Source organism: Balaenoptera physalus (genome assembly GCF_965194825.1).
Source record: "Balaenoptera physalus genome assembly, chromosome: 18".
Taxonomy (NCBI): Eukaryota; Metazoa; Chordata; class Mammalia; order Artiodactyla; family Balaenopteridae; genus Balaenoptera; species Balaenoptera physalus.
The window spans coordinates 38,162,031-38,450,388 of NC_138899.1; the positions used below are offsets into that span (position 1 = coordinate 38,162,031).

A 288,358-nucleotide genomic window follows, 5' to 3' on the forward strand; every position below is an offset into this window, starting at 1 on the left:
GGACACGGGTTCGAGCCCTGGTCTGGGCGGATCCCACATGCCGCGGAGCGACTAGTCCCGTGAGCCACAATTCCTGAGCCTGCGCATCTGGAGCCTGTGCTCCGAAACAAGAGAGGCCGCGATAGTGAGAGGCCCGCGCACCGCGATAAAGAGTGGCCCCCGCTTGCCGCAACTGGAGAAAGCCCAAGCACAGAAACGAAGACCCAACACAACCAAAAAATAAATAAATAAATAAATAAAAATTAAATTCTCTTGAGTTTAAAATAAAATAAAATAAAATAAAGGTGACAGGGTGATAACCTCTCTTCTCCCTTAGTAGCTTCCTCCTTTAAAAAAAAAAAAAAAAGTATCAGACAACATGATCAAGTGGCATTTATCCCAAGGGTGCAAGAATTGTTCAATACCTGCAAATCAGTCAATGTGATACACCAAATTAACAAACTGAAGAATAAAAATTATATAATCATCTCAATAAAATATCTGTTAACCAAATTCAACATCCATTCATGTTAAAAGCTCTCAACAAAGTGGGTATAGAGGGAACATACCTCAACCTAATAAAGGCCATCAATGACAAGCCTACAGCTAACATCATACTCAATGTTAAAAACCTGAAAACATTTCCTTCCTCTAAGATTAGGAATAAGACAAGGATACCAACTCTCACCACTATTGTTTAACAAGTTGTGGAAATCCTAGCCACATCAATCAGACAAGAAAAAGAAATAAAGGAATCCAAGTTGGAAAGGAAGAAGTAAAACTGTCACTGTTTGCAGATACACAGAAAATCCTAAAGATGCCACCAAAAAGCCACTGCAACTCATAAATGAATTCAGTAAAGTTGCAGGATACAAAATTAATATAATAGAAATCTGTTGTGTTTGTATGCACTAACAAGGAAGTATCAGAAAAAGATATTAAGAAAACAATTCCATTTACAACTGTGCCAAAAAGAATAAAATACCTAGGAATAAGTCTAAGGAGATACAAGATCTGTACTTGGGAAACTATAAGATTGTGATGAAAGAAAGATGACACAAACAGATGGAAAGGTATCTTGCTCTCATGGATTGCAAGAATTAATATTGTTAAAATGACCATAGTACACAGGGCAATAGTACCCACAGATTTAATGAACTCCCTATCAAAAAAACAGTGGTATTTTTCACAGAACTAGAATAAATAATTCTAAAATTTGTATGGAAACTCAAAAAACTCTGAATAACTAAAACAATCTTGAGAAAGAAGAACAAAGCCAGTGATATCACAATCCTGATTTCAAACTATACTATAAAGATACAGTATTCAAAACAGTATGGTACTGACACAAAAAATGGACACATAGATAAGTGAAACAGAATAGAGAGCCAAGAAAGGGACCTATGCTTGTATAGTCAATTAGTCTATGACAAAGGTGGCAAGAATATACAATTGGAAAAAGACAGCTTTTTCAATAAATAATGTAGAGGAAACTGGACAGCTACATGCAAAAGAATCAAACTGAACTGCTTTCTCACACCTTATACAAGCATAAACTCAAAATGGATTAACAAACTAAATGTAAGCCCTGAAACCATGAAACTTTTAGAAGAAAACTTAAGCCATACACACTTTGACATCAGTCTTAGTAATATTTTTTGGATATGTGTGCTCAGGGAAGGGAAATAAAAGCAAAAATAAACAAATGTGACTACAAGAAATTACAAAAGCTTTTTTCCAGCAAAGGAAACTGTAACAAAAGGACCACTTACTGAATATTTGAAAACATTTGCAACTGATATATTTGATAAGGTGTTAATAGTCAAAATAATCAGAGGATTTCTACAACTTGACATCAAAAAGAACAAATAACCCAATTAAAAAATGAACAGAGAAACTGAACAGACATTATTCTAAAGAAGACATTCAGATGATCAACATGGCTAGTCATCAGGAAAATGCAAATCAAATCCACAATGAGATATAACCTCACACCTACCAGATAACACCTGTCAGAATGGCTATTATTACAAAATACAATAACAATTAACAATTGTTGGTGAGGATGTGGAGAAAAGGGAACGCTCAAGGCACTGTTGGTGGGAATATGAAATGGTACAGCCACTGTGGAAAACAGTATCAAGTTTCACCAAATAATTAAAAATAAAACTACTGTACAACCCAGCCATTCTTCACCTAAGCATTTATCTGAAGGAAATGAAAACACTGATTCAAATAGATATACACACCCCTATGTTCATTGCAGTATTATTTACACTAGCCAAGATATGGAAGCAAACTAGGTGCCAACTGAAAGATGAGTGGATAAAGAAGATGCAGATAAAGAAGATAATATATGCAATGAAATATTAGCCATAAAAGAGAATGAAATCTCACCTTTTGGGACAACATGGGTGGACCTAGAGGGAATTATGTGAAGTGAAATAAGTCATACAGGAGAAAGACAAATACTGTATGATATCATTTATATGTGGAATATATAAAGAAAAACAAATGAACAAACATAAATAAACAGAAACAGAGTCATAGATACAGAGAACAACAGGTGGTTTCCAGAGGGGAGGGCAGGTAAGAAGATGAGAGAAATAGGTGAAGGAAATTAAGAGGTACAAACGTCCTGAAACAAAATAAGTGAGTCACAGGTGTGAAATGTACAGTGTGACAAATATAGTCAATAATAATGTAACATCTTTATATGGTGACAGATGGTAAACTATACTTATGTGGTGATCATTTTTAATGTATAGAAATATAGATTACTATGTTGTGCACCAGGAATGACAAAATGTTGCAGGTCAATTATACTTCAAAAACAATCAAACACACTCATAGAAAAAGAGATCACATTTGTGGTTACCAGAGGTGGGGATGGGGAGGAAGGGAAATTGATGAAGGTGGTCAAAAGGTATAACTTTGTTATAAGATAAATAAGTATTAGGGATGTAATATACAACATTATAACTAAAACTGTTGTATGTTATATACAAAAGTTATTAAGAGAGTAAATCCTAAGTGTTCTTATCACAAAGAAAATTTTTTTTCGATTCATTAAATTTTGTGTATATATGAGATGATTGATGTTCACTCAACTTATTGTGGTAATCATTTCATGATGTATATAAATCAAATCATTATGCTGTTCAACTTAAGCTTATACAGTGCTGTGTATAAATTATATCTCAATAAAATTGGAAGACAAAATGTTTTAAAATAGTAAATGGTACTGAAAGAGACAATAGGTATATAAAATGAGGAAGATATGCTTCATATCATCAAGTTTAAGTTTTTGTGGTTCTAATTCATAAATATAAGTACTGTTTAAAAACCATGCTTATGTGTGTCAAGAAACATTAATAAACATGCAGTGTTTATTAATCCATAAATAAACATGTCATACATTTAGAAGTCAAGAAAATCATGATAGAGCAGTCAAAATTTGAACTACATTTTCAAACAGAAACATATGTTTACCAGGTAATAAGGAGAGCAAGTATTTTCCTAGCAGAATAAGTATACACAAGAATTTCTCATGAACCAATGGGGGAAGTGTGTTTCACTGGAGAAGAGAGTGCAAAAACATTATGAGTCCAGAGAGAGAGATAAATAAAATACAGACAAAAATAAAACTAGGAAAGGACTTGCATTTCATGGTAACTAGAGATTTTTTTCTATGCATTTAATGAGAGATATTTAAGTTTAAAAAGTGTGGAGAGACTTACCTGGTGGTCCAATGGTAAAGAGTCCATCCTGCAATTCAAGGGACACAGATTCTATCACTGGTCAGGGAGCTAAGATCCCACATGCCGCAGGGCAAGTAAGCCTGCGCGCCACAACTACTGAGCCCATGCACCACAATTCCAGAGCCCATGCATCACAACTCCAGAGCCCACGTGCCCTGTAGCCTACACACCACAACTAAAGAAGAAAAAACCCATGTGCCATAACTAGAGAGAAGCCTGTGCGCCACAATGAAAATATCCTGCATGCCGCAGTGAAGATCATGCATGCCACAACTAAGACATGACACAGCCAAAAATAAAAATAAATTTAAAAATACATATTTAAAAGAAAAAAAAGTGTGGAGATTGCACTAGAGGTCAACAGCGGCAGACAAGTTCAGAACATGTAACCATAATGTAGGTGAAAAATGAAGAAAGTCTGAATTATATCCACAATGTGAAAATTAGACCAAAAAAAAAGAAGTCCTTGAGCAGAGTTCATCCTTGGAATCTATATGGGTTTTATCTCTGATTGAACTGAGGGAAAAAAAGAATCAAAGAATTAATGGGAAAGGAAAAAACAAAAAATAGTCATTTTTTAAAATGGTAATATTAAGAAATATTAAGAAATAGTACCTCACTTAGAGAATGCTTATATCAGTTATATTTAAGCCTTCATGGCTGCAGGTCCAAGTGTCTTTGTTTTACCTATAGTTGTAGCTTTCTCCTATGTCCCAGAGCAATGATTGATAGTAACACCCTCACTCTCAAGTGTCCCAGTTTAGGTGATAAATTACATGGTCCCCACCGTTGTAAGTTATATCTGCACATCTCTACATATTTTTTATTCTACATAGTATTAAAATCAAAGAAAAGATAACCATCCCCTAGTTGGAAAAATTACGGGTAAAGTTATATGTAAAAAGCAAATTTAAATAATTTAATCCAGCATTCAATAAATTTTATCACCTGAACGAAGCTAACTAATACCGAAAAAAGTTCAAATTCAGGAACTTATGTGCTTTTGACCAAAACATAAGCAACTGTGCCTTTTCAGTCGTCAACATTTTAAGTGTTTCTTATAATAACCCCTGTAGTCCTATGCCATAACAATTTAAATTTTAAATAATAATCTAATATACAGTCTAATATATAACATATATTATTCCTTGAAATTAAAACATTTTAGAAGCTATGTAGTACAAGACCTTTGTTTACTACATATTGAGTCATTAACTTTATAACTGACACTTTCATCTTATAGATTTACTTTAAAACTGTTTCACTAGTAAAGCTAGACTCACTATAAAATATATATTTATATTCATGATGTAAGTCATTCTTATGAGTTTTATTTTGATTTTTTAGTTATAATTAAAATTTGTAATTTCTATCTTTTTAAATATAATAGTAAAACAAAGGAGTAAGGAAATCAAACTGTCAAATGGAAATCAATGTACATAAAATGCTTAGGACATTATTTAGCATGTCATGTATAAATATACAATTATTATCTTTAATATTACTAAAAATTACCAGTCAGTGTTATTAAAACTTCACCAGAGCAAGGCAACTTTAGCCCTTTTGCAAGTAACAGCTGCAAACTCTGGACAAAAAAATCAGTGACTATCTAAAGTCACTGAATAACAACCAAGTGGGGAAGAAAGAAAGTTGAAACTTGGAAAAAAGGAGTTACACTGGATAAATTTGTGCACATGTATGTGTGTGTGGTTTAATGGCATTTATCCTTGGGGCAAGCCCCAATGTGTGGGTCTATCAAATTCTTAGAAATGTTTACCAAAATTTTCTTGCATTTCTAAAGTTTCCTTTTATATATTTAGTTCCTATGCCATTTAGTATATACATTATTATACATAATAATTTCCTAAAAATCTACACCTCTTATCAGAGCACAGTGTGTGTGTGTGTTTCTGTTTTTGTTTTAGTTTTACTATTTAGTGTTTTTATCCTTAAATAACTTGTGTCTGAAATTGTTATTCTTTTTGTATGCACAGAATATTGTATTTATTTGCTCATCCACATATTTTAAAACTTTATTCAATTTGTGTTAATGTATTCCTTAATCTTATTTTGCTCTGTTATTTAGGACAGCTAACACAGTTTCATGTGTTACACATAGGCAAAAATAAGGGATAAATTTTCCATATAATTTTCCCTCTCAGGTCTTTAAGACACTTTATATATACTTCATCTTATTTTAGGAAACTCATCTTCTTTCTGTCAATCTACAATCCTTCTCTACTTTAAATTGCAGGCAAGATAAAATTTACCCAAATATATAGACTGGCTCCTTACTAAAGTTACGCAATTCTCTCCAATTAATTTCTGATGGAATCCATGTTTTCAGTATCATAATTTTTCTCACACTGTTTATCAATCTCTTGGAAATGTTAAATAAAAGTCTGAATATTTATGTAAAATGTAAAACTTCAAGAATTTTGCTTCTATACACTCTCTGACAGACTGTGATTCGAACATTTCACCAGAGGCTTCTTCAGTAATATTCAGAAGCTCAACAGATTCGCAGGGCTTTTGGTTCTCTCAGAAGGGTTGACATCAATTTGCAGTAACACTGAATGTTCACATGCTTTTGAATACATCACAGGAAAGAGTCTATACACTGATTACCAAATGTTTAATTTTAATACTCACCTTGTCCTTCTTTAAATATCTCCCCTCTTTAGAATTAAAAGGGTCTCAAAAAGTCATTTGGGTTTTTAAATAACACCGGATGAATAAAAGTTCTCTTCAAAAGGTTAAAAGAACCCATAACTCTTTGAATAGAGAAAACACAGATGATCTCTTTTGGTAATTGTTAAAGGTCATGTTTTAATCTAGTGCCTCAAAGTGATAATAGGGAACAGCCACAAGACTATAGTTGAAGGTCATAGCATCGCACTGAACTCAAAGTATATTAGAGTAAAATCAATTAAGCATGGTATTTGTCTTTTGAAATTACTGGGTTTAACCAAGTTCACACCCTCATATTTGATATGAATATTTATTTACATATGTTGAGGCAATTGCAATAAAGAAGAAAATAAATTAGGTGGATTAAAATATAATTCAATCATTTTAATATTTGTTAGTATTACCTTTTACTTACTTGAAAGTCATTTTCATATATGTTGATTATTAAATAATACCTTGACCAGAGTTCTTAGTTTAAATATTATTTTTTAATTTTTTCCTTCCTCCATAACCTTTATGTCCTGCCAGATGAAATATATAATTAATTGTTCTGATAAAATTTGTCCAGGTTTAAATAAAAAAGAGTTGCAAATTTTAATGTGAACTTCATTGCCTTTTCTTGGCACATCTTCATTATATTGCAATAAACTTAACCTAAAAACTGAAAATTGTGTGAAATTTTAACATTTTATGTTGCCAGTATAGAACTCAATATTATTCACTATTCATTAAAAGATTAAGATTAGAGAAGTAGTAATAATGAAGTAATATTTCCTCAATAAACTTGATGATTTTTTGCATCCACAGGAGAAGAGATCCAATAATTTTACTGGCTTATAATTCTTCTTTACTAGGATAAACCTTATGAAACATATATTTTTATGACAAGTTTTGAATATGTCAAACTAGGATTACTTTAGTTGTCAAATTTTACCATATAAATTAGAAATGGATAAGAACTAACACAAAGATCTTTATTGGTTTTCTTTAACTACCTAGCCCTCCTGCACTCTGCGTCTTGAATGATCTCTTCAAAGACTGGCTTCAGAGACTCAGACAGTGCTCTAAAAGTGTAAATCAAAGGGCAGGTGCAGAATGGTTTCTGGGCAGTGAATTTAAAATAAAATACGGGGGAAAAAGACAAAATGAGATTATATTCTCCAAAATTCAGAAAGAAAAAGAAGAGAGTAATACAAATAAGATGAAATTAGTTATTTACTTTCAAACACTCAGCAAAACCTAATACTGGAAGATTTTCTCTATTTATTGTTAATGAAAAAAATACAGTTTGTAGTCTCCAAGCTGTAGCATTGCTTACAGTTGCCAATTACTTTGGAGGAAGAAAGAGAAAAAAATAAATACTTTCTACTATGTGTTAGAAACTACTCCAGATACTTTAAAACTTAACAACTTTACTGACTAATTGCATGCTTTTTAGAATTTATTTAAATTCTAGTACTTTATTCTCACAATGTCCCTGGTGAGAAGAAATTGAGATTCACAGGAGTCAATATTTCAAAGTTCACAAGGCTAACTGGTGAAAGAATTGTTATTAAACCCAGTTCTGTTTTCCTCAAACTTTTCATTGTGAGGTTGGAGAGATGAAACACCAAAAGCTTGCATAAAGAAAATGGGAAGTAAAATCTTACAACAGAAGATAGTGGCTGTAATGCTATGTTGATATTTTCCATCTCAAGGATCATGAGAGATTACTGCAAGCAACTATATGCCAATAAAATGGACAATCTGGAAGAAATGAATGAATTCTTAGAAAAGCACAACCTTCTGAGACTGAACCAGGAAGAAATAGAAAATATAAACAGACCAATCACAAGGACTGAAATTGAGACTGTGATTCAAAATTTTCCAACCAACAAAAGCCCAGGACCAGATGGCTTCACAGGTGAATTCCATCAAACATTTGGAGAAGAGCTAACACCTATGCTTCTCAAACTCTTCCAAAATATAGCAGAGAGAGGAACACTCCCAAACTCATTCTACGAGGCCACCATCATCCTGATACCAAAACCAGAATAAGATGTCACAAAGAAAGAAAACTACAGGCCAATATCATTGATGAACATAGATGCAAAAATCCTCAAAAAAATACTAGCAAACAGAATCCAGCAGCACATTAAACAGGTCATACACCATGATCAAGTGGGGTTTATCCCAGGAATGCAAGGATTCTTCAATATACACAAATCAATCAATGTGATGCACCATATTAATAAATTGAAGAATAAAAACCATTAGATATTCTCAATAGATGCAGAAAAAGCTTTTGACAAAATTCAACACCGATTTATGATAAAAACCCTCCAGAAAGTAGGCATAGAGGGATCTTACCTCAACATAATAAAAACCATATATGACAAACCCACAGCCAACATCATTCTCAGTGGTGAAAAACTGAAACCATTTCCACTAATATCAGGAACAAGATAAGGTTGCCCACTCTCACCACTATTATTCAACATAGTTTTGGCAGTTTTAGCCACAGCAATCAGAGAAGAAAAATAAATAAAAGGAATCCAAATTGGAAAAGAAGTAAAACTGTCACTGTTTGCAGGTGACATGATACTATACCTAAAGAATCCTAACGATGCTACCAGAAAAGTACTAAAGCTAATCAATGAATGTGGTACAGTAGCCAGATACAAATTTAATGCACAGAAATCTCTTGTATTCCTACAAACTAAGGATGAAAAATCTGAAAGAAAAATTCAGGAAACAATCCAATTAACCATTGAAACAGAAAGAATAAAATACCTGGGAATAACCCTACCTAAGGAGGTAAAAGACCTGTACTCAGAGAACTATAAGACACTGATGAAAGAAATTAAAGATGACACAGACAGGTGGAGAGATATACCATGTTCTTGGATTCGAAGAATCAACATTGTGAAAATGACTCTACTACCCAAAGCAATCTACAGATTCAATGCAATCCCTATCAAACTACCAATGGCATTTTTCACAGAACTAGAACAAAAAATTTCACAATTTGTATGGAAATACAAAAGACACCGAATAGCCAAAGCAATCTTGAGAAAGAAAAAAGGAGCTGGAGGAATCAGGCTCCCTGACTTCAGACTATACTGCAAAGCTACAGTAATCAAGACAGTATGGTACTGCCACAAAAACAGAAATATAGATCAACGGAACAGGATAGAAAGCCCAGAGATAAACCCACCACATATGGCCACCTAGTCTTTGATAAAGGATGCAAGAATATACAATGGAGAAAAGACAGCCTCTTCAGTAAGTGGTGCTTGGAAAACTGGACAGCTACATGTAAAGAATGAAATTAGAGCACTCAGTAACACCCTATACAAAAATAAACTCAAAATGGATTAAAGACCTGAATGTAAGGCCAGACACTATAAAACCCTTAGAGGAAAACCTAGGCAGAACACTCTGACATAAATCGCAGCAAGATACTTTTTAACCCACATCCTAGAGAAATGGAAATAAAAACACAAATAAACAAATGGGACCTAATGAAACTTCAAAGCTTTTGCACAGCAAACGAAACTATAAACAAGACCAAAAGACAACCCTCAGAATGGGAGAAAATATTTGCAAATGAAACAACTGACAAGCATTAATCTCCAAAATATACAAGCAGCTCATGCAGCTCAATATCAAAAAAACAAACAACCCAATCCAGAAATGCGCAGAAGACCTAAATAGACATTTCTCCCAAGAAGATATACAGATTACCAGCAAACACATGAAAGGATGCTCAAGATCACTAATCATTAGAGAAATGCATATCAAAACCACAATGAGGTATCACCTCACACCGGTCAGAATGGCCATCATCAAAAATCTAAAAACAATAAATGCTGGAGAGGGTGTAGAGAAAAGGGAACACTCTTGCACTGTTGGTGGGCATGTAAATTGATACAGCCACTATGGAGAACAGTATGGAGGTTCCTTAAAAAACTAAAAATAGAACTACCATACCACCCAGCAATCCCACTACTGGGCACATACCCTGAGAAAACCATGATTCAAAAAGAGTCATGCACCACAATCTTCATTGCAGCACTATTTACAATAGCCAGGACATGGAAGCAATCTAAGTCTCCATCGACAGATGAATGGATAAAGAAGATGTGGCACATATATACAATGGAATATTATTCAACCATAAAACAAGGAAATTGATTTATTTGTAGTGAGGTGGATGGACATAGAGTCTGTCACACAGAGTGAAGTAAGTCAGAAAGAGAAAAACAAATACTGTATGCTAACACATATATATGGAATCTAAAAAAATGGTTCTAAAAATAAAAAATGGCTCTGAAGAACCTAGGGGCAGGACAGGAATCAAGGTGCCGATGTAAAGAATGGACTTGAGGACACAGGGAGTGGGAAGGGTAAGCTGGGACGAAGTGATAGAGTGGCATTAGACATATATATACTACCAAATATAAAATAGATAGCTAGTGGGGAGCAGTTGTGTAGCACAGGGAGACCAGCTCGGTGCTTTGTGACCACCTAGAAGGGTGGGATAGGGAATGTGGGAGGGATACACAAGAGGGAGGGGATAGGGGGATATATGTATACATATAACTGATTCACATTGTTATACAGTGGCAATTAACACAACAATGTAAAGCAATTATACTCCAATAAAGATGTTAAAAAATAAATAAATAAATAAATAAATAAAAGTTATATTGAAAAAAAAGAATAAAAGAAGTGATGTATATGCACTACTATATTTAAAAAGAATAACCAACAGGGACCTACTGTATAGCACAGGGAACTCTGCTCAGTGTTATGTGGCAGCCTGAATGGGAGGGGAGTCAGGAGCGAATGGATACATGTATAAGTATTCCTAAGTCACTTTGTTGTTCACCTGAAACTATCACAACATTGTAAATTGGGTATGCTCCAATATAAAATTAAAAGTTAAGAAAAAGAAAAAAGAAAATAACAGAATCCAGAGGCTCTGCAAATCCTCACTAACTAGTATAAAATCAAATATTAGACATGTGAAAACTAGGGCCCATAGTCAAAGAAAAAGAGTTAAAAAACTGATGGCATAGTAACCCATATGTTGAAATTGGTGTGAATTTAAACTATTATAAATATACTGAAATACTTGAAATATATATTCATAATAAACACATGAAACCTCTAAATAAAAGATATTATGAAAATATTTTTATATTAATAATAGACTATTTTTAGAGCAGTTTTAATTTTACAGAAAATTTGAGCATATAGTACAGCAAGTTTCCATATACGCCCTCTCCTCTCTTGCAGTTTCCCCTATGTTCAATGTCTTGCATTATTGTAGTACATTTGTTAAAATTGTTGAACCAATATTGATACACTATTTTTACTAAAGTCCATGGTTTGCATTAGGATTCACCCTTTGTGTCCTACAGTTCTATGGTTCTTGACAAATGCATAATTTCATCTGTCCACCATTGTAGTCTCATAAAGAGTAGTTTCACAGTTTCATTGCCCTAAAATTCCTTGTATTGCAACTATTCACCCCTTCTCCCTTCTATCTCCAAACCCCTGGCAACCACTAATCTTTTTACTGTCTCTATAGTTTGACCTTTTCTAGAATGCCATATAGATGAAATCATACATTTTGCTCTAGTTTTTGAACTGACTTCTTTCACTTAGCAGTATGTATTTTTGGTCCTCCATGTCTTTCTGTGGTCTGATAGCAAATACTTTTTTATCACTATATAGTGTTCTATTGTATGGAACATACATAAACAGTTTTTTTATTCACTTACCTATTTCAGGAAATCTTGGTTGATTGCAGTTATTAAATATTTGCAGATTTTTGTGAAGTAAATGAAAATTTTAAAATTAAAAATTACAGTAACTGAAATAAAACTTAAAATAAGTAAATGACTATAATGGCTCAGGAGGACAGTAGAAATGTTTACTGAATTTGAGTAAAGACTTATAGATATAATTGGATCTGAGGAATGAAGAAAAAAAATTTTTTTAAACCCAGAGTCTTATATTTCTATGGGACAATATCAGTTCATTTAGTGTATGTGTATATATATATAGTTCTTTTTTTGTAATTCATGCTTTATTTATATATATTTTTTTATTGAAGTATAGTTGATTTACAATGTTGTGTTAGTTTCAGGTATACAGCAAAGTGATTCAGTAAAATATATACATATATTTATTATTTTCCCATATACATTGTTAAAGAATATTGAATAGAGTTCACTGTGCTATACAGTAGGTCCTTGTTGGTTATCTATTTTATATATAGTAATATGTATATGTTAATCCCAAACTTCTAATTTACCCCCCCAAACCTTTCCTCATTAGTAACTATAGGTACGTTGTCTAAGTCTGTGTGTCTGTTTCTGTTTTGTAAGCAAGTTCATTTGTATCATTTTTTTTAGATTCCACATATGTGATATCATATGATATTTGTCTTTCTCTGTCTGATTTACTTCACATAGTATGATAAAGTCCAGGTCCATCTATTTTGCTGCAAATTGTAATATCCATTATTTTTCATGGCTGAGTAGTATTCCATTGTGTATTTATACCACATCTTCTTTATCCATTTATCTGTCAATGGACATTTAAGTTACTTCCTTGTCTTGGCTATTGTAAATAGTGCTGCTATCAACATTGGGGAGCAAGTATATTTTCAAATTATGATTTTCTCTGGATATATGCCCAGGATTGGGATTGCAGGATCATATGGTAACTCTCTTTTTAGTTTTTTAAAGAACCTCCATACTGTTCTCCATAGTGACAGCACTGATTTACATTCCCACCAACAGTGTAGGAGGGTTCCCTGTTCTCCACATCCTCACCAGCATTTATCATTTGTAGACTTTTTGAGGTTGGCCATTCTGACTGGTGTGAGGTTATACTTCACTGTAATTTTGATTTGCATTTCTCTAATAATTAGTGACAGTGAGCATCTTTTCATGTGCCTGTTAGCTATGTGTATGTCTTCTTTGGAAAAATGTCTATTTAATTCTTCTGCCCATTTTTTGATTGGGTTATTTGTCTTTTTTTATTGAGTTGTTAGTTTTTTGGTTTTTTTTGATATTGAGCTGTATGGGCTGTTTATATATTTTGGAAATTAATCCCTTGTAGGTTGCATCATTTGCAAATATTTTCTTCCAGTTGGTAGGTTGTCTTTGTTATTGTTTATGGTTTCCTTTGCTATGCAAAAGCTTTTAAGTTTAATTAGGTCCCATTTGCTTACTTTTGCTTTTATTTGCATTACTCTAGGAGACAGACCAAAAAAAAAATATTGCTGCAACATTTAATTTATATTTAGTTAGATTCCCAGAAAGAGAGGAAAGTAAAAAATGCATAGAAACACATATGAAGAAATAATGATGGAAATTTCTTCATTTTGGTGAAAAAAATCAACTTACAGTTAAAAGAAGCTCAGTTAACTCCAGCAGAATTTAAAAAAAAGAAAAAAAAATGAAAGAAAAAGAGCAAGAAAGAAAGAAAACAAAGAAAAGAAAAATAGAAAAAACACATTTATAATATAGTAGTCAAAGTAATGATAACCACAGATGAAAAAGGAAAGGTCTTGAAGGTAGCAAGAGAAAAATGCAGCAGTACATAAATGGCAACCATGATAACAAAGGTGGCTTAATTTTCATCAGGGACATGGTGGTCAAATGACAATAAATCAACATTTTGAAAATGCTGAAAAAAATGTCAATCCCAAATTCTACATTCAACTGTTAATGAGTATAAGCTCATACCATTCACTGCATGACAAGCCAATAAGTTGAGAAACAAGGTGTTAGGGAAAGGAACAGCAACTCTTCAGAAAGCCAGCAAACTAAGATGGTGGACTAATGTTCTAAAGAACCATCTTGTCTGGGTTTGAATGCTAGTTTCTTTTATGCTACAAAGAGGGGGAGGTGGAAGGAAGGAAGGTCAAAATGTAATAGACTTCCTGGTGCTGGCCAGACCTTGGAGGGGATGTGTTAATTTCCTTGTTCTTTTAGCAGTTTGTCATGGGCCTTGTCACAATATTCCTGTAAATCTATGTAAAGTATTTTAGCTTAAGTCTCAAGCATGGGAGGCAGGGTTCCCAGAAAGGGGCTATTATGTATATTTCAAGCTATAGGCAACATTCTTTTAATGATTAACTTGCCTGTGTGCTGAGCTTGCAAGACTAAGCAAAAGCCATAGAATACAAAAGTTAAAGCAAAAGACACAGATCCAATATGGAGTCAGATTTGTTCTTCCCTATTACGTAACCACAAAAGCCCCACAAACTTGCTTTAAATATGAGACTGAAATTCGTATATTTTCAGAAAATATAAAGTCTGAGAGAATTCAGCAGCACCAGGCCTACACTAGAAGAAATGTTAAAGGAATTTCTTCAATTTGAAGGGAACTGACAGTCGATTGAATCTCAGCTATACAGGAATAAATTCCAAGCACTGGAAATAATAAGAATAATAACTCAATAATAATATTGAGTTAAATATAAAATACTATCATTTTCCTCTTTATTTTTTTAAAATCATAACTAATCAAAGCAAAACTACATTGTGCATTACATTAAGTAGATAGATAGAAGGCATATGGAAATAAAATAACACAGATGAGAGGTAAATGGGTTACATCATGACAAGCATTCTATACTTTGAGTGAAGTGGTGAGATACTAACTCTAAGTAGTAAAATTATAGTGTAATGTGATCCCTACCACATCCACAAAAAACAAAAAAAGATCCCTAAAACAAACAAACAAAATTTAGAACTAAAACCAGAAACCTGATGAAAAGAGGTATACAAACATCAAGTACTGAGAGGTATATCAAACATCAAAACTGAGATAAAGGAAAGAGATGTGGCTTTTGTGATAGTCTATCAAACACTTTTATTGTATCTCTGTAAAATACAGTGTATGTATGCATGTAAGTGTTTTCATCCTAATGTTGCTACTCCCATGGCAAAGAAAAAAAAGAATGAAAAAAAGAAAAAAAATTGGAAAAAATTAGGCTCATAGCAGCTACTGTGTAGAAATTCCCCCCTACTTTTAAATATTTGGTTTTCATTTTCCTCAAAAAATCGGAATACATACAAAGGCAAAACATTTTGTTTTCTCTTTTTTTCCTTTTTGACTTGATCTTCTAAAACATTCCTTACTCCAATTTAAGCTATTTTCTGTTAATATTATTAAGTTTAATTATGAGGCTAAGAATTGTTAATTTTTGTTTAGAGCCCACTTTGTAGCAGATTTATTTGAAATATTTTTTATGAATATTTACACGTTAGAGAAACAATACAACAACCATATCAATGTAAAATACATTAAAATATTATCAATTATACTATTATTAAGTATTTTAAAGTATTTTAGAGTCAACATTTTGAAAACATTAAAATTTCCCTTGCATATTTTTTGCTGTCTACTTAATACATATCTGGAGAGAAAATGACTGAAATATGCTTTCCCTACAAAAAATTCTTTAATTTTTTTATAATTAAGCTTCTGATATTTAAATAAGTCACATGTAATAATTCTTTTCTCAAAACATTACAATTAGTGTACTTCAATTTTTTAATAGAAATATGAAGTTAGACATAGCTTGATTTCAAATCATAAATCTAAAGTCCAGTGACATGCTTTTATTTCATTAAATGTAAATATGATAGCTGTAATAGTTCTGATATCTCTTTTTAAAAATTAAGATTTATGTAGATATAAAAACAATAAAAATGTTGTTACAGAACATGTAAAATGATTACAGATTGTACAACTATACTTAATTAAATACTGCTTTGTACCTGATACCTTTTATAAATTATTTGTTAATCTTTTGTTTCTATTTCACAAGTGTAGGTATTATTATTATCTCAATTTTACATTCAATCCATTGTTGACATCTTATTTCATCATTGGTCTCTTGGCCAAAGTCTTAACAATTCCCTTCATACAATCATAAAAATAGCCTAGCCATTCTTACTCACTTTGCTAACACATTTTCCCAATTTATCTGTTCTAAATCCTAAATTGTTTACTTTCTGTTCCCACATTATATCACGCCCTATTCATTTTGGGGCACTAACAGGTTTCATTAATCCAACATACCAAGAGTATTACACTAGATCCAAAAAGCCTTCTATCGAATTCTATTACCTTAGTTTACCTAAATTTGAAAAAAAAATCTTCAACACATGAGGTTGACTGTAGGCCAAATAATTGTCCTCCACAAATGCTCACATCTTAATCCCTGAAACTTGTATATATAATTTATATTGTCAATGGGACTTTACAGATGTGATTAAGTTAAGGATCTTGACCTGGGGAGATTACCCTGGATTATCCAGGTGGACCCAATGTAATCACAAGAGTCTGATGAAAGACAGACAAAAAACCAGTCAGTAGTGGAAGAGGTGATGACAGAATCAAAAAGCTGGAGTAAGGCAAGAAGTCCAGTGTAAGTGATGCAGGCTTTGTTAAATAACCTGAAAAAAGCAAGGAAATGACTTCTCCTCTGAAACCTCTAGAAAGAATGCAGCCCTGCAGACATTTTGATTTTACTCTTCTGACCTCCAGAACTGCAAGAGAATAAATTTATATTGTTACAAACCACTGTTTGTGATTATTTATTATAGCAGCAATAAGAAACTAATATAGATTTTCACACCTGGAAATGGAGTACTGCTGTAAAAATACCTTAAAAATGTAGAAGTGTTTTTGGAATTACAAAATGAGCAGAAGCTGGTAGAGTTTTGAGATACCAAGAGAAAAAGAGATCATCATCATAGACTGTTGGTAGGAATATGGATGTTAAAATCTATGCTGGTGAGGGCTCAGGATGAAGTGAGGAGCATGATTTCGTAATTCAGGAATCCTCTAGAAGCTGAAAAAGACAAGAAAATAGATTCACCCTTCAGAAATTTCAGAAGGAGTCAACCCTTCCTACACCTTGATTTTAAAGCAATAAGCCTGATTTTAGAGTTCTGACTTCCAGAACTGTAAAATAATAAATTTGTGTTAAGTCATTAAATTTGTGTTAAATTGTCACAGCAGCAACAGGAAACTAATAAGTCTGAAGGCAGCTGATTTAACTTCATTCTCAAACTTATTTTCCTTTCAGGTTATTTCAAGTAGTGTGATGAGGAAATATTAATCTTGTAGGGACTGAGGTTGCTTTTATTGGGAGCAGCTGGGATTTCTGTGATTAAATTTGGTGGAAAAGGAATTTGATAGTGTAAGAATTTCTGTCATGTTTATGAAGAATTTTACATTGACATGAAAGTTGATAGAATTTCAAAGTGTCTATTATAATAATGTAATACACTTCACTTTAATCTTGTCCACTAAGGTCCAATTAAGACTATTCTTTGCTGTATCCTCCCAATGAAAAGGAATATTTTGTCACTTTAGTAACTAACACCCACCTCAGGTAGGTCAACGGTGGGGTCACATTGAATAAATACATCCTATTCTATAGCTAATTATGTTACGCTGAGTTTCCCTTTCTGTATTTAACATTTTATTTCTTGGTTCCAGAAAATCCTAATGATTGTGAAGAAAATCATTTTTAGTTTTATTCTTTTAAAGGTTATAGCTATAATTTATACTTATAAATTGCCATTGTCTTGGAGTAGTTTGAGCTCTGCACATGTTATGTCAGTTGTCAATATAGAAATTGATGAGAATTTATTGGACACAATGTAAATAATTATTTAACAGAGCCAATTGTAATTACATGCTAATGTAAGTCTGATAAGCTCTTTTTCTGTTTTTAAATGCAGCCCTGATTACCAGCTCAATAATATAAAAGTATCCTTTCCTCACCAAACAGCAAGCAAGCATCAAGATTTAGTACTAGAGTACTGATCCACTTTTTAAACCTAAAAATAGGTCAAATTACTTTTAAACAATAAAAGAAACTAAAGTAAATTATATTTAAGTGCCCAAGATATACGGTTATATTTTTGGCATATATTATGTTTACTTTATTGGAAAAATAATGAATAACTTCATCAGAAGTAATTGTTTTCTTTACTGTTGTCCCCATGATTGTTTTCTTTAATTCTTATATCTTTCCATTTATTCCTCTCTTCCCACTCTTAGAACTTTTCACTGGCTAAACCTAAAGGGACTGCAAGCTTTCTATAGTAAGACTTTATAGTCATTTAAAGTTCCAAAACTGATTTGAAGTTCAATATACCAGCTTCTACATTTACCCAAAATTTCCCAAACCAGCATTTAATTCAGTGAAATATATTTGAATATATTTTTTGATTATCCATGTGAATGTAAATAAAAATACATTGCATTGTCCTTAATTAACAAATTTATGGTATTCTTGGCATAACTTACCTCCAATACAGTTGTAACTTCTAGTAAACTATGACAGAATTTATAGTCTTTATTACCAAATTCCCTATAGCAGAATCCACAATGAAAGTTCAGGTATTTCAGCTAAGCAACAGAAAGGTTCTTTCCTAAATAACCTCAGTGATATTTCTTGACAGATACTTTATAAAAACAAAGTGAGATGTCGTGCCAATATAGATTCATCCTACTATAGTTGCTTCCTAAATATGGAAGGGTATATCTGCCCTATTTCTTTCTCTCCCCTCTCTTTCTCTCCCACTCTTTTCCTAAAAATGCAAGATGATTTGAAAAAGACATCTTTACAAGAATGACAGGTAAATTTCTATTCACCTTTGGTTGTGCAGAAACATTAATGAGTATGAGAGGCTGTTGTTGTCTTCATATGGGTTTGCTCTAAGGTGATGACAAGAGCAATCTCAGAGTGTTTACCTATAGTGGTTAAAGTCCTAGAAAGAACTGTGTGTGTGTGTGTGTGTGTGTGGTCTATTGCAAACAATGCAACCAATAACCTGCACAGGTATATCAATATGTTTTGAATGTTCTATAGACCTGTTACACTTTTTAATCTCTGAGCCTCTCCAAATGTCCTAACAGAACCAATTAATAAGCTGCCATATGCTGATACCTAAAGACAAAAACACCTGCAGCAGATTATAAAATAGATAATTAATAATACAGCAATAAACACAAAATAACAGAAAATAAAGAACATGCATTACCCTACCATTGCAGACTTAGGGTCAAATGAAAATATTTACTTGGCTTAACACTCCTGAAAAAAATCTGAAATTTTAAAGGCCTCCCAGTAAAATGCAAAACAATGATCTAGAGAAATATAAACATGCCAAAAGATAAGTAAAATGAGAAAGATTTCAGTGGTCACAGAGAGTAAGGGTAAGATCTTAGCACTGGAGACAGTCCAGGTTTCTCCAGTGTTTGCCATTTCTTAGGTGTATGACCTTGGGCAAGTTAGATAATATCTCTGTGCCTCAATTTCCTCATCAGTAAAATTAGGATAAATTCAATAACTGCTTTACAAAGTTGCTATGAGGAGTAAATGAATTAATACTTTTTAAGCACTTGAGTGGGGTTGGCACATGGTAAGAACTGTGTGTTTTTTATATAAAAAAATTATTTAAAAAATTCATGGCAATTGTAAATAGTGCTTCAATGAACATTGGGGTGCATGTGTCTTTTTTTTCACATCTTTATTGGAGTATTATTGTTTTACATTGTTGTGTTATTTTCTGCTGTATAACAAAGTAAATGAGCAATATGTATACATATATCCCCTTATCCCCTCCCTCTTGTGTCTCCCTCCCACCTTCCCTATACCACACCCCTAGGTGGTCACAAAGCACCGAGCTGGTCTCCCTGTGCTATGGGGCTGCTTCCCACTAGCTAGCTATTTTACATTTGGTAGTGTATATATGTCAATGCCACTCTATCACTTTGTCCCAGCTTACCCTTCCCCCTCCCTGTGTCCTTAAGTCTATTCTCTAAAACTGTGTCTTTATTCCTATCCTGCCCCTAGGTTCTTCAGAAACAATTTCTTTCTTTTTTTTTTTTTTTAGATTCCATATACATGTGTTAGCATACAGTATTTGTTTTTCACTTTCTGACTTGCCTCACTCTGTATGACAGACTCTAGGTCCATCTACTTCACTACAAATAACTCAATTTCCTTTCTTTTTATGGCTGAGTAACATTCCATTGTATATATGTGCCACATCTTCTTTATCCATTCATCTGTCAATGGACACTTAGGTTGCTTCTATGTCCTGGCTATTGTAAATAAAGCTGCAGTGAACATTGTGATACATGTCTCTTTTTGAATTATGGTTTTCTCAGGGTATATACCCAGTAGTAGGATTGCTAGGTAATATGGTAGTTCTATTTTTAGTTTTTTAAGGAACCTCCATACTATTCTCCATAGTGGCAGTATCAATTTACATTCCCAACAACAGTGCAAGAGGGATCCCTTTTCTCCACACCGTCTCCAGCATTTATTGTTTGCAGATATTTTGATGATGGCCATCTGACCGGTATGAGGTGATACCTCACTGTGGTTTTGATATGCAATTCTCTAATGATTAGTGATGTTGAACATCCTTTCATGTGTTTGTTGGTAATCTGTATATCTTCTTGGGAGAAATGTCTATTTAGGTCTTCTGCCCATTTTTGGATTGGGTTGTTTGTTTTTTTGATATTGAGCTGCAAGAGCTGCTTGTATATTTTGGAGATTAATCCTTTGTCAGTTGCTTCATTTGCAAATATTTTCTCCCATTCTGAGGGTTATGTTTCGTCTTTATGATTTCCTTTTCTGTGCAAAACTTTTAAATTTCATTAGGTCTCATTTGTTTATTTTTGTTTTTATTTCCATTCCTCTAGGAGGTGGGTCAAAAAGGATCTTGCTGTGATTTATGTCATAAAGTGTTCTGCCTATGTTTTCCTCTAAGAGGTTTATAGTGTCTGGTCTTACATTCAGGTCTATGATCCATTTTGTGTTTGTTTTTGCATATGGTATTACTGAGTGTTCTAATTTCATTCTTTTACATGTATCTGTCCAGTTTTCCAGGCACCACTTACTGAAGAGGCTGTCTTTTCTCCATTGTATATTCTTGCCTCCTCTATCAAAGATAAGGTGACCATATATATGTGTGTGGGTTTATCTCTGGGCTTTCTATCCTGTTCCGTTGATCTATATTTCTGTTTTTGTGGCAGTACCATACTGTCTTGATTACTGTAGCTTGTAGTATAGTCTGAAGTCAGGAAACCTGATTCCTCCAGTTCCATTTTTCTTTATCAAGATTGATTTGGCTATTCGGGGTCTTTTGTGTTTCCATACAAATTGTGAAATTTTTTGTTCTAATTCTGTGAAAAATGCCATTGGTAGTTTGATAGGGATTGCATTGAATCTGTAGATTGCTTTGGGTAGTATCGTAATTTTCACAATGTTGATTCTTCCAATCCAAGAACATGGTATATCTCTCCATCTGTTTGTATCTGCTTTAATTTCTTTCATCAGTGTCTTATAGTTTTCTGCATACAGGTCTTTTGTCTACTTAGGTAGGTTTATTCCTAAGTATTTTATTCTTTTTGTTGCAGAATGGGAGTGGTAAATGGGAGTGTTTCCTTAATATCTTTTTCAGATTTTTCATCATTAGTGTATAAGAATGCAAGAGATTTCTGTGCATTAATTGTATCCTGCTACTTTACCAAATCCATTGATTAGCTCTAGTAGTTTTCTAGTAGCATCTTTAGGATGCTCTATGTATAGTATCATGTCATCTGCAAACAGTGACAGATTTACTTCCTCTTTTCCGATTTGCATTCCATTTATTTGTTTTTCTTCTCTGATAGCTGTGGGTAAAACTTCTAAAAATATGTTGAATAACAGTGGTGAGTGTGGACAAGCTTGTCTTGTTCCTGATCGTAGTGGAAATGGTTTCAGTTTTTCACTATTGAGAATGATATTGGCTGTGGGTTTGTCATATATGGCCTTTATTATGTGGAGGTAAGTTCCCTCTATGCCTACTTTCTGGAGGGTTTTTATCATAAATGTGTGTTGACTTTTGTCTAAAGCTTTCTCTGCATCTATTGAGATGATCATATGGTTTTTCTCCTTCAATTTGATAATATGGTGTATCATGCTGATTGATTTCTGTATATTGAAGAATCCTTGCATTCCTGGGATAAACCCCACTTGATCATGGTTTATGATCCTTTCAGTGTGCTGTTGGATTCTGTTTGCTAGTATTTTGTTGAGGATTTTTGCATCTATGTTCATCAGTGATATTGGCCTGTAGTTTTCTTTCTTTGTGACATCTTTGTCTGGTGTTGGTATCATGGTGATAGTGGCCTCGAAGAATGAGTTTGGGAGTGTTCCTCCCTCTGCTATATTTTGGAAGAGTTTGAGAAGGATAGGTGTTAGCTCTTCTTTAAATGTTTGATAGAATTCACCTGTGAAGCCGTCTGGTCCTGGGCTTTTGTTTGTTGGAAGATTTTTAATCACAGTTTCAATTTCAGTGCTTGTGATTGGTCTGTTTATATTTTCTATTTCTTCCTGATTCAGTCTTGAAAGGTTGTGTTTTTCTAAGAATTTGTCCATTTCTTCCAGGTTGTCTATTTTATTGGCATATAGTTGCTTGTAGTAATCTCTCATGATCCTTTGTATTTCTGCAGTGTCAGTTGTAACTTCTCCTTTTTCATTTCTAATTCTATTGATTTCAGTCTTCTACCTTTTTTTCTTCATGAGTCTGTCTATTGGTTTATCTTCTCAAAGAAGTGGTTATCTTCTCACTTTTGTTTATCTTCTCAAAGAACCAGCTTTTAGTTTTATTGATTTCTGCTATTGTTTCCTTCATTTCCTTTTCATTTATTTGTGATCTGGTCTTTAAGATTTCTTTCCTTGTGCTAACACTGGGGTAGTTTTCCTTCTTCCTCTAATTGCTTTAGGTGTAAGGTTAAGTTGTTTATTTCAGATTTTTCTTGTTTCTTGAAGTAGGATTTTATTGGTATAAACTTCCCTCTTGGAACAGTTTTGCTGCATCCCATAGGTTTTGGGTTGTCATTTTTCATTGTCTTTTGTTTCTAGGTAGTTTTTGATTTCCTCTTTCTTTTCTTTAGTGATCTCTTGGTTATTTTGTAGCATATTGTTTAGCCTCCATTTGTTTGTATTTTTTTACACTTATTTCCTGTAATTAGTATCTAGTCTCATAACATTGTGGTCGGAAAAAATACTTGGTACAATTTCAATTTTCTTAAATTTACCAAGGCTTGATTTGTGACCCAAGATAAGATCTTTCCTAGGCAATGTTCCATGAGCACTTGAGCAGAAAGTGTATTCTGTTGTTTTTGGATGGAATGTCCTATAAATATCAATTAAGTCCATCTTGTTTAATGTGTCATTTAAAGCTTGTGTTTCCTTATTTATTTTCATTTTGGTTGATCTGTCCATTGGTGAAAGTGGGGTGTTAAAGTCCCCTATTACTACTGTGTTACTGTTGATTTCCCCTTTTATGGCTGTTAGCATTTGCCTTATGTATTGAAGTGCTCCTATGTCGGATGCCTAAATATTTACAATTGTTATATCATCTTCTTGGATTGATCCCTTGATCATTATGTAGTGTCCTTCTTTGCCTCTTGTAGTAGTCTTTATTTTAAAGTCTATTTTGTCTGATATGAGAATTGTTTCTCTTGCTTTCTTTTGATTGCCATTTGCATGGAATATCTTTTTCCATCCCCTCACTTTTAGTCTGTATGTGTTCCCAGCTCTGAAGTGGGTCTGCTGTAGACAGCATATATACGGGTCTTGTTTTTGTATCCATTCCACCAGTCTATGTCTTTTGGTTGGAATATTTAATTCATTTACGTTTAAGGTAGTTATCAATATGTATGTTCCTATTACCATTCTATTAACTGATTTGGGTTTTTTATTGTAGGTCTTTTCTTTCCTTTGTGTTTCCTGCCTAGAGAAGTTCCTTTAGCATTTGTTGTAAAGCTGGTTTGGCGGTGCTGAATTCTCTTAGCTTTTGCTTTTCTTTTTTTTTTTTTTTTAAAGTATTTGTTTATTTATTTATTTATGGCTGTGTTGGGTCTTCGTTTCTGTGCGAGGGCTTTCTCTAGTTGCGGCAAGCGGGGGCCACTCTTCATCGCTGTGCGCGGGCCTCTCACTATCGCGGCCTCTCTTGTCGTGGAGCACAGGCTCCAGACGCGCAGGCTCAGCAATTGTGGCTCACGGGCCCAGCCGCTCCGCGGCACGTGGGATCCTCCCAGACCAGGGCTCGAACCCGTGTCCCCTGCACTGGCAGGCAGACTCTCAACCACTGCACCACCAGGGAAGCCCAGCTTTTGCTTTTCTGTAGAGTTTTTAATTTCTCTGTTGAATCTGGATGAGATCCTTTCTGGGTAGAGTATTCTTGGTTGTAGGTTTTTCCCTTTCATCACTTTAAATATGCCCTGCCACTCCCTTCTGGCTTGCAGAGTTTCTGCTGAATGATCAGCTGTTAACCTTATGGGGATTCCCTTGTGTTATTTGTGTGTTTTTGCTTGCTGCTTTTAATATTTTTTCTTTGTATTTAAATTTTGGTAGTTTGATTAATATGTGCCTTGGCATGTTCTCCTTGGATTTAGCCTGTATGGGACTCTCTGTGCTTCCTGGACTTGATTGACTATTTCCTTTCCCATATTAGATTAGTTTTCAACTATAATCTCTTCAAAAGTTTTCTGAGACTCTTTCTTTTTCTCTTCTTCTTCTGGGACACCTATAATTCGAATGTTGGTGTGTTTAATGTTGCCCCAGAGGTCTCTGAGACTGTTTTCAATTCTTTTCATTCTTTTTTCTTTATTCTGCTCTGCGGTAGTTGTTTCCACTATTTTATCTTCCAGGTCACTTAACCGTTCTTCTGCCTCAGTTATTTTGCTATTGATTCCTTCTAGAGAATATTTAATTTCATTTATTGTGTTGTTCATCATTGTTTGTTTGCTCTTTAGTTCTTCTAGTTCCTTGTTAAACATTTCTTGTATTTTCTCCATTCTATTTTCAAGACTTTGGATCATCTTTACTAACATTATTCTGAATTCTTTTTCTGGTAGACTACCTATTTCTTGTTCATTTATTTAGTCTGGTCGGTTTCTACCCTGCTCCTTCATCTGCTGTGCATTTCTCTGTCTTCTCATTTTGCTTAACTTATTGAGTTTGCAGTCTCCTTTTCCCAGGCTGCAGGTTCGTAGTTCCTGTTGTTTTTCGTGTCTGCCCCCAGTGGGTAAGGTTGGTTCAATGAGTTGTGTAGGCTTCCTGGTATAGGGGACTGGTGACTGTGTTCTGGTGGATGAGGCTGGATCTTGTCTTTCTGGTGGGCAGGACCACGTCTGATGTTGTGTTTTGGGGTGTCTGTGAACTTATTATGATTTTAGGCAGCCTTTTGCTAATTGGTAGATTTGTGTTCCTGTTTTGCTAGTTGTTTGGCATGGCGTGTCCAGCACTAGAGCTTGCTGGTCATTGAGTGGAGCTGGATCTTAGCATTGAGTCAGAGATCTCTGGGAGAGTCTTTGCCAATTGATATTACATGGGGTTGGGTGGTCTCTGGTGGTCCAATATCCTGAACTTGGCTCTCTCACCTCAGAGGCTCAGGCCTGGCACCCGGCCAGAACACCAAGACCCTGTCACTCACACAGCTCAGAAGAAAAGGGAGAAATTAAAGAAAGAAAGAAAAAATAAAATTAAATAATTAAAATAAAAAATTTAAAAAATATTATTAAAATAAAGATGGTAATAAAAAAAAGAGAAGAGAGTAATCAAACCAATAAACAAATCCACCAATGATAACAAGCACTAAGAACTAAACTAAGATAAACATAAAAATCAGAAACTAGTCAGTCACATACAGCACATCCCAAGTCTATAGTTGCTCCCGCAGTCCACCACCTCAATTTTGGGATGATTCGTTGTCTATTCAGGTATTCCACAGATGCAGGGTACTTCAAGTTGATTGTGGAGATTTAATCCACTGCTCCTGAGGCTGCACTGAGATATTTCCCTTTCTCTTCTTTGTTCACACAGCTCCTGAGGTTCAGCTTTTGTTTTGGACCCCGCCTTTGCATGTAGGTCACCCTCTGACGTCTGTTCTTCACCCAGGCAGAAAGGGGTTAAAGGAGCAGCTGATTAGGGAGCTCTGGCTCACTCAGGCCGTGGGGCGGGAGGAGTATGGAATGTGGGGTGAGACTGCAGTGGCAGAGGCCAGTGTGACATTGAAACAGCCTGGGGTGTGCCGTGTGTTCTCCTGGGGAAGTTGTCCCTGGATCACGGGACCCTGGCAGTGGCGGGCTGCACAGGCTCCCAGGAGGCGTGGTGTGGATAGTGACCTGTGCTTGCACACAGGTTTCTTGGTGGCTGCAGCAGCAGCAGCATTAGCGTTTCATGCTCATCTCTGGTGTCCACGCTGATAGCCGTGGCTCGTACCTGTCTCTGAAGCTCATTTAGGTGGTGCTCTGTATCTTCTCTCCTCACACACATGGAAACAATGGTCTCTTGTCTCTTAGGCAGACTATTTCCCGGACTCCCTCCCAGCTAGCTGTGGCTCACTAGCCCTCTTCAGGCTATGTTTATGCAGCCAACCCCAGTCCTCTCCCTGGGATCTGACCTCTGAAGCCCGAGCCTCAGCTCCCAGTCCCCACCTGCCTGGTGGGTGAGAAAAGAAGCCTCTCAGGTTGGTGAGTGCTGGTCGGCACCAATCCTCTGTGCAGGAATCTCTCTGCTTTGCCCTCTGCACCACTGTTGCTGTGCTCTCCTCAGTGGCTCTGAAGCTGCCCCCCACCCACCCACCATCTCCACCAGTGAAGGGGCTTCCTAGTACGTAGAAACTTTTCCTCTTTCACAGCTCCCTCCCAGAGGTGCAGGTTCCATCCTTATTCTTTTGTCTCTGTTTTTCCTTTTTTCTTTTGCCCTACCCAGGTACGTGGGAGTTTCTTGCCTTTTGGGAAGCCTGATGTCTTCTGCCAGCGTTCAGTAGGAGTTCTGTAGGAGTTGTTCCACATGTACATGTATTTCTGATGTATTTGTGGGGAGGAAGGTGATCTCCACATCTTACTCCTCCACCATCTTGAAGGTCTTCTGGATTTTATCATCTTTAAAAAGCATTGCCAGTTTGATAGCAAAATAATGATATAATATTCTGTTTACCTTGTGAATAGTGCCTAGGACATAGTGAGACTCCAAAAATGTTGGCTGTTGCTCTGTTATATTATTGTTAATACAGAATTTTTCCTTTCCCCACTAATCTCAATATCCACTTCATAATATACTAAATTCATATACATACCAAGATCTGAACTTTCTGTTTTGGTTCTTAATTTGTACCCCTTCTCTCATAATCTGTACATATATGATCAAAAGAAATCCTCTAAAATATTCTTGACTTAACCCATTGGAATTACTCTGGCAATAAAAATTTTAAGCAAAAAAGAAAAAAATGGGATATGGGTGGGGAAACATAGGAACAGACAGGTTTTTAATCATACTTCCTAAAACACAACTGCTGTCACAACTTAACCTTAGTTATTAGTCATTTCTTCTGTCTGTCTTATATAAACAAAATAATTCAAAGCATCAACTGTCTCTACTGTATTGACCAATATAAATTTACTGTAGGAATAAGACAAATTATCCATTGTTAAAATACTGTTACATAACAAACCATCCCAACAGAGTGGCTTAAAACAAAAATCCTTTATTATCTTTCTTGTGTCTATGAATGAGAAGAGTAGTTGTGATGATTTGGGCCATTTCTGGGTAGAGCTCAGCTGGGTTTGTTCATTCCTTTGAGGTAGGTTGGCAGCGGATGATTGTTGGCTGCTAGAATTGCCTTGGCTGGGACACTGGGTTCTCTTCCATGTATCCTTCACGTTCCTACAGGATTCTAGCCATATTCTCATGGGTGAGGCAGGCATTCAAGAGGAAGCAAGCCCAGTCACGAAATGGGAAGCAAGAAGACACACACATATACTTCTAAAGCCTATGCTTGTGTCATTCTTGCCATTAATATCCAGTTGGCCAAAGAAAGTCACATGTTGAACCTAGAATAAGAGTGGAAGGGCACTGAAAGTTACAGTACTAGGATACAGGCTACAGGGAGACCTTTATGGACACAATTAATGCCACACAGTAAAAAATCCTGAAGGTTACTGTGAATTGTATGAATTTTCAGAGGTACCTGTGTTCCAGCATACTCAATTATTAAGGCCCTTAATCAATGCAAAAGGATGAATGGTACTTAGAGTCATTTTGTATGTTATGATTATAAAAGTATTAAATAATTATAAAAATTGAAGAATTTCTGATAAATCAAATCATGTTAAAATCTTATAAATATTTTAATAATTTTGCTTTAACTATACATGCATGTGATTACATGTTAAAAACAAAACTGAGAATATACTGTATATATATATCATGTTTATACTGTTTATATGCATATAATGTGTTTATATGATTATGCATACATATACAATGTAATATATCATATAAATATATACATGAACACACACATGTACATGTGCACACACATCCAGACACCCTCCACATACATGTATATTCTCCTTATCATAAACATTTCTCCACATAATTAAAGATTATTGAAACTCTCCTTTAATTCAACACCACATTTGTTAAATTGTTTATTGTTGGGATCTTATAATGAATCTGTATTATTCTTTCTAATACATAGATATTTTACAGTCCTAAATTTTTTTCCAGAAGATATCTTAGAAGTTGAATTATTGGATCAAAAATATAGATGTTAATAAAGTTCTTAACATATGATCCTCTATTGTCCATGAGAATGCTCTTACAATTTACCCTTCTAGTAAGAGTATCTGAAAAATACAGACTTCCCTTCACTCACACTGAAGCAAGGTAATTTGATTTGTCAATGCAAAAGTTAAAGAGTTTTTTTTTTTTATTGTTGCAGAGTAAAATCTTTAACAGTTGTATAATTTTGTCAAATTATTTAACCTTCCTATCCTTCAGTTTCCTCACATGAAAAATTGGTGTGACTCCACAGAGAAGATGGTGAGGAATAAAAACAGTGAGAATTATTAATTTCAGATCATATTTTCAGGCGCACAGCAAGTGCTCAAAGGGGTTTGGTATTTTTTATTGTTGACAGTACATATGCTGATTTTTATCTGTTATGAAGTGGGCAGTCAAGTATTTTAAATACTTTTCTATTAAGGTATTTCTCACTTTCTTATCAACATATTAGAGCTCATTATACTAAGTATATAAATTCATTGTCATATGCATAACAATGATTTTTCCAGTTTAACACTTACCTTGTTCACAGTGTAATTAGGTGCAGATATTTTTAAAATTTTTGTGTGTCCAAATATATTATTCTTTTTTTCTTATCTGAGTTTTATTATTATTCTTATTATTATTTTAGGAAGGTGATTTCTTTTTTTAGTTTTTATTTTATATTAGAATATAGTTGATTTACAATGTTGTGTTAGTTTCAAGTGTACAGCAAAGTGATTCAGTTAAACATATACATATATCTATGCTTTATCAGATACTTTTCCCATGTAGATTTTTACAGAATATTGAGTAGAGTTCCCTGTGCTACACAGTTGGTGCTTGTTGATTATCTATTTTATATATAGTGGTGTGTGTATAATAATCGCAAACTCCTAATTTCTCCCTCCCCCTCTACTTTTCCCCTTTGGTAACCTTAAGTTTGTTTTCTATGTCTGTGAGTCTGTTTCTGTTTTGTAAATAAGTCCATTTGTATCATTTTTTTTTTACATACCTCATATGTGATATCATATGATATTTGTCTTTCTCTGTCTGACTTACTTCACTTAGTCTGGTAATCTCTAGGTCCATCCATGTTTCTGCAATGACAATATTTCATTCCTTTTTATGGCTAAATAATGTTCCATTATATATATGTACTACATTTTCCATATCCATTTCTCTGTTGATGGACATTTAGGTTGGTTCCATGTCCTAGCTATTGTAAATAGTGCTGCAATGCATATTGGGGTGCATGTATCTTTTCGAGTTATGGCTATTTCCAGATACATGCCCAGGAGTGGGATTGATAGATCATATGGTAGCTCTCTTTTCAGTTTTTTAAGGAACCCCCATACTGCTCTCCATAGTGGCTGTATCAATTTACATTCCCATCAACAGTGTAGGAGGGTTCCCTTTTTTCCACACCCTCTCCAGCATTTATTGTTTGTAGAATTTTTGATGATCGCCATTCTGACTGGTGTGACTTGATAACTCTTTGTAGTTTTGATTCACATTTCTCTAATAGTTAGTGATGTTGAGCATCTTTTCATGTGCTTTTGGCCATGTGTATGTCTTCTTTGGAGAAATATCTATTTAGATGTGCCACCCATTTTTGACTGGGTTATTTGTTTTTTTGATATTGAGTTGCAAGAGCTGTTTGTATATTATGGAGATTGATCCCTTGTTGGTCATATTGCTGGCAAATATTTTCTACCATTTTGTAGATTGTCTTTTCATTTCGTTTATGTTTTCCTTTGCTGTGCAAAAAACTTTTAAATTTAATTAGGACCAATTTGTTTATTTTTGTTTTTATTTTCATTACTCTAGGAGGTGGATCCAAAAATATATTGCTGCGATTTATGTCAAAGAGTGTTCTGCCTATGTTTTCCTTTAAGAGTTTTATAGTATCCAGCCTTGCATTTAGGTCTTTAATCCATTTTGAGTTTATTTTTGTGTATGGTGTTAGAGAATGTTCTAATTTCATTCTTTTACATGTAGCTGTCCAGTTTTCCCAGCACGACTTATTAAAGAGACTGTCTTTTCTCCATGGTATAGTCTTGAGTTCTCTGTCAAAGATTAATTGACCATAGGTGCATGAGTTTATTTCTGGGCTTTCTATCCTGTTCCTTTGATCTATATTTCTGTTTTTGCTCCAGCGTCTTGATTACTGTAGCTTTGTAGTATAGCCTGAAGTCAAGAAGCCTGATTCCTCCAGCTCCATTTTTCTTTCTCAAGATTGCTTTGGCTATACTGGGTCTTTTGTATTTCCATACAGACAACATTTTTTTGTTGTTCTAGATCTGTGAAAAGTACCATTGATAATTTGATAGGGATTGCTTTGTATCTGTAGATTGCCTTGGGTAGTATAGTCATTTTGACAATATTTATTTTTCCAATTCAAAAACATGGTATATCTTTCCATCTGTTTGTGTCACCTTTGATTTCTTTCATCAGCATTTTACAGTTTTCTGAGTACCTCCTTAGGTAGGTTTATTCCTATGTATTTTTTTTTTTTGATGCAATGGTATATAAGGTTGTATCCTTAATTTCTCTTTCTAATCTTTTATTGTTAGTGTATAGAAATGCAACAGATTTCTGTGTATTAATGTTGTATCTTGCAACTTTACTGAATTCATTGATGAGCTCTAGTATTTTATGGTAACCTCTTTAGGATTTTCTATGTGTAGTATCATGTCATCTGCAAACAGTGACAGTTTTACTTCTTTTCCAATTTGTATTCCTTTTATTTCTTTTTCTTCTCTGATTGCCATGGCTGGGACTTCCAAAACTATGTTGAATAAAAGTGGTGAGAGTGGACATCCTCGTCTTTTTCCTGATCCTAGAGGAAATCCTTTCAGCTTTTCAATGTTGAGTATGATGTTAGCTGTGGGTTTGTCGTACATGGCTGTTACTGTGTTGAGGTAGGTTCCCTCTACGCCCACTTTCTGGAGAGTTTTTATCATAAATCGGTGTTGAATTTTGTCAGAAACTTTTTCTGCATCTATTGAGATGTCCATATGACTTTTATTCTTCCATTTGTTAATGTGGTGTATCACACAGATTGATTTCTGGATACTGAAATATCCTTGCCTCCCTGGGATAAATCCCACTTAAGCATGGCATATGATCCTTTTAATGTATATATGTGAGATTCATATATATTTTTATTTTTATTATTATCATAGGACATTTTTATATTATGCTTTTAAATTAATATATCTGGATTTTAGTGTACCATAGTGGTATCATTTATGTACTAACCCTCATAGAGCTGTTGGGTAACATACCAAATTATTCCTTGTAATAAGTTTAATACAGTGAGAGGCCAAAAATCAGTTCTCAATGTATGTTTGCTATAAGTCAGTGTACATTAACTATAGATTTATTAATTTTAGATGTAGATTAAGCCCTTACTCATCCCAAATATTTCTTGCATTTCCCACAGAATTTTTAGAAAATGGCTACACTAGAAAACTCAAATATATATATATATATATAGGTTAGATTGACAACAAATAAGTCAGTAGAATCTGTGAAACAAGTTATTCAAACTTGGGCTATTCACAGGCCTTAACCTGTGGGCTGTGTCCTATAAAAACAGCTGATCCTTTCAGTGAAATACTGGAAAAACAGAATGAATAGGGAAACCATGGACTTTTTACTTTTGAGGAAAAAAAGTGATAAACAGTCATTTGCATACTATTTACCTGAGTCATATGGTGCTTCAGCTTCTCAAGACCTTGTCATATTGTCATGTAAAATGTCCATGGAAACATATCAATAGTACCAAATGGTACAGATATAGGGCTTAATGGGGAAAAACACCATAGCAGAGAACACTTAATCAATCACCCACACTGTCATTATCCTATGGTTTAGGCTGAGCACAGGTGCTCTATGAATGCCATAACCAAGTTCCAGTAGAAAGGCATCTCATCTACATAACGCTCTCTATATTTTTAGTTTGGGAGGAGTAGATATTATCCATGTAACTGTGTAAAATGAAAACTGCCTTGTCTGATAACTGTCCTTGTTAAAAAAATGGAACAATTGGGAGTTCAGTAATTAGTACTAACCTATTCTTCTGTTGAACTAATTCAGACCTGCTGAGCCAAATCTTGGCTGAACCATGAAAAGAAGGATGATGAACATTCAGGGCCATCCTTTGGACATACTGATGAATACATGCATTGCAACCCATATATTTGGCTTCTTCAGAAATCAATGTTATACACAGCAAGAATGTTCTCTATCCATAAAGCATGCCAAAATTGTACAATTGAAATAATACCACAGTCAGGAGAAGAAGAAGAACTTGATCTTTTCACATAAGATACTAAAGAAATGGTGCTATTCAGTATGGTTTCCAAGTATAATAACTCTGGCTGGCCCATGAAGGCCAGTGGTGCTTGGAGCTTTCTGTGGATGGCAGAGTCCTGGATAAGAAATTAAGCACCATTATACTTATGGTACTGACCCCTTAATTTTGAGTGTGTTGTTATTTTGTATTTTGCTTTCTATATTGCCAAAGCAATATACAAAAGCAACCGCAATTGGTATTTTGTTTTGGATATTGCCAATGCTTTATTTCTTACAGCTCTCCAGAAAGAAAACAAAAATAAGATTCTTTCTGGAGAGCTGTGAGAAATAAAGCATTAGCAATATCCAAAACAAAATAATGCAGATTCTCTGCATTTGGTTTGGTATGCCAACAACCTGGCTTCAGGGGGTTGAATAAACTCTAGTACAATGTGAACTAATTGTAGATGTATGGACATTTTGTTGATCGTAAACTGCTGACCCTACAGCCACCAACTACAAATAAACTGACCTAAGACCAATTGGTCTATTTGAAAATTGGGAATAGCACATTCTACAACTGGAATTTGCTACTTCCTTTTTAGCAAATAACCAGACACATATCTAAATTTGAATGGAATCCCTTAGACAAGTAGTTTTAAATACAGTTAAGAAAGTGATAAATTAAATTTTACTGTGGAGTATCTGAGCTTTTTTTTGTGCCTATGAAACTGCAAATATTAGCTGTCAATCTCACAGGTGACTAGAACTTTTGTCAGCAAGATTCACCTGGTATTGTCCAGTTTGGGCCTGTGGACTCCAGGGCTTCCTACCTATCTTGAATAGCTACTAACTGGTCTGTTACAGGATCTTAATGGAGACGTATTGTCTCATTAAAAAAAAGCCATGGGGGGGTGGTCTGGGCAAGATGGCGGAAGAGTAAGACGCGGAGATCACCTTCCTTCCCACAGATACATCAGAAATAATCTAAACGTGGAACTGCTCCTACAGAACACCCACTGAACGCTGGCAGAAGATGTCAGACCTCCCAAAAGGCAAGAAACTCCCCCACGTACTAGGGTAGGGTAAAAGAAAAAAGAAATAACAGAGACAAAAGAATAGGAACGGGACCTGCACCAGTGGGAGGGAGCCATGAAGGTGGAAAGGTTTCCACATACTAGGAAGCCCCTTCGCGTGTGGAGACTGCGGGTGGCAGAGGGGGGAAGCTTCAGAGCCACAGAGGAGAGCACAGCCACAGGGGTGCGGAGGGAAAGCGGAGAGATTCCTGCACAGAGGCTCGGCGCCGAGCAGCACTCACCAGCCCGAGAGGCTTGCCTGCTCACCCGCCGGGGCAGGCGGGGGCTGGGAGATGAGGCTCGGGCTTCAGCTGGATCGCAGGGAGAGGACTGGGGTTGGCGGCGTGAACACAGCCTGAAAGGGTAGCGCACCACAGCTAGCCAGGAGGGAGTCCGGGAAAAAGTCTGCAGCTGCCGAGGAGGCAAGAAACTTTTTCTTGCCTCTTTGTTTTGCGGTTCGCAAGGAGAGGGGATTCAGAGCGCCGCCTAAATGAGCTCCAGAGACAGGCGCGAGCCGTGGCTATCAGCGCGGACCCCTGAGATGGGCATGAGATGCTAAGGCTGCTGCTGCCACCACCAAAAAGCCTGTGTGCGAGCACAGGTCACTATCCACACCGTCCCTCCCGGGAGCCTGTGCAGCCCACCACTGCCAGGCTCCCATGATCCAGGGACAACTTCCCCAGGCGAACGCGTGGTGCGTCTCAGGCTGCTGCAACGTCACGCTGGCCTCTGCCACCGCAGGCTCGCCCCCCATCCGTACCCTTCCCTCTCCCCCGCCTGAGTGAGCCAGAGACACCGAAGCAGCTGCTCCTTTAACCCAGTCCTGTGTGAGCGAAGAACAGATGCCCTCAGGCGACCTACAAGCAGAGACTGGTCCAAATCCAAAGCTGAACCCCGGGAGCTGTACGAACGAAGAAGAGAAAGGGAAATCTCTCCCAGCAGCCTCAGAAGCAGCGGATTAAAGCTCCACAAACAACTTGATGTACCTGCATCTGTTGAATACCTGAATACACAACGAATCATCCCAAATTCAGGAGGTAGACTATGGGAGCACGATACATTAATTTTTCCCCTTTTCCTTTTTTTGTGAGTATATATGTGTATGCTTCTGGGTGAGATTTTGTCTGTATAGCTTTGCTTTCAACATCTGTCCTAGGGTTCGGTCCGTCCGTTTTTTTTTTTTTTTTTTTTAACTTAAAAAATTTTTTTCTTAATAAATTATTTCTGAATAATTTTGTCCTTAGTTTTCATTTTAAAAAATTAAAAAAATTTTTCTTAATAAGTTTTTTATTTTTTATTTTAAAAAAAATTAAAAGAAAATGTAATAATATTTTTCTTATTTTTTATTATAAAAAATTAATAAATTTAGTTTAAAAATCTTAAACATATTTTTCTTAATAAATTTTTTCTTAATAATTTTTTTTCTTATTTTACATTATAATAACTTTATTTTATTTTATTTTATTTATCCTCTTTATTTCTACTTTTTCTCCCTTTTATTCTGAGCCATGTGGATGAAAGGCTCTTGGTGCTCCAGCCAGGCATCAGAGCTGTGCCTCTGAGGTGGGAGAGCCAACTTCAGGACACTGGTCCACAAGAGACCTCCCAGCTCCACGTACTAACAAATGGCGAAAATCTCTCAGAGATCTCCATCTCAACATCAAGACCCAGCTTCACTCAACGACCAGCAAGCTACAGTGCTGGACACCCTATGCCAAACAACTAGCAAGACAGGAACACAGCCCCATCCATTAGCAGAGAGGCTGCCTAAAATCATAATAAGGCCACAGACACGCCAAAACACACCACCAGACGTGGATGTGCCCACCAGAAAGACAAGATCCAGCCTCATCCACCAGAACACAGGCACTAGTCTGCTCCACCAGGAAACCTACACAACCCACTGAACCAACCTTAGCCACTGGGGACAGATACCAAAAACAACAGGAACTACGAACCTGCAGCCTGTGTAAAGGAGACCCCAAACACTGTAAGATAAGCAAAATGAGAAGACAGAAAAGCACACAGCAGATGAAGGAGCAGGGTCAAAACACACCGGACCTAACAAGTGAAGAGGAAATAAGCAGTCTACCTGAAAAAGAATTCAGAATAATGATAGTAAAGATGATCCAAAATCTTGGAAATAGAATAGACAAAATGCAAGAAACATTTAACAAGGACGTAGAAGAACTAAAGAGGAACCAAGCAACGATGAAAAACACAATAAATGAAATAAAAAATACTCTAGAAGGGATCAACTGTAAATAACTGAGGCAGAAGAACGGGTAAGTGACCTGGAAGATAAAATAGTGGAAATAACTACTGCAGAGCAGAATAAAGAAAAAAGAATGAAAAGAACTGAGGACAGTCTCAGAGACCTCTGGGACAACATTAAACGCACCAACATTCGGATTACAGGGGTCCCAGAAGAAGAAGAGAAAAAGATAGGTACTGAGAAAATATTTGAAGAGATTATAGTTGAAAACTTCCTTAATATGGGAAAGGAAATAGTTATTCAAGTCCTGGAAGCACAGAGAGTCCCATACAGGATAAATCCAAGGAGAAACACTCCAAGAAACATATTAATCAAACTATCACAAATTAAATATAAAGAAAACATATTAAAAGCAGCAAGGGAAAAACAACAAATAACACACAAGGGAATCTCCATAAGGTTAACAGCTGATCTTTCAGCAGAAACTCTGCAAGCCAGAAGGGAGTGGCAGGATATACTTAAAGTGATGAAGGAGAAAAACCTACAGCCAAGATTACTCTACCCAGCAAGGATCTCATTCAGATTTGATGGAGAAATTAAAACCTTTACAGACAAGCAAAAGCTGAGAGAGTTCAGCACCACCAAACCAGCTTTACAACAAATGCTAAAGGAACTTCTCTAGGCAAGAAACACAAGAGAAGGAAAAGGCCTACAATAATAAACCCAAAACATTTCAGAAAATGGGAATAGGAACATACATATCGATAATTACCTTAAATGTAAATGGATTAAATGCTCCCACCAAAAGACACAGACTGGCTGAATGGATACAAAAATAAGACCCATATATATGCTGTCTACAACAGACCCACTTCAGATCTAGGGACACATACAGACTGAAAGTGATGGGATGGAAAAGGAAACTCCATGCAAATGGAAATAAAAAGAAAGCTGGAATAGCAATTCTCATATCAGACAAGATAGACTTTAAAATAAAGACTATTACAAGAGACAAAGAAGGACACTATATAATGATGAAGGGATCCATCCAAGAAGAAGGTATAACAATTGTAAATATTTATGCACCCAACATAGGAGCACGTAAATACATAACGCAAATACTAACAGCCATAAAAGGGGAAATCAACAGTAACACAATAATAGTAGGGGACTTTAACACCCAACTTTCACCAATGGACAGATCATCCAAAATGAAAATAAATAAGGAAACACAAGCTTTAAATGATACATTAAACAAGATGGACTTAATTGATATTTATAGGACATTCCACCCAAAAACAACAGAATACACATATTTCTCAAGTGCTCATGGAACATTCTCTAGGATAGATCATATCTTGGGTCACAAATCAAGCCTTGGTAAATTTAAGAAAATTGAAATCGTATCAAGTATCTTTTCTGACCACAACGCTATGAGACTAGATATCAATTACAGGAAAAGTTCTGTAAAAATTACAAACACATAGAGGCTACACAGTACACTACTTAATAACGAAGTGATCACTGAAGAAATCAAGGGGGAAATCAAAAACTACCTAGAAACAAATGACAATGGAGACACGACGACCCAAAACCTATGGGATGCAGCAAAAGCAGTTCTAAGAGGGAAGTTCATAGCAATACAAGCTTACCTCAAGAAACAGGAAACATCTCGAATAAACAACCTAACCTTGCACCTAAAGCAATTAGAGAAAGAAGAACAGAAAAACCCCAAAGCTAGCAGAAGGAAAGAAATCATAAAGATCAGATCAGAAATAAATGAAAAAGAAATGAAGGAGACAATAGCAAAGATCAATAAAACTAAACGCTGGTTCTTTGAGAAGATTAAAAAAAATTGATAAACCATTAGCCAGACTCATCAAGAGGAAAAGGGTGAATTCTCAAATCAATAGAATTAGAAATGAAAAAGGAGAAGTAACCACTGATTCTGCAGAAATACAAACGATCATGAGAGATTACTACAAGCAACTCTATGCCAATAAAATGGACAACCTGGAAGAAATGGACAAATTCTTAGAAATGCACAACCTGCCGAGAATGAACCAGGAAGAAATAGAAAATATAAACACACCAATCACAAGCACTGAAATTGAAACTGTGATTAAAAATCTTCCAACAAACAAAAGCCCAGGACCAGATTGCTTCACAGGCGAATTCTATCAAACATTTAGAGAAGAGATAACTCCTATCCTTCTCAAAATCTTCCAAAATATAGCAGAGGGAGGAACACTCCCTAACTCATTCTATGAGGCCACCATCACCCTGCTACCAAAACCAAACAAAGATGTCACAAAGAAAGAATACTACAGGCCAATATCACTGATGAACATAGATGCAGAAATCCTCAACAAAATACTAGCAAACAGACTCCAACAGCACATTAAAAGGATCATACACCATGATCAAGTGGGGTTTATTCCAGAAATGCAAGGATTCTTCAATATACGCAAATCAATCAACGTGATACATCATATTAACAAATTGAAGGAGAAAAACCATATGATCATCTCAATAGATGCAGAGAACACTTTTGACAAAATTCAACACCCATTTATGATAAAAGCCCTGCAGAAAGTAGGCATAGAGGGAACTTTCCTCAACATAATAAAGGCCATATATGACAAACCCACAGCCAACATTGTCCTTAATGGTGAAAAACTGAAACCATTTCCACTAAGATCAGGAACAAGACAAGGTTGACAACTCTCACCACTATTATACAACATAGTTTTGGAAGAGTTAGCCACAGCAATCAGAGAAGAAAAAGAAATAAAAAGAATCCAAATCGGAAAAGAAGAAATAAAGCTGTCACTTTTTGCAAATGACATGATACTATACATAGAGAATCCTAAAGATGCTACCAGAAAACTACTAGAGCTAATCAATGAATTTGCTAAAGTAGCAGGATATAAAATTAATGCACAGAAGTCTCTTGCATTCCTATACACTAATGATGAAAAATCTGAAAGTGAAATTAAGAAAACACTCCCATTTACCATTGCAATGAAAAGAATAAAATATCTAGGAATAAACTTACCTAAGGAGACAAGAGACCTGTATGCAGAAAATTATAAGATACTGATGAAAGAAATTAAAGATGATACAAATAGATGGAGAGATATACCATGTTCTTGGATTGGAAGAATCAACATCGTGAAAATGACTCTACTACCCAAAGCAATCTACAGATTCAATGCAATCCCTATCAAACTACCACTGGCATTTTTCACAGAACTAGAACAAAAAATTTCACAAGTTGTATGGAAACACAAAAGACCCCGAATAGCCAAAGCAATCTTGAGAACGAAAAATGGAACTGGAGGAATCAGGCTCCCTGACTTCAGACTATATTACAAAGCTACAGTAATCAAGACAGTTTGGTACTGCCACAAAAACAGAAACATAGATCAATGGAACAGGATAGAAAACCCAGAGATAAACCCGTGCACATATGGTCACCTTATCTTTGATAAAGGAGGCAAACATATACAGTGGAGAAAAGACAGCCTCTTCAATAAGTGGTCCTGAGAAAACTGGACAGGTACATGTAAAAGTATGAAATTAGAACACTCCCTAACACCATACACAAAAATAAACTCAAAATGGATTAAAGACCTAAATGTAAGGCCAGACACTATCAAACTCTTAGAGGAAAACATAGACAGAACACTCTATGACATAAATCACAGCAAGATCCTTTTTGACCCAACTCCTAGAGAAATGGAAATAAAAACACAAATAAACAAATGGGATCTAATGAAACTTCAAAGCTTTTGCACAGCAAAGGAAACCATAAACAATACCAAAAGACAACCCTCAGAATGGGAGAAAATATTTGCAAATGAAGCAACTGACAAAGGATTAATCTCCAAGATTTACAAGCAGCTCATGCAGCTCAGTAACATAAAAACAAACAACTCAATCCAAAAATGGGCAGAAGACCTAAATAGACATTTCTCCAAAGAAGATATACAGATTGCCAACAGACACATGAAAGAATGCTCAGCATCATTAATCATTAGAGAAATGCAAATCAAAACTACAATGAGATATCATCTCACACCAGTCAGAATGGTCATCATCAAAAAATCTAAAAGCAATAAATGCTGGAGAGGGTGTGGAGAAAAGGGAACACTCTTGCACTGTTGGTGGGAATGTAAATTGATACAGCCACTATGGAGAACAGTATGGAGGTTCCTTAAAAAACTAAAAATAGAACTACCATACGACCCAGCAATCCCACTACTGGGCATATACCCTGAGAAAACCATATTTCAAAAAGAGTCATTTACCAAAATGTTAATTGCAGCTCTATTTACAGTTGCCAGGACATGGAATCAACCTAAGTGTCCATCATCAGATGAATGGATAAAGAAGATGTGGCACGTATATACAATGGACTATTACTCAGCCATAAAAAGAAATGAAATGGAGGTATTTGTAGTGAGGTGGATTGAGTTAGAGTCTGCCATACAGAGTGAAGTAAGTCAGAAAGAGAAAAACAAATACAGTATGCTAACACATATATATGGAATCTAAGGAAAAATAAAAAAAAGGTCATGAAGAACCTAGTGGCAAAATGGGAATAAAGACACAGACCTACTAGAGAATGGACTTGAGGATATGGGGAGTGGGAAGGGTAAGATTTGCCAAAGTGAGAGAGTGGCATGGACATATATACACTTCCTCCATGGAACATAAATTCATCTGTTTTCAATTATTTTTGTGTTGCATATAATCTTACCCTCTTTGTTTTGGATGAACTCTCAAGTAACTGAGAGTCACTGGGCGTTCGGCTCACTCCAGGACTCGCTCGCTCTCCTTCTCTTTCTCTCTCTCTTTCGTTTCCCTCCCTCTCTCCCTCCATCATTCCCATCCCACCTACCTTGCACTGGCCTGAGAGGATGAATGGATAGTTCACATAACGTCAGTGAAAAAATTGCATAGTTCATGTTGCTCAGATGAAGAGCACCTGGGTAGACATGAATTCAGAGACTGCCTGTTTTTCTGGTAGTTCTGCAGGCCATTCTTCTGCTCTCAGATGTTGTTTATGATGATGAAACTGTGATTCCTAGATCTCTAAGAGCCTTTTCACTCCAGAAAAAGAAAAAAGAGTTGGGTTTATCCCTCATGGGGTGGGGGGGAGGGGTGTGTGTGTGTGTAATCCTCCACCACAGTAGATAACAGACATCAGTTAGTTTAGCATGAATAAGACTGATCATTGTAAGAGGATGGGGAATGAGGGGGTAAATGACTCTCTTTTCCTATTACATACCTGAATGAACTGCCACAAGTGGCCTTCCACAGCTGTTTCGAAACTGACTCATAAACTCGAAGTTGATAGATACATTGATTTGCCCCTAGCCTAGCATTTTGGATATCTTACTGATGTTGGGCTCTCAGATAAATTGTAGAAACTTCTCTGTCCTGTGATGGAAACTATTTTACAACCTGGTGATCAATTGCAACAGATAGAGATACATATGTGTACAGAGACCTCAAAGGTTACAGGATGAACAGATGAGAGATATACTTGGATATCCATATCCTCTCCCTTTTGGTGCCTGAGCAGGTCTGAATTTGTTAAACAAAAGAACAGGTTAGAACAGTCGCTAGGTTGCCAAGACCCTCTCTTTCTAAGAAAGTCACATTGCTAACCAAGGAGCTTTCAATGCTGCCTAGTCTGCTTATGCCTATATTCAGCCTCCCAGGCCATTAAATCTGTAGCATCACTTTGATTGTGGTTCTTCATTAGAATATAGGTCATGCTGTATACAGACTATCAGTGCCCATCATAAGTTTTAGGATATTAAATGTTCAAGGCATAGTGTGTACTCCATTACTTATATTTTAAATTTTTTTCTAATAAATCCTGCTTTGTATTTTTTCTGTGTAGTTCTAATGGTTTAAGTTCTAAACCCTTGCATGACATCCACTCAGCCATTGTTTCTTATGGGAGTGATAGCAATGCCTGAGACAAAATATATTTGGGTCCTGAGACCCTAAATTTGCCTTTTTCTAGCCTCACTGACAGAATTGTTATGAGATTGTTTTAATTTGTAAGGAATGCCCCTTTTTACTAGGGAAGAAAGCACAGTGTCATTGTGAATGAATAAATCAATACTGGGGAATTTTCGGGATTTTTTTCTGTTCCATATGAGCTACATTCAGGGGTTTAAGTGGAATTTTCTTCTATAGAAAGATTTTACCACTGCTATTCATCCTAAGTGAGAAACAACGAAAGGATTTTTGTGTTTGGGGTGAAGGTGACATCACATCATCTCTGAGGAATGGAGGCTCTACACTTTGAGGCTCAAAGATTGCTGAAGTGCTCCCATGGATAGAAGGTAAGTTCCTCCTCCCCCTGCTATACTGATGTTCATTCTGGAGTAGATGGCAATGCCATGCATTTTCCCCCACTGGTAGGCAATTTGGTAGCATCATTGGAATTGGGTCCATTCGCTTTGAAAAGTAGTTGTTTTCTAAAACACCTTATATGTGTGGCACAATTAAAGAGACCTTCCCTTTAAAGAGTAATGCCAATCCATGGTTTGGAGTAGGGGCCTCACCATTTGTTACCAATTAAGACAGTTGATCCCAGCAGAACAGAGATTTGGTGGGATCATCAACAGATGAAATCACAAGAAGTGGTCAGCAGAGAAGCATAAATTGACAAAGACGAATGGCTGACTAAGTGGTGACCAATAGCCAAGACAGACTTATGAAATATGGTAATATTCCTCCCGGCTAAGGGATGAAAATCAGTAGCTCTCCAGCAAGCTCCATAACATAAGGTGGTGCTGATGACAACCATGTAGTGTATGTACTCTTACTGCTGTTTACTTAATGGGTCCCAAGGTGTTCCACAGGTAGTCAAGGCTTCTGAGAGAGGGATGCCCTCCTCCAGCACTGTGGCATCTGGCATGGAACTAAGAACAGGGAAGGTTGCCACTGCCCCCTTAGCAGGGCGTATATGACAGAGGGCACAAGTTTGTCTGCATTTTAGAATAAGGAGGACTCGGTAGCTGTGTCAAGCTTTCTGGATTCTTTCTCTATTGCCCGAGGTATAATGGGAAACTGGCTATGGAAGATCAAGATCTCAAGGGATCAAAGCCTTTAACAGTGTCTATTTCCAGGACAGCATGGCATGTGGCTAGAAATTATTGCTCTAAGGGCATATAGCATGGTGCCAATGAGGACAGTAACTTGCATCAAAAGGCCAGGGACAGTTTCTAGCGACCATGAATGATCCAGAGACTCCGGGAGGCTTGAGAGGAGGTTACTAAAGCCTCTAGTTTACTAAAGTAAAGTAATCTCTGAGCAATACTAATAGTAATGCTTTTTGAATTTCAATTTGGACAGATTCTAGATCCTTTTGTAATAGGATACCCCATTCAAGGTGAGTCATTTTACAAGTAATAGCATAAATGGCCTAAGTAAAATTTTAAAGTAAGGAATAGACTGCTTCCAGAACACAAAAAGACATGAAAGATGTCAGGCTTGTTGTTAATGTTGTGTGTGCTAAGAGGGTCAATAGCTGTCTCTTGCTAGTGTCAGGAATGGAACAACCCTCATTCTACCAAATAGCTTTTAGGAATTTAACCAAGATGGCACGGACCTGCAGTGTGTGTGAATCAATGGCCAGTCCCCTTTTTGGAAAATTATATGTAAGTATTCTGTGTCTTGAATAAATGTCAAATGTATCCCTTCTATGTAGAATGTTATCAATGTGATGTCATACCTTTGCTTCTGGTAAAAAGTTGTATCAGATTAAGACCGTGCCTAAAAAGACAGTGTATGATGACAAGGCAGTTGAAGTACCCCGTGAGTAGCCAGGTAAAGTTTTACTGTGACCTTTGGAGGTATGGTTAAAACTTTACCTAAGAGGCTGTTTAAATAGTAACTGTACAAAAAATTTTAGACAACTCTATAATCTCGAAATATCTACCAGTGGTTTATTGAATGGAGTCGTTTATTTTTTGGTGGTTTGGTGGTTATTAGATAGACTTCAGGAATTCCTCTCTACCATGCTTATAAGATTGTTTTTTTCTTCTAGAGAGCCTCAAATTAGTATAATCAGTGTTTAGGGCTTTCCCATGGCATAAGTAGAATAACTCTTTTGGATGTGCCACAGCAGTGCCATGAGTGATTTTTCAGATAGCCATGAAAATCAAGATAATTTCTGGTGATAGAAGAATAGGCAGAAGCAGCAGCAAAGGCAATGCAGAAGTCTTAGTGAGCCATTTGTTTTTAGGAGTGTGACCTCTGTATGCCAGATAGTAGCTGCTCTTCCTGCACATGAGTGATCACTCAATGAACATGCATTATTGCATAAGTATCTGCCTTTCCTTAGAGCACTCTACAGAACAGAGTCTAATGCCTGGTTGACATACACAACTAACAGTCACAGGGAAGAGTTGTTTCCATGAACCTAGCTAGCCTCAGCCACTGTTCATTCTGGGAACAACACATAGAGTTCAATCTGAAAAACAGAGATAGGTCTAGGGCAAAACATATGAACCTGAGCCACTTTAAAGAGGCCCCTAAATTCATACTCCTCTTTCTAAATGCCAATTCTTAAAACTTACAACACATAGGTTAGTTAAGACAGAGACTGGGTAAAACTCCAGAAAATATAGCACAAAGCAGCACAGCCCAAAGTGCAAGGTAACCACTAAGCAGTAGCTCAAGGAATATACTGTCAGCAGGCAGCAGAACCAGTTAGCAACATGGAGAAAAACAAGAAAAAACCCTTGTATGTAGCAGTGGTCATTGTTAGACATCCTTCTCACAGCACCAGTTGTTGTGAACACTCTACAGATTCAAAATGGACCTCCACCCAACTGGTTTCTGTTGAGAATGATGATGCCACACACACACCAAAAGATGTGAAAAGGTTAATTACTAACATAATGACACTTTGTAGGGAGAACAGAGTAGATCCCAAACAGGTACAAAAATAGTTTGAGAGAGCACAGTAAGAAAACTGGCTTGGGGTTTTACAGTGACTGGGGGTAGGACAGGAGTGAGAATTTCCCAAAGGCAGAGACTCATGGTTTGAATTCTCAGTGCTGCTAAAAGAAGAAACACCCTAATTTTCTTATCAGCTTGTCCAGCTGAGGGCAGAAAGGAAAAAAGGAGGAGTGAAGCCTAAAAGCTATCAGTATCAACATCAATAAATGGAGTCATACTCCTTCTTAACTCACATATTCAACTATCCCCCATCCATCTCCTTCTACATGGTGATCACTGATATTTTTTCTGTCTCTATAGTTTTGCTTCTTCCAGAATATCATATTGTTAGAATCTTACAGTTTGTAGCCTTTCCAAATGAGCTTCTTTCATTTAGTGATACACATTTAAGTTTCCTCCATGTTTTTTTCCTAGCTTGGGAGCTCATTTTATTTTATTGCTGAATAGCTAGATCTCTTGTGTTGATGTACCACAGTTTGTTTATCCATTAACCTACTGAAGGACATTTTGTTTCCAATATTTGGTAATTATTAGTGAAGCTTGTATAAACACTTGTGTGCATGGTTTTGTGTGGACATAAGCTTTTAATTCAGTTGGGTGAATATCTAAGAGCACAAATCCCAGACTACATGTTAAGATTATATCTACCTTTGTGAGAACCTGTCAAACTATCTTTCACAGTGGCTGTACCATTTTGCATTTGCATCAGTCATGTATGAGAATAAGATAATCAGTTTATATTCTCCCATTTTAATTAGCTTAAAATCATTCATAATTCTCTGTCATATAGACATTTTGAATCATTCTCCCCAATATCTACATTTGAATATATACCCTAGTAGTATGTAAATGTGCATTCTTTCAAAATCTAAACTTCTACTGGCATCTAAACACTCTGCTTTGGGAAATGATACACACTCATCAAGGACCATTATCAACATTGCATGGTGCAGAGGTTTCATATATTTATCATAAAAATAAATTATCTGAAATGGGTATGATTATGAAATAGAAACTTATAGAGATTTAATGAGTTGTTTAAAGCCATACAGCTAATAAGTGACGTTCAAACTCAAGGATATACAACTTCAGAGATGATGTTTTTTTCACCTCATCCTACAGCCTTTTCATATTAGTGATGAGTCACTTGTGTAGATTTGAAGAATGTTAAAGTGGATGAGAAATAAATTAAATGGGAAGTGTAACTACACGCACAGGTAAACTTGATGTGTGTCTGCATCAAGTGTGTTAACTTTACAACCACACCTGGAGCGAGTTTCTTTTCCTGGGTTTTGTCTGGGCTTCCTGTAAAGATCCTTCTTCATTCTCTGTTCCACTCCAGACAATAAGAAAGGATTATCTTTCTATGATACCCATATTTTATAAACAGCTATTTAGCCTTTACTTTGGAGAACAAATTTTACTGTAATATGGTAAAGATTTCTAATATTTTTCCACAAAAGGAATAATGACATCATTACTATTTATAGAGGCTTTATCTGGAAACACAAATTAATGTCCATAGACTAAATGCAGTCAACAGAATGTATTGTTTGTCATCTCTCTCATTTTAAAGATTGGAGCTGACAAAAAGCAATCAGTAGATTTCATATATAAATCTATGTATCTGTTGCAAAGAAAATCTGTCAAACTCTTCCTATGTCCCTGAGTGGTCACAAGTACTAGACACATGTTCTGCTGTCCACTGTAGTCCTTGCCTCTTCAGGTTGCTTTTTGCAGTGTCTGTTGTTATTTTTCATCTTTTCTTTGGGTATTTGTATGTATTAGGGATAGAGTTTAATGTCTTCATATCTCCATGTCACACAAAGAATTGGGTAGAGAATATTTTTTTCTAGAAATAAAAAAATTCCTACATATTTAATGTACATCCAAATATAGACATTTAAATTTGTAATACTTGTTTTACATTATTCCATTTTGCTCACTTATTAATTCTTTATTTTGTATCATCTATTATACTATAATATCCTATACTGTACTATATTTATTAAATATATAGACATTTGCATATTTTCAAATATATTAATGTTATTGAGTGTTGGCATTTATACATTGGTTCATAGTAAGGCATTTAGAAAGTAAGTAATGAGCTGTGTGCTCTAAACAGCCTTATAATGCATTATTTATATATGGATAATCTGATGGAAGTTTCTTAACTTCATTTTTTTTAGAATTTGCAGGCACATGGATTGCAATTCAAATTTCATTTTCTCATAGCAACATGTTTATTAGAACATCTTACATGTAAAACACAGGTTATACACGCACAGACATTCTGCACACAGCTGTGTCTATTTGTATTGTATTGGTGCTAATTAATTTATGATAGCATTAATCTTAAAAATTTTAGCCAAAATCTCTTTGTGCTTCAATATGCCTGGAGGAAATAACCAATAATCAGGATCACTTCATGTTAAAAGTATATTTCATACTTAATGTTGCAGTGATTTTTAATCATTGTCTACTAATATTCAAAATAGGTACCAATGCATGTAAAGAGTTTCTCAATTGTGTTCTTAATGCTTGTATCTAGACATGCTAATTTAGTTCAGAAGGATGTGTATTTCATTTATAAAATTTATTTTATACAGTATGTAACTTCAGGGTTTATAATTGCAAAAGTAAACAAAATAATGTATACATATAAGGGTGTGTTTTCTCATGGCCTTTTCTGTTAGTTTGAAACTTAGAATAAATAACTTTTTGACTTCACTTTTTAAATTGAAGTATAGTTATTAGTACTGTGTTTGTTTCAGGTTACAGCATAGTTATTCAGTAGTTTTGCAGATTTTATTCCATTATAGGTTATGCAATGAGTATAATTCCTTGTGCTATTCAGTATTTCCTTGTTCCTAATCTATTTTTTATATAGTAATTTGTATGTGTTAATCCCATACCCATAGTTTGTCCCCCACTTTCCTCTTCCCTTTGGTAACCACAAGTTTGTTTTCTATATCTGTGAGTTTGTTTCTGTTTTGCATATACATTTATTTGTTTTATGTTTTAGATTCTACATGTGATATCATATAGTATTTGATTACTGAATTATTGTCACAAGCTAAGACAGTAGATTGTGGTCACTGGTCTTCAAAATTTTTAATGTTTAATTTAATTTAATTAAAATTTATTAAGAATGACCTCAAAATATGTCTATTTATGTGCTTATTATAAAAATATTTTATTGTATACTAGAATACTGTGCTAAAATATTTTGCATTATAAAAGATAATCAAAAATATGAATTAAAATGAATGAGATAAAAGTAACATACTTTAAAGTATTTTCTGTTATATAGATATAAGAAGTCTGTTTTCCTATACAAAAATCTCATTGAATTTAAATCTTTGGTTTATCATGTGACTTATTGCATTCTATGTGTGACCATGCAAGATTCCAAATCCATATTGATTTTATTATTAAATAATGGCAGCATGATTAAATATGCTTCATTATTTTTTATAGTTTTGGCATAAAACTTTGTACACCAGAGGTTTATTTTGATAATGGCTACTATATCTGAAAAACAGATTTCACAGATAAGTAGATCCAGATGGAATTACATTATTAGTTATGTTCTCTACATTATGATGGCCAGGTTCCAAATCAATCTAACCATTATGCAAATATTTTTGTTAAAGTTTTGCTTGTAAATTTTTATTCTCTCTAATGTTATTTGATTGTTCTTACAATCAAATAACAATGGAAACAAATAAACTAATGGAAAATATAATGCTTTTTTTGTTTTTATATTTAGAGCATATATTTCTCTGAAAGATTTTCACTGAAATAAAAGCAAAGCTATTATTTCCTCATTCATATTTAGAAACATCATGTGAATCTTAAAGAAAAAGATAAAACATTTTAAAACATGTATATTAAGTAGCATACCACAAATCGTTATCAGTTTTATACTGTAACTTTGCTGATGAGTCATCATTGAAAAAAAATTTCAACTTTGTTATTTTCTTGTTTTCTTTTGCTTATCTTCAATCTTGGTTTCACTGCCAAAAGTTCTCTATATCTTCTACTGATTTTGTGCATATTAATTACATGTTAGATATGTAAATCCTTATAAGCAGAAACATGCAAATGTAATATGTGAAGAGTCAATGAACAAATGAAGATGCCATTGTTGATGCCCCCAACATGTGAGAAATATTACCCTTCTCTGCTTTCCATAAATGATTCATCACCTTCTTATGAGAGGCTATGAGACAGCACCCATATCAATTTATGACTGAAATGTTAGTAAAGCTAAGTATCCTTGAATTATCGTGTGTGTTTGTGTGTGTATGTGTGTGTGTGTGAGAGAGATACATCACAGTAGATAGTGTCATGCTCTGCACTGGAGGTGCATGAATCTAACTAGTCTAGACTAATCTAGACTACTGAATAAATGTTTTATTTCAAAATCCCAAACATAGAATATATTTCTGAGCTACTTTTAAAAATAACACAATTGTAAAATCCTCAAGAACAATGAGTTTGCCTCATTTTTATATTATCTCCCATTTTGCCTAATAATATGCCTAAATATGCATTCACAAATTAGGTTTATTTAATATTGATTGATAATTCAACCTAACAAATTGCTAAGGTACACTCTCAAATTGTAGATTTTGAGTTATTTGCATACAGAACTCATGCAATATAAATTGTTGAAGAGATTCTTTGTTATGCATATATTATCTTTAGGAATTAAAAAGCTTGTGCAATAATCTACTTTTCCCAGTTCCCAGGAGTAATTCCTTCAGCAGTGGACTTAGAAGACTTTTTAATAATTCAAAATTGATCTCCTTTCCTAAAAAAGAAAAAAGTGTTTCAAATAAGTACACTTCAAAATTGGATATTGTTGCCAACTGTATTAGATTTACCTTGATCTCACAAATTAAAATGTGGTGATAGAAGCAGTGATCAGCATTTTTAACAATCTCTTCTAGGACATTTTAAATCAGACTGAAGTTTAACAAACACTGCTTCAAATGGTTTCAGTATCATTTCAAATCACAGCTAAGTATATTACCCACTTTGTATGTGACAGAGCCAAAAGGGAACTCAACTCAAGCACTGTAACTCCAGAATCTGTGCTCTTAAATCACGGTTATTATGTCTTTTGATAGATTCAAGATAGCATTCTTGCATCTCAATGATTTTTAAATGTTTCCTCTTAAATTATACCAAAGATTTCTTCTATCACAAGTTCCTTATCTGGAGCCAGTCTTTTTAATTAACCACCTAACAAATTGCTGCAAGACAAATAACACATTGAATTAAGAATATATTTAAACGATCAGTGTGGACAAATTAAACACGATCTAAAGGCATGTCTTATTTTCCTTCGTTAAATAGTCTCACAGTAGTCTCATATTCAACACCAGAGTTTTGCTATGTTGATAATATACTTTTGTAGTTTGCTCTGTGTGTTGAACAAGTCACTCCTAATGGTTTAGCATTCTGTTCCAGGAACCTTTTGGAATTTTATTTAGTTCCCAAGAAAATGCAGGATGAGTCTCTGGAGGAATTTTGAGCTTCCCCTTGCAAATAATCTTCCTCTGAATAAGACAAAGGATGCTGGAGAGTCGAATCAGATGTAGACAATCAAAGAAACAACCACAGGGAATTCCCTGGTGGTCCAGCAATTAGGACTCCATGCTTCCACTACCGGGGACTCGTGTTTGATCCCTGGTTGGGGAACTAAAATCCCACAAGCCACGTGGCATAGCCAAGAGAAAAATAAAAAAGCAACAACCACAGTTGATCATAATTTTTACTACTGGGTGCTCACTTTGTCAGCCATCAGCAAAGCTGATCCTTCCTGGCTCTACATCACTCAATGTGTCCCACCCATCCAAGTTCTTTGTTCACCTAAAATTTAAGCTTTTCTTTAAATTATTCCATTGTATTGTGCCATGTTGTATTGTGCTGTATTCTGTTGTTTATACTATTCGTGGTGCCTTCCAAATTGCCAAATGCAACAATAGATTTAGACAAATTAATCTGTGCTAATGTTCATGGATGAAGGTCTAGAAAAGTTCCTGACAAATTATAGATGATTAATGTATAATGGAATAAATAGGTAAATGAGAAAACTGGGCTTTAATATTCATTCACAGCTTCTCAGGAAAGAGAGATGCATCTTAACCATAAAGAGTTCAAAGAAGTGTTTCTGATTATCTGGCTTAAATTATTTGACAAGTAAATAAGATAAACTGATAAAAGTTTGATGAAAGAATGGAGGATATGAATAATGTCTGTTGAAAGAGTGTTTTGGGGATTCATGTTAGTGTCTTCCTGAGTAATTTAATTTGTGAAGAGATTACTTCCTCCTTATAATCATATTTTCATATATTGGAAACAATGGACTGAGTGTTTTTAATAACATACTTCAGTAGATATGCCATTTTATATTTAATTTCCTTTAAGAATATAAACTAAAGAACTTCCTGATTAAAATATACTGAATACAAAAAAGTGTATAAACATTATGGGTAACTAAGACCAGACAATCAACTTTAGGTCACACTAGAAACCTTAACTAGAGAAAGAACATTTAATAGATGAGTAACAGTTGGTTTTGTCTCCACATGTAAACATTTTGACTTCATTTTCTACCTTTCTATCATCTATCTATCTATCTATCTATCTATCTATCTATCTATCTATCTATCACATAGATGTAGAAGAAAACCCTTAACTAGATAGTGAATTTAGAATGCCTACTGTATGTGTCTAATTTAAACAAAAATAAAGTTTCTTCATTGATTACATGTACATTTATAAAATCTTTTTATTTAACAATGTGCAACAGAATCACTTTGCTGGACACCTGAAATTAACACAGCATTGTTAATTAACTATACTCCAATACAAAATACAAATTAAAAATAAAAATAAAATTCATTCTAATGAAAAAATAAACAAGTATTAAATATTCCTGTATATTTTGCCTATATAGACTCAAAGAGTTTTAAGGATTTTTCCTTTTATTTAAAACAATTTTTTTTAATAAGAAGGGTTTTCTTAAAGTCACATGTAGTTAAACTAGAAGGTTCACATTCACTTTCAAATACTTTGGAAGCTCTGTGAATACTTTCAAACTTCTATTGATTTTAATGTGTATAAAAGAGAAGAATTTTCAAATAATGCAGTGCTTTTTTTTTTTTTTCTTACTTAGTAGGTTGTATCAATTAAAATTTTGAGCAGTGTGCCTGTTCTGTGTCTAACTGTAGTCAACCTACCCCAGAGAGAAATTAGAACTGTCAGATAACTTGTATTTTTTCACGAATTGAGAAAGATGGAAACAGTATATGAGGTTGAGGGGATCAGGTATAATCTATCAATCCTGAAAGCTCCACCTAATGAACACTTACGAGGAGCTTTAGCCAGTTTTATCTTAGGTAGTTATCCAAACCCAGAATTTTAAATGTCCATCTTGTCACCAACAATTCCTTTCACACATGGCTTTAAGCAGTTTATATATGTACCTAATACCACTTAATTCAATCATTTTTATCCTTAACCACATCACCTCACACTCTTATGCAGAATATAATATTCTCTTGAATGCCATTCTGTGTATCTTTATAGAAATAATTTATGTGATCTTACTAATGAGTAAATGCTGGCAAGGTTTATAAGACAAGAGGGTACTTTTAGAAACCTAGTGCCACCGTTCTAATATTCAAATTTAGAACAAGTTCAAAACATAACTACTGATGTTTAAAAGGGAAGTTTGATATACCACTTTTTCCCCTTGTAAACATTTCTGTTAATTACTTGGAGTTTGAAAATGCTTTACTTCATCCTGGCAGTTCCCTAGAGTTAACAATCTGTGGCTTGGTCTAGTGATTGTGGCAGAATGCCAATTACACTGCATGATGAGTGAAATATCTGCTACAACTGTCAAAAAGCAACAAAAGTCACAGAAAACATTTACAAGCCAGAGACTTAGTTTTCTCACTGAATATGTAAACAAGACTTTATGTCTCAAACTTATCTGCAACAATGAGAAATATGTTCCCATATTTAAAAATACCAAAAATTATCATATTTCATTACTTGATTTTCACTATTCTTTCATGATCAAACAACAAAGGAATAGAGAACACACTAGAAAAGGAAGTTGCTACTATTATTATTTATTTTTAAAATTAGTAATATGAGAATCGTTTTTCTATATTCCTGAAAATGCATAAATTAATGTGCATATAACTAGGTATATATAATATACAAGGTACAAATAATTTACCTAAGGAGTATTTGGTAATAATCTTAAGCATTTTAAAGTGGGTTAGGGAAGGGACAGGGAAATTCCAGTGATACTGGAGTAAGTTTAAAGCACATAATATTTATAGCCCAAAACATCGAAAACCACAGGATTTCCCATTATGTACTTGTTTGGAAAAATAATTGTATAATTTTCACTTCATTTTTTTTTTGTACGTTAGCTGCTTTGATACAAAATCTATTCATACTCAAAGATCTACAGAAGTAGGATTCTCTCTTATGCATCCTATTTTTGTGATGGGAGGACATAAATAATCCTGACAGGCTTCTCATTCTTTCTCGGAAGAAATTGCACATGGGCCCTTCAATATTTTTTAGCCACTACTCTCCTCCAAATACACACACACACACACACACACACACACACACCCCCCATATGTGTGTGTATGCAATTTCTAATTTAAATTGACAATATGAAATCCCACTGAAAGATGATTTATATCTGTAATTATTCACAATAGTAGGTCTCCACTGTAACTATTGTTTTCTTTTATGTGTGTGAGCCATGTATTGTGTGGTTCTTCCAAAGAGGTAAATAAATCATTGAGGAAATGAAATAAAAATTGTAGAAAATAAAATATAACTAACTGCTGGGGAAATGCTTATATGACTAAACACACAGGAAAAAAATTATAGGAAAAGAGGGTAGGATTTGCTGAATAAAAAATGGGATAAAATATTCAAGATGTATGCATATAAATACAAAAAATCGAAACCATTATGCAAAATATGAAAGTATCATGAGCTTGTAGAGACAAGAAATGGAAAGCAAATCAAATATTTGATGAAATGATTTATACATAAGAATTTATAATTGTTTCTAAATGCCACCTCAGGCAATGTGTCTTCCCTCAAGCTGGTCTCTCCAGTGCAGCTCTTCATTTTCTGACAACCAAGCGTGCTGATGACCAGCAACAACATCCACCATGGGAACTATATTTATTGAAGTCTCATACAGTCCTAAAAGTTTTCCTGCATTAATTCATTTTAAAAATCCTGTTCAATTTTTTTCCACAACTCCATGAAGTAAATGCTGTCATCATTATCATTTTATGTTTGATGACATTCAAGCCCAGAGATTTAAGAACTGTTCACGGTCATAAGCAGAATGATAGAGTGCGGATTTGCATTTTAGTGATATAAACTTTGTATTGATTACTACTTTCTCAGATTAGCAGGTTTGCTAGTATATACTCTCATATCTGTATAACATGACCCTATGAAGGTCACAATCTCTGAAAGCACAATAATATACATGGCACAAATGTAGTTCATCTTGTTTTTAATAACCATTCACAAACATCAAGCCCTGAGAACCCTTAGATATAACTTAGAGATAAAGAAAGATAAAATTCAAAAGTAAATTTAAAAATCAATTGATTCATGTTTTCCTAACTTGAGCTTTTATATTTTGTGTCATGCTGTATGTTACATTCATTCAGTAAACATTGACTTTGTACTTACTGGTACTTACTGTGAGCCAGGGAATGGCAATAGAATAAAGTTCATATTCACTATGTTCAAAGTGAACTGTGTATTCCACAACCACTTTGTAAATTTTAGAGAATAAAGTATTTTTAAGTATTTAAATTGATAGGAGTTGAATATAATTCATTTGATTTCATAGACAAACTTCTTAAATGCAAAATTTTATTGCCTAAACCAGGACTGAGACTGGAGTATACAATGCCAGCAGTAAAGCCCTGTACACTTATTTGATTGAGGGGGACCTCTGTTTGACTGGAAATTTTTAACACCAAACGCAAAGAACAATTTTATGTTAATTTCTGCAAAATGTACAAAAATTATAAGTATATTAGTTGTTCTTAACAAGTAAAGTGATTTCTGGTATTTAGATCTGAAAAAGCTTTCTTCAATGAGTCCTTATGAAGAATGCATTATAGGACATAGTGTAAAATACAGTCAGCAATTTCCATGGAGTAAGGACAAGGAGTTTTATGAAATAGTTTTTTATAAATCCTTCACTGTATTTAAAACAATAAAAGTAGTTTGACTCTGTAGTCATTCTAATTTATAAACATTTTATACATTTTTCTTCTTTGCTTAATAATCACAACTATATTAACAACAAGAACATTAATTCCTTTTATTTAGCACCTGTGGCACATGCTGTAATACAAACTTTGCATACATTCTCATTTAATTCTCGATACATTCAAAATAATATAGACACCAGTAATAAGAGAGAGAGAAATTGACACGTAGAAAAGTTTAAATAGATTGCATGAAGTCACATAAAAAGAAAGTGAAAAAGAAAGTGGCAAGCTGAGCTTCTCTCATTGGGTAGATGGGTGGATGGATGAATGAATAGGTAGATAGAGAGACAGAGAGATAGAGAGAGAGAGAGAGATAGTCAATCAGTCATAGACGTGAAGAGATATCAAATGGGGATGAATTCATCTGGGGGCTTGATTAGGATAGATGCTTCAAGATGGTTCATTCACACTGGACACTCTTCCTAAGGCAGCAGGAAAGCTTCAGAGCCCTAGGAGGTGTGAATTCCTATCTTCCTTGCTTCTCTGCGTGGCCACCCAACAGTTTTTCGACATGATCTCTTCAGTATAATAGCTGGATTTCTTACACAGAAGTTCAAAACTCTCAAAATCACTGAAAGGGAAGCTTTCTGGCTTTCTTAAAGTATAAACCCATAACTGTTAAAAAGTGACTTTTTCCATATTATAATGGATACAAAAATCACACAACTAACCTAGATTCAATGTGGGAGAGTCTACACAAAGATATGAATCCTGGGAGATATGGTGCATTTTGGGCCATCTTTGAGAATAGCTACCAAAATAAGATCAGCCCAGATCAAAAAGAGGAAGGAAAAAATAGAATCTCTCTGAGAGTAGCAGTGATGTATTCTCAGATAGATAAGATATGATGAAAGGAGGAAGTAAATTTACTTGGGGTCACTATATTAATATTAGCATTATCCTTTTCATAATAATTTACTTCAAAATATCATTTAAATTTCATTTTGATTTCTTGACACATGAGTAAGTTTGAAGTATATGACTAAATTTCCAAATGCGTGAGTTTGGATAGACATTTATTTTCGTTGTATTAGTAATAATAATAATGATAATAATAATGATGATGTTGATGATAAACAGTAGTATTTGCAGTAATAGTAGTGATGGATGTAGTGGTAGTAACAGAAGTTGTTTGTAGCTCAGTTGCATGATAACCAGAATACATAGTCTCTATGATTTATGTCCTTTTAAGTTTGTAGTAACGTATCATGGCCTAGCATACATTCAATTTTGGCTGCTGTTCCATTTGTCCTTGTAAAGAATATATCCTTTGTCATTGTTGCGTGCAATGTTATGTAGTCAATTAGGCCAAATATCAAACTCAAGTTGTACAAACCTTTTACTTATTTGCCGACAATTTTCTTTTATTTTTTTATCAATTACTGAAAGATGTATTAAAGTTTCCCATTGTTATAGGCTTGTCTATTTCTTTTTTAAGTTCTCTCAATTTTTGCTTTATATTTTGAGGCTATATTATTATATTTATACAAATTTATTAATTTTATATCTCCCCCATGAATTAAACCTTAGTGATTATGAAATTACTCATTTTTCATAAAATGCCTCTCTCTTAAAATTGATTTTGTCTAATATTACTGTAACTTGTTTTAGTTTTTGCATTGGTATCTTTTCCATTCTTTTACTTTTGAACCTTTTATTCATTATAGTGTGTTTCTTACAAGCTCATGGGTTTTTATTTTTCATTTGGATAATCTTTCCTTTTCCTCGATTTGTGTTTCTCAACTGTACACATTTAATGACATTTAATGTATTCCTATCAAGATTCTAGACCAAACTACTCATTCCATTCCCCAAGATAAATCCCAACGATAATGTGAAAGAAACCAGGAAGATACTCTATTCTAGAAAGTCATTAGGGTGACAACGAAAACTGCTTTGATCTTGTGCGTATTTGGACAGTGGTTTTGGCCTATGGCAGGAGGCAATCAAGCATGAATGAATGAGATAGTTAAAACAAACAAAGGGTTATTCTCTTGCATTTTGCTCATCGTTAACTTGCAGAAACAGTATCTGGCCCTGTGACTGATTTGTCTTAGATCTGTTCATGATGCCTCAGCAACAAAATCAGTGCAGAATCCCTGTACTTTTGAGCAGTTGAGAAAATGATAGTGACTAACTAGGTCCTTAATGTTATTTTCCACCTTATTCAAACTTCCTGGCCTGGTAAAAAGTAATCTAAAGACAGTCAGCTCTAATGTTGCTTTTTCCTCATTAGCAAAGGATGGAGCCTTGATCTGATAAAATGCTTTGTGGGGTGAGGAAATGATTGAATGTGATTTTATGGTACCTGGTGGTCTTCAACTTAGATCTGTGTTCTCCCTACCACTGAATTACTTGGCTGTCCCAAGTGCTGGGTCCCGGCCTTCACCAAATATATACTGGTTGAAAGAATAGCTGATATCTCCAGGGGGTAATGAGCTCTGGAATAAAGTAACATGATATATTATTAACACCATTATTTTAAGAGAAATGCACACACACACACGCACACACACACACACTACTAAAGAGTGTCTAAATCAGAATTACTAGAACTGAAAAATCAAGAATTCAAAATAGAAATATTAAAAGAGCTAAGGGAATGTTAGCATATAAAATAATAACCTGAAAACATAAATATCACCAATTATAAATATGAGAAATAAAACCATTAAACCATTCCTCTTCAGAAGCATTTTTCTGATTATTCTATATTGCAATGTAATTTTCCTCTCTTACTAGCTGTTGTATCTTTGACAACTTACTATTTTATGCTTCATTTACTTCCTACAAAGTGTGGATGATAACAGTGCTTATAGCATAGATTTATTTTAAAAATTAATTAATTTGTGTAAAACTTATTCTAATATTTCTGACAAGTAGAAGGATCTATTAAAATTTTATATTTTATTGTCATCATTATTGTTTAATTAAATCTAGGACTGCAAAAATAACAAGATTAATATAATAAATAGATATGCATAAAATATTAGAAATTGAATATTAAAGAATATATAATAGGTAAGAAAACATGAGGTTTTATTACGCTATAAGTTAAAGATTTATATTTTATTTTTCTGACCACAATATATCAATTTTTAATAGATAAATAAATCCCAAGTCATTTAAAGTTTAGGAAAATACTTCTTAATTACTCATAGATCAAAAAGCAACTAGAATAGAAATATAAACACTAAGAACTAATTATAAGAAAATATATATCAGAACCTGAAAGATGCAGTTCAACCAGCAAAAGGATTTGTATAGGCTTCATCATTATATTAGTAATTAATTAAGATGAAAACAAATGAGTTATGTTTCTAATTTAAGAGAGAGAGAGAAAGAAAGAGGGAGGGAGAGGGAGGAAATGTACCCACTTTACATAAAGATGAGATTAGTTTGAAAGTATAAGGAGGGACAAAAGTTAGCCAAGAAAACACTAAGCATATGAAAGCTGGTGCAGCTATATTTATAACAGATGAGGTGGCCTTGACCACCCTGAGTGACAAAATGGTCATTTCATAGGAACCCAAAATAATCACAATATGTATAGACCTATTAAAAGTGCTTTAAAATATATGAAGCAAAAATAAAAAAGGAAAAGTAGGCCAATTCATAAGCCTATAGGAAGATTCAGCTAGCAATTTTTAACAATTAGTAATGGTTGTGTGTTGGTTAGTATGCAGCCCCTGTGGGCCCTGGTATTGGGGGTTCCCACCACTTCACAGACTTATTCTTCAGGAACACAGGTTCACAGGACACATTGTAGAGTGTCCCGAGAAAGCTTCTTCTGAGGTGCTGGCTAGAGGAGGGTAACAGCACCCACTGCTAAAACTCTCCAGGCCCATCTCCCCTCTCTTCCTACAAAAAATTACTTTAATCTATAGAGCAAAAGGCAAAAGAACATAGCCTGAAGATCACTGTGGAAACTGCCTGTATCCAGGAGAAAATAGCAGCCACAGCAGAAGTCCCCCTCAAACCCATGACACCATTCCTCCTCCCACCTTCTACCTCCTATGGGAAAAGATAGAAAAGAGAAAACTCAAAATGGATACTACTAGTCTATAAGACTTCTGGAAGAAAACATAGGAGAAAATTCATGTGGTATTGATTTTGGCAATGAGATTTTAGATATGAATCACCTTTATAGAAGAAAATCTTAAATTGGAATTGATCAAAACCAAAAATGTTTGCACGGAAAAAGACATAGTTAAAAAATAAAAAGGCAAGCCGCAGACTCAAATAAATATTTTCAAATCAAATATCTGATAAAAAGATTGTATCCAGAATATATAAATATCTCTCAAATCTCAATAATATGTATAACTTTGAGTGAAGAAAAGTCCCAGATTAAATTAAGTTTGATATTCATTCTATAAAATTAAAATCCAAACAAGTCTAAATAATATATTGTTTATGCCGATACATATACATGGGATGATACACACACAAAAGCAGTGGAATAATGAATACAAAAATTTAAAAGCTAGAGTGAAAACATAGATTTAACTAAATTACTGATAATCGTCTAGCTATTGTTTTGAGTGGTGAATTCATGATTGATATTTTAAAATAAATATAAAAATAAATCAAATATAATAGGGATATACGTAAATCAAAATGCTAAGTATATCATTACTGTGGTCTCAATGCTTATGTCACCCCACATTTCATATGTTAGAATTCTCACATCCAAAGTTATGATGTTAGGGAGGTGGGGCTGATCTTGGTGACAAGAGGACTTCTGTCTTTGTGGGAAGAATTCAGCAAAGAGACTAAGATTGTAAGGCAGGTACAGAGTTTATTAGAAGCACAGTATGTGCAAAGAAAACAAGGCAGCCATTTATTTAGGGCAGATTGAAACTTACACACTCAGAGAAGAAGAGTGTGGGCGTCTTCGCTAGTGGGGGCGTGCAATAGGGGAAGCTTAGATTGTTAATATGGGGTTAATTTTCCAGGGTTTAGATGAGGGTGACTCCCCTTTTCCCTCTCTTACAAGTGTGTCATCTGAAATTCCTTATCTGGGCTTCTGCCAGGGACCATTTTGAATCTTTCCCGTGAGCACCTAAGCAAAACCCGTGAGGGGGGTGGGGGAATCACAACTGCAATTATAATGATATTATAATGATATTACAATGTGGCCAAGGTTAATAGAGGACAGGTTGAGATCCCCTCTGCGCATGTGTCAGGCTGGGAACTCCTCTAGACTACAAGAATGAGAAGGGTGCGGTGGGCTGCTTTGTCTTTCATCAAATTGTCAGCAGCCTATGGATTTTTATTTGTTCCATGGTTTTCAAGGCCAGAGTTTCTTGCTCAGATGCTACAAAGTTTCTGTTTCAGATGCCATTCCTCCATGCATCATGGCCATATTAAGACAAAACAAGAAGGTGGCTTTGCCTTCTGCCTAATGCCTATGCATGAGGAGGCCGTTCTTGGGCCTGGACCTGACTTTCCTGCCTCAGGGCCTTTAGGCCGTGAGGATGGAGACCTCATAAATAGAATCAGTGCTTTTATAAAAGAGATCCCACAGAGCTCTTTAGCCTCTTCCACAAAGTGAGGACAATGCAAAAAGCTGCCATCTACAAAGTGGACCCTCACCAGACACTGAATCTACTGGAGTCATAATCTTGGGTGTCCCACCCTCCAGAACTGTGAGAAATAAATTTCTGTTTTTTATAAAGCCACCTAATCAGTGGTATTTTTCTATAGCAGCTTGAACAGACTAACACACTTATAATAGGAATTAAGTTTAAAAAAAAAATAGAATTTAAATAAGAATGGATAAATAAATCATGGTATACATGATTTGGCTTGAACTTTATACTAACTAGAACACCCTGTCTTATGGCCTGTCAAACATGCATTTGTACTTCTGTTTTAACCATTAAAGGAAAGAATGCATTTAAAAATCAAAATGGAGTAACTGTAGTTCAGGCATTCAAAGTGGAGCTGGGTGGTCATTGTAGATGTGATTTCAGACACATTCCTGCATTACTGAGAACTTGAACTTTCTGAACTGCATCAAACTCAAGGACACTACCAACTGTTATCAAAACAATATCTGCTACCAGCTGCCAGCTGCAACCTTATGGTCTCAAGTTCTCCCCTTGTAACTCTACAACAATTTTGGACCCAAGTCAATCCTTGCTTAACAAGTACCCTTACTTCTTGCAGCTCCAATTATAGTTCTTGATAAATAACTCATGTAACTAACTGAAACCCAGAGGTTTTTGCCTATATTAAACCTTCCCCATTTTGTAGTCTGGTGGAACACAATTCAAGTGCTTCTTAAATCTATTCCCCCTAGACTATTGTCCTCAGTTTGGCTCTAATGAAAATTTTTTTCTATTCCTATTATAGATTGTTTATTGATTATTTTCATCAACAAAAGAAAGCCCCAGAAGAAGTCCACTGTAGTATGCATGCCTACTGTAGTCATGATAGTCTCTAAGATTCAAAACCAGTAATACAATGTTATGGATACATATTATATATGCCATAAATGTAAAAAGAGAAAATAGTATAAATAATCTTCTTGAAACTAATGATATTGGTTTTCTCTTTGGGAGGGTGGGGAAGAGAGTAATTTAATTGAGGAGTTATGTATAGAAGACTCAATTTTATTGATAAAATATTTTATTTCTTAAACTGATTAGTGTGTACATAGGCATGTTGCAACGTCAATAAATAATAATATGTTGTAGTTGAAGTAGTACTTTTCTGAAATACGTAAGCATATATATATAAATGAGAGAGTCAGAGTGAGAGACAGACAGACAGAGACAAATAGAAAAGTTATTAAAAACTATATGTGCATAATTCCATTTACAGCTATTAGAATTAGTATAATCATTCAAAATTATTTAATATAAGGGAAAGGAAAAAGTTAAGGCAATAAATGGGATAAAAGATGACATAATTAAATTAACTATTAATCAACTAAGGTTTTTCAGATATCTCAAATTTTTATTTAATATTCATAATGCATTTATGTGATAAGTTATTTTAATTCTCATTCTATAGATGTAGAATTTGAATTCAATAAATTTTTGGTTCTGAATTTCCTGCATCTTCCTGCATGATTGCTTCTAATGGAGTCACTGTGGGAACATTGGTTTCATTTCATAGCTGTGGAAGTATAGGATTTAATTTCAACCAAGAATAACTGAATGAGAAGAGCAATCAAGGAAGGACTTTGGGTTTGCCAGTAAAATTTTGGTGACTTTTTAAGGAAGCATTTTTATAGAATAGTGGGACTAAATTGTTCTTAGGAAAATAAGGCAACAAGTAATATTATTAGCTTATTTTTGTCTCCTTAAATTTAGCTTTGTGTTTTGCATTTTTTTTCTCTTTTCAAGATCTTGTGCAGAGATGAAGAGATGAACAACATTAACCTAAATACTATTTTTTCTGGTTGTTCAACTTGCTTAACTTTGGAAAAACTGAAACTATTGATTACAATGTTTCTCAGATATCTAATGTGGCCCCCCCAAAATTACATGCCTTTGGAAATTTTTATATCTGTTAACAAAGAAGTGTTCCTTCTCAGAAAAATGAAGTGACTCCTGATGGACACTGTTTAGATACCACTTTAAAGAAAGAATTTGTTGGTTGCTAATAGGAAATTTTGTTTCTTCAGTGCCTTTAGCAGCAAAAAGTATCCAGGAGCTAAAATACAGCTACAGCTGGAGCTGACTTCCATTCATTCGTCATTGTCACTTCGTGAATTAAGAGCCAACAGACCATATCTCTCACTTACCTCAGCTTCTTTTCAGAATGAGGTAAGGCTCATAATGCTCAGATATGATAGTTCTTTCTTCTAACCCATTATTTAGAGGCAATCAATTTTGATTGGTGTCACTCTATAAACTATTGAGCTTTTCAAAAGGAAAATAAATTCTGATTGGTGTTTATGTATAATTACATGCATCCATGTTAATGGGACATACAGCAATGACATTTGCCTAATATGGCTGTGGTGTTTTTATTGGGTACATTTTAACTTCTCTAAAACTTGAAACAGCTCTCCTTTTCTCTCATTCAAATAATCATGTTCAACATAAGTCCCTTTGTAAGGACGTTAAATGAAAAGATTCACATTTTCCACATCTCCAAAGCTTTTATTATAACATTTTAATGGTAACGGATGAAATGATTATATGTCTACTGAACTGCCAATAGGATAATTGGTCACATCATCACAGAAGGGAAGTTTTTCCTTAAAATGGATTACATTACATCGATTTATTCTCTCTTAAGAGTTACAAGCATTAACCTTTGAAATGACCATTACCCTTTAATTGGCATTCTTATACTATCCAATGTATCATTAGCCTTTGTAGATTGTGTCATTAAAAGTGGCAATCATATTATTCAGTAAATTATAATACTGTAACAAGTTGGGATCACCTTTTTAGCCCCCCAAAAGCCACTAATTAACTATGTGTTTGTGTCAGAATATAAAATGAAGCTTTGTGGCAAGCAAATATTTTTTAACTGTTTAGCCTATCATAAATAGAGGGTTATACATCCACATAATTTATAAAGTCACAAAACATAATCATAACTTAATCTCGACAAGATGTCTAAAGTACTCTATGTAAGAGAAAACCATTACAAAAATAAAGGCTCCTATAAAATGTACTTCAATGACATGAAAACCTTTAGAGTTTTTTAATATAAAATCTATGATAAAGATGTGAGATTATATAGGTAGATTCCCTGGATTATTAACTATATAAAAGTCAACTTTTCAAATGTGAACAGGCGGAATCAGCATGGCAAAATTGTTTGAAAATATTGTGGTATCAAAATATATAGATATATAGATACACACATTAGGATTTTAAATTTGAAAAATAGGTCACTATAACCCTTGTAACCGATGGAAAGAATATTTGTAAACATTTTTGACATCAAGAGGTACAGAACTTACTAATTAGTTTTCACACACGATTTAACAGAGGGATTCATAAGCCCAGTGTTGAATTAGATGTTTTGCATAATGAACATCATTTGGTATAAACATTTAAAGTGCTTGATATAAAAGTTTTTAAACAATATTCTTATGTGTTTTTTAAAAAAATATAATAAGTTTGGCTTGATATCATGTTTTGTTTTATGACCAAATCTATAAACCCAGAACAAGCTAACATTCTCTAAAGGAATGAGTTTGCTATGGGTTTCATACTATTGACACTGAAGGATATTTAGTAAACCAATTCACAGTTGAAAAGCTTTCCTCCTCCAGTCACCCTTATAGAAATCATATTTTTATAAAAAGGGGAAACCTTGTGCCATCATCACTGATTTCGATCTGTGATTAATTTGTCAGTCTTTGCAGATTTTTCCAATATTTAGTAAAAGAACAGAATATTCTCTGCTATCAGAGTTTTTCCAAAGTAAAATAATTCACTCTGACCTAGCTTTCTCAAAATAGTGAATTAACTAATGATAATGCCAACAAAGATTATTGTTGTTTTATTTCAGAATATACTTACAAAGAAAGGTACTTTGAGACTAAATTCCAATAAATAATTCACAGAATTCTGTTTACTTAGCAGACAGAATGTATGTCATAATCATTATATTGAAAAATTGTTTAGACAAGCGTCTGTGAAGCTTAAGCATTGGAAGTAAAGCATCAGAGTACTTTTTGCTCCAGATTACAAATGTGTTAACATATTTGTAATAAAATAAAAAGATGTACAATTACAGAATGTTTTAGCATGCAGCTACCTTAGAGATAACTGTATCCCTCTGATAATTTAAACATGAGGAAACTGAGACCAAAAGATCTTCAAGACTCATCCAATTTTATGTAGCTATTGCAGAATAAAAAACAAAACCCAGGTAGTCTGATACCTGCTCTTTCCACCACATAGTGCTGTTAAATCACTTACAAAAGTAAACATTCTTTTCTCCTTTTATTTATTTATTGATTGATTGATTGATTTATTGGGCTGTGTTGGGTCTTCGTTTCTGTGCCAGGGCTTCCTCTAGCTGCGGCAAGCGGGGGTCACTCCTCATCGCGGTGCGCGGGCCTCTCACTATCGCGGCCTCTCTTGTTTCGGAGCACAGGCTCCAGACGCGCAGGCTCAGTAATTGTGGCTCACGGGCCTAGTTGCTCCGCGGCATGTGGGATCTTCCCGGACCAGGGCTCGAACCCGTGTTCCCTGCATTGGCAGGCAGATCCTCAACCACTGCGCCACCAGGGAAGCCCTCTTTTCTCCTTTTAATCAATGTTTATCTGCTAAATGCAGGATTACCATTCAACATATGCAAATATTGACTTTATTTACTAGTCCCATTAATTTACGCAAAAAGGCACTCTTTTGATCCTATTATATAAAGATCTGACCTAGATGACATAAAAGTTAAATGAACATGAATAAAATATGGAAGAAGTTGTAATTTGGTGAAAAAAGTAAGGCATTTTAAAGATAATTATATACCAAAATATATGTATGATCATAATAAAAGACAAAGTATAAGAGAATTCAGAGGGACAAAGTAATGTGTCTACCTGGAGTATCATTAAATTTTTAATCAAGAATGAGACCACTTATGTTGGGCCTTAGATATTGGTAGAATTTAGCATGAAAAATAAGATTTTTGCATTTTTTTCTAAATAAGATAGTTGTTTTAATAAAGGAAAGCAAGATTTTTCAGCGCTGAAGAAACTTTCAAGAACATGCTGAGTGCTTTATAACAATTTATTTGTCAAGATACGAAACAAATGTATACATTATTTACTTAGAAGGGTAGTACTATTCATGTTTGTTGTCTGAATCTTCTTAGAGTTATGTCAAAGTTGGAGAATTGAATTCTAATGTTTTTGTCATCTGATATTGGATACTATATAACCTCTGTTCTAAAGTTACTTCTTTGGCCTTTGTTATGCTGAGGTAGTGTCCTTTATTTGTTGAGAGTTTTTATCATGAAAAAGTATTGATTTTGTCAAATACTTCTTCTGTATCTATTGAGATGATCATGTGATTTTTATCTTTCATTCTGTTAATGTGGTATATCACATTGATTGATTTTCATATGTTGAACCATCCTTACATACAGGGTTAAGTCCCACTTGGTTATATTGTATGATCTTTTTAATGTGCCGTTGAATATGGTTTGCAAGTATTTTATTGAGGATTTTTACATTTATGGTCATCAGGTACATTAGCCTGCAGTTTTCTTTCCTTGTGGTGTCTTTTTCTGGTTTTGTTATCAGGCCAATACTCGCCTTGTAAAATGAGTTTGGAAATGTTTCCTCCTCTCTGATATTTTGGAAAAGTTAAAAGAAATGCTGTATATACATACAATGGAATATTATTCAACCTCAAAAAAGAAGGAAATCCTACAATATGTGACAACCTGAACCTGAAGAACATTATACTAAGTGAAATAAGCCAGTCACAAAAGAACAGATATTGCATGATTCCAATTATATGAGTAATTAAAATAGTCAAACTCATAGAAACAAATAATAAAATGGTAGTTGCTATGGGCTGGGGAGTGGGGAATGGGGAGTTGTTAATCAATGAGTATAAAATTTCAGTTATGCAAGATGAATTAGTTCTAGAGGTCTCATGTCTAATATTGTTCCTATAGATAGGAATTCTGTATTGTACACTTAAAAAACTATTAAAAGGTTAAATCTAGTATTCTTAATACAATAAAAAAGTTATTTGTATTGCTTTGGAGAGCTTAAAATTCATATATATATGTAATGTATGTGTGTATACACTTTATATACACAAATACTAAAATGCAATTTGGTCAACCCTTTTTTTTTTTTTTTTTTGAAAAAGAACATCTCTGCTCAGTATCGAGCTGCAGAACTATTATTAAATAAGAACCACATTGTTATCGTCAACTATGATACAGAAAGCAGTTTCCATACTCTAAAAATTTTACTAGAGTTAAGTATTTGTGCTGAGTTTGCATTTGCTGACAGGATTGTGCAGTGATAGCATAGAGGACATGCAGTAGAAAACAGGTTGGAAAGCATCTCAACTCCATGAAGAGAAAATACATTGCAAAACTATTCAGCAGCATGCAACAAAAGTTTGAAAACAGCATACCATTTTCAGTCAGTGATTCTATCTTGGAAATTTTACCAAAAAGTAATTCTTAGTTTAAAAAATAGTGTTTATGCTTATGAGTCATTAGAGTATTTTTTTTTTACATTACCAAACTTGGGAAACAATGTAAATGGATAAAAATAGAGAAATTTGAATACATAAAGTAGACATTAACTCAAAAGCATATTATGCAAGTGACCGTTCAGTTGGAGACGCTTTTAATAAGGATGATTTGGAAGAAAGCCAGTGCTACAGGTATAAACTCGGACTGGTCCAGGCAAACCAAAACACATGGTTACTCTAAATATTATTCACCTTTTAATATAATGTTAAAAAATAATAATTGGCTTGAGGAAGCATTTATAACATTAACTGTATGAATAGTAAATTCAGAATCATCAAAAATATATACATTAAATTGGTGATCTGCTTTGATATTGTAGATATGTCTTTTGGTAAAGATATAAATGACTACAATTATTTTCCAATTTTCTGCATTTTACTAGTTTTTTATATTGAATATGCATTGATTGCATAAAAGAATACATAGTAAACATAGCTTTATTTAAAATATAAACAAGAATTGCCTAAGTAATGAAGTAGTATTACTTGTTCAGAATTCTTACAAAGTTTATAGTTAAGCTATAGAAGAGAGAGAAAATAGCATAAAGAATATATATATTCTGTCCTTTTCTAAGTTATGCAATTCAAAATTACCCCAAATATTTAACAACTTTAAGTCACATTTCAGAACCATTAAAAAAACCTGGCAATTATTCTACAAGTGACCTACAAATAGGTAAACCAGATTACAATTTTATTCTGAGAGATTAACAATTTCTAGACAATGCCTTGAAAGTATATTACTTTTTAGTTTATTTGGTAATGTAGTTTAATTCTTTTAATATATTGCTCAGTTTAGTGTCATTCTCTTAATGCTAACTCACTAATAATTACATACTATTAATGATACACTGATTTTGGAATAAAATTACATTTTCTTACCACAGTCTGTATAAATGAATAGGGAGTGTCCAGCTAATTCAATTACACAAGATATTCCCTGCCTTAAAGAAGCCTACTGGCAAAAGAGGGAATAAAGCAAGTATCTCAAAATGTTCCTTTCTAGGAAATATGCTACTTAATTTTCAATGAATGTGACTGCAGTTCTGTATAGGTTTAGAATTGTTTACTTCAATCACATTAGAACAAACATAAAAATTATTAAAAAATATATTTGAAAAGACAGGGCTTTTCAATATCATTATAAGATGCTCCAATATTTATGTAATAATTCTCAGATTTAAGGTTCAGATATTAATATTTATAAGGCCTAATTAAATTTGTGATCAGCTTAGCTAATTCACAATAAAAAAAAAAAAAAAAAAAAACTTGACCAGGGTTTTCAGAGTCATAGTTCTAGAAAATTAAGAGTTTACAGTTACATGCATGATTTTTTGAAATAATAACCAAATGAGTCAAAGTCCAATCTTCCTCCAAAGCCAAATTTAGGAATTTCTCCCTACTGAAGTAAGCAAGCATGAGAGGAGAAATTATTGCAAAATCTCCAGAAAGACAAAAGAAAACAACTAACAGCCATTGAATATGAATGGTTTTCATTCACCATAATCCTTTCTGTAATCTTGTGTGGTAGGTATTATCATCCTCTTTTGAAGATGAGTATACTGGGTCAAGGAGAGATTAAATACATTTTCTAAGATGCACTCCTAATAAGAGTCTTGAGGCAAGTCCACACTGCCCAGAAACAAACTTTGTAATATTTTTAACCCATTACATTCATAAAATTTTTGTTGTTGTTACAGTTCCCAACATAGATTGGATTTTCTATTCTCGTCTAATTAACTCCTCTCTATATATTTTAGAAAATATTTAGTCAAGAAATAACACACATCTCTGTTTTTTATGTAATTTAACCATCCCAGTAGCCATTAGATACTATTTCTTTTAAAATAATTTTACTAAATAAAACTAAATAAATTGAAAGAAGAAAGAATCCTCTGGACATGATACTGATCCTAGCACTTGTGACCTCCTTTGTTCTATTAGAAAGCACACTGTCTACATCATATCATTTACAGTTAATCTCATCATTTGAATTGAGCTACCTTACAACTTCATTCTAAATGTATCATCATGTTGCTTGATTAAAAGAAAATAATCAAGAAGCTCAATATATCCTTCTTCTACTAATCTCTTTCATATAATTCAATAACACAGAACATGCCTATCAAAAAGAAAATGCAGCAGATTTTTCATACATTTTCATTGCTGTTTTTTTCCCTTAGCCTGAAAAGTATGGCATTTGTTTCTTTGTAATGAATTCACATGCTTCTCTTAGATTTCTTTTCCTCTGCAACAGTCCAATGAGTCTTTATCTATTGCTCCAGACAGCCATCTTCTCAAATCACCTAGAGATGTGAATGATAACCCTATCACCTAGTAGACAGAAACATCAAAATTCTGGCTACCGTTCACCAAGATAGCTTTTTCTTATCTGAAGCTATCCATCTATAATGTGTAAGGACAGAGCCTGCTTTCAGTAATGCAGCTGGTGATAGCAACTAAGAATAGCACAAGCTTCTTTCCAGATGATGTAGGTAACACATCTTCATCAAAATGAACTAGAACCAGATGCTTGACTTCTGAATGACAATTGGAAAATTGTATATTGCATATAAATTGCATAGAAAGACTGAATCAAATAACTAATTGAAATATATTTTGTAACCAATTCTCTAAATAGGTATGATTTGACATCTATAGACAGTTTAACCAGCTTATAATTGTTTTGTTTAATAAGGCAAGTACCAGTAGTTTGCATTTTTCATTACGTAATCAAAAACAATAGCAATAATTGTATAAGTTAGTGAATAAATATGTTTGAGTGAACCTGACATTTTAATGCCATGAAATAATTAAATACATATTGCTCTGTCAGAAAACACACCTCTCAAACCTGAATTTTTCTTTTTGACATTACTTAATGTTATATAAGCTGTTACAAGATCCTGCATTATACAAATTAATCCTGAATAAGCCATCATGATGCAAAACTTACTTTGACAATTAAGACAAAAAAAGATTATTATCTTAACACTAACATATTATTGAATATAAAGTTATTTTTCCCCTCAATAAAATAGAAAAAAATCATAAAAATTATTTTAATAAATAGTCACTTTAGCAACAAAATGATTTATTATTTTTAACTTAAATGGCAAGCATCAGGCTCCTTTTTACATAAAGATGTTTGCATCTGTGTGTGTGTATATTTATACACACACACATATATATCTATATATGTACATCTATATCTGTATCTATATCTATATATAGATATATATATATAATTTTTTACCTGTGGCTCATGCCCTTCCTTGAGGGGATTTCCTTTTGTCTCATATAAAGCAGGTCTCATCAGATTTTGTGAAAGCCTGAGGTTAGCAAAATCATTTTGTTTTAAGTAAATTTAAAACTTGAGTTCCTAAGAGTAAAAGGCAAATGCACCACTCCACTCCATCCTGTTCCTTATTCCAAGGGTCTTTAAATCTTTCTGATTTGTGTTCCAGAAATGGAGGTAGGCTCACCTTTCTACCTCTCATTTTAGAGCTCCTGTTACACAGTTTTTGGCATTTGCAGTAGGGAAGATGGAACAACTCTACACACGTTGTTGCCTCTCTACCATTTAAGCATGGGTGTGGGGTTTTGTGTAACTTACTTAAAGTATTAGAGGTATTAAAAAGGCTTTATTAAATGAGTGTGTAGGCAACTGAAGGTGCACCAGAGTGATATTACCTAATTGCCTGTGGTGCATTTTAATAAACTGCAGGCTCACATATCAATCACAGAATAAATGCTAGCCTATAGAAATGTTTAGATTAATTGTAATGTTAATTGGAAATTAGGGAGCTTTGCTTTCTTGTGGCAAAGCACATCAGTGAAAGCGTGAGTTAGGAGGTGAGATACTCAGCACTGACTGCAGCTGACCCTCCTTTTCCACTAGCATTTTCCTGAAGTGTTGCTTGATATCAACAGCGTGACTATTATTTAAGCACCGTGCTTGTCAAAAGATAAACTAATTGTGTTACTGTTCTTTCCTGAGAAGGAACCTGGCAACACTACCCTTTTTCTTTTCTCAAACATTTGCCTCCTTCACATATTCAGATCTTTAAAATACACATAAAACATTTTTCTATCAAAAACAAAACAGTGACAACTATAAAAAATTAAACCTATGCTTCTGTAGTCCTTGCATGATTATTTCACCCATGAATCTTACAAATCAAGCAAAAAGGAGTGATGTAGGAACAAATGTGCAGCATCGGCGAGGTGATAATGTACACACAGCCATGTGCAGACTGTGTGTTGGGCTCCATCTTCAACACCTACTATTTTATGTCTTTTATGTGTTTAGGGTCTCAATTTCCTCTTCTCAGCTTCCTATGTGTGAAATGATGACAACCACCCACTTCAACTGAAACCAGTAAATAAATCATAAGACTTATAGCTATGTAATCATTTAACATGTTGAAGGAAGAACAAATATTTTTTCAGAAAGTCTTATTGGACATTAAGAAATTATTTCATGAAGTATTAAAAAGCCATTAAAGATAAAACCATGCTTAGGCAAGAAGTATCAAGAAATCATTAGCGTTGAATATTTTAATTTTATTTAGATGAATTAGTGAGTTTCACTAGCAACTCAAGAGTGTAATGTTTAACTGAAAAAAGAAATACAGTGGTTGGTTTGTTCAGGGGTGTGTTTAATTTGCTTATACTACTTATGTTAGTTTACACTTGTCTCAGAGGTGGGACGTGAGGATAGCTCTCTTTTTGTTCACCGTTTAGTGCTCTCCTCTTTGGGGGCACATTTTATATTAAATATATCTAGTAAAGGACACTTAGTAATTAAACCATTTTTTTAAAAATTTAGTTTCTAAGAAAGTTGAGAAATGTTTTAAAATACATATGCCCCATGGGAAAATTCTTGCCTATATTCTAGACCCTCTCATTTCCTTTAAACAATGCAGAAGGACATTATCTCCTTGCCAAAGATCTGGAAGCTGGTTTTGATTTTCAGCTCTAATGATCTCATCTGAATCCTCATCCCAGGAGCATTAGCTGACAGAGACCCCATGCTGTGATTCACGCTGTTTAATGCCAAGTTGATGGGCAATAAAGTTATCATAATCCATAATTTAATTATAGATGATAGTCTCTGCTCTGATTGTAACACTGAGACTCTGGTTTCATTTACACTTCTGGGATGCTTGACAAATGATTTGGGTTGATCTTTGATACAGGGTCAAGGGTGGAGAAATTTTTCATATAATTGCATTCTATCTTACTTGAAAGAAACCTTCTACGTCCAAATTGGATTTATTTTTGAGTTGACATATGTCTGTAGTTTCTACGGTAAGTGTAAATTTTAACAAGGATTTGTGTAGGTGTTTCCTCTTTGCAAGAGATATTTAGATTGAATTTATCATCCTATTTGCATGTAAAAATTGCTTCTTGTTACTGCTACAAACCTCAAAAACAGAAGCAAAATATACTGTCTCCTAAGGAAAAGAGAAAAAAATGCATATTTGGAAATTGATTTTATTGTTCCCAAACTACTGCTCTCATGCAAATTTCATGTCAAGTTATGAATTTGCTGAGGCTGTTCACTTAGCTGAGCATAATGCCCTCCTTTCTTATTTTAAAATCATATCCAATTCTATCCTCTCTATTTTGTGAAGCCCTTTCCTGCAAGGAAGTGTAGTAGATGCTAAGTTCACAAGTAGCCTGTATTAGCACGTACTAGCTATGTGATTGACACATTCACCAAAACTTTCTAAATCTCTCTAACTTCTCATGACAATGGCAATTTAGCTTCTCTCAAAGGGTTATAATGAGTAAGCAAGATAACACTGAGGCAGATCTAGCATTCTCTCAGAAGGACTTAATCAAAATGCTATGGAATATATGGATAAAAAAATGAAGCAGCTTTGCATCGGTTTTAATTCTTTATTTTTGTTCATAAGTATGTATACAGGGGATGGTTTTAATGTATACATTTATAATAAAAATCATTACTTTAGAAAAATGCTTTATACTAAACATTCTTTGTACACTTACTTTCATAGCTAGGAAGATTAGATTTATTAGATATTCCTTGGAAACTGCAATTATATTTAGAAAGGAAAACCAGTTGATTATGAGCAGCAAGAGACTACAGGGAATATGATTTACATTCCAATATCTTAAAGAGTATACTAAGTCTCATAATTGAATAAAAGATTCAGGGTCTTTTGAGATCTCATATGCCAATGTTGAATACATAACTACAAAATTTATGAAAGTTGGATGTAAACATCTTTTGATTAGACTGCACTAGACAATAATATATAAATTTATAGGCAGTACTATTGAGATCGAGAAATATTTACAGAAAAAAAGTTACAGATAGAGAAATATTTACAGAAAAAAAAGTTACAGAGTACTTTCTATGGGATAAACATAGGCTGCTCTACATTAATACATGTAAAGAAATACGAAGTTAAATTTTGGCCTTGGTAAGTCCAAGGCCAAAAGCATAAGTGTTTTTTCTTTTATTTACATATAAATATTACCTATATTGCTTATACTAGTTTACTGAAATTAAAGAAATCACAGACTAATACACTACACATATTACATTTATACAAAAGGCTGTTATACATGTATTCTCTTTTCAATTATCATACATTTTAAGTTACTACACCAAAATTTTATGTAAGTGCATACATAGTCTCTTAATTTACATTTAAAGGTTGCCATTCCATCCCTGAGGCATGTTCAAGGAAGAAGAGAAAAATTACAATGGAAAAGAAAAGAAAATGGAATTCACAAAAGAAGAGAATATTAATGCACTCTCTTTCTTTTGCTTTTAGATTATTGGCTTTGAGTTACTGTTATGGAGTAATATTAATTCACTTTTAGAAAAAGAAAGAATTCCTGGAGGGGATTTGGAGGAATTCTAAACACTTCCTTACCTGTAGTAGCCCCAGTTTTTATCTGAACATAAAATTCCTCACTCTATAAATTATTCCTGGCTTCACTATACTATCTAAAAGTGATTGTGTACACATCTGTAGAATGAAGTTGAAACTTAATTTACTATGTTTAAATTTTAGATTTGTTTTATGTTGAGCATCCATAGATACTCTAAAGCCAAAGCTTGGTTTCATAAATGCTCTTTCACATTAAAAGAGAAGTTCCCAGAACTTACCTATCACAGTAAATATGAATTTAACAATTTAATTTTTTTAAGTACATGTTTATTTATATTCCATTGAATTCTATGTTATATATAACTCAAAAAATTGAAAAAATAAGATTTACCTCCTAAAGGAAAGTGATTTATATATGCAAATATTCTATTTGTATTTAAGATCTCATGTTCAAAATATGTTATGTTTAAAATATAAAATATCTTAAAATACAAAGTATGTTAAAATAACCTTAGGTAAATATTAAATAAGTTGATATTTAGCGCACATTTTTAGGTGCATAATAAAGATGTTTACTTATTCACGCAAAATCTGGAGAAAAATTATATAAACTATGGTGATGTTTGTCAGAATATTAATTGAAGTATTAATTAATATCAGAATATTAATTGATGGACAGATGCATGCATATATGATAGATATCTAGGCAGATAGACAAATTAGATAGATTATAGTTAGCACTTCTATAAAAATTCCTAGAAAAAAAATTATCATTTTAAATTTAAACTTCCAAGTGCTGATTGATCTTAGCACATAATCAACCATTTTGTTTTAGAGTCATCTTATTTTTAGAAATGTAAGTTATAGACATGTATGAAGCATATAATTTTTTTTGCAAATAGAAAAGACTTTATTTGTGGTCTTAGAATTGCAATTTGGGGGAGGCACAGATTTCAATAGCAACTCACATTCGTTCCTGAAGCATACAGTATTTTAACAATTTAAAATTTCTTATTTAATGTTTCTCTTCCTTTAAGTATTTGAAAAATATATAGATAATTTCATTTAACATGTTGCACACTGATTTATGAAATAAATTTAAATGTGAAAGAGAAATATTTTATAGCAATATACCAAAGAGACAAGAGTACAAATATCCAACTCAAATCTAGAAATAATTTTTCTAAGTGCTAAATCATAAATATCAAGAATGTCTACCTTAAAAAAAACAAAAAAAAGAATGTCTACCTTAAAATTTTTAAATGTTCAACAGTTGATTTTTTTCCACATCTGAAGTATTTTCATATTTGCCACTTTCAATTTCTGATATATATATATATATATATATATATATATATATATATATATAATTTTTTTTTTTTAATCTTAGGGAGGTAGGTTGCCTTCTCTGGTTTTGATGCAATAGCAGATAATTTTCTTCCTGAGAAAAATAATGCTGTCCGTCAATTGTTATTATTGAAAACTCAATGATATATACAACATACTTCCTTATTGGGACACATTTGTAACAATGTATCTCAATTTAACACATATGAAAATCTACTCATTCTCTCTATAAATAAGGAGACCAAACTCAGTCACTTTCTCCACTTATGAGTGTTCATTTCTCCTTTAATACAACCACATTCTGAACGTCATATACTATAAGCTTGAGCTAAATTACAGTGATAACCACCAAAATAATTTAAATATTGGTGTAAGCAGAAGAAAAAATAAATTAACATATACAAACATATTTAGTTTGGAAATAAACAAATAAAATATGAGAAGCTATTTCAATCTTCATTTTGTTAATTGGTCCCAAGGCTGTTTTGGTATTCATAGCTTCTTTCCTCAACTATTCATTTTGGGCCTTTTGCCCTTGGGAGTACAGAAGTAACTGGAGTTCTTTCTCTTCTGTTTCCAAAGGATCTGAAATCTGGGTGGACTTGCCTGTGTGGAATTTCTTTAATCTTCTTTTAACACTGTCAAATAAATATGGCAGTACTAGAAAAGATTCTAACAAATTCCCTAGATTCCACCCATATCTTGTCAGACACATTATAAAATAAAAATTATAATTTCTCTTCATATTAAGACTCAATCACTATAGCCAAAAAGTTATTACTTGCTCAGTGGAATGAGGTATTCTATCCAAATGGTTGGTGGTTGCCGCAGCTTTGAATTTCACACAATTTTATTTTTTAACTAGGTTCCCAGGAGGAGGCATTCCTCCTTCAGTTTCTAAGTCCTGAAAACCAGCAGATCTCCAGATTGAGTGGACCAAGTCAAGATTTTGTGACCGAACCATTAAATGTAACATTTACAGATGCATTTTCAACTCTTCTTTGATTCCCTCTATGATACATTTTAGTTACAGGAAGAAAAAACAGTATATATGGGTTGCTGGTTCAAAGCATAATACCATATCCTATAAGAAAGCACCTCAGAATTTTAAGGTTTTGTATTCCCAGCTGGCTTTTAACTGAGTCTTCAAAAAGCCATTACACAATCAATAGTTGCTGGGCAATTGTTTCTGGGGAATTTAGAATATAATAAAATCCGTAAATTCAGTATGTGTTGACCTATATTGCCTTACTTTGTTTGCTGCAGAATTAGAAACAGTATTGTGTGGAATTCCAAGAAGGTGAAAGAGGTATTCGGTAAGTCAAGTATGATTTTGCTGAGAGAGCATGACATATCGAAAATGGAAATGGAAATGGAAAATAAATCCATTTCCAGAAGTTATAATTCTAATCCTGAGGGAAAATCATTGCCTCCAATCTATGATCTGGGAGCAAATTTATACCCTGTAAAATATTGACTACCAGAGACAAAAGATAGTTCATTGCTACTAACCAGTTGGGTACTCAGTTTTGGTCATAGCCTTGATATAAGAAACATGTTGTTGCAACCATGTGTAACTGCCATCCTGTCCCCATGGCCACTGGGTTCAACAGCCTATTGGGTAAGCACAAGGGTGGCACAATGTCCACCTGCTTACTGAAAACCTTCTATTTAATGAGTACCCTGTGGTGGCATTCACAAGGATAGGTATTACCAAACTCTTCTGAGAAGTCCATTCACATACATTTGTTTAGCTCTCCATGTCACAATCTTCCAGTCTTGCTTTTCCCAAATCTCTGACCACCCAGTGAGTCATAACTGCTTGTCTAAAGTAAATATGTTATCGAGTCCAAGCTCAAACTGCTCACCCCACAACAGGCCAATAAATCGAGAGATAAGGTGTTTTGGGCAAGGAATAAGGACTTTATTGGGAAAGCCACCAGGTCTAGAAGATGGTGGACTGGTGTCCCAAGGAACCATCTTACCAGAGTTAGAATTCAGGCTTCTTTTATACTAACATGGGGGAGAGCTTGGCTGGTGTTGCAAACTTCTTGGTGCTGACCAGACCCTGGAGGGGATGTAATAATCCTTTGTTCTTGCAGCTGTACAGGTCAGTCTGCTCACAATGTTCCTCTAAACCTCCAACAAGGCAATTGTTATTTTCTGTTCTGCAACTTTTTATCTCTATATGAATAGAAAAGTGTTATACCTTTAAAGATCAAGCCTGGGAGGCAGAGCGTTGAGAACGGGATATTATGTATATTTCAACATTCTATTACAAAGGTGCAGAGTCAGCATGACTAAGCAGAGGCAATAGAGTACAAAGGTTAGACATAAAGGAATAAGTTTGCTCTTCCCTGTTACAAATAGACTGTCTTTGGACAGTATTATTGTCTAAAGTCTGTATATATCTGACTTCAAATAACCATTATTATCAAGTAAACTGTGACATATTGCTCACAATTTTGCCCTTTGTAGGGAAATTTCTTCCCCACGTTCCTATAGGATCACATCTGAGTGTGAATGTAAAATCTGTACACTTCTGGATGTGTACAGACTATTTTTAAAGTATACTCAATAGTTTTCCTAAAGTCAACTTGTCACAAGAGCTTCTTGTTGGTTCACAGGTGAGGTGGTTTCAGAAGGAATAATAGTGTAGCAGGAGGAGGCATGCTGGGGGAAAAAAGTCAATGGTTCACACAACTTTCTTATGTCTTCAACATTGTTTTGAATATGTACTACTTCTACTTGATGTTGGAATGCTGTTGTGTGTATCTGCTCTAATTGCCACACTTGCCCTGCTGGCTATTGATGCCAAACCTCTTGCGCATGCAATCTTCAGAGCTTTGATGAGAAGACTGTAACCTAGGACCTGCTGGGTGAAACTATTATGGTATGTCACCCATGATGATTGATTGCAATATCTCCATCTCTTTCTTGTTTATTATACTGAGGAGTTTCCAGTCCTTCAATTCCTTTCATTGTAAGCCTCCACTGAGTCTTTTTTTTTTTTTTTTTTAAGCAGAAATGAAATTTATTGAATAACTTTAGGTAACTTCCAGAACTAACTTGAGAACCAGAAGGTCAGGATTCAAGGCTCTGCAGCCATAAAAACTCCCAAACCAGAGAGTGGGACTCTTCCAGGGAAGAACTCTCTGCCTCTTTCACTGGATACAAATCCTGTAGTTTGCACTGCTGATACTCGGTGGCATGGTCCCTGAACCTGTACATCAAAATTATCATCTTTTTCTTGGTATTCCTCACCAACCTGCAAAGCTCACATCCTACTCTCTAACCTCTTACTCTATCTAGCATAATAATCACTAAGGGCATGATCTGATCCCTAGGTGAGAGTTTTACCAAATATTTCCATCCTGAATATGACAAATCACCATGCTGTTAGTTTCTGTTTCCTTATCGCCAACCAACTGACCATTCAATCAACACTACATAACTTAGGGTCTTGTTATCGTGGCATGCCAATTCTGACAACAAATGTCCATACCAGTCAGGATAGACTAGGTCTGGCTGCAATAATAAAAATAGCTAAAAAGAGCAGTCACCTAACACAACAAGAATTCATTTCTCATTTCAGTATGGATACTCTCCCCACTGCAATCATTCAAAGATCCAGGCTGACAGGAGCCCCTTTGTGACATATTTTTTCAAAGATTTTGAGTCAGATAAAGATGAATATGCCAATGGACATATATACAATGAAAGCTCCCACCTACATTTTGTTGATCAAAACAAGTCACCTGATTATACCTACAAGTCACAAGATAACGCCCAACTAGAAAAGGGACAGGGAAATGCAATCCTGCCATTGACTAGAAAAAAATTCAGACATATTTCGTGTACAGTATTTATGACAGAACACCTTAAGTAGGCAGGGTTGATCATGTAAAATATTTCTGAAACATAAGGAAACATGTTCTAAAGATTCTGAGTGAATACCAAAAAATGATAACATTTTCTTCAGTGTCTAAAATTGTTTCTCTCAAATATATAACATCAATAGTTCTTAGAAAATAATTTTACCATTTCTTAATTTAGTTTAAATTGAAGATAGAAAACTATATAGAAATGGATGAATCACATTTATTTGACTTAGTAATTTCATGCTGTGGTAGACCAACTCTAGAGTGCCACTAGTAATTCCCACTTTCTGGTGCCCTCTCCCTTGTGTAACCCTATTCCCTAGAGCAAGGAAGGGTCCTGTAACTTGTTTCTAACTAATAGAATATGGCAAGGGATGGACGGTCACTCCTTTGATTATGTTATGTTACATAAGAGTCTGTCTAAGCACACTGGAGTAAGACACTCTTCTGCTAGGCTTCAAGAAGTGAACAGCCACATTGTGAACTGCCTATGGAGAGGACCACACAGCAGGGAATTGTGGGCACTCCCTGGGATCTGACAATAATCTTCATCTGACAGCTAATAAGATGTTGAGACTGTCAGTCATACACCAAAAAGAAATGAACTCTGTCAACAACTTTAATGGGTTTGGAAGCAGACCCTTCCCCAGTCAAGCCTCTGAATGAAAATGCAGCCCAACCAATATCTTCATAGCAACCCTGTGGGACACTGAGCTAAGCTGAACTTAAAATCCTGCCCCATGGAAACTGTGAGATAATAAATGTTTGTGTTTTATTAAGCAGCAATATTTGGGATAATTTGTTACACCACCATAGAAACCAATACACCTGCTTATTGCAATTCAACTTTACTACCCTTATTTATCTTTTGCATTGTTTTCCTTTTTTTATTTGAAACTTTTTATTTTGGTAGTATAAACTTACAGACAGTTACGAGAATCCTGCAAGAAAGTTCAATATGTTCTATATCCAGATTCATCAATTGCTTATATTTCGTTCATTTGCTTTATCATCTTCTCTCTCTCTCACATGCACACACATATGTGTGAATGTGTGTGAATTCCACTGAGTCTTAAAAAGATAGAAAACTGGAAGGTCCCTGTTATGCAATTTTCTACTATTCTGACTCACGGATCATAATGCTCTGACTTAAGGATGAGAAAGTTGCCACCATGACTGTTCACTTCAGTGCTACAATAGCTTTGACACAATCCATGCTATTCAATAGTTGCTGTATGCACCATCCCTCAAACGAGGAACTGACCATTGAGTCCTGTGCATTGCTACTCCAGAAAAATTGAATTCTTCTATACTCTGCTTGCCAGCAAAACCAATTGAAACAGAAAAAAATACATTTTTCCCTTATTTATGCTTTTCAGATACCATGTGGATCTGAATATTTGGTGAAAGCCAAACACTTGTAAAACCTGAACTGTTAGGAAGTCTAGAAAGGGTAGACTTTAAACATTCTAGCTTTTATCATGAACAAAGCCATCTAAAAGAGAGTTGAGTGAGCAAATCTATACAAAATGTCGGATTTTCTGCAGTTTTACTAATATGTGTCTCACAGTATATTTAAATAACCTATATCTAGAACCACATTTCTTCAGGCTGCAGTGGCATTACCTCATCAGTTTATAACTTGGCCTTAAATTCACATTTTTGTGTGTAAAAATGACACTTGTGAATTTCCCTTTCTTTTGTCCAAGTGCAGCTATATATTAGATTTTCACTCTCAAAATACATATTATAATATTTGCATAGGTTTGTAGAAGGAAGAAAAGCATCCAAATTAACCCACTCTATATGGGAAATAGAAGTATCTCTTTATGCACATGCTTCAATGGTCTTTTTTCTTTCAATTATTTTTGGCCAGCATTCTATCCATTGTTTCACTTTACTGCTCACATCGTCCTTCAGTTCAGGAACATTCTTTTCTTCTATTAATATTAGTATTATTTTAGTTTTTATTTTGTTCCATTTTTCAGGTATTCATTCATAAAACATCTTTGAATATAATTTCTCTTCCATTGGCTCTAACTCCTTTTCAAATAATTAATTATTATATTTATATATCTTCTCTCTATTCATCTTTCTGTCAATTTATTATGTTTTCTTATGATTATTTTTAAACCTATATTCCAAAACATAACTTTTCCTATAATCTTTATTCATCATTTTTTTCCATTAACACTTGAAGATTTAAAGTTTCCTTATCCACATTTTCATTTAATTTAGGTCAGTTTTATATTCTTTTAACTTAATTTTTTAATTAATTTTTCACATTTTATTTAATAAAACTCAGAACACTTTTTATAAATTTATTTGGGTTACAACAAAGTCATTGTATAAACACTTCATGATTATTGATGTAGAAAATTTTATCCAACTTGAAGTTATTCTATACCCTTCTTTTTTTGATATTGTTGATCCATGTACAGTTTTTCTGCTACTTTAGCCTGATGATGATCAAATAGTAGTCTAGTTGCACTTGCACATTGCATCTCTCCTTGTTTATTTAGGCAACATTCAAATTCTCTTCATTTCCTAAGTTCAGGACTTAAGTAATCTGCAAGGGCACGAGGAAGCTTGAACCACATGCTTCATCTCTGGGTACTTTCTGCATCAGTAAACAGTTTCCTGTTAGAGACAGTCATGGGAAATATGCTGTCTCTTTGGGGATATAGCTCAAGTTTCATCTTCCTCCATAGTTTAGGGATGAGCAAGTCACTTAGATAAATTAACTGACTACAGGTACTCCTAGAAAACTCCTAGCAGACTCAGTTAGCACACTATTTTGTTCATATATCTTTAACTTGATTTTCTACTGTTTTACCACACTTGAGAAGGGCAACTGAGAGATTACAGTTCATGTTTCCTACCATCTATATTCAAATCTACACCTTCTCTGTTTTAACTGTGGAGCATTTTTTTTTCCTTATCATTCAATTGAGTCTATGAAACTATAATACAGTCTGATAGAAAAAACAAAATAGATTTTGAAAAATAATTTCTCCTCCAGATTCATTATACCTGTTTATACATTATAGCTGCCATTTCCCATTTTTTTCCATGAAAACAGTTCTCATCTGTGGAAATTGGAAGACATTAGTTTTATGCTTCAATTTTTTTTTAATTATTTTATTTTTGTCTTACTTTCCATTAAAATGTATTATTCCTTTGAGAAATAGATAGTGTTTGAAGCCAAATGTGTACTTTCAATTTAATTGAAATTTGTTTCTGGGAGATTACCCTCAAAATATTTTGTGATAAAACTAAAACTCTTAGAAAGTTTAAATCTAAGAAGCTCTTGGTGGCATTAAAAAATGAGGTGTCTAATGACTTAAAAAAATTATTTGGAGACAGTTTTGATGAATCACCACAATTAAATATTTCAAATACCTGCTATTGGTTGTCTTGCTTTATTAATAAAATTTAAATTGTTACATGGAAGATTCCTGCACCCCCAAAGGGAATAAATATAATTAGTTGAAAAGAAATTATTCAGCAAAAAAATAAAACAACCATTTTATTAAAATTGCTAAAATTTTACTTAGGAATATACTTTGAGTATTTCTAGAATGATAGTAAAATTTTTTTTATTTTTTAAAAATAAGAATTAAATTAGTTTATTGATTTAGATCCTTTTGACTGATCTCATTAAATTCCATCACCATGGCATTCCATAATTTTAGTTATTAAAAACACTGCATTTTATTTTTTAATAGTGGTTTCTGGTTGATAATTCAAGAGTTAATAGAAAAAATATTTCTAATAGTATTTTTGTAGAAAATAATGAATAGATGCAAATAATTTATTAGAATGAAATAGTATTTTTTGTAAATATATTGTACATAAAAGTCACTTGGAGAGTCTTAGAATTAAAGACTAAAATTAATAGCCACTTCTATTAAGTATAAGCTGGGGAAGTGTTCTGTACTTAAATTTATTATTCTATAATGAAATTATAATTCATTTAAGGCATGTAGATATATTTTGAATCATTAGAGTGTGCAATTTCTAACCTATTTCAAACTTCTAATTTTCACCTACACTATATTAAGCTGTCAGAAAGTTAAAGCAAGACACTATTGGTGTTATATGGGGCAGTTTATCAAATTCACTAAGTTACTGGAAACTGGGAAGAAGAAAAACTCCAGTATTCTAAAATACAGTATACTAAAAATTTCCTGTGGAAGATTTAATTTCAGTAATTTACACCTTATGCAAGAAATTTGCTAGTTTGATCAGGTATAACCTAAAAAAATGAATTTCAAAACATTTTTGGTCAGGTACTAATAATTATAGTGATATAATAAAAAAAAGTTTAAGGAAAACTATTTTATGAATAATAAATCAAAATTAAAACTAAATTCATAGTATTTCCAAATAATTCAAAACTATTTATTGCAAAATATATTTTTCTCTATCCATATATTCATAAGGGTTAAATTCAGCTTGAATTGACCTTTACCCACTATAAATTTTTTTAATGTCTTTCAATATCTCAAACCAAAATAAATCTCAACACATTGCCTGTGTTTAGATATTTTCATGTACTTTTTCATATATTATACCCTACTGATGACAAAAAGATAAATAAGACATCATTTAATTAAATCAAAAGGACAGTAAGTAAGTAGGTATATGAGAGGAATAAACAAATAACTCTTTGTTACCATCCAAGACCATCACAGAAATACAGAACATACTTTTACAAGGATCAAAAAATTAGAAGATCAGAGATGTTTAGAGGTAACTAGTCAGAGTATCTTGAGAATGTAGCATGTGAAATAAAACCTGAAGTATAAATAGGATGTTAATAGAGAAAGGAGGAGGAGTTAACTCAGAGAGAATATTAGGAGGAAAGGTTCAGAGGCAATTGGAGGTTGGGATAAGTCTAAGTATATAAAGGAAATACCACACAACACTTGCACAATAAAAGTTTGAGACATTTGTTATATATCCATGCAGAGGATTTTTAGTTTACTTGTATAGGCAAATAGGGAAGTCCTGTGCAAACACTGCTTCAGGAAGATTATATTGTCAGCTATGCTTAGGTGCTGACATTCCCATTCATGAGCACCATGAGAATTACTTTTCAGTAGTTTTCAGTAAGCTGGACATAATTAGGACCCAAACACATTCGTTGATGGCCTTGGAAATAATAGAACAGATGAGACTTAATGGAGGCAAACTATACATAACTGGGCAATTATTTGCAGAATGAAAGAGAAAGGAGTAAACGTGGTTAATTCCAGCACAAGTGACTCTAAATTGTATTATTATTACCAAGGTTAAAAGGATTTCCACTGACATTTGCTTTTTTGTGTATTAGATGATATTAGATTTCTATGGAAAAAGAGAACCAATAGGAGATATATGTGTATATATATTAGAATAATATATAATATACTACCTTTATATATTACATATTATAAAATATTTCTATATAGCATAGTGTATATTCATATATGTGTATGTAAAGATATTTATTGTAAGGAATTGGCTCATATAATTATGGATACTAAGTTCCATGATCTGTTGTCACCAGCTGAAGACCCAGGAACGTTGGTGATGCAGTTCTGAGAACCATAGTGCCAATGGTGTCTCAGTCTGTGAGGGCAGGAGAAGACTGATGTCTAGCTCAAGCAATCTGGCAGAGAAAACAAACTCCCCTTCTCCATATTTTTGTTCTAGTCGGGCCCTCAATGGATTAGATGAGGCCCACACATACTGAGGAGAGCAATCTGCTTTACTCAGTCTACCAATTCAAATGCTAATCTCATCCAGGAACACCCTCAGAGACATACCCCAAAATAATGTTTAGCCAAATATCTGGGCATCCCATGATCCAAACATGTTGACACATAAAATTACCCATCAAACCATGGTTAGATTAGAAGTATATTGCCTATTTTTCAAATATTTCTAGTTATATTTTTGTAATTGGTTTCTTAGTTTTACTATGATCAGGGATATAACTTAAATCCTTACAAATTTGTAGACTATGACTCAGTATGTGGTCAATTTTGGTAATTGTTCAATGTGCACTTAAAAATAGTAAGTATTCTTCAGTTGTTGGATGCATTACTCTAAGTGTGTCAATTAGGGTTAAGTTTGTTAATAATATGTTCACATCTTCTATGTCCTTAATACTTTAAATCTACTTACGCTATCAGTTCCTCAGAGCAGTACTAAAAATATCTCACAATGATTGTAAATTTGTCTATTTGTACTTTCAGATAGGGTTCTTTTTATCTGAAATATATATTTTTAACATCTTTATTGGAGTATAATTGCTTTACAATGGTGTGTTAGTTTCTGCTTTATAACAAAGTGAATCAGTTATACATATACATATATTCCAATATCTCTTCCCTCTTGCGTCTCCCTCCCTCCCACCCTCCCTGTCCCACCCCTCTAGATGGTCACAAAGCACCGAGCTGATCTCCCTGTGTTATGAGGCTACTTCACACTTGCTATCTATTTTACATTCGATAGTGTATATATGTCCATGCCACTCTATAACCCTGTCACATCTTACCCCTCCCCCTCCCCATATCCTCAAGTCCATTCTCTAGTAGGTCTGTGTCTTAATTCCCGTCTTGCCACTAGGTTCTTCATGACTTTTCTTTTTTTTTTCCTTAGATTCCATATATATGTGTTAGCATACTGTATTTGTTTTTCTCTTTCTGACTTACTTCACTCTGTATGACAGACTCTAACTCCATCCACCTCATTACAAATACCTCCATTTTGTTTCTTTTTATGGCTGAGTAATATTCCATTGTATATATGTGCCACATCTTCTTTATCTATTCATCTGATGATGGACACTTAGGTTGCTTCCATGTCCTGGCGATTGTAAATAGAGCTGCAATGAACATTTTGGTACATGACTCTTTTTGAATTATGGTTTTCTCAGGGTATATGCCCATTAGTGGGATTGCTGGGTCGTATGGTAGTTCTATTTTTAGTATTTTAAGGAACCTCCATACTGTTCTCCATAGTGGCTGTATCAATTTACATTCTCACCTACAGTGCAAGAGTGTTCCCTTTTCTCTACACCCTCTCCAGCATTTATTGTTTCTAGATTTTTTGATGATGGCCATTCTGACTGGTGTGGGATGATATCTCATTGTAGTTTTCATTTGCATTTCTCTAATGATTAATGATGTTGAGCATTCTTTCATGTGTCTTTTGGCAATCTGTATATCTTCTTTGGAGAAATGTCTATTTAGGACTTCTGCCCATATTTGGATTGAGTTGTTTGTTTTTTTGTTATTGAGCTGCATGAGCTGCTTGTAAATCTTGGAAATTAATCTTTGGTCAGTTGCTTCATTTGCAAATACTTTCTCCCATTCTGAGGGTTGTCTTTTGGTCTTGCTTATGGTTTCCTTTGCTGTGCAAAAGCTTTGAAGTTTCATTAGGTCCCATTTGTTTATTTGTGTTTTTATTTACATTTCTCTAGGAGCTGGTCAAAAAGGATCTTGCTGTGTTTTATATCATAGAGTGTTCTGCCTATGTTTTCCTCTAAGAGTTTGATAGTGTCTGGCCTTACATTTAGGTCTTTAATCCATTTTGAGTTTATTTTTGTGTATGGTGTCAGGGACTGTTCTAATTTCATTCTTTTACATGTACCTGTCCAATTTGCCCAGCACCACTTATTGAAGAGGCTGTCTTTTCTCCATTGTATATCTTTGCCTCCTTTGTCATAGATTAGTTGACCATAGGTGCATGGGTTTATCTCTGGGCTTTCTATCCTGTTCCATTGATCTATTTTTCTGTTTTTGTGGCAGTACCAAACTGTCTTGATTACTGTAGCTTTGTAATATAGTCTGAAGTCAGGGAGCCTGATTCCTCCAGTTCCATTTTTCGTTATCAAGATTGCTTTGACTCTTCGGGGTCTTTTGTGTTTCCAGACAAATTGTGAAATTTTTTGTTCTAGTTCTGTAAAAATGCCAGTGGTAGTTTGATAGGGATTGCATTGAATCTGTAGATTGCTTTGGGTAGTAGAGTCATTTTCACAATGTTGATTCTTCCAATCCAGGAACATTGTATATCTCTCCATCTATTTGTATCATCTTTAATTTCTTTCATCAGTGTCTTATAGTTTTCTGCATACAGGTCTTTTGTCTCCTTAGGTAGGTTTATTCCTAGATATTTTATTCTTTTTGTTGCAATGGTAAACGGGAATGTTTTCTTAATTTCACTTTCAGATTTTTCATCATTAGTGTATAGGAATGCAAGAGATTTCTGTGCATTAATTTTGTATCCTGCTACTTTACCAAATTCATTAATTAGCTCTAGGAGTTTTCTGGTAGCATCTTTAGGATTCTCTATGTATAGTATCATGTCATCTGCAAACAGTGACAACTTTACTTCTTTTCTGATTTAGATTCCTTTTATTTCTTTTTCTTCTCTGACTGCTGTGGCTAACATTTCCAAAACTATGTTGAATAATAGTGGTGAGAGTGGGCAACCTTGTCTTGTTCCTGATCTTAGTGGAAATGGTTTCAGTTTTTCACCATTGAGGACAATGTTGGCTGTGGGTTTGTCATATATGGCCTTTATTATGTTGAGGAAAGTTCCCTCTATGCCTACTTAATGCAGGGCTTTTATCATAAATGGGTGTTGAATTTTGTCGAAAGCTTTCTCTGCATCTATTGAGATGATCATATGGATTTTCTCCTTCAATTTGTTAATATGATGTATCACGTTGATTGATTTGTGTATATTGAAATATCCTTGCATTCCTGGAATACACCCCACTTGATCATGGTGTATGATCCTTTTAATGTGCTGTTGGTTTCTGTTTGCTAATATTTTGTTGAGGATTTCTGCATCTATGTTCATCAGTGATATTGGCCTGTAGTTTTCTTTCTTTGTGACATCTTTGTCTGGTTTTGGTATCAGGGTGATGGTGGCCTCGTAGAATGAGTTGGGGAATGTTCCTCCCTCTGCTATATTCTGGAAGAGTTTGAGAAGTTTAGGTGTTAGCTTTTCTCTAAATGTTTGATGGAATTCGCCTGTGAAGCCATCTGGTCCTGGGCTTTTGTTTGTTGGAAGATTTTTAATCACAGTTTCAATTTCAGTGCTTGTGATTGGTCTGTTCATATTTTCTATTTCTTCCTGGTTTAGTCTCGGCGGGTTGTGCATTTCTAAGAAATTGTCCATTTCTTCCAGGATGTCCATTTTATTGGCATAGAGTTTCTTGTAGTAATCTCTCATGATCGTCATTTGTATTTCTGCAGTGTCAGTGGTTACTTCTCCTTTTTCATTTTTAATTCTATTGATTTGAGTCTTCTCCCTTTTTCTCTTGATGAGTCTGGCTAATGGTTTATCAGTTTTGTTTATCTCTTGTACTAGTCTTTATTTTAAAGTCTATTTTGTCTGATATGAGAATTGATTCTCCAGCTTTCTTTTGATTTCCATTTACATGGAATATCTTTTTCCATATCCTCACTTTCAGTCTGTATGTTTCCCTAGGTCTGAAGTGGGTCTCTTGTATAGAGCATATATATGGGTCGTGTTTTTGTATCCATTCAGCCAGCCTGTGTCTTTTGGTGGGAGCATTTAATCCATTTACATTTAAGGTAATTATCGATATGTATGTTCCTATTCCCATTTTCTTAAATGTTTTAGGTTTGTTACTTTAGGTGTTTTCCTTCTCTTGTATTTCTTGCCTAGAGAAGTTCCTTTAGCATTTGTTGTAAAGCTGGATTGGTGGTGCTGAACTCTCTCAGCTTTTGCTTGTCTATAAAGGTTTTAATTTCTCCATCAAATCTGAATGAGATCCTTGCTGGGTAGAGTAATCTTGGTTGTAGGTGTTTCTCCTTCATCACTTTAAGTATATCCTGCCACTCCCTTCTGGGTTGCAGAGTTTCTGCTGAAAGATTAGCTGTTAACCTTATTGGGATTCCCTTGTGTGTTATTTGTTGTTTTTCCCTTGCTGCTTTTAATATGCTTTCTTTATAATTAATTTTTGATAGTTTGATTAATATGTGTCTTGGCGTATTTCTCCTTGGATTTATCCTGTATGGGACTCTCTGCGCTTCCTGAACTTGATTGACTATTTCCTTTTCCATATTAGGGAAGTTTTCAACTATAATCTCTTCAAATATTTTCTCAGTCCCTTTCTTTTTCTCTTCTTCTGGGACCCCTATAATTCGAATGTTGGTGCGTTTAATGTTGTCCCAGAGGTCTCTGAGACTGTCCTCAGTTCTTTTCATTCTTTTTTCTTTATTCTGCTCTGCAGTAGTTATTTCCACTATTTTATCTTCCAGGTCACTTACCCGTTCTTCTGCCTCAGTTATTTACTGTTGATCCCTTCTAGAGTATTTTTTATTTCATTTATTGTGTTTTTCATCGTTGCTTGGTTCCTCTTTAGTTCTTCTACGTCCTTGTTAAATGTTTCTTGCATTTTGTCTATTCTATTTCCAAGATTTTGGATCATCTTTACTATCATTCTGAATTCTTTTTCAGGTAGACTGCCTATTTCCTCTTCATTTGTTAGTTCTTGTGTGTTTTGACCCTGCTCCTTCATCTGCTGTGTGTTTTTCTGTTTTCTCATTTTGCTTATCTTACTGTGTTTGGGGTCTCCTTTACACAGGCTGCAGGTTCGTAGTTCCCGTTGTTTTTGGTATCTGTCCCCAGTGGCTAAGGTTTGTTCAGTGGGTTGTGTAGGCTTCCTGGTGGAGGGGACTAGTGCCTGTGTTCTGGTGGATGATGCTGGATCTTGTCTTTCTGGTGGGCACGTTCCCGTCTGGTGGTATGTTTTGGGGTGTCTGTGGCCTTATTATGATTTTAGGCAGCCTCTCTGCTAATGGATGGGGCTGTGTTCCTGTCTTGCTAGTTGTTTGGCATAGGGTGTCCAGCACTGTAGCTTGCTGGTCGTTGAGTGAAGCTGGGTCTTGATGTTGAGATGGAGATCTCTGAGAGATTTTCGCCGTTTGCTATTACATGGAGCTGGGAGGTCTCTTTTGGACCAGTGTCCTGAAGTTGGCTCTCCCATCTCAGAGGCACAGCCCTGATGCCTGGCTGGAGCACCAAGAGCCTTTCATCCACACGGCTCAGAATAAAAGGGAGAAAAAATAGAAAGAATGAAAGAAAGAAAGAGGATAAAATAAAATAAAGCTATTATAATAAAAAATAATGAAAAAATTATTAAGAAAAAATTTGTTAAAAAAATTTTTTTAAATTTTTTAAAGTGAATTTATTAATTTTTTATAATAAAAATAAGAAAAAAATTATTAAGAAAAAAATTTATTAAGAAAAAAATTTTTTAATTTTTTAAAATAAAAAATAAGGGAAAATTATTAAGAAAAAATTTATTAAGAAAAATAATTTTTTAAGTTAAAAAAAAAAAAGACGGACCTAATCCTAGGACAAATGGTGAAAGCAAAGCTATACAGACAAAATGTCATCCAGAAGCATACACATATACACTCACAAAAAAAGGAAAAGGGGGAAAATTAATATATCCTGTACCCAAAGTCCACCTCCTGAATTTAGGATGATTCGTTGTCTATTCAGGTATTCAACAGATGCAGGTACATCAAGTTGTTTGTGAAGCTTTAATCCGCTCCTTCTGAGGCTGCTGGAGAAATTTCCCTTTCTCTTCTTTGTTCGTACAGCTCCCAGGGTTCAGCTTTGGATTTGCACCCGCCTCTGCGTGTAGGTCGCCTGAGGGCATCTGTTCTTCGCTCACACAGGACGGGGTTAAAGGAGCAGCTGCTTCGGGGGGTCTGGTTCACTCAGGCCGGGGAGAGGGAAGGGTATGGATGCGGGGTGAGCCTGCAGTGGCAGAGGCCAGCGTGACATTGCAGCAGCCTGAGGCGCGCCGCACGTTCTCCCGGGGAAGTTGTCCCTGGATCACGGGAGCCTGGCAGTGGCGGGCTGCACAGGCTCCTGGGAGGGGCGGTGTGGATAGTGACCTGTGCTCGCACACAGGCTTCTTGTTGGTGGCAGCAGCAGCCTTAGCGTCTCACGCCCATCTCAGGGGTCAGCGCTGATAGCCACGGCTCGCGCCTGTCTCTGGAGCTCGTTTGGGCGGTGCTCTGAATCCCCTCTCCTTGCGCACCATGAAACAAAGAGGCAAGAAAAAGTCTCTTGCCACTTTGGCAGCTGCATACTTTCCCTGGACTCCCTCCCGGCTAGCTGTGGTGCGCTAACCCCTTCAGGCTGTGTTCACGCCGCCAACCCCAGTCCTCTCCCGGCTATCTGACCGAAGCCCAAGCCTCAGCTCCCAGGCCCCGCCCGCCCCGGCCGGTGAGCAGACAAGCCTCTCGGGCTGGTGAGTGCTGCTCGGCGCCGAGCCTCTATGCGGGAATCTCTCCGCTTTCCCTCTGCACCCTTGTGGCTGCCCTCTCCTCCGTGGCTCCGAAGCTTCCCCCTCCGCCACCCGCAGTCTCCAACCGCGAAGGGGCTTCCTAGTGTGTGGAAACCTTTCCTCCTTCACGGCTCCCTCCCACTGGTGCAGGTCCCATGCCTATTCTTTTGTCTCTGTTATTTCTTTTTTCTTTTACCCTACCCAAGTACGTGGGGAGTTTCTTGCCTTTTGGGAGGTCTGACGTCTTCTGCCAGCATTCAGTGGGTGTTCTGTAGGAGCAGTTCCACGTGTAGATGTATTTCTGATGTATCTGTGGGAAGGAAGGTGATCTCCGCGTCTTACTCTTCTGCCATCTTGCCCAGACCCCCCTATCTGAAATATTTTGACAGCATGAGATAGTTAAACACAAGTTTAGATTTATTTATTTTCCTATGGATTTACATTTTTATCATTATAAAGCATTCCTCTTTATCTCTAGTAATGCTTCTTCTTTTAAGTATATTTTTCCTAGTATTAATATAACAATCTCAGCTTTCTTTTGGTTCACATTTTCAGAGTATATCTTTTTCCATCTATTTAATTTTGACATTTCTATGTACTTATTTTTAGGGTATATATCTTATAAGCAACCTAAGTATTATTTAATCCAGTCCAACAATCTTAGCCTGGAATCTTTATAAGATTAGAGATATTATCTATCTTCTTCATGATATACTCTAGGTATAGCAACATATTTTACATACAAGAAGTGCTAATAAATGTTATTGAAGTTATAGCTAAATAAATGCATTATGAACTCTCATTCTAGTTATCTTTAGCGTCAATTATCACTTTTTTATCCTGTTTTTTCTTTTTTTTTTCTCGACGGTAGTCAGTTCTCCCCATCTATCCCTTAAACTGCTTAAAGGCAGCTATTTTGTCAAATAATTTATCTTTATCCTATGTAATATTGAGACAATATTTATCTATCCATCTATTTATTCATCCATACATACATATGAATGTATGTATATATCCATATATTGGAATATGTGCACATCCTATTTCTTATCTCAGATCCTAATGTAGTTCCAAAATTAATAGCAGATTTAGGTAGTGAAATTTAGGTTCATGTATTCATAAAACCTACTCACTAATTGTACTACATAACATACTTTTATAACATACACTACTTGCAGTTATAGAATAATTAATGTAAAACTATGCTCTCATCTATACAATCCAAGCACTGAATTTCCCTGTTTAAATCTTCTGGATTATTAAAATAGAATAGCATATACTTTTGGATAGTCAATTAATCTGAAATTTCAAGAAACCTTATGAGAGCCTACCAAAAAATGCAAAAGTAATTTTTTCTTGTAAAGGATGTGAAGTAGTTCGTTATATACTAGATAACATGTTTGAGTTTTAATGGAGACATTGGGAGTTGCTCATATTTAAGACTATAATAGATAAATTTAAATCTGAAAAATTTAAGTTAATTAGATCTGTCAGAACAATCTTACACAGTTGCAAGTTTACTTTGCTATTTAGAAAAATAGTAATACTTGAGTATAGGTTAGAAACATCCGGTGTGGAATTTGGACACGGCATACACATGCATCATTTATATTTTGGTTGCATTCTAAGTGCCAACAAGGTGTTGTATTCATGAATAATTCAAACAATCTAAAAGAATGGGTTTTTTACAATTCCATTCCAGAGTTTTGTTTTTCAGACAGGATGTCTTAACAATGTAAAACATGTCTCACTGATGGAATATGATTAGAAATACACTGTGATCTGACAGTTAACAATTATTCCCATATGTACTATTCTTACAGACTATATAAATGATATAAAAGATGTACAGTAGCTCAAAGTATGTCACAGAAACGTGAAAAGTAAGCAATATGTGTAATATATTTTGTATGCAAAATAAAAAAAATTGAAGTATAGGAGTATAGTGTTTTAGCTAACTAAATGCGATGGATTTCATAAGCAGAATGGAACACTTACTACCAGAAAGTGTACTAAAACATGAAAAACTAAGCTCCAGGTTGAAATGCTTTTTTTTCATTTTCTTAAGCAAAGTTTATAAATATTAAAGAATACATTTTTATACTTAACTGAAGTTCATGATTTTCTTCATTAATAATAAATTTATCTATTTTGCTTTTAAGTTTCTCTACTAAAGAACAAAAAGTATAAGAATTACAGAAATTAAAATTTGAAAATAAAATCAAACAGGAAAAAAGTTATATTTTTCCATCCATGGTGCACAGTCTCAGTGTAGGCAAAAATCAGACACTAGTAAATGTATATATACATTTCTAATAAAACTGTAGTTAATTTCAGCTCTAAACAGTAGTTAATTTCAGCTCAGATATTTAGATATTTAAAACTATTTAATTATAGGGTGGAAACAGGCAGCAATTTGGGAACATTCATTTGATGTGTTCTAAATCACTGATTACTTTTCTAAGCCAGTTTCTTTGGGACACTAGTAATGTATAACTCAAGATCGACAATTTTGACCAATTGGCAGACTAGACTAAATTTTAGAAACATTTTTACTACATATTCTACTCTTTTATTTGTAATAACATATTCTCTTTGTTACACAGAATAGTATATATTCTGCATAAACAATTATTTACAAATACGTATTAATTACATTGTGTTACTTGTACAATGTGTAATTTTTAAAAATATATTAATGAATAATTTATTACTTTGATAATAACTCTTTCACATAATTTATAACTTGAAGTAAAAATAATTGAAAAGCACATATAACTGAAAGCATAAATAGTTCAAATAAATCTTCCTCCCACTTCTGTTCCCTTACCAAATGAATCACCTCCGAAGAGACATTTTCTATTGCTCTTGCATTATATATGTTTACAGATATTCTCTCTATATGCAAATAATATGCATACTAATTTTATTATAAGTTATAATATACTATGTGTAATTTTGCATCTTGCTTTTTTTCATTTGTTAACATACATTAGAGATTGAACTGCCTCATTCTTTTCAAGTTGATACTACTCTATTTAGGACTCTACTGTAATTTATTTGACTGTACAATATTGAACATTATTTAGATTGTTCCTGAAATCTAATGCTGAAATGAATGCCCTTATCCTTCTTTGAGTATATTTGTGAGTATAGTCTAAATCCCAAAAGTTGCATGGTTGAAGGGAATGCATTATTTATTTGACAGATTGTGCCGGGAATTGGTAACAAAGACTAGATATATTCTTTTTTTTTTTTTTCTTAAACTGTGGTCTTTATGTAGAGTGATCTGGCGGGGACATTTCCTTGTGGAAATCCTGATGTTGGCATATTTAGAGCTTTCCTCTGGGGCTGCTCAAATTCCCAAGCAAAGTCTTCCTCTGTCCTCATGTTCTGAGATTATCTCTAGGCTCATCTATGGTGCTGCAAAGTGCAGTGTTTCATTCTTTTCCATGGCGAATATTCCACTGTGTACATGGACCACTTCTTCTTTTTACATTCATTGTCTTGCCAGGTGTTCAAGTTGCCCTGGGCCTGCGGAGCCAAGTGAAGAGCCGCAGTTCAAGCTTTGAAAAGGCAGCGTTGTCAGGGCATTGGGTATCAGGTCCTGGTTAGAGGCAACTCCCACGACATCTCAGACAGCTCACTGGCACAAGGTGGCCATCCCTGGTTTCACATCAACATGATCTCAGGCACAAACCTCCTTGTTTTTCCATTTTGTCTTTAAGTTACTTGCTGAAACAACCAGCCTGCGGTCCCCAGGACTGTGCTTCGGCTGCCGGGGCCCCTCCAGAGCCAGCAGCCTCAGTGAGGCCGCCCTCCCCTCAGGCTCTGGGGCACTTCAGTGATGGTGGAGGGAAGAGACCCCGAGCAGGGAGTTTCAGCTCTGTGGAAACGCGGGCTCCGTTCTGTAGATATATTCTTTATTATACCACAGTAACCTGACAGTGTTGTCAATCTGATACTTTAAAATGGCATTTCTTTTAATTTTTATTTACCTTATTATTAGTGAGGGTGAGCATGTGTTTGTGTGTTGAAGAGCCATTTTTATTTCCTATTTCTTTTTCTTTAAGCACTTTATTCTTTTCCATAGCCCATTTCTCCCAGAGATTTTTTACTCAAGTCTTTTTGATTTATAATATGTTTGTGTACGTTGTGCTGCAGTTATTTTTCCAATTGTCTCTTGTGTTTTACATTTGTGTACGTTATTCTTTTTCATATAGAATTTTTAAATGTAATTGAATTTATCAACTTTTACATTGTTTTTGCATCTTGAATTTGATCATGCTTAGAATAATGACATATTATGCCCAATTTTTCATGGTTTTTTCTCAGTAAAAACGTTTGATTTAATATTTTTACCTGGAATACATTTCATAAACAATTACATTGAGTATTACTAAATGTCTTTTTAGCATGATAATCACATGATTTTTATTTTTCTTAAATTCGATACAATAATATTTTAAAAGATATCCTAATATTAAACCATCATTTCATTCTTGGTATGAAACTGGTTTTGTTATGTTCAGTTGTATGTTAATTTCTCCTGGTTTGTGTTTACTAATTTGAGGTGGATGTAGAAACTCCTTTTACCTGGCTTTATGTTTTTGTCATTCAATTAAAAACTTGTGGCCTAATTATACCACCTTACTCAATATTTGTCAAAGGAGCAACGGTGAATTATCTTGCTAATGAGGTTCTCATCCTGGGTCCCCTCAAAAGGAGAACCCCAGAAAAAGTCCCCCAGACAAGAAATTAATCTTGCTTATCATCCTAGGGCTCTGTAATGAGCATTTGGGGGATTGAAAGAGGAAACGACAGACAGCCAATTAAAAACAATATCCTATCGTTGATCACTGCTATGGATTACTGGGGCTTAACCTTCCTGAGATTTCTTAAAACACATCTTAGAACTATCCCACTTGGGCACACAGAGGAAATAGTTACCTGCTGCCTTAATTTGCCTAGTGGTTAATGACAATACTACACATTTTAAGCCCCTAATGTTCAAGATTGCTTATGTGATGATGTTAAGTGGATTCCCAAGGGCATCCTACATGAATAGATTAGAGAAGTGAGAGTTTCTGGGGCTGGAAGTAATAGGCAGGAAAAGGCTCAGCCTTTTTATTTATTTTATCCAGTTACTTCAGACATACAAGATCCATTGTAAGACCAGTGGAAACCATGTTCATATGCCTGTAATTGCATCTTCTTTGCTGTAACTAACCATTTTATCTGCAAAGCTTCTCAAAGGGCTACTTAGAAATAGTTGCTTTAGCAGTGCTCGGAGCCAGAAAGACCCTCAGGATTTACAATAGTGCCAAAAGATGTCCAATGTCGTCACCTATTTGTACCACTTAGCTATATTATGGCCAGTCAGCCACAGGCCTCTTCAAAGTGGTAACCCTATCTCTTAAATGGCATAATACAAGTCAATTAATAGAAAGAGAAAACAACAGTTTCTTCTCCAGCAACAGCACGCATCCCTGAAGTAATGGTTAACATTCATCATTTTTTCCCCACCACTTATACTAATTTTCACTCACTCTTGGCCTTTATTTTGGCTGGTCAAGATTGCTTGCCAGGTGGATTGATCCAGATCTTCTTTCCCAAGAGTTATGAGCCTTTGTTTGTCTTACTATTGTCCTTCTGTGATTGTTGCAATTGCCCAGATGCAGTTACCACAAGGTAGGAAAGAAGCAAGAGAAATCCCAGTGAGTTTTCCAGTTTCCAGATGTACCCTTACCTTCCCCCACCATGTAGTTTATGGCTCCTTATGGAAACTGGCTGTTATCCCCCTCAATACAGCAACTCTTTTTTTTTTTTTTTTTGCCTGATTGTTAGTTGGAAGGAGGAGTCCAAAGTTGCCAAGTAGTAGTCGTAATTTTAATTTCTGTGGAATGTTTAGTGTGTTACCTAGAGGAAGTATTTTGTCAGTGGGAGTAATGATCTTTAATTTAGCCGAGCCTAAAGTAGTGGTGGCAAACAGCACAGATTTTCCAAGTTAATTTCTTAAAGTTATTATAAAAGGAACCAACATGACTTCCATATCCCAATTCCTAATTTCTTGTTTTCTATCTGTTAGGGACACATCACCATTTATCAGGAATTGGCAATGTACCATATTTCCATGGACTGATGTTCTGAAGCTAGGGTGTCAGTTGAGCCTTTAATAGGCTATTTCACTCTTCTAGTAGGCCAGTTACTTCAGACATACAAGATCCATTGTAAGACCAGTGGAAACCATGTTCATATGCCTATAGTTGCATCTTCTTTGCTGTAAAATCAATTCCTTAGTCTGAGTCAATGTTGTATGAATGATCATGCTAATAATTGATCAGTCATTTTTAAGTATTTGGATGTGAGACACACCATGGTCAGGAAAAGCAAACATATATGGAGATGATATCAGTTCTATTAAGGACAAATCACTGTTCCCTTAATGGTGAAAAATATCCCTCCAAGGTAATCTACATGCCAGCAATTGACTGACTTAGCTCATCAAGGGATAGTTTTATATATGCTAAGAACTTGGCATCAGTCTCAGTTGCTGGTAGTCTGTAATACATTCTGCAGTGTCAGTATCGAGAACATCCCTGATAAGAGAGAACCCCTGCCATTGAGCCCACGCATAGCCATCACCACTGCCACCATAGTCAATTTGTTTATGTACCCATTATGCCAGCGTTGAGGTGGCTGAAAGTTAGGCTGTCTGAATTCTACAGAGTGAATCATCCTGGTCACTTAGTTTCTGAGTTCCTCTTGTAGAGATCATTGACAAGATAAAAAAAATAACAAAACTTTGTCCACATTCTCATACAATACACGTTTCTTCTTTAGTGTTCGTGTTCTATTTTCTAATTTTGTTCCTTCTATGTCACTAAGTAATGCACCAAGCCAATTACTACTACTCAGGATTCCATGTATATCTGAACTTCAGACTACTTTTCTACCTCTCTTTCCAAACAAAGTAAACAAATAAGGTTTAGCCATCCCCTCTGGGAGGATTTTTTTTTTTTTTTTTTTTTTGCATTGTCATTTAAGGCCACTCTTGAGTAAGATTTTATTGTGGCAGCAGTACATCTATTGTTTTTGATTCTCGTTACTGTTGAAGCTTGAGAAGAATGAATTTTCCAGGTCAATATTTATATAGCAAGTGTTAGAGGCTATGTTGTTCTGCTCCAGTAAATATACTACTTCTAACATAATGGCTGTGATTGAGACAGCCATTTGCTGAAAGTTTTGGTAGTTCATCATCATCTGTCACAATCTAATTGGTTTTTCTAAAGCCAAACAAAAAGAAATTAAATGGGGAGATGACAGAGACAATGCCCTTGAGTACTTTCAACTTTCGATTGAGGCACTAATCTCTTCCAATCTCTCCAAGATGCAATATTATTTAGATAATTATCTTGGCCAAGAGTGGAAGAGTGTCAGGCCTTGCATCTCCCCTTCCTACCGTTATAACCCTTATTCCACAGGTCAGATAACCAATGTAATAGAAGTATAAAATATGAGATGGTTACACTTGTCTGATAGTAAAGATCTAAAAATAAGAAATAGAAGAGACAACATCGTCTTTACAAAATGGTGGATTTTGTGTCAACTTAGATCCCTTCTGGGTGAGATCAAGTGGCCATTAGGAAATGATAATGTCTATGTCTCAGTCAACACTCAAAGTCATTTGAAATGTGTCCTAAATCAATAAATTGACTCAATGATTTCAGTATGCAGGGATCTTTTTATGTTAAGTCTGAATCTCACAAACTGATAGCATTTATTATAAACTGATGTTAGAAAAACCATGTATATCATGGATCTAGATCATTTTGGAACATTATGGCAAATACTGAAGGACTAAAAATGAGTCCAGGAATTGTAATGTGAATGGTACGTTTACATGATACTCTGAAGTACTGGGTTTTGATTTGAAGAGGAGCAAAACAGTTGTTTTGTAAAAGAAAATTCTAAAATACATGAGTAAATATACACTTAAGAATGTCTTCAATGGTATATATGTAATAATCATATAAAAGTAATTTAATAGGATACTAATTGAAATTCAACTTTATAACTGAAAATGAAAATGTAATGATAGGAATATAGTTAACACTTTTTTCATTATCACAATAAGTCTAATTAAAATTCTCTCAATGATGTTTTTAAAATTGTATTCATATACACCGAGAGAAAATATGATTTTAATATATTCATTTACACTAGATGTTATAATAAACTTTTTAAAAATCTCTTTAAATTGACCTAAATCCACTATGTAAAATATTTTGTTTACTTAATATGTAAAGCCATGTCCAAATTAAAAAAAAAAAATTTAAACTGCTGACTTTAATTATACTTATGTATAGAAAAAGGCAAAGCAAAAGCATTTTTTTTATTTTTAAACTCATTTGCGGGTTTTTTTTTGTTTTTTTTTTTTAGATTTATTTATTTATTTTTTGCTGTGTTGGGTCTTTGTTTCTGTGTGAGGCCTTTCTCTAGTTGAGGCAAGCGGGGGCCACTCTTCATCGCGGTGCGCCGCCCTCTCACTGTCGCGGCCTCTCTTGTTGCGGAGCACAGGCTCCAGACGTGCAGGCTCAGTAGTTGTGGCTCACGGGCCTAGTTGCTCCGTGGCATGTGGGATCTTCCCAGACCAGGGCTCGAACCCGTGTCCCCTGCATTAGCAGGCAGATTCTCAACCACTGCGCCACCAGGGAAACCCCAAAAGCATTTTAATTTTACAAAAATTATATTGGATTTGAGTTTGATGCTTTCATACCCAGGCAGAAGCTATCTGTCAAGAAGTCAGAAGCTATGGTTTTTAGGATTTTAAAGTGTTTCTTAAAAAATAATTTGTAAATAGAAATATGAACTGCTTTTCTCTTTTCATTATTAATGCTAGGGTATATGCTTAATATTTAAATGCACATCTCATTCATATCTTTTGTTTCTATAAAAATTTTCCAATAGAGTCTCAAAGCTGCTGAATACAGGTTTAATTCCAAATTTCATTTCTTTCTGAATCGCACCATCTTTAAGCAATGCATCATCATCACAGGTCATTGCACCGATGAAATTAATCTGATAAAACACCTGTGTGACACAGAAAATGATATATTAGTGTGATTCATAATTAATGAACATCGTCAGCCCATGATCTATTAGTGTATTGCTCAAAGGATGGTGTCATTAGGAGTGAGTTCCTAGTGTTAAATTATGGTGTTGAAGGCAGTAGCTAGAGCTTGGCATAACCCAGAAGGCAGCAAGTAGACGTACCAATACAAAATCAAGTTCCCCAGAACTTTTTTTTTTTTTTTTTTCTGGCTTAAAAGTGTCAGATTTGCATCTTTGCTAATAAGGTTTACTACCCTAGGGCAAAATTAAGTTTGCCCTTATTATTCATCTACTATTAAGTGCATAGCTATCCTCCATAAATTATACCATTTATGGGGCTGACTCACATATGCTGTATCACCAGTGAGAAATGCAAACAAAATTTTATTCAAAAGGGAAATAAAGATGAATTTGAAATATCTGTGAAAAAATAATAATCTTGCAAGGTTGTTTCTTCAAGCACTTATTTAGGTATAAGTGTGACACAAGCTATATTTCACTTGACCAGCTCATATCGAGATTGGAAATTGTCCTGAAATACCTTTGTTAAAGTAATCCAACCAGGAAATTTAAGTTTATTCAAGATAAAAATATGTTTGTATATGCGACAGAATTTTAAATTAGTGTTTGATAAATAGGTAACAAATTTTAAGAATTCAGAATCTGAATAGATTATTTTCTAACATAAACTTGATAAACTTGATAAATCTTTTAGATTAAAGTAACCCTAAAATGCGACTGGATATTTAATAATTGCATTACTTTGAAAAGATATTAAAAACTGTTCTTTTCCAAGAATGTTTGCTGAATGAGTCAAAAGGTTTTATCTGTTTGATTCATTGTTTTATCCCCAGATATAGACTAGAGACATGCTGCGGAGCAACTAAACGTGTGTGCCACAACTACTGAGTCTGCCCTCTACAGCCTGCGCTTTACAGCCCGTGAGCCACAACTACTGAAGCCCGCATGCCTAGAGCCCGTGCTCCACAAAAAGAGAAGCCACCACAATGAGAAGCCCGCGCACCACAAGGAAGACTAGCCTCCCGCTTGCCATATCTAGAGAAAGCCTGCACGCAGCAACAAAAACCTAACGCAGACAAAAATAAATAATTAATTAATTTTTAAAAAAGATGCTGTCACATAAAAATTTGCAATAGTCTAAATATGCATAAAGTGAGAGTAAAAGTTTTATTAAAATCATTCACAGTATAAGCAAGAGCTATTAACTAAACTCATTGGGACTTTCAGTTCAGACAAGATGGCATAGCCTCATTTTTGTCTTTTCCATTAAGTACAATTATAAACCTTTGAAATAACACCCGGGGCAAGTATGGAAATTTCTGAAAGTTGCTAAGAAGGAATCTAAGTAATTTAGAATCCCAGGATTGGAGAAACAACACAGTGGCTCCCATCGACCAGAAGGCCTTCTAGACCAGGCATTTCCCCAGCCCCAATCTAGCAAAAGAAGGCAGCTCAGGTAGGTCTCTTTATGAGCCCACTTGTTTGTTTTGTTTGTATGTTTGTTTTCTACCTCCAGATACAGTTTGTTTCCTCAATAACACTGTTCTCATTGGTAGTTCTGTGTGCATTTGGTTAGCTACTTTTTTAATGTTAGTCACCTAATTAGAATTATCTTAACTATAAGCTCCATTAGGGCAGAGTGATTTCTGCTTTGTTCATTGCTCTGTGACCAAGGCCCACTTGAAGGCTTGCCATGGAGTGATTCTGTCTTTAACTATCCTAATTCCCTCTCTTCCTGTTCCTCCTTTTATGTGTAAGTTCCTTCTTCCATCTCTGCTTCATTTCCATGTACCCCTAATCCTGTGGAACAAGCTGTTCTTTTAAAAATCAATCTCTGTGTCTCTACTGGCTCTTTCTTATTAGTTTTTTTATCACTTTAGTTCTTCTTCAGTAAAAACAAACCAATTCAACAAAATCTGAACTCCAGACTCTTCAGATTCCTTTAACTGTGTGAGTAACTTTATCCTTTACCTTCACAGCCAAATATCATAGAATAATCGAGCATGTTTACAAAATCTCTTAGTCAGCCATCCTCTCATCTAGTTTCCAGCCCCCATTCAGCTACAAAAAACACACTGCAAAAGGTTAACAATACATATTCATATATCTACTCTTTTTCAGATTTTTTCCCATATAGATTATTATAGAGTATTGAGTAGAGTTCCTTGTACTAGACAGTAGGTCCTTGCTGATCTATTTTACGTATTGTAGTGTGCATATGTATAACTAAATCACTTTGCTGTACACATGAAACTAACACAACATTGTGACCTAACTATACTCCAATATAAAATTTAAAAAATTGTTTAATTAAAAAGATTATAAATGGGAGAAAAAAAGGTCAACATTGCATCCAAGTCAGTAAATAAAAAGAAAAATTCTTAGGTCTCCTCTTGTAACACATCACAGCAACAGTTGTATGTCTGATCTCTTCCAACTTTCAGAGACCCACCCTAGATCCCTCTTACCTCTTTATTCACTCCTCTTTCCATTCCTTATTGTCTCACCTTCCTCAACCTAAGCATCAAATGTTGGAGATTCTAAACTCAAGTGAAATTTTAAAATCATACCCAAATTCAACATACAAATACTTAGATAAACTTATCCATACCCACAGCTGCAATAACCACCTAGATGTAGATTCCTCACAAAGTTATGTTACTAGCGTGTAATAAAATGGCTGATCTTTATTCCTGGTTCCTGGGTGATAACCTGTAAATCCTTGAAATTTCTTGAGTGATAGAGGTGACTTTGTTATTCATAGTGGGTCCCTCATACCACAAGGGATGGCATGTGCTAACAAGATGTCTCAGGGTGGGCCATTCGATAGTTTGTGCTAATGAGATAGCTTAAGATTGGAGCTAGCCATGCCAGAAAGACTAACCCTGTGATTAGATGGTTGGGATTCTTAGCCAAGTGATGTCAGTTTGACCTCTGAGGAGGGGAGGGGGGTGAATTTTGAGTTTGAATCATGTGGCCAATGATTCAATCAATCATGCCTAGATAATGAAATGTCAACAAAACTCCAAGTACTAGAGCTTAGGTAAACTTCCCTGGTTGGCAGTACTCTGTGTACTGTCACACATCAGTGTGCTGGGAGGTTAATGTGTCCTGACTTCATGAGAAGAGGACAAATAGAAGCTGCACGTTTGAAACTCTTCCGTATCTTACATACGCATCTCTCCCTTTGGCTGGTTCTGATTTGAATCTGTTTGCGATAATAAAACTGTAAGCATAAGCATAGCATTTTCCTAAGTTATGTGAGATGTTTTAGTGAATTACTGAATTATTGATTATTTAGTAAATTACTTAGTCAGAGTAGTTTTGTGGAGGACTGTGCCTTTAACCTGTAAGGTTTGGCCTAAATCTGGGTACTTGGTATCAGAAGTCATTGTAGCTAGACTAGACTTTTTCTTCTATTTCAGATTGTATGTCCAGCTCCCTATTATTAACTCCTCTTACATAGCTCAAAACCACAAGTTGGTGAATCTGTTCTAACAAAATGAATGACCTTCCCATATATGCCCTTCTTCAAAGATGCCTGAATTACTGAATGACTCTATCACCTACTGAGTAATGCACAAAAGAAACACGATGCCATTGTTAACTATCCCCATTCTTTTGCCCACCCATTCAAATATCCAATTTACTTTTTTTTTAAACATCTTTATTGGAGTATAATTGCTTTACAATGGTGTGTTAGTTTCTGCTTTATAACAAAATGAATGAGCTATACATATATCCCCATATCTCCTCCCTCTTGTATCTCCCTACCACCCTCCCTATTCCACCCCTCTAGGTGGTCACAAAACACCAAGCTGATCTCCCTGCGCTATGTGGCTGCTTCCCACTAGCTATCTATTTTATATTTGGTAGAGTATATATGTCCATGCCACTCTCTCACTTCGTCCCAGTTTACCCTTCCCCCTCCCCGTGTCCTCAAGTCCATTCTCTACTTCTGCGTATTTATTCCTGTCCTGCCCCTAGGTTTTTTTGTTTTGTTTTGTTTTGTTTTTTTTTTTTTTAGATTCCATATATATGTGTTAGAATATGATATTTGTTTTTCCTCTTTCTGACTTACTTCACTCTGTATGACAGTATCTAGGTCCATCCACCTCACTACAAATAACTCAATTTCATTTCTTTATATGTCTGAGTAATATTCCATTGTATATATGTGCTACGTCTTCTTTATCCATTCATCTGTCAGTGGACGCTTAGATTGCTTCCATGTCCTGGCTATTGTAAATAGATCTGCAATGAACATTGTTGTACATGACCCTTTTTGAATTATGGTTTTCTCAGGGTATATGCTCAGTAGTGGGATTGCTGGGTTGTATGGTAGTTCTATTTTTAGTTTTTTTAAGGAACCTCTATACTGTTCTCCATAGTGGCTGTATCAATTTACATTCCCACCAACAGTGACACTCTATGACATAAATCACAGCAAGATTCTTCTTGACCCACCTCCTAGAGAAATGGAAATAAAAACTAAAATAAACAAATGAGACCTAATGAAACTTAAAAGCTTTTGCACAGCAAAGGAAAACGTAAACAAGACGAAAAGACAACCCTCAGAATGGGAGAAAATATTTGCTAATGAAGCAACTGACAAAGGATTAATCTCCAAAATTTATAAGCAGCTCATGCAGCTCAATATCATATCAAAAAAAACCAAAAAAACAAAAAAAACAAACTAATCCAAAAATGGGCAGAAGACCTAAATAGATATTTCTCTAAAGAAGATACACAGATTGCCAACAAACACGTGAAAGGATGTTCAACATCACTAATCATTAGAGAAATGCAAATCAGAACTACAATGAGGTATCACCTCACACCAGTCAGAATGCCATCATCAGAAAATCTACAGTAAGTGTTTATAGCTGACTTTTATTTAAATAGGAAGGAGAGGGGAGTATTAGAGGTACCTTCATATTGAACACTGCCCACTTATCAACTTTGCATTGAAAATATCTGAATTTCGTGTTTCTCATTTTGCTCCAACCTCTGTCCCTTGTTGGGTTCTATATAACTAATTCTTTCAAATTACTTAAGGTCTCATATTGAGGGGGAAATAAAGCTCTGCACAATTTCACAGCATTCTCAAGTAGTTTGATTTGGGCTGTATTTGATAAACCCTCTCCTCCGTTAACCTGCCCGTTGTCCTAACTTTTCATACCCACATATCCCATCAAGTTATTCTATTTTTAGGAAACAGTTATCTTCTGCAGAATAATTATGTATCTGACTTTAGGAATGATGGGTTTTCTTAGGCAATACTTTATCTCTCAAAAGGTAAGTTAATAATGAAGTCAAAATCTTATAAGAAAGGTTTCTGACATGACAGAAAGGTTTCTGACATGACAGAATTTCATTGAAAACAAAATGAAAGAAGCCCCCGAATTATTTAACACTGAGTGTTTATGACTAAAGCAGAAATGTTAACTCAAAATCATTACTACAGGCTTCCCTTGTGGTGCAGTGGTTGAGAGTCTGCCTGCCAATGCAGGGGACACGGGTTCGAGCCCTGGTCTGGGAAGATCCCACATGCCGCGGAGCGACTAGGCCCGTGAGCCACAATTACTGAGCCTGCGCGTCTGGAGCCTGTGCTCCGCAACAAGAGAGGCCGCGATAGTGAGAGGCCCGCGCACCGCGATGAAGAGTGGCCCCCACTCGCCGCAACTAGAGAGAAAGCCCTGGCACAGAAACGAAGACCCAACACAGCCAAAAATAAATAAATAATTAAAAAAAAAAAAAATCATTACTACAAACTAGAAATGCCCAAGTATATTCTAGGAGCTCATCTTAGTATCCAATTCTAATTAGAATTAGTATCCAATTCTAATTTCCTAAGCATGCTAAATTATATAAAGGTTAATCTTGCCCCCAAAATGTGAAATTATCATTTGTCTTACTCCATTCAGTCTACTGTAATAAAATACCATAGACTGGGTGGCTTATAAACAAAATAAATTTATTTCTCACAATTCAGGAGACTGTGAATTTCAAGGTCAAGACACCAGCAGATTTGAGGTCTGGTGAAAGCCTGCTTCCTGGTTCATAGATGGCCATGTTCTCACTGCATCCTCACATGGCAGAAGGATCGAGGGAGCACTCTGGGGTCTGTTACATAAGGATACTAATACCATTCATGAGGACTCGTGACCTAATCACCTCCCAAGAACCTTGCCTCCAATACCATCACATTGGGAATGAGGTTTCATCTAATGAATTATGGGGTACATAAATCTTCAGTCTACAGCATCATTACATATCTTCATGCTACCCTTGATTATTTTAGCACATACAAGTAATAAGCAACTAGTTACTAAAATGATAAATACAAATCCATTCTTTTGGAAAATATTAATACATATTGATGATGCCACTTCCTATAATTGTATTTTCAATAAACTGATAGATGTGTTATTCTTATTATTTTTTCTTAGCTCCTAATGCAAAGTTAATTTTGGAGAGCTATAGATAAAAGTAGCTGGTTTTAGAAAAGTGACACAGCACACAAAATAATTGTATCCCAAAAGACTAAATTTAAGTTATTGCTGCAAGAGATTTAAAGATTTCAGAAGTTCCAGCTTCCAAAACACTCTTTCTAGTAACTTTAGGTTTTTGACACTAATATTGATAAGCATTTTAGTGAAGAAATATTTTCAATCTAAGCTCAATAAAAGTGGATATAAATCAATGTGTATTCTTTGCTAAATTTGGCATATTAAATCACTTTTGGATTTAGAAAGTTGGATTTAAATCTCTCAACTTCAGAGAAACTTTCCTCATACCTTTAAATGTATGATATCATGAAAATAAAGAATAAGATATAAGTAAATAAAAATAAAACCATTTTTTTCTGCTCTAATAAATGACAAGGCTCTTATAATACACAGAAAATTGTGTGAATGATCTTCAGAGCTTTGACATTCAGTAGAAAAATTTTATATTAGATTCCAGAGTAGTTGCCAGTAAGGAAAAGAACAAAAGGAGGAAAACTGAAGGGCTATTCCAAATAGCACCGAAAAAGGGAATAATGCAAACTAATGAGACAGGACAGTATTCCTGAAAGGCAGTTAAAAAGATGTATGAAAAGTCTTGAAAAACATACATATCTACTAGTCTAGCAGTTTCACTTTTGGAAATGGAAACTTTTTCCTAAAAAGTAAACAATTGGGGAAAATGTCAAAGATTTATATATGAACTCATTATATGTAATAGAAAAAATTAAAAATAATTCAAATGCTCAAGAATAGATGATCAGTTAATTAAATTATGGTAATATGTATACAAATTTAATGTCAAGAGAAATAAGTATTATCCAATGTTAGGTATAAAATTCAATAAAATCAGTAGACAAAAATATGAAAAAACTTGTATATGTGTGTTTCTGCACATATGTGTATACGTGTGTGTCACCTATACTACAACATGTCTGTGTGGTAGATTTATGAGGTTTCTTTTTTTTCTGTATACTCCATGAGAAACCATGAATTTATTTTATATACGTATTATATTTAAAATTGGTTATCCAAACATAAAATATCCTCTTATTTCTAGCATTAATATAGAGCTGCATGGCCTTTGAGTTAATATTTATCAAGTAGTTACTATGCACCAGGCAGTGTGTGGAGGCTTTCTACATATAAGTATTCTGCATATATATTATGTATACTTTTTTTTGTAGTAGTGATACTTTTTTCTCAGTATCCAAATGCTTATGTTACAAAATACTCTCATCATTTACCTTATCTATTTTAATCCTGAAAATATTTCTAAAAATAAATATTATCCCTGATTGACAGAAAGTTCATTAAGTATTACAATATACTAATAATTTTAACCTTCAGAAAATAATAAAAGACAGATAGAACTATCTTAACTACACAAATATAGAAACTGAAGTTTAGAAAGTTTTAAAAATTGTCCAGGGCCACTCATCTCTAATTGTTTTCAGGAATTAAGCCAAAATCTCTCTGACTCTAAATACGATTATCATTTTTTTTGCAGAGAAAAAATAAGGGAAGGAGAGGTAGCAAGAAACCCATGGTCACACTATGATTCATAGGATGCAAACCAAGGTAATCTGACTTTATGTTATCTGGAGGTTGAGTCACTGCTACTCTGGCCCTTTATGAATGGAGATAAGAGTAAAGAGACCCAGAACAACTTTCTCCTGTTAAATTGAACTGTTCTTTGATTCTCAATGCCTTACCACCCAATCCCCAGTCTCTCTGAATCTAAGAGACAGGTTTGGATGGTCAAACAAATGCAGTTTTATTATTACTAGTCAAGTGTCCTAAACATTCTGAATCCCATTTTCCTCCTTTGTAAAATGATACTGACTTCATAGAAGTGCAAGAATGTAGACATGTGCAAAAAAGCATAGTGTCTGGCACAGAGGAAAAAACTAACAAAATTCTTTTCTTACTGCACATTCTCTTTGCCTGCACAAGCATTTCTTCCTGTCTCCATTTCTGAGTCCTGCTTTTCCTTCATTGCTCTGCTTAATTTTTTCTCCTGCAGAAAATGTTATTTCTATATTCTGGAAGAGATCTCCTCCACTGCTGAATTCTTGAAGTAATTTCCTCCATCTCTTTATGGCAACCATAACAGTTTTACATTTTATCAAAGTCATATTGGTGCATGCCTTACTCTCCTACTTGGCTATATGCTCCTCAAGAAAATTTAGTTTTGTTCAAAATTCATGGAACACCTCTTAAGGGTTAGAATTCATATAAGTCATTGGAGATTCAAAGTAAAAAGAATCCCTGCCATGAAACTTCTCACAGCATTAGTGGGAACAAACCATTGATCTACTACTATACAGATGAAGAAAAAATGAATTAATTCATTATTTAACTTATTTATTGTCATGAGCTTTACATATTTTATCAACCAAGTGTTGAGTAATCATACAAAACTTTTGAAGTATATATATATGTAAATTTCTTTTGAGTAATAAATATACATATATATGTACATATGCATATTTATGTATAATAAATAAAGCAAATTTTTACAGGAACTTCATCCAATAACTGGTCTATGTAGTTTCAGCTACTCTGAAGGAAAGCAAGAAGAAACTGAGAAATTACCTGTTATTTCTAACAAGATTTTCATTGTTGACACCTTAAAACCTAGCTATAGACCCTTTGAATAGTGACTGGATTTGGGCTTTGGACAAATTTGCATCAAAATTATGGCTCTACCTTCTATATATGTTCCCTGGGATAATAAATCAGTAACATTAACCACAACCCCAATCACAATCAAAACCAGTAAGCTACCAATTACCAGGTGTCTAACATACCAGGCATTATGTTAAGCATTACTGAAAGCAAGCAGGACACTGTGGGGCTTCTGGGCATGGAAGCCTTTCTGTGTCCCCTGTTTCTTCTTGGTAAGGAATAGACACCAGTGCCCATGACATTTCCTGAGTTCCAAAGGACAGATTTGAACAGTTGCTAATCAGGGAAGGGAGGGGATGCAGAGACAAGGGAGGAGCAGTTAAGAAACAATAGTACAACCTTGGGGTAGGGTCCTGGTTCTGCCTCAAGGGATACACATAACAATATCTTTAAGCCGTCTGCAGAACTACAACCTCACCAAAAGGAAGATGTTCCAGAGAGAAAGTCACAGTTTGATAACCTCAAGAAGTCACAAGTCTGCTGTGTCCCACTTTGCCTGGCAAAGCAATAAATCTATTATTTTCTTCTTCACCCAAAACTCTGTCTCTGAGATTTGATTAGGCACTGGTGCACAGAGGTCAAGTTTTTGGCATCATTACTACATATTATTTCATTTAGTCTTCATTAAAACTTTGAAATAAGTATTATAAGGCTATATAGACAAAAGAAAACCTAGGGAACCAAATTAATTGGATTCAGTACCAAATCTTTCTTACTTTAATGATCAGGAACTTAACTATAAGCAACATGGCATTTCCTGTTTCCATTCAGTTTCCTTATTAATAAAAAAAGTAATTATGGGACTTTCCTGGTGGTGCAGTGGTTAAGAATCTGCCTGCCAATGCAGGGGGCACAGGTTTGAACCCTGGTCCGGGAAGATCCCACATGCCGTGGAGCAAATAAGCCTGTGCACCACAACTACTAAGCCCACATGCCAAAACTACTGAGCCTGCAAGCCACAACTACTGAAGCCCTCACGCCTAGAGCCCGTGTTTCACAACAAGAGAAACCACCTCAATGAGAAGCCTGTGCACGGCAAGGAAGAGTAGCCCCCGCTCGCCACAACTATAGAAAGCCCACGCCCAGCAACGAAGACCCAACGCAGCCAAAAATAAACAAATAAAATAAAATAAATTAATTTTAAAAAAGTAATTATATTTAACAGCATTGTTGAAATGATTAAAGTATGTCAAATCATATAAAAGGTCTGGCAATAAACTAGTGGTAAAATAACCAAGAATATATAGCAATATATAATGTGAGTGCTGGAATCAAGTCTTGTGATTTAGTCTTACCTTTTCAGGCTGCCAAAAAATAAACTAGCCACCTGGAAGATTCAGTGAGTTACAAAGATCTCAAACAACCAGTTGATGGCAAAACTTGTAGAAGCTATATTTCATCATAGCTTGGACCTTGCAGTAGTAGTAAAGTACTGTGAAAAACTGAATGAGATTAAGAGTTGAAAGAGATAACAATATTGTAAGAGATGAACCTCTGAAGAATTATGGAAAATTATATATATTAAGCATTGAGACAAAAATACAACTTAATAATTCTCCTTTGGCATAGAAAGGTTTGACCATTCTCTTTTCCACTGAGAATGAAAAAAAAAAATTGCAGTTAAATTGAGCAAGAGCTCTTTAGATAAATGTGAAAGGCTGTTTTGCTGAAAATTAGAGCAGGTTAGTAGGGGAGGTCTGAGAAACACTGTTAAGGCTATAAAAATCAAATGGATAATGATCTCTTTGAGCTGAATTAGGCTCAGTACTAACTATGCAGTGGAATAAATATGAAGCTATCTGGAGCTCAATATTTAGTGATTTGTATTCTGCCAATGTAAAAAATTGTCTTAATCCTTAGATCTTATTATATTGAAAATTTGATATTTTGTATAATTAAGAGAAATCTTTCAAAAATTCAAGCATTTTAAATAAGCCATTTAGCTTTAAGATTCTCTCTAATACTGTTTCAGTTGAAATAACTCCTACAGTTGAAGATAAAATAATGGTTCCATTTTACTCTTTTAAATTCAGCAGTAAAAATGGTTTGTAATTATGGAGCACCTCTCTTCTGTGGAGCTTAATGTGTTTTGTGGACATTTCCTCATTAATCCTTCCACCTTTCTTTTAAGGTAGATATAATGGTACTCATTATACAGATGGAGAACCTGAGGCTCAGAGAGGTTAATTGATTTGCCCAAGGTCACACAGCAAGTAAGTGATGAGGCTATGACTTCTGACTCACCATCTAATGTCTTGCACACCAGGCCATTCAGATTTTCCCGATGGGGAGAAATAATCTATTCATTTTTATCAAAGTTCAACTCCAGGCTGCTAAATTCCTTGGGGCAAAGTTGCATACTGCAATTTCACACCACAGCATTGGCACACTGTCAGTTTACACAGAGGAGATCTCAAACTGAGCTGCAAGGTTACTAATAAAAATAGAGATGAGAAGAGGTCTAAAAATGGCTCTTTGAGATGCCTGAGTCTGTGCTGCTAAGAACTCACACCATCCTTCTCAACCAGGCTGCAGTATAGAAACCTGCAGACTTCAGATGTAAAAGTCTAATGATCATACATGGTTTGAAAATATTTTTAAAGCAATAAAACAAACCTCTTAACTAGGTCATAGTAAAAGTGTTTTACAGGTGTGCCTCACTTATTTATGCATGTGTATTTTTATTGATTTGTCTCAAACATAAAACCTTCTCTATCTAGTCTTTGGTAAGCATTCATAAATAAGCACCCTCATCCAAACAAGACAAATAACCAGCACGTTAAAAAGTTATCACTTCAAAACAACAGCAAAACATTACGTGAACCCACTATCTAATCTGCACAATAAATCTCTCCTTGTGTAAAACCTGAAGGAAGATATTCCAGAAACAAAGGTTGTCTGATTATTTGGTATCCCAGTATCCTCTCTAAGTGAGCAGCACAGAATACCATTTTCTCAGTGGCTGAAGACACAGTAACACCATTCAACATACTATTTGTACTGCTTACCCAAAATGGGAGGAATTCAGAGAAGTGCCAAAATGTAGCTTTCGTTATTCCAAATAAGTCTCAGAATGTCGTGAATTATTTTTCCCTCTGAAGCACAACCAACCAAAAACTACAGAAATTCTTAGCTGATTTAATGTCCTATAGACACTGCAAAGTGTTAGTAGAAGTAAAACAATAACAAAAATCCTTTCCCATAAAACAGTATCGATATTTAATTAGGGAATGGCCTCCTACTTGCAGTGGGTTGAAACTTTAATTCACCCCTGCAGACACTAAGGAACAGTCATTGCTGGCTTGTAAGGGGGTGGTACGCCAGAGCCTATGAAATGGACTATGCCTTAGTGTCCCGAGACATATTTAGTTAAATCTCTTTGCAGGTCTGGATCCACCTCGCACTCAGTGTAACGTCGATGATATTTATTCCCTATCTCTTCAGAGAAAGATGGAAATAAGCAAATCTTGCCCCTCAACAATTCCCTCTCTGAAGAAATAAACTCAATGAGGGTGAGAATCTTCCTGTTCACTAATGAATCCCAAAAGCCTACAACAAAGATTTTCAATAGAAATTCATTAACTGAATAAATAAAATGAAAAGAATCAATTGTTAAAAACAAAGTCATGCTAAGGACTCTGTGCACATATCTTAGAAAGTTATTTCTGTTCTTTCTACAAGTGGAATATATCATGCTTATATGGTTTCTGGAAGAAAGTTGTCTCCAAACTTGTGCCAACTTGTGGTTTAATGTTTCTAAATTTGCTAATGGTGAAGAATCAGATAGGCTGGATTTTAATCACAATTCTAACACTTAATAACCTTATAACCAACCATACACAGGTTATTTAACCTCTCTGTGTCTCAGTTTCTTCTCTAAAATGAGAGTAATCATAAAGCCTAACTCATATAGTTATTGTGAGGATTAAATGAGTTAGTATATGTAGAACTCATGTCAAATTCCTTGAAAAAATATTAAATGTTACATAAGTATGAATTATTATTAATTAGTAATAGAGATGGGCCTGCTTGTGGATCCTACTTCAAATGATGTTATCAAGTTATAATTACATCTCATAATTGCTAAGAATTTTTTTCTTCATAGAGGGTATGAATAGAACATTAGCCCCTCCATCATTTAAAGCAGGTGTTTCTCCTTCTGGCCTCCCATCTTCCCACAAAATAACAGCAAGCAACAATTCTCACATGCATAAGAATTAAACTAATCTTGTAAATTCTGAATAATGTGTAAAATCTGAATCTTATGCAAAACATCTCTTTGCCAAGTCACTGGGTTTCCTTGTTTCCTAAAAATTGAGACATTACTTATTTAAAACGAAGAAAAATTAGGCTTGAGCTCAAGAATGTGTCAACTGGGATTCTTGGCAAGTACACATATCAAAGTAACCTTGAGAATGTGTGCTCATCAACACTAAGATATATCTTGTTACTTTTGGCTGTTGCTGTTGGGTCAAAAAGAGGACTTTGGTCTGGAATTCATATCCTTAACATAGTATCTCCCAGAGAGAGGCATTTACCTCCAGATTGGATTTTTTTTCTCTTACAGAATCAGACAAAATTAGTTTCCCAGGGAAGCCTCTGGCTTTTGGACCTGCTAGCCAGCCCACAAGATGAGAGGTGTGTATCAAAAAAACTCTCAGGGCAGGGCCAATATTCCAGATTTTAAAAATCACAAATATCTTTTTTTTTTTTTTTTTTGGTAAGAGGTACCACAAAACAAAACAAAACAAAACAAAGAAAGGGAAGAAAAAGAAATAAAAGAAAATGAAAAGCCAAATAATTTAAATGACTATGGCAAGAAATGTCATATTTAACTGTCCAATAAAGATGAAAATGTAATGGTCATTCCAACTTATTCTAGTATCTCCCCTTTTCTAGTTAGCAATTAAACAATGTCAGTATGAAACAATGTCAGTGACTTTCAAATGCCCTCACAACCTCCCTACCCAAACTGCTTCTTTCCTAATCTCAGAACTAAAATCACTATCCAGAAAGTCACACTCATAGTTGTTCTTAAATCCTCTCTTTCCATTACATTTCACATGTAATCCAATAGGTAATTCCATAGACTCTATGTATAGAATATATTATAAATTGGATCACTCCCCCCTCTTCACTGTTACCTCCCTAGTCCAAATTCTACTTCAACAGCCTCCTAACTCACCTCTCTGCTTCTAGTCTCACCTCACTCCTTGGATATCAAAAGTGATCCTCCATCCATTAAAGCATGTCCAATGGTTTCCCTTCACATGTAAAATAAATCTCAAACTCTTATTCTAGGGTACAAAGCCCAACATGCCCTAGCCCTGTCTACCTTTCCTACTACCACCACCATACTCTTGTTGACCTAAAACAAATAGACTGACAGTTATTTCTCTAGCAAAAATGAATTTATTTAGGATCAGCAGAGAATTACAATTCAGTATCAGCAACAGTGATGAGCCATGTTCAAGTCCCCACACAGCAAGGGAAGGAGAACTCTTTTATAGAGGGGAAAAGGAAGTTGGTGGGGGGAGGGGGAAGGTGGTTGGCTGAGTTGTTGCCAGAAAGAAGAGGAGTCTTTCTCTCTGTTGGGCTCTGCTATCTTTGCAGAGCATGAGAGCTCCCTCTTCTGGTCTACCGACCCTATTTAATTGAGGTTTCTGGTTTGTTTGTTTTTTTACACTCTGCATCAGCCATGTAGACTTTCTTTGTGTTCTTTGAATAATCCTAAGCTTATTCCTGTCCCAGGGATTTAGAATTTGTTGTTTTTCAACAGAAATGTTCTTTTCTGAAATCACGTGACTGGCTACCTCATTATTCTGGTTTCAGATCAAAGGTTACCTCCTTAGATTAGTTTTCTGATATCATCCACATTAAAGTAATCTCCACACACCCTATCTCCTGTTCTGCTTTATTTTCTCATATATTTATTTATAATATAAATTATTCTTCCACTTGAATATAGATCAGAATTTTGTCTGTGTTATTCACTACTCTACTCCTAGGTCCTTGACAAACAGCATACATTTACTAAATATTTGTTGAAGGAGAAAATGGATGAAAAAATGAAATGAAGTAATAAATAATCAAAGAAAGCTAAGGATATAGTAAAGATCACAAGGTCTAAATCCCTTATCTAGAGATGGGACAATAAAATAACTTGCCCAAAATAACAAAAATAATTACTATTCTCTGTGTGTCTAAAATCCTGAACTGTTGGTACTCAGGTTATCACCATGTCCATTAGCCATACTGCCTTCCAAAGCCATAAATGTTGTGAGGGAACTGTAAAAGTCTACCAAGTAAATCATACATTTGCCATAAAAAGAGAAATAAAAAACTTACTATAAATCAATTCATTATGCTTTCAAAACCTAACCTGCCTTGGAAGCACAATTTACATCCCAATATATCTATATATTCCTCCTTACTATTCCAAATTTCACTGTCATCTTTCTCTGAATTCAGAACCTGTATATTTTTTGAGTGCCTGAAGATACAGCCAATAAGCAACAAAAATTAAGTAAAACATAGTATGACACATTAACATAATTGTGATAAAAAAATGAAACAAGAGAGAAGGAAAGAGATTGGGAATGAGGTGTAGGGCCAATTTTAAATGAGATAAGCAAAAACCTGAAAGAGTTATTTGTGAAAAAAACTTTTTGACATTTTCAATATTTTTAATAAAGAAAGAAATTTAATATTAGCTAGTATTGCTTCTATGGAGTGCAATCTATACTTATTTCCAAATATATTAGAGATATTTTCCTTTTCTCATATTTTACTTTAGAAAGTACACAAATTCTGAAAAATCTATTAGTCAAGTTAATGATTGAGTATTGGTAGCTTTCCCCTGTTTTCTTCTAATTCACATGAGGTTTGAATTGCTAAAAATCAATCTTTTAATTTAACTTATTTTAGATTTGGTTTGACAACATCCTTTTCCTTCTTCTGAACACAGGTCCTGTCCCTCCCTGTTCAGTAAATTTCAAGTATTTTCTATATATTCTATGAAGCCTCATGAAATAGCTTAATGGCATGGACTGGTGAAAATGTAAGGATGAAGTGTGTTACAGGCTATTATGTTTATAAAATATAGTTAAAGATTAATCTAGCAGCCACAAGTGTCTTTTAAAAGTTGGCAGTCTAATGGTGAAGTAAACACAGACACATAATTTGAGGAAAAACTTTTTTTAATTTTAACTTTTCTTTTTTTTTTAAACTACAGCTATTTACAAAAAGCTATCTCATTCTGTCTTCTGTCTTGCATTATATTCAGTATGCATCAGGATGACACTCCCAGGAGAATTTTCAGGATTATTCATTCTTTGAATAATGGCTTGTATGTGGGCTTCAAAGAAAGGCAGTAGAAGTGGGAAGAAAAACATTTTCATTTCCAAAGGAATGTTCTGAACTTCACAGGGGAAGCTGGGAAATGATTTTGTTGAACTGAGGACACTTGACAGCCAGTTACGTGGCTCAGTGCATTCACAGTAAAAACTACTTTTCCTCCTCCCCATATCCTAGTTTTATGCGTGAGAACAACTTGGTATTCAACTAATGCATAATCTCACTTATAGTACAGGGAATTCATTAACGGGTAATGCAGAGAATAAGTGATACAATGTCATCCACAGAAAAAGCAAAGCGCTCCCTTGTGGCAGGACAAGGTTTCATTCTGTCTGATCTGAATTGAAAGAGTTGTGAGCCCCTTCTCTGCTTAGAGAGTTTGGCTTTTCAACAGGAGCTGCTGAAAAAATGTAGAGTTTTGAAAATAGCAAGTATATTTTGATCAGCATTAAATTCAGGGCACTAATCTTCTGCTACTCACTTATCATGTGTCTGGCAATACCTCACTTGGCCAAAGAAAAGTGGGTTTAATTCAATCGGAAACAGATGGCTTGAGTGTGTAACCACAATGCACTTAAGTCAGTTTTATATGCTGACTCTTCCTTTGTTTTTACTTAAGGGTTTGCAAAAATTTTAAATATGAATCTAATGGCATGAGCATATAAAGCACTATCATACTACACATAAATATTGAAACTGGATGGAGTCAACATAATAGAGCTGTTAGAATTATTTCCCATATAAATAATTGATATTAAATCTGAGCAACGAGAATACATCTTCTTTTGTGTTTTGTTTCTAGTTAAGAAGAATTTTTTTTGGGGGGATGCAATCTAAAGACTTTAACAAGTCTTATCATGATTCTCAGTGTTTTTTTTTTTTTTAATACTCTATTCATGCAGGTAACGGATGACATCTATAACAAAAGTTCTTTTTGTCATATATGTAGTTTTCTACTCTCAGAGATTCTTTTTTAAATGAATGCAAATGTGTTTCCTGTAAAGAGTACAGATTCTGATCACTGAGAACTTTACCCACTGGTTCATTGATTGCATCTCCCTCATCAGTATCCAGATATCAAAATTTTCTCTACACTGTCAAGAACTCATAAATCCATTCAGTCATTTATTCATTGAGTTTAAGAATGATTTTACTAATTCATTGAGTATCTGCTATGTACCAAGACCTGTGTTTAGTGTGGGAAATTCAGCATAAATAAGGCAGACAAGGAATCATTGTGGGGATTTTAAGAGAGGGAGATCTATGAAGATTGGTGTGAGAGGAATCAGAGAGACTACAAGGAGACCAGTGAAAAGCATCTTGTTTTGCACTTAAGTAGATGTGATGGTGGATAGGTCCAGAGTAGTTGCAGTTGAGGTAAAGAATAGTAAAAGGACAGAAATGAAGCTCACAGATTGGACACAGAGAGAGGCAGAGGTCATACTTGTTGCTAACAAAATCTCTGGAAGCCAGTTTATTTATTAAGATAGGTTAATTGGAGGGGAAACTAGTTGCAGGCGAATATGAGTTCAATATGAGTTCAATTTTGGACTTTCTGTGATATGTTTGGCAAATAGAAAGGATCAGTGAAAAAAATAGCTATATGATTCTGTTGCTCAATGTCAATGACTGTGTTCAGAATATACTTTTTTCTTTTGATTCATTGAGACGTATTTTTGTACTTGAAGTTATGAAAATGGATGAGGGTATTTTAAGAAGGATGACTAAAACCACAATATAGCAATTTTAAAGCCAAACACAGAGGAACTCAAAATATAAGGATTAGGTAAAAGTGATAAAACTAGAAGTAGAGATCAAAAATGTAGCCAAAGAGGTAAGGAAACTAGAAAATGTGATATTTTTTCTTCCATAAGGAAATGCTTTAAGAGAAGTGTATCTAGTTGTGTCCAATGATGTGAAGAAACTAAACAAATAAAATAAATAAATAATTGAGCCTATGTTGAAATAAACAAGGAGATCTGAAAGAATAGAGTTTTCTCTTTATAAACTGATGCACAGCAGGGATGACAGCCTCTGAAGAAACTACTTCAAAGAGATTAAACAGGGAAGGGGATTTGTAGGACCTTTGCAGATGGAGCCATGCTAAGGACAAGTAGGAGTGATTCTGGTAAAATAAACTGCAAGGCTTTAAACATTCTGGCATGCAAGCTTTCAGCAAAATAGGACACCTGTTGGTGTGAGTAAAAACAAAATGACCCCTGCAGGGTTCTTGAGAAAGGTACAGGTTGTTATTTCTAGTAACCTTGCTTTAACTTGGGCTAGAGTGGTTTTTTTCACCTGGGGTAAATGGGGCTTGGGAAAAGCTTATAAGAATAGAAAGATCCAAGTGATTTCAGGAAAATACAGTCTTTCAACTGAAATCTATTATTTGAATACATCAACATGGATGCCATTGTTAACAAAGCCAGATTGGAATATGTTGAGAAGTAAATTAAAGGAGATAAAATTTTATTAGGAGATTGGAAAACTCTTTTGAGAAAGTCAACTCTAAATTAAAGATGAGAGAAAGGAATAGTTAGAGCTGTGTGCAGTAGATGGAAGAATGTGCAGAATTGAGTGATTATTTATGTATCAATTATTAGAATTTTTATTTATTATCAAGATATTGTTAATATATTATTTACCAATTTTATTATTTATTTATTGACATGATAAACTAGAACATAGGAAATGAAATGAAAAGATCCAGTGGAAAGGAAAATGTTGATGATAAAATATAGAAAATAATCAATAGTACAAGGTTCAGGAGATTAAGGAATAAAATCAAAACAACAGGTAAATCATCTAGACTTTGAGGGAACTTTTTTCATCTAATTTCATCAGGATAGTGGAAGATCACAAATTGAAAGTGACTTTAAATTTGGTGTTGAAAAGGCTAGAAAATCCCCACTTGTGTCTTCTATTTTATCTATGATGAAAACAAAAGTCCTCTGACAAGAGTGGGAATAAGGGAAGATGAGATATACAAGAAAGTTGAAAAAATTGATATTGTTATTCAGGAGAGTGGAAAGAAAAGCTGGCAAAAGAAATAGTAAAACTGATTAGAAATAACGATGCTCCAATAATTAATCACCATTCACTATTATGAACTCAAATGTTCAGGAAAGAGTATTATTCTTCCCAACTTTATTCAGCTGCTTGGTTCAGCTACTGAAAAAAGAGATGGCTGAATTCATCCATAGTTAGAACTTTGACAAGAAAGTAAACATTTCCTTTTCACATAAGAATGTAAGTAGCCAACAAAAGTAAGAAATCTCCTTTCAGAAAAGCAGGTAGTATGTACCTTGAGAGGGTGAGAATATAAATAAGAATGTCAGGATGGACAAAAGTGAAAATACACGCAAAAATAGAAGACAAGATGAGGTAAAAACTTGAAGAGTAGCTGTACAGGATAGATAAAATAAGAAGAATGAAAAAAAAATTTTTTTTTTGAAAAATACAAGATTAAAAAGGCAGAATTTTATATCCTTTCCCCCAAAATTAGTACATCTTATGTAATTTTGCATAAAATTTAGTTGCAAATCTTAAGTCTTAATCAGAGATTGGCAAACTACAGCTCATGGGCAAAATCTAGCCTGTGGGCTGTATTGATAAATAAAGCTTTATTGAAACCCATCTATGCCCAGCCATTTGCATATTATCTAGGGCTACTTTTATGCTGCCAAGCTGAAGTTGAAAAGTTGCAACAAAAATCATATGGTCCTCAATACCTAAAATATTCACTAGCTGGAAATAGACACAAAAAGCTTACCAATATCTAAATAAAAGCAATGAGAATGCTACATTTAAATTTTATATTCTGAATAATAATTTTAAATGCACAATTAATTCTTCAATCTCTTAAAACTCATTCAGTTAACAGATGTTTTTGAGCCCATTGAAAATACTGGGCTCTTTTTGAAACACTGACTATCCAACAGTCACCAAGATGAGTGATGTGTTTGCCCTTAACAAGTATAAAGTTCAGTACAAAGGAAAATTAAACAAGTGCAATAGATAATTAGTCAGCATTAAATACTAAACAGAAAGTCAGAAATTTGTAGGAAGACAAGTTACTTTAGGTTGGGTTTCAGAGAGGCTTCCCCAGCACAAAAAAAAAGGAGAACACAATATGTTAGAACACATTTCAGGCAGAGGGACTAGCTAAAGAAAAGGCTCTGGAGCTAAAAATTAGTTTGACATATTCAAGAAACAGGAAGCAGGTCTGTTCCCTGGAATTATCAGGCAGGTGGGAGAGTAGCTTTAGAACATGTTAGTCAGATAGATGAAAGTCAGTTCATGTTAACACTTTGTAAATTGGATAGTAGACTGAGTTTTATTTCAATTAAACTGGAAGACCCCTGAATTATTTAAAGTAAGTGAAATGGTATGATTTAGTTTGAAATAAATTACTCTGGCTGCTATGCAGAGTTGTGAGGGGTTAGGTGGAGAAAAGATTGTAGGTACAAAGAGTAGAAGCCGGGAGACAAGTTAGAAAGCTACTGTAATTTTCAAAGCCAGTGTTGAAGGTGGTGTGGATTTATATGGATGGTAGTGGAGATGAACAAAACTGAACTGATTCTAAGATTTTTTTTTTAAAAGAAATAGACGCAATAGATTTTGTTTTTGGAATGAAATAAGGATGAGAAATATAAGTGAACAAAAGATAACTTCTCTGGTTTTGACATGAGCAATTTAGTGGATATAGGAATAGAACCCCTTTTAGTACATATAGTACATTTAGTACAAAGAAGGTAAAAATGTGGGGAGAAACCAAGGGTTCTCTTTTAACAATGTCAAGGGAGGCAACTTTATGTCCTAGTGGAAAAGTTACATAATTAATTCGTTACTTATCTGTAGCTCTAAAAAGATCAACATTAGATATAGCTTGTGATAGTTATATTGGGTTATGGGGAACTAGACGTACTAATCTCAATATTATACTAAGATAGAAAATACAGGGAGCAGAATGGAAACTACATCATTTAAGAGTCAAGAAAGAGGGACTTCCCTGGTGGCTCAGGGAAGAATCCACCTGCCAATGCAGGGCACACGGGTTCGATCCCTGGCCTGGGAAGATCCCACATGCCGTGGAGCAACTAAGCCCATGTACCACAACTACTGAGCCTGTGCTCTAGAGCCCATGAGCCACAACTACTGAGCCCACATGCCACAGCTACTAAACCTCATGCTTCTAGAGCCTGTGCTCCGCAACAAGAGAAGCCACCGCAGTGAGAAACCTGCACACCGCAACGAAGAGTAGTCCCCGCTCACCGCAACTAGAGAAAGCCTGCATGCAGCAACGAAGACCCAACACAGCCAAAAATAAATAAATATAAAATAAAAAAATTTATTAAAAAAAGAAGATATGGTACATAGATATAAAGAAATACCTCTCAGCCATAAAAAGATGAAATCTTGCCATTTGCAACTACATGGCAGGATTATATGAGAGTATAATGCTAAGTGAAATAAGTCAAAGTAGAAGACATATAGAGTTTGATTTTATGATTATAAAAGCAAACAGAAACAAAATAAATGAACAAACCAAAGCAAACAAACAAACAAAGAGTCAAGAAAGAGATATAACACAAAATATGGCGTAGGAGTACAAGGGAGATGGCAGACAAAATGGTGAATATGGTGTGAAGGTAACCAGGAGAGTAAAGACTTAAATATAAAAGAGTCACTGTTTCTAATGTGTATACCAGGAGAGTAAAGACTTAAATATAAAAGAGTCACTGTTTCTAATGTGTATATATAGTAGATAAAAAATAAAAACCATTTAATTTCGAATCTGGAAACATAGAGTTCTTTGATTTTGATGGAGTTGAGGGAATGGAAAACTGATGAGATTGAGGAGAGGGTGTGAAATGAGGACACGGATATAGTTTCTAGAATCAAACTTTTCAAGAACTTTTTAAAAATACATAGGTACAAAGGGGTATTGTTGTAGGCAGAGAGAGGATACAGTGTCAAGGAGTATTGTTAATATAGGAAGTTCTAGGGTATGTTGTACTCCTATGTGTATAATCCAGTAGCGAGGTCTTGAAATATTGATACTGAGGATAATTAAGGGAGGAACATTCTGGAAAAGAAGGGGGAGGAGGCTGATCTCTAAAGAAGCAGAGGAAGGGTTAACCTAAAATGTATAGTTATGACTATGCATTGTAAAAGGAAGGGAGGTACAGATATGAATAAGGATGTGCAGAGGTTGATGCATTTTTGGTAGGCACATGAAGTAGTGCCTGCCTGATTACTTCTATTTTCTCCATAGTAGATGAGATAATGTCATCAGTTGAGATTTTCTGGCACTTTAGCATATTCCTGCACTCTGTAATGCTCGTGCCGTAACCCCAGAAATTGCATTTCCCAGGCTTCCTTGCCATTGAAGTTTGGGGATGTGTTGCCAGTATGAAGCCCCAAGTGCTGTCAAGAAAAACAGGAAGCAGTGGGGCTTTTGAAAGGGTTAGAACATAAACTTGGGTTCCTGTGGCAACTGTATCAGGGAAGTGCCTGCTTCTTCAGGGCGGTGGCAGTTTCCTAAAGTTACTGACTTCCAGATAACGCTACCTTCCCTCCTCATGTATTTCAGTCCTTCCTTCCAACAATTTTGCAACCTAAGTCCCATTCTTTTCTGCTTCTAGTATCTAGAGTGGTAGCTTCTGTTTTATTGCCTGGATCCTGATATCAGTGAGTGAATTCTGAGGAAGAGAAGATAGGAAAGTCATAGTCAGAAGACTGGCATGTGATGCATATAAAAGCAAGCCTTTTATGTTTGCAATAAGACAAAATTGCAGACTTCCAGCTACTTAGCCCTTTTCATCTTGCCTCTGCTATGGTGTGTGGTTCATTAAGCAACTCCAGAAAAACACCCAAGGATCATGGGGCCTAATTTTAAAATCCCCGGTAGATGCTTTACTATTCTTTAAGACGTTAGCAACAGTGTTTACTCAGCCAAAATCTGAGCCTTGTCAATGGCAGAACTTCTTAACTTATTAGACCATTTTATTCTTTAAGCAAATTTATTTTTTTAATAAACTCTTAAATACACCATTCTATTCTATGACTGTAACTTCTTTCCCTTGGTCTAAGTGTTTGCTTTGTGACCATTCTGAAAAAAAAAAAAAAAAGTCTCAATAACAACCCCGTAAATATTTTAAGATCTCTATTACGAGAACTCTCCAGTTTTTTTTCATCTTCAGTATAAAATCCCCCACCCCGAGCCCAGTGTCTCCTTGTAGACAATGACACTGAGTCTATTCAATATCCATGCTCCTGTCTTCTGGACCTAATCAGGTTGGTTAATATCTCTCTTAAGTTCTGGCAGCTAGAATTATATAAATACAGTATGAGTGGCCTAGAAAAAAATTGGACAATTGCTTCCCTTTCATTTAACTTCACATCAGCGTTAATTGCAAACTTAACAGCACTGATAAATATTTCAGTAACAGTCAATTAAAATAGTTAAGACTTTGTTTTTGGCATTTCATGTGGTGTGTTTGACTATGTCATCTCTACTTTATAAATTTAATTTTTAGACTTAAATTCAAGGTTTTATATCCATGCTTATTTAACTTTGCTTCATTAAATTTGGCTTGATGTCAGATCTTTTCTTGGATGCCCCTTCAGTCATGCATTGCATTCACTATATCGTGGCATCTAATTATATCAGTTGGCAGATTTTATCATCACAGTATTATTACTTTCATCTAAGTCAATGTCTAAACTATTTATGGATGATTACTACAGGATGACATCGGAAACTTGAAATTTACATTGTTCAGACATTGGTGCACTATTTAGGACATCAGAGTTGAGACCATGCAGAATAGAAAATCCAAAAGATGGAGGCATGTGGGGAAAAATATAGGCTGAGACCAAAGATGATAGTCTAAAGAATCATACAAGTAAGGAAGGTAGTGTATTATTTGCTAGCCCTCCCATAACAAGAACCATAGATTGGGGGTGAGGGGGAAGGGGTTGGGCGTAAAGAGCAACAATTTATTTTCTCACAGGTTGGAGGCTGGAAATCCAAGATCAAGGTGCCAGCAGGGTTAATTCCCTCTGAGGCCCTCTCTCCTGGGCTTGCAGCTGACCACCCTCTTGCTGAATCTTCACAGTCTTTCCACAGAGTATGTGATTTTTTAAGGAGATCGCCAGTTAATTGCTCAATGGCACTTCAAACTCAATATATTCAAAGTTCAACTCATTTTCTTTGCTATTCACCTGCTCATGTTCATACCTGTTATTCTTCCTGTGTTACGTTTTCTAATTGATGGGTCAGTCATGTACCTAAGGGCTCAGGTTAGGGGAGCCATTGGGAAACCATTATCCCAATGGTTTTCCACACTCATTGCTATTAGGATAAATTCAAACTACTTACTATGGTGTCACAAGGCCATATACATGACCTGGTCTTTCATCTTAGACATTATCTCCTAATATGTTCCCTTCTTTTACTATATTTCATGTACACTGGGCATCTGCTCATCCTTAAAAAAGTACACCAAACTATTCTCAATCTCAGGATATTTGATTTCCCCTTGACCTCTACTTAGAACATTATTCAACAAGATTTTCAGATGACATTCATTCTCAACATTCAGGTCTTATCTTAAATGTCTCTTATTAGTAAGGTCTCAGCTCAAATGTCACCTCCATAAAGGATTTTTTCTTGACTACAATATCCAAATTATGTCCCCTAGAGTCATCACCATTTGTCACTCTCTGTCCTATTACCTGCTTTGTTTTCTTCACCTATTGCAACATGCATTATTCTTAAAATTTATTATATAGTTCATCACGACCATTCTACTTATATTACAAAAAATATTTAAACTATTTAAAACAATTTTAAACATCTGGTCTGATAACATGAACAAATTTTTTTTAATAAACTGTAATTATTAAACTTAATAGTAGGGCATTAAAATATGATTATTAACTTCTCAAACTGTATAAACTCAAAAGAGCATTAAATCCATTTCACATAATACCTTGCATGATTTAAAACATTGAAAGGGGAAAACAAATAATATGGTAATAGTACTTGACTGTACAAGTGGGTCTTTCTACTTTATTGATCCAGTGCATGAACAAGAGTCATATTTGTTTTGTTTACTTCTGTTAAATGAAAGCAGGAAGTGTAAGAGCCTTATATATCATAGTTACTAATATAATGGACTGTGGCTGTCTAGCACAACTGGACCATTGTGTTTGCCTCATAACAAAGTACTGGAGGGTTCATTCAAAAACTACATAAGCCAGGTGGCATACTAATTTCCATGTCAGTATATCATTGGCTACACAGTAATAGAATCTTAAGGCAGATGGTGTTTTGAAAAATCATTACACATGGGAAGTCTCTTATCTGGTAGAAAGAATGTTTAGAACATATCTATTTCTATAACGTAAAAGAGCATAAAATATAAATCCTAATGTTAGAGTAAACTTAGATGTCATCCAGGTCAATTATTTTACCAAATTACAGAGTTCTATCACAAAATTCTGAAAGGTTCTTTGTCATCCTTTCTTTAAAATCTTCCAAGGATGAGTAACTTGATATTTCACATGTAATTTCATTTTTAAAACAAAACAAAACCTCTAAGTATAAAACTTCTTTTTTAAAGCTGAATGTTAAAATCCCCTTTAGTTCTTCTTTCTCTAGTGATGTATTAAGCCTATTCCCTATCCAAAAACAGTCCCTTTTTTGCTTTGATAATGGATATGATACCCACATCCCAATCCTAGGCCCAGTGTTATTCTGATTGCTATACTATGGAATTGTTCAAAGTTGATTTGGTTGATATGTTCCTGGAGAGAATAAAATACAATTAAAGTATCTTGGATAACAAACTAACATATTATAGATTCACAGAATCAACAAACATAAATCTAAAAGTGCATATGTATATCACTCTCCATTATATTCTCTATTCTACCCTATAATCCTGCAGTCAAAATCTCTCATGAATACCTCTAATAATGGAGAAGTTTCTGATTTCAAAGGCAATTATTTCTATTTTAGCCAATATAGCAATTTCAAGTCTAGTAGAAATCATATATTTAATAGAAATCAGATGTTCTTTAGTTTACATATTTAATATTGCTTCCAATATTTTAGACCTATAACATAAATGTCACTGCTTTCACAAGACAAATTGTTCAAACTTTTAAGGAGAGCTAGTTAGGGACTTCCCTGGTGGCACAGTGGTTAAGAATCCACCTGCCAATGCAGGGAACACAGGTTCAAGCCCTGGTCCGGGAAGATCCCACATTCCGCGGAGCAACTAAGCCCGTGAGCCACAACTACTGAAGCCCATGCACCTAGAGCCCGTGCTCTGCAACAAGAGAAGCCACCACAATGAGAAGCCTGTGCACCGCAATGAAGAGTAGCCCCTGCTCGCCGCAACTACAGAAAGCCCGCTCACAGCAACGAAGACCCAATGCAGCCATAAATAAATAAATAGATAGATAGATAGATAGGTAGATAGATAGATAGATAAAAAATAAAATAAAAAATAAAGAGAGCAAGTTATTCACTGCCTCCCACTCCCATCTCCCAAATCTGCATTTATTTTGTTTTATTCTAAACACTGCTGTTTGATTGCACAACCTAAGATTGCAGAAAAATTTTTGATACGCAACCACATTTATATTTTGCTTATAGTCTAATAAAATTCTTACTGTTATTTCCTACACTGTACTTTTTTTTCATTCCTGTGTTTTTGTGTATTTTCAGATTTTCTCAGTGTAGTATTATTGAGATCTAGAGATTTAAGATTAAGTTGTGAGTTTGGAAAACTTGACAAAAGGGGTTGATAGATCCAATTTTATTGCTACAGACATATCCTAGACCACTGCTTGTCCAAGTATTGTGTACTTCCCACTGGTGGGTCATTCACTGATTCATTTTTCCATTCAGTATATATTTATCATATGCTTATTTGTGTGCAAATAATATTAGTAAAATGGTTCGACTTAAATTTTTTTGACAATGGCGGAAAGTCATACACTTTCAAATAGGCTACAGAATAGTATAAACTGTACTTTGAATTTTGATCTTTTCCCCAGGCTAGCTATATCTGGTAGACATTTTCTTGTGATGCTGGGCAATAGCAGCGAGCTGCAGCTCCCAGTCAGTCACAGGATCACATGGGTAAACAACTAATACACTTACAACCATTCTGGATCCAGTTTTTACTTTCACTATTAGCATTCAATAAGTTATATGAGATATTCAACACTTTATTATAAAATAGACTTTGTGTTAGAAGATTTACCCAATTGTAGACTAATGTAATTGTTCTGAGCATGTTTAATTTAGGCCAGGCTAAGCTATGTTTGGCAAGTTAGGTGCATTAAACACATTTTTGACTTAATGATATTTTCAACTTAGGGTGGGTTTGTCAGAACATAACCTCATTGTAAATCTAGGAAGAGTTGAAGTACAAACAATATAGTCACTACCTCAAGTGGTTTATTTTAAAGAATTAATTAAAGTATCCATATAAAAGAGCTTAACATAGTGCTTGATACATGAAAGTAAATCAATAAAGCAGCTTTTCTGTCATCATCATCATCATCATTATTTTTTTTTTGTTGGTATTTCTTTAGACCTTCTCCTTAGGTTGCTGTGGCCTGTGACTGAGACCACCTTAATGTTTCCCTCAGCATGACTAAATTTTAGACAGGTTTCTTCCTGACTATAAGTCTCGGGTCACCCTTTTCTTAGAGCATTTGCTTTATAAACTTGCAATTATAAATTATTTTTCTTCCCCTTTGTGATGTAAATTTTATCCCAGCATCTTGTTAGGTCTTACAACTCAGGAATGTCTTTCTCAAGGACCTAGGAACCATCTCTTTACAGTGTAATTATCAAGAAAGCTAGCACCCCTATCTTCTAGTCTCTGTTCTGGTTTCATAATTTAGGCCCAGAAAATCAAACCACTTTTTGAACAACCCCCATCCAGTTATCTTTTGATTTTCTCAGTGTAACCTTGCCTTTTAAACAAAAAACTTCAATTAGGAAGAGAAAAAAAAAATGTATATTTTGCTGCGTACGTCTTCAACTGTCCTGTTATGTCAATAAGAAATTTAAAAGAAGGAAATTATATTACAGATTTAATGAGGTAGAATCCTTCATTCCATCATGGATCAGAAATAAATGGTAGCCATTGGGATGTATATATCTTCAGACTCTTAATCATGACTTGCACTTGGTACATCCCCCAGGAAGACAGCATGCCTAGCAGTTACTCCTGCTTTCCCACAGATGACATTATCTTGTTTGTAGCAGAGACAATAAGGAAGCCCTGTGTACCTGGTCAAATTAGTATCATTTTTCACCATTTATATTCTGTGACTGTTCTGTGTTGTTCTTTTGACTTGAAGTATTATCATCTCCTCAAAAAATCTGAATTTACATTTCTAAATGTGTTATTTAGTCTCAGTAGTATACGTTTCTTCTGCTTTTTTCTCTCTGTTTCAGTTTATTGAGTTGCCAAAAGTGTCTTGAATTCATGATTGCATTTGCAAAATATTTTTCAATTACTCCATTTTATTGAGGATATCTTCATCTTTTATAAATAAGATAACAGTTCTAAATCTTGTCACTCTCTTTTAAATCTAGGACCAACTCATCTCTAAAGCACATCTAATTGGTGAGTCCCTCAGCAGGAGGATAATCTTATATGTACATTTATGATCATGGAACAGTTCCCTTTATACCTATACCTCTTAGGTATCAAGGTAAACTAGTGTCTATCATGGGTTCCCCTGTACACTCTCCACTTTTCCTGGCCTGTTTTATCCTGGGCTTCTTGTTCCATATTACTTCTAATAAAGTTATTACTCCTCCCTTCATGCTAGTTTCTGCTAACATAGTGAAATACTAACAATTGCCATGTATTTGTTCAGTTAGTGTCAGCAGAAGTTTCTTCAGAAACTGAGTGAAGTTTCATCTGAATAATCCAAAAGTTTTTATAGCTTATTTTACTTGTTTTACAAATATTCACAAGCACATACTCACATGTATGTTTTTATGAATAAAAAGAGATCTGAAGTGAGTATTTTGGTTTTTAGAGACTATATTGAGAACTACTATTAAAATCCTAGCAAATTTTCCAGTACATCTTGAAGGACTTGATTCAAAGAGTCACTTAAATATGGCTGAACCATTCCTAGTTAATTGAGCTTTCCTCTATGGGATGAATTATCTCAGCCGTTGATTTCACTTCCTCCCAATAAATACTTAATGACAATAACAGAATACTATATGCACAAATAAACTTGGGAGTGAGTCAACAGCAAGCTTACTGTGAGCCAAAAATATGATATAGTACTTAAATAAAACAGATACAATCTGTGGCTACATGAGTGAATAATAACAAGAGTTGATGTTGAGAACTTACCGTGCAGATATCTCTGATCACAGCTGGAGAATCCCACATGGATTGTCATATTTTACAAGACACATCTTAGAGCACCTTCACAATAGACAATCAGAATGATCAGAGCCCTTAAACAATATCATGTGAGAAATCCCCCACAAGGACCCATTTTTTCGTTATTTTATTCATATATTCAACAAATATATGTTGAGTGAGAGTTATGTGCTATGACTGTTTCATTCTCATGGGAGAAGAAAAAGAAAATAATGTAATGTAACAAAATGCAATGTAACATAACAAAAAAATATGTTGTGTATTTTGGTGTGTAAAATGCAAAATATCTGCACATTGTAAAGATGATAAAGGCTTTGGACAAAAAAAAAAAAAAAGTAATGAAGGGAATACCTCATGTTGGGAGCAAAGTTTGATCATTTAAAAGATGGTCAGAGAATGCCTTGCAAAGATGGGGACATTTAAGTAGAAGACTGATGGCAATGAGAGGAAAAGAGGAACTTGTGAGTGGGTAGTTGAACTACCTTTCAGGCAGGGAGGAGCATCGCTAAGTGAAAATTCCATAAGGCTATAACTTATCTGCAGAGGTTGAGGAAACAGAAAGAGGACCATGTGGCAAAAGTGATTAATTCAGAGAGTAGAGATGAGGCCAGTGAGATAAGGGGCCAGGAAGATAGGTCTTAGAGAGTCTTGTAGGCCATTTCCAGGACTTGGACTATTATTCTGAATGAGATGGGAGCCATAGAAGAGTTATGGGCAGAAGAATGACAGTAAGGATTCAGTTTTAACAAACCCACTCTGGCTGTTCTGATATAAATAGTCTCCAAGGTTGAAAACAGAGAAATTAGTTAGAAAGTTTTTGTATTTAATAATCAAGACATAATGGTTAAGTAACACCACTGTTGATAAGAGGGAAAACAGTCAGAAGTGCTGAGATTCTGGATTTGTTTTAAAGATTGGTTAACAAGGTGTGCTGATGCACTCACTGTATTTGGGCTTCAAGAACAATATTCTTTGTGGATATTTACAAGTCCCTGATTTGCACTGTAGCATGGGATGGTGAAATTACCCTGCAAGCTGAAACTACACAAAGCAATCTTTGTAATCAATAGGAAAATTTATGATTGTTGCATGACTTTTAAGAATTTTTGTCAAATCATTAAAAACTCTGATACTATCTGTTATAAATGTATTTAGAAGTAAAAAAACATGTATAGAATTCAATATTTATTTAATATACTATCATATAAAATATTGGAAACATACAGACTTAAAGTGTCTTATTTCCTTGTAAAAAAGATAAAGAGTAGTTTATGTAGTTTGAACAGTGTTTGCCTTCTTCTCATTAAATATGTTCGGCTGAGCTTCCAACATTTTATCCTTTGCACTTTCAATGTTGTGAAATATCGCCAGGAGTCTCTTCAATGTGAAGTTTTTGCTAGTGTCAGTGCCTCTGCTGTTTCTTCATTCTTTTCACCACAAGGCCAATTCCCTCTATTGATCATTCATTTTTGTAAAATGCCACCTTGGTTTATCACCAGGATATTAGGAGGTAACACAAGTGCATGCTTTGCTGTCTCTGCTTGTACCAAATAACAGATTCACCAAAAGGCTGAAAGAAGTAATGTGACTGATGACAAATCAGGGTGTTAATAATCATCTACTTTTTACATAATGATTTGGGGACTAAAGAGCTAACAGCAATGTTGGTACTTTATGCAATTGGTCACAGTTTATCCACTATTGTAACTGAAATTTGAACCTTGGTGCTGGGATACTGATGTTATTTAGCTAAACCTTGGTAATTGAAACTCAGGCATATTACAAATCATATAAAGTGAGGATTTTCTATTCTCTGGATAACAGACATTTTACAAGGATTCCAGTTGCTACTTTCAAATATATAAACTGAAAAAAAAAAGTCTTGTATATAGTCAATAAACATAGGTGAAAATTATAGATGGTAAGATGGTAATTTTTTGCAGGTAGGTGAATTCATTCAAAACAAGATAAGGCTTATAAAAATTAGAAATGTCTAATATTGGAAGACATTGCCTCTGAAATAAGTAAAAGCCTGACCAATAGATATTTTCTAACACACTAGGTAACCATCTTTTGCCCAGGAGTGTTATATGGCAATCTCCAAAATTAAGTAGACCTTTCAACCAACTAACTCTTTTCATCTAGCTAGAACATGCTCTCTTATTTCTGGAGTATATTGGATGGAACTCCCACTACTCAGGGACATCTACTTCCTCATTTCCTGTAGTGAGAAGAAAAGAAGTGTTTTTTGAAAAGAATAGGTCATTCAACAATGTTATATGTACTAACACATTTTGACTATCTATGTATGACACTTTTAACCAGTTACTGGAAATGTGCAAAATTTAGTCAGCAAATCAACAGTGTGCTCAAAATAGATAATGTTGCAATAAGTAATTATTTTCTCAGAATTGGAAACAATTTATAATAGTTGATTTGTGCATGTACCATGACATATTTGTAGTATATCCATATGTGTTCTTATAAACTATAAAGTAAAATATACCCTAGTAAGTATGCATAAGAGTAATTTTATGCCATATGATATGCACTTGTTTATTATACAACATGATATAATGATGTTCCCCTATCCTCCATGTATGTGTCACCAGCATTATGGCTGGGAAATTTCAGTAACTGTGGGAATTGCTGTAATGTGAGAGATGCTACAGTAGCTTTAACCTTGTCTCCGTGTAAAAGATCAAATTAATTAGTCTTACATTAGAAAACACTATTGTAACATTATTCCAGAAAAAATTATAGGATGTTTTTTACCAGTGAATTCAATCTGTTTTGTTTGAAAGTGATGTGGAATCTTTGATGTGGCACAGCTTCTTAACAGATAATCTATCAGGGAGCAGGATATGAATACATAGCATTTTAATCATATTTTCTAATTGCTACTTTAGTTTTTTGGGTTTTTTTGTTGTTGTTTTTGTTATTTTAACTTTTTAATTTATATTGGAGTATAGTTGATTAACAATGTTGTGTTAGTTTCAGGTGTACAGCAAAGTGATTCAGTTATACATATACATGTATGTATTCTTTTTCAAATTTGTTTCCCGTTTAGGTTGTTATATAATATTGAGCAGAGCTCCCTGCGCTATACTGTAGGTCCTTGTTGGTTATCCATTTAAAATATAGCGGTGTGTACATGTCAGTCCCAAACTCCCTAACTATCCCTTCCACCCACCCTTCCCCCTAGTAACCATAAGTTCGTTCTCTAAGTCTGTGAGTCTGTTTGCATTTTATAAATAGGTTCATTTGTATCAGTTTTTTTTAGATTCTGCATATAAGATCTATCATATATTTCACTTTCTCTGACTGACTTCACTCAGTATGACAATCTCTATGTCCATCCATGTTGCTGCAAATAGCATTATTTCATTCTTTTTAATGGCTAATACTCCACTGTATATATGTAACATCTTCTTTATCCATTCCTCTGTTGATGTACCTTTAGTTTTCTTCCATGCCTTGGCTATTGTAAGCAGTGCTTCACTGCACATCGGGGTCCATATATCCTTTCGGACCACATTTTTCTCCAGATATATGCCCAGGAGTGGGATTGCAGGATCATATGGTAGCTCTATTTTTAGTTTTTTAAGGAAACTCCATAAAGATCCCCATGCCTATTTACATTACCACCGACAGTATAGGAAGGTTATCTTTTCTCCACACCATCTCCAGCATTAGTTGTTTGTGGATCTTTTGATGATAGCCATTCTGATTTGTATGAGGTGATATCTCAATGTAGTTTTGATTTGCATTTCTATAATAATTAGTGATAATAATTAGTTGAACATCTTTTCATGTGCCTCTTGCCCATTTGGATGTCTTCTTTGGAGAAATGTCTATTTAGGTCTTCGCCCATTTTTTGATTGGGTTGTTTGTTTTGATGATATTAAGCCACATGTGCTGTTTGTAAATTTTGGAGACTAATGCCTTGTTGGTCACATCATTTGCAAATATTGTCTCCCACTCTGTGTGTTGAATTTTCATATTGTTTATGGTTTCCTTGGCTGTGCAAAAGCTTTTGAGTTTAATTAGGTCCCATTTGTTTATTTTTGCTTTTATTTCCATTACTCTGGGAGGCAGAAAAAGAAATTGCTACAATTTATGTCAGAGAGAGTTCTGCCAATGATTTCCTCTAAGAGTTTTATGGTGTCTGGCCTTACATTTAGGTCTTTAATCCATTATGTGCTTATTTTTGTGTATGGAGTTAAACAATGCTCTAATTTCATTTTTTTACATGCAGCTGTCCAGTTTTTCCCAGTACCATTTATTGAAGAGACTGTCTTTCCACCATTGTATGTTCTTGCCTCCTTTGTCATAGATTAATTGACCATAGGTGCATGGGTTTATTTCTGGGCTTTCTATCCTATTCCATTGATCTATAGTTTTATTTCTGTGCCAGTACTATACTGTTTTGATGGCTATAGCTTTGTAGTATAGTCTGAAGTCAGGGATCCTGATTCCTCCAGCTCCATTTTCCTTTCTCAAGATTGCTTTGGCTATTCAGGGTTTTTTGTGTCTCCGTATAAATTTTAAGATTTTTTTACTCTAGTTCTGTGAAAAATGCCATTGGTAATTTGATAGAGATTGCATTGAATCTACAGATTGCCTTGGGAAGTAGAGTCATTTTGACAGTATTTATTCTTCCAATCCAAGAACATGGTATATCTTTCCATCTGCTTGGCTCGTCCTTGATTTCTTTCATCAGCTTCTTATAGTTTTCAGAGTACAGGTCTTTTTTCTCCTCAGGTAGGTTTATTCTTAGGTATCTTGTTCTTTTTGATGAAATGGTAAATGGGATTGTTTCTTGAATTCTTTTTCTGATCTTTCGCTGCTAGTGTATAGAAATGCAACAGATTCCTGTGTATTAATTTTGTAACCTGTAACTTTACCAAATTCATTGATGAGCTCTAGTAGTTTTCTGATAGTATCTTTGGATTTTCTATGTATAGTACCATATCATCTGTAAACTGACAGTTTAATTTGTTGATGTAGTATATCACATTGATTGATTTGCAGATATTGAAAAATCCTTGCATCCCTGGGATAAATCCCATTTGATCATGGTGTACGATCCTTTCAGTATATTGTTGCATTCGGATTTCTAGTGTTTTTTGAGGATTTTTTTGTCTATGTTCATCAGTGATATTGGCTGTAGTTTTCTTTTATATGTGGTATCTTTGCCTGGTTTGGTATCAGGGTGATGGTGGTCTTATGGAATGAGTTTGGGAGTATTCTTCCCTCTTCAGTTTTTTGGAAGAGTTTGAGAAGGATGTATGTTAGCTCTTCTCTAAATGTTTGATGGAATTCATTTGTGAAGCCATCAGGTCCTGGACTTTTGTTTATTGAAAGTTTTTAAATCACTCTTTCAACTTCAGTGTTTGTCATTGGCCTGTTCATATTTTCTATTTCTTCCTGGTTCAGTCTTGGGAAATTGTACCTTTCTAAGAACTGGTCCATTTCTTCCAGGTGGTCCATTTTATTGTCATACAGTTGCTTGTAGTACTCTCTTATGATCCTTTGTATTTCTGTGGCTTCAGTTGTAACTTCTCCTTTTTCATTTCTATTTTTATTGATTTGAGTCCTCTCCCTTTTTTTCTTGATGAGTCTGGCTAAAGATTTATCGATTTTGTTTATCTTTTCAAAAAACCAACTTTTAGTTTCATTGATCTTTGCTATTGTTTTCTTCAACTCTATTTCATTTATTTCTGCTCTGATCTTTATGATTTCTTTCCTTCTACTAACTTTGGGTTTTTTTTTTGTTCTTCTTTCTCTACTTGCTTTAGGTGTAACATTAGGTTGTTTACTTGAGATTTTTCTTGTTTCTTGAGGTAAGATTGTATTGCTATATACTTCCCTCTCAGAAATGCTTTTACTGCATCCCATGGGTTTTGGATTGTTGTGCTTTCATTTTCATTTGTCTCTAGGTATTTTATGATTTCCTCTTTGATTTCTTCAGTGATCCACTGGTTGTTTAGTAACATATTAATTAGCTTCCATGTGTTCATGTCTTTTACAGTTTTTTTCTTGTAGTTTATTTCTAATCTCATAGTGTTGCAGTCAGAAAAGATCCTTGATATGATTTCAGTATTCTTAAATTTACTGAGCCTCACTTTGTGGTCCAGCATGTGGTCAATCCTGGATAATGTTCCTTGTGCATGTGAGAAGAATGTGTATTCCACTGCTTTTGGATGGAATGCTCTATATATATATCAATTAAGGCCATCTGGTCTAATGTGTCATTTAAGGCCTGTGTTTCCTTATTGATTTTCTGTTAGGATGATCGGTCCACTGGTGAAAGTGGAGTGTTAAAGTCTCCACTATTATTTTGTTACTGTCAATTTCTCCCTTTATGTCTGTTAGTATTTGCCTTATATATTGAAGTGCTCCTATGTTGGGTGCACATATATTTACAATTGTTATATCTTCTTCTTGGCTTGATCCCTTGATTATTATGTAGTGTCCTTCCTTGTCTCTTGTAACATTCTTTATTTTAAAGTCTATTTTGTCTAAAATAAATATTGCTACCCCAGCTTTCTTTTGGTTTCCACTTACATAGAATACCTTCTTCCATTCCCGCTACTTTACTTTTCTTCATTTTTTCAGGGTGAGTAAAAATGCTTGTGTGAGGTAATCATGCTTATAGATTTGTTTGTCTCAGCAAGTAGAAATTCACAGAAGGATCTTGTTCATACTTTGCATTTAAAAATTGTACTATTTATTTTGAGATTTGCATACTTATTTTCAGGCTTTTGTGAGCCCATTTTAAGCAATTGATCATTGAGAATGTAAAGCAACATTATAGAAAACTACCCAAAAGAAACTTATCAAATATATTCAATAATGTGAAGTGACATGAAAATGCTTTAGCTGAAATGAAACACTTCTTGTTACTAGTAACCCACAGAGTCTTTTTATCTCATGCACAACCTTTAAGAATGCATCAGTTACTAAGATCATATTAAGGTCTCTGGGAGCCATACATTACCTTTAGTTGCAAGTTTTAAAAATATCTCTGAATAAAGTCATTTAAATATTTTCTCTACTTTTTTCTAAAATATCTTGATTAACATTTGATAGACCAATGGCTAACCAATGATCCTTAGATGAAGATGAGATGGGATTCAAGATGGGTCAAGACTTGAGTTTCTAATGCACCTGCAAGGTGTCATAAGCACAATGATTTCTTGAGTACTTTATCAATGTTACTTATAAATCATACTTGATACTGCATAATTTAACTTGCCTAATCTTACACTGCAATCTGATGACCCATATTAAAAGGACACATGGTATAGCATAATTAATTAGACTGGATTTATGTAGAAGATAAATTGTGGAAGGTGTTAAATAATTGTTCAAATTTTCTCATCAAAATTCCAGCTATTAGGATAATCATTTAAAAATTACATTGATGTTGAATTTCCATATCCTTAAACTTTAAATAAATTGTCAGTGGCTTATATGGTATGCCACGTATACCAGATGTTCCAAAATTTTATAAAAGTGAGGTGGAGTCATTTTTTTAGATTCAGCAAGCATTTACTAAATATTTTCTAATATGAAGGTTCTAAGGAACAAACATGAAATTTCCTCGACCTTGAGGAGATAAAATTAAAATATTACTATTTATATTAAAAATATAATGAAAAAATTTAACCATTGATTTTAGACAGCTTGATGGTGAAATTCTGATCCTATGGATTAGGAACAAAGTGTAAATTGCCACTGCTAATCATGGTTTTCTATACAGTAGAAGGAACAAGTGCTAGTAAAGTTGGGGAAATTTTAGTTGTAGACTTAAAATTATTTCATTTATATAGTTATTTCTGAAAATCATCCTACAAGATACAAAACAGAGCAATGCCTCATTTTTATTTCATATTTTAGAAGACTGAGGCTCATGAAGATTAAATGGCTTATTACAAATCAGAGTTAGTGACAGAGTCCTGACAAATGTCCTTTTTCTTTTTTCATAATGATTCTATAACAAAGAAGCCAAGGAGAGAGAATTGAAACCTTCATGGGAATCTGGATGGTTTGGATAAAAAGGCATAGTTAGTAGTATAATGCAATTTATATTTGGGAAAATGAAAAAAAAATTTCAATAGCTCAAGCCCAACACATTCTAGTAGTGATTAAGCACATGCAGAGAATGAATTGTGTACCAGCAATTCCCTTGAGTCAGGTGTGTCCTAGGAGAACATAATGGAATCTTGAAGTGACAAAATATTCCTATTTATTCTAAGGTAGAAATGTTTAAGGAAGAATGGAAAAAAAAACTGTCTTATATAATATTAAATTATTTAGAATAAAATGAACAAAACAAAAAAACAAATAAAGACATTTGATTTAATATGTATGATGAAAGAAAAATGCATTATGTAATTTCTATTTCATATGAATTGCTCTAAAAATGAGAAACATTTATTACATTCATTAAAGATCATTATGAGAATTATTCTAATTACTCATATATTTTCAAGCATCAGAACACTTTTTTGAAACAATATTTAGTAGATCAAAACTTCAAACCAAAGACACAGACCTACAAACACTACATTGAACACAAGTTATTGAATGGATCTCAAGTTAAGTCATAAAAGAAATAGATTTCAATATGTGTAACAAAGCATAATATTTTTGCAAAATTCTTGTCTGGCATGTGCCACTGCAAAGTTTCCCAGACTTTTTTTCTAAATTATTTCTCACCTAAAAAAACTTTTAATATATTTTCCCTAACTGTTCCCTCCAGTGAAATTTTAATATCACAGAGAGACTGTATATCTGTTTATGTACTGTGGCCTTCAGGAAGACCATAAATCCCAATAAAGCCAAGCCCCCTCAAAAAACAAAAAAAAAACAATTTTCTTTCCCTTGGTGTAATACTTTCCAGATTGATTATTCATGTGATACAGTAATCAGTTTTAAAAGTACAGAAATTCTAAAAATTTAATCTGGTTGATTATATAAATTCATTATCACTCTTTTGAAATTCATAAATGCCTGGCTAGCTCTTGTCAAACACTTGATAGTCAATTCAGCACAGTCTGAAGAATCATCATGTCATACTTTTAATATACAATTGTAATTTTTCCCAATTCTAAAACATGAGATATATGTATTCCATCCATAAATACTACTGTTCTTTACTGAAATGTATCACTGTTACTCTAGAAACATAAGAATTCATAGAAATGTGTACATATCAAAGTCAAGTTTTCATGTAAAAAACAGAAAAAATTTATTGTTTTACCATCAATTCAAGAGAAAACATGCACAACTAATGGAATTATTTTCTCCTGAGTTTATTTTCTGAATATAAACATGTCCTTATTTCTGCATTTGAAAGGTAAGTTAAAGAAAATTATGTATAAATTCATAATTTCTGTGACCATTAATGTTATTTTACATGTATTTATGTGTTAATAGAGAAAATACAAACTACACAAAAAAAACCTAAGGTGAAGAGTAACACATAATTAATACTTAAAAAAAACCGCACACACACAGCTGTACTTAGAGATGCCAGTGTCTTTCTACTCTCCTCTGCCATCAACTTCTTGCAATCAAAACCTCATATTTTTTAATTCCAAAAACCAATGATATATTCACATGGGATTTCTCTCATGTCGAGCCTTCCGCATGTCCCTTTATAGGGCATTTCCTTCTTGTCTCACAGTGGTTCAAGATGTAAAACTTAGGTAAGAAGGGAAGACATGGTGTAGCTGCAAGTGACATGATAGATGCGTTGTTCTTGAAAGATTACTATTTCATTGACTAAAGTTTATATAATCATACAATTGCCTATGATTTAAATGTCTTCACACCTTGGGTTGAAATCATATATAATGTTTGCATCTGGTGCTTAGTAAGACAAGAAACATGCACATGGACATCCCTTTACGTGTATACCACCAAACACACACAAGAAAAATGCTAAATAGTAAAGAATTTGCCTATTCCTAGAACTTCATAAGTAACTTTAAGTTTATTCCTAGAACTCCATGAGTAACTTTATTCCTAGAACTACATGAGTAACTTCATGAGTAAATTTATTTACTAGTTCTTAGCCCTTACAACATTATGAAGTAGAATTATTAGAATTATTATATTCTTTATGAATACAAAAAAGTCCTAGATAGGTTAACTTAGATACATGTTGTTAAATGAAGGGACTGGTATTCTAGGCAATATATGACTCATTCAAGAGCCCATGCAAATATCCTTCAATTCAACAGAAAAATATGTCATCTAAATATACCATTAATGTCTAATGACTTGGTCTAAAAATGTATTTGGGTAATGCATGTAACTCCTTCCCCTCATCGAGTCCTAGTGAGATAGCAAATATATGCGTGTGTATGTATTTAAGGATGAATACATAATTGGCATAAAAAATCATGGCAATTGTACCATCAATTTTCCAGAAATTTTAGTGAATTATTTTAGAATTTGGAGGAAGGTAAAATCAGATTGGCTGAGAAATAAGAAGAGAGAAAGATAATAAAATAAAGGCCAGAAAAACAAAGCCCACATTCATGAATAAGAACTCTATTTAGATAAGTTATGTAATATAAAGTATTTGAAAGATCCTAAAATAAACTAAGTAAAACAATTTAATGGAAACATGAGCAAGTCAGATAAAAATGCAGTCCATGAACAACAAAAAATGCATCACATATAAACCTTAAAATGCATTGAAAATAGCCTCATTAGTATCAGAGACAATTTAAAACAATAATTATTGTTGTTGAAACAATGATTTTGCTCCCATCCTATTGGCAAAAATTAAAAGCTGATTAGTCAATTCTACCTGAATTTGTTTTAGATGTGGGAACTGGCTCTATCAATGTCACTGATGGACATGATAATCAGTACAGCCAAAGATATATAGCCATATTGGATGTATTTATCAAAATTTAAGTGCATGTGCCTTGTGATTCTGAAATTATCCTTCTAGAGATCTATCCTGTAGACAAGATGCGTATATATATTTAAGGGTGCTAGTTGCAGCATTGTCTGTAATACAAAAAATGGAAGAAAATACATCATAATTATGGTATAGAATGTTATACCAGGGTTGCAATTAATGAGGTGTGTATCTATATACTGACATGAAACACAATCAGAAGAAATTTTGTTTAAAAAAGGACCAGTTACCTAACTGCATGTATAATTCCAGTTATGTTTTCTAAATTTGTGAACACAAAGACATAGACAAAAACCTAAACATGTAGAAAAATGTGCAGAAGAATATATATCAAATTATTGAAATCCTTGTTTAAGGGGAGAGGAGAGGTTTGATATTGAGAAAATAAAGTTACTTAACTTTTTTTTCTTTCCTATGTCTGCATTGATAGAAGTTTTAACATTTATTAGGAAATAATATATTATAATTATAATAATAAATATATACTTTGAAAAATGAAATTAAAATACACTATGTGAGATGACAGATGTGTTAACTAACCATATTGTGGTTATTATTTCACAATATGTACATATTTCAAATCATCACATTGTATACCTTAAATTTTCACAATGTTATATGTCAATTATATCTCAATAAATCTGGAAAAAAATTACTATATTTTCATTTTATTAATACATTTTTGCACATTTTCTTTGTGACCATTAAACTCCATATTTCTCACTAAAACCTATATATTTGCACCACAGGTGAAGATGCCTGTAATGATAATACATTCATTTAAGTGTTAATGGAAATAAGGGAATTTCCTTTATGGCAGCTTCAAAAATAATTCCTTTTATATTCACTATGGATTTAATTTATCTTAGGTGAGATTGCACTTGCTAATTCAACAGTTCTGTTTAATTAGACTCTTGACTACTCCTGTTATTAAAACCCACCTATTGTCTAATATGTAATTCTAAAGTTAACCCTGAAAATTCAGTGATTATTGATGTTAATGTCAGTATGTTAATGTTTTAATTGATGACAAATACACATATGATTACTACATTGTTTTGATATCAATTAAATTTGTTATAAGGGTTCCTAATTCTATAGGTTAAAATGACAAATATATTCAGATTTGGGGGTGTGGACATATGAAGGTGCACTGTGTACGTATGTGTGTGAAAGAAGGATAGAAAGAATACTAAATATTTTCTAATTTTGACTATTATTGTGATAATCGATAGCTTTATACAATGTAAACTATAATTCATAATTTATCAACAGATAATGTCATGTTTTTTTAACTTTTAAATTTTGTTTCGAGAAATTATCAGACATATACCCAGAAACATTTAGGGAAACTTAGCCAAATTAAATATGAAACAGTTTAATGTGAAAGAATTTATCTTTTATATGTTTTAGTCTCAAAAAGTTAAGCAGACCACAAACATATTTTAAAAATTAAATACCTTTATTAAACATTTGTGCCACATTTTTGTGGGATTTGATATATAATCTCTAGTGAAACTAAATATTTGTAAGGACAAATTTAATTTATCTTAGGTGAAATTGCAAACTGTAGTAAAAAAATATTGTTTGTAAATAGACTGGATTAGACATGCCTTATCTCAGCAAGCATTATCTTTATTCCTCCATTTCAACATTCTTTTACTTTCTATATAAATGGTTATAATGTCTTCTTTTTCTTTAATACACTTTAAAGAGAAATTTCATCCTTATTGACTTCAGAACAGGAAATTTGAATGCTGAGGCTCTGCCAAGATTTTATTCGTAATAACATCATATTGTCTCTGATGTGCTTACAGTATTAACAACTTGCCATAAAACAAATTATAGCTCAAAGGCTTAAAATCCATTCCCTGTGAAACATACCTGCTGATGACTCACTCTCAAATGATGTAATTTTCAGGGTTATTTGATTTCCCATATTGAACATTTTATATTAGATCCATCTTTTAATCAGAGGGTATACCATGTCATATCTATGAATTGTAGGAAATCAGTGTTTGCATATTGATTGTTCAGAATTCAAAACACATTTTCTCATGAAGCAGTAGTTTAGTCTCAGGATATTGGGCACACAAAATCCTATAAAGTGGCTAAAAATAATGCAGTTGTATTAACTCAAATTTTCATTCCTGAGACCAGAAACATTTGATATAGGAGTTAAGAAGTGAAGAAAAAGAAAATGGACAAAGGGAAATAAACAATTTTCTAATATTTGTCCTGGTCTTAAATTCTGTCTCTTTCATATATTAGGCTGCTTGAGTTTAGGAAAATTACTTATATTTTCTGGTCTTAGTTTTAAAACAGACATATAATTCTATCTTGATTATTTCTAGGATAATTAATGCATGATTCATCTTGATGTACTTCCCTAAAATTTTTATGATTTTTGCTATAAATCTCCTTTTCATAAATACAAATTTTAATTAAACCAACTATGCATCAGTAGAAATATAAGAAATTTTCTGACTTTGTGGATTCAGTATTTTTAGTACATTTTTTACCAGGATGCATGATGCATTATTTTCTAGAGATATGGTATGTATCAAAAAGAAAAGAAAAAATATCATTTGTCTTCATAGAAGTTTGTATTTCAGGTATAACCACCCCTGGATTTACTATTTACTATTGACATAACTTGTCACTACCAAAAGGTTAGAAGTGGGGAAGATAGTGACAGAGAATGGACTTCAAATTTAAAAATTCAAATACAATTTGTTAGTTGTCCAAGCATCTTTAGAGTTCATATATGAGACCTATCACTAATGCTGATATTTTTATTCCCCCTCCAACTATGATACTAAACTCAAAAATAATAATAATCTACAAAGTTGAAATTTGAGAGTCATAGGGTAGCATTTGAAAAAGAGAATCAACATAAAGGAGAATATATTTCATAAAAAAATGTCTCGTAAGAGGTGTGATGCTTGCTTATTTTGGCTAAAAACACGTTAGGCAGTAGATTAATTTTACTTGTTGCTTCAAATTGGTTAACTCACCAAAAACCAAGTTTTATTGTTGTTGCTCATGATTGTGTTTTTTTCCCACATCACACCTCTGATTAATAGCTAGGCACAAAGAGATTAATAGAAAAAAATTGTTAGTAAGAGTGATATTTGAAACTCTTGAAGGAGATCAAATCCTTTAACAGGGTAAATGACCTATGACAATATCTGTAGATAGTTGTTATTTTGACTACAGCACGCATCAGGCACTTCAGAGTGGTATAAGGAGTACATCCCAAGGTTGTTTTATGGTACGCAATGCTTCATTAAAATCAGCCCTTTTGAAACTGAAACAGTGTAACTTTGTAAGATTTTATTCTCATTCTAAGGTGAATACATTTCAAGCACAATGTTTTCTCCAATTATCAGCGCAATATATCTTTCTATTTAGTTGCCTTTTTGTATTCAATCATCTTTTATGCTTATTCTAGAAATTGGAGCTTGCAATATTCAACGTTTATTATGCTAACAAATTATAATTAACAACAAAGATTTTTTGACAGGGTAGTAGTCATTTTAAGTTTTCTTTACAATCAATAAGATGAAAGGAGAAACTGAATCACCGGTAAGTTTTTTCAGTTCTACCACAGTAAATACTCACAATGAATGTATAAACAGAATCAGGTTTGGGACGTCAAAAAAGAAATATTTCCTAGTTGTTTTTGTTGGTTTTTTAAAGGTGACTGTCCTTTTAAAATTCTTATTATCATTACTAAAATTTTACACATCCTAGACATTCAATAAATGTTTCTTTTTGATGAAGACAGGGTTGCTGTAAAGAATATCAAAAAGATTAAAACTCAAACTCCCTTATAACCAAGAAAACTTGAAGCAGAAATCTTTATGCTGATATGTCTATCTCGAAAAGAAAATGATCCCCTAGATCTTATAGAAATGTTTGGGTCTCAGATTGTCATATCTTATCAATCTTTATGCACTATAGATTTATAAACTGTAATAATGACATTGATCATGTTAGAATTTATACTTGCTCATGTTCTTTCATAAAAATAAATTACATTTTAAGATTTCAAGGTTTTAGATATGGTTTTGCAATGTTATAACTTCTCACAAAGATGAATAAAATTTTTTTGCCTTTCTAACTTGTATATATATATATATATATGTCTTGGCTATACACATATATATACATATTCAAGACAAATACGTATGTATATGTACATATATACATGTATATGCTATTTTATTACTTATGCTCTTGTGGTATGAATATTTCTGAAGGGTCAACATTATTGAAACACACACAAAAGTGTTTCCTTAAATTCATAGTATAAACTATATGTGTGGGAATATATTAGAATTCATATATTACCATGAATTGTTGGCTTGTTAGGAAACAATATATATTTCTCTTATAATGTTAAAATTACTAAAATTATTTTTGACTTCTTAAGGTCAAAAATCACTTAAGGTAACACACATCACAATATTATCAACACATTTTAACTTGAACTTCAAAGTATAACATCATTAATCATGATATTCAAATATATCAAATATATATCAAATATATAAAAATATTTGATATATCAAATATATCAAATTTGACTGCTGGTATTTTGGCCATTTCCAAAAGTCATATTCATTCTCAAGGGACTAAGTTTTGCCCCTATTTAACAAGAGTAAACATTAAAGCTCTGTTATTAATCACTGACTTCTCCCTACTCCCTTAGCTTTTCCAAATGTAACTCTAAACAACACCCTCATTTTTGTTAAATAGTACCTTGAGTTAGTCCATCTTGACTGGTTCCATTTTTTTTCTATTATAATCATCTTCAATCATCTCTCACCCAGAAATGACTAACCATATTCATGCCTCTCCTCAAGATGTCATTTTTTCCCCTTGCTAACCAGATTTCTTGAGAAATTAGTATCCACTGCCTCCACTTTATTGTTCCCTTAGGTCCTTCACAGCAGTCTGACCCTGGTCACCATTACACTTGTGAAATTGCTGTCACCAAAATTACCAGTTATCTAGAGCTGAACTGAAGGTGATCTTCTCATATTTCATTCTATGTTTACTTTCTGATGCATTTAGTCTTTTGACTAAATTCTTTGGAGTCAGAGAGTCTCTGTGCAAAAACCACTTGTATTATTATTTGTGCATACATTTTTGTCCTTTAATTTTTTTGGATTCTCATTCTCCTAATATGGGGATAGTGAGACCTACTCAGTGGTTGGTTTTAGTAATTAAATTAGATAATATATAGAAAGAATACTTTATAGTATCTGACACACATCAAACACTCAAGAAATGTTAACTATCCTTCCTTTCTAAAGTGTTGTCTATATTTGACTCCTTTCACTCTATTTTTCTTTTCACCCAATATTTGTATTTTATTTCTTATGTATAATTCAAATATAGATGAACATCTGCCAGAGACCATCAGGAGCACAGTTGTTTTCAGCAAAGTTAGATTCTCTACTTCCTGTAGCAAGGGAGATTATTTAATATAAATGTGGGCTGCCTTTAATAGCAGGTAAGGTAGAAAGAGTACTTAGGTTTTGTGCTAGAGTTAGGTATAGGAGAGTCTTGAAAGGGATGTTTCAGATTTTGCAAACGGCAAAGTCAGTGGACTTACCTTTAAAGTTGTAGTTCTAAACAAAGGAAACCAAAATGAGAACAAACAGAAGCTATTTATTCAAAGCTGGTTATAACAAAGGAGTTGGCCACAATCACTTGAGTTTTAGAGTCTCATGGGTAGGCACAGAAATGGGAAAGCATTCTTTTTTTTTTATAGTGCAAAAAAAAGGGAAGTCTTCAAATATTCTCTAATCGGAGGCTGTTTGCATGGGGAAGCTGGAGGCAGGGTGACTAGAAGTGGGACATTTATGGGATTGATTTGGGGACCATTTTTGGTTTTATCTGGTTGGGCCTCAGAAGTAGGGACAAAAATTGAGGAAGTTGACAGTTATTGACTGTTTTGGACTGATTGCTGCAGAGGTTGTGTCTTGGCTTCCTGGTCAGGCTGCTGTGGAAGTTGTAGGGTAGAGCTCTGTTGTCATTTATGGCTGACTAGTGTCCATGTTTATATTCAGTCTCTCAGAACCCATGAATTTGTGCTGACCAAGTTTTAGGTCAATTTCTCTATAATCATCTTGGACCATATGTCTCTGGATGAACTGCTGTTTAGAAAAAAATTGAGTTAGATATTTTGTAAAGAACATGATGGCTTTGGTTTGATTTGGTTTCCTATTTTGAGAGTCATGGTGTATTGGACAAGCTGTGCTTTATTTTTCAATTCTCAGTTCTTCCCTAACAGTTTAGCAGCCAGCAGGTCAGGTTTTCACTTATCAAAATCTACAAATAAGATATATTCACCTGGATATTTCAAAAGCATCTCAAAACAAGTGGTTAAGCTGTCCACCTATACTTATAAAATATTTTTACTTATATTTAATTACCAAGTGACTGTTTCCTGATTTTTGTTTGTACTGATGTAGTCTAGGTTTTAGCTATCTCTTGAATGGACAATTGTAATATACCCCTAACTGGTGTATCTAATTCCAATCTTTCCTATGTCCAATCTATCTACCCCCAAGCTGCTAAAGTTTTATTTCTAAAGTATAGAATTTGCTTTAAAATATAAAGTTAATTCTGTATTTAGTACACAATAAATCCCAAACATAATAGGCTTCATATCCTGGTTCAGCCCACTTTTCCACAGCCTTTACCTTTCCCTGCCATATCTATATCCCTAAGGCCCCGAATATTTCCTGAGTTTGACAAATGCTTTTACAACCTTGTTCACTTATTGCTTTTCCTCCTTTGTCTTGCCTGTGATTTCATTTTCATCTAAACATTCAAGGTAGGTCCAGACTAATATAATTTCACCAGCCTTCTCAGACAAACTTAACTGCTTCTTCCTCTGTGTCCCTATAGCCCTCTGTCTTAGAATCCCCATAGCATTCCAATCACATTGTCATAATCTGGGGTCATACTGTATTAGGTGCCCCTTCATCAGCTTATCATTCCCATTATACAGATGAGGAAACTTAGTGAGTTAAGAACTTGTGCACCATCTTGAATATTTAGTTTTCCATATACAAACTTGCTTACTTTACTGTCTTCCAAGCCTATTATATTTACTAGTGATCCACCTTGTTCCTCCTGCATCATAATTAGAAGTGTAAGCAAAACGTCAAAAAATTCGACTTTATCTTTCAGCATAAATTTAAATGCAATTTACCGTACGACGTCTCTATAAATTTCTTTTTTTCACCATTGTATCAGCTCCTCCAAGGCAAGAGTCAGGTATAATTCATTTTTAAATCCCCTGTGTAATGCATTGTCTCTCCTATACATAACACAGGGCAAAAATTGAATGAGTGTGGCAAAACTTCTAAATTTCTAATGGCATTTCAGAAATACCTTTAGAAATTAAAAATTTATCTCAAATATTTCCCCTTGTAGGTTTAAATTTTCTCATCATCATATATAGCCATGATTGAAAAAGAAAATTTCATAAAATATTAAACTGAACTTTAATTTTTGGTAAAAATTAAGTAGTTAATCTATTTGTTGAATTAATTTCTTCGCTTTTTTCCTCTAGTTAAAAACATTGTAGATGTATCAGAACTACATACTATTTACATACCATACCACTTATATAATATTTACATATACATTGTTTAATGCTTACTATTTGCATACATACCAAATGCATAATCTCTTATTGGTTATGCATTATGGAGACATAACACAATAATTATTTGTCAGTTATTGTTTTAACCATCTTCAAAAAGTTTTAGTTTGGGCATAGCTAAGGGAAAAAATATTTCGGGACAAATAGATATTGAAATTACATAGCTTAAAAGAAGAAATATAAGATTTTGTAGTTATCTTCTTGAGTCACAATTCCTTTGCTAACATGTTGTCAAGCAAAAAACAAACCTGGCCTTATCAGAAGAGACTTTCTTTGAAAGGGTTATCAGAAGAGTGGGAAAGAGAAAATTGCAATGGGGGAGACCGAGTATTGACATAGGTAGAATGCTCTTAACCTTCTCTCTTTTTCAGAATCACAGGGCTCATGTAAAATTAAACACAGCCAGGATTCTCTTATATCACAATTTATGCTATATCATCTATTTATCCCAAACTGCCCTGACTGTGGAAAATGTTTTGAAGTGGCCAGAGTCTGATACAAACTCAGCTCTCCCACACACCCGTAGCCCAAGCTGGATGTTTTCAGTCACCTGGGAAGAAGACTTCAGAGAGGTAGTGTGAAATAACTTTTCATGATGAAAATTCATCAATAAACCTAATGCTATTCCATTGGTCTCCTCCCTGTCTGCTTTTCAATATCTGGCCTTACTTATTGCAAAAAGCAAAAAACTCAATGGCCACAGTGCTCTCAGATATTCTTTTCTATGTTTATCTTTAAAATAATTGTTTCTTTAGAAATAGCATATATCCATCCCATGTAGAAAATCAGGGAAGTACATAAAAATAAAAGAAATGAAAATTACTCATAATCATATTACCAACAAATAACTACTGTTAACGTGTGTGTATCACATACATATTTATATACTTGAGATAATGCTGTTAGAAAATTTGTATTCTACTTTTTTATATTTCACATTTATCTTATATATGATAAAATTATTATAAAAATAATTTTAACTTTTGTATAATAGTCTATTCTATGTAATAATCCCATATATTGTTATACAATATTTAATGAAATATTATCATGTATTTAGGATATTTGATTCTTTATTTCCTAATATCCTAGTAAGGTAAATAAGGCTTAATAAAAATAATAATGCATAAATATTTGGCTGAATCTGATTACCTCTTAAAGTTATATTCATGTTACTATAATTACTAGAATAAAGAGTATGAACATGTTAAAATATTTATTTCTGAGTTGCCTTCCAAAAAGAATCATTGAAGTATACTATTTCACCACATTTTGTAATAGATGTATATATTCAAATTTTCACAAATTTAAAAAAATTAATGGTTAAATAATATTTCATTATTTAATGTACATTTACTGATAATGTTGAACAGAGTACTATCTCCTTATTTAATTTGTATTTACTAATAATGTTAAACATCTTTTTTTTCTTTCGTTTTGAATTGGTGAGGCTCCTTTTCTATGGGAAATCTTATTATATTTCTTTCGAACATACATGAGCTTTCCACAATTTTTGTCTCCTCCTTAGTCAATAATATTTAGTCCTTCATGAACCCATTTATACTTTTAAAATAAGCCCTGTCTTTCCTCTCTCTAGGTAGATTTGACTTTCTCTAGTCCCCCAACCTCCATTTTGTAATTCACGTATTAAAAGGTCAGAAAGAAGGGTTCAAAATACCCTGGCTTCATAGTGCTCCTTTTAAAGCATTGTTCTTGCAATGATGACAGTGAGGAAAACTCTTACTTATCATTCCTGTAGTCCATGAATATCAAGGTTACTATTCCATTTCTATCTTTTTGTCTTTGCTTATATCTTACCATCTATCTGGAAGAACCTTACCATTACCATTTTGTCTTCTGGAAAAATTCGACTTTATCTTTCAGCATAAATTAAAATGCAATTTACTGTACAACTTCTCTATAAATTTCTTCAATCCAGAGTAAATACCTCTTCTGTGTTTTCATAATTGTTTCTATTGCTTAGAACAGTGACTATCAGAGAATAGATGTTAATGATTTTTTGAATGGATTGATTTATATAAAGCATGTTACAACCTTCTTTTGTAGTTGTGTTCTTTGTAATTGTATGTATTCATAGCACATAACATATACATGAACCTTTTTTGTTCTAGATTGTGAGTTTATTAAACATAAGAACCAGCTTTTGTTTGGTTTTGTTTTGTTTTCTTCATATAATGCATGCGTTAAATGTTTCTGGAGAAAAGGATCTAGCAAATACAAAGACAAACGTGATAAACCTGTGACACAGGTGAGCTAATGTGGGAATTAGTTACTCAAGATCAGCAGAGGATCATGAAAGAATTGACAAATCCAGGCAGAATATTTGAAACCAGAGGTAAGGAGGGACAAAAATAAAGTCATTCTTGATTGGTTTAAAGCTGGATTTGTAGTTGGCTCTCCGCAATCAACAAAAAAATTAGAACAAAAGGCTAGCAAGTAACATGGTAACATTATTCTAATTTGTACTTTATTCAAAGATTTTTTTTCAAGTTCTCCACTACATTTTGAAGTAGCTAGCATCAGTCCACTGACAATCTACCAACCATTTTTAAAGGACCTTTTATCTGAAAATGTGTGGAGCTTCAGACACAGAATGTATAGATGTTTGGACTGTTTTAAGATCTGATTTAGATAGCTTTATGTAAGATTAGATTAGGTATAGAAATCCTGACAGAAAATAAATCTAATTAAATGACAGATACATGATCAGAGATAATTCTTTACAAAACAGTAAATGTTCAAAAGCGCTCCAGATAATTGATCAATGCAGAGTGATGTTCTGAATATTCAGAATAATACATTGCACTTTGGCTCCTCATTGTCTAAAAATGATCAAAATATTCAGGTAAGGCTTGGTGTGCACGCCAGTGGACACCATGTATTTCCATTTTGAGCTACATTTTGCAATGAAATGCTAGATAGCAGTTGGATATAATTTTTCCATAATGAAAATAACAAAATGTCTTCCGTGTTAGCGCATAACAAACAATATTCATATCAAAATGAACCTATTTAATAAAAAGTGTAGCTGGTTTTATACACTTTTATAGCAGTTTGATCATATTTTGGCATAATCAGCACTGAAATAAATCTACTATATGTCTCAACAGAAAGTGTTAAAGCTGAATAAAAAATTGCACAGATCTAGTTTTCTCATGCATAGTTTTTAAAACGATGTTCAAAATTATACAGAACTATGTTGCTTAGGCATTTCTTTAATGAATCAGAGTGAATGATAGTGCATTCTTATAAACAAACAGGCACATAGAAACAGTAAAGTGGAAAGGAGGATTCAGAGAATTGCATTATGCTAATCCTAAGAAACTAATTCTTGTGATGTAGTACAAGAACAGTCTACATCCAATTCACTTCAAGTAAGAAAATATACTGCAGAGACCATTCAGAAATTACTGTTACTTCAGAGTACATTCAGCAAATCAATATTGTGTGTTCACTATTTTGGCAATGTGGGCTGTATGGGTGCTGTCAGAGTTCTAAAACTCTACCAATTCATCTAGAAGAGAAGGTAATTTGATTTTTTTAAAAAATAAATATAAAACTGAGGACTCATAATTATAGTCTCACGCATAGGAGAGTAAACAGAGGAGCATGCATAGATACATTCCTTTGAATTTTATACAGCTTTGTTATTGAACTTAATTTTAAATGTCAGTGTTATGTACTATGTTTAATGGACAGTACAACACAGAAATAGCTAATAAGTATTAATTATGTTAAACGGAATGTGTTATTAATTAATGAAGTTTTCCTTTGAAGAAATTTATAATGTCTGATTTTAAATATATTGTGATTATATTTTTATGGGACCACCATGATGATTTGGGGACATAATTTAAGTAGGTGAATATTTTATCTATTTGATAATTAAATTATCATTCCTCATTCAAAGTAATGCCAAATGGGAAAGTTTATGTTTGGTATAAATGATATTGTTTGTCTATCTAAAATGCATGCTAATCTAAGATAATAAAAATGTGCAAATCTTGTTGGTTGTAACAGAAAGACCAATTGACAATTTTTATTAAATTGCTGAATACAAACAATATGTTTTATTTGAAGAGGACTTTATGTCAAAAATATATAAAAAGTATTGAGTAAAGTCAAGTGCAAGACTCAGTCATCAAATGAGGTTTATGCTTTTATAATTCCTTTTGCAAATAGCTTTCAGAATTGCATTAGAAGCTAGGCTGAAACTCAATTTTGAGTCTGGAATATTCTAATCATTTGGATGGGGGAACTTTTGCAAACATGTTGTTTTTGATCCAAATTTTTTCATTAGGGTGGTATTATGAAATGGGATCTCTTGTTCTAAGGTGACTTTATTCATACAGAGTGCTGAATAAGATTATATCCTATAGCACCAGATGCCTGTATTTAAACCATACTTCATCTAATCCTGTATAAGTGACCTTGACATAGTTACAAAGCCTAACAATACATCAGTATATTCATCTTTAAATCCAGGGTAATAATAGAAACTTTTTAATAGAGTTCATTAATGTGTAATTTTCAGAAGTTTTGTAAAGCATTCCTCTCATACAAATATAAAATGAACATCTGTCAGAGTTGATATTTAACTTACTATTTAATAAAGGAAGCAGTAACGTGTTATGAACAGTTTAGAGAGCATTTAAGTATATACATAGAAATAGAAATAAAGATAGATATGAAATTTGATATATTGCTGAATAAAATACAAAACTGGCCAATATCCAACAAATCCACAAACCATAATATTTGGGATTATCTCTTCTACTGGATAGAAATTATTTACATCTCTACCAGGCAAAATTCTATAAGTTTACCACTGCCCCTAGAGGGTTGGTAATCACCAGTAAATGAACCCAGAACTGCGCTAGAAGAATACCTGGAAATCTCTTTACTTATATCCAAGTTGTGGATATTTTTGATCTGACAGTTTTCCCCTGTTGTGATCAGAATCTCCAAAGATTATTCTTGATCACAAAAAAAAGCTGTTCTTATTAGATTTAGACTGATTATTTGCATAGATAAAGCAAGAGTGTTACTTAATTCAATAAGCCTTCTTCAGTTCTGAAAATCAGACTTGAATATTTTTGGCAACTAATAATGTCAACTAATTAACCTCTGTGTATAAAGTTTCAGAAGAAATTCTAGATTGACTCCTCAAATTATATGATTTTTTTTTTTTATTGGTGAGGCTGAGGTTCCAAGCCCAAGACACACTCTCCATCGGATTTCAACTGTTATATTTATATATTTGGGTAGATTTCTTTTGAGTTGAAATTCTCTAAGATTCGTTAAGGTCCTTAGATTACTAGGTAGTGAATTCCTTACTGAGAAAATTCACCTGTGAATTTTTAGACTGTGGTACTTACTTGATAATCCAGGTAACAAGTCAGATTTCTTGGAAGAATATTGCAGAATTTGGCTCCAAATATTGTCAATACCTATTCCTTAATATGTGCTTGTCATACCTGATTAGATTTCTCTCAAATGTAACACTCCAAGTATAGCCTTGGTTGCACTATTGATTTGTCCAATTATATCCTGGTAAGACAGAGGGCAGATCTGTACTGCATTTACTTTTATAAGAAGACTCAGCAAAAATATTTGTTTTTGATTTTTGAAGGGGCAGTGAGAATCAGATATTACCTTAGAATTGTTCATTTCAGCTTAAAAAAGCATAACCTACTAAACAGTGGGTTAGAGACAGCTTAAAAAGAAAGAGAAAGAGCGTCTTCATATACCCATATAAAATAGAACATCAAAAATAATGCTAACAGTATTCCAGGACTCCCACATGAAAAAATTAAGAGTTCAGACAACATTTTTCCAAAAATAGATTTTAGAATTTGAATGATTGGCAGCTCAGGACATTGATCCCTGGGCAAGGAATGACAAAAATGATGAGCCTTATGAATGTTCTAGCTTATTCCTGGCACAAGTGCGTTTCCAGGATGTGGAGAGATGTGACTACAAAAGCAGAGACCAGAGTGATGTGATTGCTGCCTGCGAGGAGCTCCTGAGCCAAGGAATGGGTGTAACCTTTAGAAGCTGAGAAATGCAAGTTAACAGCGTTTTCCCTAGAGCCCTTGATAGGCATGCTGCCCTGCTGACATCTTTACTTTAGCCAAGTGAGACCCAATTTGGACTTCTGACTTCCAATATCATAAGGCAATAAATTTGGGGTGTTTTTAAGCCACTAAGTTTGTGGTAATTTGTTACAGCAGTAATAAAAAACTAATATAAGACTTATAGATCAAGGCAAATAATATTCCCTTGCCTCTCATATCTTTTATAACTTGGTATACTTCCTCAAGTTTTGCCTTTCATTATATACTCTCATATATTCTGAGACAACTATATCTACACTTTAGAGCAAAACTATTTACTTTACCCTTGAAAAAATTAAAATTCTTCCTATTATCTTGCATGTCTGGTTCTTTTTCTTTGTCACTATTGCTGAGTATACTCTAAACTACCCATGTGAATAACTTTTAATCAAAGAAGCTCACTCCTAATTGACAGATAAAACTGGGAAGTAAAAAGCTCCAAACTGTGCCACAATCAAACATTATAGCAGGTTAGCTAAACTTTAAAATGCACGTCACACAAATTTCTATAGCCAACACACATCTCCTTTACACCTTTTTAAGTGGTAATTAACTCAACTTAATAACGAATTATTATTATATCATGAATTAGCTCAATTTAATAATCCAAGCCTTTAAGTTACCGAAATATCTTGGAAATAGTTTAAGTTGAAAAAGGAAAAGAAAAATAGTGATGTAAAAACTTTTACTGTCATTATTATGCTGTTATAATTTATGTTAGCTTACTTGATCATATAACCAGTATAAGAAGTAAGAAGTTCAGATTAAACTAGCCTCTTCATTTAAAACAAACACAACACAAATTTATTAAAGATAAACAGGCAAATAAATAAAATGTACGTTTGCATTATCCTCAAGAAAAAGGTATATAGCTGTTTAATATTTTTTAAAACACACAAAATTATTACAACAGTCTAAAGACTTAACTATGAATGTAGACTCTGAAAATGTTTCTAAGCTAGCAGTTTCTCTAAGGATTGTTTTTTCTTAAAATTTGGTAAATTAAAAGTATTAAGATTTAGTATTTTTTTATTCTCAGAGAATCTGGAAATATTCTATTTACTTAAGCATTTATTAATACCTATACATCAATAAAGGATCTTTTATGTAAGAGATGTTAGAGTAGGAAATAATCTCATGCTTACATAAAAAGGAAAATATTTTCTCAAGTACAAACACACAGACTCACAGACACAGAGAGTTTATATTTTTGGTTTTACAATATCATCCACAGTTCAAAAGCAAACATAGAAATACAATCACAGTCTATTCCAGATCTCAATGGCTGTTTTCTTTCCTAGCATACAGGAAACTATTAATTGATTTGAGCTCATAACTAAACAGACAAAAAAAAAAAAAGACTAACAAACTTGATTCTCTATCATCTCTCACTCAACAGAGAATTGTTCTCAATCATTTGTTTACAGAGATCACCAATGTTCATATCATTAAACTAAACCCTGCTAAACTAAATTTCTGCCATCGATGAGAAATAAATTATTAAACATGTGAATCAAAAAACCAAATCAGTCAATATCCTGTAATAAACCATAATAGAAAAGAAAAAAACAAGTAAGAAACCCAAAAGCAGGAGAAGGGGAGGAACAAAATTCAAGTTCTGTTACTTCTTAACATTCTTTCTAGTTCTCTGTGAGCCAAGAAAGAAAGGAAGGAAGGGAGAGAGGGAAGGAAGGAAGGAAGGAATGAAGGAAGAAGGAAGGAAGGAAGGGAAGAAGGAAGGAAGAAAGGAAAGAAAGAAGGAAGGAAGGAAGAAAATAAAACAAAAATGAGCTAAACAGCCCATGAAGCACCTGTTAGGAAACAATTCTTCATGCCTGTCTCAAAGTTCTCCAAACAAAGGCAACAGCTTCTTGTCTAGACTAATACTTCAGGATGTTTATAGAGCCAATGACATTGCAAGTTAGGGTGTGTTCCTCACTCCAGAACCAGGAACAGATTTGTTTACAGTAGAGGATAAGGAAGATAATACCTCCCTCCAGGTCAAAGTTTGGACAGGTTTGCTAGGAGCCACTTTAAAAGGTTAGAGTTATCCAAAATTGTGGTTCTTCAGCCGTATTTCAAATGTACAGTGTGTGCAGAATTCACCCGGGCCCATCTCTGCACCATCCTACAGACATGGGGGTGCAAAGGGAACCTATGAGAACAGGAAGTTGTGTTGCCTGCTGTGCTGTAATAAAGTCCTTTGCTCTGTCCCAGGAGTCTCATATCTTCTGCTAGCATCAATGAAACTGTGGCTGGCTAAATTGTTAACTTGTAGGTTAAAAGCTTATTCCCTAAGCAGCTCTTGACAAGGACATTTCTTTAACCATGCAGTTTCTTTGAATCTTTTAGGGAAGTCTACTTGGGCATCTTCCCAGATGATTTCCAAAACACTTAAAGCATAAGTTTCAAAAGTATGACTCTCCTACCAATATAAAATTAACATGTGTCAAAGATTTTCTTTAAATCATTAACTACTGTAATAAGGTAACAGGTAAATTATTGTGACTCCTTTAAAGAGCATTTGAGAAGCTAGATTACATATAGAAATATAAGAGTGCTGGGTTGGATACAAAAGTTGTTAATGTTCAATTGGAATAGAAACTATAACTTTTGGCCCTCTACCAGAACAAAATAGTCGAGACAAACCCGGCCACGAAAAAGTTGTAAAATAGTCCAATGAAAATTTGTAAATTGTTCAGTTTCAGTGCTACACCGAAAGATCACCCAGTAATATTTTACTTATTTCCAGGTCTCAGATGATGTTTCCTACTTATGGTTGGAAGGATTATATAGGTTAATATATTTAAATCTCTTAGAACATAATTAAATGCCATATAATATATATGGTAGCCATTCTTTCTTTTTCTTTCTTTCTTTCTTTCTTTCTTCCTTTCTTTCTTTCTTTCTTTCTTTCTTTCTTTCTTTCGTTCTTTCGTTCTTTCTTTCTTTCGTTCTTTCGTTCTTTCTTTCGTTCTTTCTTTCGTTCTTTCTTTTGTTCTTTATATGATTTGCAAAACCAAGTATGAATTAGTTTTCTGTTTTTCTAGACAGGAAAAAGAGCTGAATCTTAGCTTATCAATGACCTATTCCTAGATAATTTGTTTATTAGTTATCTATTTCATACATATTAGTGTATATATGTCAATCACAATCTCCAAATTCATCCCACCACCATGCCCCCGACTTTCCCCATTTTGTGTCCATACGTTTGTCCTCTACATTTATGTCTCTATTTCTGCCTTGCAAACCAGTTCGTCTGTAACTTTTTTCGAGATTCCACATATATGTGTTAATGTATGATATTTGTTTTTCTCTTTCTGACTTACTTCACTCTGTATGACAGTCTCTAGGTCCATCCACATCTCTACAAATGACCCAGTTTCGTTCCTTTTTATGGCTGAGTAATATTCCATTGTATATATGTACATCTTCTTTATCCATTCCTCTGTTGATGGACATTTAGGTTGCTTCCATGACCTGGCTATTGTAAATACTGCTGCAATGAACATTGGGGTGTCGTTTTGAATCATGGTTTTCTCTGGGTATATGCCCAGTACTGTGATTGCTGGGTAATATAGTAACTCTATTTTTAGTTTTTTAAGGAACATCCATACCGTTCTCCATAGTGGCTCTATCAATTTACATTCCCACCAACAGTGCAAGAGGGTTCCCTTTTCTCCACACCTCCAGCATTTGTTGTTTGTAGATTTTCTGATGATGCCCTTTCTAAGTGGTGTGAGGTGATACCTCATTGTAGATTTGATTTGCATTTCTCTAATAATTAGTGATGTTGAGCAGCTTTTCATGTACCTCATGGCTACCCGTATGTCTTCTTTGGATAATGTCTATTTAGGTCTTCTGCCCATTTTTGGATTGGGTTGTTTGTTTTTTTAATATTGAGCTGCATGAGCTGTTTATATATTTTGGAGATTAATCCTTTGTCCATTGATTCATGTGCAAATATTTTCTCCCATTCTGAGGGTTGTCTTTTTGTCTTGTTTATAATTTCCTTTGCTGTACAAAAGATTTTAAGTTTCATTAGGTCCCATTTGTTTATTTTTGTTTTTAGTTCCATTACTCTAGGAGGTGGGTAAAAATGATCTTCCTGTGATTTATGTCAAAGAGTGTTCTTCCTATACTTTCCTCTAAGAATTTTATAGTGTCCGGTCTTACATTTAGGTCTTTAATCAATTTGAGTTTATTTTTGTGTATGGTGTTAGAGAGTGTTCTAATTTCATTCTTTAACATGTAGCTGTCCAGTTTTCCCAGCACCACTATTGAAGGGACTATCTTTTCTCCATTGTACATCCTTGCTTCCTTTGTCATAGATTAGTTGACTATAGGTGGGTGGGTCTTTTCTCTGGGCTTTCTATCCTGTTCCATTGATCTATATTTCTGTTTTTGTGTCAGTAGCATATTGTCTTCATTACTGTAGCTTTGTAGTATAGTCTGAAGTCAGGGAGCCTGATTCCTCCAGCTCTGTTTTTTTCCCTCAAGATTGCTTTAGCTATTCGGGATTTTTTTTGTCTCCTTACAAATTTTAAGATTTTTTGTTATAGTTCCATAAAAAATGCCATTGGTAATTTGTTAGGAATTGCATTGAATCTGTAGATTGCTTTGGGTAGTAGAGTCATTTCCACAATATTGATTCTTCCAATCCAAGAACATGGTAAATCTCTCCATCTGTTTGTGTCATCTTTGATTTCTTTCATCAGTGTCTTATAGTTTTCTGAGTACAGGTCTTTTTACGTCCTTAGGTATTTTATTCTTTTTGTTTCAGTGGTGAATGTGATTGTTTCCTTAATTTCTCTTTCTGATCTTTCATTGTTAGTGTGTAGGAATGCAAGAGATTTCTGTGCATTAATTTTGTATTCTGCAATTTTACCAAATTCATTGATTAGCTCTAGTAGTTTTCTGGTGGCATCTTTAGGATTTTCTATATACAGTATCATGTCATCTGCAAACAGTGACAGTTTTGCTCCTTCTTTTCCAATTTGGATTCCTTTTTTTCTTTTTCTTCTCTGATTGCAGCAGCTAGGACTTCCAAAACTGTGTTGAATAAGAGTGGTGAGAGTGGACATTCTTGTCTTGTTCCTGATCTTAGAGGAAATGCTTTCAGTTTGTCACCATTGAAAATGATGTTTGCTGTGGGTTTGTTGTATATGGCCTTTATTAATTTGAAGTAGTTTCCCTCTATACCCACTTTCTGGAGAGTTTATATCATAAATGAGTGTTGAATTTTGTTAAAAGCTTTTTCTGCATCTATTGAGATGATCATATGGTTTTTCTTTAACATCTTTATTGGATTATAATTGCTTTACACTAGTGTGTTAGTTTCTGCTATATAACAAAGTGAATCGCTATACATAAACATGTATCCCCATATCTCCTCCCTCTTGTATCTCCCTCCCACCCTCCCTATCCCACTCCTCTAGGTAGACACAAATCACTGAGCTGATCACCCTGTGCTATGTGGATGCTTCCCACTGGCTATCCATTTTACATTTGGTAGTGTATATATGTCCATGCCACTCTCTCACTTTGTCCCAGCTTACCGTGCCCCTTCCCCATGTCCTCAAGTCCATCCTCCACATCTGTGTCTTATTCTTGTCCTGCCCCAATGTTCAGAACCATTTTTTTCTATTTTTTAGATTCCATATATATGTGTTAGCCTATGGTATTTGTTTTTCTCTTTCTGACTTACTTCAATCTGTATAACAGTCTCTAGGTTCATCCACCTCACTACAAATAACTCAATTTCATTTCTTTTTATGGCTGAGTAATATTCCATTGTATATATGTGCCACATCTTCTTTATCCATTCATCTGTCGATGGACACTTAGGTTGTTTCCATGTCCTGGCTATTGTAAATGGAGCTGCAATGAACATTGTGGAAGGCCAGACACTAAAAAAACTCTTAGAGGAAAACATAGGCTGAACACTCTATGAGGTACATCACAGCAAGATCCTTTTTGACCCACCTCCTAGAGAAATGGAAATAAAAACAAAAATAAACAAATGGGACCTAATAAGACTTAAAGCTTTTGCACAGTAGAGGAAAACATAAACAAGATGAAAAGGCAACCCTCAGAATGGGAGAAAATATTTGCAAACGAAGCAACTGACAAAGAGTTAATCTCCAAAATATACAGGCAGCTCATGCATCTCAATATCAAAAAAGCAAACAACCCTATCCAAAATGGGCAGAAGACCTACATAGACATTTCTCCAAAGAAGATATACAGATTGCCAACAAACACATAAAGAATGCTCAACGTCACTAATCATTAGAGAAATGCAAATCAAAACTACAGTGAGGTATCACCTCACACCGGTCAGAATGGCCATCATCAAAAAATCTACAAACAATAAATGCTGGAGAGGGTGTGGAGAAAAGGGAACCCTCTTGCACTGCTGGTGGGAATGTAAATTGATACAGCCACTATGGAGAACAGTATGGAGGTTCCTTAAAAATCTAAAAATAGAACTACCATATCACCCAGTAATCCCACTACTGGGCATATACCCTGAGAAAACCATAATTCAAAAAGATCATATGGTTTTTATTCTTCAGTTTGTTAATATGCTGTATCACATTGACTGATTTTCGTATATTGAAGAATCCTTGCATCTCTGGGATAAATCCCACTTTATCATGGTGTATGATCCTTTTAATGTGTTTTTGGATTATGTTTGCTACTATTTTGTTGAGGATTTTTGCATCTATATTCATCAGTGATATTGGTCTGTATTTTTCTTTTTCTTGTAGTATCTTTGTCAGGTTTTGGTATCAGGGTGATGGTGGCCTCGTAGAATGAGTTTGGGAGTGTTCTTTCCTCTGCAATTTTTTGGAAGAGTTTGAGAAGGACGGGTGTTAGCTCTTCTCTAAATGTTTGATAGAATTCACCTGTGAAGCCATCTGGTCCTGGACTTTGGTTTATTGGAAGATTTTTAATCACAGTATCAATATCATTACTTGTTATTGTCTGTTGATATTTTCTATTTCTTCCTGGTTCAGTCTTGTAAGGTTATACCTTTCTAAGAATTTGTCCATTTCTTCCAGGTTGTCCATTTTATTGGCATAGAATTGCTTGTGGTAGTCTTTTAGGATGCTTTGTACTTCTGCAGTGTCTGTTGTAACTTCTACTTTTTCATTACTAATTTTATTGATTTGAGTCCTCTGCCTCTTTTTCTTGATGAGTCTGGCTAAAGTTTTATCAATCTTGTTTATCTTCTCAAAGAACCAGCTTTTTGTTTTATTGATCTTTGGTATTGGTTTCTTTGTTTCTATTTCATTTATTTCTGGTGAGATCTTTATGATTTCTTTCCTTCTACTAACTTCGGGTTTTGCTTGTTCTTCTTTCTCTAGATACTTTCGGTGTAAAGTTAGGTTATTTATTTGAGATTTTTTGTGTTTCTTGAGGTAGGATTGTATTGCTATAAACTTCCCACTTAGAACTGCTTTTACTGCATCCCATAGGTTTTGGATCCTCATGTTTTCGTTGTCATTTGTCTTTTGGTATTTTTTGATTTCTTCTTTGATTTCTTTAGTGATCTCTTGGTTATTTAGTAATGTATTGTTTAACCTCCATGTGTTTGTCTTTTTATATCTTTTTCCTTGTAATTTATTTCTAATCTCATAGTGTTGTGGTTGGAAAAGATGCCTGATATGATTTCAATTTTCTTAAATTTATTGAGGCTTGAATTGTGGTCCAAGATGTGATTTATCCTAGAGAATGTTCCATGTGCACTTGAGAAGTAAGTGTAATCTGCTGTTTTCAGATGGAATGGCCTATAAATATCAGTAAAATCTATCTGCTCTATTGTGTCATTTAAAGCTTGTGTTTCCTTATTAACTTTCTGTCTGGATGATCAGTCCATTGGTGTAAGTGAGGTGTTAACATCCTCCACTACTCTTGTGTTACTGTTAATTTCCCCTTTTATAGATGTTAGCATTTGCCTTATGTATTGTGGTACTCCTATGTTGGGTGCATATATATTTTTAATTGTTATATCTTCTTCTTGGATTGATCCCTAGATCATTATGTAGTGTCCTGCCTTGTATCTTGTAACATTCTTTATTTTAAAGTCTAGTGTATCTGATATAAGTATTGCTATTCCAGCTTTCTTTTGATGTCCATTTACTTGGAATATCTTTTTCTATCCCCTCACTTTCAGTCTGTATGTGTCCCTATGTCTGATGTGGGTCTCTTGTAGACAGCATATATATGGGTCTTGTTTTTGTATCCATTCAACAAACCTGTGTCTTTTGGTTGGAGCATTTAATTCATTCACATTTAAGGTAATTATCGATATGTATGTTCCCATTACCATTTTCTTAATTGCTTTGGGTTTGCTTTTGTAGGTCCTTTTCTTCTCTTGTGTTTCCCACTTAGAGAAGTTCCTTCACCATTTGTTGTAGAGCTAGTTTGGTGGTGCTGATTCTCTTAGCTTTTGCTTGTCTTAAAGCTTTTGATTTCTCTGATGAATCTGAATGAGATCCTTGCCAGTAGAGTAATCTTGGTTGCAGGTTCTTCCCTTTCATCACTTTAAATATATCATGCCACTCCCTTCTGGCTTGTAGAGTTTCTACTGAGAAATCAGCTGTTAACCTTATGGGAGTTCCCTTGTATTTTATTTGTCATTTTTCCCTTGCTGCTATTAATAGTTTTTCTTTGTCTTTAATTTTTGTCAGTTTGATTACTGTGTGTCCCGACATGTTTCTCCTTGGGTTTATCCTGCCTGGGATTCTCTGCACTTCCTGGACTTTTGTGGCTATTTCCTTTCCCATGTTAGGGAGGTTTTTTGACTATAATCTCTTCAAATATTTTCTTGGGTCCTTTCTCTCTCTTTTTTCCTTCTAGGACCCATAAATGTGAATGTTGGTGCATGTAATGTTGTCCCAGAGGTCTCAAAGGCTGTCTTCATTTCTTTCATTCTTTTATCTTTATTCTGTTTCACAGCAGTGAATTCCACCCTTCTGTCTTCCTGGTCACTTATCTGTTCTTCTGCCTCAGTTATTCTGTTATTGATTCCTTCTAGTGTATTTTTCATTTCAGTTATTTTTTTGTTCATCTCTGTTTGTTCATTCTTTAATTCTTCTCGGTCTTTGTAAATCATTTCTTGCATCTTCTTGATCTTTGCATCCATTCATTTCCCGTGGTCTTGGATCATCTTCAGTGTCATTATTCTGAATTCCTTTTCTCGAAGGTTGCCTATCTCCACTTCATTTAGTTGTTTTTCTGGGGTTTTATCTTGTTCCTTCATCTGGTACATAGTTCTCTGCCTTTTCATTTTGTCTATCTTTCTCTGAATGTGGTTTTCGTTCCACAGGCTGCAGGATTGTAATTCTTTTTACTTCTGCTATCTGCCTTCTGGCGGATGAGGCTATCTAAGAGGCTTGTGCAAGCTTCCTTATGGGAGGGACTGGAGGTGGGTAGAGCTGGTTGTGGCTCTGGTGAGCAGAGCTCAGTAAAACTTCTAGCCACTTGTCTGCTGATGTTTGGGGCTGAGTTCCCTACCTGTTGGTTGTTTGGCCTGAAGCGACCAGCAGTGGAGCTTACAGGTTTTTGGTGGGGCTAATGGTGGACTCCAGGAGGGCTCATACCAAGGAGTACTTCTCAGAACTTTTGCTGCCAGTGTCCTTGTCCCTGCAGTGAGTCACAGCTGCCCCCCACCTCTGCAGGAGACTCTTCAACACTAGCAGAAAGGTCTGGTTCAGTTTCCTATGGGTCACTGCTTCCTCCCCCTGGGTCCTGGTGCACACACTACTTTCTGTGTGCCCTCCAAGCGTGGAGTCTCTGTTTCCCTGAGTCCTGGAATCAAATCCCAGTAGCTTTCAAAGTCTGATTCTCTGGGAATTCCCCCTCCCCTTTCCAGACCCCAAGGTTCTGACATGGTACTCAGAACCTTCAATCCAGTGGGTGGACTTCTGTGGTATAATTTTCTCCAGTTTGTGAGTCACCCACCCAGTGGTTATGAGATTTGACTTTACTGTGACTGCACCCCTACTACCATCTCATTGTGGCTTCTCTTTTGTCTTTGGACGTAGGGTATCTTTTTTGGTGAGTTCCAGTGTCTTCCTGTTGATGATTTGCAGCAGTTAATTGTGATTCCAGTGCTCTCGTAAGAGGGAGTGAGCGCACATCCCTCTGCTCTGCCATCTTGAACCAATCTCAAGTCAGTCCTATTTATAGATAATTAATGATGATACTTCCCCTCCACCCAAACTGTCATAACACAATTATATCAAAATCTTAGGCCACCTATCTTAATCTGTTTTCCCTTTTTATTTTACCATTCTAACTCCATGTGTTAGGAGCATTGTCAGAATTCTGTTACAGGAGAATTAGTCATGAATTCTCTGTCAATCATGGTTCCCTGAATTTTCCATTGTGTATAATGAATTAACTTATCTTCTATGCATCTAGAAGATACTAGCTATATATTTTCCTTGGGACAATAAAAAACAGCCACTAAAATTCTTCTTTGTAGTTCTTCATTCTCTTAAGGAACCTTGATTGAGAAAGGCTGGATCTGGACAAGCAACATCAGTAACACTTGGAGGATTGTTAGAAACTTGAAATCTCAGTATCTACCTCACCTACTAAAATTCAGAATGAGAATTTTAGCAAGATTCAAAAGTAATTCCTATGGTTATTAAGTTTTTGTGAGGCACTGCTCTAGAGTATCCATCTGTGCAGTACTTCCTCAGTTTATGATGGGGTTACAGCCTGATAAATCCACTGTAACTTGTAAATATTGTAAGTCAAAAATGCATTTAATACATCAACCCTACTGAGCATCAGAGTTTAGCCTAGCCTACCTTAAATGTGCTCAGAAAACTTACATTAGCCTACAGTTGAGCAAAATCACCTAATACAAAACTTATTTTATACTAAAGTGTTAACTATCTCATGTAATTCACTGAATACTGCACTGAAAGTGAAAAGCAGAATGGTTGTTAGTATACTGGTTGTTCCTCTCATGATCATGTGACTGATTGGGAGCAGCTGTCCTGCACAACTTCATGAGAGAGTATTGCATAGAGCTAGCCCAGGAACAGGTCAAAATTCAAAATTTGAAGTACTGTTTCTACTGAATGTGTATTGCTTTCACACCATCGTAAAGTTGAAAATCATAAGTGAAACCATTGTAAATGAAGCAGTTGACTAGACTGCTCCAGAGGGTAAACCTTCATCTGAGAGGCAGTTTATGTAGTAGTTAATTGTGAGGCCTCTGAAGCTTGATGACCTGGTATAAAACTTGGTTCCACCATTTAAGAGTTTTGTAACTTCTGCAAGATAAATAACCCTTAACTAAGTACTTTAGTTTCTTTATCTGTAAATTGGGTATAAGGATACTATCTAATTCATAGTGTTGTAGAATAGAATTCTACATATGTAAATGCTCTATATCAGCACCTGACACAGGGTAAGCTCTTAATAAATGAGGACTATTGCTATGTATATTCATGTCTTGGAGACACTTTTTATTTTTTTACCCAGATACAACAATTGGATATATTTTAATTCCCACCCTTTGTGAACTGAATATTTTACATCAATACTGTACTGTTTTACATTAATACTACATGCTTTTCTATATGAATTTAATAAAGGATGTCATAAGCACCGTGGGAAAGCAAAAGTTGAATATTGCCTCGTATTGCAACACTTAAGGATTTCAAGATTACATTTATGGTCAGATAAATTATATTTATTTTCATTTTAAAACATGGTCTTATGTGATTTTCAGTTGCTGTAATGTTAGATATGTTTGAATTAATAAGTATGCACACACTTTGCCACATCACTCAAAATCCTGAAATAAAGGAATTAAAGAGATTCTTAATTGTTTGATCTATGAAAGAAGAAGAATTCAGGCTCAAAAGAACTTAGTCCGAGGGAAAATTTAATTGCAGCCTAGGAAATAAATAAGTTTAGAAAAGAGTCATTCTCAGGTGGAGAAAGCTTTGGAATAATCTGACAATATTTTGGTGTTATTACCATAAGAACACCATAAAGCTATAAACACAGAATAGTATTCTTAAGAAAGCTATTAATCTTGAAGAATTAGACAGAAAATCACTTCCTACTCTAGAAAGAATTCCTCTACCTTTGTTTCCATGAAAATATGCTCATGTGAGTTCTCAGTAGCTTTCTCAATGTTCCTTTTGCCGTCTTTTGCTGAATAATTCACTTTTCTATTTTCCTTAAAAACTTAAAATATTTGTGCATAGTAAAAAGAATCTAATATTACAGATGTATCTAAAAATAAAAAATAATAATATCCTGCTCCAATTCTCCACACTCCCTCTCCCCTTCCTTGTAAACTATTTTAAATAATTTGTTTTTTAAAAAAATTATTTGCCAGTTTCACCCACAAGATTAACAGGTTTATATGGTATTACTTGATTTGTCCATTTTAGAAACTTTAGGTCTATTTTTATCTTGCTATAATTCCCTTTTTTAAATTTTTTATCATCTGTCTCCACACACTAAAATCCTGAAAAAGCAGAAACGTACATCTGCTTGGTTCACTGCTCTAATCTCAGTGATAGAACAGTGTCTGACATTTAGTACTGGTTGAATAAATAAGTAACAAATAAATAGATCAAAATTGCTCACACATCAATCCCAGACTTTTTACCCTCCAGTTTTTGGTAACCTAATTCTTTTTCTTTTTCTTCCTTATTTAAATTTTCAGTTTCAATTACCTTCCTAAACTAAGTGCCTTACTTCTTGAACTAGAAACTCTTGACCTTCTCACAATGAAGACCCTCAATTTTTTCCCAGTTACCTCTTCTCTACTCATAGATGATGCTTCCTAAACAAGACCATTCATATTCACATTCTTCATTTTGATGGCTTCTGAATTTATATCATTATTTTTTATATGACCAATGATTTACGCAGTGGTATATTCAACTGCCTATTTTATAATTACATTTGGTTATCTAAAAGTAAATGTAGGAGTTTTAGTTAAAAAAAAAAAAAATTGCAGATGAAATTCCCGAAATACAACCATGCACCAAGCTTAATGACAGTATTAATTTCAGGCATTTTGTTAGACTCCCATGACAACCAAGCTTTAGGAAATTCCTTCATGACATGTTACTATAAAATCCATATATTCTAGAGTAGTAGACATTTGTTTTTACAACTAAGTCATAATCCATCTTGAAATGATTTTGTATACAAAATGAGCTAGAGTTCTAATGATTTTTTTCAATCAAATAATAACTGTTAAGTTCAAAACTATGTAGGGTCTGAGATACTAACCTACTTACAAATTAACAAGTTAGCCTGCTACAGTTACACACACACACGCATGCACACACACACAAATCACACAATTTAGTCATAGATCATCTTAGCAGCACTTTTTCCCCACACGACTTCCCCCACAGGGTGATGTGTTGAGGTTCCGATGTACTTACATGCTCAGTGAAGTTTACACCACAGGTGAGGGACCCTAAAATTATGAGGGTCATATCTTATGTAGAGCAGCTGTCAGATCTCTCCCTTTGAATCTCTGGAGAGAAAAACAGAGAACTTTTCTCTGGAATATAAAGAAATTATCCTTGGAGAGAGAAAGATTTCTAGGTGTATTACCTTTGGAATTTGTGCCAATGGATCCAAGGGAGAGGAGTCTTCAACTCTCTCCTGAGCAATTCACTACCTCTAACTTCCAGGGCATGCTTGTCATTCAATAATAAACCCTAAATTGAGCTGAAATGTGAAAACACTCATGGAAAATTGTTTCCCAACAATAATTTTCCTCAAGATCGTTTAGTGAGTAGTCATCTCTTCCCCAAGGATCTGCAAAGCAAATTGGTTGTACAGTATGTTTCATACAAGCCTGAACCCATTTTGGGCTCCCTATTCTGCTTAACTGCTTTATTTCTATTTTCACATTAATGCTGTTATTTCACATTATTCATGTCAGTTCTTATGACAAATCTTGTTACTTGATGGGGAATGTTACCTTGCTTTACTGTTTTTTTTAGGATTCTCCTGATCATTTTTTGAGAAGTTTAGAATTAGTTGATTGAGTACCATGGATAAATGTTATCAGAATTTTACTGAAATTGAATTGAATCTATGAATCAATATTGGGAGAACTAATGCCTAATAATATTTAATAACCTTATTTATAAGCATCACATGTTTTATATGTTTTATTTAATATTAAAATATTCAAAATATTTAAAAAATTGGCTGTTTAAAATAACACCTCAACTATCATGAATAGAGCATATAAAAAAGTTTATTTATTCAATGGAACCTATTTTGCAGTGAAAAAGAATAAACTGCAATTACCTTCCTGAACATAGATTTATCTCAACAAATAATACTAAACAGGAAAAGGAAATTTCTGAGAAAATAATTTTTTTTCTAAAACAGTTTTACATAATTTGAGTATGAATATGTCCCATACCATATTTGGGACAAATTTAGTAAATCTGGCCATTCTAGTTCCAGGTTAGTTGTTGGTATCTCCCTTAACTAGTCCTCAGGTAACAGAACTTGGCAATATATAGTTCATCCTAGACCTGCCTGGCAATTGAGGTGACAATCTGTGTTAACTTGTCGGCTTTATACAGATGGAAAAAATAACAAACAAAAAAACAAAGACAAAAACAAACAATTTTCCTCTTTTTATGACAGGAAGCAGTTTTGAGACTTGGAGCAAGATGTTCACTGAAGTTAGGCTCCTACCCTCCCACAGAAACTGGGAGATGAGGGACAGGATCTCCCTTGATGTTTACATTTCAAAGAGATGGCTCCCGGGTTCTTAAGAAAGATTTTCCTGGGTCACCAAAGTGATGAAGTGTCAGCTAGAAAGATCTTTCTAGTTTTCAAAAGAAATTACATACATTTTAAAGAGATGAGAAAGTGATTATAATTACAAGTTTTCTAAGGAAAATGCTGAAAGAGAAAGGAAGGAAGGGAAATCTCTTCTTTATTTTCAACAAGGAGCACTAAGCCTCTTATTTTTAATTTGTATTTTTCATTATAGTTGTCAGATAAAATACAAGAGGCCCAGATAGGTTTGAATTTTAGATAAATATGTTATATATATATATCCCAAAGTATGTGTGAAGCAAACTTGGTAAATCTGCCCATCTTCGTTCCAGGTTAGTTGTTGACATGTTATAGAGGAGAAAATTCTTACCAATGCAGTACTCCAAGCTCACTCAACTATATCAGGTGGAAGATCCCTTCCAGAAAACCCCAGTGTTTCAAACAGAAAGCACTGAGGCTCTGCTTTCCCACTCAAGCATCATCTGATAGATAATAATTCTTAAGAGGAGAAGGGAAGTAAAGGCAGCTAGGTCCTGGGTGAGACTGCAAGACACTTCACCCAAAGAACTTTATGCAAATAGTAAATAAATGTAAAAATCTTTTTAGACAGAGTTTTAGTAGGTTAAGAGAGGGACTTGAACCCAACTTTAAAAAAAGAACAGTTAAATTAAGCAATTATTACAAAATAATTTTAAATGCGCATACCTATTTTGTACATTGCAGCTATTCGAATCCAACTACAATACCTAAAATGTAGATCATTATCTGCATGAGTAAGAAAGACTAATGAATTACTAACAGCCCCCCCTCAGGCTGAGCACAGCTTAAGCTTCTTCTTTGGTATGCAACTAGAGCTGCTGTTTGCAGACCCTAATCACTTATACTCACAATTAGTCTCCAGACTTTGCTCAAAAACACTTATTCCATTTGTAATTATAATGATTTGCCTAACTGATTTTAGCAATTGCTATTTCTCTAAAGTTAAAATTCCCTGTTGCTTGCCCTCCTCTTCGGGAGGAGGAAAGCTTGTGGATAGTTCTCTTGTATGGTCTTCTCTGTAGTCTTGCTTCTTAGGTTCATATTATTCAGTCACTGAGAAAACTGAATGGTGACACTTTAGAGATTTGCATACATTTTTATTTAAACAATAACTATTGTCATTTTACAACATTTTCTGGATTAACACATAAAAACTTTGGGCTTTCTTATTCTCTTCACTAGATCAAGTAAAGAGTAGATTATGGGGCCAACACTACATCTCCTGAGGGAAAATCTTCAGAAATCTCAGTAGGATGGTAGCTGAGTTAATCAGCCATGAAAAGAAAAAATAGTATGTAAATCATCAAATTATATTTTCCAGTTAAACTTATACACATGCAATACGTATATCCAAAATCTGGCCAGGAATGCTACAGTTGGTTGGATTGTTTCCATGCCTCAAGACCTACATATTAGATTGATCACTTAAACCATCTCCTGCTTTCTTTTCACTGCCCATCATTTGCTAGAGTGTCTACTGACTGCCATCACCAGCAGAGGTATGTCACTAGACAGAACACTAGCCTACAGAAATAAGGAAAAGAAACAAAAACCTGTCTGTCTAATATACATGATCAAAAAATGATATTTTACAGGCATATTATCACTGTCAGCTAAATGAATAAGTAAGTGAAATAAATGTGATTTGAAATTAGAAATGAAAAGAGATCCTACAACTTAAATTTTCAAAGACAGAACAACACATTATTTATGAATGCCACATTGTTTTACAGTCTAAAGCATAGAAACATTTTCAGATAATTCATATCCTCACTCTTCTGTAATGTTTATGCAGTTTGTGAGCTGAGTGGATTGTTGTTAGTGATTTAACACTCTTGCTTTTTTTTTTTTTCTCTGACTATAAAATAACAAATAAAAGCCACCATAATATCAGAACATTTTGGATCAGCTTATCTGAATATGCCTATCAATCCATCATTTTTTTTAACAGTTACACAATTGTTTTTCACTGCATATGGAAGAAAATAAATTACACTATCTGGATTTATCTGAACAGAATAAACTTAAAGAGTAGTTTAAAATGCAGTTTATAGCTTAACGCTCTCCGTAGCAATGATCTAAAATAGCATCTTACTGCTATTTATAATTGCAACTTTAGCGGAGACGGATTAAGCATTATTATCAAGGTTACAGAGTAAATAAGTCAGTCTCTTCTCCATGAGTCCTTACACCATGATGCCACTTACCATTCCTGCTATATTGTCTTAAAGCCCACAAGCTTTTATGAAAGAACGCTATGCCCCTATATCTCAATTTAAAAAATCCAAAGGAAACATCACATTCCCTAAATCTTCTTATAGTTCCACATTTTCCATTTCGATGTTAATTTATGAAATCTACATGTGAGAGCCATTGTTTCTATTTTGCACTGGAGTGACCAGTACTATGATCTAACAGGTCTTTGCCCCTCCAATTTCAAAGATTAAACTGAATTGTAAGGACAAGTTATTTGTGCAGAAACACTTACACTAATTAAAGAAGCTTGCATTAAACCTTGAATTTTCAGAGTGAAATTCCTAAGGGAGTTGTTGGCAACCTTTTATCCCCAGCACCTTCCTTCTGACTAACTCTTCTGGCTACTCAGCTTTTCTGGTGTCAAGTGCATGAGTTTCCCCCACCGCTCTGCCCTTCAGGAGTCTTCATCACCTTAATTGTGGCGAGATACTTGAAATACCCTATCCAGAAAACTCTCCTGCTCTTTTCTTCTGCTATTTTCATGCAAAATTCTAACCTGGGTTCATAACACCTTAAAGTAATATGATTAAAACCTAGTTAAACTAAACACAAGGGAGAGAACAGAATATAAAAGAAGTTGGATAACCTAAAGGAGATCAATTTAAATCTGTTTTTAAGCTTATTAATAACATAGGGCCTGCCTTCTCCCACATTAGTGCACCTTCTGGGATTTACAGAAATAAGCTAACGGGAATGTTTCTCTTTGATATGCTTTGTCTTTGGGCATCTTAGTGCCCCATCTGGAACACCTCAAGTCTTAAGCAGTTGTCATATTACTTCCTTCAAGTCCCTTTAGTTTTCTTGGACCTCCTCTAATACTTGTTCCTTATTTCTCTTGGAAAGCCAATGTTATTCTGGAAATAAACAGTTCTCCACCATATTTAGAACATAATTCTCAACTTACCTACTGAAGGTTCTCAAATCTTCTTTGTTTAAATCATTTGCATTTTTTACCCTATGCTTGTTCTGATTTCTCCCATGAAAAATAAATAGCAGAATAAATTTATCTACAAACAAAAAACAAACAAAACAAATTCTTGCTCATTTTTCCTCCTACCTCCTTAGTATCAATCACATTATTTATCCTCTCTTTAAAAAAAATGTTCTTACTTTTCACATATTCATTGTAAAAACAAAAATCCTTGACACATCATAAATACAAAGAATGTGCCAATAAAGAAGTAATTGTTAGCAGAAAAAAAAAGAATAAAGGTCTTACAAACAAGAATATGTTAAGTCTCACAATTGGGTAATCTGTAAGTATAGCTGATTAAAGTGTATTGCTTTGAATCAAATTAAACAGGGTTGAATTATGAAAGATGCCCAATAATCTCATCTAACATGTTTTTCTTTTATTTTTTTTAACATCTTTATTGGAGTATAATTGCTTTACAGTGTTGTGTTAGTTTCTGCTGTATAACAAAGTGATAACATGTTTTTCTTTATTTTAAATTTTGTTAATTTATTTTTGTTTTGTTTATAGAGGGTGGTTCCTGGAATTGTGCTCAGCACAATATCATAACAGTAACCTCACACATTACATGTAGTCCAAAACAACTAATCCAAGCTCTAACAGAATAAGTCTTGAAGATCAGAATTTAGGATATAGCTTGAAGAACTCTGTTCTTGTTTATATATTTGAAAGTAGTTTATATATACTTCTAGAAAAAAAGTGATTGGGGTAATATGTTTTCTCCTTCACATATATATTATTTTAAACAAGTAAATTTACGTATGTAATTCTCATATATAGCAGAAAGAGGTGTTATGGCAGTTTTTAATTCAAATGATTTACTGCTTGAATAAAATTTGACTCTAAGATAGTGTTGATTAGATTAGAATTGTTACTGTGCATCTTACTACATTATTTGCTTAGTTAAATAATTACTTGCATTTTATAAGATGATTAGCCATTACAGAGTCAGTCCCACACAGAGTACCAAATGTAAGCATGAATGTCAATGAGATAACCAAGGAAATTTTTTTAGAAAGCTGATCAAGTGCTTTTAATATTTTCTGCAGAGCTTCATTCTAGATGTACTTCGTGTCATTGTTTAATAGTTAAAATATCAGTTCTTTGATTTCTGGGAATGTCTGTTAGATAGCCTTTCTTCTACTTTGATTTACAGTCATTGTCTGCCAATTTAATTTATAAAAAACAAATTCTGCTACATGTCATTTACAACAATTTTTGAGGTCAGAGCCTATAAAAATTGAGAACAATAATTTTGTAGAGAAAAACACTACCCCTTGGGCCTACTAGAAATGCTTCTCAATTTTGCTATTACAATTGCACCTCACACTCAATAAAAGTCGTCCTTGAAATAGCCCTTCATTGTAACAAATGGCACCCAATTTAGTCATTTCTAAGCAAGATATCAATTTGTCTCCCAAAATGAAGAGAAGGCTGACAAGATAGAAAGCATACAAGGCCCAGTATTTATGGATTGAACACACAGCATGAAGTGGAATGAAGGTGCTAAAAGGTGGTTATTTGGAACTGCTGTCACCTGACCCAGAAAATGCAATGTTTGAGATTTTCCTGTGCTTCCTCATCACTATGCAACTGATATTTGGGTGTATATAAGCAGAGTGGGCCATACTTATAGACTTGAAAGCAGAGGGCCGGAATGTGGGGATGATGTGGTCAACTGTGCAATCATCTAATAATCAGACAAAGTCTGGGTTAGGCATCCACTGTTAACTCTTACCTACTATGACTTACCACCCAAAGACAGAGAAGCAAAGAATAAATATTTTAAAAATTCCTTAATCTTTCCTAGCCTTTATTATTTGGCTTGACTAATGGGAAAAATACTCTGTGTACACAAAGTCAATTCTTCATCTCCATTTCCCATACACAGTGCTGCACAGCTTAATTCTACCCATGATAAAACTAGGCAGAAACCATAACCTGCCCTCCACGTTCAACTTGTTTACATTTCAAGAGACTACCAGTGGCTTAGCACTTTTAAATCTTTGCTCTTATTTGATTTGGTCTCATCTCTCCTCTCAACCTAAAATTCTTCCTTTATTAAATATAAATATGTATGCAACAAAATATGTTAAAAATAACTTGAGCTACTGTGAATTGTCAGTTTAGAATATCTCTAACCCTATCTCTCCATCTATGTCTATGGTGAGATGACTTTATTTCCTTTGAATATCCTAATAGCCAATCAGGAAACATCTCTAAACTAAGCTACTTTACTTATATTACTATTTTAACAAGTCCACAACATATCATTGTATTATCTTGCTGAACTAGGAGGAGACTAGATGACATAAAAAAAAGCAAAGATACTAGAAACAGACAATGCTGATGTTCACTTCTCCTTTTTCTTAAATGTCTATTAGTTTAAAACTAGATATTTAAGTTATAAAATCATATATCAATGGAAAAATGAATTATTAAATAAAGGATGCCAAGAAGATCAATTTATTGCACACAACTCTAGTTTTTCAAAGATCAATAATTTGAAGGCAAATGTAGTATAAATGTAATGAATCATCCCACACATCTGGCCCTGTTATTGAAAACCAGTTTTGTTTTCCACTAGTTCAATAATACATTGAAATATATAAATATAAAAATTACCCTGAAAGCAATTTAACTTTCATAAGAATACCGCTTTAAGTTTCTCCTCTTCCTTTCATGGGTGGGGTATAATTTTACATTGTGTGATTGGGTTTGTTTGGATGATGACACTCTAGTTTATGAATTGACTCCTCTAATCTGTCAAAATCATTCTCTGAAGTTGAAAATATTAATACTGATACAATCGCCTTAGGCCTTTGTGCAACAGCATGTATTTTTCTATAGTTGGTAATTTATTAAGTTGGATAAATATTACATTTATCAAACTAGAAAAGGCATATGTTTTTAATAATATACTATTCCAAAAGGGTACCTGGTTAGTTCACAAACATAATATATTATTACTATTGATTTTCATGAATATAGTTATGATAAATATTTCACAATAACATCTTGATATTACTTCCATTTTTATTTCCTTTCTATTATTATAAATCAATATTATATTAATTAGCAAACTATAGTATGACTAAGTTTATGAGCTGGTTATTTTTAAGAATTAAATTTATTCTGATTACCTAAGAAACAATTAGATTCCTTATTTACTTTTTATGACATTTTTTCTTTCAGTTTTATTGAGCTATAACTGACATACAGCACTGTTTAAGTTTAAGGTGTACAGCATAATGATTTTGACTTACATCATGAAATGACTACCAAAATAAATTTAGTAAACACCCACCATCTCATACAGATAAAAAATGAAAGAAAAAAGTATTTTTTCCTTGAGATGAGAACTCTTAGAATTTACTCTCTTAACTTTCTTATATAACATAGAGCAGTGTTAATCATGTGTATTACACTGTTTGTAGTTATTTATCTTATAATTGGAAGTTTGTACCTTTGACCGCCTTCATCCAATCCCCCCCTACACCCCACTTTTGGTAACCACAAATCTGATCTATTTTTCTATGAGTCAGTTAGTTTGTTTTTTGAGGTAAAATTGACCTGCAACAGTATATTAGTTCCTGGTATACAACGTAGTGATTCAATAACTTATATACATGACAAAATAATCATCACAATAAGTCTAGTTACCATCTGTCACCATACAAAAATACACAATATTATTGACTGTATTTCCCATGGAGTACATTTCATCCCTGTGATTCATTTATTTTGTAACTGGAAGTTTATACCTCTTAAATTCCCTTACTTATTTCACTCATGCCACCACCCCCCTCTCCTCTGGCAACCACCTGTTTGTCCTCTATATCTATTGCTTTGTTTCTACTTTATGTTTGTTTGTTTGTTTTATATTCCACATACAAGTGAAATCATATGGTATTTGTCTTTCTCTGTCTGACTTATTTCACTTAGCATGATACCCTCTAGGCCCATCCATTTTATTGCAAATGGCAATATTTCATTCTTTTTTATGACTGGATAATATTTCATTGTATGGTATATATATACCACAGGTTCTGTATCAGTTCATCCTCGATGGGCACTTAGGTTGCTTCCATATCTTGGCTATTATGAATAATGCTGCAGTGAACATACAGGTGCATGTACCTTTTCAAATTAGTGTTTTTGTATTCTTTGGAAAAATACCCAGAAGACGAATTGGTAAATCATATGATAGTTTTATTTTTAGTTTTTTGAGGAACCTCCATACTGTTTTGGATAGTGACTGCACCAATTTATATTCCCACCAAGAGTGCACAGGGTTCCCTTTCTCACTTGACTTCCAATACTTGTTTATATATAGTCTTTTTGATAATCCCATTCTGACAGGTGTAAGGTAATATCTTCTTGTGGTTTTGATGTGCATATGCCTGATGATTAGTGATATTGAGCAACTTTTCATGTATCTGTTGGCCATCTGTATGTTTTTTCTTTTTTGGAAAAAATGTCTATTCAGGTCCTCTGTTGATTTTTCAATCAGGTTGTTGTGTGTTTTGTTTTGTTTTGTTTTTTGATGTTGAGTTGTGAGTTCTTTGTATTGGGTTAGCCAAAAAGATCATTTGGGTTTTTCTGTAACATCTTAACAGAAAAACCTGAATGAACCTTTTGGCCAACCCCATATATTTTGGATATTAACCCCTTATCAGATATATTGTTCGGAGATAAATTGTTTCCTTAATTATTTTTTAAGATTATTTTTCTTGTTATTGTTATTTAAAATTACTTACCAATCTACAGTATGATTGGGTTCATTAATCATTTTTAAAATTAAAGGCTTTCTGATTATCCATGATACAATTCGGTTTTATTTATACCTGTTAAAAACCAGTCATATAAACCTGAAAATGTTCATAAAATCCTATTTTTAGTAATGACATAGTACAATAATATAAAGCATGTTGAACATATAATTTCCAAATAGCACCACTATGCTGCAAAGTTCAGTATGAATCTGGAATTCACTTAAAGAAACACTCTACTCATTTCTTTGTTAAATAACCAATGATCATATACAATGCAATAGTGAAAGTGCTAAGAGCAGGATTAATAAATTTAAGGTTTAGGAATGTTGACTGTCAATTTGTTTTAACAGTTTTATTATAGAGAAGGTCTTCAATTTGGTAACTCCACTTTAATATGAAAACAAACTGATACTTTGCTATGTGTTTAAATAAAGCATGCTATTTTGGCCTTGACACTTTCAAAATAAGAACATTATTTAACAGTAGCACAACTTGTCTACGTATCAACCAGAACTATTGGAGCTTAGTGTCCTTTGTAGACATTGAGCACAATTACTCAATGATTGGAAAGCTGATTGTTTTTCACTGACTCAAAAGGATATATGCAATAATTAAAATTTGTTTAAAAAACTGACTTTGCCCTTTTGAACCTGGCTTGAGAAAATGATGACTGAGCAGTCTTTAATGGAATTGCTTTCGGACACCCTCGGCCAGACCTTAGGAAAAGTTCCTTTGATCCTTTGTATTTGACAAGCATTTGACAATATAACTGAAGATCCTCTTCCATTTTACATAGGTCTTTTTATTCACCTGTTTGCAAAAGATTATGAATGCACTGCAGAAGTAAAAAATATCACTTGCTAAATTTCAAATCTCTTTTTAAAATTTACTTAATTCTCCTGTTTTTAAAGAAATATAAAAGACAAGACAGGCTGCTTCGGATTGCCCCCCACCAAGATCATCACCATTTTTTTACTAGTGAACCAAATGCAGCACTTTGCTTGTAGGTTTTTAAGCCTGACAGAGAGAATGGGAAAATTTTAATTATTTGATTGAGAAGTCTTTCATTCAATCAATTGAGAAGTCTTTCATTAAATCATTTCTAAATAATCTGTATGAAGCTCTCTCCTTTCATGGGGACCATAATTGTAAGTAAAAGTAATTCTCTGTATCCTCGATAACTATTTAGGGATAGTTTAAAACAAGCACTGCAGGGTGTATTCCATTCTGTGGAGAAAATCAGAATGCATGACCATGCAATTACAAAGTCAGAGAGGTCTCTACATCTTTAGATAACTTTTAAAAATTGAATATTTCTCAACCTGTCGTGTAGCAAGAGTCTCCTGAATGCTTAATTACCTGACAATATTGAAAGCTCCTAAGGCCTTAACGGTGCTGTTGAGTGCCTGCTCTGTAAGAGCAGGGAGTTGCTCCTTAATGTCAGGTTAAAGTGTAACAGAAAACTGCTTTGATCTTCTGATGCATAGAAGTGATGGTCTCTAAAAGCTGAAATCAGAAAGGAGACAAAGACTATTAGAAAATGATGGTATTTCATATTAGTCTTCTTAGTTTCTGTTTCACCAATAGACGATTTCAGGAGTGTCCAGTCTATGTCGATATTTTAAAAGTAAAATTTATGAATTATATGTTCATCAATAAATGAACAGAGAGGCAGGAAAAAAATTTAGACTCCATTCTTTGGCATGAGTGCTCACTGACAGAAAGGTACACTGGTCATGCAGTAGTGCAAAGCCTGAGTACATGAATACAGATGTTATGCCTGATAATTCAGATTGTCTCTAACTTGCTCTTCCTTTATTCTGCAGTGAATCTTTCTCTGGCCCCCTTCCTCTTGTCTACTGGGTAAATCTCCTATAATTCTTTAGGGTTCAAGTTAAGTATTTATCCATTATTAAAACATTTCCAGATGCCCCCAAGAAGTGTTAGATGCTGTTTTGAATATTATTGTATTAAAGCTATGATGATTTATTTTCAATTTTGAATTCTCCAAAGTTTGGCACAAACATGCACACCTACACCCACACCCTCAACATTGTATCAATTAACAATACAGAAAAAATATAGATGGATGTATGTGTAGGTGAGAGCCAATAGGGACTGTCTGTTAGACATCCTCTCTTATGGCTACTCAATACCCATGTAAATCCATCTATCCGTGTTTAAACTTCCATACAACAACAATATCAACAACATCATGCTTATAGCCCAGAGGATGCAACTATCCATATGCAAGGAAAGAAGCGCTCATCTTCTCCAATAAAGGTACATCGGATCCTATCAGTTATTATATTCTTTTCTGAATGAAGTTAATTCCTTTTCTAGATTAATTGCAAAGTTACTTCATTATTACATAAAGATGAAATACTATATTTTAACATCATTAAAAGACCTTCCCATTATATCATCATCATAAAAAGGCTGTGACCTGACTCAGTTCTGGGTCACGTTTTTTTATGGTAACTCAACAGCCATCTGTGTTCACCAGACATACAGTTTTTCTGACTACATATGCAAGTAATACAATAATAGGCTCCCCATCCAGGCTACTGTGGTTAATTAAGCCACTAATATTAATCTCTGCAGGTCAAAACAACATTGTAATTATCACTCTGGACTTATGCTCACCACAGTCACTGTATCTGCCACTCTAGGATTCAAATCAAACCCACTGAAATGAGAGAGTCCAGGTCAATGGAAACATTGGTCATTATCATCACAGGCCTGCAAAGGATAAACTCCATAGAGCTTATAAGGATGCTGGAGCTCTTTTTGCCAACACATTTCCAAGACGTTTCAAATATTTTCAAGTTAGTATCCTTTAGATCTTCCCATGGGACATATCATTCGTGAGAAAACCACACCAAGATGACTATCTCCCTACATACATGGATTCCTTCCTCCCGGTGTACCAAGGAAATTCTGGCAATCAATCTCACAATGTAGGCCACTGTTGAGACCAGGTTTCAGCCAACGAACCATGAAAAGTGTTAAAGTCACTCTAAGCTGCTTGAGTTAACAGTTGAATCAGAATCTCTGTTACATGATCTAATGTTATGTTCTGTTCTTCTTGATCTCACACCCTTAGGATACATCCCCACAAATAATGTTTAGGTTTTTGCTCATATAAGTTAGCAAAAATTGGTAAATCTTTTAGGGTATAAGCTATATTCTTTTTTTTTTTTAATAAACACTTATATACTCTTTATTTAGATTCTTCAATTGTTAACAGTTTCTTTTATCTTTCTTCCCCACTCTCACCTCTTGCCTTCTATGAACCACTATATTCTTCCAAGTCATGCTTTCTACTTGTTCCCTAGAGGCACTAGTAGTTCTGCTCTAGTAATAGATATGAAGGGGAAGGGGAGTAGGGTGTGGAGACTGCAGAATAAATAAACCTTATAAAGCAACTGCCTAGGGTAAGATTATCACAGAAATTTGAAGCAAAGGATAGCTAGTATGTTGCCAAGGTAGGAGGGGGAGTTCTGTTGGTAAAAGAAGCTTGAAGGATTTAAAAGGTTCTTATATTCCTTGGAATCTATCTAAATGTCCTCAATTGCTACCCTCCTGTTCCCAATTCTTATCAAATAATATATCACATAAGTCACAGGTTAAGCTCTGAACTCTACTTCTGGTGCCTGATTATATTTTAATCTTATTTTAGTGTCATTACAGGAATTTTTCTCTTATTGGACCTTGATCTCAAAGTTTAACAGCCTGACCTCTGGTATTATTTTCCAGTAAAGTCTCCAGGACAGTCATAAGCAGTCAACATCCCATAATTCTTGTAAGCATTATCCACTCTGTCAAGTGCAGCCTTGCCCTCACTAATCACTTCAACCCAGGAAACAGGTGTAGAAATGACCACTTGCCTGTGCATGCCATGATTACCTGTGGCTCATATTCTAAATGTGATGAGTCAATATTTACAATCAGGTCAGATAAGTACTCTCAGATTTACAGGTTTAGTGGCTGATTTCTTGGGGACACTCCTTAGCAAATCTACTAGTTGATATTCTGTCATTATAAGAGACACCACTCTTGATATTTCAAGTAGAATGGAAATTGATTGAGATGGTGTTATCTGCAGGCATGGGCTAGAGGAGCAAAAGGGAAAAGGAGCAGTTACATCAAGCTCAGAAAGCTGCTGCCTACCCTGAACTCATGAGCCCACACACCTGCTGAGTTACTGGAGATTCTGAGGCTGCCACTACCGCAATTTTTCTCATGGCTACTGAGCGGGATTCCAGGATCTGACCTTCTGCTGATGTGGTTGCCACTATGTTAATACAGCTTTTGTCTGCAGCTATCTGCAGTCACCATCACTTACCCCACGTGGCTGTTACTATTGTCAAAGTCACTTCCAGAGGCAGAGAAATGTGATGTTTCTTTTCCTCCACCTTTCAATCTGTCACTTGTGCCTCCTAATTGTAGCATATTTCTTGAGCGTATTTTGTATGCAATTTATTTCAGCCTTTTGAATTAGGCAGTATGGTTTAAATACATCAAATCAACTTTTCAAATAAGTAAAGCTCAAAGTAAATTTAATTTAAAAAAAAAAGAACTTACAAAGATGAAACTGAGAGCTTATAAGGAAGGGGAAAATAATTGTCATAAACTTTATCTTAAATTGGATGGGGGAGTAGTATTTTCATATAGATGAACAGCAATGTATTTTGACCTGGTATCACCAGTTACTTCCTTTTCTCCAGATTACTACTTCTCTAAGGACATCAAAATAATCATCCCTATATCATCATCTAAGATGATGTAGTCTGAAAATTTTCTCTCTATTGAAAATGATTTACTTTCTATAAATTATATATATATAGCCATACATATATGTATATATTTGAAGATGTTTTGCAAACAGTAAATTAGAACAGAAATGCTGTGTTGCATGATTATTTATAGTATAGTATCAGAAACATCTGAAATTCTTTGAAAAATTACAATTAATTCCTGTTTTTAAACATAATGTGGAGAGAATCATTGAGCCTTTTGCATTTTTTTTTTTGTGGAGAGGAGAGGCATTTCTCCTGGAGAAAACTTTTGAAAAAGTGTATACACTGACATTGCATTAGAAAGGGAAGATTACATAAAATCATTACACAAAAGTAATTGTTTTTAAAGTCAAATAATATAAGAAACTAATAAAATATCATATTTTCCTGTCATGCAAGACAATTCAGTCTCTAAATGTCATTGCTGACAGTATTTAGGGGTCAAAACATTTAAGGTCAGCAGACAGCTCTGCTTTCACAAAAACATGTGTAAATTTTGTAAAAATGAAATCTGCAGATTTCCTTGCAAAATTAAGAGGAGTATTGGTATATCGGTACCCAGACATCTATGAAATGTTTGTCAGGAAGCACTACAAATAGATAAATATAGATTTCTCAGTAATTTTCAAAACACTGTTATCCAATATAATGCTGACATGTTCCAGTAAATGTAGCCACTATGCTTTGGGGAGTAATATCTGTCCAATAATTATCTCACACTGTTTATTAGATGCTTGCCTTATTTTGTTTTTTATTGTATATATGTGTTTATGTTTATCCTTATTATTCTTTACTCAATTTTACCTTACTCTTATCTTCTGTTTTGTACTCCCATCAGATTTTTTAAAAAATTCTCTTTATAGTGCTTTTAATTCATGTTAGTTTTATATACATAAAGCATTTAACAAATATTTGTTGAATGATCAATATCAGTAAGGTACCTTTAAACTCCATGAGTGATGCAAAGATATGTGGATTCCCTCCTCATTCCTCCATAAAGACATGCAAACTAGAAAGAAAATGAGATAATTACAGAATGTACTAGAATAATTTAATTGCCTTAAAGCTAAACGGGAAAGATATTTCAAGATGTTTTGGGCTAACCTTTCCTAACCAACAGGGGAACACCCAGTAAAATGTCCTTAATAGATACTTAGTCTATCTCAATTTTGCATGGAACATTCCAAGCTCATTGATTGTATTCATTAAAAATCTCCCACTATATGAAGCTGGAATCTACCTCCCTGTTTTATCACATGATAAATAGATATTGTGGGCAAAGATCTTTAAAGAGGAAACAACAGTACTAAACCACAAAGGCTGAAAAGCATAAGGATTCTTTGACAACAGTAAAAAAATCAGTTTAAATAGTGCAAGTAATAGTGGCATAGGGACAAAGAAATGTAGTGATAGTGATATTTATCAGAAACTTCAGAATTTTAACAATGTTTTAGTAAACAGTACCTCTGATGAGTAGGGAAACAAAAAATGTGAGAGGCAAGAGGTAATTGGTAAATTACCTAAGTTCATAATTTACCAATTTTCTGGATATCTGCCTTTTATTGAAAAAAATCACTTATTCTCTGTGCCTCAATTTCCTATTTGTAATATAAGATTTTTAATGCCTATCTTAAAAGGATCTTTTAAGCATAATAGTATATTTGAAAGTGCCTCATAAACTATTTTATTGTACAAGTTTAAACTGTTATTTTTTTTTTTTTAGAAGAAAGTAGAAGCCTAGTGCTTTTTTTTTTTTTTTAAGTTGTTTTTTATTTTTATTTAATTAATTAATTTATTTTATTTTTGGCTGTGTTGGGTCTTCGTTTCTGTGAGGGCTTTCTCTAGTTGCGGCAAGCGGGGGCCACTCTTCATCGCGGTGCGCGGGCCTCTAACCATCGTGGCCTCTCTCGCTGCAGAGCACAGGCCCCAGACGCGCAGGCTCAGCAGTTGTGGCTCACGGGCCTAGCCGCTCCGCGGCACATGGGATCCTCCCAGACCAGGGCTCGAACCCGCGTCCCCCGCATTAGCAGGCAGATTCTCAACCACTGCGCCACCTGGGAAGCCCTAAACTGTTATTTTATATACATGATTCAAGTATATTACCACTTTCAGCAAGTTTAAAACTTGACATTATACATTTTACAGAGAAGGCAATCAAAAATGCTGTTGCTTTGACTTCAATGAATGCTTTCTCATTCATAGAAAATAAGAAACCATTAACATTTATTTCAATTATGTGGCATATTATACACATCACATATCTATAATTATCTGAATAATAAACATATACACACACATTCGGTGGCTTAGAGAGGTTCAGGAACTTCTTTAAAGTTCAGACTTAGTCAAGGGTTTGAACAGCTGCCAAAACTTGCAGGTCCATCCACCATGCAGTCTTGTGCATGATTCTACTGTCTGGAACTCATATCAGAAATATGATAATAGAAATATGAATTTTCCCCCTCAAATAATTGATCCATTATATGGGTTAAAGTTGTAGAAGCAAAATATATAAATGTATTGATAAGAAATCCACAGACATAAAGCAATCTAAAAGTTATTTAAAAGGACAAAAGGAGAAGGATAGGATCTGGGGAACATCATCGTGTGACCACATACTGCCTGCTTGGCTAGGCAGAATATATGTTTTTCCATGACAGCTACAAATATGTAGGTAAAATGTGCTTTTTGTAAAAATAAAATTTCAAAGCTCTACATGCCCTGTAGTAGTTGCAACAAGCTAAAAACCAAATTTGCAACATTGCTAAATTGAATAAATAGTAAGCTGTAACTCAAAAATTAGAAATAAGACTGGACAATCATACATTGGACTTAATTCTGACCAAACATATGGAACAGACTAATGATAAAAAAGTGAAATAAATGCAACAATAGTCATATCATCACAGAGATTATAATAGTAAATTTCTTTTACTTTTTTCTAAAGAACAATGTTCAACAGACAAAATAGTCCTTGTAATTGAGCAAAAGAGCTTTCTAAAGGTTTATTCTAAAGGTGGAATAAGTCTGGTTTCAAACCAAAGAATTTTATTTTTAAGTGTCAAAAGGAATAATGTGTGTTAAAACACTAATATCTGATAAAAAATTACAAATGTCTACAAATAGATATAAAATATAGTGTGGATGTCATCCTTCAAGTAATGCATCCATATTACTATAGAGACACTGCTTTTTAAGACCAAAGACTATATGTAGGTCATATGATCAACAATAAAACAAAAACAAAGCAAACACATAAATTCACCTAAAATAAAACAGAAGAAAGATCTACTGAGGCTCTAATTACATGTTACATAAAGGAAATATCACCTACTTTAGAAATGCATGGTTTTAGAGAGGAATGATAAGAATTTGTGACCTCTGGGGGGATCATAAGGATAGTAAAATGTCTTCCATAATCTTTACGCTGGAAAAAGATTTTTGGATTGTTATGTGTGCAAAGCCAAATTATACCACTTAGAGAATAAAGTTAATTACTATTAATGAAAATGACACTGATCTAATTTTGAATTAATTTGAGCGGTTGTTTAAATATTATACAGAAATATAATGATTTTTACATTTTCATACACTGATGGATTTGATTTTGGGTAGACTCCAACAGAGAAATGACTCTTCAGATAAAAAATAAATAAAAAATAAAAATCACAAGCTTCTTTTTATCACTATAGTGCAACAGAAAATCCAGCACTTAATAAAAGGATGCAGTCACGAGAAGACATAAAACACTAAGTCAGACGGTTCATTAGTCAGGGTGCCTAGCCTCTGGTAACAACGTCTCAGATATATAATGGCTCAACACAAGAGCAGTCTGCCTCTTGCTCATGTCAATAGTGAGCAGATGAACAGGTCCATGAGACAGGTCTTCTCCACAGTTATTCAGAGATCCTAGCTAATGGTTCTTCTGTCATCTTCAACATGTGACATTCAAGGCTTCCACAGTCTTCTCCATCCCACAGAACAGATTTTATGGGTCAGAGGGGAAACTCACATTAGTGAGTGGGAGCTTAAGACAAATACCTGGATACCATGAGAAGATAATGGGACCCAGAACCTCAATCCTGGCAAGGATACAGGATGAAACAGACCCCACAAATAGTGAGGGTTGGAGGTAAACAGATTCTGGGTGAAACCTGGCACTGGTACTGTGTTTGTGTACAAGAGAAGGAAGCGGAAGAAGATCCAACTGTCTCCTTAGTTTGGGGTCCATAATTCACTATTTGCCTTTAGAAAAGAGAAAAAAAAATAATCAGAACTAATTTCATGTGCAGAAGCCTCATACCTGTTGACACTGTTGAAGATTATTATGCCATCCTCTTGAAGGTATCCACAAACAATATTCCTTCTGAGCTGTGATCCCTAGGAAGTAGCTGAGGTGTAAGACAACTGTCAAAATACAGGAAAAAAAGAATGGATGTAGAGAAAGAAAACCTCATATGAAATGTGGACCCTCAGAACAAAATTATGGTGTATAGAGAAACCCAAAGCCATAGAGAAAAGCCAGTAAATCCACAACAAACAGTTGAATTCACAATGTTGAACTGAAAACAGCAGAGTGCTCTGAAGATATTAAAATAAGTGTATTGTCAATGTTCAGAGTGACTATGAAGAAAATGTCATCCATAAAACAAGATTAGAAGATAGAAAAAGAAAAAATTGAATTGCAGAAATGGAAAAATGTTATTAAGATGAAAATAAAATGATAGCATAAATAGTAGTTGGGGAACAGAGAAAGAGAGAATTAATGAGTCAATAATTAGAATTGAGATAGTCATCTAAGACATTATGAGATAAAAATATTAAAGATAGATTGAGTGGTTCTAAATGAAATTTAATGGAAATTCCAGTAGAAGAAAATAGGATAATTGAGAGAGCATCCAAATTTAAATAGACAAGATTCAAACTTTTCTGTAATTGAGAAAAAAACATACTTTAGAATGAAAATATATTCCACTGCTGAGTAAGACAAACATAGAAACAAACATAAGGGCAACTAATACCTAGCAAAAATAAATTATAACATAAAATTTCAAGGAAAATGGGAAAATATTAAAAACTACCAGAATTAAAAATCTGTAATCTGATGTAGGACATTCTATCAGGTATAGTAGATAAGTCACTACAGTGAAAGAAAATAAATCTCAATATTTGTCTCTATATCTAGATAAACATATATTACTGAGTTAAAAAAAAAAAATCAAACCATTTTCACCAATAGAGTTTATTGCTCCAGATGTTTGCCAAAAATTTACTGAATGATGTACTTGGGCAAGAAAAATTGTGAGCCCATTAAAAAGTGAGGAGCAAAATATAAGTGAGCAAACATATAAATAAAGCGTGTCAATAAATTAGACTAAGTAGAGAAAGCTTATGAAATAAATACACCAGTTTCGTTTGCTTTAAAAAAAGATAGAAATACAATTTTACAAGACAAAAACTTATCAAGTGGGTAAGTAGTATTTAGAGAAATTTTGTAACAAGCTAACCTCTTTAACACAGATGGGTTAGAGAAATATAAAAAAATTAAGCATGCTAAAACTTTAAGGAAAATTACTATAATAAGATATAGTATATAGCTTTTCAGCATAGTAAAAATGAAAGAAGAAAAAAAGATTGATTTTCAATCCCACAGGAGGCAGAACAAAAGAATAATAAGAGGTCCTTAGTACTGTTTTGCTGTCTTGGTAACAGGAGAAAAATTGCACAACATTTTTATCAAATACTTGAGGATATCACCATGTCAATTATGGGAAAATTATTGGAGAAATTTCTAATACATAACAATTAGAAATCAAAGACATATTTATAAGCTAAAATGGTTGTGTTAAAACCAATAATTTATCAGAGCAAAATAGTGTCCTTACTTTAAATTTTAAATAACATTTGAAAAGCTGTCTATCTGCAATTAACTGTAACATGTGGGAAAATTCTGTGAATTCTCAGTAATCATTTATAAAATTTTTAAAAGAAATAACTATGTGATGAGCAATGTACAATGTAAGTAATGTACGAAAATGATTTATAACATTTATTCAGTTCTTAAAATACTCAGTTGCTAGACCATTAGCTCATTTAATCCTCACAGCAACCTTATGACACTTATGTTATTATAATTATTATTCTTATTGTGCAAAGGAAAAAGAAAGTCACAGATAGCTTAAATAACCTGATTAAGGTACACAAATATTAGATAAAGAAGCCAAGAATCAAACCTAAACAAATTGGTTCCAAAATCTGAGATTTTAACCACAATGTTCTACTGCCTTATATATTGTTACCTCTCATTAGTTGCCAGTCTCTGGTAACTATTGGGTTGCCCAAAAATTTCGTTTGGGTTTTTCCGGAAGATGTTACAATAAAATTCTATCCTTAATCACAATATTATCCTTCATTGTAATGTAATGTCATTCTCAACTAGAAATACAGTGAGCTGATTGAGAGGGTTGTGATAATTAAAATATCACTTTTTTTTTTCTTTTCCTCTCACAAGAGGTGAAATCTATTCCCTCTCCTTTTGAATCTTGTATGGCCCTATGGCTTGCTTCCACCAATAGAATGTGCCATCTTTGAATCCTGAGACCCTCATTTTATGTGTAAGCAGAGTTTAGCCTCCTTGAAGATGAGAAATCATGTGAAGAGAGACATCACATGGACAAAGAATGTCCAGCCACGCAGCAAAAGACCCAGACATGTAATGAGTTCATTTAAGACCATCTGGCCCCAGATAACGAAAGTTGCATGAGTCACCACAGGCAAGACCAGCAAAAGAACTGCCCAGCTGAGCCTGGCTCACCAAGCTGTCAACAGAGAGAAGTGTGAATAAATAGATGATGATTGTTTAGAGCTACTAAGCTTGTTATGCAGAAAAATTTTTCCCAAAACAGGGGTTAATAAGCCTTCTGTGATTTTTGCCAGTCAGACACATCTTGAATATTGAGTCTGTTTCTCCACTCCACAACTGCAAAATATATTTGACAAAATATGTCTAAAGGCTGATAACCATAGTGATGACATATTCAAATACCATATTAGATAAAAAGATAGCAGCTGCTCAAAACTACTATCCTAGATTCAGAAGTTCCCGGAAGTGTGGTCCAGGACTACTGCCTCCAGAAATAAATGTGGAATGATACCTTATCTATGTTCTACCAAGCTGAGCAATTGCATCTCACTCATAATTTTTTATTGTGGTACTTTGACCAGTGGATTGCAGCTGTAATGGGAGGTATGTGCCTTGACATATATTCCTTAATGGGTTATGTGACATGCAGAGTATAAATGATAGGAAAGAAATGGCAGGGATATGTTTAATGAGTTAAAGTGGACAGAATTGACTTCAACTTCTGTTTTTTGTCTTTGTTTTTACAGCAAAGTGCACCTGTACACTGCAGAGACCTGCAAGCTGTGCTTGAGGTGGAGCCTCACCTCCCCAAACAACTGCAAGATAGTGTACCTATCATAGGCAGGGATGCTGGTATGTTAGGGACCTGTATCCAACAAGCCGAAGAAAAATCGCTCACAATTGCACAAAGAATTGCTCACCAGTGTGCCTATTGTGTGTCATTTAATGGAAGCAAAATGAGTTGGAGACTTATTTCTTGTGAATCTTTTCATGGATTCTAAACTTGGTATCATGTGACATTGGATCAGTGGTTGTATAGCAGGCAGATTAGGGGCAGAAGTAGAACTGATACAAACACACCTATTCAACGCCTATAGCAAAAGATTTATAAGGTGAAAGACAATATGGAGGAAAGGAACTGATAGCACTTTGATCTCTGGCTGGTGGCCAATCCATCCATAGTCTGAAATAGTGAAAATCTTGCCACATGTGACTAGGAATTTCTCCTTTTAATGGAATTTATATGATGTAAATTTGACAACAGTTGAATAGAAAAAAGAACCTGTGAAAATGGCTAGAAAATTAAATGTGCAGTGATACAATTGACTGCTTTGGCAAAAGTGAAACTGTCAGCTAGAGAATAACCAGGTAAATAATTTGAGGTCAGTATATAACAAAAAGAAATGGTTCATAATGACGTTCTAGTACTCTTTTGAAGATTGGAATAAAATTAAGGTTAATCTAACAGTTTGATAGTTAGGTATTACAGAATAAAGGAATCTATTTGGAATAAGTAGCTACATAAAGTTAGTTGTGGTTTTGGCATTCAATTCATTAGTGACCAAAAAGGTAGCAGATCTCTCCTCTTCAAGGTGGTAAAAGCCAGAGTCAGGTGAGTGTTCAAAAAAAACTGAGAATTGTCCTATTTCCTCTTCCATGTTAAAATGGAACATACGTATTGAACAATGAAAATGCTAAGAGGGGCAATGCCATTTCATTGGTTATATGGTAATCAAAATAGAGTTGCCCCTAATGGCATGCTGCTCCCCAAAACAATGTTGGGAACAATAAAATTCAGTGAAACTCCAATCTTCCTGTTTCGGGAGCAAAAGAACATTAAGATATAGTAGTAGATTAACTTCCTAAATTATCTTCCATGGAGTTTGAGAGTGTGTAAAAGGTTAGAACAATTCAAAAAGGCCAAAGAAAAAGACAAATGAGCCTAAGGGTAATGGTTTAAAAGAAGAAAAAGATTAAGCCAGGCAGAGTTGTTCTGCTATTTATTAAAAAAAAGAAGAGAGAAGTAAAACAGAAAAAAATAAGTACCCAAAAAACCTCTACTTTACATCCTTTAAACACCTCTTAAAGGATCTTGTCACATTCAATCTATCCTCTACTGGGTGAGTTTAAAATAGGTAAAGTGAAAAGATAACTAAATAGAAAGGCTGAAACATGGTGCACAATTCATCTCATCTATTTTGTCCGCGAACTTGAAACTGCATCTCCCAGCATGATCTCTATGGCTGTGTGAAATGTTTAGGTTAAATATCAGGGTGTGTGAAGCAATTCTTCTTTGGCTTGTTGGGTACAGGTCCCAAATACAACAGCATTCCTGCCTATGACAGTGAAGAAGCACTGCAAGGACTTCAGTGGAATTGGGTGGTTATGGAGATACTTTCTTGTAAGGCATTCAATGAATGAAATTATTCATGAATGAAAAAAAAAATTGCATATCAAAGTACTGGAAGCAAAATACCCCTAAATCCATAATTGCAATGAATGTGACGTAAGTGGCAAACATTGCTGTTATCTCCTTTAGGTCAAATTTCATTCAGAATAAATTGGACATTAAGTTTGGTAATGAGTACTAGGTAATATAGAATTCACAAAGGGCAACAGAAATTTTCAACTTTCTTTTTTTTTATAAAAGAATTTATCTAAATTCTAACATCACAATGAATATTACAATGGTGTTTCATAAACCTTTTTTGTGATTATATTTTTTTAATTGAGGTATAGTCGATTTACAATGTTTCAGGTGTACAGCAAAGTGATTCAGTTTTATATATGTACATACGTATGTGTATATATTATATATGTATATATATATACACACACATATATATGTATACATATGTATATTCTTTTTCAGATTCTTTTCCTTTATAAGTTATTATAAGATATTGAATTTAGTTCCCTGTGCTATACAGTAGGTCCTTGTTTATCTATTTTATATACAGTAGTGTGTATATGTTAATCCCACATTCCCAATTATCCCTCCCCCATTTCCCTGTTGATAACCATAAGTTTGCTCTTCTATGTCTGTGAAAACATTTAGAAATGTTTTCTAAATAAGTTCATTTGTATCTTTTTTTTAGATTCCGCATGTAATTGATATCATATGATATTTGTCTTTGTCTGACTTACTTCACTTAGTATGATAATCTCTAGATCCATCCACGCTGCTGCAAATGGCATTATTTCATTCTTTTTTATGGTTAAGTAATATTCCATTGCATATATGTACCACATCTTCTTTATCCATTCATCTGTCAATGGACACTTAGGTTGCTTCCATGTCTTGGCTATTATAAACAGTGCTGCAATGAACATTGAGGTGCATGTATCTTTTTGAATTAGAGTTTTCTTCTTTTCTGGATATATGCAGAGGAGTGGGATTGCTGGATCATAAGGTAACACTATTTTTAGTTTTTTTTTTTTGAATTTTTTTTATTTATTTTTTTATACAGCAGTGATGAATTGGGAGATTGGGATTGACACATATATACTAATATGTATAAAATGGATAACTAATAAGAACCTGCTGTAGAAATTTTCAACTTTGATTTAAAAATGTTAGAAGTGGGAGTAATAATATCATTGCACCCTACAACAATTTGAGTTAGATTAATGAGAAAGGTAAGAGGGTCATGGAGACTGATGCTATGCTAACAAGGAATGAATAATATAGTACACTTAATAGCAGTATCTGTTAGGAACTATCTAAAATATGCAACAGACTAACAGAGATTGGTATAATGTGACATTGTGTTAACACTTTGTTATCGTACTTAGAGCAGAAAATTTTAAAAACCTTACAATTGCCTTTATATGAGTGGAAACTCAATACAATTTTACAACGTTGTCAAAGGTATTAAAATTCTACCTTCTACTATCATACTTTTTGTGAGGAGAAATTTGGTCATGATATTGGTGAAGAGCAGGCTAAATCACTGTATTGTTGGTATTATACTAGCAGCAGAATGGGAAAAGGAAGTAAAAAAAAAAGCTTGACAACAAAAGTTACACATAAGTCTTATAGAGAATGGTTGATGAATTTCAAAAATTTAGAAATTGGCTAAGACTATGAAATTTGGGAAATTAGTTGCCTGGTGCCCCAAGAGGTTTCCCCCAAAATAGAGATAATTACTGTTTCTGAAGAATTTAACTACTAAGAAGACAGTACATATTTAGTGGATATATCTCATTCCAAGTTATGCACCTTCCTAATTTGGGGAATTTAATTACCTCTTTAAAAGAGGCAAAGTGAGAGAACTAAGTGACTAGAAGAAGACTATTTAAATGGACATCTAAATATAATTTCATATGGTGAGATATAAAAAGTGTTATAGAACAGGACTTGTCTAGTCCACTGGGACCATAAGGTCCAAGTGAATATATGATATTAGATTTTACCAACTCACCACTATGCTCATTGGACTTGGTGACAGAAGTCAGATCATGCTTCCCCAACCCCTTCTTACAGGCTCCTAGAGTCACAGACCTAAAAGCTACCACATGCTGCTATTATATATTGTTCTTTTCAATAGAAACTGTTCCCTTGGTATTAGGCTCTAGTAGAGACAGCACCCAATACTAAAGACATATGGACACAATAATGGATTTGCTTTCTTAACTATCCTGCATGGGAGTTGTGGATGGGAAAAAGACTAGAATAATCCAGAGAAAGTGTATCAGAAGACAAAAGGGAAACTCTGAGCCTATGATTGAGACAGTTGAGACTACTATGAGGATGTTTCCCAAGAGAGTTTATTTATCAAGTGAAAATTGTGTGTGTGAATGTGAGTGTGTACTGAATACTGAATACTGTAGGTGTTGCCTCAGGAGGATTGTCACCTAATATGGCTACCATTTGCATGACAATCAATGAAACCTAGGACCTTCTTTCTCCCAGAACCCATTGATGGATTACCTGACCATATGACTCTCTTCTTAATAAAACAATTCAAGTATCATGGTGTACCTATGATAACTCTCAGAAGAATGGAAATTTCAGCAATTCAGCTGATGGAGAAAGTGTTCTTGTAAGAGTAGGAAAAGGAAAACCCGTACAGTAGGCTAAATTACTTGCAGTAGTACATTTAGCTTTTGTACAAATGCTAGAAGCTTATTCTCAATGGGCATCTGTGGATTTTTTACAAATTCTTGGGCAGTGGAGATAACCTACCTATGTGTTTGGTTAATGGGTCACAAAGAATTGGAAAATTAAAAATATGCACATGTGGAAATCCTTAATCTTGAAGGATTTCAGGAACCCCAAAGAATGAAGAAAAGGTAGTATGTGTTGGATGGTCCCTAAAAAACCTAGCAGATCTTGCACTGTTGGTGGGAATGTAAATTGATACAGCCACTATGGAGAACAGTATGGAGGTTCCTTAAAAAACTACAAATAGAACTACCATACGACCCAGCAATCCCACTACTGGGCATATACCCTGAGAAAACCATAGGTCAAAAAGAGTCATGTACCAAAATGTTCATTGCAGCTCTATTTACAATAGCCAGGACATGGAAGCAATCTAAATGTCCATCGACAGATGAATGGATAAAGAAGATGTGGCACATATATACAATGGAATATTACTCAGCCATAAAAAGAAATGAAATGGAGGTATTTGTAATGAGGTGGATGGAGTTAGAGTCTGTCATACAGAGTGAAGTAAGTCAGAAAGAGAAAAACAAATACAGTATGCTAACACATATATACGGAATCTAAGGGGAAAAAAAAAAAAAAAAAAAAAAAGGCCATGAAGAACCTAGTGGCAAGAAGGGAATAAAGACACAGACCTACTAGAGAATGGACTTGAGGATATGGGGAGGGGGTGGGGTGAGATGTGACAGGGTAAGAGAGTGTCATGGACATATATACACTACCAAATGTAAAATAGATAACTAGTGGGAAGCAGCCGCATAGCACAGGGAGATCAGCTCGGTGCTTTGTGACCACCTAGAGGGATGGGATGGGGAGGGTGGGAGGGAGGGAGATGCAAGAGGGAAGAGAAATGGGAACATATTGTATATGTATAACTGATTCACTTTGTTATAAAGCAGAAGCTAACACACCATTGTAAGGCAATTATACTTCAATAAAGATGTTAAAAAAAAAAAAAAAAAAAAAAAAAAACAGAGATGTGAAAGTGAAAAATAAAACTTAAACTTTTAATCCAAAAAAAAAAAAAAAAAAAAACCTAGCAGAAAGTTCTGAAGAGGCTGGAATGGGATGTTTAAAACAATATTTGAAGTAGCAGGCTGAGTATAAGAGATGAGTCTCCATGGGTACTACCAGTTGGACTGAATGAAGGTAAATTTCTTTTTTCTCCATTGAAGTACTAATAGCTGCCTATGGCTCTTCAGAATGACAGGAAAAGGTCTTTTTTTCTTTTTTTTTTATTTGCTGTGGAATTAATTCTGCAGAGACAAAATCCAGCCGATAATTATCAGTTAGATCATACTAGGCCATCACTTATAGCTTCCAGAGAATTTCTAAGTGTTTGTACATTCTCTGTTTTTGTTTGTTTGTTTGTTTTGCTTTGTTTTCTTGTGAATGTCATTACTGAAGCAATGATCCAAAATGTTATAAAAAGATAGAAACAATGTGAATTATTTCAATTTGGAGCATCCAAATCTATTTTCTCAACTTAAAGGACCTATTTCACAATAACTATGATGTACGGTTCAGCTAAAAGCACCATATTATTTGGACATATTCCATACATTCTCACCTTCAGAGTAACATTTTGATAAGAAATTGAAAGGGGCACTTAAAACCTTTGATAAAATGTGGAAAAAGGAGCAAAGAACTTGTCTGCATGATCAGATGACTGTATTTAACATTTTAATAGGAAGGATATAAAATGGGGTTATTTGGGGTGCAGAAGTGAGAATGCATGTGTAGGAGATGATACCATAATACAACTTTGTCTTTTCCACTTGACAAATTGTTTCTGTTGTAGTGTAGTATCACATGGTACTAAGACCTTGATTCAGTTTGTTGGCTCCAATTGAGAGAGACATTTTGACACACAATTTTATTGCTAAGACTTCAAACCTTGTGGCATTAATTCCAAAAGAATTCCTGGTTGGATGGGCCTTATGTTCGCAGCTTTGACTGTGTTTTGTGTGAGAGATATCTCTATTCCTTTCAAATCCAGTGACATGAATGGATGAAAGAGAAGACATTGGTGCAGTTACACCCTTTGCCAATGTTATGGTTGAGGATTGTGCCTGAATTCCTCAACCCAATTCAGGTAGGAAGAATCCAGGTAAATCTAGGGATAACTAAAAGCAGGAGAAGTGGTAGGTAGTAAAGTAAGGAACTTGGAAGTGAGTGATAACACCAGGAAAACAATGTTTTTTTCCATCAACAGTGTCTCAAGGCAAGAGAATGACCAACATTAGTTTTTGTTCCCTCTGGAAGACCGCCAGCCCTGCTTCCTTCTGAGAAATGTCCATTGCACTGAAGGTGAGGTAGGAACTTTTTGCCAAAAAAGTTTTCTGTGTAATCCAGAGGAAAAAAATTGTGATTCAGCACTCTTTAATGACTCTACTGAATCTTGGTCTTTTTGGAACCTTCCTTTAGTTAAAGGTTAATAAACTCTGTTCACTAACTGAGCTCTTATGCTAGAATCTAAAGGAGATACTACCTTTGAATTGCACAGATCTGTGATTGTACAATGGTTGATCACTTGTGCATTAGATAATTGTGAACCAGGCTGATGCACTGTTGACGCAGTTGTCAGGATATGAGGGATGTTGTATTTCTATAGTTTGCTTGGTGTGCTAAAGCCTGCTCTGCTGTTCTGAATATGCTAAATGGAAATGTGATGAACTCAAGAATGGGAATTGAAAAGAGGTTGATGATAATAAGGAAGGCTAATATAGGGATGGTGCAGGGTCCACACTAATTGTTTTTCTCTTCTAAATCTCCAAAGGAACCCTCTCTGGGAAGTTCTTATGGTACATGTAGAATGAATAGATTTTAGAAGTAGAAAATGAACAATGAATGATTTCCCAATAACCACAATATGTGTGTGTAAATATAATTTTTCTATACTACAATCATGCTCAGCAATAACAAGGGCAAGTGTAGAGCAAAGTCAACACTGGTCCTAGTGGTCTTGAAGGTATTCAGGAACCATTGATTTGTAGCTAAGTGTTCTGAGCCAAGCAGAAATAGCACTTTTGGAAGTATGCCACAGTGTTAAAATGTACATTGTGTTCCATATAGAAATTTTAATGGGATTTCTTTGGCAGGAAACTAGCCAAATTTGGCAAGACTCAAGAAAAATGATGAGCAACAGGTGTGTAGAGCACATATATTCATGAAATGATGAGACAATTTTCCTCTAAAAATGATGAGGCAATTTTCCTGAGTGACCCTTTGGGAGAAGGTATAACCCCTTGCATAGGATAAGCTCTCTTATATGTTGATGACCATAAAATCAAATAAGTTGTGAAGAGTATAACTGAGTATCATGAAAGTACAGGCGAGAGGAGCTCACTCATTGAAAGGGTCTCAACGGCCCAAGTTGTGAAGAGTGCCACAGAGAAGCATTAAGTAGGAAAAGTTTCCTGATAACACAACTGGTAGAAATAGGGAAAAATACAGTCTGCAATATATCATCTTGGTGGGAAGTAGACAAATCATAGTACACAATGATATTTAAAATACAGTATTTGTCAAAGCCGATTATTTGTAACTAGGTTATGACTGGGAGCACAGCTTTGATAGGCCCTAAATTTAATAAACAGTGACTTTTAATAACTGCTTGCCTTATTGGGAATATGTAATATAAGTGAAACACCACTGGTATATTGTGAATATATATTTGGTGTGGAAAACTTCAATAACACATCTAATCGTATTTGGTATAATAAAAGATTTATTGTTTGAAAGTAACTGAGTAAAAACGTATATCCCAATGAAAAAAATCACAGAATGGACCATTATTTGGAAAAACTGATTTTCAAGTCTTAACTGATGTAGCTTCCATAGAAACCAACTGGACTGAAGAAGAAATAAATTTATTTTCAGAATAATTAGATATATATTTAAATTCATCTCTCACATTTATTTTTTTAGAAGTACAAATAGTAGTAAATTAAGAGTTAAAAAGTAAAATCAAATTGATTATAAAATATTCAAAAAGTGAAAAGATGTGATCAAGACTAACATATCTAGTCAATCATACTAACATTCGCAAAATTTTGCCTAACCTGTTGGCTACAGACAAGAAAAATCTTTCTGTTTGCAATGTCAAAAATATATCTTTCAACAGGGAGCTCTACTCAGTACTCTGTAATGGCCTAGATAGAAAAAAGTCTTAAAAAGAGTAGATATATGTATATGTATAACATATTCACTTTGCTGTACACCTGAAACTAACACATGGTAAATCAACTATACCCCATTTAAAATATATATATATGTGTGTGTATATATATATATATATATATATATATATATATATATATATATATATATATATATCTTTCAAAAGAGATATAAAAAGGTTTTAAAATTATATGATATGACCATATCCAGATTTCAGGGGTAGACTATTGTTAAAAGCTTAACAGTGGGTCTAAATTCACACTCCATATCCAGGAACAACTGAGAATATGACCCTGGATTTACCTGCCCCCTGGAATGTGTTGACAATATGAACAATGATATATCAAGCATATTATACTTAGTTATCAGAATTGTTTATTGTTAAACTCTTTGTTGAGTTGTGGTTGCCCTGGGAATGATGCAACTTGCACATACTGCTAGAAGGACTCCATGGGAAAAATAAAAGTTAGGTGAGAGATGGGAAGGGCTGCTTCCCTGAGTGGGCTGTGTCTGGGCCCTCTTCAGCCTCTTTTGCCTTCAAACATGCCCCGTGCAGTGGAGACTCTGGAGAGCCTTGACTACTATGAAACCCCTGGATGCAACTTCTATTTTGTTGTGTGATATATTCCCTGCTTCCAAGTGAATGAGAAAGTGAGGAAGGACAAGCCAGACAGAAGTCATAGTCTATTTGCAATCTAATTTAGATGTGACATCCCATAACTTTTGCCATATTCTGTTTGTTAGATGTGAGACATTAGATCCAGCTCACAATCAAGGAAAGATAATTATATAAGATAAGGCATAAATACTAGGAGAAGTAATCACTGGGAGCTGTCTTAGAGGCAGCCTATCACACTTGTGAAGAAAATATTTAAACATTGAATTTGCATTTGTCTGGAAGTGAGTTCATATGACTTCTAAATTCTTTTCAATTCTATATTTCTATAATTGTATGTCAATAGTGGAGGTAGAGAGATTGTAGAAACATTTTTGAATACATTTTAAAAATTGGATGGTTTTTATATTTTATTTACTCTTTGGCTCAATACAAAAAGAATTAAAAATACTTTGATAAAGATTCATTCTGAAGATAAGAATTCAAAATACTTTGTCAAAATTCTGACTATTTTTATAATTTTGAAGTATTTTAAGCTCTTAAAACTTCTATAAATTTATTTTAAGTGAACTTTAAAATACTTTCTATTTAAATAAATTATTAATATTATCAGGAATTGTCAAAAATTTTCCCAAATCTATCTGTTTGGTAGGTTTATTTTTTAAATGTGGTTTTCTCAAGCAATGCAAATATTTTTCCTTAATTAACTACATAATGGTAAGATTAATATAATTTTGGAATTAAAAAATGTTTCACATTCACTTTTGTCTATCTCTCAGGAACTAAATGTCTTACTGACGTTTACAAAGTTCGAATTAAAATCCTGAGAGTCCAATCTACTTCTTAAATGAATGAGTCACACCAATTCATACTTGTTCAAAATAAATATTTTTTTATGATACCTGCCCTTCCTCTATACAGTTGTAGTATTGCTTAACCTAGGGTACTTTTTAAAGGAATGAAGCAAACATTTCTTAACTCTAAATGCATAGCTTGTTATTTTTAAATACTAGATTTCTCTAAACTGAAATTTTAACTTATTTCTACTCTAATATACAAAATCAACTTGTATCAAGAGTACCTTAATTTTTCTATTAAATAATAAGGAAACCTGATTGAAATAGATACGAGGCTTCAATACCTGTGATTTTTTGGAACTCTCAGGAAAGATTCAAAGGATACATAATTTTTAATACTCTTAATTGGCTTTTCAAAATCCATCAGAACTGATGTCTAAGTTACAGATATTTGTATAACTGGGTCAGAGCAAATATTCTGAATGATCCTACAATGTTAAAGTAAATAAGATCCATTATTTTGCTTCTACTGCTGTAACCAGGATATGAGCAGGTGAAAGTCACATTTACAATGTCCATAATATTATCCTTTCCATATTAATATGTCCTGAACTTTAAAAAATTTCTCTCTACTTTCTAAGCCTTTTCAGTGCAAAGTATGCCTCTGTATGATTGCTTGTTGGGTTAAGAGGTTGCATAGATTACTAGATCAAGCTACATTTTACATCCAAATTAATGTCACAAGTGTAACAAATTGGGATGCTCTGATATTGTCAAACAATGTAGGGCCAAGGTTGGCAAATTAATTAGTATTAGCATATAGAGCTTTTGGCAGGAAAGAAAAGCTTTTTACTTGGAGCTGGGCATTCTGCAGGATTTGTCAACTCGAATCTGCCACTGGTCTTATTATCTCATTTGTCTTATTTAGGCTAAATTGGCAGTTATGTCTTCATGGCAAATATTTGTTTTTACAAATGAGCAATGAAGCAGAATCTGGGAAACACACACTAAAATAGGTTTGGTGTAAGTTTTTAAGGTATTTCTAGAGCTGGATCATCCATAGAAAATTTTCTTTACCCGTTGACTTCGTTTATATTGTAAATTAGTGGCTATTAGGGCAAATAACATAGAAATTTGAGTTCCTCTAATCAATTGGACAAAATATATTGAGTATTGAAAATGTGAATGATTTAGTTATGACACTGGACAAGTTAAAGAATGAGAGTTTATTTTTGATTTTTTAGTGTTGTAAATTAAAATTTCCTTATGTGATCCTGACTGGCACAATCATATACCTGATGCACCTATGTGTGTATCTATATGTGTGCACAAAACCACACACACACAAACACACATACATATATGTGTATACACACACATACACACAGGACTTCACTGTAGCATATTTTATTCTGATCAATAGTATGTAAGACAGGCTTATTTTGTTTAGTTTGTGAACAAAGAAGTTTAGAAAATTCAGTGATAGAGGAACTGTATTATGAAGACATATAAGCACAGATTTACATATACACACATACACATAGCCTCAGAATAGTATGGTGTGTAAGTAATATGTTATGTGTAAGTAATAGTATATGTGAAAGTAATATGTTAACAATAATATATATGGATATGTATAAACTGTTTAATACATTTGTTAAGACTAGATCAGCTAGGTTATACTATATGTTACAAAAATAACATCATTCCTAGCAAAAAAATAATTAAAAAAAAATATATCTTGGTTATTGTATGTAGAAAACCAAATAGAGAAAAAAATAATAAATGCTACATTAGAAGAATTTTTCATAGGATTATCTTGTTCTTTAATCTTACTTTAAGTTATATCCTTGAAATTACAGTTTAAGATCTACCAGACATGTGCTGTCATTCTCTTCACCCCAAATCTTTATAGACTTCATAGATTATGAATCCTGAAAAAATTTTTGCTTAAATTTACAGGCAAATTGTTTATGGACAAATAAAGAGTTCCTTGTAAAAACAAAATAGTGAATATTATTTTACTAAAATGAGTAAGACAGAAAAATACATTTTCCTGATACATAATCAAAAGTAGTCAGTCTCTGGCTTTTATTTAAAATGTGATTACTGAGATTTTTATAAAGGAATTCACAATACAGAGGTTCATTTGATATTCAATAAGCGCCTTGTCCTTTGTCACAGGTGTAATTCATATTGGTTCTTCCTTAGATTATGGATGTATAAAGGACCAAAATTCCATTAGCTTCAATGTCAGTGACAAGAATAGAACAAGGCCTATGGATTACAGTAGAGACTCCATGTTGAAAACGCTAGTAAATAAATATTGGCCATAGTGGGCATGAATGAAAATATATTAAATAAATTTTTATCTAAATTTCTCAGAATATGTGTTTCCAAATACACAGGAAATAGACCTTTTGTAATTATTACTACACGTAAATTTACAGTTACATTTTTGCCAATTACTATGGGAATTTGTTCATATTTTTGAAATATAATTCTTTTATAGTTCACTTAAATATAAAATGAGTAATTTTTTTTTTTTTTTTTTAGCTTTGCACAGTTTGGTTTCAGTGAGGTCTGATCAAACCATGTGGGTAAATATTGGCTTATGTGGAGTATTCTGCTTTATAAAATCTCTGATAGAGATTAACCTTTAGGTTTGAGAAAGGAATATATAACTTATTTTCTGTATCAACACCATTTCATGACAGAGTATTGCTGTCTTAAATGTGTAAAAGAAGCTGCTATGAACTCTCTTTAATCTCAAAATTCCAAAGAAAAACTCTATTCTGAAAACTTGTGGTATACTATTTCAAAAAGGATAACTATCCATAATTATCAGATAATTATTGGCAAACTCTCAATAAGCAGTAATTACTTCCATAAACTTGGGAAACAGAAATAAGTTTCTACAACCTATTTTGTAAACTCTATTTACTTGAAATAGCTCTGAGATAGGACTAAATTACCATTTTCAAAATGGAATCCACTTTTTAATGAACTAAATAAATCAATATTTACAAAAACTGAGACATCCTTATGTTTACTTCAATACAAACCAATGGCTACAAAATATCTAAAATTGCTACATAAAATAAAAATTATATTTTTTAAAAGAGTGGTTATATATGTCATAGAGAAATTGAATTTCTTTGAGGGCAGAATAAATTGGGAAGACAAAGTCAAGAATATGAGGAATTGCTGAAGTTGCTGTATATACTGAATATGTGTACCTCTGCGGGAATATGCTAGGACTCTGTGAGCCTTCACCTGTGCAGTGTAGGGAACTATATGGGAATTCACCACACATAAAGTTAGGAGTAGAGAAAGATGTATACTATTAGAAAATATAGTTAACTAAAAAATGAATTTGAAGACTGTCAGAAAGTAAGGAAAATTTCTTTCTCATATTTCAGGCTCTTGTTAGAAGTAAAATAGAACTTGCTCCATGAGAACTTATGGCAGCGGGCTAGGTATAAGAATTGAATTTGTGCTATTTGTCTGGTTCCAAAAAATACAAAAGAATAATTAATTTGAAGTGGAGTGGATTTCTATTTCCTCCAGGTCTCAGGGAGAAGAAAAGGGGAAAAAAGAAAAAGAACAACAGCATCAGAAAGCTTAACTTCTAAGGGAATTGACCCTAAAAAAACAGGCCTCATAGAAATGCCATAGAGTTACAAAAAATTATGAGCCCCAATTAAAAATCATAAAATATTATAAGAAACAAGACTATGTGAGTAGTATTCATCAGAGAAAAAAATTAATAATACCAGGTACATAAAGATTATATATTAGAATTGTTGAATACTGTAGTAAACTGAATAATGAATGGCCTCCCAAAATATTGACATCTGAATCCTTGGAACCTGTGAATATGTGACCTTACATGGTAGAAGAGGCTTAACAGATATGGTTAAGTTAAAGATTTTATAAGGAGACACTATGCTGGATTATCCTGTAATCACATGTGTCCTTATAAGAAAGAGTAGAGTTACAGTCAGGGAGAAAGTGATGTGATAACAGAAGGAGAGACTGAAGTGGTGCAGCTATAAACCAGAAAAATCATGGAGTGCCAGTAGCCTTTACAAGCCAGAAGAGTCAAGGAACATATTTTCCTCTGGAACCACAAGAAGGAACCAGACCTGCCAACATCTTGATTTTAGCCCCTTAAATGTGTCATTTAAGACTTCCAGCCTCCACAACTACAAGCAAATATACTTGTGTTGTTTCAATCCACTAAGATAACTATTGTAAAAATTAAAACAAATTATTGTGATAATTTGTTACAACAGCAATAGGAAACTAATACACCATAAATATGAAATAAGAATACTTAAACTGTTTAAATTATTAGACCATAAATTGAAAATATTCCTGAGGAAAAGAGATTATAAATATATATATAAGCACATTTGGGGGGGAAAAGCCCACTAAAAACCAATTAGTTTTCAAAAATACAATAACTCAAATTAAAAATTCTATATGAGAGTTAAATAGCAGTATAGACACACCTAAAGAAAGAATTAATTGGATGGATGAACCATCTGAAGAAAATACAGAGAATTTAATACAAGAAGCCAGAAATATAAAATGTAAAAAATTTAAACTATATGGGAGAATATGGTGAGCAAAGATAATACATATCTAAATGTAAAGTGATAGGATGAAGAAAATATTGGAAGAAATTTCACCTGAGAACTTTCTAGAACTGATGAAAGACACAACCTTCACACTTAGGCATAATTAGTTACTTCTTCACAAAGAAAAATCCATACTTAAATACATTGTGATCAAATTGGAGATCACTAAAGAGAAATAAAAGACATTAAAAACAGCCAGGTAATATTTCCTGCAGATATATGGCTGAAATACGTCAAAACATTAAATAGCTCAGGAATATATATTATAGAGGGAGGGTCAGTGTTTTAGACATACAGAACCAAAAGATTCTTTGTATGTTCACTGTAAAACAGGAGGAAAGAATACCAAAGTATATGTTCAAATGTAACTTTTATAATATATGTTACATTATATTATATAATGTATATATGTATATACATCACTTGTGTACTTATTTATATGCATATAATACATGTTATATTACATATAATACATGTATATAATATGTAAATTACATATACCTATCATAATGTATATAAATTATATTATATAATGTGTCAGTCAAGGGATGAGACAAAGTAATGTTGGTTCCTTTGACTTTTTAAAATTTAAAATATAAATAAAATAAAAAATTTAAAAGGAGAAACAAGAATAATATGACAAAATAGCAATGACAATGACAATGACAATGACATGCACCACCTTCTGTATTCATTACCTCAAATTATATTTTCTTCCTTTTTCAAGACTTTTTTCATAATACCAGAAATTATCAAGAATATTTTTTAAAATTTTTATTTCTATGTATTTCTTATCATCTAACTTTACCTTGCAATACATACAAAATACTCATATTTTCTGTCCAAATCCAGCAATCTTTCTAGGTCTAACTCAACTTGCCCCATTGTCATGATTATTCCAGGACTCATGAACACTTTTATGGAAGAACCTAGGGAAAAAAATAAAAATGAAACCTAAAACAATAAAACTAAACCAAGCAAAAACTCCTGCATATTTCTTTTACACGAGTCCATGAATCATATTTACTTCTCATGAGAGGCAGGTGTAATTAAAGTTTGTGCCTATTGGCTATTGGCTTACTGAAGCTATATTAAGTCCTATATGCCCTCTAAAGAAATAACTTCCCCTTATTCAACGAGTGATGAGCACAGGTGATATCTTCAGATAATTCAGGAGAAAATTCTTCCTTATTAATAAAATCTGCTTGTTTCTTTGAATAATAAACCAATATATCAGATACAATAAAATAATAATGTGATTGGATATAACCACAAACCCTTAAATTATGTCCTGAATTGAACATTAAGAAGAAATAAAATAAGTTACATTCCAAAATAAATTTACATTAGATATACAGAACCAAATTCCAAGAATCTCATGCCATAGTGCAGAACACCAGATAAAAGGCAAATAACTTTTTGAACAATTGAAGACTTACACCTTCATGCAGAGAACTTAGACTAGTGAGACCTGGTTGGGAATAGCAAGTGGCAACTACCTGTCTTCAATTTTCAGTTCTTTGCAATCAACAGACTTAATGTGCAGTCTTACCTAAAGAGCAAAGGCATATATCCCTAAATAGAGCAGTTCCTATGGTACTATCTCCTGCCATTTTTACTAATAATACTGTAATTAATAATTAATAATTATAATTAATTAATACTGTAACCTAGTATTCCATACATATGCTATCTTGTACTGTTTTATAATTTCACGGGTGAGAATGGCACATCTTATACTTAAAATATTTCCCAATTTTTTAAAATTTCAATATTCTGAGTTTTAAAGAAATCTCTTTCAAAACAGAAAAACTTACATTACAAAATCCCTCTGCAGTTAAAACCTTGCTGTTAAAGGTAAAAAAAGAAAAGGATGCTTACTAATTTTTGCATTAATTGATGAGGATTCATATTCACCATTTATTCATTCCACTTGATTCAGAACAAGCAGTTTACCATATTATCGATTGATCCATTGATCTATATGTACCACCTAATAACACTAATATTTTAATATAAGGAGAAGAGCGAATCTAACTGCAGAAATTAGTTATTATTCTAATTGCTAGAATTCCTCTCTTCTGGAAACAATGCCCTCTTCTTCTCTCAACCTCTCTATAGCTAGCATAAAGTCCCAATGTAAGCAGATATTGCCCCTTTCCCTTGGACAAAGTGAGTGTTGAATAAATAGGTCCCTAATCAAAACTATAAAAACGTGTTTGTTGTGATTGGGTCACAACATGGACAGGCAAATGAAGAATCTATATGAGAGATTTCCCCATTATTTCTTTCCATGGGCTCAGCTCTGAGTGTTCGGGTCTGTAGCAGTTAGCGTTGCCAGGAGAAACCTGATCAACTTTAAGAAAAATGAAACCAAATGAGAAAGAGGCAAAGGGGGAGAGTGCTAAATTCAATATCCTTGAGTATCCTTGTTGGGATTCCTAGGGCTTCCAGGTATTTGCATTCCCAAAGTTTGACATACTAACTCTTCCTTTGATTACTTGAGCTAACTGAGGATTCTTTAATATATTTTCAAACTAACTCAATTTAAGCTTACTTTACTAGAAGACAAATTAAACTTCTAAGTAATAAACATGTGCAGATTTTACAATCTATTTTCCTGCATTCTATTTTACACTATATAAAAATTTTAGTGTCACAATTAGCATTGGATCCACAGAAATACCTATCCTTTTTCTTATAAAGAATTTTAATTCATATGTACATAAAATTTGACAGTAAAAATATTTTCCAGAGAAATAAAAGCATCTACATTTGAGCTTTATTCTAAAGGCAAGGTGGTAAATGAAATACACATTTTGCTTTAGTTTAATCTTTAGAGCAACCCAGTGATGGTATTATTATTAACATTCAGGAGAAAAAAAATTGGCTCAGAGAAGCTAAGGGAATTGTGAGAATTCAATCTATGACTGTATTGCACCAGAGCCATGTACTTAATTTAATCACTACACTATAGTCATTCATCATTCACTGGGTGCTCTTTTAAGAGAAAGAAAACCTTTAAAGAACAAGTGCATCAGTTTTCTAAATATCTTTAACAAGATGCATTAAAAACTATGGTAGCTGACATATGGCTATTGATGTTAGCCAGTGAATCCCCCTGAAAAAAATGGATGCAATAACTTCTTGCATTAATATCTACCATATATTGCTAAATATAAATATGATGATCCCAGAGTGTATTTTTTTGCTCTTATTATTTAGACAGCATGCTTATACTCTTGTACAGGTTTTCCTATTGGCCATTATATCAAACTAGAAATAAAAGATCATAAGGTAAGCAATGATATATATATATATATATATATATATATATATCACTTTCCAGCTATATATATATATAGATATATATATAGATATAGATATAGATATAGATATATGGCTGGAAAATGAATAATTTATTATATCAATGTACAGTTGTCACAATGATAGGAAATCTTAAACAGATGAATGGAATAATAATAGAACTTCTTGCTATCATTGTTCTCACTCTCTCTCTTTTCTCACTCTGCCGATCTGTATTTCTTTCCATCTATCTCTCCCTCCATCTATTTAGTCTCGCCTTCTCCATTGTTATATAATATAATACATGCAAAATATGTACATCTATACCTTCCTGATTTACATGTTATAGTTTCAGCCGAAGAGAAAGAGAAAAGGATTTACATTAAACAAGCATACTAAACTGAAAGCATTTTTAATGTATTGAAGCAAATACAAATTCTGCATGAGTAATAGGAAGGTAAAACACATGAACAAATGTAATCATATATATTACATATGGTATATATGTCACATGAATCAATGTGCTATAATCTAAGCTGTGCTGTCCTGTAGAATTTACGGCAATATTGGAAATTCTTTCTTCTCAGTCCAATTGTGGTAGCCACTAGCCACTGGCTTTGACTACTTGAAATACGGAGAGTAAGACTATGGAACTGAACTTTTAACTTTATAACAACGTGTGGCTAATGCCTCCTGTGTTGAACTTCTGCAGATACAGAAGAAATAAATTTGGAGTGAATAGATTCATAAATATCAAGAGAAATATTGCTTTTAATAATAAAATTTTAAATAATTATTCTGTCTGAATGAATGTGCTAAAGAACATTTGAGTTGACAAACTGAAAATGTTAAGAAAAAACACTTAGAAAATAAATGTATGCCATAGATTCTAATATAAATGTCCTAATTTTTAAGATTACAGATTTTCAGGATCATTTAGTATGCAATAGTTTTTCATCTCTTTTTTCATAAGGAGGGAACTTGAATTGTCACCTCCAGTAAGCAAATAGTAGAATAAATAAGTTAAAAAAGTAAATAAGTAGATACTGAAAATTACTTGATATCCACCAGGTATGTTTAAAATATTTTGAAATAAATGGGCCACCACCCAGGATGAAGGAATTGCCTTTTCCTGTGTAGCATCCTGTTTTATGCTTGATGAAAGTTGTTTTATAACGATATGCTTCTGCTCTAAATTTATTATTAATTTTCCCCCAAAAGGAACAATTTACTCAGAGAAATTTTATACACAGTCTTATGAAAAGGAACCTCAAAAAGGGGATCTGAAGGGTTCAAAACTGAATGTGACAAATAAATATTTAGAAAAAATGTTCAAATTCTTAACGATTAAAGACTTTTATTTTCTGATCTAAAAGCCCTGGCCGGGAGATTGCTGTTTGAATCACAAAGAAATGTTCCCCATTTGCATTTCAGATTCAAAAAACGTTCCTTTAATGTGTGGCTGAAGCTAAGGACAGGGATCACTAATTGAGCCATGTTTTGTATTTATGTGTCGTCTATGTTTGGAAATTGAACTGGGACTATCACGTAATTTCACTTAGGCCATGGAAAAAGCTATTGGATATTTTAATGTTTAGTCACCAGTGGTTTGGTTTGAATTTAATACATCTGTGAGCTAGAAGTTAACATCTTTGTATCCTATTACTAATCTCCTGAGAAAGCCAGAGTTATTTATTTCCCCATTTTAGATTCAAAGGGGTCATTTGTTCTTGATTAAAGGCAAACATTGATCCTTAAATTAAAAAAAAAAAAAAAAGTTTTCTAACGCCTGGTACTTGGTTTTCCTACTGTGACTTTTAAGTGTGAAAGTATAATTTAGTCGAGCAGAAAACCTCTTTACAGAACCAATTCTGCTCTAAAAGTATCAATCTCAACAGGTTGGCCTTTTTGAGAAAGCACTTCCTTTTCCAAAGCACTTAAATTGCTCTTGGTATCATAGAGATGCTGAGGTTTCCTTCCTTTTATTTCTTAGTCTGTACAGGAGTCAAAAATTGTTGAATTCTTTTTTTTTTCTTTGCAGAGTTAAGATGCTCATCACAAATATTACTTCCTTTCTTTTCTGCAATAAAAATGAATGTTACTGATGTCAGTAATGGCATCATTTGAAAGGTAAAGAGTAATGCTGTGCTGTTCCTTGTCAAGTCAGCTCTATGAGCAGTCAGCCTCTACAAGTTCCCAGGTCTTACTAAAGAAAATGTGTAGAAAGAGAGAGCTAACCCTGCTGGGTGTACCCCCGCTCTATTTTATCATCAGGATTTACATTACTGCAGGACATTTACATTACGGCAGCAGAGTTATAAATAAACGAACAGTCTGTGACTCACGCTGAAGGACAATAAAGCATCTGCACCAGACAGAGAGTCACCTTCTTGTTCTATTAACTTATCATTCCAATTTTAGATTCAGGTTTTCTGAAGCTCTTAAATATGACTTTTCCCACTTCAAGTCACATATGCCCTTTTATCTTATTTTCCTATCTCAAAATTTCTATCAAAATTACTGAATAATAGAACTTATTTTATCATGCCATGTTTCAGAAGTACATCTCTGTCCCTCCCAGGTTCTCAACACTGTTCTCTGTCGTTCGTTTATTAATTCATCTACTAATTCAACTCACAAATAAATTTTGATAAGCTGCTATATGCCATGTTCTATGCCAGGAACAAAAATGTCACATGAGTAACATCTTCTGAAAAAGGAGCATCCACCTAGTCTGCCTGTAAAAAGGTATCACCTGTAGTATAAGCATTGGACCCCAATAGACTGGAACATGCAAACTATCTAAATAGTTGCTCTAAATCTCCAGATGATTTAGAACCATCTGTGAGGCTTTTAAACACTAAATTCTTCAAGTCTTACTTCAGACCGACTGAATTAGACTCTCTGGTGGTGGGTGTTGGCATGCATGCTGTGAATAACAAATCTACGTGGCTTTAATAATGCCAGTTGAGAACCACTGCTCTAAGATATTATAGAATTTGTATTTTCATTATAATGGGGCAGCAAATAAATAGAAATAAAACATGATCAAGTGAACAAACACTAACATTAAATTATAGAAATTATTTTGTTATCATGTAATCAATGATTCCACATTTTGAATTAGCACCCTATGCTACAATGCTTCAGGAAAGAGAACCGTATTTAAGTGTATTTTTAAAAAGATATCTGTTATAGAATGAATTGTGTCCCCCACTCTCCCAAAATATATATATTGAAGCCCTAACCTCAATGGGAATATATTTGGGGGTAAAGACTTCAAGGAGGTACTTAAGTGAAATCATAAGGGTGAGGCCCTACTCTGGTAGGATTGATGTCCTTATAAGAAGAGGAAGAGACACCAGCAATCTTTCTCTCTGCCTGCAAGCACAGAGAAAATGCCATGTGAGGACACAGTAAGAAAGTAGCCACCTTGCAAACCAGGAAGAAAGTTCTCACCAGAAACCAACCCTGCTGGCATTTTGATATGGAACTTACAGTCTCCAGAACTGTGAGAAAGTAAATGTCCGTTGTTTAAACCACCAAGTCTGTGGTTTTCTATTATGGGAGCCCAAATAGACGAATACAATATCTTAAGGCTACTTCTCCTGTCCTTGTGTTCAAAGGAGACAGGAAGAAACCAGACCCGAGTAAAATATGTCATCTTCTTTTTTTTTTTTTTTTGGCTGTGTTGGGTCTTCGTTTCTGTGCGAGGGCTTTCTCTAGTTGTGGCAAGCGGGGGCCACTCTTCATCGCAGTGCGTAGGCCTCTCACTATCGCGGCCTCTCTTGTTGCGGAGCACAGGCTCCAGACGCGCAGGCTCAGTAGTTGTGGCTCACGGGTACAGCTGCTCCACGGCATGTGGGATCCTCCCAGACCAGGGCTCGAACCCGTGTCCCCTGCATTGGCAGGCAGATTCTCAACCACTGCGCCACCAGGGAAGCCCAAAATATGTCATCTTAATTGAACATAGTAGAGCCAGAGGTAGTTACCCATTCCTGCAATAGTTGACAGGAGAAAACAAGATCAAAGAGACATGCCATATATAAAATGACAATCTTAGCATATGACAGATTCCTCAAGACCCCTCATGTTCACAATCGACTACCAAAACGGATTATTTCAACATTAATTAATTAATTAATTAATCCAAAGGCATTGATATCAGTCTCTGTGTTAATTCCTGGATGATTCTTTGCGATTCTTTGTAAGTTGCTACTAAAACAGAAGAGAAATGTAACAGTGGCCATGGTATTCAACAAGGGAGGAACATATGGCTACAAAGTACACAGCAGGACAGTGAGAGGCAGGTGATCAGTTCATGGCAATTAGTGGATCAGGCCTTCCCCTTCGAATAAAGAAATGAAACTTACGAGCAATAGCAATATCCATAGGGCAGCACAATTTATTGTGCAATATTTTATGATACATTTACCTCTTGTATAGTTAAGTCTTATTATTTTGTGGCAGAATAAGATGGAGAAATGCTCTGCCCTATTTCATGGCAGAGGAGAAAGAAATAGGTAATTATTATTTATAGAGCACCTCTAACATGCTAAGCAATATGCTAAATATTTTACATTGCAAAGAGTCAGTATAATCTTAAAAGTTAATGTAGGTCATTACTGTAAGTAATAATCTTAAAGAGGCCTAAATTTATTAGTAGTGTTTTAAAGGAAAAAAAAAGGCAAGTGGAAGCTTGGGAATTCTGAACCTGTGACCCTATTAGGAATGTGTGTTTACTGACCATACTAATTTCTTTTTCCACAATTGTGTGTCTGTATTTGGTTTAGGGAGAAAGTCAAGGGAGTCATTTCCAGAACACAATGGAACAGCTATCCCTAAAATGATGACAGTTTTGCTATAACATACCCATAAATGATGGATGACATACCTAACATTCTGAATGAAGCAAAAAGAATTTTGTCAGTTTTGTTCAATGCTATTGAACAAAGGAGTTGAAAGCTTATGTCCACACGAAAAGCTCCACCTGGATATTTACAGCAGCTTTATTCATAATTGAGTAACTTTGAAGCAACTAAGATGTCCTTCAGTAGGTGAATAGATAAATAAACTGTAGTATATTCAGACAATGGAATATTATTTAGTGCTACAAAGAAATGAGCTATCAAGCCTAAAAAGACACACAGAAACCTTACATCAGAAAGAGCTCTATGCTGTCTGATTTCAACAATGACACTCTGGAAAAGGCAAAACTATGGAGACAGTAAAAAGATCTGTGGTCGTCAGGAGTTAGGGGAGAGGGAGGGATAAATAGGGATGAATAGAGGATTTTTAGGACAGTGAAACTACTCTGTACAATACTATCAATGGTGAATACATGTCATTATAGGTGTGTCCAAACCCATAGAAGGTAAACAACCAAAAGTGAACTCTAATGTAAACCATGGACTTTGGGTGATAATGGTGTGTCAGTGAAGGTCCCTCAGTTGTAACAGAAGTGTCATTCTGGTGGGGATGTTGATAATGGGGGAAGCTATGCATGTGTGAGGGCGGCAGGGGGGTTATCAGAAATCTCTGTACCTTCTACTCAATTTTGCTGTGAACATAAATTGCTCTAAAAGATAGTGTACTTAAAAGTACAAAAAAAGAATGAGTACTCTAAAACATCTACTATATTCATTCAAATAACCTGTTACAAATGTATAAACATGCAGATATATGATAAATAATAATTGGGACTGTAGCTACCTTTGCGGAGGGAAGGATATAAAACTTGCTTCAATTTTAACTGTAAAGATGAATTTTCCTAAGCTGGGTGGTGGTTTCATGTGTGTTTATTATATCATTTGCTATAAATTTTGTATGCCTGAAATATTTCATGTGTAAACACAATAATGAGAAACGTATAGTGTAGAATGGAAGGTTTTAAATGAAATACCCATAATTAACAACTTCTATCCTCAGTAAATATTATTTCCTAAAATCTGGTCTGCGGATAACCCTAATTAGGGTTCCCTTTATTCTCTTTTTTCTCTTCCTGCTAACACAGCTTCCCTGCTCCCAGTTACCTTTTTCACGATCTCTATATTATTCATTCCTTAGTCATGCAGGCAGAGGTGTTCAGCTGTCTCCACCCCCGCTTCAAAATGTGTGCCCCCAAACCTACTACAGAGCACAGCAAGGCAAACAGATAACCTTCTAATTAGCAGGTCCCCATTTCTACCCAAACACGTATATATACACACAGAGTGTTCAAGACATTAAAAATATATATGCATATACAAATATGTATGTATTATATACGTGTATATATGAAAATGAATCTTCAAAGCTGAGGACCATTTTATATTTTTCTTTTTTCCCAGTATTTAGCACATACCTCAGTACAAGGTAAGACCTACCAAACAAGAGGTCACTTGTAGTTGGCATGGCCTGACTGGCCCTTGCCTTGACAGGCTGGCTGCCTGAAAGGTCTGCCATTCGTGTCCATGTACATAGTACATTACTTGAGTCTTTTTTCAAATATATGTTCAAGAAAAGAGTACAGGAGGAGAGAAAACATTACAAATCATGGTTAAAAAATATAAAAATCAAGAAGGGGGGAAATGCTGCTCAGATAAACTTTGTCGGTTTGCATAGAAAGCAGTCTTCATTTTTTTTTTTTAACATCTTTATTGGAGTATAATTGTTTTACATTGTTGTGTTAGTTTCTGCTGTATAACAAAGTGAATCAGTTATATGCATACATGTATCCCCGTATCCCCTCCGTCTTTCTCTCCCTCCCACCCTTCCTATCCCACCCCTCTAGGTGGTCACAAAGCACCGAGCTGATCTCCCTGTGCTATGGAGCTGCTTCCCACTAGCTATGTATTTTACCTTTGTTAGTGTGTATATGCCATTGCTACTCTCCCACTTTGTCCCAGCTTACCCTTCCCCCTCCCCGTGTCCTCAAGTCCATTCTCTACGTCTGTGTCTTTATTCTTGTCCTGACCCTAGGTTCATCAGAACTATTTTTTTTTTTTTTTTAGATTCCATATATATGTGTTAACATATAGTATTTGTTTTTCTCTTTCTGACCTACTTTACTCTGTATGACAGACTCTAGGTCCATCTACCTCACTCAGTTTTGTTTCTTTTTATGGCTCAATAATAATTCAATTTCATTTCTTTTTATGGTTGAGTGATATTCCATCGTATATATGTGCCACATCTTCTTTATCCATTCATCTGTGGTTGGACACTTAGGTTGGAAAGCAGTCTTCTTTAAATTTTGTTCAAAAACAGTTCTAAAATAATTTATTACTGAAGCTTAAAATAAAAGGGATTTACATAATATGCTAAAGATGTGAAAAACGAGAGATACATTTCATATATAAGCGGGCTGTCATAATTATGTTTGCTTTGGAGAATGTATGTTCCTACCGAACAATAATGAAATGAATGTTTGTGCCATTGGCTGTTTTCCTGATTTTCTGAAACCCAATCCCATCTCTGATTGCCACTAACCAAGTGCAGACCACCAACAGCTCTCATGATCTGCCAGTTTATTGCTTTGTGGCTCTTCGAAATGTTTTTGGTCAGTTTTTTGTTTGTATATTTTTGTTTCGGTCTTTCTCTCAACTTCAAACCACAGGTACCTGGGATTGGGTTAGGTAAATTGTTGATACAAAGTTGATTCTGGTTTAATTGAGATGCACTTGCTAAGCCTTCTGTTGAGTTCCTTTGCCCAAAGCCTATCTACTCAGGAACTCTATCTCTTAGAGGTGAAAAACCTGCAAATTATGCATTTTTGGTAAATTAGCAGAGGCTGGTCTAGCTCTTTGAGTACACAGAACTGTTGAGCATTATTAGGTCTCTTTAAATTTTCACTAGAAAGTTAATTTAATTTAGAATATGAATAGTTTTATGCATCCCTTTCAACATATTTCCACCGTCCTCTATTTTTTGGCTATGTTTTCTGTTGTAGTTGTTTCAAAAGATTAATAATCAGATTTCATCCACAGCATATGCTTTTCCCTAGATATTTTTTACAAGCATGTAAAAAAAATATGAAATGCCAGCTGAATTTTAAGGTGTCTGGAAGAAAGAAGCACTGAATATTCTTATCCAACAGGGATATGCTGTTAATACATGAAGAAAAAAAAGTTTGGCTTTAGCACCTAGGAAGATATTTTTGGTTGATTTGAAAACACTGAGGCAAGTGAATAGCAAATGCACAAATTGACTTTTGGCTGATGTACTTATATTTTCTAAATATGACTCTTACTGCTCTTTGGAAAATGCCATTTTATGAACTGAATTTGAACTCAGAAGGTTAACTTGTTAAAGGTTAGATCACTACCCAAAAGGGCTTAATAAAATATAAAACCTCTGTGTTGTATATATCATAACTCAGAAAAGAAGGGAAAATAGTGCAGTTTAAGGAAAGACTTTAATAGCTCATGTCCTTTCACCAACTGCTCTGTTAACTAGATCTTATTTTATTTGTGTCTGCTAACTCACTTAAAGTATATCAGAATTAGATGTAAATTACCTCAGATAATTTTCTAATTGCAACAACTGCATGTATTATTCTAAGGCCAAATAATATATAACTAATCTCATTATAACCTTCTCTCTAACCACCATTTTGAGAGACAAAATAGCAAGTATAGGTCCTCCACATCATCAGAGAAAGTGACACTTTATACCTCTGGGAACTCAGAACACATAATTTGACCCAAAAGAAAAAAAAATGTTAATGAGTAGCCTTACCCTGAGATTGTATATTTATTTGTCTATTTTATGTTGAAGGAGGTCATGGATATATACTCCTGTGCCCTGTACCAAAGCATACATGCCTTGTGGATTTTACTTGGCATTTTCCAGTATCAAGATATGCAAATCCTTAAAAATGCCATACCCTCACATTTTGCCAAGTAAAATATAGGAAACCAGTAGGATGGGTTTGCCTTGACATATAGCAGTCACTCAGTGGAAAAATAAGAGTTGCTTTCCATTTCAGTAAAAGTGAAATTAGAGTCATCAGGGAAAAAAAATGTTACAAGAATATATAAGAAATATAGAAATAATTGACTATAGAATAAGTTGATTCAGGGTCTCTTGACTTCATTCTTTTTCACACTGTGTCTCCTCCCCATATTTTCCTCTCAACATCCTATTTTTGTTTTGTCTTTTGGGAGTAGTCCATCTTTTCTTTTTAATATCCTCTCCTGTAACCATAGATTTTAAAATCCTAGTTCTTCCAAGAGTCTTCTTAGATTGGAAGGAAATTAGCCCTTGTTTCTATCGCTGTTTTTAATTATCTAACTGTGGTACAATCTATAAGCTAATCAAGTATTATAGCCATTTTTTATTATTAGCTGTATTTCAGCTTTTCAAGTTGTTGATTGTGCTCAGCTTGTTTTACATTCTTTGTATTTCTTTACATTTGTCTTAACGGCATTAACATCCCTTTAATTGGGAGTCTCAATCTTAAATATTTTGAGAAGCGAAGTGGTAAAGTCATACACATCTACAGAGTGTGAGAAATCTGGAGAATTAGAACTTGACACCTTTCCTAAAATTATTCAGATTTAAATTCCTAGGAAATATACTAGTCAAATTAAATATAAGATACTGCTACCAGTTATAAAGTAATTTGTAGAGGAACAAATAGAATAATATACAATTAGAAGTAGACAAACAAAAACTGCTTACCTCAGATAACTAAACTTCCACTGAAAATTATCTTTACATGTCATGGTAAGGACCTTTTTTTTTTTTTTTTTTTTTTTTAATTTTTATTATTTATTTATTATGTTTATTTTTGGCTGTGTTGGGTCTTCGTTTCTGTGCGAGGGCTTTCTCCAGTTGCGGCGAGTGGGGGCCACTCTTCATCGCAGTGCGTGGGCCTCTCACTATCGCGGCCTCTCTTGTTGCGGAGCAGAGGCTCCAGACGCTCAGGCTCAGTAGTTGTGGCTCACGGGCCCAGTTGCTCCGCGGCATGTGGGATCTTCCCAGACCAGGGCTCGAACCCGTGTCCCCTGCATTGGCAGGCAGATTCTCAACCACTGCGCCACCAGGGAAGCCCAAGGACCTTTTAATCAATATTAAAATTAAAATAAATTGTCCCATATGATTACACATAGCTCAGTATTCAAAAAATATTTGAATACTAAGCTATAGACTCTGGATTGATGGTAGAAAGAACTGCCAAAAAATTATATATTGGAATAGATTCAGTAACAAAAAAATTGTAAGTGAAATAAAGTAAATTTTCACAAAATGACTGAATACTAGCTTCATCTTTATGGAAGAATATTACTGATGCTGAACCATAGCAAAGGGCTATGAAAAAAGGGCAGAACCCTGACTAACCCAGCAGTTACAATCAAAGATAGGGTATCATTTTTGAACAAAATTAAGTGCTACAGATTAAAAACCTAAGACCTCTTTTGCATATGTATAATGCCACCTAACCGTGAGTCAAATTTGTCTTTTAGGCAACTGAGAAGATATTATCAACAGTAGTATCTGCCAGTAAGAAAGAAAGGAAGAGGAAAAAATAAACCAAACCAGTGGTGTGATCTCATCGAAATGACACTCTACAGGAGGGCTTCCCCGGAGGAGAGGGAAGGAGTATGAGAAACACATGGGGGGTTTTCTCAGAGTGTAAGAGCAGAGGTGTGATCTTCAGCCAAGAAGCATCTGCAGAGTCCTTGCTGGCAGAGGTAAAGGAAGCTCAGAGATTCTGTTTAGCACTGCTGTGTTGAACATCATCCCTACGTGTGTATCTGAACTTTCGTATCAGTCCCAGGCAGCCTGATCACACACACTCACACACAGGCTCAGTGCATCTACATGTGCTCTTACACTCTCACACATGAGCACTCCCACTCACATTTACTCATTCGCACTGTCCTTCACACTCACGCCCCCGTTCAACTACACTTCCCCTCCTATGCCAGCAGAGAGATCTAAATCCTATAGGAATTAAAAATAGTTGTTCAAAATTCCCCTTTAAAAAAAATCTTTAATTGCCAGCAGATGGATTATGGACTTGATATTTACACTTTGAGAGGTTTCCAATTACAATAAAATCTACCAGCATTTTTCACTCTATATGGAGCCATTCACTTGTATTTGGAACACAATTCAATTTTCCAAATTTGGCTAAACTAAACTTATTTTAGGAACACAAATACCCATCAAAAGGAGATAGATTTACAACTGGGCAATGTGCAATGTCTGCACGTTTATTTTCCCCTCTGAGACATTATCAATTTTGACCAAAAAAAAAATGTTTTTCTCTCTTTGAAAATTAGGCACCTGATACACTCTCATTGACCGTATGAATACTGTTAGGTCTCTGACTTCTTTTCTTAAGTTTGCAAATTTTTTTTTTTAATTTTATTGAAGTATAGTTTATTTACAATGTTGTGTTACTTTCTGTTGTACAACAAATTGATTCAGATATATATGTATATATGTTATTTTCAAGATTATTATTTCAGATTATATTACATTTAGGTTATTACAAATTATTGAATCTAGTTCCCTATGCCATACAACAGGTCCTGGTTGTTTATCTATTTTATATATAGTTTATATCTATTAATCACAAGCTCTTAATTTATCCTTCCCCCCTTTCTCCTTTGGTAGCCTTATGAGTATGTTTCTGTTTTGTAAATAAGTTCATTTGTATCACTTTTTAGATTCGAAATATAAGTGATATCATATGATATTTGTCTTTCTCTGTCTTACTTCACTTAGTATGATCATCTCTAGGTACATCTAGATCTCTAACTCCTCTTAAGAAAAGAAGAAGCAAACAGAATACGGGGATTGGACTCTTTGAATTGAAGAGGGGAAGAGAACACTAGCATTAAAACGCACTGTGACTTTTACTGAAGCCTAGGCACTGTGCTAGACCACACAATAGGTGTGATATAGACATATTCTCACTTAAGAAGGCTAGGGTTTTATTCTTGCTTCTGGGGGAAGCAGCTATGCAGCCTTGGATTCCAGTTAATTGCTCTAACCCAAAGCTATGATTTTAAAATTATTTAACTAGATCATTTATATTATCATATCCAGATTTAAATTTATATTACTATTTAAGAGTAATAGAAACTTATTTAATACTATAACTTTATTGACAAAATGATATTTCTATGAGTATTATGGTCTATGACAGTGCTTGCTCACATGTCCTTTCTTCAGCAGGTTTTAACATAGTACAACATTTATTTTTCTTATATTTCATTTAAAATCTAATTCTCTTTTGGGGGGTTGGAAAAATGTAGACTACATGTCATTATTTCTAAGTACTTGTCTTCACTCAAATTCAATGTAAAATAGCTAAAAATGTTATAGCCACTACTGTTTATAGAATGCTTTCACAAATGTTAAATTGATCCATATTTATGTAACTGAGATCTACAATATTCAAGGAATTGAGGAAGATTCTGAGTTTAGAATCACCTGGTTAAAGAAAAAGGTGGTAAGGAGGATTAGTCCACTGTTAGTCCAATGAACAGTCCACTGTTCCTCCTCCAATTTCTGAACTGGTAGAAAGAAATATCACATTGATAGAGATCAAATAATAAAACTGTTAAACTATTTCTGATAAAATCCAAAATGGAAATTTTGTATTAGATATCTAGACACAAAGAGGGATTTAATATTTCATTACTGATCAGTGTTCAGATTGCTCCCCAAGTCACTGGCATAGCCTGAATTGCAGACTTCACCATCAGTACAGGCCAGGAGCCCATCATGGAAGAGAGAGAACAGCCATCCAGAAAAGAGGCTGCTCCAAAGAGTGGGGACCCAGAAAGCCTTAAATCCTGTATACTATAGATTGAATGTTTGTGTTCCCCTCCCCCCGCAAATTCATATATTGAAACCAAATTCTCAATGTGATGGTTTTAGAAGTGGGGCCTTTGGGAGATGATTAGGTCATGAGAGCAGAGCCTTCAAACAGGGTATTAGTGCCCTTATAAAAGAATCCCAGAGAGCTCATCTGTACCCTCCTCCATGTATGGTTACAGTGAAATGGGAGCTGTTTATGAACTAGGAAGTGGCCTTTCCCAGACACTGAATCTGCCAGCACCTCGATCTTGGATGTGCCAGCCTCATGAATGAACTGTGAGAAATACATTTCTGTTGTTTATAATCTCCTAATCTGTGGTATTTGGTTGCAGAAGCCCAAATGGACTAAGACAGAAGTCTAAGAACTCCCTTCTTCCCAGCTCATCAGTTAGCAAAGTTGCTCCTCCAGTGGGCACGTATGAAAGAAATAAGTTGAAGGGTCTTGTAATACTCTTTCTACAGAGGAGTAGTAGTTTCCTACCTTCTAAAGATACATGGCAAGTGGGTACTCACAGTTCTTTCCAAGTGATCATAGCTAAAGACACTCAAAGCAAATCGCTTGAGCTTCCATGGGGCTGCAAAAGGGAGACACGATTTCTCTTCTACTTGAAGATTGAATATTTTAACTGTGATTGTGGGAATCAAATAATCTACTTTATATCATGCAATTAACATGTAAAATGTTACCTAGGAAATGGCAATTATCTTTGGACAGAGGTAGATTCTCAAGTCTGGATCTTCTATTTACTAGCTATGCATTCTCTTTACCTAACTTTTTAGCTAAATAGTCTATTTACAATGAGCAAGTTAAAGGATTTTTTTTTTCATTTATAAAACTGAGAAATAATCTGCAGAGTTTTTGAGGAGAAGTATTAAAAAAAAACACAGAGAAAATATATGTAAATCATTGAAGCTGGAACTTGACATATACTCATTAAATGTTAACAATTATTTTCAAGGGAAATGTTCAGATTTGGAAATCTGCTTGTAGAGTCAAGTATCATTTGTTCATTCAGCATAAATTCTCATATTTTCTTATATTAAATACTAGGCAACAGCACTGTCCTAGGCATGTGAGGTACATTAGGGAAATAAACATTTAAAAAATCCCATCCTTGGTGGAACTCAGATGACAGCAACAGATTTAATTGTCAGATGTCATAAATATAAATAGAATATAAATAGACAAAAGATGTCATTCAACTCTTCACACAAATAATCAAGATAGGTCTCAGGTAATTTTATGAACAGCTGACTTTCTTTTCCTCAAAACACATACACACACTTAATATCTGAAGAATAAAGAAAGAAAAAGTATGAAACTAACATTCTTCTTATTTGTTTTTGGTAGAGATGGGTAGCTTTTGAAAAAACTGAGAGATTTTTATGTGTGTGACTAAGATTCAAGTTAAGAAATATATGTTGCAACCAGACCCCATGCAGATAGTGGAAGTAAAAGACCTCCTTCACCTAGAGAAGTGAAATTCACAGAAGTGAAATAAGACCAAGGTAATAGATTGAACAGCAAGGACATTCATGCCTAGTGGAAATGTTCATCAGGAGAAGTTGTCCAAAGAATTTCCAGAACATAGGGAGAATGATGGGATGGATAACATCAAGCAGAGAAAAGCCAACATAGTAGCAAGGTAGGTCTGAAGTTACAGATAATAGGGGATTTTAAAATAGCAGCAATATATCCTTAATTCTGATAAGCTTTGTACTATCCACAAACACCTGTTTATATCCCATATCTTTTATATTTCCTGATTTAACAAGCTTATAACCATAAGAGCAACACATTGTGTTGTGTTTCTGGAATATGAGATTCTGCCTTTAGAAATGTATTAAAAATGTATATACTTCTCTTTATATAGAGCTTGCACCTTTCCTGCTAAATGTATTCTTAAGAATTATATAAATTTTATCACAACAAGTTTCTTTTGTCATTTCTGGTTTTAGTTGGGCATTGCTAGTGTCACTGGCTACACCACAAGGGCTTTTTTCTTTCTTTTTTTTAATGAAAAGTCAACCACCTTTACTTTTATTCTTGTTTATTTTACACTAAAAAATGGCATTTGTGTCTCACCTCTTAACAGACTGCAAAAATTATTTTTCTGTCTTTAAGAAAAGGGAAACTATACTTTTTTACTCATTAATAATTTAAGACCACTGTTTTAATAAGCCATCAAGGTCTATGTAAAACAGAACAAAATGATAATATTTTTTAGCAGAAGATAAAAAATAGAAGACAGCTATTTAGTTAGTGAGAAGGTGAAATAAATATGAAAGAGGACATCTGAGTACTGGGGAGAAGGAAAGACGTGAACTACATTAATAGCAGGATTTCCCAACTGCGAGGCTTGGCTATTGATACAGAACTAGCCCAACAAAGGAGGGGTTCAGATGCCAGTTGAGTAAATACAGAAGGACTCTTTCGAGGAAAATGGTTCATATGACTATTAACCTGGGAGCTAAGACATCATTCACTAATGTACCAGTTCTCACTTGACTGAGAATTTCTCACTACTTGCTCGCAGAACCTTTGCCAGGTTAATCCCCATCAATGTCTAAAGAAGTCTCCTCACCAACTTCATCCATTAACTCTCTTGTTTCCTGTCCATCCAAAATGAAGCTCATCTATGCCATACTAAGATTCTGCCTGGTCTTTTTTTTGTAGGGCAGTGTGGATTCTATCTTTTGAATGCCCAGAACAGCCAAAAGCTTCTAGGAGGAGAGAGAAACAAATATAACTAGTGATATATATTTTGAAGGTAAGATGAACAGAACAGGTTATGGGATACCCCATTATATTAGCACTTAAAACAAACAAACAACAATTAGAGACCATCCAGCCATCTTACTCTATTGTCAGTCATAAACATCATCTAGTTGAGTTCATCAGGTTTTCTAAACTTGGCTATAAAATCAGATTCCACGGAATGACAGTGAGTAACCTTAGCTCCAGCACTACACATTCTCAATTTTGAAGTTCAATGAAAACTGGCTGGCCTGTTTTGGGTGACATGCCCAACACCAACCTGTCAATGTGACTAAGGTAAGGTTTACTTTATGTGCTCCATTCCTATATCCTGAGGTGAAATCAAATATATCAGAACCACAGGCACTGAGAATGTAGGAAGATGTAGATTTCCATAGGGACACCCTTCAATTTAAATCATAAGAGGAAAAAGTCTTAACAAATTGTAGATAAACCATCCTCCAGTAGGTAAAAACTTAATATCATTAAAAATGCCAAACGGAGACACAAAGAATTAATGATATTTTAATTAGAATCACATTTTTAACTTGATTTAGTGTTTCCAAAGTTCATGTGGAGAATAAATGTAGATGAGAAAATCTTGAAAAGTGGAACAGTGAGTGAAGATTTCCTATACTCGACAATAAAAGTTATTATAAATCACCATAATAAAAAATAATTTAGTGTCTTTGGAGAGGTAGCCAAATAGATATTTGGAACAGAGTCTAAAGACAGATCCAATTAAGATATAAATGTGGGAGGCAATGTGGCATTTAGGTAAAGGAAGGGCTTGATTATACACGTAAGTTAAATGGGCCAGTGGTCAAGGAATGCTAGATTTCTTTATTTCTATAAATCAAATTTAATCTACTTGGAGACTATACTCAGAGTTGTAGGAAAGTCAGTGTCAATGATTGGAGGGAATGGACCTCTGTTTTTCTAGTATCTTAAAATTCAGAGTCTTTGTATTAGTGTCTAATACTGTGTAACAAATTACCACAAATTTAGCAATTTAAAACAACACAGATTTCTTATCTCAGTTTCCCTGGGCCAAATGTCCTCGCACAGCTACACCAAGTCCTTTGTTCAGGGTCTCACCAAGCTGGAATCATGGTATGGACTGGGCTGTGTTCTCATCTGGAGCTTGAGGTGCTCTTCCAAGCTCATCCAGGTAGTTGGAAGAATTCAGTTCCTTATGACTGAGGTCCCTATTTTAGTGCAGTCAGCTGGGGTTTTCCTCAGCTCTTTGAGGCTGTCCTCGGGTCCTAGCCATTTGACCCTCAGACAATATCAACATTGACCTTACTTTTTCAATGCCAACAGGAGAATCTCTCACGGTCCCATAAGACAGTGTCTCCTTTAACATAATGTTATCACATAACATTTTCCTCCATGTTGGTCCACAACAAAATCTGAATGAGGTGATTTCTGTGCACTTGGGAATTTCATTTCTTTATTCTATAACTCAAAACTCATTTCCAACATAGGAAAATGTAGAGGTTTAGCTGCCATCGTGAAACAGCAAAGGGATAATGTGTCTTATTTTCTCTAATTGTTGATAAAAATATAAACAATCATTAATTAATAAAGCCTAGATTATCTTTCCAGGTAAGTAAGACATATAAGAAAAATATATAAATAAAAAGATCAAAGAACAAACTAAATTAAAATGAAAGTGTTCATTTGGTAAAAAACATAATAAACAGTATTGAAATACAAATGATAGACCAATAGAAAAAGTGTTATTAATGTATATGACAGAGGAATACATACAATAAGCAATTTTAAATTAATGTAAAGAGCTCCTATAAATTTACAAATAAAATAATTCAATTGAAAAATAATAAAAGTTTTGAACAAATAATTCACAGAATAGAAAATGCAAAAAGACAATAAACATACTGTAAGATGTCTAGCATTAGTAGAAGTCAGGAAACTGCAAATTAAATCAGTAATGAAATATTTTTTACATTGTACTAAAAGATATTGAGGAATAAATATTCTTACACATTGTTGGTGGTACTGTAAATTATAGAAATTTTAGGATGTAATCTAGCAGTATTTATTAAAATTTAAAATATATATACTTTTGGAAGCAGCATTTTCCTTCTGTGAACTTTCTCTACAGATATGAAAATATCAATAATTGAGAGATATAGTCATGACTGCAATTAATTTTAAAATTCCAGTAACAATGTTGATACTCAAGTATAGAAAAATGGTTGAATACACATTGAATTCATTTAATAAAAATCTATAAACTATTGAAAGATAACAAGTTAAATGTATATTAAATACATATCAATTTAGAAGGATGTCCAAGGCATATTTTTAAGTGGAAACAATTAAGTTAAATGTTTTAAATATTATCTTACATTTTTGAAAATTAAAATAAAATAGAAAAATATTTTAATATGTATATATTTGAACAAAGGTACTATTTTGGAAAGATATAGTGTATACCAAAATTTTAATAAATTCTAGTTTTATTTTTCTGTATTCAATCAATATAAGTGCTTTTAATTTTTTGGAGGAATATATTACTACCATCTAAATATCATGTATCAGTGTGTCGAGATGAACTTAACCTAGGAATAGTTTGCACTATATGTCTTAGATATGCTTGATCTTGTGGCTCTAACTCCCATAGTGTTTCTTTTTTCTTTTTTTTTTTTTTAACATCTTTATTGGAGTATAATTGCTTTACAATGGTGTGTTAGTTTCTGCTTTATAACAAGGTGAATCAGTTATACATATACATATGTTCCCATATCTCTTCCGTCTTGCATCGCCCTCCCTCCCACCCTCCCAATCCCACCCCTCTAGGTGGTCACAAAGCACAGAGCTGATCTCCCTGTGCTATGCGGTTGCTTCTCACTAGTTATCTATTTTACATTTGGTAGTATATATATGTCCATGACACTCTCTAACCCTGTCACATCTTACCCCTCCCTCTCCCCATATCCTCAAGTCCATTCTCTAGTAGGTCTGTGTCTTTATTCCATTCTTGCCACTAGGTTCTTCATGACCTTTTTTTTTTTTTTTTCCCTTAGATTCCATATATATGTGTTAGCATACTGTATTTGCTTTTCTCTTTCTGACTTACTTCACACTGTATAACAGACTCTAGATCCATCCACCTCACTACAAATACCTCCATTTCATTTCTTTTTATGGCTGAGTAATATTCCACTGTATATATCTGCCACATCTTCTTTATCCATTCATCCGATGATGGACACTTAGGTTGCTTCCATGTCCTGGTTATTGTAAATAGAGCTGCAATGAACATTTTGGTACATGACTCTTTTTGAATTATGGTTTTCTCAGGGTATATGCCCAGTAGTGGGATTGCTGGGTCGTATGGTAGTTCTATTTGTAGTTTTTTAAGGAACCTCCATACTGTTCTCCATAGTGGCTGTATCCATTTACATTCCCAACAACAGTGCAAGAGTGTTCCCTTTTCTCCACACACTCTCCAGCATTTATTGTTTCTAGATTTTTTGATGATGGCCATTCTGACCGGTGTGAGATGATATCTCATTGTAGTTTTGATTTGCATTTCTCTAATGATTAATGATGTTGAGCATTCTTTCATGTCTCTGTTGGCAATCTGTATATCTGCTTTGGAGAAATGTCTATTTAGGTCTTCTGCCCATTTTTGGATTGGGTTGTTTGTTTTTTTGTTATTGAGCTGCGTGAGCTGCTTGTAAATCTTGGAGATTAATCCTTTGTCAGTTGCTTCATTTGCAAATATTTTCTCCCATTCTGAGGGTTGTCTTTTGGTCTTGTTTATGGTTTCCTTTGCTGTGCAAAAGCTTTTAAGTTTCATTAGGTCCCATTTGTTTATTTGTGTTTTTATTTCCATTTCTCTAGGAGTTGGGTCAAAAAGGATCTTGCTGTGATTTATGTCATAGAGTGTTCTGCCTATGTTTTCCTCTAAGAGTTTGATAGTGTCTGGCCTTACACATAGGTCTTTAATCCATTTTGAGTTTATTTTTGTGTATGGTGTCAGGGAGTGTTCTAATTTCATACTATTACATGTACCTGTCCAATTTTCCCAGGACCACTTATTGAAGAGGCTGTCTTTTCTCCACTGTATATGCTTGCCTCCTTTATCAAAGATAAGGTGACCATATGTGTGTGGGTATATCTCTGGGCTTTCTATCCTGTTCCATGGATCTATGTTTCTGTTTTTGTGCCAGTACCAAACTGTCTTGATTACTGAAGCTTTGTAATATAGTCTGAAGTCAGGAGGCCTGATTCCTCCAGCTCCATTTTTCGTTCTCAAGATTGCTTTGGCTATTCGGGGTCTTTTGTGTTTCCATACAAATTGTGAAATTTTTTGTTCTAGTTCTGTGAAAAATGCCAGTGGTAGTTTGATAGGGATTGCATTGAATCTGTAGATTGCTTTGGGTACTAGAGTCATTTTCACAATGTTGATTCTTCCCATCCAAGAACATGGTATATCTCTCCATCTATTTGTATCATCTTTAATTTCTTTCATCAGTGTCCTATAATTTTCTGCATACAGGTCTTTTGTCTCCTTAGGTAGGTTTATTCCTAGGTATTTTATTCTTTTCATTGCAATGGTAAATGGGAGTGTTTTCTTAATTTCACTTTCAGATTTTTCAGCATTGGTATATAGGAATGCAAGAGATTTATGTGCATTAATTTTGTATCCTGCTACTTTACCAAATTCATTGATTAGCTCTAGAAGTTTTCTGGTAGCATCTTTAGGATTCTCTATGTATAGTATCATGTCATCAGCAAATAGTGACAGCTTTACTTCTTCTTTTCCGATTTGGATTCCTTTTATTTCTTTTTCTTCTCTGATTGCTGTGGCTAACACTTCCAAAACTATGTTGAATAATAGTGGTGAGAGTGGGAAACCTTGTCTTGTTCCTGATCTTAGTGGAAATGGTTTCAGTTTTTCACCATTGAGAACAATGTTGGCTGTGGGTTTGTCATATATGGCCTTTATTACGTTGAGGTAAGTTCCTTCTATGCCTATTTTCTGCAGGGCTTTTATCATAAATGGGTGTTGAATTTTGCCAAAAGCTTTCTCTGCATCTATTGAGATGATCATATGGTTTTTCTCCTTCAATTTGTTAATATGATGTATCACGTTGATTGATTTGCGTATATTGAAGAATCCTTGCATTCCTGGAATAAACCCCACTTGATCATGGTGTATGATCCTTTTAATATGCATTTGGATTCTGTTTGCTAGTATTTTGTTGAAGACTTTTGCATCTATTTTCATCAGTGATATTGGCCTGTAGTTTTCTTTCTTTGTGACATCTTTGTCTGGTTTTGGTGTCAGGGTGATGGTGGCCTCGTAGAATGAGTTTGGGAGTGTTCCTCCCTCTGCAATATTTTGGAAGAGTTTGAGAAGGATATGTGTTAGCTCTTCTCTAAATGTTTGATAGAATTCGCCTGTGAAGCCATCTGGTCCTGGGCTTTTGTTTGTTGGAAGATTTTTAATCACAGTTTCAATTTCAGTGCTTGTGATTGGTCTATTCTATTTTCGATTTCTTCCTGGTTCAGTCTTGGCAGGTTGTGCATTTCTAAGAATCTGTCCATTTCTTCCAGGTCGTCCATTTTATTGGCATAGAGTTGCTTATAGTAATCTCTCATGATCGTTTGTATTTCTGCAGTGTCAGTGGTTACTTCTCCATTTTCTTTTCTAATTCTATTGATCTGAGTCTTCTCCCTTTTTCTCTTGATGAGTCTGGCTAATGGTTTATCAATTTTGTTTATCTTCTCAAAGAACCAGCTTTTAGTTTCATTGATCTTTGCTATTGTATCCTTCATTTCTTTTTCATTTATTTCTGATCTGATCTTTATGATTTCTTTCCTTCTGCTAGCTTTGCGGTTTTTTTGTTCTTCTTTCTCTAATTTCTTTAGGTGCAAGGTTAGGTTGTTTATTTTAGATGTTTCCTGTTTCTTGAGGTAGGCTTGTATTGCTATAAACTTCCCTCTTAGAACTGCTTTTGCTGCATCCCATAGGTTTTGGGTCGCCGTGTCTCCATTGTCATTTGTTTCTAGGTATTTTTTGATTTCCCCTTTGATTTCTTCAGTGATCACTTCGTTATTAAGTAGTGTATTGTGTAGCCTCCATGTGTTTGTATTTTTTACAGATCTTTTCCTGTAATTGATATCTAGTCTCATAGCGTTGTGGTGAGAAAAGATACTTGATACGATTTCAATTTTCTTAAATTTACCAAGGCTTGATTTGTGACCCAAGATATGATCTATCCTGGTGAATGTTCCATGAGCACTTGAGAAAAATGTGTATTCTGTTGTTTTTGGGTGGACTGTCCTATAAATATCAATTAATTCCATCTTGTTTAATGTATCATTTAAAGCTTGTGTTTCCTTATTTATTTTCATTTTGGATGATCTGTCCATTGGTGAAAGTGGGGTGTTAAAGTCCCCTACTATGATTGTGTTACTGTCGATTTCCCCTTTTATGGCTGTTAGTATTTGCCTTATGTGTTGAGGTACTCCTATGTTGGGTGCATAAATATTTACAATTGTTATACTTTCCTCTTGGATCGATCCCTTGATCATTATATAGTGTCCTTCTTTGTCTCTTGTAATAGTCTTTATTTTAAAGTCTATTTTGTCTGATATGAGAATTGCTATTTCAGCTTTCTTTTGATTTCCATTTGCATGGAATATTTTTTTCCATCCCCTCACTTTCACTCTGTATGTGTCCCTAGGTCTGAAGTGGGTCTGTTGTAGACAGTATATATATGGGTCTTGTTTTTGTATCCATTCAGCCAGTCTGTGTCTTTTGGTGCGAGCATTTAATCCATTTACATTTAAGGTAATTATCGATATGTATGTTCCTATTCCCATTTTCTGAAATGTTTTGGGTTTGTTATTGTAGGTGTTTTCTTTCTCTTGTGTTTCTTGCCTAGAGAAGTTCCTTTAGCATTTGTTGTAAAGCTGGTTTGGTGGTGCTGAACTCTCTCAGCTTTTGCTTGTCTGTAAAGGTTTTAATTTCTCCATCAAATCTGAATGAGATCCTTGCTGGGTAGAGTAACCTTGGTTGTAGGTTTTACTCCTTCATCACTTTAAGTATATCCTGCCACTCCCTTCTGGCTTGCAGAGTTTCTGCTGAAAGATTAGCTGTTAAGCTTATGGGGATTCCCTTGTGTGTTATTTGTTGTTTTTCCCTTGCTGCTTTTAATATATTTTCTTTATATTTAATTTTTTTATAGTTTGATTAATATGTGTCTTGGTGTGTTTCTCCTTGGATTTATCCTGTATGGGACTCTCTGTACTTCCAGGACTTGATTAACTATTTCCTTTCCCATATTAAGGAAGTTTTCAACTATAATCTCTTCAAATATTTTCTCAGTCCCTTTCTTTTTCTCTTCTTCTTCTGGCACCCCTATAATTCGAATGTTGGTGCGTTTCGTGTTGTCCCAGAGGTCTCTGAGACTGTCCTCAGTTCTTTTCATTCTTTTTTTCTTTATTCTGCTCTGCAGTAGTTATTTCCACTATTTTATCTTCCAGGTCACTTACCCGTTATTCTGCCTCAGTTATTCTGCTATTGATCCCTTCTAGAGTATTTTTTATTTCATTTATTGTGTTTTTCATCATTGCTTGGTTCCTCTTTAGTTCTTCTACATCCTTGTTAAATGTTTCTTGCATTTTGTCTATTCTATTTCCAAGATTTTGGATCATCTTTACTATCATTATTCTGAATTATTTTTCAGGTACACTGCCTATTTCCTCTTCATTTTTTAGGTCTGGTGTGTTTTGACCCTGCTCCTTCATCTGCTGTGTGTTTTTTTGTCTTCTCATTTTGCTTATCTTACTGTGTTTGGCGTCTCCTTTTCACAGGCTGCAGGTTCGTAGTTCCCGTTGTTTTTGGTATCTGTCCCCAGTGGTTAAGGTTGGTTCAGTGGGTTGTGTAGGCTTTCTGGTGGAGGGGACTAGTGCCTGTGTTCTGGTGGATGAGGCTGGATCTTTTCTTTCTGGGTGGCACGTCCACGTCTGGTAGTGTGTTTTGGGGTGTCTGTGGCCTTATGATTTTAGGCAGCCTCTTTGCTAATGGATGGGGCTGTGCTCCTGTCTTTCTAGTTTTTTGGCATAGGGTGTCCAGCACTGTAGCTTGCTGTTCGTTGAGTGAAGCTGTGTCTTGATGTTGAGATGGAGATCTCTGAGACATTTTCGCCATTTGGTATTACGTGGAGCTGGGAGGTCTCTTGTGGACCAGTGTCCTGAAGTTGGCTCTCCCACCTCAGAGGCACGCCCTGATGGCTGGCTGGAGCACCAAGAGCCTTTCATCCACACGGCTCAGAATAAAAGGGACAAAAAATAGAAAGAAAGAAAGAAAGAGGATAAAATAAAATAAAATAAAGCTATTATAATAAAAAATAAGAAAAAAATTATTAAGAATAAATTTATTAAGAAAAATTTTAATTATTAAAAATAGATTTATTAATATTTTATAATAAAAATTAAGAAAAAATTATTAAGAATAAATTTATTAAGAAAAATTTTTTTTAATTTTTTAAAATAAAAAATATGAAAAAACTTATTAAGAAAATTTTTTTTTAATTTTCAAAAATAGAAAATAAGGAAAAAATTTTTAAGAAAGATTTATTAAGAAAAAAAAAGTTTTTCAGTTAAAAAAAAAAAAAAAAAACAGACGGACTGAAGCCTAGGACAAATGGTGAAAGCAAAGCTATACAGACAAAATCTCACCCAGAAGCATACACATATACACTCACAGAAAAAGGAAAAGGGGAAAAATTAATATATCCTGCTCCCAAAGTCCACCTCCTGAATTTGGGATGATTCGTTGTCTATTCAGGTATTCAGCAGATGCAGGCACATCAAGTTGTTTGTGAAGCTTTAATCCGCTGCTCCTGAGGCTGCTGGGAGATATTTCCCTTTCTCTTCTTTGTTCGTACAGCTCCTGGGGTTCAGCTTTGGATTTGGACCCGACTCTGCGTGTAGGTCGCCTGAGGGCGTCTGTTCTTTGCTCACACAGGACGGGGTTAAAGGAGCAGCTGCTTCGGGGGCTCTGGCTCACTCATGCCGGGGGTAGAGAGGGGTATGGATGTAGCCGAGCCTGCGGTGGCAGAGGCTGCGTGATGTTGCACCAGCCTGAGGGGCGCCGTGTGTTCTCCTGGGGAAGTTGTCCCTGGATCACGGGACCCTGGCAGTGGCGGGCTGCACAGGCTCCCAGGAGGGGTGGTGTGGAAAGTGACCTGTGCCTGAACACAGGCTTCTTGGTGGCAGCAGCAGTAGCCTTAGTGTCTCATGCCCATCTCTGGGGTCCGCGCTGATAGCCGCGGCTTGCACCCGTCTCTGGAGCTCCTTTAAGGGGCGCTCTTAATCCCCTCTCCTCATGCACCATGAAACAAAGAGGCAAGAAAAATTCTCTTGCCTCTCCGGCAGTTCCAGACTTTTTCCTGGACTCCCTCCCGGCTAGCTGTGGCACACTAGCTCCCTTCAGACTGTGTTCACACCGCCAACCCCAGTCCGCTCTCTGGAATCCGACCTCCGAAGCCTGAGCCTCAGCTCCCAACCCCGCCCGCCCCGGCGGGTGAGCAGACAAGCCTCTTGGGCTGGTGAGTGCTACTTGGCACCGATCCTCTGTGCGGGAATCTCTCCGCTTTGCCCTCTGCACCCCTGTGGCTGTGCTCTCCTCCGGGGCTCCGAAGCTTCCCCCCTCCACCACCCGCAGTCTCTGCCCTTGAAGGGGCTTCCTAGTGTGTGGAAACCTTTACTCCTTCACAGCTCCCTCCCACTGGTGCAGGTCCCATCCGTATTCTTTTGTCTCTGTTATTCCTTTTTTCTTTTGCCTTACCCAGGTACGTGGGGAGTTTCTTGCCTTTTGGGAAGTCTGACGTCTTCTGCCAGCGTTCAGTGGGTGTTCTATAGGAGCAGTTCCACGTGTAGATGTATTTCTACTGTATCTGTGGGAAGGAAGGTGATCTCTGCATCTTACTCTTCTGCCATCTTGCCCAGACCCCCCTCCCATAGTGTTTTGATTTTGCCTTCTCCTACACAAAACAGCTGTCGGACCACAATGCTATTGTCTCTAAGTCAATATCTAAGACTACTTCTGCATTTCCAACTCTATATGTTACTTTATTTGTTTACTGATCTCTACTAAGTATTGACTATTTCAAAGAATATTAATTTTTTGAAACTATAGCCAAATATACTAGAGGAAACAGATGAAACCACTGTATGTTGAATAATTGTTTTGTGCCACACAACTTGCTAGTTGTTTTCAGTGTCCATAAATTTGAAACTTATTCACACAAACACTTATCTGTAGAACAATGAGTAGAATCCTGATTAGTAGCCATACACACATAAGAAAAATACTATATGGTGACAAAAAATGCAGAGTGAATGAATTTGACTCAAAATAGATTTCAGGGAGATACCCAGAAGCAACATAAAGGGACCAAAACTGTGTCTATTCTTCCATATTAAACAATTCATTTTCCCTCCAGCAGTTTGTGTCTATTCTGCTTTCTTAAGTAGGCCTGAAATAAGATCTAATCTCGATGCCATCATAATTTTGAAGGCAGGGTACAGGATAGCCACTTAGAGAAACAAATAAATAAAATTCTATATTTTCAGTCTTCTTTTCTTACAATCAGCTAAAACATACCTAGTTAATTTTTCTTAGACATATTTTACTCCCTTTCAAAAGATACTTATATTGTGCTCGTCAGATTTCAACACTATACCACCATCTGTGTAAATTTGACAGAGGTAGGTAATTTTATTCTTTTGTTCTTTTCATACTGTCTTAGTCTGCTCAGGCTGCCATAACATAATACCATACACTGGGTGGCATAAACAACAGAACTTTCTCACAGTCTGGAAGCTGGGAAGTCCAAGATCAAGGTTGCAGCAGATTTGGTTTCTAGTGAGACCTCTCTTCCTAGCTTGTAGATGTCCACCTTCTTGCTATTTCTTCACATGGCTTTTCCTCATTCTGTGTGCAGAGAGAGAGAGAGACATCTCTCTCTTCTTCTTATAAACCACAAATCCTATCAGATTAGTACCCCACCCTTATGACCTCCTTCAGTCTTATTTACCTCCTAAAAGCCTGATCTCCAAATACAGTCATATTAGGAATTAGAGCTTTAACATATGGATTTGGAGTGGGGAGTCACAATTCAGATATACAAATGTTTATCATTTCAGGTATTTATTTAAGAGTAATTTATGAATGTCTACTAAATGCAGGGAAAGTGGAAGTTACAGTGTTGTACACAATTAACTATAATATAGGCACGATATATAAGTCTATATATGCATTCATCAATTTATTCTTTCAGTAAACAGTTTCAGGAGCCTATTCTAGGCATATGAAACATAAAGCCCAAATATTGAGTGAATAACTTTAGTGCCTCAAATTTGGGGAAATTTTCATATGTTTCTATTGTCATATCAATTGATCAGTCACTAATAATTTTGATCAACTGCTCTATACTCAACGTTCTAGGATGTGTGTGGGGGAATGAAAATGGCAACATATAATATAGATTTTGATGTTAAAAGCATAATATGCTCATAAATCTTTTAACTGGGAATCATTGGGAGTTATCAGCAATCATTACTAACTATCTCAGTTGTCTATGGCTACAACAATGCTGTGCAATAATTAATCATGACATTTCCATGGCATATAGCAATAGACCAATTATTTTCACTTATGAGACTGTATGTCAGCTGGGAAGTTCTGCTGACTGAGTTGGGCTCAGAGGAGGCCATTCATGCATCTGTGATCAGCTGTCCCTCAGTTGTTCTGATCTCCTGATCTTGGGTGAGTTCTCTCACAGGTCTGGGCCTTCAGCTAGAAAATATTGGTCTGATTTTGTTCTACTTGATGCACCTCCTTGGGCAAGATAGCCAAGCTAGACCTCAGGATGAAAGCAGAAGAGGAAGAGAGAATGGAATCATGCAAGGCCTAATAACGATGAGTCTCAGAACTGACACAGCATCATTTCCTTATAATCTATTATGTAAGACAAGTTACTAGACCAGTCCAAATCCCAGGGGTAAAGAAAAGAAATGTATCATTTGATGTGAAGAACTAAAAAATCGTATTGCAAAGAGTGTAGATGCTGGGGTTGACTGACGAGCGGGTGAAGAATTGGGGCCATTTTTGCAATCAGTCTAGCACACTAGCACACATAAAAATTGGGGAAAATATAAACAAATTGTTAATCACTTAATTTCATAGATAATCAGAGAAATTACCAAACGAATACACAAAGGTGCCCAAGTTAGTGGGTCACAGATACGAAAATAAACTAAGTCAAGAGAACTATTTACTATTTTAACTGTCTTATTATCAGGAATGAATGATTATATATTTTCTCCCCCCTCCCCACCCATGCACATGCACACAGTTCCATGTTTCTTAGTATCTGCATACATTACTTAATTATCAGGTGTCTTATTAAGTATTTTATGACAAATATAGGATTTGCAATTAGATGTGGACTTTCTGTTTTCTTTCTCTTCTCAGTTGAAACCAAAGTTCCATTTCCTATTGTCACCACATTTTTCCAATCTACCATCATCTCTTGCCTGGACCTGCCACCTAACTGTGAGTACAATTCCCTATATTAGAGACAGGCAATCTTAAAGTCACGCACACATGTGCACACAATTAAAATACTGTCCACTACTTTTTAATACATACCACATTTAACATGGACTACCAGGCACTTCATGAGCTGATTTTTTGTTCATCTACTTAAAGGACCCTTATTCACACTTTCCTCAGGACATTTGTAAGTCCTGTTCCTTCAGGATAACAAACACCTCCCACTTACTCTTCAGATTTTAGATAAATCTGTATTTCCTTAATTCTTTTAACTAGTTAGAATAGAAACCTTACTGTATGTTCACATAAATCCCCATTGTTATTAAACAACAGTTATCATAGTTTGCAATTATATTCTTGTGTGTTTTTTAATTAATTTTTGTTCATCCTCTCCCCCACAAATATACCTCATACTGTCAGCTTCATTAGAACAAATGAAAAATTTGTTTTGCTTAGCATTTATAGTCTGTAGTTATAAACTTAGTCTAGCTAACGTCTAACACACAGTAAACACTCCAGAAACCTCACTGACTGGATAAATAAATTAGTGTATGTCAAAAAAATTTCTTTTTAAAATCTGGGCTTTCAAAACCTGATCGTATGGTAGAATATTTAGGCTTATTAAATATTCACCAGTTCTGCAAATGTCTCAGCCCAGTTTTGTGAGTCACTAGATGAAAGAAAGTTGCCCTGGAGAGTGGTATTGGGCATTTCATAATTATGGTATAAATCTTGTTGTATTAAGCTTGAGGTTTATTTGTAACTTAATCATAGTCTATCCTATGTTGACAAATATAGATGTTAAGATATATAAAGTTATTAGCAAGCCTATTGATAGAGAAGTATGCATAAAATTTTATGTGCACCTTTTTGTATAGAAATACAATATTTAGGCATATTTTAGATTTTATTTAAAGTCTACTTAAGAATCACCCATCTTTAATGATTAAAATCATAATAATTAAAGAAATACTTAGTGTATTTTTCTCTGATTTGAGTCAACAAACATCGCTGTGGTAAAGAATTATTACACTGTTCAGTTATTAAATCAATTTTACTACAATTATGTTCAGAAAAATAAACTCAATTAAAATCTATATCATCACTAAAACCTACATTGTTTTTCAAAAATCTATTCATGTAGCAGCTGTATTTTGACTTTAAAAAAAAATGAATCAGAGTAAGCTCCAGATTTAACTTTCTCCAGACTTTACATGCTATGCTCTCTTTTAAATAGTCTGCCTATCAGGGCTTCATTCTTTGACTTAGGTTACTTACATATTATTTTATTCTCTATTGAGTAATTTCTTGTTTTCATTATCTAGTACTATGTTTTTTCCCTTATCGGACAAATTAACATCTCTTAATCAAGTGTATTTATAGAGAAGATCCCTTAAACGTCTCTTCTTTAGCTTTTGTGTATAGTACTTAGTATTTGGCACATAATCCATAACTAGGGAAGTTTATTTCTTCCCATTCACAGCTTATCTTTTCCCCACATTGGTTACCATGCTTTTATATTATAAATAATGTTGTCTTCAACTGTATATTTGTGAAATAATTATTTACATTTATGACACTTGAAATTTCACTTCCCAACTTGAATCCTAAAACCTAGAATTTAATCTGTAACCCTATGGCTTGCTGTTCTCCCTTTAGTCAACATTAAACATGGTGATGGAGAGGCAGAAGTAGGGTGCAGCCTGTTCCAGATAAAGTTGCATGTTGAGTGCTTGGGTGGAAAGGGATATCTCTGAAGTTCCTCCCTGTGGAAGTTCTTCTCCAATATATTAAAACACAGTGTTTTATCCAACTTGGGAAGGGAAGACTTTGAATTTGGTTCCTTAAGGTTTTATAATAATGTGCTCAACATGTCAAGAGATTCTTTTTCTAAAGTTAAATTCTTTTTATAATAAAGTCAAACTTTTATTAATAAAAACATAATAACTTCATAGGAATTATTTGAAATGTGTTTTTAAAATGTGATTTTATGACTGATTATAGATGACACTATAAATGAGCTGCCTGAGATTTTGATCCAACATTCAAACACAAGATTCTAAGCATTCTGATGTTTACACATGATTAGCCCTGTGTTACAGTCAGTCATATTGAAATTAACTAAATGAATGTAAAAAAAGGAATATGAATAATGAAATGTTAAAAAGTGCACTCCACAAATAACAATTTATAATGACGTGTAAAGAATAGCTATTTAAAGTGAGAATTTAGTTGTAGTTCTCTTGTACACTGATGCCAAATTTCAATATTTAAAAAGAAAGAGGAGATTTAAATAATTACCCAACCCCCAAAAAGAGTTCTTATATAATTTTATACTGTTTTTATCAGATAAAGTAAAAAAGAAAAACCTTATACAAGAATTTCTATCTTTAAAAAAGATATGCTACACCTTAAACATGTACATACCCATAATTAAGATTTGAGTTCAGGGCTTCCCTGGTGGAGCAGTGGTTAAGAATCTGACTGCCAATACAAGGGACACGGGTTTGAGCCCTGGCCCGAGAAGATCCCACATGCCACGGAGCAACTAAGCCCATGTGCCGCAACTACTAAGCCTGAGCTCTAGAGTCCACAAGCCACAACTACTGAGCCCATGTGCCACAACTACGGAAGCCTGCACGCCTAGACCCCGTGCTCTGCAGCAAGAGAAGCCACAAAAAAGAGAAGCCTGCACACCGCAATGAAGAGTAGCCCCTGCTCACTGCAATAAGAGAAAGCTTGTGCACAGCAGTGAAGACCCAACACAGCCATAAATAAATAAATAAATAAATAAATAAATAAATAAATAAATAAATTTATTAAAAAAAAAAAGATTTGAGTTCAAAAGAAAGCTAAAACGTCCAATGTTTATCTATTGCTTCTTTTGCTCTCTTTATACAAAACTAAGCTAGAAATCAAAATAAACAAAATAAATAAAATCTAAATATTTTTGGAGTTTTCCCTTTTTTCCACAAAAGGAAATTGTCCTGTAAGAGATTTCCATACATTTCTCTGTGTGATCAGCCTGAGGAACTTCTAATAATATGGGGGTGATGGGAATGGCAGTCTGACAATGAAAATAATGCTAATGAATATTTGAAGCTTTTTTTATGGTCCCACTCAGTATCAGTATTGTATTGTCCCATGATCTTTATACTGTCATTAAGTTATTGCAAGCTTGCTTTGTTTCCAATTTGCCTTCACCCACAGCATGACTGACATATATATGTATATATATAAAATATCATATCACATATTGTATATCTTAAGCTTAACAAATTTGAAATACTTTGCCAACATCTTACAGGAATTATATTTTTATAAGATATTACTAAAAAAGATAGGTAATCAAAAGTTTATTTTGCCAAAATACAAATGTGTTATTTGACCTTTAACCTCTGCTTTTTAATGTCAACCTATAAACTTTGGCTTTCTTTGAAAATCTTTTATGAAGTGTTTTTCACATTTCTTTGAATTCTTTGTTCATTCTGTACAACTAAGGAAACAGTTTCTTTATTACAATCACTTCAGAAAACACTGATTAATTGCTGTCCACAAGACCTTTTTGCTAGGAAATGCGATTTTATAAAAAACAAGCTTCTATTCTCAAAGAGTTTATAATCTGTAAGGGTGATATACTCACACTATTTTCAAGATAGGAATAGAGACAGGTAAAGATCTGGAACACAAACGTGGATATGGATATTATAAGTGTAGGTGTGGATATATAAGTGAAAACCAGAGCATCTCAGATAGTTAGCTGCAAAAGCAATCATCACTGGAGATTCCAAAAAGAGAAATTAGTATTGGCTTCATGAAATAAGTGACCTTTAGCAACAGATGTAGTCATTTGAAGAGACAAATGAAGAATTTAGACAAACTTTATAAAATATTTTCATACTTTATCAGTTTTTATAGTTTCCCAAGCAATAGCTAATATTTTACCTGCAGAACTCTTTCTTCCTCTGATTGTTAAGAAGACTGTCTAGAAATAAATATTGTCTTTCTAAAATATTGACATAACATTGGTTTATAACATTATATGTTTCATGTGTACAACTTTATATTTTGACTTCTGTATACACTAAAGTGTGCTCCATCACCAAAAGTTTAGTCTTCCATCTGTCACCATACAGTTGGCCCTCTTTACCCATTTTCTCTTCCCCTCTTCCCTGTGGTAACCACTAATATGATCTCTGTATCTATGTTTGTTTTGTTCATTTTTTTAAAAAGTATTCCACGTACGAGTGAAATCATACAGTATTTGTCTTTTCCGTCTGATTGCTTTCCCTTAGTGTAATACCCTCAAAGTCCATCCATGTTGTTGCAAATGGCAGGGTTTATTCTTTCTTATGGGTGAGTAGTACTTCATTGTTTGTATATACTACATCTTCTTTACCCATTCATCCATCAATAGGTTGTTTCCATATTCCAGATATTGTAAATAATGCTGTGATGAACTTTGGGGTACATATATATTTTTTCAAATGTTTTTATATTTTTCACACAAATACCCAGAAGAGGAATATTTGGGTAATATGGTAGTTCTATTCTTAATTTATTGAGGAAATCGCTATACTGTTTTTCATAGTGGCTGTACCAATTTACATTCCCACCAAAGTGTATCTTTTCTCCACATCCTCAATAACACATTATTTCTTGACTTTATGATAATAGTCATTTTAAAGAACATGAGGTAATATCTCATTTTGGTTTTGATTTATATTTCTCTAATAATTAGTGATGATGTTGAATAGCTTTTTATGTACCTGTTGGCTATATTTTTGTCTTCTTTGGAAAAATATCTATCCAGATCCTCTGTTCATTTTTCAATCAGGCTGTTTTCTGTTGTTGTTGCATTGTATGAGTTCTTATATATTTTGGATATGAACCCCTTATCAAATATAGGATTTGCAAATATTTTCTCCCATTCAATCGTCTTTTCACTTTGTTGATGGTTTCATTTTTGTGCAAAAACTTTTTATTTTGATGTAGTCCCATTTGTTTATTTTTACTTTTATTTCCCTTGCCTGAGGAGACATACCCAGGAAGATATTGATAAGACCAATGTCAAAGTGCATACTGCCTATATTTTATTCTAGGAGTTTTAGTTTCAGGTCTTACATTCAAGGCTTTAACCCATTTTGAGTTAATTTTTGTGTATGATGTGAGATAGTGGTCTAGTTTCATTCTTTTGCATGTGGTTGCTCAGTTTTCCCAACACCATTTATTAAAGTGACTATCCTTTATCCATTGTATGTTCTTTGCTACTTTGTTGTAAATTAATTATCTGTATATATGTGGGTTTATTTCTGAGCTCTCAATTCTCTTCCATAGATCTATGTGTCTGTTTTTCTGCCACTACCATGATGTTTTGATTACTATAGTTTTAGTAGTATAGTTTGAAATCAGGGAGCATGATACCTTTAGCCTTGTTCTTTCCATAAGATTGTTTTGGTTTTTCAGGATCTTTTGTGGTTACATACAAATTTTAGAAATTTTTTGTTTTACTTCAATAAAAAATGTCATTGGGATTTTGATAGGGATTGCATTGAATCTGTAGATTGCTTTAGTTAATACAGACATTTTAACAATGTTGAGTTCTTTCAATCCATGGGACAGAATAACTTTCCATTTCTTCCTGTCTTTGATTTTTTTTCAACATGTCTTATAGTTTTTAGTGTACAAGGCTTTAACCTCCTTTGTTAAATTTATTCTTAGGTATTTTATACTTTTAGTTGCAATTGTAAATGGGATTGTTATCTTAATTTCTCTTTCTACTAGTTTGCTGGTAGTGTATAGAAACACAACAGATTTTTTAATATTTATTTTGTACTGTGCAAATTTACTATATTCATGTTTTATTTCTTTTTTTTTTTTTTTTTAATTCCTAAATAGGAAACACATAGGTGTTTTATTTTTTAACGTTATCTCAGAGTGTTGGGGAAGGCAGCACAAACATTTGAGGCAGTCGAAACGTAAGAAATATTCACATCCCAGCTGGAGAAAAGAGCAGGTGCAAAGACAGTGGGATAGAGTGAGTGTGGGCCATTTGGGAGATGACTGGTAGCACACTGTGGCTCAAGCCTAGATATATGTATGTACAGAAAATGAGGCTGGAAAGGTATAGTTTGAGATTGATTGGGAAGAGCCACTGTATGTTTTACTAAGTATTTGGAATACTTAATATTTTGTACTATAATTGTCCTAGGGAATATTGGCATGTATGCAGTAATGTCACATTGGTTAAACAGATTTTAATCGTATTTCATATCAGAAGTTGTTAAAATTCCCTGAGGAAATTCTGTTTGCATTTTCATATCAGTGATTTAATTTTGAGAAACTTCTTATCTCTTTACCTAACAAAGAGATTAACATGGACCCAAAATATTTTCTTCAAATGGTACATCCTCTGTCATCAAACATTTGACAGCAGTCAAAAAAAAAAAAAAAGTCAGCCTATTTTAGAAGCAGTTTGGTTTTCAGAAGCCCTGTTTCCCCCCCCCCATGTTTATTTATTTATTTGGCTGCATCGGGTTTTAGTTGCGGCATGCGGTGGGGAGGGGTCTTTTCGTTGTAGCGCGTGGGCTTTTCTAGTTATGTTGCACGGGCTTAGTTGTCCCGCGGCATGTGGGATCTTAGTTCCCTGACCAGGGATCGAACATGTGTCCCCTGCATTGGAAGGCGGATTCTTAACCGCTGGACAACCAGGGAAGTCCCAGAAGCCCTGGTTTTACTGCCATAGTTTTGGTTTTTTTTTTTTTTTTTCACACACACACACACTGTATTTTATTTTTACAAGAGATAAATAGACTGACACCAAGCATTGTACATGGATGTCCACAACAAAAGCAACAATGATTGCAATTACCAAACATGAAACACACTCATACTATGTGATAATATTGACATTCAGTCCAGTAATCCTCCACTGAAACAGCTCCTTTACTTTGCAGTGAAAATTGATTTGTATATTCTTTGCCTCTGAGTCCTTGTGGGATTTTTTTTTTTTTAATTCAGACAGAAAGTCACAAAAATTATACTCATCCTCATCAGTTCACTCAGTCCCATGTAATTAATTTTTTTTTCATCTTGATCTTTTGTTAGCACTTTTATGAGTTCATCAGTTTTTCATTAGAGTTCTGAAAATGCTTATTCATTCAGTTCAGCAGTACAGTCAGTTACCAGAAACCTGTACTTGTCAGAGTCTTTTCCATGAATTTCTTGAAGATGAAACCCTTTTATAGGAACATATTTGCAAAATCATCAGAGTGCACCCAGAACTGTCTGTAAATGACAAAAGACTTAAAAATGACCACGGTTAAAGATTTGATGAAAGTTCATAATAATGCAGTTGACAAGAAAATTAGTTATTTCTGAGATATACATTTTAAAGTAATAACTAGGATTATTACTTATAACATTATACCAGAACATATAAGATTTTTAGAAATTTCATGTAATGTCTGAAACATTTATATTAACATATTTCCATACATATTTCCATACAAATACAAATATAAGATTTTTAGAAATTTCATATAATGTCTGAAACATTTATATTAACATATTTCCATACATATTTCCATACAAATACAAACATAAGATTTTTAGAAATTTCATGTAATGTCTGAAACATTTATATTAACATATTTCCATACAAATAACCCAATGAAACTTTAGTATTAGTTGTTTTGTTTGTTTTTTTATACTGCAGGTTCTTATTAGGCATCAATTTTGTACACATCAGTGTATACATGTCAATCCCAATCGCCCAATTCAGCACACCACCATCCCCATCTCACCGCAGTTTTCCCCCCTTGGTGTCCATATGTCCATTCTCTACATCTGTATCTCAACTTCTGCCCTGCAAACTGGCTCATCTGTACCATTTTTCTAGGTTCCACATACATGCATTAATATACGATATTTGTTTTTCTCTTTCTGACTTACTTCACTCTGTATGACAGTCTCTAGATCCATCCACGTCTCAACAAATGACTCAATTTCTTTCCTTTTTATGGCTGAGTAATATTCCATTGTATATATGTACCACATCTTCTTTATCCATCGTCTGTTGATGGGCATTTAGGTTGCTTCCATGACCTGGCTATTGTAAATAGTGCTGCAATGAATATGCAGGTGCATGTGTCTTTTTGAATTACGGTTTTCTCTGGGTATATGCCCAGTAGTGGGATTGCTGGGTCATATGTAATTCTATTTTTAGTTTTTTAAGGAACCTCCATATTGTTCTCCATAGTGGCTGTATCAATTTACATTCCCACCAACAGTGCAAGAGGGTTCCCTTTTCTCCACACCCTCTCCAGCATTTGTTGTTTGTAGATTTTCTGATGATGCCCATTCTAACAGGAGTGAGGTGATACCTCATTGTAGTTTTGATTTGCATTTCTCTAATAATTAGTAATGTTGAGCATCTTTTCATGTGCTTCGTGGCTGTCTGTATGTCTTCTTTGGAGAAATGTCTATTTAGGTCTTCTGCTCATTTTTGGATTGGGGTGTTTGTTTCTTTGATATTGAGCTGAATGAGCTGTTTATATATTTTGGAGATTAATCCTTTGTCTGTTGATTCATTTGCAAATATTTTCTCCCATTCTGAGGGTTGTCTTTTCGTCTTGTTTATGGTTTCCTTTGCTGTGCAAAAGCTTTGAAGTTTCATTAGGTCCCACTTGTTTATTTTTGTTTTTATTTCCATTACTCTAGGAGGTGGATCAAAAAAGATCTTGCTGTGATTTATGTCAAAGAGTGTTCTTCCTATGTTTTCCTCTAAGAGTTTTATAGTGTCCAGTCTTATATTTAGGTCTCTAATCCATTTTGAGTTTATTTTTGTGTATGGTGTTAGGGAGTATTCTAATTTCATTCTTTTACATGTAGCTGTCCAGTTTTCCCAGCACCACTTATTGAAGAGACTGTCTTTTCTCCATTGTATATCTTTGTCTCCTTTGTCATAGATTAGTTGACCATAGGTGTGTGGGTTAATCTCTGGGCTTTCTATCTTGTTCCATTGATCTATGTTTCTGTTTTTATGCCAGTACCATATTGTCTTGATTACTGTAGCTTTGTAGTATAGTCTGAAGTCAGGGAGTCTGATTCCTCCAGCTCCGTTTTTTTCCCTCAAGACTGCTTTGGCTATTCGGGGTCTTTTGTGTCTCCATACAAATTTTAAGATGATTTGTTCTAGCTCCGTAAAAAATGCCATTGGTAATTTGATAAGGATTGCATTGAATCTGTAGATTGCTTTGGGTAGTATATTCATTTTCACAATGTTGATTCTTCCAATCCAAGAACATGGTATATCTCTCCATCTGTTGGTATCATCTTTAATTACTTTCATCAGTGTCTTATAGTTTTCTGCATACAGGTCTTTTGTCTCCCTAGGTAGGTTTATTCCTAGGTATTTTATTCTTTTTGTTGCAATGGTAAATGGGAGTGTTTCCATAATTTCTCTTTCAGATTTTTCATCATTAGTGTGTAGGAATGCAAGAGATTTCTGTGCATTAATTTTGTGTCCTGCAACTTTACCATATTCATTAATTAGCTCTAGCAGTTTTCTGGTGGCAGTTTTAGGATTCTCTATGTATAGTATCATGTCATCTGCAAACAGTGACAGTTTTACTTCTTCTTTTCCAATTTGTATTCCTTTTATTTCTTTTTCTTCTCTGATTGCCGTGGCTAGGACTTCCAGAACTATGTTGAATAATAGTGGTGAGAGTGGACATCCTTGTCTCGTTCCTGATCTTAGAGGAAATGCTTTCAGTTTTTCACCATTGAGAATGATGTTTGCTGTGGGTTTGTCATATATGGCCTTTATTATGTTGAGGTAGGTTCCCTCTATGCCCACTTTCTGGAGAGTTTTTATCAGAAATGGGTGTTGAATTTTGTCAAAAGCTTTTTCTGCCTCTATTCAGATGATCATATGGTTTTTATTCTTCAATTTGTTAATATGGTGTATCACATTGATTGATTTGCGTATATTGAAGAATCCTTGCATCCCTGGGATAAATCCCACTTGATCGTGGTGTATGATCCTTTTAATGTGTTGTTGGATTCTGTTTGCTAGTATTTTGTTCAGGATTTTTGCATCTATATTCATCAGTGATATTGGTCTGTAATTTTCTTTTTTTGTAGTGTCTTTGTCTGGTTTTGGTATCAGGGTGATGGTGGCCTCATAGAATGAGTTTGGGAGTGTTCCTTCCTCTGCAATTTTTTGGAAGAGTTTGAGAAGGATGGGTGTTAGCTCTTCTCTAAATGTTTGATCGAATTCACCTGTGAAGCCATCTGGTCCTGGACTTTTGTTTGTTGGAAGATTTTTAATCACAGTTTCAATTTCATTATTTGTGATTGGTCTGTTCATATTTTCTGTTTCTTCCTGATTCAGTCTTGGAAGGTTATATCTTTCTAAGAATTTGTCCATTTCTTCCAGGTTGTCCATTTTATTGGCATAAAGTTGCTTGTAGTAGTCTCTTAGGATGCTTTGTATGTCTGCGGTGTCTGTTGTAACTTCTCCTTTTTCATTTCTGATTTTATTGATTTGAGTCCTCTCCCTCTTTTTCTTGATGAGTCTGGCTAATGGCTTATCAATTTTGTTTATCTTCTCAAAGAACCAACTTTTAGTTTTATTGATCTTTGCTATTGTTTTCTTTGTTTCTATTTCATTTATTTCTGCTCTGATCTTTATGATTTCTTTCCTTCTGCTAACTTTGGGTTTTGTTTGTTCTTCTTTCTCTAGTTTCTTTAGGTGTAAGGTTAGATTGTTTACTTGAGATTTTTCTTGTTTCTTTAGGTAGACTTGTATAGCTATAAATTTCCCTCTTAGAACCGCTTTTGCTGCATCCCATAGGTTTTGGGTCGTCGTGTTTTCATTGTCATTTGTCTCTAGGTATTTTTTTATTTCCTCTTTGATTTTTTCAGTGATCTCTTGGTTATTTAGTAACGTATTGTTTAGCCTCCATGTGTTTGTGTTTTTTACGTTTTTTTCCCTGTAATTCATTTCTAATCTCATAGCGTTGTGGTCAGAAAAGATGCTTGATATGATTTCAATTTTCTTAAATTTACTGAGGCTTGATTTGTGACCCAAGATGTGATCTATCCTGGAGAATGTTCCGTGCGCACTTGAGAAGAAAGTGTAATCTGCTGTTTTTGGATGGAATGTCCTATATATATCAATTAAATTTATCTGGTCTATTGTGTCATTTAAAGCTTCTGTTTCCTTATTTATTTTCATTTTGGATAATCTGTCCATTGGTGTAAGTGAGGTATTAAAGTTCCCCACTATTATTGTGTTACTGTCGATTTCCTCTTTTATAGCTGTTAGCAGTTGCCTTATGTATTGAGGTGATCCTATGTTGGGTGCATATATATTTATAATTGTTATATCTTCTTCTTGGATTGATCCCTGGATCATTATGTAGTGTCCTTCCTTGTCTCTTGTAACATTCTTTATTTTAAAGTCTATTTTATCTGATATGAGTATAGCTACTCCAGCTTTCTTTTGATTTCCATTTGCATGGAATATCTTTTTCCATCCCCTCACTTTCAGTCTGTATGTGTCCCTAGGTCTAAAGTGGGTCTCTTGTAGACAGCATATATATGGGTCTTGTTTTTGTATCCATTCAGCCAGTCTATGTCTTTTGGTTGGGGCATTTAATCCATTCACGTTTAAGGTAATTATCGATATGTATGTTCCTATGACCATTTTCTTAATTGTTTTGGGTTTGTTTTTGTAGGTCCTTTTCTTCTCTTGTGTTTCCCACTTAGAGAAGTTCCTTTAGCATTTGTTGTAGAGCTGGTTTGGTGGTGCTGAATTCTCTTAGCTTTTGCTTGTCGGTAAAGCTTTTGATTTCTCCATCAAATCTAAATGAGATCCTTGCCGGGTAGAGTAATCTTGGTTGTAGGTTCTTCCCTTTCATCACTTTAAGTATCTCATGCCACTCCCTTCTGGCTTGCAGAGTTTCTGCTGAGAAATCAGCTGTTAACCTTATGGGAGTTCCCTTGTATGTTATTTGTTGTTTTTCCCTTGCTGCTTTCAATAATTTTTCTTTGTCTTTAATTTTTGCCACTTTGATTACTATGTGTCTCGGCGTGTTTCTCCTTGGGTTTATTCTGTATGGGACTCTCTGCGCTTCCTGGACTTGGGTGGCTATTTCCTTTCCATGTTAGGGAAGTTTTCGACTATAATCTCTTCAAATATTTTCTCTGGTCCTTTCTCTCTCTCTTCTCCTTCTGGGACCCCTATAATGCGAATGTTGTTGTGTTTAATATTGTCCCAGAGGTCTCTTAGGCTGTCTTCATTTCTTTTCATTCTTTTTTCTTTAGTCTGTTCCACAGCAGTGAATTCCACCATTCTGTCTTCCAGGTCACTTATCCGTTCTTCTGCCTCAGTTATTCTGCTATTGATTCCTTCTAGTGTAGTTTTCATTTCAGTTATTGTATTGGTCATCTCTGTTTGTTTGTTCTTTAATTCTTCTAGGTCTTTGTTAATCATTTCTTGCATCTTCTCAATCTTTGCCTCCATTCTTATTCCGAGGTCCTGGATCATCTTCACTATCATTATTCTGAATTCTTTTTCTGGAAGGTTGCCTATCTCCACTTCATTTAGTTGTTTTTCTGGGGTTTTTTCTTGTTCCTTCATCTGGTACATAGCCCTCTGTCTTTTCATCTTCTCTATCTTTCTGTAACTGTGGTTTTTGGTCCACAGGCTGCAGGATTGTAGTTTTTCTTGCTTCTGTTGTCTGCCCTCTGGTGGTTGAGGCTATCTAAGAGGCTTGATGGGAGGCTCTGGTGGTGGGTAGAGATGACTGTTGCTGTGGCAGTCAGAGCTCAGTAAAACCTTAATCCACTTGACTGTTGATGGGTGGGGCTGGGTTCCCTCCCTGTTGGTTGTTTTGCCTGAGGCAACCCAACACTGGAGCCTACCCGTGCTCTTTGGTGGGGTTAATGGCAGACTCTGGGAGGGCTCACGCCAAGGAGAACTTCCCAGAACCTCTGCTGCCAGTGTCCTTATCCCCACAGTGAAACAGAGCCACCACTCGCCTCTGCAGGAGACCCCCCAACACCAGCAGGTAGGTCTGGTTCAGTCTCCACCAGGGTCACTGCTCCTTCCCCTGGGTCCCGATGCACACATTACTTTGTGTGTGCCCTCCAAGAGTGGGGTCTCTGTTTCCCCCAGTCCTGTCAAAGTCCTGCAATCAATTCCCACTAGGCTTCAAAGTCTGATTCTCTAGGAATTCCTCCTCCCGTTGCCGGACCCGCAGGTTGGGAAACCTGACGTGGGGCTCAGAATCTTCACTCCAGTGGGTGGACTTCTGTGGTATAAGTGTTCGCCAGTCTGTGAGTCACCCACCGAGCAGTTATGGGATTTGATTTTACTCTGATTGCGCCCCTCCTACCGTCTCACTGTGGCTTCTCCTCTGTCCTTGGACGTGGGGTATCCTCCTTGGTGAAGTCCAGGGTCTTCCTGTCAATGATTGTCCAGCAGCCAGTTGTGATTCTGGTGCTCTCGCAAGAGGGAGTGAGAGCACGTCCTTCTACTCCGCCATCTTGGTTAATCCTCTCCCAGACCTGGGATCTCATGTTTTATTTCTAATAGGTTTTTTCTCATGGAGTCTTTAGGGTTTTCTAAAATCATATTATCTGCAAAGAGTGACAGATTTACTTCTTCCTTTCCATTTTGGATGCATTTTTCTTGCCTAATTGTTCTGCCTACAACTTCCAATACTATGTTGAATAAGAGTGACAAGAGTGGGCATTATTTTCTTATTATTGATCATAGAGGAATAGCTTTCAATTTTTCACCATTAAGTATGATATGGCTGTAGGTTTGTCATATATCACCTTTTTTATGTTGAGGCACATATCTTCTATACTCACTTTATTGAGAGGTTTTATATAAATAGGTGTTGAATCTTATCAAATATTTTTTCTGGATCTACTGAAATGAAAATGTGATTCATATCCTTCATTTTGTTAATGTAGTGTATCATGTTGACTGATTTGTGGATGTTGAACCATCCTTGAATCCCTGGAATAAATCCCACTTGATCATGGTGTATGATTCTTCTAATGTATTGTTGTATTCAGTTTGCTAATATTTTGTTGAGGACTTTTGCATTTTTGTGTTTGTGTTGCCTTTGTCTGGTTTTGGTATCAGGGTGATGTTGGCCTCTTAAAATGAATTAGGACACTTTCCTTCTCTTCATTTTTTGTAACATTTTGATAAGGCTAGGCATTAAAATTATTGTGTGTTTGGTAGAATTGATCTGTGAAGCTGTCTCATCCTGCACTTTTGTTTTTGGGGAGTTTTTGGTTACTGTTTCAATATCTGTACTAGTGATTGCTCTATTCAGATTTTCTATTTGTTCATGATTCAGTCTTGGAAGGTTGTACAATTCTAAGAATTTGTCCATTTCTTCTAGGTTGTCCAATTTTTTGGCATATGTAAGTTCATAATATTCTCTTATAATCCTTTGTATTTATTTGGTACACATTGTTATTTCTCCTCTTTTGTTTATGATTGTATTTGAGCCTTCCCTCTTTTTTCTTAGTGAGTCAAGCTAAAGGTTTGTTCATTTTATCTTTTCAAGGAATCAGCTCTTAGTTTCATTGATCTTTTCTATTGTCTTTTTAGTCTCTATTTCATTTGTTACTGCTCTCATCTTTATTATTTATTTTCTTTTACTAATGTTGGGCTTCATTTGTTCTTCCTTTTCTAGTTCCTTTAGTTGTAAGGTTAAATTGTTTATTTGAGAATTTTCTTGTTTCTTGAGGTAGGACTGTACTGCTATAATCTTCCCTCTTAATATCACTTTTGCTGTATCCCATAAATTTCGGTATGTTTTACCTTTATTTTCATTTGGTTTCAGGTATTTTTGATTTATCCTCTGATTTCTTTATTTACTCAATAGTTGTTCAGTAGCATATTGTTCAGTCTCCACATATTTGTGATTTTTCCATCTTTCTACTTGTAGTTTATTTCTAGTTTCAGACCACTGTAACTGGAAAAAGATGTTTATGATTTCAATCTTCTTAAATTTATTGAGACTTGTTTTGTGTCCCAACATATGGTCTATACTTGAGAAAGTTCCATGTGCACTTGAGAGGAATGTGTATTCTGCTGCATATGGATGGAATATTCAGTACATTCTATTAAATCCATCTGGTCTAAATGTTTCATTTAAGGTTGCAGTCTCCTTGTTGACTTTCTGTCTGCATGATCTATCCATGATGTAAGTGGGGTGTTAAAGTCCCCAACTTCTATTGTGTTGCTGTCAATTTCTTCCTTTTTTAATAATTTTAAATATTTTTACTAATTGTTTTATATATTTTGATGTATATTATAACTGTTATGCTTTCGTGATGAATTGTCCCTTTTATCATTACATAATGCCCCTCTTCTTCTCTTATTACCTATTTTGTCTCACATGAGTATGGCTACACTTTCTTTCTTTTGGCTGCCATTTGCTTGGAGTATCATTACCTTCCATCCCTTTACATTGAGCCTATGTTTGTCTTTAGAGCTATGATGAGTCTCCTGAAGGCAGTGTCTTCAAGACCTGCATCTTGCTCTTTAATCATATGACAACTCTGTGTATCTTGCTGGTAAATTCAATTCATTTCCATATAGGGTAATTATTAATAAGTGAGGACTTAGTACTGCCATTTTGTTTTTGATTTCTAGTGGCTCTACATCTACATTTATTCCTGTGTTTCTGTCTGCCATTTAGTTTGGTGGTTTTCTATGATTTTCTCAGTTTCCTCTTTTTTAATGTTTCATGTCTCTGTTCTAGATTTATGTTTTGTAATTACCATGAGGTTTGTATAAAATGTCTCGTAGGAAAATAGCCCTTTTTTCTTCTCATAACATCTTATCTTTATTTGCCTATACAAGTTCTGTCCTTCCTTTATCTCTTTCTCTTTTATATTTTGTTTTCTCAAATGATCTCTTCATATGTTGTGAGGTGGGTTTTGTTTGTTTGTTTGTTTTGTTTTTTACCAAATTGAAGTAGCTATAGTTGTTCTATATTTTCCCCCTTTAACCTTTATGCTATAGTTGTTTAACAATCTATTCTGATATAGAGTCACAATTTTCTCACTCTCTCTATTTATCACCATAATAAAAGTTTTGTGTATTTCTGCCTTTTCATTTCAGGTGGAAGAACTTCTTTCTACATTTCTTATAAGGCATATCAAGTTCTGCTGAAATGCCTCAGCCATTGTGTGTCTTGGAAAGTCCATATTTTCCTTTCATATCTGAAGGATAATTTTGCTGGATAGAGTATTGTTGGATGACTGTTTTTAATTTTCAATATTTTGAGTATGTTAGTCCACTCTCTTAGCCTGAGGAGCTTCTGCTGAGAAATTTGCTGATAGCCTAATGGAGACTCCTTTGTAGCTTACTGTCCTTTTTATCTTGGTTGCCTTTAAAATTCTGTATTTGTAATTGAATTTTGACAGTTGTAATGTCATGTTCTTGAAGAAGGTCTTTTTGCATTTTGATAATTAGGTGTTCTCTTAGATATCCATCTTAGCTATCTCTTAGATATTCTTGGACATCCAATTCCTTCCCCAGGTTTGGGAAGTTCTGAGATATTATTTCATTAAATAATCTGCTCCCTTCTCCTTCTCTTCTCCTTTACTTTATGTTGTCCATTCTAATGTGGTTGAATAGTTCTCACAGAATTTCTTTGTTTTTTAAGATTCTCTCTCTCATTTTCTACTTGTATCCTTTCCAGATTTCTCTCTTTGAGCTCACTAAGTCTTTATTCCATATGGTCTTCTCTATTTCCAATGCTTTCTAATACCTCAGTTATTGAGTTCTGCAGCTCCAGAATTTCGGCTTGGTTCTTTTCTAGAGTTTTAATCTCTTTGGTAAAGTATTCTTTCTTCTCATTAATTTTATTCCTGAGATCATTGAACTGCATTTCTAAGTTTTCTTTTAGCTCACTGATTTTCCTCATGACAGATATTTTGAATGTTGTGTCAGTTTTTTGCAATGTTCCAAGACTTTAAGTTTGGTTTCTGGAAAACAGTCATTTTCTTTTTGTGATACCATGTTACCGCAGTTTTTCATGGTACATGCTTGATGAGTTGTTCCTCTGGTGGCACATTTGAAGTAGTGAACACCTTTCTTCTTTAAGTAAAGCTTTTTTACTTGATTCTAACAATTCAACAGAATGGTAATTAGAGGTCTTTCTTTTGTTTTTCAGTAGGTGGTGGTATAGTACAAGTTTTTGGCTTCTCTTTCTTGAGCTGTGTCTTGGCTATATTTGAGGATTGGCAATTTCAATCCTCCAAGGGCTCTGCTGAAGGTATCATCCAGTGCCATCATTGTCCCTGTTTGTGATTCCAGGGTTGCTGGTGCCAGTGTTACTGATTGCATTGCTGACAGACAGCAACACCAGGATGGCAAGTGCCTCTGCCACAGTTAAGTTTGCCTGGGTCACAGGCACCACTGCCATGGGGGATGTGGAAGGTCATGGGGAGCTGGAGGCATAGGCACCTCCACCATGCCCGGGGTGTTGGATTCCTGGGTGCCACCATTGCAGACAAACTTATGGTTACCAAAGGGGAAAGGGGTGGAGGGATAAATCAGGAGTTTGGAATTAAAATATACATACTACTATATATAAAATAGATAAACAACAAGGACCTACTGTATAGCACAGGGAACTCTATTCAATACTCTGTAATGGCCTATATGGGAAAAGAACCTAAAAAAGAGTGGTTATATGTATATGTATAACTGATTCACTTTGCTGTACACCTGAAACTAAGATAACATTGTAAATCAACTATACTCCAATAAAATAATAAAAAAAAAATTACAGGGAGGTAAAACTACTATATAAAACTAAAACAGAAACAAACCTAAAACTAATAATAGAGTTGCCATATGATCCAACAATCTCATTCCAGGGCAGGTATCCAGACAAAACTATAATTAAAACAATACATGCACCCCTCTGTTCATAGCAGCACTATTTACAAGAGCCAAGACATGGAAGTAGCCTAACTGTCCATCAACAGATGAATGGATAAAGAAGACAATATATATATATATATATATATATATATATATATATATATCATGGATATATATATTGTGTGTATATATATACACAATAGAATATTAGCCATAAAAAAGAATGAAATAATACCATTTGCAGCAATATGGATGGACCTAGAGATTATCATACTAAGCAAAGTAAGTCAGAAAAAGAAAGACAAATACCACATGATATCACTTTTATGTAGTATCTAAAATACAGCATACATGAACATATCAATGAAATAGAAACAGACTCACAGATATTGAGAACAGACTTGTGGTTGCCAAGGGGGTGGAGGGCTGGGGGAGAGAAGGATTGGGAGTTTAGAATTAGCACATCAAAACTATTGTATATAGAATGGATAAACAAAAAGGTGCTACTGTATAGCACAGAGAACTATATTCCATATCCTATGATAAAGCATAATGGAAAAGAGTATGAAAAAGAATATATATATATATATATATATATATATATATATGTGTATAACTGAATCACCTTGATGTACAGCAGAAATTAACACATTGTAAATCAACTATACTTTAATAAAAGTTAAAAAATTAAAAAAATAAAAACATAAAAATAACATACTGTCTATAATTTGAAGCATAGAGAGGCAATTAAATTTTAATGTCATAGTTTTTTTCTTATTCTGGTCTTCAGAGTGTTGAGGTTTTTTTTAAGTGGTTGAGAATTCCCAGCCTAGTCCTAATTAAAAAAATAACATAAAAATAAAATAGAATAAAAAAATAGCAATAACAATAAAATAAAAATTAGTTATAAATTAAGTTAGTTATAACCTTTTTAATAATCTTGCTACGTGCCAGACACCCAGTTAAATACTTTACATGCATTATCATATTTAATTTTATGTCAGTGCAATGAGGAGACATGTACTACTATTATCATATCCAGTTTAGAGATAAGAATAATCAAAATATATATCTTAAAGCCAAAATGTTATTCTCTGTAAATCAGGGGTCCCCAACCTCTGGCCTGTTAGGAACCAGGCCGCACAACAGGAGGTGAGTGGCCGGCAAGCGAACAAAGCTCCAAGTTACATCTGCTGTTCCTCCATTGCTCACATTACTGCCTTAACCAACCCCCCACCACAGCCCCATCCGTGGAAACATTGTCTTCCATGAAACCTGTCCCTGGTGCCAAAAAGTTTGGGGACTGCTAATATAAATTATCCATTTCATTGCCCCCCATCATAATGCCATGTTATTAGACATTTATTATATTGAAGTTTACAGTTTTACTTACTTATAACTCTTGGAATTTTTTTTCTTAGTTTCTTTACTGAATAGAAGCAAAAAAATTTTCTGTTGTGCTAAGTTTTGTCTTTTTTTTTTTATTTAAAAAAAAGTTTAGTCTTTAAAATAAGCTTTCAATTAAGCAAAGATGTGTGTGTGTGTGTGTGTGTGTGTTTTATTTTTTGTCAAATTATAATCTTGCCTTGTTCTTCAGTTACTGTTTTTACAAACCTATTATTATAACATTAACATACCTGTACCACAGGAAGTGTATTGCAGAGTTGCAGAAAGGTGCAATTTGTTGAGACTCTTAGTGTCAAATGACATTTTATGGGATTAAAAAAAAATTCTTATGAAAATTAGCTATTTTCTATGTAGTTCCCAAATTATTCCAACAAAATTGTTCTAATTTTATTACATTTAACTTAGGAATAATGTTTGAAGATGGCCATAATTTAGTGTCATGTAATAAATGTCTTTGATAACTTCACTTTCGGACATATTTTTATGGATGCTAAATGATATTTTGCTTCTTTGCTTCCTTAAGTGTGAGCTCTAGCGGTCTCAAACCAGATTAAGCTTTCCTGAAATGGCTCTGTGTTACAAATAATCAGAATAAAGTGGGCTCAGAATAGCTCTTTCAACATGAAAGTATTGCCTCTTGAGAATTTTTCATTTTGTTTTGGAAATTTTCCTTTCCTGTCTCCTAAATGCTTTGTTTGAGTCAAGATCTGAGGCATATATGCAGTTGAATTTTAATAGGTTGGGAAAATATCATCCCTAACACTATATTTCAACATAATGACAACATCATCCCGTGAATATTGCTTCTAGTCAGAAGTCCTGGAGACAGATAGCAAGTATTAAAGTAGTGACAATTACTGCCTCAAGTTACTCCTACATATGTTTGAAGAGTCTTTGCTATTTTTCTACCTCAAATTATAGCTCTTAAAAATCATAGAAAAACATTACTTATTAAAATTCTAAACATAAAAGGATAGAAGTTTTTATATCTGTTAAGTTTGTCTTAATACCCTCAGGGATTTATTTACAATAATCTAAGGTTATCTAGGCTCATATAGAAAAGTTTCCAGTCTTGACTGATGGCTATAATATACTGTAGAAATCTTAAACAATAAAGAGTCCTAAGCCTTAGTAGCTCAGAAGTAAAGTCCAAAAGAGTAAGCTTTTCAAAATGTTTCAGAGAAAGTAATTCCACTTATGGTAATGGCAGAATAACATGTAACAGACTTACCCTCCTGCAGATAAAAAATAAAAAGTCGAGACAAAATATTTTTAATAACATCACTTTTTGAATGTATAAGTCTAACCCTGGAGCAGATTAACAAATTGGATGCAATTTGCAATTATGTAACTTTTTGCCTGGGTGGGGGCACTCTTTAGTGGGCCTTCCCACAAGTGTTGAAAAACAATCAGAAAACTATAATCTTATTGACTTGAGGAGTCAGAGTGTGGGCTTTTGTGGGTTCCAGAGATAGCTGGAAAGTGAGATAGAAAATTCCAGAAAGAAAGAGTTATTGAGAAGTACAAAATTTGCATATAAACTCTACCTGCATTCTTGTCTGAGCTTTCCATATGCTTTGAGGAGGCTCCAGTATACTCAGCAGAAAGTAATGGCTGGAAGACTAAAACAACAAAGTGGAGAATTTAGCTGCTGACTACCACAGGTAGGGCCAGATAGAGATTGAGTTCAGCCAATTTATCTGCATGACATTCTTCAGAGGAAGATAACAGAATCCAGATCTGTATCCAGATTGTCCATAATGTCCAAGATATAATCTCCCTATGAAGAACTGTCTGGACCTTGATAGTTTTACTGGTAATTCTATTAGATGTTAGAAAAAAATAAATAAATAAAGCCAACCTTACACAGATTCTTTTCAAAACAAAGAATAAAGAAAAAATCATTAATTTCTTTATGAACCCAGTATAATCTAGAAATTAAAACAAGGAGAAGATATTGAAGAAGAAAATTTTAACTTTTATTGCTGATAAACATGGTTAAAAATATTAATAACAAAAAACACTCTTTAGGGGGAGCAGGGGAATAGCAGAAGACCTGGTCTCATCCCCTTATAAAGATACTAATGACAAACGTTCCGGCAGACACACTTATGCTATTTGCTTGGAGAAGAGTTCTTGACGATGGAATGTTTTTAACAGGATATAACTGATCTAGGATTTAATCTAACATACAAAAACAAAACAAAAATGCAGCATTGGGGGAAAAATCAGTTATCTGTATCAGTTGGATATTCTAAAACAAAATAATTTAATTATTTTTTTCCTAGGTGTTTCCAATTAATACTTAGGTTTAGAAACCACTGTAATCTTAGGAGATTACTTCTACCTATTTTGCTAGTTGGCCCAGAAGGGCAGAAAGAGGATTTCAATTATTCTTAGGCATTGACTACAGAGACTAATCAGAAAATGACAAGACAGTTGTTTACACCGAAGTCTTTCATTATGCCAGCTGCTAATATTTCTCTACACTATTGGAGCAGAGGTCACCACTAACAAGAAATTTCTCTTTCTCCTTAGCTGCTCCAACCACTTGTTGTCATTTTTCACTTACTAATGAGCATATAAAATACCCGGCATTTTTACTATTTTATAATGTGTTCAGATGTACCTAACAGTTAAACAAAATTCCTCCTAAGATATAAAATTAAGTTACAGTTCAAAATATTTAGTCATTACTTTATTAATTATGTCATAAATGCACTTACAATTTTACCCAGTGCTTCTATGACAAATCATTATATTGAAAACAAACATTAATTTGTTTTTGATTATCTCACTTTCAAAAAGGTAAGTTGCAACACGACGGTTTATCGTCATAATAAAGTTAACATTTTTAAACTCTCATTATTTGCCAGTCATTATGGAAAAGGTTTACATACATTATCTCAGTTAGTCTTCAAAACTGCACCATAACTAAACATTTTATTATCACTTTTCTCAGCAAGGCAGAAATAATGTGAATTCTTCAGGTGATTCTGAAATACCCTGATTTCTAAGTTTGTGAACCATTACCTTAGACAAATTACTTCAAATTTTCACGTGATTAATGCTTCTCAGGTGAAAATATAGATCCATTTATTTTGAAAACACCACATGTGACTTATATAGACATCAGAGTTATAGTATCATGCACTTAAATTGGATTTCAGAGAAATTAACTTGAAAGCTTATGATGAGTTCTACATTGATCTGATAGACTCAATTACTTTGGGTCTTATATTTGCTCACATTTTCATCAGTTATATAATAATGGGTAACACTTTACTATTGAGTTATCACATGACACTGAGTTTTTGTGAAAGCAAAATCAGTCCACTTTGGAGTTCATTGTGATAAGTAGTGTTAATTGCCTTGGACAAATCAATCCTATAGCACATTGGTCACTTCATATTCGTGAGCCAATCAAAACAAAAGCAGAATTAACAGTCATGCTGCTAAAGAAGTAGCAGCATGACTCAGGCACGACATGGAAAGAAAGCCCTGGGAAGAATTCTTCCAATGAGCAAGACATTTTAAGATAATCCGCCAAAGTATTAAGCCATGTCCATTTCATCAGGGGTGAAGTAGATGGAAAGAATTAGGAAACAAAAATCTTATCTGATATCTGAGTTGATTTATAATGTTCCCATGCCACTCTCAGAATCTAGAGATACTGAGGACTGATAACTAATGGATCTGATCCAACTAGCAGCCCCCAGATAATAAAGTCCCTCCATATCTAGGAGTCTAGTGACATGGAAAGGCCAAAAAAGGGGGAGGGGGTCTCTTGATTGAATACCTCTATAAATTGATGTTATTTTTTCACTTCCTTGGGAAGCTCTCAAAATTATACACTAAAGCCACATATAAAGGGAAAATATAGATTGTGTAGATATATAGAGGACTTTTGTAAACTGTTAATAATGCTCAAGCACATGTGTTGGTGAACTAAGACCAGTGGATAAACAGGTCTACTGCCTGGTTTTGTATATAAAGTTTTATTGGAACACAATCACATTCATTCTTGACGTATTGTTTGTGAATGCTTTCATGCTACCCAGACAAAGCTGGGTAGTTACAGCAGAGACCATGTGGACTTTTTATTATGTGGTACCTTACAAAAAGGTTTTCTGACCCCTGCATTCAACAGACTATATCAATGTTTAAGGACTGCATAATGTTGGAGAGAAAGCTTCTCCCCAATTCTCATTTTGTTGTGCAGTGACCTTTAAAAGACCTCTTGACCCACACATTACTCATTTTCCCCATGGTGAAAGAATAAGTTATCTGGCTGGTAGATGATATTCATTGGCTTATGTCGCTGCATTGGATGGAGCTAATCCACTAAGAGGCTATAAATCATAGGACTTCAGTCTTTCTCTTTCTTTAAAAGGTTTTTAAATTATTCTAAGCACTAGACTTGTGAATGCATAATTCTGGATAAGTTTATCTGCTCTGCAGACCCGCATTTTCCTGAGGCACTCTCTCACAAATTTTACTGGGGGCGTGGGAAGTATCTGCAAACCTATTTGGTTCTTATTCCCAAGAAAAGTTCTAGACCAACTTTATCAGAAATAAAAGTGATATACTGATTTCTATCTGCGGGAATTCTGTATCACTTATTGTTTTCAGAGTTGTGAGTGGATGAAGGGCACAATTTATGATTCTAAGAGCACCAATCTATCAAATGCCACATGTTGGTGTTAACCAAATTGCTTACATTCTCGTGGGATAATCAACAAGTTAACATATAGTTAAAATATTCAGAAGTATGTAATACTAAAATACATACTATGGAATCAGAAAGAACAAAAGAAGATAATTTAAAAATTACTTAGAAGGGTATGAGCATTGAATGTGACTAAGAATATATTTCAGAGGTAGGGCAGATTCTGTGTGTTGTGCAAATAGAGTAGAAAGAAATGTGTCAGGATTCCAGATAAAGTAAATTGAGAGGAAAATATGCAACTATGAAAGAATGTGGTTCATTTGAGAAGTACATTATTTAGTTTGGTGTATCTAGAGTATAGAATGAAACTGAGGAAGAGGATCAGAATAGACTGGAATGTTAAACATGAGCAAAAGCATGAAGTCCTAAAAGAATAGCACACAGTCATTGTTTTGTTATGCAGATATATTGAATTCCTTTTCCTCCGGAAAAACTGTTCCTCTTACCCTTTCAATTCTTGTAATTTAGTGTAATTCAAATCGACCTTCATTACCATCTCAGTGATGTTTGAGACTTTGTGACTTTGACCCCATACTCCTGAGCACAGCACTTGATTCAGAGTATGGTCAGGTGATTAGATTAGAGTCAATGAGGCAAAAATGAACATTTTTTTTTCTGAGAGTTTGGTGAAAATAGACACTTACTAATCATGGGTCTTGATCTTGGAAATTTATAATTATTAGAGCTAATTGTAGCTTTTTTGAAACCACCAAGGAAAGGCTTCTCTGAGAATTGAACTAGCACAAGAGAGGCTGGACGGTTAAATTTTAAAAAATCTCTTGACAGAATTTAATCTCTGGGTCAAGTACGTGAAATCAATTCTACTTCTATAGCTTTGTGCACCAATAAATTCCGTTTTTATTTAAGACGGTTTGTGTCAGATTATGTGCAACAGTATGTGGTCAGATTTATTTGGGGCATTTAACATAGCTCTCCAAGCAATTGGGAAGGTGAACTAAATGAAAAGACTGCAAATATAAATATGCTTTGAGTTATTACTTTATGTCATAGAAAGGTAAGTCTGAAAATAGTAAAATATTGTATAAGTGCAAGAATTACACATTTTACTCTCCTGGTCAAAATTCCTTAATGGCTGTAGTAGGCAGAATAATGGTTCTCCAAGATTGTCCATATTCTAATCTGTGGGATATTTTAATATATTACTTTACATGGCAAAAATAACCTTGTAGATGTGATTACATTATGGAAATAGAGATGAGGATTTATTCTACATTATCCCAGTGCTCCCAGTCTAATTACATGGGTCCCTAAACATGAAGAAAATTTTCTGGTTATAGTGAGAGAGAAAGGCGACTCTGGAAGAAAGGTCAGAGAGGTGTGGCATTGCTGATTTTGAAGACAGACGATGGAAGCTATAAACCAAGGAATATGAGTCACCTCTTGAATTTGGAAAAGGCCGATAAACATATTCTTTATTAAAGCATCCAGAAAGGAACATAGCCCTGTTAATACCTTGATTGTAGCCAGGAGAGACCCCTCTTGAACTTCTAACCTCCAGAACTGTAGGCAATTCATTCGTGTTGTTTTAAACCACAGTTTGTGGTAATTTTTTTATAGTTTCCATATGAAACTAATACAATGACTCTCTAAAATTTTCAGTATGAAGACTAGTTACTTAGCTACTAAGACTTTCATGACACAGGACCTCTTTCCCCATGGGATTATTTTACCCATCCAAACAAATTATGCTTTCGGGAATCTGTCCCTTTGCTTGCATCTAGAATGACACTTCCTTTCCATTTGCCTTCACCTAGAAGTTCAAAACCTGGTTCAAGAATCATTTTCTCAGAAATATTCCCAGATACCTTGGTATATTTTGAGTTTCCCCACCCATGCACTTTCATTTCCCCTGAGCTTATAATAATACACACCACTTTGGGCAGTAATCATTATACTTATATACATGAACCTCTCATTAGACATAAATGATTTTAAAATTAATATAATGCAGTGTTTTCATTGGGGCATATGCTCAATCTTCTGTTAATTGGCTAAATGAATGAGAAAAGGATGAATTAGGGCTCTTTGTCAGGGATATGCAAAATGACCCCAAGTTTCTATGATTCACTGGGAAGACTCATAGGATTCATAATATAGTTGTATCATGGCTATGCATATTATAGCAAATGGATATAATGCACGAACATCAAAAGAAAAAGGAATATAATATATGTTCCAGAGAAAATCAGGTACAATCTTCCAAGAGTCCTTTATCAGTAGAATCACAACAGGATGTACTTAAATCCCTTGGCAGTGAGTTATGACAACATTTGTAAAATGTTGTCAACCAGGAAAGCTCATCTGAGACTAAATGCTCAGGGTTTTTTATTAGAGGCTGATCGTGATCACGACTTGACTGACACATAACAATATTCCATATACGCAAAAGGAATGAAGGTTTTCAGCGTAAACATTGTTAATTCAAACAGTGTAGGCACAGTGAAGCACTTTTAGCAGTTAATGGTGGAAACCCTACTGAAATCCAAGCACCCAGATGCTAGCCAAGGATAGTACTTCAGGCCTGCCATATTGACTCTTTTCTTCATAGAGCTGTAAGTATCATCTAGAGGCAGAAATTCCATCTGAACTTACTACTCTGGTTATAAATTGTCTTATTTTAGCTGAGAAAGTACTCTGACTGCATACGTTGTATCTAATATAAACAGTGATATGGATATAGAAACTCATCTATAAATATGATTAGATAACCAGGAATCACACAATATTTGAGGAAAAGATAGAAATACAAATGCAACAATAAAAGAAGTAGCTACTGTAGAAATACAGTAAACAGAGGAGAGCATATAAATTAAATATTTTAATAAGTATTAGTTGCATTTCCACACACTAACAATGAACTATCTGAAAAAGAAGCTAAGAAAATCTCATTTACAATAACATCAAAAACAATAAAATATTTAGCAACAGATTTAACCAACGAGGTGAAATATCTGTACACTGAGAACTATAAAACTCTGATGAAAGAAATTAAAGAAAGTACAGTACATGGGAAAATATCCTGCGTTCATAGACTGGAAGAATTAATATTGTTAAAATGTCCTCATTACTCAAAGCATCCTACAATTTCAATGCAATACCTACCAAAATCCTAGTGGCATTTTTCACAGAAATAGAAAAAAAAAAAAATCCCAAAATTCATATGGAAACTCAAAAAGCCCTAAAGAGCTAAACAATCTTGAGCAAGAAGAACAAAGCTGGGCAAATCAGTTTCCTGATTTCAGAATATTTTACTAAACTATAGTAATCAAAATAGTATAATACTAGCATAAAAACTAACATACAGACCAATGGAATAGAATAGAGAGCCCAGAAATATACAGTCAATTAATTTTTGGCAAATGCACTGAGAATACAAAATGGGAAAATGATAGTATCATCATTAATGGCATTGAAAAACTGAACATCTACATGCAAAAAAAGAAATTAAACCCTTATATTACACCACTCAGAAAAATGAACTCAAAATGGATTAAAGACCTAAACATAAGACCTGAAACCATAAAACTTCCAGAAGAAAACATAGGTCATAAACTTTTTGACATTGACTTGACAAGAATTTTTGAATATGACACCTGAATTTTTTTGCACAGCAAAAAAAAGCAAAAATAAACAAGTAATACTACATCAAACTATAATGTTTTTGCACAGCAAAGGAAACAATCAATAAATTGAAAAGGCAATCCATGGAATAGGAGAAAATATTTGCAAACCATATATCCAATAAGGAGCAACATCTAAAATATATAAGGGACTCATACAACTCAATAACAAAAAACAAATAACCTGAATAAAAAATGGGTAAATGGCTAAATAGACATTTTTTTAAAGAAGAAATACAAATGACCAACTGGTGTATCTAAAGATGCTTAACATCACTGATCATTAGAGAAACGCAAATCAAAACTTCAATGAGATATCACCTCATACCTCTTAGAATGCTTATTATCAAAAAGTCAAAATATAGTATATGTGTTGGCAAGGATGTGGAAAAAAGGTAACCTTTTTACAATGACACTAGGAATGTAAATGGGTGCAGTCATTATGGAACAGTGTGGAGTCTCCTCAAAAAATTAAAACTAGGGGACTTCCCTGGTGGCACAATGGTTAAGAATCCACCCACCAATGCAGGGGACATGGGTTCAATCACTGGTCTGAGAAGATCCCACATGCTGTGGAGCAACTAAGCCCATGCATCACAACTACTGAGCCTGTGCTCTAGAGCCCATGAGCCACAACTACTGAAGTCCATGTGCCTGGAGCCCATGCTCTGCAACAAGAGAAGCCACCACAATGAGAAGCCTGCCCACCACAACAAAGAGCAGCCCCCGCTGGCTGCAACTAGAGAAAGCTCATGTGCAGCAATGAAGACCCAACATAGCCATAAAATAAAATTAAAAATAATTAAAACTAGAACATCCATGTGATCCAGCAATCCCATTTCTAAGTATACATACAAAGGAAAGAAAATCATCTCAAAGATATCTCTGCATTGCCATTTTTATTGCATTATTCACAGTAACCAAGATGTAGAAACAAAGTGTTCTTAGAAAGATTAATGGATATATATTCATGGCATAATATATATAGAATATTATTCAGCCTTAAAAGGAAGTAAATACTGTCATTTGCAGCAACCTAGATGAAACTAGAGGACACTGTGCTTAGCGAAGTAAGCCAGGCATGGAAAGAAAAATCCTGCATGATTTCCCTTTTATGTTGAATCTACTGATCAAACTAAAAGCAATGAAAAACAAGCATACAAGGAGTGAGATTTAGTTGTGAGTTGCAGTAACACAAACAGCATCTAGCTGGAGGGAAGAAATTATCCCAGAAATGTGAGGAGGCAAATGCAATATTTTATGCAAGGATCCAGACATTTTCCCATTACTATGAGAGCATGATATCACTTAGGAAAGAGTATAAGGAATGAAAGACCACCTAAAGCAGGAGTTCTCAATTTTTTTTCTTTAAGGCCCAGATAGTAAATATTTCAGACATATGGTCCACACCATTTCTATTACAAATACTCAGGCCTGCCACTAAGCTCTACCATTACATCCAAAAAGCAAATGCATACTGCAAATGGCACCCACTCTGGCCCCTCTTTCTTCTGTGCTGCTCTCCTTTGGGGAAAGGTGTCATTTCTGGCTTGGGGAGACTGCAAACTTAGAGGGAATGGAAAGAACTCATATTCAAACCCCAGGGTTTCTGCTCCAGTACCTTGAGACCTAACCACAAAGCTGACAGGGCAGTGATGGCCACAGAGCATAAGAGAATTTTCAGCTCACAGATGGCTTTGGCTCTAGCACCTCAATCTCCAGCCTGACATCCCATGAAAGTGATATCTGCCAGCACATCCTGGGAGAAGACATGATCCTTGCTCACTTCAGATCCAGCTCTCCCACCAAAGACACTGGGCACACATAGATTGAATCAAGATGTTCCCACACAAGGATGCCTCTTCAAGACTAGAATATGTAACTGTTTCACCGAATTTCATAAAGGCAGAGAAAGTTAAAGAGGTGAGAAGATGGAGAAATTTGTTTTAAATGAAAGAACAAAGGAAAACTCCTGAAAAAACAACCAAGGAACTCTTCATTTATCAGATAAAGAGTTCAAAAGATTACTAATAAGAATGTTAACTGAAAGCTAACCTGAGAAAAAAATAGATGAACACAGTGAGAATTTTAACAAGGAACTAGAAAATATAAAAAAGAACCAGTCATAGCTGAAGGATACAATAACTGAAATGAAAAATACACTTGAAGGAATTAACAGTAAACTAAGTGATAGAGAAGAATGCATTAATGATCTGGAGGATAGAATAATGGAAAGCCCCTAATCAGAACAGCAAAGAGAAAAACAAATTTTAAAATATGAGGAAATTACAGGACATCTAAGATAAATTCAACCTACTAATATTCACATTATGATGTTCCCAGAAGGAGAAGAGAGAGAGAAAATGGTTGAAGGTATTTGATGAAATTATGGCTGAAAACTTCCCAAAGCTGAAAAAAGGAAACATCCAGGTACAGGAAACCAGAAACTACCAAAGAGGATGAACCCAAAGAGACCCACACCAAGACATATCATATTAAAATGGAAAAGGTTAAAGCTAAAAAGAGAATTTTAAAGGCAGCAAGAGAACAGAAAAGAGTCACATACAAAGGAAGGGAACCACCATAAAGCTATCAGGTTCTTTTTCTGCAGAAACTTTGCAGGTCAGAAGGGAGTGGCAGGATACATTTACAGTGCTGAAAGGGAAAACAACAAAAAAAAACAAAAAACTCCTACAACCTAGAATACTCTACCCAGCAAGGTTATCACTGAAAATTGAAGGAGAGATAAAGAACTCCTCAGACAAGCAAAACCTAAAAGAGTTCATCAATACTAAACCAACCACTTAAATAAGCTAGTACAAAGATTAAAAGACAAAAATTGTAAAATACACTGTAACTACAATAACTAGCTAAAGGATAAACATTAAGATGTAAAATATAACATTAAAAACACAAAATGTAAGAAGGAAGTGGAGTAAAATGTAGATAATTTACAATGTGTTTGAACTTAAATGACTGCCAGTTTAAAACAAGTAGGTGTAGTTATAGGTCAACATATAAAAACCCCACAGTAATGACAAATACAAATCCTACAATAGATACACAAAAACTAGAGAGAAAGAATCAGAAGCATACCACTAAAGAAAATCATCAAATCACGAAGGAAGAAACAAAAAGAAGAAAATACAGAGAAGAACTGTAAAAACAAACAGAAAATAAGTAACAACATGGCAAAAAGTACATACTTATTAATAATGACTTTAAATGTCAATGGACTACATGTTCCAAACAAAAGACAGAGTGGTAGATTGGATAAGAAACAAGACCCACCTATTTGCTGCTTACAAGAGACACACTTCAGGGCTAAAGAAACATACAAACTGAAAATGAGGGCTGGATAAAGATATTTAATGAAAACAGAAATGACAAGAGAGCTGGGGTAGCACTACTTATATCAGACAAAGTAGAAATTTCATAACAAAAAACAAAGAAAGGCATCATATAATGATAAAGCAATCAAAACAAAAAGATGGTATTACACTCCTTGGCATGTATACACCTAATACTGAAGCACCAAAATATATAAATAAATCTTAACAGACATAAAAGGAAAAATTGGCAATAATGGAATAATAATAGGGGACTTTGACACCACACTGACATCAAAGGTTAGATTATCCAGACAGAAAATCAATAAGAAATCAGTGGTCATAAATGACACATTAGACCAATTGAACTTAATAGATATATACAGGACATTCCACCCAAAAGCAGCAGAATACATATTATTTGCATGCGCACATGGAATGTTAACCAGGATAGATCACATGCTAGGCCACAAAACATATCTCAACAAATTTAAAAGGATACAAATTATATCAAGCATTTTTTCTGACCACAATGGTATGAAACTAAAAATCAATTACAGAAAGAAAAGAAAAAAAAAGTGGAGACTAAGCAACATGCTACTAAAAAACAATGGGTAAATGAAGAAATCAAGGAGGAAATCAGAAAATACCTTGAGAAAAATGAAAATGGAGACACAACTCTCCAAAATCTATGGAATGCATCAAAAGCAGTTCTGAGGAAATTTTACAGTGATACTGACTTTCCTCAAGAAATTATTAAAATCTCAAATACACAACCTAACTTACCACCGAAAGGAATTAAGACAAGAAGTACAAACAGAGACCAAAGTCAGCAGAAGTAAGGATATAATAAAGATCACAGAGGAAATAAATAAAATATAGACCAAAAAAAAAAAAAAATAGAAAAGATCAATGAAACCAAGAGCTGGTTTTTTGAACAGATAAACAAAACTGATAAAACTTTAGCCAGAATCACAAAGAAGAAAAGAGAGAAGACCCCAATAAACAAAATAAGAAATAAAAGAGGAGATATAACAATCGATACCACAGAAATACAAAAAAAAATCATCAGAGACTTCTACAAACTCTTATATGCCAACAAATTGGACAATCTAGAAGAAATGGAAACATTTCTAGACAAACTGCAAAGGCTGAATCAAGAAGAAACAGATGGAGACGTTCAAGATGGCGGAGGAGTAAGACGTTGAGATAACCTTCCTCCCACAAATACATCAAAAATACATCTACATGTGGAACAACTCCTACAGAACACCTAATGAACTCTGGCAGGAGACCTCAAACATCCCAAAAGGCAAGAAAATCCTGACGTACATGGGTAGGGCAAAGAAAAAAGAAAAAACAGAGACAAAAGAATAGAGATGGGTCTTGCACCTCTGAGAGGGAGCTGTGAAGGAGGAAAAGTTTCCAAACACTAGGGAACCTTTTCACTGGTGGGGATGGGGAATGGGCAGGGGGGAATCCTCGGAGTCACGGAGGAGAGCACAGCAACAATGTTGCTGAAGGCAAAGCGGAGAGATTCCCACACAGAGGACTGGTGCTGACCAGCACACCAAACTGAGACGCTTGTCTGCTCACCCGCTGGGGTGGGTGGGAGGCTGGAAGCTGAGGCTCAGGCTTTGGAGTTCAGAACCCAGGAAGAGAACTGGGGTTGGCTGCATGAAGACAGCCTGAAGGGGGCTAGTGTGCTACAACTAGCCAGGAGGAAGTCAGGGGAAAAGTCTGGACCTGCTGAAGAGGCAAGAGACCATTGTTTTGGGGTGCGCAAGGAGAGGCAATTCCTTCCCCTGTGCCCACAGAAGGCAGAGCACCACCTAAGCGAGTTCCAGAGACAGGGGTGAGCTGTGGCTATCAGTCCCGATCCCAAAAACAGGCATGTCTAACACTAACACTGCTGTCACTGCCAGCAAAGTCTTGTGTAAAAACACAGGTCATTACCCACACCCCTCTGGAAGCCTGTGCAGCCTGCCACTGCCAGGTCTCTGAGATCCAAAGACAACTTCCCCAGGAGAACAAAAGGTGCACCTCAGGCTGTTGCAATGTCACACCAGCCTCTGCCACTGCAGTCTCGCCCCTCATTCCATTTTGACTACTGTAGCCCTCTCTCTCCTTGGCCTGAGTGAGCAAGAGAGACCTAATCAGCTGCTGCATTAACCCCTTCTTATCTGGGAGGGGAACAGATGCCTGAGGGCAACCTACATGCAGAGGCAGGTCCAAAACCAAAGCTGAACCCCAGGAGCTGGGTGAACAAAGAAGAGAATGGGAAACTTCTCCACGTGCCTCAGGAGCAGCGGATTAAATCACCACAATCAACTTAACGAACACTGCATCTGTGGAATACCTGAATAGACAATGAATGTTCCAAAAATTGAGGTGGTGGACTTTCAGAGGAACTGTAGACTTGGGGTTTGCTTTCTACGTTTGATTTGTTTTTGGTTTTATGTTTATCTTAGTTTAGTTTTTAGTACTTGTTTTCATTGGTGGGATTGCTAATTGGTTTGGTTGCTCTCTTCCTTTTTTTTGTTCTTTTTGTGAGTGTGTGTGTTTATTTTGTGTGTGTGATTTTGTCTGTTTAGTTTTGCTTTTACCATTTCTCTCGAGTTCTGTCCGTTTTTTTTTCTTTTTTTTTTCTTTTTATGAGTGTGTGTAGGTATGTTTCTCTGTGTGATTTTTGTCTGACTGGTTTTGCTTTTACCATTTGTTTTGGGGTTCTGTCTGTTTTCTTTTCCTTCTTTCTTTTTTTCTTCGATGCCATACAGCTGGCATGGTCTTGGTGCCATGGCTAGGGATCGGACCTGAGCCTCTGAGGTGGGAGATCTGATTCCAGGACACTAGACCACCAGAAACATACTGGCCCCATGTAATATTAATCAGCGAGAGCTCTTCCAGAGATCTCAGTCTCAACATTAAGATCCAGGATCACCCAACAGTTAGCAATCTCCAGTGCTGGATGCCCCATGACAAACAACTAGCAAGACAGGAACACAACCACACACATTAGCAGAGTGGCTGCCTAAAGTAATAAGAAGTTTGCAGACACCCCAAAACACACCACCAGATGCATCCCTGCCCACCAGAAAGACAAGATCCAGCCGCACCCACCAGAACAGAGGCACCAGTCCCTTCCAGAAGGAAGCCTACACAAGTCACTGAACAAACCACACCCACTGGGGGCAGACACCAAAAACAATGGGAAATATGAACCTGCAGCCTGCGAAAAGGAGACCCCAAACACAGTAAGTTAAGCAAAATGAGAAGACAAAGAAAAACACAGCAGATGAAGGAAGAAGGTAAAAACCCACCAGACCTAAAAAATGAAATGGAAATAGGCAGTCTACCTGAAAAAGAACTCAGAAAAATGATAATAAAGATGATCCAAAATCTTGGAAACAGAGTGGAGAAAATACAAGAAACGTTTAACAAGGACCTAGCAGAACTGAAGAGCAAATAAACAATCATGAAAAACACAATAAATTAAATTAAAAATTCTCTAGAAGGGATCAATAGCAGATTAACTGAGTCAGAAGAACAGATAAGTGACCTAGAAAATAAAATAGTGGAAATAACTATTGCAGATCACAATAAAGAAAAAAGAATGAAAAGAATTGAGGACAGTCTCAGAGACTTCTGGGACAACATTAAACGCAGCAACATTTGAATTATAGGGGTCCCAGAAGAAGAAGAGAAAAAACTAGGGATTGAGAAAATATTTGAAGAGATTATACTTGAAAATTTCCCCAATATGGGAGAAGAAATAGTCAATCAAGGCCAGGAAGTGCAGGGAGTGCCATACAGGAAAAATCCAAGGAGAAACACGCCAAAACACATATTAATCAAACTATCAAAAATTAAATATAAAAAAATATATATTAAAAGCAGCAAGGGAAAAGCAACAAATAACATATAAGGGAATTCCCATAAAGTTAATAGCTAATCTTTCAGCAGAAATTCTGCAAGCCAGAAGGGAGTGACAAGACATATTTAAAGTGATGAAAGGGAAAAACTAACAACCGAGATTACTCTACCCAGCAAGGATCTCAATCAGATTCAGTGGAGAAATTAAAACCTCTACAGACAAGCAAAAGCTAAGAGAATTCAGCATGAACAAACCAGCTTTACAACAAATGCAAAACGAACTTCTCTAGTCAGGGAACATTACATTAAATGTAAACAGATTAAATGCTCCAAACAAAAGACATAGACTGGCTGAATGGATACAAAAACAAGACCCATATATATCTACAAGAGACCCATCTCAGACCTAGGGACACATGCAGACTGAAAGTGAGGGAATGGAAAAAGATATTCCATGCAAATGGAAATCAAAAGAAAGCTGGAGTAGCAATACTCATATCAGATAAAATAAACTTTAAAATAAAGACTGTTACAAGAGATAAGGAAGGACACCACATAATGATCAAGGGATCAATACAAGAGGAAACATAACATTTATAAGTATTTATGCACCAAATATAGGAGCACCTCAATACATAAGGTAAATACTAACAGACATAAATGGGGAAATCGACAGTAACACAGTAATAACTGGGGACTTTAACACCCCACTTACCCCAACTGACAGATCGTCCAGACAGAAAATAAATAAGGAAACACAAGCTATAAATGACACAATAAACCAGATAAATTTAATTGATATTTAAAAGACATTCCACTCAAAAGCAGAAGAATATACTTTCCTCTCAAGTGCACACAGAATATTCTCCAGGGTAGATCACATCTTGGGTCAGAAATCAAACCTAGGAAAATTTAAGGAAACTGAAATTGTATCAAGCATCTTTTCTGACCAAAACACTATGAGGTTAGAAATCAATTACAGGAAAAAAACTGTAAAAAGCACAAATACGTGGAGGCTAAACAGTGCACTGCTAAATAACCAAGAGATTGCTGATGAAATCAAAGAGGAAAATGAAAAAATACCTAGAAACAAATGACTACCAAAACATGACCCAAAACCTATGGGACACAGCAAAAGCAATTCTAAGACAGAAGTTTATAGCAATTCAATCTCACCTCAAAAAACAAGAAAAATCTGAAATAAACAATCTAAACTTACACTTAAAGCAATTAGAAAAAGAAGAACAAAGAAAACCCAAAGTTAATGGAAGGAAGGAAATCATAAAGACCAGAGCAGAAATAAATGAAATACAAACAAAAAAAACAATAGCAAGATCAATAAAACTCAAAGTTGGTTCTTTGAGAAGATAAACAAAATTGATAAACCTTTAGCCAGACTCATCAAGAAAAAAAAAAGAGAGAGGACTCAAATCAATAAACTAAGAAATGAAAAAGGAAAAGTTGCAACTGACACCACAGAAATACAATGCAATGTAAGAGACTACTACAAGCAACTCTATGCCAATAAAATGGACAACCTGGAAGAAATGGACAAATTTTTAGAAAAGCACAACCTTCCCACACTAAACCAGGAAGAAATAGAAAATATGAACAGACCAATCACAAGCACTGAAATTGAAACTGTGATTAAAATTCTCCAACAAGCAAAAGCCCAGGACCAGATGGCTTCATAGGTGAATTCTATCAAACATTTAGAGAAGAGCTAACACCTATCCTTCTCAAACTCTTCCAAAATATAGCAGAAGGAGGAACACTCCCAAACTCATCCTATAAGGCCACCATCACCCTGATACCAAAACTAGACAAAGATGTCATAAAAATAAAACTACAGGCCAATATAACTGATGAACATAGATGCAAAAATCCTTGATAGAATACTAGCAAACAGAATCCAACAGCACATTCAAAGGATCACACACCATAATCAAGTGGGGTTTATCGCAGGAATGCAAGGAATCTTCAATATACGCAAATCAATCAATGTGACACACCATATTAACAAACTGAAGGATAAAAACAATATGATCATCTCAATAGATGCAGAAAAAGCTTTCGACAAAATTCAACACCCATGTATAATAAAAACTCTCCAGATAGGCATAGAGGGAACTTACCTCAACATAATAAAGGCCTTATATGACAAACCCACAGCCAACATTGTTCTCAATGGTGAAAAACTGAAACCATTTCCTCTAAGATCAGGAACAAGACAAGGTTGCCCATTCTCACCACTATTATTCAATATAGTTTTGCAAGTTTTATCACAAGAATCAGAGAAGAAAACGAAATAAAAGGAATCCAAATCAGAAAAGAAGAATTAAAACTGTCACTGTTTGCAGATGACATGATACTATACATACAGAATCCTAAAGATGCTACCAGAAAATCTCTTGCATTACTATAAAATAATGATGAAACATCTGAAAGAGAAATTAAGGAGACCTCCCCTTTTACAATTGCAACAAAAAGAATAAAATACCTTGGAATAAACCTACCTAAGGAGAAAAAAGACCTGTATGAAGAAAACTATAAGACACTGTTTAAAGAAATTAAAGATGACACAAAGAGATGGAGAGATATGCCATGTTCTTGGACTGGAAGAATCAACATTGTGAAAATGATTCTACTACCCAAAGCAATCTACAGATTCAATGCAATCCCTATCAAACTAATAATGGCATTTTTCACAGTACTAGAACAAAAAATCTTAAAATTTGCATGGAGACAAAAAAGACCCCAAATAGCCAAAGTAGTCTTGAGGGAAAAAAATGGAGCTTGAGGAATCAGGCTCCTGGACTTCAGACTATACTACAAAGCTACAGTAATCAAGACAGTATGGTATTGGCACAAAAACCAAAATATAGATCAATGAAACAGGATAGAAAGCCCAGAGCAAAACCCACACACATATGCTCAACTTATTTTTTTTTCAACTTATTTTTGATAAAGGAGGTAAGAATATACAATGGAGAAAGGACAGCCTTTTCAATAAGTGGTGCTGGGAAAACTGGACAGCTACATGTAAAAGAATGAAATTAGAACACTCCCTAACACCATACACAAAAATAAACCCAAAATGCATTAAAGACCTAAATATAAGGCCAGACACTATAAAACTCTTAGAGGAAAACATAGGCAGAACACTCTATGACATAAATCACAGCAAGATCCTTTTTGACTCCTCTCTTAGAGAAATGTAAAAAAAAAAAAAAAAAAAAAAAAAAAACCAATGGGACCTAATGAAATAAAAGTTTCTGCACAGCAAAGGAAACCATAAAAAAGGTGAAAACACAACCCTCAAAATGGGAGAAAATATTTGCCATTGAAGCAACTGACAAAGGATTAATCTCCAAAATATACAAGCCACACTTGCAGCTCAATATCAAAAAAACAAACAACTGAATCCAAAAATGGGCAGAAGCCCTAAATAGACATTTCTGCAAAGAAGATATACTGATTGCCGACAAACACATGAAAGGATGCTCAACATCACTAATCATTAAAGAAATGCAAATCAAAATCACAATGAGGTATCACCTCACACTGGTCAGAATGGCCATCATCAAAAAGTCTACAAAAAATAAATGCTGGAGTGGGTGTGGAGAAAAAGGAACCTTCTTGCACTGTTGGTGGAAATATAAGTTGATACAGTCACTACGGAGAACAGTATGGAGGTTCCTTAAAAATTTTAAAATAGAACTACCATATGACACAGAAATCCCCCTACTGGGCAAATACCCTGAGAAAACTGTAAATAAAAAAGAGACATGTACCACAATGTTCATTGCAGTAGTACTTACAATAGCCGGGACATGGAAACAACCTACGTGTCCACTGACAGATGAGTGGATAAAGAAGATGTGGCACATATATACAATGGAATATTACTCAGCCATAAAAAGAAACAAAATTGTGTTATTTGTAGTGAGGTGGTTGGACCTAGATTCTGTCATACAGAGTGAAGTAAGTCAGAAAGAGAAAAACAAATAACATATTCTAACACATATATATGGAACCTAAAAAAGAAATGGTTCTGATGAACCTAAGGGCAGGACAGGAATAAAGACGGAGATGCAGAGAATGGGCTTGAGGACATGGGGAGGGGAAAAGATAAGCTGGGACAACATGAGAGAGTACCATTGACATATATACACTATGAAACGTAAAATAGATAGCTAGTGGGAAACAGCTGCATAGCACAGGGAGATCAGGTCAGGGTTTTGTGACCACATAGAGGGGTGGGATAGGGAAGGTGGGAGAGAGGCACAAGAGGGAGGGGCTATAGGGAGACATGTATACATATAGCTGATTCACTTTGTTATACAGCAGAAACTAACACAACATTGTAAAGCAATTATACTCTAATAAATGTGTTAAAAGAGAAAAAGAAGAAACAGACAATTTGAATAGACCAATCACTAGCAGTAAAACTGAATTGCAATTAAAAAAACAAAAACAAACAAATAAAAAAACAACCTCCCAGCAAACAAAATCTGAGACCAGATGGCTTCTTCATGGATTAATTCTACCAAACATACAAAGAGGAATACTGTCCTCCTCAATCTATTCAGAAAAATTGAAGAACACTCCCAAATTCATTCTATAAAGTCATTATTACCCTGATACCGAAAACCAGACAAAGATATTATAGAGAAAGAAGATTACAGGCTAATAACTTTGATAAATATAGTTGCAAAAATACTTAACAGAATATAATCAAACCAAATCCAACAATATGTAAAAAGGATCATAATACATGATCAAGTGGGATTTATCTAGAGATGCAGGGATGGTTCAATTTTCATAAATCAATTCATGTGATACACCACATTAACAAAAACAAGGATAAAAATCACATGATCATCTTAAAAGCATCAAAAAAACATTTGACAAAGTTCAACATCCATGCTTGATAAAAACTCTTTGAAGTTGATATAGAGAGAACACATCACAATATGATAAAGGTCGTTTATAACAAACTCACAGCCAACATCATACTCCACGATGAAAAGCTAGAATTTTTTTCTCTAAATTCAAGGAATAAGACAAGCATGCCCACTCTCACCACTATTTAACATTGTATTGGCAATCCTAACTATAGCAATTAGAAAAGAAAAAGAAATAAAAGTCATCCAGATTGGAAGAGAAGGAACTGTTTTATTTCCAGATGACATGATATTTTATACAGAAAATGCTAAAATCTCCACCAAAAAGCTATTAGAAATGATAAATTAATTCAGTAAAGTTGCAGTATACAAGATTAAAATCTCATAATCTGATGCTTTTCTATACACTAAAAATGAGTTATCAGAAAAAGAAAGCAAGAAAACAATCCTGTTTAAAATCACATCAAAAAGAATAGAATATCTAGAAATAAATTTAAGCAAGGAGGTAAAAACAACATACTCTAAAAACCATAAAAAGTTGATGAAGGAAATTGAAGATGATACAAAGAAATGAAAAGATATCACATGTTCATGAATTGTAAGAATTAATATTGTTAAAGTATCTATATGACCCAAATCAACCTACAATTTTAATGAAATCCCTATCAAAATACTCATGACATTTTTCACAGAACTAGAATAAATAATCCTAAAATATATATGAAACCACAGACTATCAAAGCAATCATGAAAGAAAAGAACAAAGCTGGAGGTATCACACTCTCTGACTTAAGACTATATTACAAAACTACAATAATCAAAACTGCATGCATTGGCACAAAAACAGACACATAGATCAATGGAACAGAACTAGAGCCCAGAAATAAACCCATACACTTATGATCAATTTATCTATGACAAAGAAGGTAAGGATGTATAATAGAGAAAAGACAGTCTCTTAGTAAGTGGTGCTGGGAAAACTGGACAGCTACATGTAAAAGAATGAAATTAGAGCATTCCTTCACACCATATACAAAAATAAACTCAAAATGAATTAAAGACTAAATGTAAGAAAAGAAACCATAATACTCCTAAAAAAAATATAGGAAGAACACTCACTCTGACAAAAATTGTAACAATATTTTCTTGGATGTGTGTCTTTAGGCAAAGGAAACAAAAGCTATTAACTAATTAAACTAAATTCTTTTGTACAGCAGAGGAAACCATCAACAAAATAAAAAAGTAAACTAATGAATGGGAGAAATTCTTTGCAAATGATATGATCTATAAGGGGTTAATACCCAAAGTATATAAACAGCTCCTACACTCAGTATCTAAAAAAGTAACTACCCTATTAAAAACTAGACACAGGACCTGAATAGACATTTCTTCAAAGAAGACATACAGATAGTTAACAGGCACATGAAAAGATGCTCAGCACTGCTAATCATCAGAGAAATGTAAATCAAACCCACAATGAGATATCACTTCATACTTATAAAAATGGCTATCATCAAAAAGTCTAGGGCTTCCCTGGTGGCGCAGTGGTTAAGAATCTGCCTGCCAAGGCAGGGGACACGGTTTGGAGCCCTGGTCTGGGAAGATCCCATGTGCCACGGAGCAACTAAGCCCGTGCGCCACAGCTACTGAGCCCGCGTACCACAACTACTGAAGCCCTTGTGCCTAGAGCCGGTGTTCTGTAACAACTGTAACAAGAGAAGCCACTGCAACGAGAAGCCCACACACTGCTACAAAGAGTATCCCCTGCTCGCCGCAATTAAAGAAAGCCCATGCACAGCAAAGAACCAACACAGCCAAAACTAAAATAAACAAATAAATTTTTTAAAAAAGTCTACAAATAACAAATGTTGGTGAGTATGTGAAGAAAAGGGAACTTTAGTGCACAGTTGGTGAGAATATTTGGTGCAGCTATTGTGGAAAACAGTATGGAGGTTCTTCCAAAAACTAAAAAAGAATGACCAGCAATTCCACTCCTGGTATTATCAGAAGAAAACAAAAAGACTAGCTTGAGGAGATACATGCACCACAATGCTCATAGCAGAACTTTTTACAAAAGCCAAAATATGAAAGCAACCTGAGTCTCCATAAACAGATGAATGGATAAAGCAGATGTGGCAAATTATCTATCTATCTATTTATCTATCTATAAAATGGAATATTACTCACCATAAACAGAATGAAATTTTGCCATTTGCAAAAACATGGTTGAACATAGAGGGTATTATGCTTAGTAAAATAAGTCAGACAGAGAAAGACAAGTACTGTATGTTATCTCTTATATGTGGAACCTAAAATATAAAAGAAACAAATGAATACAATAAAACAGAAACAGACTCAAAGATATAGAGAACAAATTAGTATATACCAGTGGGTAGAGGGGAAGGGGAGGGGCAATATAGGGGTAGGGTATTAAGAGGTACAAACTACTGTATGTAAAATAAATAAGCTACAGCACAGGGAATACAGTCACTATTTTATAATAACTCTAAATGGAGTATATTTAAAACAAACAAAAACAAAAATCCAAAAAGCCCCTTCATGTGTAAATTAATGGATGTGGCTATGTTCTAATAAAAATTTATTTACCAAAAAAGGGTGCATGCAATGGGCCATACTTTGTCAAGATCTGACCTAAAAGATGAAATAGTTTTTTATACAAATAAAAAGAAGTATCCTAAAGACACTGTTTAAATGGTGAGATTAAATCAACATTAAACTGGATAGGACAAATTTTTCTATCCTGAAGCACTCACTGTACTTATCCTTGATATATAGTAGATTGAAAACTTAAAAATGAAAATGACAAATAATAATGCAAAAAAGTTACATTTTATATTGTTAAATTTTATATTGTTATAGGTAAAATTCACCCCAAATATATACTACCCATTAGGTGTATGCGAGTATAATTTCAAAATACAGACAGCAAAATGTTATAAATACAAGAAAAAAATGAATGAATGTATGTTTTTTATAGAAGATTTAACAGATCCCTTTGAACACACTATGTATCACTAAATAACTATGAGACTAAATATTAGCAGATGTGGAAGACTTGAAAATATAAGTAAAAATCTTGTCTCAACAAATATTTATAACTTAGTAGTTACTTTATAGAAAATATACCATGGATTTTATGACTCCATCATTATATAAAAGAAATAGCACTATATTATAATCTGCACTATGTTGGTAAAGTCCAATACCAACAGAAACATATAATTTTTGTTCATTCAATATTTTATGAAAAATAAGGAAATCTCTCTGGACTTCACAACCATTAAAATGTACATCCAAAGATAAGATGGCCATATGTGCATGGGTTTATCTCTGGGTTTTAGTCCTCTTCCATTGATCTATATTTCTATTTTTGAGCCAGTACCATACTGTCTTGATTACTGTAGCTTTGTAGTATACTCTGAAGTCAGGGAGCCTGATTCCTCCAGCTCCGTTTTTCTCTCTCAAGATTGCTTTGGCTATTCGGGGTCTTTTGTGTTTCCATACAAATTGTGAAATTTTTTCTTTTGGTTCTGTGAAAAATGTCATCAGTAGTTAGATACAGATTGCATTGACTCTGTAGATTGTTTTGGGTAGTATAGTCATTTTCACAAGGTTGATTCTTCCAATCCAAGAACATGGTATATCTCTCCATCTATTTGTATCATCTTTAATTTCTTCCATCAGTGTGTTATAATTTTCTGCATACAGGTCTTTTGTCTCCTTAGATAGGTTTATTCCTAGATATTTTATTCTTTTTGTTGCAATGGTAAATGGGAGTGTTTTCTTAATTTCACTTTCAGATTTTTCATCATTAGTGTATAGGAATGCTAGAGATTTCTGTGGATTAATTTTGTATCCTGCTACTTTACCGAATTCATTGATTAGCTCTAGTAGTTTTCTGGTAGCATTTGTAGGATTCTCTATATATAGTATCATGTCATCTGCAAACAGTGACAGGTTTAATTCTTCTTTTCCAATTTGTATTCCTTTTATTTCATTTTCTTCTCTAATTGCTGTGGCTAAAAATTCCAAAACTATGTAGAATAATAGTGGTGAGAGTGGGCAAACTTGTCTTGTTCCTGACCTTAGAGGAAATGGTTTCAGTTTTTCACCATTGAAAACGATGTTGGCTGTGGGTTTGTCATATATGGCCTTTATTATGTTGAGGTAAGTTCATTCTATGTCTACTTTCTGGATGGTTTTTATCATAAATGGGTGTTAGATTTTGTCAAAAACTTTTTCTGCATCTATTGAGATGATCATATGGTATTTGCCCTTCAGTTTGTTAATATGGTTTATCACATTGATTGATTTGCATATATTGAAGAATCCTTGCATTCCTGAGATAAACCCACTTGATCATGGTGTATGATCCTTTTAATGTCCTGTTGGATTCTGTTTCCTAGTATTTTGTTGAGGATTTTTGCATCTATGTTCATCAGGGATATTGGCCTATAGATTTCTTTTTTGTGTGACATCTTTGTCTGGTTTTGTTATCAGGGTGATGCTGGCCTTGTAGAATGAGTTTGGGAGTGTTTCTCCCTCTGCTATATTTTGGAAGAGTTTGAGAAGGATAGGTGTTAGCTCTTCTTTAAATGATTGATAGAATTCACCTGTGAAGCCATCTGGTCCTGGGCTTTTGTTTGTTGGAAGATTTTAATCACAGTTTCAATTTCTGTGCTTGTGATTGGTCTGTTTATATTTTCTATTTCTTCCTGGTTCAGTCTCAGAAGGTTGTGCTTTTCTAAGAATGTGTCCATTTCTTCCCAGTTGTCTATTTTGTTGGCATATAGTTGCTTGTAGTAATCTCTCATGATCCTTTGTATTTCTGCAGTGTCAATTGTTACTTCTCTTTTTTCATTTCTAATTCTATTGATTTGAGTCTTCTCCCTTTTTTTCTTGATGAGCCTTGCTAATGGTTTATCAATTTTGTTTATGTTCTTGAAGAACCAGCTTTTAGTTTTATTTATCTTTGCTATCATTATCTTCATTTTTTTCTCATTTATTTCTGCTCTGACCTTTGTGATTTCTTTCTTTCTGCTCACTTTGAGGTTTTTTGTTCTTCTTTCTCTAATTGCTTTAGGTGTAAGGTTAGGTTGCTTACTTGAGATGTTTCTTGTTTCTTAAGGTAGGATTGCATTGCTATAAACTTCCCTCTTAGAACTGCTTTTGCTGCATCCCACAGGTTTTGGGTCATGAGGCGAGAATATACAATGGAGAAAAGGCAGCCTCTTCAATAAGTGATGTTGGGAAAACTGGACAGCTACATGTTAAAAATGACATGTTACAGAATGAAATTAGAACACTCCCTAATAGCATACACAAAAATAAACTCAAAATGCATTAAAGGCCTAAATGTAAGGCCAGACACTATAAAACTCTCAGAGGAAAACATAGGCAGAGCACTCTATATGACATAAATCACAGCAAGATCCTTTTTGACCCACCTCCTAGAGAAATGGAAATAAAAACACAAATAAACAAATGGGACCTAATGACATTTAAATACTTTTGCACAGCAAAGAAAACCATAGAAAAGATGAAAAGACAACCTTCAGGATGGGAGAAAACATTTGCAAATGAAGGACCTGACAAAGGATTAATCTCCAAAATATACAAGCAGCTCATGCAGCTCAATAACCAAAAAACAAACAACCCAATCCAAAAATGGGCTGACAACCTAAATAGATATTTCTCCAAAGAAGATACACAGATTTCCAACAAACACATGAAAGGATGCTCAACATCACTAATCATTAGAGAAATGCAAATCAAAACAACAATGAGGTATCACCTCACACTGGTCAGAATGGCTATCATCAAAAAATCTACAAACAGTAAATGCTGGAGAGGGTGTGGAGAAAAGGGAACCCTCTTGCACTCTTGGTGATAATGTAAATTGATACTGCCACTGTGGAGAACAGTATGGAGGTTCCTTAAAAATTAAAAAATAGAAGTACCATATGACCAAGCAGTCACACTACTGGGCATACACCCTGAGAAAATCATAATTCAAAAAGAGTCATGTAGTACAATGTTCATTACAGCTCTATTTACAATAGCCAGGACATGGAACCAACCTAAGTGTCCATTGATAGATGAATGGATAAAGAAGATGTGGCACATATATACAATGGAATATTACTCAGCCATAAAAAGAAACGAAATTGAGATATTTATAGTGAGGTGGATGGAGTTAGAGTCTGTCATACAGAGTGAAGTAAGTCAGAAAGTGAAAAACAAATAACATATTCTAACACATATATATGAAATCTAAAAAAAAAATGGTTCTAATGAACCTAGGGGCAGGACAGGAATAAAGATGCAGATGTAGAGATGGACTTGAGGACGGGTGGAGGGAAGGATGAACTTGGACGAAGTGAAGTGTAGCATTGACTTACACACACTACCAAATGTAAAATAGCTAGTGGGAAGCTGCTGCACAGCACAGCGAGATCAGGCCGGTGCTTTGTGACCACTTGGAGGGTGGGATAGGGAAGGTGGGAGGGAGACGCAAGAGGGAAGAGATATGGGAATATATGTATTCCTATAGCTGAATCACTTTGTTATATAGCAGAAACTAACACACCATTGTCAAGCAATTATACTCCAATAAAGATGTTAAAATAATAAAATAAAATGTACATCCAGAAGTACATTAAGAAATAATCATATTTCAGTAATTTAAAAGCAAATTCTTAAAAAGTCCCCCAAGAATATATAATTTTTTTTCTATTTATTAGGCCAAAAAGAAAATCTCAACAAATTCCACATGCAAAAAAATATTACTTTAGACTCTTTTTCTCACAACAAAGCATTATAATTAAGAATAAATATAAAAAGATAGTCTTTAACCCTTCCCTTAACTCAACCTAACTTGAAAATATCCCAAAACCCATGGGAAAAAAAAGTATCAGAGTTGAAATTGGAAGCTATCAGTAAAAAACTGAGTACTACAAATCTTCAAGGAAACACCGTAAACAGACCAGAAAAATTTCCAGCTGGAATCAATGAGTTCATTAAAAAGAAGAAATAATTTGAAGTATGAAATAATTGAACAAAACAAGAAAATAAGCCTAAAGGAAGTGAAACAAAGGATATCATAATTATAAAAAAAGAAATTAATAAAACAGAAAAAAAATTTAGGTGGAACTTTTAAATTATTATTATTAAATAAAAATTGGTTCCTGTAAAATATCAGGTTAGACCATAGTGTCAATCCATTCAAGAAAAAATTTAGAAAGGATCAAGTAAGTAGCTGCAGGAATTGAAAGGTGGAAAAATTTTGGATATAAAAAATGTTTTTTATAACATTACACATCAATATAGAGAGAGGGCAAGGAAGAAACTGTTTGAGCTCGATAATTAATGCATGATTTTTGTCTGTGCTTTGAAACCCTCACACTGAAAGGGTTGTTGTGCTCATGGCACTCTCAATGTTTAACTGCAGGCACCTCACTTTTTCTTCCGGTTCAGGATAACAGACACTAGGGTAAAATTCCAATACCAAGCAATCATATTTATTTTTCTAGGAAATTGATTCTTAAGCTGATAGATACAAAGAAGCACTGAGTTGCTTTCAGAGACCTTACAGAAAATCTCCAGGAGGTCCTGCAGCTAAGGTCTCCGGGCTGTATCTAAAAGTATGTTTGTTCACTTCTTCTTTTAAGTTTTTAGTTACTGCAATAATCTTCCAATAAAATCTTTTTTTTTTTTCCTTTGTCACTCAAGTGAGCCAAGGTAAGTTGTTCTGACTAGCAAACAAACAAACAAACAAAAAACTACTGCCAGAGACCTGTGAGAGATGAGAAATATCAGATTTCAGTGTTGGACTGTTGCTTCTGAGATTTCTAAACAATTCCAAATAATAGAATAACTATTTCAACTTCCAAAATTTACCTCAAGTAAAGAATAAAATATAAGGCTTTCATGTGCTTCTTCTGAAGGAATTATTTACACATGACTTTTCAGAGAAGTCATTTCATAAAATAAAACTTCAACCAAATGCACCCACTAAATTCACAAATATTTTACTTCTCCGATGAATGTTACAACATTATCATGGACAGGATGGAAAATTTAATGTCAGAGGATGTATAGAAACTTTCTCCACCCAATCGCTTTTCTATTCTAAACTATTCTGAAATTACTACTGCAGTTTCTCTATACTGAAAAAATTAAATAATTTGATTCATTCTTCAATTCTTTTTCCTTTGAACTTTAACCAGAAGTATAGTTCGATATGGCAATCAGAATTAAGTGAAACATCCAGAAGGAAGAAAAAATGTCACATTCAAAAATGATTTTCCTAATTTACATGATTTTTTTAAATGGGAAATTTTACAAGTGCAATTTGAATGTCCTAGTCAAAGAAGATGCATTTTTTGCCTTATTTCATTGCTATAGGTATGCAGGCTTGCACATGTGCATATTTTCCTGCACACACACACACACTCACACACAAGTAGACTGCATTTAATATGATAGCTTAGAAAGCCAGCTATAGTTTTTTTCAGTAGGCTGAGTTAGGTAATATAAATCTTAACAAAAGTCAACCCATGCCATGTGGCATTTGAAGGTGGTAAATAATATAATATACAGGGATGGCTAGAGAGTCTGCATAGATAAGGATATTTGATTTATTTTGTCATGTGTGGTCTTTCCACACAGCCCAATCTGTGTTCTCTCCAGGCTCTCTTTCTATATACAGAAATATATACATATATATATCTGTATATGTATTTTATATATATATAATAAATTGATGAGGGGAGCATAATAACTTTGAAACTTGCTTTGTGTGAAAAATTAATTAACAGAAACCTCAATTAAATAGATTTAGGAGACCTGGGTGTGGGGATGGTTTCTCACACCCGTTGAAGATCGCAGAGCCCAACAGGAACAGAAAAGATTCCTCTTCTTTCCTGGCAAGGATTCAGCCAACAAAAAAACCGCAGACACATTGTTTATGATAGCCCTCCCAACTTCCTTTTGCCCTCTATAAAAGTGTTCTCCTTCTTTTGCTGCGTGAGGGATTTGCATGTGGCTCACCATGGTTGCAGACTCCAAACTGCAATGTTTTGCTTATCCCAAATAAACCTATATTTTCCAAATAAATATCTGGCAGTCTATTTGTTTTATGGTAACATTTTGGTGGCCCATATGGGAACCAGGAAAGACCCTCAAAGGTTCTGGACTGGTGAGCAAACAGGTGCAGTACCCACAATTGAGCCCATTATGCTGACTCCTTTTCTTGCAAACCCTGGAGGTCGAAGGTACATCTTTCTCCTGGATCTGAGCTCATGCACTCCTTGCATTTCAAGCTCTCCAGACTTTATTTGGGAACTATTTTAAGGTTTTGTTCTTTCTAGTTAAAATCTCATTTTTATGTGAGTATTCATTTGGCACTTTGGTCTGATTTTGAGATCAGACTGTTTCAACTGAAGCTGACTTAGAGGGCTTCAGCCCATTCCTTTGGGAACATAAGCTTCTCTGAACCTGTGCCAGTTTTTCAGCCTTCAACCCTTTTTTTTTTTTTTTTTTTGGAACAGGGGCTGTTTTACAGAAACTGGCTGAAAAGCCTTTGACCTTGCTTCTCTAGGACCAAGCTGTTTCCTTAAAACTGTCTGTGTTTGAGTTGCAAGCTTTTTGAATTGAGCTGTTTAAGCTGTTTGAAAATTATTCTTTTACCCTAGAGAAAAATCTCAGAAATGAGATAAAAGTTATCCAAAGATTTGGAGGGTGTCCCCCTCAAAGGACTCCAGTCAACTTTATGTTTAAAAACTGGGATCCTTCCTTGTGAGCATTTCTAATTAAGAGGACAGAACTGACCAAAGGCAATTTAGAATATCAGTGGCCATTAAGAAAAACTTTTGAAATCCCCAAACTTAATTTTTTAAAAACTGAATTGGGTTGCAATAACTCAAACATTCCCAGAACTGAATGAGATGGCTATTTCAATTGTTATTTTGAGGCTTCCCCAAGTTATCAGGAGTCTAAATTTGCCTCTCTACAAAATAAGATTTTAAGATTACCTGAGGAAAACAAGCTATTAAAGAAAGATAAAATGGCTCCTAAAGCCTCACGCTATTCTTCCTTGGCTTCTTTGTCTCAGGATCTGCCTCCAACATCATCTTGTCTTTCTCCCTTGGCTCCTTGTGGTCAGACTCTGCCTTCAGGACCACCTTCTTCCTCCCCTTCTTTACTGTCTACACCTCTTCAATACCGCGATTCCTCCATACTAATTCTCTCAAGGGACTTCCCACTTCCTTTTCCTCTAAATTTTTCACAACTTGTCCCTTTAAAGTTAAGCCTTCTGAGGATCCAGATGCTAAAGTGATAATTTATTAGGTTCCCTGGAGTAACGCTGAACTGCAAGTCATAGTCAAAGATTTTCTCAAACTAACCAAAGATCCTCACATATTTGCTAAGGAATTTAATATAGTCATCAAAATATATCAGTCTGGTGTCTCTGACTTATATCAGCTAGTCCAAATGCTCAGCCCCACTACTATAAAGCAGTCCCTCCCTCGGAGTACTAAAAGAATTCAAATAGTGGGGATCTCTAATGAATCTCAAAAAGCTTCTGTCTCTGAACCTGCTCCCTTTTGCTTAGGTCCTTTAAGAGAAACAAACCCAATTATCCTTAGTTCCTCCACCCCTAACCATTTATTAGCTTGAGACTTCTTAGAGAAGTGTAATGCTGGAATTGCTTTTTCCA

At 34.4% G+C, this 288,358-nt stretch overlaps 2 long non-coding RNA genes across 2 annotated transcripts; one reads left to right on the plus strand and one right to left on the minus strand.

The window, feature by feature from the left end:
- The first annotated feature begins 24,328 nt into the window (after positions 1–24,328).
- LOC309647496 lies at positions 24,329–162,960 on the plus strand. Its single transcript, XR_014256086.1, has 2 exons — positions 24,329–31,888; positions 161,653–162,960. It is a non-coding gene; the product is annotated as an uncharacterized lncRNA (long non-coding RNA).
- A 55,794-nt stretch (positions 162,961–218,754) lies between these two features.
- Positions 218,755–221,212, minus strand: LOC309647501. The gene is made up of 2 exons (XR_014256091.1): positions 219,649–221,212; positions 218,755–219,322 (listed from the first exon to the last, which is right to left on the minus strand). It is a non-coding gene; the product is annotated as an uncharacterized lncRNA (long non-coding RNA).
- Between the last annotated feature and the right edge of the window lie 67,146 nt (positions 221,213–288,358).